The 288,358-nt window shown below is 48.1% G+C and overlaps 1 protein-coding gene across 4 annotated transcripts; it reads right to left on the reverse strand.

Annotated features, from left to right (window-relative positions):
• Nucleotides 1-4,342: 4,342 nt before the first annotated feature.
• Nucleotides 4,343-187,627, reverse strand: LOC142583405 (fasciclin-2-like). 4 transcript variants are annotated; one of them, XM_075693855.1, is made up of 17 exons: nt 187,076-187,627; nt 110,289-110,454; nt 92,739-92,887; nt 89,831-90,100; nt 85,430-85,548; nt 76,733-76,795; nt 75,844-75,940; nt 73,876-74,015; nt 55,406-55,559; nt 53,378-53,836; nt 45,453-45,712; nt 39,632-39,824; nt 33,813-33,854; nt 27,897-28,125; nt 26,229-26,297; nt 21,208-21,282; nt 4,343-8,435 (listed from the first exon to the last, which is right to left on the reverse strand). In XM_075693855.1, the coding sequence occupies exons 1-17, from the start codon at nt 187,155-187,157 to the stop codon at nt 8,336-8,338; spliced, it is 2,667 nt and encodes an 888-aa protein (XP_075549970.1). In that variant the 5' UTR covers nt 187,158-187,627; the 3' UTR covers nt 4,343-8,335. The 4 variants fall into 4 exon arrangements, with proteins under 4 accessions (XP_075549970.1, XP_075549971.1, XP_075549973.1 ...); XM_075693856.1 differs by lacking the exon at nt 33,813-33,854 and having other exon boundaries at nt 187,076-187,626; XM_075693858.1 differs by lacking the exon at nt 26,229-26,297 and having other exon boundaries at nt 187,076-187,626.
• Between the last annotated feature and the right edge of the window lie 100,731 nt (nt 187,628-288,358).

Below are 288,358 nucleotides of genomic sequence, written 5' to 3' on the forward strand. Positions count from 1 at the left end.
TACTGACGACACGGGACGGCTCTGGCCCCATGACGCAGGGCATGATAGTGCGGCTGGGCAACCACTCCGGCTCCTTCCGCCCTGCGACGACAGCGGTCATCGAAACCTTCGTCTTCCACCGGAAGTCGACAGGGACGCCACACATTGACGGGACTCCCAGCTTGGACCAGGTGGCGCTTCGGTGCTACTTAAAGCGGGACTGGACCGGCACGCACTTCACTGGGCACGGCAGCAACAGCACGATGCGGATTCTTAATCCTTTCGTCTGTCTTGTGCAGGTAAGGCGTTACGGCAAATGTATTCGCTCAAATGATCCGTTCCTTGTTATGCTGCCGTGCCCAAGGCTGCTGTGTCCTATACTGTGTGATTTGGCAATGCACGCGGCGGAATTACTGCTACTGGCTGGAGACGTCGAAACAAACCCCGGCCCAGACCTTGAACAGATCTCCAGACAGCTCCAGGCGATTGCCGGAGACATAAAAAGCATTAAAGAGGATCGACTAACATTAATTGAAACGAAACTGGAAAACATGGCTGCCCTTGACCAAAAAATGTTGGACTGCATAAACCAGGTCACCAACCTGCAGAAGGTTGTTTCCTCGCTTGAACTAAAACTGGATGATTTGGAAAATCGCTAGAGACGGTGTAATCTTTTAGTTTATGGAATTCCAGAAGTTGAAGAAGAAGACAACGAATCCCTTGAACAAACTTTTAATGAAAGCATTGCCAAGAACATTCTTCAAATTCAACCTGTCGCCACTGAACGCATTCATAGGATAGGAAAACCTTCACGCGAGAAAACCAGGCCTGTAATACTTAAACTTCTTGACTTCCGTGAAAAGACTCTTGTGCTAAAAAACTGTCGCAAACTTAAAAATACTGAATACGCGATCAGTGAAGATTTCTCTGTCCGAGTACGCGACATAAGGAAAAAACTGTGGGTTAGTGTAAAATCAATGAAAGATTCCGGTGCAAAGGTGGCGCTCGTTTACGATAAAGTCCGAATCAACGGAGAATTGTTCCAGTGGGATGAAGAAAAGAACTGCCGGGTACCTGTAAAGGCACAGACAAATGCGAGTAAAGGCCAAAAAAACCAGGAAGGAATTGGACCACACCTACGCCCCCGACCGCCCCAAAAACGAAACAAATAACCTTTGCAAACGTAAATGCGCGTAGTATCTTGAATAAGCTTAACGCACGAGAGTCTCTTCTTATCAACCTAGAGCCCGACTTTATGGCGATTACAGAAACGTGGCTTACAGATGACATACAGGACAAAGAAATAGCCCCACCCGACTATGTGATTGTGCGCAAAGACAGATTAACGCGAGGAGGAGGAGTTGCTTTACTAATAAATAAAAAAATTCCTTTCACTATCTTACCAGAAGTCGAAAATGCTGAAGCACTTTTTTGCAAACTTAGTTTTGGTGCAACGACTATCAGTGTCGGTTGTATATACCGTAGCCCTTCGACTGATGAACGCGTAGTGACATCATTATATCAGTATATGGAACTTCATGTACCAAAATCCCGGCTGATCCTTCTCGGGGATTTCAACCTTCCTGATATCGACTGGCCAACCATGAGTTATCGCTCTCCTTGTTCAGAAATTGTTTTTGATATTATGCTTAGTTTTGACTTGTCACAAGTTGTCAACGAGCCCACACGTGTTCAAGGCAATGCATCAAACACTCTTGACCTCATCTTTCTGAGCAACCACTTTTCGATCAATAAAACTAACTTAGCAGTGCTAGATGGAATATCAGATCACAAATTAACATTATGCACTACTCCCATTCAGGCCGCAACAAATCTTTCTATTTCCCAAACTAGTTATCCAGACTTTATAAAAGCTGACGACTCAAGCATAGTTAATTACTTAGTTTTGGAGTATCAGTCATTTGAAGAACTCGCTAATTCTTCAGACACTGATATAGACGCAATATGGGAAAGATTTAAAGCCATTGTATCCCACTGCATCAATAACTATATTCCGATAAGAACCAAACAAACTAATAAAAATAACCCATGGATAACAAGTGATGTCATTCATGCAAAGCGCAAAGTGAAGCGACTAAGACAATTGCTCAAAACAAAAAAAGGCCCTCAACATAAACGTAAACTCACGTGTGCTGTCAATGAAATGAAAGCAAAGATTAGTACAGCGAAAGCACATTTCTTTTCAGTTACGCTTCCTAACTTTTTAAAGCATTCCCCTGGAAAGTTTTGGAAGTATCTTAGCCCCCAAAAACAAAGCAACACTCTCAATTCTCAGGAACAAAATTTAAGTTTTGCAAATTCATTAAATACATACTTCCAGTCTGTGTTCACTGCTGACGATGGTCGCATTCCGGAGGTGAATCACTACAACCAGAGACCACTAGGCATGCCAACGATAACTGAGTCAGGAGTCCTGAACTTATTACTATCAATAGACACAAAAAAAGGAAACGGCCCGGACAATATTCCCAACACTTTTCTTCAAAGATATGCCGAAGTCAACGCGAAATATCTACATCTAATATTTAACAAATCCTTATCAACATGTAGCCTTGCAAAGGAATGGAAAATAGCGAAAGTAATCCCCGTTCATAAAGCAGGAAGCAAAAGTGATGTTGGTAATTACAGACCAATATCGCTAACGTCCACTGTAGGGAAATTATTAGAGCATATCATATTAAAGCATATCACGAACTATCTAGAGCAAGCAGAAATATTATCGCCTATCCAGCATGGCTTCCGGCGGGGACTTTCAACAATAACCCAATTACTTGAAGTAACGCATGACTTATCCCAAAGCATTGATAATCAAAAACAAGTTGACTTAATAGCATTAGATTTTTCAAAGGCGTTTGATAGAGTAACCCATCGAAAACTAATCAGCAAACTGAAAACAACTTTAGGCGATGGTTCTATTGTCAATTGAAAATTACCTAACCAACCGGTTTCAGTATGTTGTTGTTAACAATGAAATTTCTTCCATTGTACCAGTTACATCGGGGGTGCCTCAAGGGTGTGTCCTTGCTCCCACTTTATTCCTTATATTTATTAATGATTTACCCTCTAACATCCGCGTTAAAATGAAGCTTTTTGCTGACGACTGCATTCTTTATAATGAAAGTAACTATGAATGACCACGTTGATTTAAACAGCGCCCTTCACGAAGTAGTGAAGTGGTGTAAAAAGTGGCAGATGGAGCTGAACATTAAAAAAACTGCCTTTTTATCTATAACCCGCAAAAAACATAGGTCAGACTTCGAATACACAATCAATAATATACCGCTCACCCGAGTTCATGAGCTTAAATATCTTGGCTTGATCATTTCACATGACCTAAGATGGGAATCTCATATTAACAGTATCATACCATCTGCTTTAAAACGGCTGTTCTTCCTCAGAAGAAGACTTCGAGCTGCGCCACCGGAAATTAAACTGCTATCATACAACGCATTTATTCGCCCAGTTCTCGAATATGGTAACACAATTTGGTTTCCTTATACACAACAGCTTATTAACAAACTAGAAGGAGTGCAGCGAAAGGCAATTAGATTCATCTTTAACAAATACAAGAATAGCGATTCACCTACCCAACTGCTAAAACAAGCCGGTATTCCTACTCTGCGAAACCGCGCCAAGCTAGCAAGACTAAAATTATTGTTCCAATTGATACACAATGCATTACGAATAAATACTTCGTTGTATATATCCCTAGCTGACACCAGACCTTCCCGCCATAAGCATTCATTAACACTTAAAGAATATGCATTTCGCACTGACTGTTTTAGATATTCGTTCTTTCCTCTTGCAATAAGAGAATGGAATAGCCTGGACCCCTTCATAACGACTAACACATCATTGCCGAAATTTATAACCCTTGTAGAAGAGCTGTTGTGCAATAATTAGATTACGTTAGCCGGAAATAACACCACTCAAGTCATTGTATAAAATTAAATCTGTATGAGCATTGTATTTGCCTATGTAATTTCACCCCCTTTTGCCAAATGAAATGTACCCTTGTTTTATTTCCTACCATATGTGTAAATCTGCTTTGTGTCGATTGCAAATATTGTTGAAATCATGTAAACCTGTTTTTATTGCTATTTGTGAGTGTATAATATATGCCCAACCTGTAAAAATCCCGCTGGGATTGACAGTATCTGAAATAAATAAATAAATAAATATATTCAAACAGTAATGATTTACTTTTCCGCAAAGAACACTAGGAACAATACAACTGGACAAACTGAAATCTAATCTTGAACAACTTTCGCATGTTTTGTATAGATATTACACTTGTCCAGGTAGTCCTTGCAAAACAAATAATGAGAAATGCCAAGCATAATTTTTTTTATGAATCAACTTTATTAATGCACACACGTCACAGACCGAGTTCCAGCTGCAGACCTTAGAAACTTTACAACCCTTAATGAAACAAGATGAAACGCCATCCAAGCACTACAGTGCAAACGCATATATGTATATATATATATATGTATGTATAGACATTTATATATATATATACGCTCATAAAACGAGTGCCATTCATAACCAACCAGAATTTTGATCTTATGGGCTGTACACTCACATACACATACCTCCACGGTGCATCACACAACCATTCACAACTTGTTACTATGGCCATTCGGTGCACAGTGCCAAGAAGATACAGCAACGCGGCCTACAGAGCTTGTAGCTTGCACTGATAGAAGAAAAAGTAAACAGACACTATCGTGGAGCTAGCTGTACCACTTCACAGAAAGCAAAGACTGTTCTTCAAAGAAAAGTTTGATTATGAAAACGGCACTACTAAAAGCACTCAAGTTAAAATGCACTTCACTGTACATGTTAAAATTCTTCCACGCCTTTAAGCAAATTCAGATCGAATCATTAATAAACTTGTAAAGCTTGAACAGACTTTTCACACCGTCTCAAACAGAGAATCTGATCACTTGCTGCAAGCACACCTGGTATCCATCCACAATAGTGGTCTTGCAGTGACTTCAAAGGAAACGGTCACAATTAACAAACTTTTGACTCCCGCAGAGGCCACCTCAGTCAGGCAGCCACAAACAAGTGCGTGAACAAGGGAGCAAAGTCCCACCCACCCTTCTTTTTAAAACTCCCAAAAAAAGAGTGCCAGGACGGTAAGAGTTGAACCGCCATTCTCGTTGACTTCTGCACGCACTTAGAAGCGCGAGTGAACCTGCCTTGCTCCACGGCACGGAAGACGAGCACAGACAGGCGCACATGTTCACGGCAGTGGCCAATGATGCCTGCCATAAATACTCCTTGCGGTAGCCAACAATGACTAAAGAGGTACTTTGACAGCTCATCTCCACTGCAAAGCAGATAAACAAAGGTTGAAGAGAGCAAAAAGTGAAATCTTGTGCTACGTACGAACTGGGCATGTGCTCAGGAGAAACCCCAGGGACAGTTCTTACTTTTCATTATGGCCATATTTTAAACTAGTGTAGTTATTTGCAAATAAAACCTAGTTTCATTGCTTCGTTGCTTTCAACATGCACATTGTCCTGTGTACAACGGGCCCAGGTCAGCTGTGCCAGTACATTCAGTGACGTCTCTACCCTCTAGGCACATATGTAGGCAGCATTTGTAAAATATAGATGGACAGATAAATAGTATGAGTACGATAACATTTGGTCGATGCAGAGAACAGCTCATTTAAAAGTCCACTTCCGAGAGCACACATCTTGTTTTTCATATACAAACACCTGTGTTTGACCTCTGTGTTCATGCTGTTTGATGTAGAAAAATACAGTAGCTGAAGAGGGTACTAAGAATATTAAAAAGCTGAGCTTTACGATTTAGTTTTCTAAAACTGGACTAGCGAATACAGAAGTCAACGAGATGGCTGCAATCTAATGCAAATCTGTTACACTGCACAAGCCCCTTAAAGAACCAACAGTGATAACAATCCTTTTTAGCAAGTGTGTTAACGTAACCTGCACAAAATAAACTCCTGCCAGTGCGTATAGCTGTTAACAATGCTGCCATTGAAATACTCACTGAACAACAGCCAGCTAAAGAGAGTTTTGGTCGCTAGGTCAGGCTTGAGCGATTTCATGTGCGACGAACTCTCACCCAGCGCCCACCCCCTTTCAAAGCACCTTCGACACACCACAATATGTGGCATAGTATTCTCCCATTCACATTTTATCACGTCTGTGGTCGGCAGTAATGCTGCAGGATGAGGCGAGCTATGACTGAGCTGAGAAATGGTTTCGGACAAACAGGCTACGAAGCAATCGTGAAACAGAAGGGCCTTACAGGGCATTTCACACAGATATTTCTGAGGAGCAAATTGGTACACCTTTATGATGTAACTAGTAGCACTGCAAGGACAAAGGAAAGTGACAACAGAGCAGTTATTACCCATCGTCCTTGTCTTTGACAAAGCAGTGTCATTACACGCTGCAGTAACACAACACATTCCTATGTCACACACACAGCACTTAAGTAACAGCGTTAAGCACAGCTGCTACATAATGGGCAAGACTGCAACATAGCAGGGCCGTGCGGCACGCGAGACCCGCAGTACCTGCCTTCATCCCTGTCCTTACTGGACCGTTAATTACATCATAAACTGTACTGTCTTCCTTCAATGTGTTTTCTTTTATGTGTCCCCACCCAAATGGCTATACAACAGGCTGCGACACCGAGCACCATGGCTGGCCAGAATCTGTATGAAGACAGCAGCAATGGCACTGGCCGTAGACCTTTGGCTTCGGGCTTCAGCGAAGCCTTTAGGTTAAATGCCTTATCACTGTGCGATGCTTCGTCAAACTGCACTTTGAAAGCTCACACTCTTGGCTACCGGCCATTACAGACCAGCCCAGAACTGGTTGTGGGGAGCTTCAGAAGGTCACATAGAAATGCTGGTCTCTGTCTCTCCACTAGCTTAAGCTCCAATGGCATGCACCTTGAGATGACAGCATGACATCTAACGTGGACAGGGCAGAGTGGCAGGACCAGGCAGGTCAGAAAGAACAGAACCGACGAGAAATGCTTTTTACAAAGATTCGCACGAGCATGCTTACACAAGTAGACACACACGCACACATGTTGATTACAAAAGAGCTTGGGTAAAAGACAAATGTCGTCCCTGTTTCGAAAAAGAAAAAGAAAGGAGAAAAACGAAGGAACTGGGAACCCGGGAAAGCGTGAGAATGGCCTGGAGATTCACGAAACTAGAAAAGAGATCAGTTTCTTTCACTCCCCAGAGTGAAACCACATTCAAAAAATATTTACTATATATATATATATATATATATTCATTATATGCATGTGTAAATAAAACCAGCTCTTCTGAGCTAAAGGACAAAAAAAAAAGGGGGGGGGGGGCAATCTGAGAGAAGGCCATCTCCAACAGCATCCTCAGAAGGCCAAGTTGAACATGATAAAACATAGAACAATAAAACTAGAATGCTCCAAATAAGTAGTTTACATGGAATGGTTCGATGTGATTACTCTGTGATACACCACTAGGATAGCTGTCACAACAGACGATGGCAGCACAGCAATAAAGTCAATGTCTTCAATATGCGAAAGTACAGCAGTGTCCTGGAACAACAACAATGCGGAAGAAAAAGAAAGCAGTAGCACAGTCCAACATTAATGTGTGTAGTCTGCCTTCGAGAACATGCGCGGATTCGCAGTGAGAAGTGCTGCAAAAATGGGAAAAAAAAGAAAAACAGTGGAACCTGCACTCGGCCACGTTTATACAAGAGCGGTGTCTCTCCACACTTGTGCTCAGAGTGCTGGCAACGTGTCAAGTGTGCCCCCACATCCGTGAATAAACCAAACGCACTCCACGGCACATAGATGGCGCACACCTCCGATCCCTGAAGACAAAGGCAACTTAGTGATCCTGGTAATAAATGAACAAGCAATTACAACAACACTAGTCCAGTGAAGCTACTGAGTTGTTCAAACAATTCAATCATGGCAATGTGAGACAAGAACTGATGTCTGCACAGAAGTGAAACAAGACTGGCTCACTCAAAATGCTTCACTACACGAACATATTAGCTGTGCACAACAAAAGCAGCACATTGTGCAACTTTTAAAATAAAATAATAAAAGAAAAACCGATGACAGAAATGAAATGGAGTTTTACACTTCCTTCACAACTAAAATGGTGAGCGAGTGGTCAAACACCGAACAGCCAAAAAAGGCAACTTCGGAGAAGTCCTGTCTGTTCTTCACTTCAGCTCCTAGCTGCAGTAGTGATCACGCTGACCTGCGTGGGCACTCCAGACACCGCCAGGGGGCAGCGCACGTCCCACTCCATGACAGGGGAGTCAGCCTCCCGGCGTCAGACCATGCTGTCTTTGGCAATGCTGGACTTGGAACCCTTCAGTGCATGGTTCTTGTCAGCAGGCTCAAATTTCAGGTCATGTTTGCCATCCTTAAGCCTGGGATATAGGAAGAACAGAAAGCCACTGCTTTAAGCCCATGGGTCTCTCGCGCACAACAGGGGTTGTGTATGCCATACACCAACTTGGCCAAGAACAAAAACGGCATCTATTAGGAGAGACCAGTGCTAAACATGGACGAGCAATACTCATTCAGTGCTCAGTGACATTGTTTTGTTTTCCTTTTGTGCCGTGTCTTCAAATTGGCTGTTAAACTCACTGAGCCTCAAACCAACTAGCTCAGGTGAGCACTGTTCTAGTACTCATTTCTCGCAGACTTCTCATTTGCTGGAAAGGAACAGCACTTTTCTCAGCGCCTGCAATGCTGGGTGCAACTCTACCTAAAGAAAGACATGCATGACTGAAAGTGCTGGAAATGCCTGCGCCTGAGTTGTTCCCTAACCTTTGGTGTCTCTTAAAAATCTACTGCAGTTAAATACAAGAGGTCTACCAGTGGACTCTTGCTCATACAGGGTCAGAAATAGGTATAAAAATTTTCACCTGATTAGCCTCCTTGCAGGATAAGCTTGTGGTAACACTCCATATGATTGCGATATAGCAGAGATTCTTCTATTCAACCCTTTGAGGGTCAAAGATATAAAGATACGGCGCTGCAAACGAAGTCCAAAATGGTCGATGCCGTATATTTACGGCGCCATCTGTACGCCATCTGCATCTGTATTTACGGCGCCCACCCCATCTGTAACGTGTGCCAAATTCCTAACATTTTCTTTTCTTTCATGTGCTGCCACAATGTGGGAATACTGGAAATTTTTTTCGAGCGCCTCCCTCTCTCGGTTTTTGTTGCATGGTTTGTTTTAGCGCTACTTCCCTCCCGCACGTCTCTATAGTACCGCTCACGCATTGGCGCAGGCAGGTGGCGGTTTGGGTTCTGTTCCGCTGGTGGTTTCGGCTTCTTGTGCTTGCAAAACTCGTGGCTATCTCGTTACTAATTGCTCAAAGGGCGACCGCTTCTTTCTCGCTTCTTTGGTGCTCACGGGGGCGCGCGCATAGGAAGGATGCCGCAGTGCATGCGTTTCCGTTGCTTTTTTTTTTTTAGGACTCTTTAAAACTAATTGCCTCTGGTTGGCGATAAGTTGAAGATTAATGGAAGTTTGTCACACGTTTTGCTTTTTTGACGGGCACACAACCACAGTTTTCTTGAGTGCGTGCACCTACGCAGTTCGATTACGCTATGGATGTACATATTAGTGTAAGAGCAGGAATATTTGAGTCTTGCGAAATATTCTCTTGTGCGAATTTTCAAAGCCATGCATGCCATAGCCATGCATGAAATTTTCAATTCTTAGAAGTTTATTTCCTTTTTTATTGTTGTTATTCATGAATGAAGAGTACATATATACCAACACAAAATATTTTTTTCTCACTTTATGGTCAACCTGGACAAATTATGGTAATTTTTTTTCGAAATAACTTCCCAAGAACTGGAATCTGCAATAAAAAAACATCGACCCTCAAAGGGTTAAGCTTCACGAGTCTCTCTCTCTCTGTGCGAGTGTGTGCGTGTTATACAGTGCAAAAAAAAAAAAAAAAAAAAAAAAATTACCCTCTGGGGTCTTACGTACCAAAACAACAACCTGATCATGAAGCACGCTGCAGTGGGGGACTGTATTAATTTCAACTACCTGGGCTTCGTGTGGTACATGGCCATTTTTGTATTTCGTCCCTATTACACAAGCGTACAAGTGAATACAAGTTTCATCACTCTATCCAAGACTAGAAACATAGTTCGGAGGATGTATTTTTTTTTAACACTTCTCGTAGGGGACAGTGCCAAAAAGACAGCACAGAGGAAAAAAGAGAGGACGGAAAGCGCGTGTCGTAGCTTCCTTTGCGACTAGCTCACTGCTGCTCCACATTTTATTTAACCCATAACTCTCATAACCCATAACCCGTCTGTGGCACATTCAGAGTTCAGAGTTTACAGCATTCACGTCCCACACCAATCATCCAAGACTGTACACTCTCACATTGTGTTTGCTAGCATACAGAACGAGTGAATTCTCACAAGGGCGACAAGGATATGAAACATTAAAAAATGTAAGTTTTATACAGGCCAACTGCAACAAAATTTAACTTGTGCTAAATTGGCTATAAATGCATATTGCACACTCTCAACGTAATTTTGGCAAAGCCACAAGGCTGGTAGTTGTCCAATTTTCTTATTAACAGCCTTTAATTAGCGCCTAAGCAGACAATGTGAGCGCCTGGCAGTGAGCGGTAGTGATGCAGATGTAGGGAAAGTCCCAGAACTGTACACGAGTGACAATTCCTCTGTCGTACCTAGGCACCTGGGCTTTTTCTGGCTTGATCGGTGTCTCTCTGTGTGCTTTCTCATTGCATGCATTATTGCAGCCGTTGCAAGAATGCGAATGTGTTGCGTGGCCTTCGGGTGCTCAAACACGTATGCGAGTTAGAGCGACGGCTGTGCAGTACACAACGCCGTGCCAAGGAAGGCGGGACACATCCTCGCTGTCCCAGCTTTCAAGGTGCAAACGTGCACCGCAAAGCAGCAGGCAAATGCAACGTGATCCAGCCAATGCGCACGAAGCATGTAAAGAGCACTTGATGAAGCTACACATGCTACATTTCGCGAGTACAGTCACTTATCCGTGCAAGATCTGCTAGTCAAATGCTTTCTCGGGATGACTATAAGTACACTCAGTTCTGTGGAGTCTGTGTTCATTCTACGCATTCCATAAATGAGATCATCGAAAATGTCAACAAATGCATTCACACAGCCTTCACAGTACATGTTCATTAGAGCCTACTTGCACTGCTACTTTTTATTTATCACCAGTAAAGTGGTAAAAAAGAACAAAAATAAGAATTGGTAGACTCAACTGTAGCTGGCATCTACGTAACGTAAAGCAGTGAGCGAAGCACTGAAGCACACGATGCCAACATGCGCAAAGCTGGCGGGGGCCGAATGGCCCAAGACGTGCTTTGTTGTTTTGGCTGGATCAGCCGCCATCATGCACGAAAAGCAAATGTAAGTTGTATTTAGTGGCAATATTCTCAAACGATCATCTCTGGCGGTGCATCATCTCCGAGACATTTCGCATGTCTACATCGCATGTGTCACAGTAGACTCATGGCCGATCTGGAGTGCGCAACGCACGAGAAGCGTGTTTCGGACCATTCTTGGTGAATCGAAGCCCTTCTGACACAGCACAAAAAATGCTGTCAGCAGGAATGAACCACGTACTGCATTTGTCACAAGGATGAACACGACGCAGTGGCCACGGTGTAGATGTGGGGGCAAACGATGCCGCCAAAGCGAAACAGGTGAAAATTTACGCTCACTTTTTGCTCAGCTTCAGCTGCATCTTATCCTTTCTTACAGATAGCGGTAATTGCCTGGTTAGTCTACGAGTTGCTAAGATGCCTTCGCTTGGTCACCTCAATGCGCTCTTTGTCTTCGAGTGGAGGCAGAACACATCGAGGCTCTGCTCATTGACTGTAGACAGCCAGATACAGAGAGCCAGCTTGGCTTGGAAAAGAATGCTGCCCATTAAAAGAACATTGTGGGCGTGCAATGGTGACGGAATCGCGTACGAAGCAGCTAGCAGTATTACTAGCTTTGAATAACAGACATGCAGGACCTGTTCCTTGATACATAGGGATGGTACAATCAAAGAAAGCAGATGATGCGTGTGCTGTTTGTTTATATTCTATGTCGTGCAATGCTCCTGGTGAGTGGCAATGGAATTTTTTTTTTTCAGTTTCGGTGTTAAAAAAGATTGCTTCTTGCGAGTGTATAGTAAAGCATCCACTGGTATTTCAAGTGTGACACGTTGCACAGCGGCTACTGTGTCCAAATTATCTGACACTGGGCTTATTACGTGGTCAAAATTTCATTGCAGTTGACCTTAACTGTGGTTTAAGTTCTTTAAACCACAAAGAAAATGTGCTGTTCTTGTTCATATTACGAAACATAGTGCTGAAATACAGAGAGAAAGAAGTTCTGCGATACTAATAACGTGTGATGCATGTAAAGGAAGACCAAGTTTGCCTGTAACTTGCGGGCCTGCCAAATGCTGCTATTTTGGTTCCATCGACAAGCTGTAATTTATGTGCTACCATGTGCTACAACCAGCTGTGACGTCAGTGTCACCAGATAAGGCTGACAAGCTGACAGCTGTCGCAGAAGTGGCAAGGCTTATTTGTATATGGCCCAAAACAAGCATAAAACTTTATCCAAAGAATCTTAAAAATTCAGCTGGTTTGATTCAGAAATGCATCACGGGTCATATTTAAAGGGGAAAGCTGAGTTGGTTCGTAGAAAATATAGAGGAATGAAGCTAGCAGACATGCGCCTAGGCTTGCGCAAATATTCGTCTGAATTTCGTGCTATTTGATATTCGAGTTTTCAAGGTATTCAAAACGAACAAATATACATATTTTTCAGAATCTAAGTGCCACCTCCAATTAGAATATCCCAAAAAGAGGAGCGGGGGGGGGGGGGGGGGGGGGGGGGGGGGGGTGAGAGAAACTAAAATAAAAAACACAGCACATATAACCCGCAAGAATAACTATACAAATGCCAAAATCTTCACACGAACAATCTCCGTTCGCGGATGTACGAATCGCCCAGGTCACATTTTCGGCCAGCCATACTGTTCCTACAGCTGAAAACTGTGCCCCAAGATGAATAAACGGCAGTGCAACATGTGTTGCCATGAAGTCGCACCTTAAAGGGCAACCCCGACGATTTTTCGAGGTCAACAGATCTGAATGAAATTTACCAAGTGTGTTCTTCTGCAAGTTTCCGTTATTTTTTGAAAACATCAGGCTTAAGAGTTGCACAGACTTTTTTTACAAATTAATTTTGTTCATTCCGTTGTACCACTTCCTTTGCCTGCACCTCAGCTACTGGCCACATTGTGTTATGATGTAAAAGGTGGTATACACAGAGCATGCTGGGAATGCATGGCAGATGACAGGGCCAAGGAGTGAGCTAGTAATAGTGAGCTGGTGTTTGGTACGAGATATTGCTGTCATGGAAAGTTACGGTCTGTGTGGATGGGCAAGAGATTGGAAGCAAATGGTGTTGCGTTGTTGGCTGCACAAACTGCAGCACTTGCCATTTGTGCACACAGTTTGATCCGACGTCATTCATGTTCAGTTGAGGTTAAGCCTATCACAATCGCCAAGTTCATGCATCTACTACTGGCGGAACTAAGCGATTGACCTTGACCTGAAGATAATTAACCCATTAGGATGAAGAAAACTGTTTCTGCAGTTCAGTTTTGATCATACGGATTTGAAATAAGCCATTCTTCATTTTGTACAGTGCAGACGCAAAAAGCTAGAAGTGATGACACGGCGTGCCATCAACATCCGTATGTTGCTGTTCTCGAAGGCGGCCAGTCACACTTGCCGGCACTTCCCTAAATTAAATGCGTCTACGTAGATGGGTCTGTTTTTACGTATTGTTAATGCTAACTCATTTAGCTTCCAAGGTGCACTGTTCCCTCATATCCCAAATGTGCAGCAAGCGAAGGCCCCTTTGATACAGCAGCGTAAACAACTGCCTAGTTCAGCTGCCAATGGCGTGAATAATGGCACTGGCATTTCCCCGAGAAAACTACGCTTTCTCTGAATGATCGCACATGCCAAGTCCTAATCTATGTTTACTTAACACATTAATTGTGTGCGTGAAGAGAATACGAAGAATGATAAGTAGGCAGCATAACAACGCTCCCGTACTCGCTGTTTTCTAAGGTGTGTGGTAGCTAATATCTGTGTGGCTCAGATAGATGCAACAATGCTTACACACACGAAATCTGCCTGTTTTGACATGTTCTGACATTAGTTGAGGTCACCAATGAGCAGCTAGCATTATATCTCAAGCAAACGACAAACAGTCGCTGTACCTGCCAATGTGAACAAATGCACCGATCAGTGTTTTGGACTGTCAGTGGTGTTCTTGAGGGACACAATGCAGAAAGTGATGCTCCACATCTTAACAGTGAGTATGCAAACCTCTTCCCTGAGAAGGGGTAAAACACCTAAAATAGCAAGCAGCATATATAAAATCAGTGATTACTACTCTTGATCTTCATGTTGCAACACGATATGTCATGCATGGGCACTGGCTCTAGTGGTGGCGAGTCAAATGAGAACAACGATTTGTGGCTATTGAATTCATCAGAATCATAGCTGTCACTGTTTGACAGATCTGACGAGCTGGTGCAGCTGACATTGTTACTCGAAGGTCCGGCGCGTTCTTGAATCAGCGGAGTGTCTGCTCTTCGTTGGCTTTGTTCGCCCCTTGGGCCAGACCGACGTGCCTTGCATGCTTCTCCGCTGGTGTACCTCTCATAACGGCACACGAAGAGGTTCGCTTGGCTGCTTCGCGAGGTTTCAATTTCTTCTCAGTGATATTTTTGCTTATTTAAAATAATTTTCACATTTGTAGAACAATTTTACTATCAGACGTGCGACGGAGGGTTGTCGGGAACCTAAATATTTTATCACCTTGACATAGTAAGCTAAATCGCCGGAGTTCCCCTTTAAGTCTAAATTCATATACAACTCTCGGCCAATTTTACAGTTAAAATATTGAAATTTTTGGTGTGTGTTATACGCACAAAAATATGGCAAATATTTAAACATAATCTACAGCTTCAGTTTTGGTGAGCAAGTTACATCGCACAGTTGATAGCCAAGATCAGGCAAAGACAGATACGTTTACAGTCACTGGTTTCTGCACCTTCTTGATTAATCAAACATATTATCCGCAGCAATCCTACTGCTTCCTAGGAACCGTAAGGCTGCTGCGAGTATATTCACGTCGATGGGGCACTAGACTGTAACTTTGTTGACCGACACCCAGCAAAACAATGCTGGTTAGGCCCCACAGCCAAGGCAGGCATGGCGGTGGACGGCAAACCGTTGTGGGAAGTTTGCCGCTCATGGGTGATCTGGCCCCACACCATTCGTGCAGGCTGAATGAGGACTGCAAAAGTGGCAGGGGGCCTACCAAGTTCGCCTGTGCACTTGTAAAAGCTGAATTTACGCAATGTGGCATAAACTACCGGTGTCGCGCACCCAAAGTTGCACTTCACAGCATTGTGATGATGCACAATATGTGAAATGCACAAATGTGAAATACTCCCGCTGCCTAAACTAGCACAAACTTTAATATAGACAAGCATAAAAGTGAGCAAGAGCCTGTTAACAAATATTGTGTGTTGCTTTAGTTGTAAGAAATGTTGCATTTTTTTTTTTATTTGCTAGCTTCTGGCACTTATGTCAAAAGTTCTATACAAGTCTCACAACTATTCAAGCTATTCGGTTCAAAATTATTTGACTCCAATTACTATTCACTCTGACTTCATTTCGAACAAAAAAAAAAAAATTGATATTCACACAAGTCTAGTCGCATGCCACCTGCTTTCACCTTTGACGAAGTACTTATTCAGATCTCAGTTTCTTTTCCAAGGCTGCATGCATCTCTTGGCCATTGATTACGCACAACAATTGCTTGTAGGAAGCAAAAAAACAATGTCAAGCACAGGAATCCATGATGGGATGTGAAGAGATTTTGAAGGTAATTTAAGAAAAATAATAATATGAACAAAAAAGGAAATATGTTGCATCCCACTGCTTCAAAATGCTTAAACCATGACAGCACTTTCACTACGAAATGTTTCGTAGAATAACGCTGGCCAAAAAGGGTCCCGTGACCATCACAGTAAAGCATTTTCATGCGAGAGTGGTGTAGGTTGTTTTGAACACACCTGCACCTGCAATTTTAAGAAGCACAGCAGAACCTCATTTATATATTTGAGAAAAAAAAGCACTAGAAGATGCGTACCAACTGGGAAAATGTAACACCCGAAGCGACTAAAAAATTCGGCAGATGCAACTGCAGTTGATATTTATGTAATGCGAAGCGTTGCATTAATAGTGTCAGCATGAGATGCCAATGTGCTGCGCTGAGGTGGTCGTGCCCGAGCGGACCGAGATGCGTTGTCGTTTTTGCACCTTCGGCATGCTTACGCTCCTCAAATTCGGCCTGGGTCAGCAGGTTTTTCAGGCGGGGCATTTTCGTGGAAAATTATGATGTGCCCACTCAGTGAAAATCGTGCCACGAGACGTTTACTACCAAGTGGCCCGAGACCCACTTTGTTGTTTAATTACCTGTTGGGTGACGGGAACCCAAATGAAATCTAGATAATGGGGAGACGCGAGAATACGATGTCGCCAGAGCAAAACATGACGCTCACTTCACACTGATTAAAGGCATGCCATATCCTTCCAACGGCACTATGCCACATGCCCTGTGGAACAGATAGGTGAAGATGGAACAGAGAGAGTTGGCAACGGCCTGCGAGGCCGTTCGGTTAAAGGGAAGCTGAAAGGTTTTCCAGAAAAAAATTAGTGAAGAGCAGTACGCCGTGGTTTTCAACCCTCTGAATTCGAATATCGCATCGAAATTGAGTGAAAGAAAGCACAAGCATATTTTATATCGACGAAAAGTGCAGCTGCAGACACGCCCAGCTCGCGCGCCTCGTTTCCGCCTGTGATTGGTCGGGCGCCTCGTGACGTCAACAATGGTGTTCGTCCGGACCGACTGCTGCCGCTACACACGAAGCACGGTGCAAAGTAGTTTGGTGGTGTTTTGCTAAGACTGTCATGGAAATTTTCAAGAGCTTGCGTTTCTCTGAGGAGTTCGGCGTTAAGTCCAAACTCTACGAGAGCGATTTTGCGCGCGACGGTGACGGGCGACGGCTTCGAGCGACAAAACGGGCCGTCGCTTGAACAAATCCCTCGGTGTTGTCGCTCGATCGCTCGTTTCTAGAAATCTAGAACTCGTCGCCCGGAAATGCTATGAGCGACTAGCCAATTGTGCGAAGCCGAAACTGGATGTACATAACTCAAATACTGCTGTTTGTCGCACAGAACGAGCAAACTATTGAATTTTACACCTGCAAGAATAAGAACCTAGTGCAAGACCTTAAGAAATATTTTATGCTCCTTCTTCAGTAAAATAAATCCACTTAAATTGATAAAGCTTGCGTCACGCTAGTTTCAGCGCGTATATTGCTGCTCTCATACCGGGAAGTCATCGCTCGCGTGGAGTTCGGCTTGCAGACGACGAGTGAACGCGACAGCCATCGCCTTGCTTGTAGCGCTGTCGCTGTCGCGTGCAAGATCACTTGTAAGGGGTTTATACTTGTACATACTACACGTACGTACATACTTGTACATACTACATGTACGAGCCGATTGCGACGAGCCGGCCTCTCCAAGAAGCAAAAAATGCTGGTGCAAGCACTGCTTTCCACGTGAACCAAAGCGAAGTGTTAGCATCTCCTTGTGTTGGAAATGTTCTTTGGCGAGTATGTTTTTTGCTAAGCTGCATTCAGCGTTCCAGTGAGTACGTTTCCGGGCAAACAACTGTAGTGTTCTGTTCCTGCATGCCTCCTCGTAGAACGTAAGCGGTGATGCGATCTTCAGCATTTGTGCGCTGCCCCAAAGCTGTCGGCAATCTACACAAACGGTTTAAACGCGGGAAAAGTTTACCGGCTGTTGTAGCACGTGTAGTATAGAACTTCCATCAGCGCGCCATCTGCACGCTACTCGTAACCGGCGAATTCCGTCGGCTACGTGAGATGGTCGGTTTCTTATGTGTGCGAGAGAAGGGGGAGTGCAGTGTCTTGGCGTGAGCAGGCTTTCCAACACATGCAAACTTTACGCTTGCACTGCGTTATGGTAGCTGCATGCAGGCTGTTTCACAACACACGTGCGAATAGAAAATTCGCGGCGCTTGGCGATGAAACCTGCGTCAAGGGTGGGCGATAAACATGCACCTTCCGTTCAGCGTGCTAACTATTCTTTTTTTTAGGAGAACCCAAAGCACCCATTATTGATAAACTCCGGTAGTAATCGTCACGAAAGTGGTTAGAGCACAACACTTGTTCTTGAGCGCTTGAAGTTGTTGCGAAGCAGATTAGGACGGCACGCACGCAGAAATAAGCCCGGTCAGGCACGGTCGCGGAGACTGCGAAGGAGCGGAACACCAGTGTTGACGTCACTAAGTCGCGGTTTCCGGTCTCCGCTCGCATTGTCAGCGTCAGCAGCAGCGCGCGGCGCTCGACGGGGGGTGGAACTACAGCGCAATTTTAACCAACGATTGCGTCGCTCCAAGGTGAAAAATCCCCCCCAAAATTTTACCTTCATGGTTTATAAGGTTCTTGCATCCGTATATGAGCGTCTTATTGAATTCGACAGACTCTTCAGCTACCCTTTAAGTCAGGTTAGGAAGAGGAAACAGTGCTTGCCAGCACTTTTGCTTAGGCAAAATGCACAACAAACAGGTCACGATAGCCCGTGAAGACTTTCTGAAAGAGTTCCATGGCGTGATCAGCAGCCATAAATTGCACGTTGCGTTCAACGATGAACGCAGAAAAATGCATTCAGCTCGAGTAATATTGAGACCCATCAACTGGCAGCAGTACCCTCCAAGCTTCTCGTCTGAGTCCACCATTTTTGCCAGGACTGTTTTTTCGCATCCATGCAGATGCAATGGAATGTCCCGGTGACCAGGGTGCGAAGTGTTGACATCCAAGCAGCACAAGCTACGGAATGCCTACCTTTAGCCTTTGTGTGACTTCTTGATGAATGGACATTCGGCCAAATAGGAGAGGATAAATGTTTGAAAGTACTTCTACCCGGCATCGCTTAAACTGTTTGTACGGGATCGTGTGCCACAGGTTTGGCTGAAACGCACAGAATAAAGAAACAATAGGGCTAGCACAGGCGAGCACCTACGTTTCCGCGAACGATTGTTGGTTTCGTATTTGGGTACAGGGCAACGAATTCAGTGTTGCCAACATAGCATTAGAAATAGGCGAGATGCAGCCGTGAGTTTTGAATATAAAAATCATAAAGATCTACATGTCTATACAGTAATCATAAAGATGTGCAGATAATCGGGCACCTTACAACAAAATCGTCTGCGCGTGCCTCGTGCCTTTTCTTGTTCACATGGATTTTCGTGGCTGTGTTATCCGCTTAACATATTAACCAGCAAAGAAGCGTAACGGTATTGGTTCACTTATTGCAGCCTCAATTGCCACCAGGATATCTTACAAAACAGGATTGCGTCAATGGGGTTCTGCTGCATTAAGTGTCACTTATGAAAAGGTTTATTTGGCGAGGAGAACTGCAAAAGGCTGCCACAGATATAGAGAAAGTCCAGAGGATGGTATCAAAGATGTGCTGGTGCTTGCCATGAGCTTTGGGGCAAGCAGGACAGTTGGCTGTCCTCACTAACATGTGTCCTATAAGTGCACCGAGCACAAATGCCACAAACTCAGCTGGCGTAGGTTTAGTTCTAGGTATACGTGGAGACAAGTGTTCCGGTTCAGTTCTACTTGTCCACAATAGCGCTTGCCAGATATTTTTTCCCTACACCCAACCCACCTACCCAGGCACTTTTCTGCTCTAGAAGCTGCAGAGACTCTTGCTCATGCAGCTTGTCTAAAGGAGTGAGGCGGCAATGTGCTGAACACTCAAAAGAGTGCAGACACAATGGTAACTCCTTTCTTTTCTTTTTTCATCATTTAAAAGTGTAACACAGTTATTGAGCAACAGGCAGCCATTTGGGGGCAAATAGAAAAAAAAGAAAAGCTCGTCAAGTGCTCCACGAATCAAAGGACAGGTTCAAAGTGCACCAGCTGACCTCCTCACAGAGGAATGCATCGGAGAAACAAAAGAATTCAGCGTAAAAGTAAAGATGGTAGATGGATTGCAAAGGAATGAGGCAACAAACGAAGCCATGGCCAAGCTTCAGCACATGCAGCTTTCAAACCCGAGCACGCACAGTAAAAGCCATTCAATGTGCTGTGAAGGAAAGCCTCGGCTAGCTTCAGGTGCACAGATAAAAATTGGGCTGAATTACTTTTTCCCCCATTTCTTTGTAGGGGGGGGGAGGGAGAGGGGGCAAGCTCGTGTATTGCAGCTCTTGAGCATTGCTAATAATTTCAAGGATGCAAGACAACATTGTGACTGCCTTAAGGGCTTTGCATATCGCAGCTGAGAACTACCCGCAGTCATCTAGAGACCTTCTTTCGCAATTAAATCCAGTCATTTATCCACTGCTAACAATGCTAGAAACTTGGCTTATCAGTAGCTGGCAGCCTCATTGTGGTAACTTGTCATTCTTACTGCATGTTGTGCCGTGTCACCTTGTGGTTTTTGGTGCTAACCAAGCATCAGAAGTAATCCACAAGACATAAAAAAAAACATTTGCAAGCTACTTTCTTGGAACATTTATGCCAAGAGCATAACTCTGCTTGTTCAATGCTTGTACACAGTAAGATAATGTTACCCCTTATTACAGCAAAACCAGATTATCAGAAATCTCACTTCATTTAAAGATTTAGAGCTTCACATCCTGCGCAGTGTAGGTGACTTTAGGAGCCAGCTATGCTAAGTGGTAAGCACAGATAATATGTGGAAGTGCTTTATTAAACCATTATGGATCACTGCTGCCAAGCCTTGGCCAATATTGTCATGACAAAGAATGATGTGTTGCCACTACACTGATGTAAAGCCACTAGCATGAGTTATGGCTGTGATATGAGAAAAGCTAAAATCTGAAACAGTGTCCAGACTTTCTGTCCTTGATTAGAAGCACCTGAAGCAACCTAAAGGCAACAAAGTGCGAGGAGAAAGAAAAAGAAAGTATGAAAAAAAAACTGGAACTGGCCAGCCTGGTAGAGGTGGTGCCTACCCTTTGGTGTCAATCATGGGAGTGTCTTCGGCAGCATCTCGCGTCTTCTCATCGGGTGTGCTCAACAACTCCTTGCTGATTATTTTAAAAGAAAAGGAAAAAAAGGAAAAAAAAGAGGAGGAAAGAAAAAATAGAAAAGAAGAAAGTGTCATGAGCAGGGAGAAAAAAAATTCAAACGTCAGTTCCAAACAAATAAAATACAGGCAGAAATGAGAATGCAAGGACACAAAAGCCAACAGCAGTCGGCCAAGTCTCAGAGCTGCACATACATGCTAATTAAGCACAAGGACACACACATACAAAAAAAAAAAAAAGATGACTGCATGGGCAAGAAGCATCTACCAGCAAGACTACCGCTGCACAATGCATGCTCTACAATGTCATCTTTCATGTAATAGGCAGAAAAAAAAATTTTCACACAACAACATCGTTTCAGCATACAAACAGCCACTGATGTGGTAACTATCCCGAGTTTTCACTTGCTAACAGGAATTTTACTTACCATTGAATTCTTTCTGACCATTCCTTTGTACAGGCGATCAAGAAGACAAGACCGAAACAACATTTATGTTGGTAGCTGCCGATTGATTTTTTTTTTATGCTAGCACCAATAAACAACAGGAACAGCATGCACAGGTGAAGATTCTAAGCACTTGTCAATGAAAGCAGGCACGTACAGTGCTTATCATAGTTACATGTTTTTTGGTCAGCACAGCAGTGACCACAAACTAAGTTGAGCAAAAGCCGCAAACAACCTGCACAGTTGAGGCCCACATGTCATGCAAGTAATACAAACTGTAGCACCAGCGGCAGCCACGCCACTTTGTGGGCAGTTGCAATTTTCAACAGCCGGCAAGTAAACTTGCATGGCTGTAAGCAAGTAATACAGTTTCTAGATGACCACAGTGAAGTCACAGGTAGAGATAGCCACTTCAGTTCAGTCAATAAAATACGCTTATAAGTGGCACCAGACAATGATAAGGAAAGAAGACACAAAGACAACCGCAAGTCAGCTTATGGTTGTCTCAATCAAAAGCATGCAAACGAAAAAAGCCTCGGCCAGAAGCCAATGCACTGACAATGGGATTTGTCTTCTTCATGGCAGCCTAACGAAGAAACTAAATATTGGTACTTTACGCAGGAATCATCATCATAAGCTTATTTTCATCATCACTGCTGGACGAAGGCCTCTCCCTGCAATATCCAATTACCCTGCCCTGCGCCAACCGATTCCAACTAGCACCCACAAATTTCCTAATTTCGTCGCACCACCTAGTCTTCTGCCGTCCTATGCTGCACTTCCCTTCTCTTGGTACCCATTGTCACCCTAATGGCCCAACGGTTACCTAATCTGTGCATTACATGACCTGCACAGCACCATTTTTTTTCTCTTAATATCAATTAGAATATCTGCTATACCTCTTTGCTCTCCGATCCAAACTGCTCTCTTTCTGTCTCTAAAAGTTATGCCTATCAATCTTCGTTCCATTGCTCTTTGCGCGGTCCTTAACTTGTTCTCAAGCTTCTTTGTCGGTCTCCAAGTCTCTGCCCCATATGTCAGCACCGATAAAATGCACTGATTGCGTACCTTCCTTTTCAATGATAATGGTAAGCTTCCAGTCAGGAGCTCACGATGTCTGCCGTATGCAATCCAACCCATTTTTATTCTTTGAATTTCCTTCACATGATCAGGGTTCCCTGCGATTAATTGACATAGGTAAATGTGCTCCTTCACAGACTCTACAAGCTGACTTGCGATTCTGAACTCTTGTTCCCTTGCCCTGTTATTCATCATTATCTTTGTCTTCTGCATATTCATCTTCAACCCCCCTCTTACAATCTCTCTGTTGAGGTCCTCAATCATTTGTTGTAACTCGTCCCCAGTGTTGCTGAACAAGACAATGTCATCTGCAAATGGAAGGTTGCTGAGATATTCGTCGTTAATCCTTACTACTAAGCATTCCCAGTGTAATAGTTTGAATACTTCTTCCGAGCACACAGCGAATAGCACTGAGGAGATTGTGTCTGCTTGTCTGACGCCTGTATTTATATGTATCTTCCTACTTTTCTTGTGGAAAATTAAGGTAGCTGTGGAATTTCTGTAGATACTTTCCAAAATATCTACGTAAGCTTCCTGAACTCTTTGATTACGTAATGCCTCTATGACTGCTGGTATCTCTACTGAATCAAATGCATTTTCGTAATATATGAAAGCCATATACAGAGGCTTATTGTACTCTGCGGATTTCTCGATTATCTGATTAATGACATCGATGTGATCCATTGTAGAGTATCCCTTCCTCAAGCTAGCCTGTTCTCTTGGTTGACAAAAGTCCAGTGTTGCCCTTATTTTATTGCAGATTATTTTGGTAAATATTTTATATAATACTGGGCGTAAGCTAACGGGCCTATAATTTTCCAATTCTTTAACGTGTCCCTTTTTGTGGATTAGTATAATGTTTGCATTCTTCCAGTTTCCTGGGATTCTGGAAGTCGATAGACACTTCGTATAGAGAGCCGCCATTTTTTCTAGCATTATGTCTCCTCCATGTTTGATTAAATAGACTTATTCCGTCTTCTCCTGCCGCTTTTCCCCCGTTTCATGCCTTGCAAGGCCCTTCTGACCTCATCTCTAGTTATAGGAGGAGTTTCTGTATCCTGTTCATTATAGTTCCGAATGGGTACTCCTGAGTCCTCTGGGTACTGTACAAGTCAGTATAGGATTCTTCCGCTGCTTTTATTATACCTTCTAGATTGCTGATGATATTACCCTCCTTATCCTTCAGTGCATACATCTTGGTTTGTCCTATGCCAAGTTTCCTTCTCACTGATTTCAGGCTGTGTCCATTTTTTATGGCTTCTTCAGTCTATCTCACGTTATAGTTTTGAATATCACTTATTTTCATTTTGTTGATCAGTTTTAACAGTTCCGCGAATTCTATCTTATCTCTTGAGTTGGACACCATTTTTTGTCGTTTATTTATTAGGTCCTTTGTTACTTGGGAGAGCTTGCCTACTGGTTGCCTTGGTGCCTTGCCTCCCACTCCAGTTGCTGCCTCTGAAGTCAGCCTCGTTATAGTTTCATTCATTAGCTCTATGTCATCATCATCATCTCTCTGTTTTAAGGCTGCATATTTGTTTGCAAGTACCAGCCTAAATTTGTTCGCTTTTACCCTTACTGCCTCTAAGTTGACCTGTTTCTTCTTGACCAATTTTACTCTTTCTCTGTCCAAATTGAGGTGAATCCTAGCCCTCACTAACCAATAATCACTGCACTTTACCCTACCTATCACTTCTACATCCTGCACTATGCTGGGATCAGCAGAAAGTATGAAATCCATTTCATTTCTTGTTTCACCATTAGGGCTTTCCCAGGTCCACTTTCTGTTGCTATGTTTCCTGAAAGAGGTGTTCATTATTCTCAGCCTTATTCCTTTCTGCAAATTCTACCAACATCTCTCCTCTAGCGTTTCTAGAATCGACACCGTAGTTGCCAATTGCCTGTTCACCTGCCTGCTTTTTTTCCCGCTTTTGCATTGAAGTCACCCATCACTATTACCCATCACAACCTGGGGTTCTTTTACGAGTACCTAAATCGAAGTGTATGAGCATTTTTGCATTTTGCTCTCACCAAAATGCAGCTGCTGCAGCTGGGATCGAAACCACTACCTCCCGCTTAGCTGCGCAATGCCACAGCAACTGGGCCACGAAGGCCCAACAAAGACAAGTTTCATTGTGCAAATATTGGCTTCCATCCGGGACGTTTGCACTGCCAGTCAGTTCAAGTCTCTGCATTCCTAGAATCTTTGAGCATTTTTGGTGGTCGCCTGCCTCTCATGTCGTTTGTATTTTCTGGCGCCATATGCAAGCTATAGCAAACCAACTACCCCAGTTGCATGTTCTTACTGCTAAAATACAGAAGCTATGTTTTTTCAACACCACAGAGATGTGTAAACAGTGCCATTCGGCTTGGCAAGAAATTTTCTATGGGGCAAATGGTCATGCAACCTGGGTTCACTGCAAAAAACATCTACTGCAGGTTTTGTTGCTCAGTTTGGTGCAAATGTGATGTCATTTTGCCACTTGCACTAAGAATGCAAACAGTACACCTGCCACTGCTGAGGCAAGGCAAATGCAATTTCAACATAGGCGGTTCGTGGATTGATCTACAAAGGCAGTCACCACTGATCATCCTGTTAAAGAAAAAAATAATAATAAACAAGCAAATAGACTCAGATTTGAGTTTAGTTGCAATGAATGAAACACAATGACAAGAACTGGTGTTGCCTTGTGACACAAAGCAAAGTCGGGGCAAGAATACCTAGAAACCATCAAAGAGATGGGCTTGAATTAAAGGGGCTCCCACCACCAATAACCGATGTGAGAGGAAATATTTAAGCACACCAGAACACCAACATGTATGCAGATGCAAGATGCGTCTATCAGAATGTAGGAGGACCAAACAGAAAAATAAAGAGGGGTACCCAACACCGTTCTCAGAAATAGATTTGGCACTGCCCAATGGAGAGAGAGATAAGGAAAGAGATGCCATGCAAAAATGTATCAGACCAACTCGGCTTTCCTTTCACTGAGTGATGAAAATGCCCAAGTGAACACTGCTTTCAGAGTGGCCTTTCAAGTGAACATTTGAGCTTAGGCCTCTGCACCACTAAGAACTGGCTGGCCTAGCCACTATAAATATTTACTATGCCCAAGGAAAATAAGGATTAACTTGCACATTAGTTCCAAGGATACGTTTCTAGAATGTGTCTGCAATATTATCCCCAGAAAGCAGCAAAAAGGTTAACCAACAAAAGACCGGTGTGATGCATCTTGTCATCTTCAGTTAGTAGAGCCAAACAAGAGCCGAGCTCGAAACCTGCACCAAACCAGGAGAACAGTGGATGGTCGCTTGTCATCTTGAGTTAGTAGCGCTGAAGAGAGCCTGGTAACGTAAAACCACACCAAAAGACGCCCGAGCTTTGGCAAAATGGTGGGAAGACAGGATTGAGCGGTCTTACTCAGTGGAAATTGACTTCTCAGCCTTCGGCTTTGTCTTCCCTCCATCAGGTTCGGTCACTGTGGGAGGGCTGCAGCGATGGAGGTACAATGCTTAACCACAGTTCGGATGAACAAGGTAAGGGGGGGGGGTGAAAATCACTTTTTTGTGGACTCCCAGCTGCATGTCAAATGAGAATAAAAATGACATCCAAGAATGAAAAAAAAAAGGCATGTCAGCCCCATGGAAGCTTTGATGCCTTTGCTAACATGGTGACTGGGATTAGCCCCGCAGAGCTCCCTAACTAGAAAAGGAACTACAAATGAAAGGGCTAATCATTGTGATGTAAACAATAATTCACTGCTTGCTAGCAGTCCGGAGCATCCTACACCTGGCATTGCGCCTCCAGTTTTACAATTGAATCTTTCACTTGCAAGTAGTCATGAACATAGAATAGGTTCCTCTTCTCAAGAGGGAAAAAGACACAAACAAGAAAAGCACTGTACCACTACAGTGTCAACGGTGGTAGTACTCCACTTCATGCTGTTATGCCCCTTACCTACCCCAAACTATCAATCTTAATTGCATGGTATGCTTAAAAGAAGACAAACAGGACATCACAGGTTTTCTAGGAACAGTCAAAGTTGCTTCATGACTAGCCTTGATTCTTTAACGTTAAATTCAGCAGTGTGCATTGCAAGGTTGTGCGTTGGACATTAGTCATACATACATTTCACCTAGTTGAAGTTGCCCCGGGACTAATGAAACAACTAAAACTGCAAGCTTAAAAGGCCACTGCATGTCTGTGAAATTAAAAAAGAAAGGAAAAGCCTTTTGGTGTCAGATCAATAACACCGTGCAACAATTTAAGCAAACTTGACTCCCATAAACAATAATCCTAAATGAGCAATAGGAACATGCATGAATTCTAGCATTGTGGGATCTTGTATTGTCACATGCAGCATCTGATTAGTGAGAATGCCCAAGTTATGTAGGACTCATGTGATCATTTGTGATTACTGGTTATGAGGGTCATGGGGCATACATTTTTTTTTCAGGGAATTGAGGAACTGTCCAACTCGGCACCCAAGATATAAGTGTGCAAGTGCACACACACACGCGTGTGGAACATTTTCGAGCCATGTTTGCTTTTGTTACAACAGAGGGCTTAGCATTGCTGAATATTTTGATCTTTCTTCAGAACAGAACTTTCATGCTTTATGCTACAATAAACAGCCCAGATGTCTACAGAACTAGTAGAAAAATTTAGCTTGGATCTTTGCTGGTGGTTATGCTGTGGTAGTGTGATAGCACCAATCCCACTGCGGGGACTACATTCCTGAAATAGTCACGGTCTTTTCTGTGGTCAGAGATATTTTCAGAGGCCCTAGACATTGGCAACTCATCATGCTGAAGGTAGGGACAAAAGGCAAAAGCCCTTCGTTCATTCCGGCGACTGTGCTAGACCCTGTGTTAATCACGCATCAAAAGCGGCAACACGATAGCCGTTACGCTGCCTGCACCACAAAAATAGCAAGTTGAATTTGGCAAGAACTAACAGACCTAGGCAGGTCATCACGTGAGGGCCACGTGGCCGCTGTCCCAGCCCCTCTCAGACTCTGGCAAGCAGTGCACCTGAAGCGAGCGCTCCTGCTGGCCATCAGCGAGCTGCACCGTGGCGCGAACGCACCTGCTCTTGGCGTCATCCGCGACGGGCTTGGCAGGCGCCTGCCCTCCACCGCACGAGTGCCGCAGGCAGTAGAGGAAGCCCCAGTGGAAGCGGAGGTAGCAGACCACATCGAGCAGCAGCAGCACGAGCAACACCGCAGCCACGACGATGATGATGATCGTGGTGAGCGGGAGGCCCAGGCCGCTGAGACGGCTCTGCTGCCCGCCGTGCTCCTCCGTGGGCACCTCGCCTGTCGGGGCCGAGGCACGACGGAAGGAGGCAAGACGAGGAAAGGCAGCAGAGGGAAGGAGAGAGATAAACAAGGAGGATGGGGAGAGTTTGCGCAGAAGGAAGAAAACAGGGTGCACAGAAATGAAGGAAAGCAATAATGCAAGCAGCAGAAGGTGGCAAAGACATGCATAGCAGTTGAAATTTAGAGGCACCGTGCCAGAGGTAAGAGGAATGAAGGAAACAGGGTGACAACAGGACAGCAGGTACAAGCAGTGAATACCAGAAAAATCCAGAGTCACGAAAAGAGTTTCAATGGCGCAAAGAATGAAAAAGTGTTACAGGCCACAAAGGTGGGGTCGTGGGAGCAGGAAAAAAAGACAAGAGTGAAACACTTGTTAAGTTCTTGTTCACAATTGTAAGCACAAACTATGAGCATGCATCAGGTGACAAAAGCAGACAGGAAAATCAGCTATAGCTATGCTGATAATGCATTCACACTACACTCTTCAATTTGAATCTAATGTAAACGGAGGAAGATTGCCCCATCTTCAAGTATATGTTCTTAACGAACATTAAAAAGTAATACATAAAAATAAAGATATGCAAGTACACCACTTGGGCACACTCCAAAGTGTACAATAAGTTTAAAAAGTAAGGTACAAGTCTTGCAAATAAATTGGAGTAAATTAGTACACCTCAGTCATGTTAAAATTGACGGCAGCATTAATCCACTAACCTTCAAATGATAATCACCAAAGACAGCACAAACACTCAAGCTTTGACAGATTGCACAAAAATGAGGAAATGAAGAGAATGCAAGACTGCCAATGTTGGTGCATGAAGCTGGCGAAAGCATCACACAAACATTTTGCAGACTTGATCCCTGCCTCGACAGCAATGTGTGCACGCTTCGGGCTGGAGCTCAGCGCTGTCCACACTAGTGCACATTGGGAACCCCTACGAGTGGGCCTAATGTACGAGACAAAACACTCGTGCGCAGGCAGCATGATAAAAGCAAAAGTGACAGACACGCACAGCATGCTGACATGCATGGCTTTCATCTGTACAGGGAAGAGCCGAGTCCAATGCATAGCCACTAGGTATTGCCTAGCAGATTGCTTGCTTTGCCGCCTTATCAGCTCATCACTAAAGAAACGCAGCCAGGCTTCTAATTGCTGTGTATCTTAAAGAGAAGCTCACAGTATCAAAATGTAAAGTGCTTATTGGATAGGCAAAAAATGGGCAGAGGGGTGTGTCCAACCCAACAAATTACTTTACAATGCTCTCTTGTCAAGATGCTACATTTTCTGCGCAGCTGCAATCCTACTTAAAAATGGGAATGCCTTACTTTTAAAACCAGCTCACAGGTAATATAAACAAATAAATGGAAGAAAATTTTGGCTACATGGAAGTAAATTCCAGATGCCTGCCACCACTTCAGTACAAGAAGTGTGTGCAATAAATGCCTGAGGAAATCTGCCCTGTGTGTTAAAGTGCCAGTGTCCAATGAAAAATATAAGCTGCAGGAGAGCATGGGCTAGCCATCATATATTTGTCAAAGGTGGAAAGATCATGCAAAGAAAGGAGTGGGAAGACAGTGTGCGAGAAATAGAAGCAGCTCCAAGCAGGTGTTGGCTTACTGTGCATCAACGGCCTTATTTTGCATTCATCCCAAGATGACGGCCTATCTCGGTAACCCTTTCTTGCATCAGCAGAGCGCATCCTAAACTTCCAAACCACATCACGCCGCCTCCACTGTCCTCGATAGCCTTGTCTCCCTTTGGCACCCCTGTTCTGGCTGATACACCACTGGCCGTCTGGTCTATGCGTTAACAAAACTGCGAACTGGCTTGCTTGGTGTGAATTTATGGTTAGGAAAGTGTGAAGGTACAAAGACTGCTGAAGAAAGCAGGTCAAGAGCCTACTATCAACTGAAAGGGATTTGTTGGAAATAAGGTTTTTTTTTTTGACCGTATGGAATCTTTAAAAATCATCTGTGCCAGATAGCATAATTGTAGTACTTGGGCTCGATTACTCAAAGTGACGGACATTATTCGCAACGAGAAATTAAAGTGCACAATTGACTAAGTAATAAAAATTACCTAATTAATGAATTAACTTTTCAATCACTTACTTTATGGCACATTTCAATTTGCAAATTGGAGCCAGTTAATTTGTGACACATATCCAGTTAGAGCTAATACTGAGGATGGCGCCAGTGTAGAGACACGTACCGCCAGACTTGTGGTACAAATGCACTGTTGTGCCGCCTACCTTCTAAACGAAATCTCATTTTACGCACTGAAGCACAAATTTAACTGGAGCACCAATGTATTTCGTTTCCAACTTCAGAAATTTATATCTCTCGACAGGCGTCATCCGGCAAATTTGTTCCAAGTGGATGCGCCTTGCAAACTCGCCAGCTGCAATTTGTAAATTGCAATATGTGCTGTAAAGCACTGAATGAAAAAGTTGGTCAATTTTTATCAATTAGTCGATTATGCATTTCAATTTTTGGTGCAAGTAATGTCCATTTCCAAGCAATTCAGCTCAATGACTAAAATTACGCTATCTGCAACAGGCTGTTTTTAAAAATTCTATATAGCCTAAAATAGAAAACACCCAGTGTACAGTGAACCCCAATGTATGTGCAGTCCAAAAGAATACCTTGTCAGTGGCCCAGACGAATGAAACCACATGGCTAAATTACTCGTCCCCACTCAGAACAGGCTTTGAGAAATCTATCTCACTACGATGCAAAGTCTCAGATGCTTGGCTTACAAACATATTTGTTGTTTGCAATGAAACAAGCCTCGGTGATTTCACATTCCAGTTGATCTGTATGCTTAAAAAAATGCCTCTTCCAACCTTGGGGAGCAGCTGCAATTTTAAGAATGACAAGACAAATTCAAAGTTGGCATTTATTCCTGTGTTCTCCAGTCTTTGTCCTTTTGCGCTTTCCTAATCATACCATAGCAGTATGTATTACACAACATGGGTGACCTTAATTTCCTCTAAAATGTAAATTACTGACATATGCTTTCTAATCCACACTGCTATTTTTCTGTTTTAACATCATGCCTGTTATCTCCTTTTCACTGTATAATCCTAACTTCCTTTTCTTTTGTAATCGAAGTTTAGCCCCATAGGTAGTTGTTGACAAACAGCACAGAATAAACACTTTTCTTCTCAATGTTTCTCTTCTGGACCTGGGAGTGCCTGTAAATAGTGCTTCAACCTATTTCACTTTACTGAGTTGACAGAAGGAATAAGGTACAGGACACAATAAAGGCAAATCTGCTGATGCAGTGACCAAAGTGCATGTCCTAACTTTACACGATACGCTGACTTGGACGGTTGCCATAAATGAATGATAGAGGAGCCACTCATGCCTCGTTAACTGTGTATCTGCAGTAAAAATTAGTCAAACTGCCAGCAACTGCTCCATTTCCATGTGCTCTGTCGACAGTTTCCCCGCAGTACTCGTGCACCTTCGCAGAGAAAACCAGACTCAGGTGGTGCCTTCAGCAAGACTAGCGCTTGACAAAAGCGAACCTACAGCCACAGAGTTCCATACTGTGGATGCGGGGGGGAAGCCTGGCACGAATGTCTACATGCACCACCAGTACAGGACTTCAGCGGGCACGGGAATCATATGTTGCAGTACACGCATTTGTCTACACTTTGCTCCTTCGGCGTTGAGTGATGTTCCAGTCCTTTAGTCTGTCATCACACATTTTTTCTGCACAAATGATAAACCTCTTTTGGCCTCCAAAATTCTACCATTGTACTGTTCGCAGAGTATTACACACAGCAAGAAATGTCCAGAAAAACAGGAACTGCCCATGGTGAGTCTTGTATAATCCAAACATCATCTAGACCTAGCCACAAGTGCACTCAAAAGTGATAACTTGATGGAATGAATTAGTCATTAATGTGAAATACTCGATTGCGCTTGGAGAACTTCATGTGTCTAGCAAACACTACAGCTGAACCAGAAGAAACAACAGAAGTAGCTGCAGTGTTTGTAACAAAGCTGCACAATATCAGAAAAATTCATGTACTACTACTATCCATCATTCCCACGGCAGATCAACGGCTGCTACACCAGATTTTCTCCTACTGACGCATTAATGTGATACTACGCCCCCAGCATGTGTGTCCCAAGTGAAGAGCAGATGCTCGTAGACCACACAGAGAACACAGTAGTGCCCGTGCCTTGAATGACTGCAGTTTTTCTGGCAGTGCTCCTCTGATGCGGCACAAATAACCAATTTCACAGAGGGTAGCACAGCATTCGCTCAACAGTGTGCTGTTTCACAGGGAATTTATTAGCTGGCGGGATCCAACATGCCCATTCCCACACGCCAAGGGCTGCTGCTCTGCTATGAATGCTAACAATATTGACTAATAGAGCGATGAGGCTTTACTTCTCAAACAAGTGCAGGGCCATGACACACACCACATGGGGGGATTAGATTTAACCACCTGGGGTTTTATAATGTGCACGCAGCAACACTCAGGGCATTGTCAAACTGTTGCTGCCGTGGCCAGGAAGGGACCTTGGTTCTGCACAGGAAGGCCACAGCCACTGATCAGGTCAAGTACAAGGAAATTTCAGACTCTGTATAAAGCCTAGTTTAATATAGTGTTGATATAAAGGAGCCTCCGTGCAAAATTTGATGTTTTAAATACGAGTAGAGTCACGAAAAGCTTAAAAATAATAGCCGGTTTTGGTACCGAAACTAGAAGAACACCATTACTGCTCACCAGGAGTGACGCATGACCTAGAGTGTGCAGCTTTTCGGCCTGACTTAAGAGATAAGGTGGTGTCCCGTGGCTGTCCGCAGTGCACTGAAAAATCCCTGAGGTGGCGTGCCGGGACTTCCGTCGCAGCGATAGCCGCCAGGTGCACGCATTGTCTGCTTAGGTGCTGTCTGAAGGCTGCTCACAAGAAAACTATGCATTTACCAGCACTGTGGCTTCTACAAGACTGCTTTAACGGCATGTATAACAAATTTAGCCAAAGCGAGATTCCAATGTGGCTGACATGTCCTGAAAGTGCAGAGTAAGTTATTGAGGGCCACCAGAGCTCTGGATTCATTTCGACCCCCAGGGGAGTAGCATGGTGCGCGAGCACTCTTGCATTGCTGCCCTCCCCCTTCAGGAGGCGGTTGCTGCGACCCTGCGACTTCATGCTGGGCAGCACATTGCCATAGTGGCCGACCCAAAGTCACCGAGACTCAATGACATGTTCTGCGAGATGGTTATCCTACACTTATGCACGTAATTCTGTTGTAAAAACTGATATGCTCTTGGTGGATTTCCCGCAGGACACATGGAGCCTTTTATGTTTCTATAAGTGGGCAATTTCTTCCAGGAATTACATGCAAGGGCTGTTTCCGTGCATTTATAGTCCACCAACATGGATTACCACCATGCACTGCCACCTCACCCATCACATGCACAGTTTGAACTTGCAGAGCTTTTGAGTTGGCAGTGCTGCAGCTGCAAGGCAAATGGTGACAAGCACGGTAGAAAAGACCCTGGCGGGTGTGAAAACAATGTTCGGACCAACAGGCAGGCAGAGAGGTGACATGCTCAGGCAGCAATGCTCAAACTGTTTCCATGGTCTTGCAGCAAGCAGACAAGGAGCAAGCAGCCACAGAACAAGAGATAATATCAAGTAGGAAATGTGATATGTACCAGCAAAGTTGGGTGGGATCACTGGTGTTTGGATGGAGGGGTCTAGCCGGGAGAGAGAGAGAGTGCGTGGGGGAAAGAGAGAGAAAGAGAGATGGCCATGGTGAAGCACACAAGATGTTTTAGCCAGATAAAACAGAAAACCCCCCAAAAGGCTTGTGGAGAGACCTCAACAGTGCAAAAGTGAGGAGAGAGAGAGAGTGTGTGTGCTGTGTAGGCACCAGGAGAAGACACAGAAGAGGTTGCTGCAGAGAGTGGCTGTACACAAGGCCAGTCACTGGGACAGGGTGATCAATTCTCTCTGGGCACAACAGGTCGCATCTCAGCGCACCGGGTGACGCAAGGCAGGCATATGCAGTGCATTGGTTGCTCTTCTGCTCCGCTCCCTTAACCTGCAACACCTTTTTCAACAAGCAAGTAGTGTGCCTGGTGGTAGAGGCACCTCATCGCGAATCTTTTCCAATCAAACATTTTTGAATGTGCCATGTATTAGGCTCCATTACTCAGCAATCAAGTGCTCTCCCTGTCACATCTGTGCAGCCATCGACCTCGTTTCGGTCTCCCTGCCGCAACCAAAGCTGTACACCATTCCCACACTGAATAACTGCCAGCATACTCTACACATTACTGTGGTGGCCTTTTGTATTGGAAGGACTGCGAGACTATGGTTCAAACCTTCACTGCACTGCTTACATTGGAGGACATAGTGCAGTGTTAAGACTTCACCACAAAATGGAACCACTGTGATTTCTCTGGTTTTGGCTCGGATAATGCTACATCTGCCCAGTAACCAGTGTGTATACTCTAGTGCAAAAGTAATGAAAAAGCGGCAAGGTTCTGAAAAGGCTGCAGAAAAGGGCACGCAGCTTTTCAGTGGAATTGTGGGCTCCCAGCTGCATGTAATAATATTTGGCTCTGATGTTCATGAGAGTATTGCCCAACGACTATGCAGTGCTTGCCAAGTTTCTAGAGTTGTCTGAATTAACCGGTGTGTTGCCAAATATGTCCGAATTAGCAGGAGTTCTGACTCTATTCAATAATAAAAACACCTACCGGGACCAGAGGACAAGTCCAAATTATAAAATTTTCCAAAAGAATGAGGGTCAAATTAAAGAGGTTTTATTGTATAAGGAAATGCTTGACTGATAGTGAGATCGAATGACTGCCTTCCATCATGGCAGCCCAATACTCAAACCCTTAGGCCACGATAGCAGGCCTGCATCTCTCCAAACTCTTTTTGAGACGTCTGGCACGAGTGTCACCTGCTAGTTCCTTGAATTATTCCACTGTAACAGCTAGCACTTTGAAATGCCGTACTGTGTTATATTGCACTGCCTAGGCGGTCGGCCCACATTTCGAGTGCGAGGTACAGCTATAATGCTATCGCATGAAACAATTGACCAAACAAACCACCGAGCATTAAAACATGGTGCACTCTATGCCTTATCGTTACAAGTGACAGGCTGTGCCAATGATCCGTATCTGCAAACTGCGCTGTTTGGCATCACTGCATGTATACAGTCGACAGTAAAATCTTTGATAGTGAGGCAGCCATAACAAGTTTATGGCCAAACATTGGCATTATTTGTTAGATGAGCTCTCTACTGCCTTGTTAGCCTTCAAGACTATTCTGTTAACAGGGCACTGGTTTGGGTGAGCTTGAAAAGCAAATTTGTAAAGCTGGTTTCACATGACAGACGAGATTGCGGACCAATCAGTCATGTGAAATGCAACGTGAATCAGATCTCTTCACTGCTAGGATTCACACGACAGAGGATGACAGCTCATATGAAGCAAACGTGACCTAGCCGAAAATCCCAACAGTGATTTGGCTCTCGGCCGTATCACTAAGTGGCTCACGTGGACCGAGGAAGCACTGCGGGAACACTTGACACATGATCCTGTAATATGCAATCTGCAAGCTTAAATTCCAATTTCCTCTGTCATTTGGACACACCTTAACGGGCAATCAGTGCAGAAACAACACAAAACCACAGCAAAAAAGAAACAAACAGACACAAAGCTGTCCTCCAGCCAATGTTTACTTGGAAATGTGTACAGATACATATGTTTTTATTTACAGATTAGCTGGAAGACACCTTTGAGACAACAATTCTTTCTTCATTCGTGTAATTTGTGTTATTTTCTGTGCCGATTGCCTGCCATGCTTTCTTACTTTTTTCGAAGCTCCTGTGCCTTGGTATGGCTCAGTCTTGAACAGCGAATAAGTAGAGAAAGCACCAGGTGCAGAGGATGAACAGGTGAAGCTCTGCTGTGCTGTTCATGCCGTTGGCATGAATGGCGACATTCGAATGAATGTTAGCTGCTTCCGCACAGCTATATTGTAGCCAAGGGTGGCACTGGTGCGTGCCGAGGACAATTAGCCGAGGTGTGCCGCAACGTCAAAAATAATGAAATGCTTGACCCACACGAAATGTACTGTCACTGGCGAGAACTATTGAACTAAGTGGTTTAAGACATTCGAACGAATCAAAAGTCAATACTATAACTGGAGATGAATATATGAGAAAAGTGAGCTACATTAACGAGAGAGCTGTTAACCATACATTGAAGCACTCCATCCTCATGACTGCTGCTCGCTGGTATACACACTAACACACAAAACTGTTCCTGCACACAAGGTTACAATTCCAACGCAATGCCACAGAGCAATAAGCTTTAATAACGAAGGCCCATTGTTGTGTTTGTTCGGTCATCACTGCTTTTACTAGTGCTGCATGTTAGAGCACAGCAAAACTTCACAGCAAAGCAGAGCATGTTTGCATACAAGTTTTGTCTTAGGGCAAATGCAGCGATGCTACTGGTCCATTTCGGAGCAGCTTTTGGAGCAGGTTTGTGAAAGTGATTGCAAACTATATTATATGGGGCTTTTACACTGGGCAACGCATGTGAAGTCAATAAGTGGCCACTGGTTCATAAATTCAATGTAAACACTAAAAATTACCACCGTCACCCCTCATCTCGGCTTCTGGCCACCAGTCGAGCCCGTGATCTCACGCCCAATCGCCGAAGTGGTTTACTGGTTCGAACATATTGTAGGCAATCTTGCCATTTTGGTGCGACAACCTACTTGCCACCGCATCAGCTGGAAGTGAATTTTTGTCACGGCCATACGACAGAGCAAGGTTCAAGGGAGGAGTTGGGGAACAGAATTAACTTTTTTGTTTCTTGACAGAAAGGTCTGAAATTTGGCACACCCACTGCACATTGCAATAAAGAGACAAATCTAAAATTTCATTAGGATATCTTCATTAGTTTTTGTTTTATAAGAATCTATAAGTTCCTTGCTTGTGGAAAGCCTGGCACAGTAACGAAACACTATAGGGAGCTGGGAATACTTTTCATGTTTGCCCAAATGTCTAATCTACATCAAGACAGTGTTCAATTTTTTTTTAGCGCGCTAATAATTATTTGCTCAACATAACATGCACATGACTGTGCTTCACTGCATGGAGCCATGTAGTAATTGTGAAATAATTAAATAATGGAAAGATAAAGAAACATTTCAAGACTGTCTTTAAGTACAGCACAGCTTGTGGATCACAGCAAAACAAACTGGACCAAAATTGGTCCAGCCATTGTTGTGCTACGCTTTCCACGAGCGAGGTGATTGACAAAAAAAAAAAATGCAATTGAGAAAACTGGCTGCAAAGCTTTAAAAGCACTGCAAGTTTATTAAAAAGCACCAGGGCTGTAATATATTAATCATTGCTGTCAGGCATCTTCTTACACCTTTGCCTCTTTGTTTGGTGGGCTTTGGATGCCTTCTTCAGGCGTTCTTTATCCTTTCTTGAGCCGTCTGGAGTAGTGCATGACCACCATTTTCACTGCCAGACCGAGCATGGTATCGCAGAGTACACCCACAGAACGCTGTTGGCATCTTGGGCACAGAGTTTTGGAGATCAAAGAGTTCGTCACGGAAACAGGCACAATAATGAACTCACAGTCGCAAGGGGCCGAAATTTGTTCTTGGCCTTGCTGGTCCATTAAACTGAACTTCCGCTCAGTTGCGGACACTGCGCGAAGGGAGTCGCGAACGCTGTATGCCTGCGCTTCTGCAGTAACCGCTGACACAGAACGCGGCTTGAGGCACGTCTGAATCGTGTGACGATTCGTCTGGCGAGCCTTGAGTCACCATACAGTATGTAGCTCGTCGACAGTTGGGGCTCACTTGCAGGCTGCGTGTCCCTGTCGCACGATGCATCGGAAACGTACACCGTCTCTGCCGGCGATGGTGACCTTCGACCCGCGTCGCCTTCAACGTGATCTCTGTTGCTGACTTGTGCGGCCGTACGCACAGGTGCGAGAACCTCCGTTCGCACGTCTTCCGGTGGCTTGGTTATCAGTGTCGATGTCACAGGGCGATTGTCGGCTTCGCTGCTGGAATCACACGGTGCAAGATAACGCGGCATGTTATTCGCGTGTTCAGTCGGGTTCTCGGCTTCTCCCGCTGGCTGCCGTCTTTTTCTCGCCGTAGGAGGCTTGCGCTTTCGTTTTCCGAAGGCATGCTTCATTGAAAAGTTCTTTTCGAACGAGCGACGATCCATCACTGACCTGGGAGCTTTCATAAATCTGAATTCTGCGAGTGTCAAACGAAGAAAGACGCCGGCGTGGTTTTCAAACCAGACAACTGCGGTCCGCTGCGGTTGCCAGCTTGCCCGCTGCTGCAGCAGCAACCAATGGCAAGACGCCTTTCAGAACGGCGACCAATCAGAGGCCCGCTTTCATCGCAGGGCCCGTATGACCGCCTATAGCGGACCCGCGCTTCTTTTGTGTTTGTGTGTTTGTTACAAGATGGCGACGACCGAAGAATTCAGAAACGGAATGGCGAAACTTTGAGCATTCGAACGATACCAAGATGGCGGCGTTCGGTGGCGGGAAAGACGAGTTAGGGCTACGCGAACTGCGGTGATTTTACGCGATTTGAAGCTGTTTTCTCGCCCTATGCACTAATAAATAATTTTTTTTCGGGCACTTTGAGTGCGTTTTCAGTCAAACCATTTTGATACAATGTAGATTAGGCATTGCATATACCGAAATGCGTCGTTGCCAAAAATTGTTCTTTTTTGCGATTTTCGCGATCTGATCCCCACGTCGTCCCCCCTTAACCGGTGGCACTTCGTCAGTATCAAGCGGCTAAAGTTGCTGTTTGGTGCCGATTCCACCAAAATCCTGGTAGCAGCCATACACCATTCTTACTCTGTGCAATCTCCATGCGAAGAAAAGTGGGGGATTGGCAAAAGGTTGAATAGCGGAAAAATTGTTCCCGGACACCATGTCTGCACCGATATGTGCGTTACGTTCGAAAAGTCGAGCGAGAGACCATCAGCGTCCAATACCTTGGTCACTGTTTTACATTGGTCATATAAAAGCATGGAGTCTTGCTCGGAGCTAGCACGACTGCTTGCTGCCACCTGGAAAGAGGTTGTGCCGTTGCCTAAGCAACCCGCACACGTCAAGGTGGAAGGTATTGAATATAGACAGCAACCCACGGAAGAAAGAGCAGTACGATCCCTTGGCTCGGTTCACTATGGAGCTAATGCAGCCGCTGGTCCACGCCATGCCAGCTTAAGATGGCGCAGTAAAACGGCGCTTGAGGGCATATTACTATTTTTAAAAGCCCCGGCAGCCTTTCTGTGCAGAGTGGCCATAGATTTGTCATATTTCGCTGAAATGCAGCAGAGTTCGCTTCTTAGTGGGGTTCGGCACAACTGGCACTGCAGTAGCATCACTGCAAATGCACGGCTGTGGAAATATTGTGCAGTCACTTCTCAAGTCAACAGAGGTCAATGGACCCTTACCTCTGGCAGTGTGAAAGACCATGCTCTCAGGCTCACTGTAGCCAATGTCATTGTAGGCCTCGATTTCGGCCCGGTAGTAGCTCTCGGGACTGAGGTTGCGCAGTTCCACCCGAGGAACATTGTGCCACTCGGTGACCTGGATCACCTTGGGCTCCTCGGCACGCACAAAGTTGTTGCCCGGCCGCTTGTCCACCTGTGGATGGGAAGGGACATTCAACAAATGAAGGGACAAGTGAGGTCATGGCCCATGCCAGTTTACTGTCACAGCTGAACCAACTGGTCACTTTAGAACACTCCGGCAGCACTACCAAAGCACCTAAACAAGACAGAAGTTCACAGGAAGATAAAAGACTTGATGAGGATAACAGTGGTTGAACAAGGAATGTCGCTAGAACGTTTCAACAAAGGGACGCGTCTTCGTGATGGCAGCAACTGATAAAGACAAGTCCCTTAGTCAAAACATTGGCCAACAGGGTATGCAATGATGATGTGTGGCATTTAATGGCACAGTATTACCAAAGAGCGCCATTGATTCAAGATGGTGTGTTAATGAATTCTGCATTAAAATGAAAATATTGAGTGCTAATGGTCAGAGTAACATTGTCATAAAATCTCTCAAAATCTGTCACTGTATATGACGTAAAATGTGCATTTTTGTGTGCACAAATCCATGTATTCATGGTGGACCTGTTATGGATCCATTTGCCATTGCAAGTTCATTCAATTATTACTTCTGTTCAGTGTTCACGAAAGATGACGGCAATCAGCCACGCTTTACACTACCTCACGCATGCCCTACTATAGGTCGTGTATCAATAACTGAGGAAGGTGTTTTCTCGCTTCTTTTGAAAGTGGACAGCAAAAAACCTCGTGGAATAGACGGCATACCGAACGCCTTCCTCGTTAGGTATGCCTAATGGTGCTCGAAATATTTAACCATAATATTTAAAGAATCCTTACGGCGAGCAGAACTTCCACATGATTGGAAGTATGGAAGAATTGTCCCCGTTCCTAAATTGCAAAATCCATCACATATTGCGATATACCAGCCTATTTCCATTTTATGCACATGTGTGAAGACACTTGAACATGTCATTTTCAAACATATATTGGAGTTTCTTGAAAATAACAACTTGATCGATTCCAGACAGCATGGTTTTCGCAAGAACCTGTCAACGGTAACACAATTGCTCGAAACCGTTCATGATTTTGCCGCATCATTAGATAAGCAAAGCCAGGTACAGTCGCCGACCGTTTATTCGGACCTCACGGGGACTGCGGAAATGTCCGAATAAACAGGTGTCCGAAAAAGCAGATTAAAAAAAAAAAAAGAAATCCTTTATTTCCACGCACTTATTCGGGCTCGGCAGTAGGCTTGAAGAAATCGTGAGTGCGCCGTTGCACGCTGTTCCGTTTACGCGCAATCAGATAAGCCTGAATCTCGGAGAAGGTCGTACGGTCACTATAGGCGGCTGAAAGCACAGTCACTGCTTGTGCACACTCCGCGTGCGACGGCAGCGTAGCACATGGTGCGTCATCTTCCGACTCTGAGTCATCTTCCGGCGGTGCAGCAGAAACCTGACGAATGATCTCGCCGTCGTCGAGTTCTGTGCATGTCAGTACAGCAGTGTCAGCACCTGTGAAACTGTCAAATGAGACGGTGTCCCGAATCGCAATGCAACCACTGCGCAGGTCTCGGCAGAACATTTTCCGCGTCAGTAGGGAGCACATCGGAAGGCGACAAATCCTAGGCCTCCCGGCACCCGCTTGCTGGCATTTCCCAGCGCAGTCTGCGCGGGCACTGTCGGCGCCATTAGACACTTGACGCGATGCTTCCGTACGCCGCGTTGGTTCACCGAAACCTCGACACAGCACACAAAGCAAACACCACCGTGCCGACACCAGTCGCACAAACGAAAAACGTGGCCTGCTCGCAGCGTCGTGCGCGAAAAAAACAAATCAGCTGCTGGATTGTCTTGACATGGCTTACTAAGCTGAAACCGGAACTGCTGTACGGCCACTCTATCGAACCAGGCAGAAACGATGATGATGAGCGGGGATTTCCAGTAGCGCCACTTCATGGGGCAGCAAGGAGGCTCCGTTCAAAACAAAAATGGCGTTCAGCAAGTCGAACTATGCGCCGGTCAGGGTTGGTGCATGATGCCCTCGATCGAGTTGGCTCAAGGAGTGTCCGAAAAATCAGACAAGAGGTTGCAAGGTGTCCGAACTTTCGGCAGTTGTTATACATTATAGTCTATGGGGAGAATGGCGGTGCCGCGAAGCTGACCGAATAATCGGGCATGTCCGAATTTTCGGAGTCCGGAAAATCGGTCGGCGACTGTAGACATTATATTCTTAGATTTCGAGAAAGCCTTTGATCGCGTGTCCCATTCTAAACTTCTCGTCAAAATGAAATCAATATTCAAGAACACTTCATTAATAGCCTCGATAAAAGCATATCTTTCATTGCGACAGCAGAGTGTTTCCATCAACAGCATTAGTTCGAGTCCGGCCCCAGTTTTGTCAGGCATACCGCAGGGATCCATCCTGGGACCACTGTTCTTTTTAATCTTTATTAGTGACATTACTCAAGACATACCAGTGAAAACTAAGTTGTTTGCTGACTATTGTATATTGTATAATGTAATTCAGTGTCCGAATGACCAGGCTCTTCTAAATTCATCTCTATCGAAAATAGACCGTTGGTGTTCTGAGTGGTAAATGAAGGTAAATGAGAAGAAAACCGTATCAATGACAATAACAAGAAAACGGATTTCCCTACAGTTCCTATATTCAATAAATGGCTGCAGTATTTCTTCATAGAAAGTTATAAATACTTGGGTGTCATGATCCCGTCTGATCTCAGGTGGAACACACATATTAACCACATACAAAAAAAGGCCATGAAGAAGCTTGGATATCTGAAACGTTCCCTACGTCAGTCGACGGAAGAAATAAAGTTACTGGCACATAAAACATTAGACCGATTCTTGAATATGCTTCTGTTTTAAAGGATTTACTGAAGTAAATATAAGAAAACTGGAAAGTGCCCAAAGAAAATCAATAAGATTAGTCTAATTCATACAGCTGGCACTCAGCTGCTAGAAACAGCTAATTTAGAAACACTTCAACTAAGACGTCATCGTGATAGGTTGAAATATATGTATTTAATATATCATGATAATCTGCATATCAATAAGGAATTGTACATTCAACAGGTGCCTCGTCGGTCCCCACGAGGAAATCACACGGTCCACACGAGGAGTTAAAGAATTCGCCTGCAGAACCGATTGCTTCAGTAATTCATTTTTTCCGCGAACTATCCGAGAATGGAACCGGCTGAGTGCACACATTGTCAAGAAACCCACCATACAGCCATTCTTAAGTGCTTTATAATTCTTCCATCAGCCTCCAATCTTTGGCAACACTTATCTCGTGACATATGCTATGGTTCTCCCGTAAATGCTCCAATAAGTGATGAATTCCAGCAATTTGTCACATCGTGCGACGCGCATGGGCAGCTTGAATGGTCTGTGTTCTTACCTAATTTTTCCTTGTCAAGCACTCCATCAATATATCAGTGCACAATTTTATATCTGTAGCACGGATTTGTATACAAGCGACATGCGAACTATTGGTCTTTCGCTGCTTTTCAGTGCGTCGTGCGAGCCTTGTGTAATGTGTTCTTGTCTTCTTATTTTTGATCATTTCTTCATATGTACTGTCCACTCCTGCCCACGGCCTTCTCTGAAGGCTGGCAGTATTTATCAAATAAATAAATATCAAATAAATAAAAACGACGGTAGAAACGTGGGAATGGCAACACCGCAATAAACAGCATGCACAGCAATACACCGACTGTCCATAGTTGCTGGGTCAATTTAAATTGCTGCTAAGAATGCAAAAACAAGAAAATAAACGATTAACGCATTACAAGCCTTTAACAATGGAAAAAAATGTCTTTAGGTTCTGCAATCGCCAAGTGTAATCTACATACACAGCTGTTTTAAAAATGCTTTTTCTCTTGCTGATCTGACAAGCAGCACTATTTCATTCATTCATTCATTCATTCATTTGCAGAGTCCGTCTGAGGAACCACCTAAAGAAGTTAGTGCAGTGTCGTGTATCATTGGCGCAACCCCTTTCTGCAAAGGGTCCTTCAGAGTAACAAGAGAGGTTTACTGCAAAGGACTTTACTTTTGCCCGTGTGCCAGGGGTATTAGAAGCATCGGTATAAAATTCAGCACAGGAATACTTGTCTTGAAGTTCACGAAAATGTCAATGTATATGTGCCTAAAGAGTTCATATTGATATTCCGGCAAAAGATGGATTGTCAGCCACTCCCACGGCAGTGGAGGCCACATAGGATGTCCTCTAGAAGAGGGGCGCGCCCGTTTCTTCCAACTGCTTCCAACCGAAGGGACAGGGGAGGCCTAGTGGCTGGGCGGTTATGGAACAGCCTGGCAGTCGACATGTCGCAAATAACTGAATGGCATGGATAATGTACATGCGAGTTCCCCTTACCAGGGTATGACAGCATCTAAGCTTTCTGCGAGCATAAACAGGTTCCAATGGCACAAAATGAAGCCTGATTAGAGCTAGTGCACCCAGTATTCTAGCAAAACAGCTTTAAGCATGTCATTAACTTTTATGGCACTGCCAGAGCATTTTAATATAACCGGTCAACTGTACCACAAGAACCTTCTTAACGCATTGCCTAATGATACAAATAGATAGCACCAGAGCAACATAAAGACAATAGTGTTTACTTAACAACACAGTCTAGCACAACTGTTAGCAAAAGTGCTCGCGTTCAACAAGCAAACAATTTGTTTGCCGCCTAGGCATGCTACCTATGATCAATAACTGCAGCCTGTACTTGTGCCACCTTGTGTAAACAATAGACTGCATCTACAAACCCCAAGTTATGTGCCCAGCCTACAAGGAAATGTGGTCTTTTCATGTAAACCATGGTGCTACTACACAGCCTTGCCCACCAGCTATAGCAACTGAGAAACCACTGTTAACTTACCCTGCACACAGTATGTATTGTACGCTCTGGTTTCAACACTGGAAGCATGCAATGAAACTAACAGCAATAAATGAAGCTGGGCAAGTCACGTCGCACGTAGAGCAGACTATAGCAAAACCTCACTATAACGAAGTTGAAGGGGGAGCCAGAACTACTTGGTTAAATCCATTACTCGGTTATATCAATTGTTGCATGTACTGCAATATGAATTTCTTAGATGATTTCAAGGGGAATTTCACTTATCTCGTTATATCAAGTTTAATTATAATGAGGCTCGAGTGTATTTGTGGTTTACTACAATAACAGAATGGGTGTCAAGGGCAGGCACTTGCAATTGAGGATGGCATAGAGCTAGATTTGATGTCAACAGGAAATTTGCAGGCATACGAGATTCAGTCAGCTTACAAAAAGAAAGCGATAACTGAATATAGGCGAGGGAATTGAACTGAATCAAATTCTGGGGTTTTGCGTGTCGAAACCACAATTTGATTATGAGGCATTATGAGGGATTCCTGTTAATTTTGACCCTGGAGATATCTTAATGTGCTCCCAATGCACGGGACACCGGCGTTCTTGCATTTTGCCCCCATGAAAATGCTGTCAGTGTGGCCGGGATTTGATTTGTTCGCTTAACACCATATCCGCAAAGCCACATTGGTGGGTGTATAGGTGAGGGAAGCTCTCATTTCACAGGGGGAACATAAAATCGGCTGGAAGTGTGAAATGGGAAAATAAAAAAAAAATGAAAGGGAAATAAAACACGGCAAAGATGTCTGTCAGCAGACGCACCTTGAAGTAGGTGACACGGAAATGGCGGACGGGGCGCCCATTGTCACGTGGCATGGCCCACCGGATCTCATACTTGTTGGGGTACATGCTGTTCTCGTTGCTCAGTACAATGGGTGGGTCAGGTGCCATCTCCGGGGGAGTCTCTCGGGACAGGGTCTCAGAGTAAGGGCCAGTGCCGACCGCACTGTGGGCCGCAAAGCGGAACCAGTACTTGTGCTTGGGCTCCAGGCCATCTACAGTCACTGTGTCTGCTCGGTCCACTGAAACGACATGCGAGAGTTCACGTGGAGCAGAAGACTCGGGGGAAGGCTGCCTGCAATTCAGTTAATCGCAGGAACATCTGGTTATAATCAAGGTTAATTGCAGGTCAATCAAGTAAATTGCGTGAACATCTGCTGTATTCCCCATTTTCATTAATAAGCTTAATACTAATCTGCTAGAAAGAATATCAGTGCTTAAGCTCAATTACCACGTGATAGGAAATGTAAATGCTTAAGTTTGGATATACTGACTACCCACTTTCCCAATTCCTCATCCTCTCATGCAGTCAAAAATTTCAGCCATTTCGGCCAGCAGCATCGCTGGGTCACTGTCAATGGCTGGCCACTGAATAACATTTATGAGACACATAGGCAAGTCGCTTGCATTGCTTCTGCCGTGTGGCTTGCTCGGGGAAAAAAAAAAATGCTCATATTGGTTGTGCCAGTATGCATGGTCTTATGCACTATAAGTTGCACTGCAGTACAAGACGCTCCGAGGAATGTTTCGAAAGAAAGAGAGAAAAACAAAAAAACACATGACTTAAGAGTCCGAAAAGCACAGTAATAACATAAGAGCACCCCTTGAGCAATGCTATCCACCACAGTATCACACTAATTGTTTGGTGTGAACAAGCGTAAAAAGATAATGAATACCGTGGACAAGTTCTGTGCACAAGGGCTTGGTAGTTTTGTGACACGCCACTGCCTTGATGTGTAGTGAAAAAAAAAAAGTGTTCTTTCACACGACATCATAGAGGTGCGACAACACTGTATTCGGTAATAAAAATATTATTGTGGCAGCAGGTGAATGGAATTTGTGAGGAAAAGCCTCGAACATTGGAACATTGTGGTGGTTTGCAGTGCGTAGGATATGTTTCTAGTAATGGACTTAGCACGAAAAGGGTTTTTGAAAGGCATTACCTAACACATTTTTTACTGAAAAAACTATGTCGCACTGTGCTATGCTGTCAGCCACACCTGTACAACTTTGATTTCAGGCTTAACATAGAATTTAGCTGTAGCACTTCATGCTTTCATTTGTTGTTAGCATTATCATTTCCTTTTTTTTTTTTCATGTATGCTGAAACTTCTACAAGGGGCCAAAGCAGTTCCATAAGTGCTGAGCACATTCATAAGCCCCACAGAAGGTTGTGGACCTGGAGTACTTTGCTTCTCAACAAAGACAAACTACTGTAAATAAAGTTACCTGTAAGCTTAATATAGCATTTGAAAACTGCTCAAGAAGGACCACTTAGATTCATCAATTTAGTGCCATCATTACTCAATTCATATTCAAACAGGTTTCAAAAATCACTCATCCCACAGCCTTGATAAACGTCAAAAAAGCAGCGCTTTGAAATAGTTCTCCTGGATGCAGTGAAATTCATTTATAACGAACTCAGCAGCTACGTGAAAAGTGGTCATTATATCAGCAGTTCATTATATAAGGACTGGCCCACAAAAACGACCGAAAATTATTGGCACACTGACACTAGCACAAATGGTTTTAAGCAGAGTGCACTGACATGTCATTCAGGCAAGCACTACACTGGCACCAGCATCAGCAGTTATGATTCAGGAGCACTTTGGCCCAAAAACCAAATTTTCAGTGTCATTTCTTGCTCCCGGTGCGTTCCCACGCCTAGCTGCAACCTTCCGCTAGAAATGTCCATCCAAAAAACAAAATGTGCAGTCGTATAGCTCTTTGAAAATGACACCCCGTTCCGATCACCAATACTTTCGAAACTGCGAGCGCAGCCGGCATTTTATTTCCCCCCAAGAGCTTGGGATGTATTTTTATTAGCACCGGGACATGACTGTATTCTGCACACGAGAGCAAAGCGTTTTAATTGGCCGGAAGCATCAACTTCGGTAACTACTGCTGCATGCTGACATTCTGGGAAGGCCTTGGACATCAAGGTCTTGGCGTTACGACTGTGAGTCAAGCATGCAACAGCCCTAAAGTAATGCATGTGGTGCCGCAAGGACAATTCGGCAATAACAAGAGTCGTGGCACCCAATATCGCACCGGCACATGCGCCAATGCAACCACAGTATGCCCTGCACTATGCTGTTTATGCTGTATGCCTCCTCTTCTTGAAAGCAGTCACGTTCTTCGTGGCTTCTGAAATATATGCATGGCAGTCGCTCGCTCATCTTGAAGGTCGTATTATTGTTGTGATTGAACTGGAGCAGTTCGTGCGCTGCCTTGTGCCCAGTTTGGTCACGCTTCCGTGCTTTGGCACAACGCGTGAGCCCTCTTTTTTACCGTGACCTGGTTCGAAGCGTTCGTAGTAACAGTACGGCAAGCTAAAAAAGGTTTGCTATTAACTCTTTTTCAAATCAAATCAAGTTTATTCATCAGTTTATTCCCGACGATCTCGTGGACACCGCTATGTTTGATCATGTGGTGACGCATCGATTGCGTGCCTGGGCTGCCTCCGTTTCTTTCGTGCTTACAATGGATGCACATGACACCAGTGTGGCTGTGTTACGGCTAATATCATAGATGATGATTCGGCTACACCTTCAAAGGACACATAAGCGCTTTCGGGGGTCATTATGCTTTGTCCAAACGGCACGAGCAGCATATACGGTGCTTGTAATAAAAAGCAGGGCTGAAAATATGTTCAAAGCTATCCTAAGTTCTTGCTCATGAATTGAAACAGTATCAGTGTGTTTAGCTCTTCGTTCTTTATATAGCAAATACTTTTACGCAGCAGCTTGTCATGTTTCTGACTAAGTAAAGTTCTCCGAGCAATCACTATCTGATGATATTTTGCCTGACCACTCGCGGATGTGCTCAGCTGCGGCAGATTTGTTGTTGCTGAGAACAAGGCTAGCAACGTAGATTCGCCTCTGGTTAACCTCCCGGCCTTTCCTCTCTCTTTCTCTGTACGTTGTAATAGCTTGTTGCAAATGCATATTATCACTAGTCACTCGCTTACTGCATGGACCGCTATGAAACCTTCAGCTTCGAACATTAACCAATGCTTTGGCGCATTGATTCAAGTATGCACCCGTTCATTTATTGTTGATACGTTGGTCATAGAGCAGGCGCAAGTTTGCTTGCAAGTTGAGGTGGATGTGCGTAGATAACGTGCAAGAATGCCAATATGCCAGGAAATGGGGCTACTCCCTCTGTCACGAAATAACGAGCAGTACTCACTCGTGCCGACATACTGAGGTTCAAGTCTTTTTCTTGGAGGTTAGTGCTACAATGCTGGTGGACGAGTGAATTTTTTAAAAATCTTCGAGGGAAGACATCCACCGCAAAGAGCTGGCAACAGAGACAGTTCCTACGTAGCAATGGTCCGCGATCTTGGACACAGATTCATTCCATTCCTTAATATGCCAGCCACAATTTTTTGCAGCCAACTACAGCACACGTCTTCACTCCACCACTCCATATTTTGCAGCATGAATGGAGCACAGTGCGTTAGCAAAAACCCACTTGCATTTCCAACAGCTGATCACACAGACGCAGAGCAGAAGAGGTAAGGCTTTCGTATCCGCACACTCTCGCTGACGCAACGTGCGGCGCGCAGCAGAAAGCGCCATCTTGTTTCTCTAGAGCAAACTGCTTCACGAAAAGGGTCAACATCTGCAAGCGGTTTTAATAGGCAGAGCCGAAAAACCGTAAATGCAGTGAAATGTGATTGTTATTCATGGGTTTGACTGTAGTATGTACACGAACACATTTCAAGTAGAAATGTTAAGCTGTTTTGCCCACAGCAGCAATTCAAAATCGAATTCACCACTGGAAGGGCCGGTTTTAAAAGCTCTGATGCCACTTGAAAAATTTCCTACGGTGTCATTAATACAGTCGACTCTAGTTACAATGGAACCTGATAATCTGACAAAAACTGTCCGTTTTATCCGAAGCACTTAATATCCGAAACGCCTCACTTACGAAACTTTGGTCGCGATGTGCAACAACATTAATGCAAAAAGTGAGTGACGAATGTCCAAAGTAAACAAACAAGCAAAAAAAAAAAAATAACAGGTGCAGATTTGCCCGAAAGGCGAAGCATCGAATGCAATAGCAAATTAGGTAATAGACAGCTATGCTAAGTAAGGATAGTAGTTTTATCGGCCATATGAATTTGTAAGCATGAGCTCACTAACTAAATTAACAAGCACCGCGTCACGCACACACAGGTAAACAAGAACACATGTCGCTCGATGACCGTGGAAAGTCACTGTCTGAAAACGGAGTGAGGAAGTGCGGCAGCAGCAGCAATCGAATTGACCTTCGTGCATCTCTCACTTAAACGCAAACTAAATGTCGAAAGCACAGCGCATACGAAGCTACCGGCACTATGCGCATTCTGCAAACATTGCAGCTCTCTGAAGATGAGGCGAGTGCGAACACGCACTTTGTCCACATCACAGATCGCTTTCAAAATACGGCGCCAGCGCAGCCGCGCCGTTAACAGCAGCCACCGGAATAAAACCCTCCTCTCCCTCGCCTCCCCCTGCGCCTTGCGTGCGAGAGATGGTGCGCTTCTGCATCGCTTTCGTCCCTCCCTTGCGTGCACAATATTCAGCAAGTCAGTTGCCAGTCTGTGTCGATACAGCAAAAGTCCATCTTATACGCCCGACTGACAAAAATTGCCGCTGATTTCGTTCACTGTAGCCGATAGTCCATTGTAGCACGGTCCCTTAAACGCGAACATTGTTGCACTAATAAAATAGGTAGAGCGAACTAAGGTGCGTTATATCCAAAAGTCTGTTGCACGCAGGTCCGTTGTAACAAGTGCAGACTGTATATCTACAATTGTAAAATTTCTGTAGCCCAACATTCCTAGGATATATGAGATTTCATATGGATATGTCCAGCAGTTGACCAACAGCTAATGCTATAGCCCCATTGCAAGCATTGTGAACTTACATGTCACTAATTTGATAATTTGCTACGGCGCGTGCAAAAACAAGCCCCACTAAAATTTTGGCCGCATACAGCCAAAACCACTCTAAGGATCCCAGATACAACAATTTATCGGTTATTGCAACCACATCAAAAGCTGCGATTTCCCGGAACTGCCTATTGAAACTGGGTTAAGATATAATGAACGTTTTCACAAGTGTTGTACTGCTGCAACAAACACTTCAAACACTTCTGAACTTCGCCGCACATGACGTTCCGAAGCACGGAAGCGTGGCCAAACTGGGCACATGGCAGGCAGGGCATTTCCAGACCAAAATGGTGCAGAACCGCAACTGTCAACACCAGCTACAGAGTCATTAATTTTTGTGCGTTTTGAAGAGCGAGTCCACATATAACTACTGATATAAAGACCACTTTTTGTAGAAATGTCGAGTTCCTTGAAAATGGATTCAACTGTATTCCTCCTAAGACACATTTTATCCCTCACAAGTCGCAAGTCGCAGGCACAAGAGAACTTGTGAGAACTTTCCACAATGCCCCTTAACTGCCCACTTACAGCTGTGTACTTAACTTTGCCCACACATCATTTTAATATGCCCAAACAATACTCAATATTTCATTGGGCTCGCTTAAATGATTTCCTATACACAAATACCTTGTTAACTCGAACTTGCATATCTCGAAAACTCAGCTAAGTCGAAACTTTCCGTGGCACCGAACCCTTTCTCATACGTGCCATGTCTTTATTACCTTTTATCTCTGTATTTTTGGGCGCAAACTGCGGATATCTCAAGATCTTGTCCGAGAGTGGAACAATAACTCCGCCACCGGAACATTTAACAAGCTTCACGTAAGGCTGCCACGCCTACCACAAAGCAGATGTTATCCCCAAATATCAAGTCAGAACCTAGCAACATAACTTTGTCAAGCAACCAGGTGGCATGTCATGCAGCGGGAGGGATGTGTGCAGAGGTAGGCCCTGCAAACTAGCACGCTTGGCACAGTTTCTTTAGCTTGCTTTATGCATGGAAGAAGGCAAATCTATAGCTTTATGCAACACAAGTGATTTCCCATCAGAGGTGTGATTTCCGCTTAAATTTAATTCTACACAATGCACGCAGAATGGATCTTTTATTATACGCAACGTAGAATAAAAACGCACGTGCCGCGTACATTCTGACACATCCTGCCTGCATAGCGTGTACTCGTGCTCATGTACATTGCATATGCAACGCACTTGGAACGGACTTACCACGAACGGTGCCACAGAAAGCGATTCGAGCATTCATGAGTGCACGCTATGCGGGCAGGATGTACCAGGCGAATTTATTGTTGCCAAAATCGCTGAGATGGCTACAAACGGATGAAACGGTGAAGGTGGCAACGGCGAAAGACCTCAAGAGGTGCCGACATCAGCCAAAGCAAGAAACATGCTTCGCTTGCTGCAAAATAAAGTAATGCGGCAGGAACAATTGGCCCATGTGATGTGTGAAGCAACTTGAGGATGCCTTTCTAGGTACAAGTGCCACAGTGAAGCAGACCAGCCTTATGCAGTTTTTATGCACTGAATAATATGGCAGTGCCGAAAAGCAGAGTTGGTTGGTATCTCTGGTATCTTTCTATTTTTATTTTTTTGAAACCTTTATGAAGAGCCAGTTTAGAAGCTCTTGTTGAAAAGCTGGTCAGTAGTGGTGAAGTTTATTCCACACCTTCAAGACGTAGTCTATGTCGACGCAGCAGAATACATAGAACGCAACTGTATGTCCCTTGCAGCGGTGGACTCCTCAAGTCAAATACGCGCTGGTGGTTCAATCCGCACCAGAAGCTCTGAAACAGCGGAAGAGGCGGCTATCGTTCTGGCAATAGCCTCCACACATTGTCATTAGATCATTAGCAATTCCAGAGCAGCAGTACGCAATTTTGCGAAACGCCGGGTCTCGGTTCCCGTAAAACACATCTAGACACCAATTAACACCCACGACCAATCCAGATCATTTGGGCACCAGCACACTCCTCCCTACCCAGCAACGATGCCGCCCACACCGCCGCTCGAGGACTCGCTAACCGAGCACCCGGATGGCTCACGCTAGAATCAGAGAGGGATCGCATGGTCAGTTACCAGGAAATAACTCAGCATTACAGGTTAGCCAGGGCAGTGTACCCGCCAGCACACAAATCGCTTAACAAGTGACAAGAAGTAGCTTGGAGACTACTTCAGACGAACACCTACCCCAACCCCGTAGCCTATCACTACTACTACCTGGACATGTAACCATAGTAAGAAAAGAGGGGATCTGTTCTATATTATGTGGTCGTGCGCAGCGGAAAATCACACAAATCCCGAAATAAGTAATACTGAGCAGTGGGAGGCCGTGTTACTCAGCTCCTACCCTGACTTGCAGGCCAAGGTCATCAAAAGAGCTGAAGAAGCTGCCCAGGCCCAGGGGCTCATGGCTGCCTAACAATGAGGTCATCTGTCAATACCTTGTTTTCAAATAAAGTCTTTATTCACTCACTCACTTAGAAAAAAACTCAACTTTTCACTGCCATTTCCATAACTTTGCCTATCTCGAAATTTTTTTTTTTGTTTTTACTACTTCGAGTTAGCGAGGTATTACTGTAACTATTTTTGTCGACTTCTGAAGTGACCATATGAGAGTCTAGGCAAGATAGCGTTTTCTCTTTCCGCCTCAGGCTGCCTGTTTACTAAAACTCACTGACAACACACGACCACTGTAAGCGAGGAAAACCAGAAGACAAAAGGTAGCACATACTGTCGCTCCACTCCTGGATCTTTGCCAGCTCTTCGCGGTCCCCGTCCTTCCAGTACTTGATGATGATCTTTGTGGTGGGCATGCCCCCGTCGTCGGCAGTGTGGATGAAGGCGAACGTGATGGTGGTTGGCGTGAGTGACTCGACCCGTGGTGTGGGCAGGGCTCCGGGCAGCCGTGCCTCTTCCAGACGTATGTCCACTGAGCCCTTACCCAGAAAGTTCTGCGCCTCACACACATAGGTGCCGAAGCGGTCGGGGAAAGTGGGTGCCACAGTGAGCTTGCTGCTTCCTCGGCTTCCCTCCACCTTGAAGTATTGTCCCGTTCGTTCCTGCAGCTGCTGCTTCCGGTAGAACCAGGACAGGGTGGCATTGGGGATGGCCTCCGCTACACACTCGAGAACAGCCGGACGCTGGCCCCATGTCTTCACAGGGTTCTCGCGGGCAAACACCTGTGGAGCAACTGTGAAAAGCGATGGTGGAGAGGGAAGAGAGAAAGGCGTTCAAGCATCCCAACAGGAGAAAAATTAACGCAACTTGCTCAGCACTGTGCGAGTAAAAACACATGCCCAATTTACAGCACGACAAAACATGTAAACAAGGAAAAGTAGCAACAACATGAGCAGTGCACTTTGACGGAAGCACTAACTCACCTATCCTGATCACACGTAACAACACTTGGCCCCACGCCCGTACATACTTCTACAATAATCATTTTGCCTACTTCTGTGTAGGCTTCCGTTTTGTACGGTACATAGCCAGCCCACGTTTCCAAATAATATTTTAGCTCAAAGGCAGTACTCGTGCTGTCCCTACATTTCCTTGTCTTTTTCTGTGCTGTGCATAATGCGTGTTCAAGTGCATAAATGTAAATGACTGTTCTATGATCAGACCATTGCACACCACAAGAGCTTTGCAGAAGTAGGACAAAAGCTCTCAGTTGTCCTGAAATTAAGAAGATTAGCAACCGGATGTGAGCAATCCTGCCCAACTACAGCTTGATTTTATGATCATGGGACAAGTACCATACTTATTCGATTGTAGTGCGAATTCTTTTTCACGATTTTTGTTGCTTGAACTTGACCCTCGCATTACATTAGAATAACAGCAAAATTGACCATTTGAAAACAATCTAAATCTCGCAGTTTTCAGCGTTACTTTGGCAATCTATAACTTTATGTCTCAATTTAATCTCATAAACAATTCAACTGAGGTCAAAACATGTTTTTTGTTCTAATCGCATTCGTTTTGGCTGTGCTTCTATGTCACGGTTAGAAAGCTGCAGTACCTTTTGGCCTTTCATGCGACTCCAATCATTCATTACGTCATAGCGATGCAGTGCATATGGTATGGTGTTGGCTTTGAGAGATGAGCAATTTTGATGGCCAAGGAGCTGGGAAACTGCCGTAGCTCTGCCTCAACAAGTCGAGTCTGTGATTTACGGATGGTGGGGCCAACGGGATGCTTTCTTTAAATGCAGAGGTCAGTCAAAAGGGTTCTGTTGACTTCGTAGTGGCCTGGTACGGCGCACGAAAGATGGCTCGATTCCCGGGCGATTACTTTCGTAGATAGCTTCACATTCGCGAGGCTCGGTTCGGCTCGGTACCGAACCCCTTGAGGTATACAGCTGAGAGTGCTATTGATGCTGCGTGAAGATAACGAGCTTGGCCCAGTGCCAGATACACTTGTCGGGGACATGTTCGGTGTCGAGTCGTGAAAAATTTCACAATAGTTAAGCCACCTACGAAGGTGAACACTCGAGAATACCACCCAAAGAAATCACTGTCTCCTCCTCAGACGACACTGATGAGTTAAGAAAACTCATTTCCAAATTGTGATTCCTTTAATAAAGGTACTATCTGTTTTTCCATTCATCTCACATTACATTCGTAGTTTCATTTTACATTTATTTTGCAGTCGACCCTCGGGTGAGAATCACGGTCGTGCTACATTCGAGTAAATACGATATGCGACAACATTCTTGATGACAACCAGAAATAAAGCACGAGCAAAAAACAAAGTTGCGACATACACTGCACGGTGAGATGCCCGACCCGCTCCACCTTGTCCGCCTTGTTCTCTGCTGAGCAATAGTAGAGGCCGTCCATCTCTCGTGTCGCGCTCATCGCGGTCATTGTCAACACCGTTTCCTGCTGGTCGTTTTGGGTCTCCTGAAACTTGAAATGCTGCAAGAAGAGAGGCACAGAGGGTCAATTATCCAAGACCAGTTTAACTCGCAATAATTTTTTGTATAATGCAGGGTCCCCACACACATGGGCACAGGAAAAAATGTTTCACAATTGACTGAGTGGAAGAGGTCAACAAGGCCCGCGCAAGGAATGCCTCACCTCTGAGGTAACGTTTTGGCAAAAGGGCTAGTCTGACAAAGACAAGCCTCATTGTTGAAATGTTTCCCCTGGACTGAGGCTGCTCTCGTGCAGCCACGGCTTATCATTCCTCTTCCTGTGCCACTGCTACAGCAGCGCCGGCCATTGTGATGAAGAAACAGACAACGCCGTCTTTTTTCTTTGTACAGCCACTTTCACACTCTGCCCAAAGACTTACAGCAGTGTGTCTCAATAAAAAAAAAGCATCCTTATTTATACTATATAATCTTGCTCAAGTGGAAGACAAATCCACTGCATGATTCTGGTATTTTCCAATTTCGGACACGTCCTCAGTATGTGCAGAAATGTATACAGGGTGTCCCACCTAACTTTAGCCAGAGCTAAAAGATATGCGTTCCGAAATCTCGCAAGAACGCCAACATAATCTTAATCCATAAGAAAGGGGACGCCAAAGACTTGAAAAATTATAGACCTTTCAGCTTACTGTCGGTTGCCTACAAAGTATTTACTAAGGTAATCGCAGATAGAATCGCGAACACCTTAGGCTTCTGTCAACCAAAGGACCAGGCAGGATTCCGTAAAGGCTACTCAACAGTAGAACGTATTCCCACTATCAATCAGGTGATAGAGAAATGTGCGGAATATAACCAACCCTTACATATAGCTTTCATTGATTACGAGAAAGCGTTTGATTCAGTCGAAACCTCAGCAGTCATGGCAGCGTTACGGAATTGGGGTGTAGACGAGCCGTATGTAAAAATACTGAAAGATATCTATAGCGGCTCCACAGCCACCTTAGTCCTCCATAAAGAAAGCAACAAAATCCTAATAAAGAAAGGCGTCAGGCAGGGAGATACGATCTCTCCAATGCTATTCACAGCGCGTTTGTTTACAGGAGGTATTCAGAGACCTGGATTGGGAAGAATTGGGGATAAGGGTTAATGGAGAATACCTTAGTAACTTTCAATTCGCTGATGATATTGCCTTGCTTAGTAACTCAGGGAACCAACTGCAATGCATGCTCACTGACCTGGAGAGGCAAAGTAGAAGGGTGGGTCTAAAAATTAATCTGCAGAAAACTAAAGTAATGTTTAACAGTCTCGGAAGAGAACAGCAGTTTACGATAGGTAGCGAGACACTGGGAGTGGTGAGGGAATACATCTACTTAGGACAGGTAGTGACTGCGGATCCGGGTCATGAGACTGAAATAATCAGAAGAATAAGAATGGGCTGGGGTGTGATTGGCAGGCATTCTCAGATCATGAACAGCAGGTTGCCATTATCCCTCAAGAGAAAAGTATACAACCAACTGTGTCTTACCAGTACTCACGTACGGGGCAGAAACCTGGAGGCTTACGAAAAGGGTTCTACTTAAATTGAGGACGACGCAACGAGCTTTGCAAAGAATGATAGGTGTAACATTAAGGGATAAGAAAAGAGCAGATTGGGTGAGGGAACAAACCCGAGTTAATGACATCTTAGTTGAAATCAAGAAGAAGAAATGGGAGGGGGGGGGGGGCATGGGCAGGACATGTAATGAAGAGGGAAGATAACCGATGGTCATTAAGGGTTACGGACTGGATTCCAAGGGAAGGGAAGCGTAGCAGGGGGCGGCAGAAAGTTAGGTGGGCAGATGAGATTAAGAAATTTGCAGGGACAACATGGACACAATTAGCACAGGATCGGGGTAGTTGAAGTATGGGAGGGGCCTTTGCCCTGCAGTGGGCGTAGCCAGGCTGATGATGATGATGATGAAAAGATATGCGAATGCCATGTAGCTGGACAGAACCAAGGTAACGCTGTTTGCCGTTGTTTGTCATTGCTTGGAGATACAGATTTTTTTTTCATTCTACCCGACTACATAATCAGTCCGAATTAATCTACTTCTCAAAAATTACAATTAGTGTCAATTATGTTATAGAAGTGTCAATGAGAAAATTGTACAGAAACGTGAAAAAATCCTGATGCAGCTTTTTGTTGCTCAATACGTGCTACATAGCAAGTGCTTTTCCGAGCGTGAAAGAAGCCCGCGAATACACGCAAAGTGCCTAAAGCGGCCAGTTGCGCGGCTATTTTGCAACGGTCACAGCAAATAGTGGTTTCATTTTCGCTCGGTGTAAAGCTGCTAAGGGTGAAAAACATCGGCTACATTGTGATGGATGGACTATCTGTTGCTCACTGGCACCAGCAGATCTCAGATGAAGACGCGTACCGTGGCCGCCCTTCGAAGGATGTTGCGAGGCCTTCATCGTTGCGGTTCGTAATCAGTAACAAGATGACTAGAATTTCAACATCCGCTCAGCTTTTGTGGAAAAGGGAAACATTAATTGCCAATTCATTTAGTAAGTAAAGGAATGCTGATGTAGCAAGCATTTTTTATTGATACCCTCGATAATTCGACACTCAGTTAATTCGGAAATTTTTCTCAGTTCCGTAAAATCCCAATTAACAATGTTTTACTGTACTGTACAGTCAACGACTGAATTTTCGAACCTGCCTGATATTTCGGACGTCTTCGCGGCACCGCCACGAGCCCCACAGAATAAATGTACAAGGACATCTGAAGTTTCGGACGCTCGAACCCCCCGCCGTCCAATTTTCCGGACTTTTTGACGCGACGGAAGGTCCTTCGGCTCCTCGCGCAGTGCACTTGCGAAGGAAATAGACTTGCAGCCGAAGCATATCACTGCTTTGAACCAGAACTAGCCGAATCTAGCCATCACACACCGATTTGGTCTGGCCACGCTGGCTATGTTCACTGCCGCACTTCCGCCTTCAGCGGAGTTTCCGGAGCGGCGCCATTTCGTTTGTTTGCGCAGGCCACGTTTTGGCTAGCGTGATGTGTGGTTCTGCTGTTGTGTCAAGTGTGCTCTGTGACGCTAGGCCTAGGTGCTTCGACGCTCGTCAGCGAACTCCACTGTTCGCAACTTTGAGGATTTCGCTTGCCTTCGATGGGCCCCACTCCGTCTTCGTCGTCCTCGCCGATGGCATTGAAGCGCGGAAAGCAGTACCGTCGGTTAACGATGGAGAAGAAAGCCGCCATTATTAAGCAAGTCGTGAGCGGCCGATCGCCGGCTGACGTGAGCAAGGAGTTCGGAATTTCTAAGCAAACAGTTTCGTATTTCCTCAAGAACAAGGGCAAGATCTTGGAAGCGGCCGAAAAACCATCTGGTGTCCAAAAATAAATGCAAGCCAAGGTGTTCATCCAAAGCTTGAGGAAGCTCTCGTCGTGTGGCTTGATTCGATGATATCAAAGCGTTTGCCGGTCTCGGGCTGCATCTTGAAAGAAAAGGCGGGAACTCTCGCAGTTTAAATGGACATTGAGGATTTTAAATTTAGTGATGGATGGTTGAGGAACTTTAAACATCGGAATGACCTCAAGTTCAAGAAGATGTGCGGTGAGAGCGGCGCTGTCGACAGTGCAGTTATTGAGCAGTACCGCAACGGAAAACTTCAGTCTTTATTGCAGCAGTTCTCTGCTAACAATGTTTTCAACTGCAACGAAACTTTTTTTTTTTTTAAGATGTTGCCGGAAAGAACGCTCGCTTTTGCTGGTGACCCATGCCATGGTGGCAAGCACAGTAAAGAACGACTGACCGTTCTTGTCGGCAGCAACATGCCTGGCAGCAACATGTCTGTCTGGCTGACCGTTCTCGTCAGCAGCAACATGTCTGGCAGCGAGAAGCTTCCCTTGTTAGTAATCGGGAAGTCAAAGAACCCGAGGTGCTTTAAAGGGGCAACGCTGCCAGTGTTGTACGAAGCCAACAGAAAGGCATGGGTGACTCAGCAGTTGTCCGAAAATTACGTCCGCAGGTTGGACAGGAAGTTTGAGCTTCAGAACAGACGTGTCGTGCTCTTCATTGACAACTGTGCCGCTCATGGTCACATCAAGAATTTGAAGGCTGTCCAGCCGGAATTCATGCCACCCAACACAACTGCAGTCTTCCAACCAATGGACTAAGGCGTCGTCCGCAATCTGAAACTTTTGTACCATTCATGGGTACTAAACCGCATGGTGCTGTGTGCGGAAAACGGCGAAGGCTACAACGTTGATCTTCGGTCTGCTGTTGGAATGCTTGCGGACGCATGGAAGGCAGTGAGGCAAGACACGATTCGCAACTGTTTTCGCCACGTGGGCTTCGTACTCACTACAGAGGAACCAGACTTGCCTGAAAGCAACAACATGATTGACATGTGCCCACCCATGGACAACGTGATCAACAACCACCGCTCTACTGGGGTTTCCATACCCACGGAAATAACTTTTGAACAGTTTGTTGACACTGACAACGAGCTCGACTTCTGCGCAGAACTGACTGACGAGGAAATAGTCCGTCTGGTTGTGGGGGATTCGGAAGACTCCGATGATGAAAATGAGGAGCCAATGCCTGTGCCGCCTACAAGCGCCAAGTTGACGAGAGCACTGTTGACTCTTTCATCGGTGTACAGTGCTGACATTACCTTTGCTCAGATCAAGGCAAATATGAACATATGCAACCGGAACGCTGTCCAAACAACAATCAACAAGTTCTTCAAGCCAGTGCAGCAATAACACTGGCTGCCCGATGATGTACATGTACATAATAAACCGGCAGTCGGCTGCATACAGTTTTTTGAACCCTTCTTTTTATAGCCACTTCACTGATGCTTTGGCAAGGTTTCGGAAGCCTGGTACTTCGCCCTTTACCTCTAGATCCGAGAAAAAAAAAAAGGTGAGTTTTTTTGCATGCAGTCATTTTTTCGGACTGCCTGAATTTTCGGATGTTTTTACGTTCCCTAGAGGGTCCGAAAAATCTGTCGTTGACTGTATATGAATACGACCTTTGACTCTGCAACGCTGTCCGATCAGGCTGTGTTGCGCGAATTTAGTTTGGCGAAAGCGTTCGCAGTGGTTGCTGGCATACGCTTGGCCTCCAGCCACCAGTCTAGTCCCCAATTTCACACCCAAACACTCATGCACACTGGTCTCAACATATTGGAGGCCACCTTGCTGCAACAACAAGCTGCTGCGGCCATACGATGAAGCTAGGCCTGACCAGCACTGCTTGGTCAGAATTCAGCATCGAAAGTTCTACGTAGTTTGGTGCAGAGTCAACCAAATTCTTAGTAGCCGCCGTACGTAATTTTAAAAGTAATGAAACTGCCTTGCCAACAAAAGGGAAAGATATACGATAACACGAACAGCGGGAAAATTGTTTATTGCCACTATGTCTGCAACATTGCGTACATTATGTTTTGCTCGAAAAATCGAACGAGACACCATACAACGCCTGAAACTGATCACCATACCACACTGGTCATACAGGAGAGGAGCATGTAGTCCGACTCAGTGCCAGCATGATCGATAGTGGCTGCTGCCTGGCAAGCAATGCTGTCCCGTTGCCTAAGCAACCCACATACAGTGGAATGGAAGGTACTGGAAACAGACAACAACCTGAGGATGAAACAGCGATATGGTCCAGGCTTAATTGGGAAGGCTTGGCGCAATCCACCGAGAAGTTAACGCAGCTGCTTGTCCACACCTAGCTGCTTTCGATGGTGCGGGGGAACGGCACTTGAGTTTTCAAAAGCCTGAGCAACCCTTTCGGAGCAGGGTGGGCGCAGATTTTCTCATGTTCTGCTGAAATATAGCAGGATGTAGCAGGGTTCGCCTCTCGGTGCAGTTCTGCACAATTTGCGCAGCAGTAGCATCACTGTACTTCATCACACAAGTATAACAGCCGAGTGCCAATATACATATACACAGAACAGACAGTATGCAAGTTTTCTGTGTGAACAAAATCAAGCAGACAGAAGGGCTTGACATACAGTAACAAGCACATGAAACCAAATGTCAATAAAGCCAAGGAGAGCATATGTGAAACGAATTACTCTTTAATTGTTGAACATGAGAGTTAAGATTTGTGATAACCTTCATACTCTTAAAACAAAAGGAAACAAAAGTGCTAGAAACAGAACTTTGTGGCCAGTGGGAGCCAAACCCCCAACCTCTGCACGGTGTGTACACTGCACTGGCAATTGAGATACAATAATGGCTGTCCCTTCATTCAGTGGGCCTCTTCAATTTTCGATGTTGTGGCAGCCCGCTGGCAGCCAGACGGCAGCAAGCTAGTTCTGGTGCCGGTGGGACGTCACGTGGGATGAGATCTCAAGAGAACCTGAAGCTGCCTAAAGTTTGCAGAATCAAGCATTGGGACAGCTGGCAGCTGGATACACGTAAACAGGCTACCAGCATGGGAGCGGACGGAGAGGTCGGCACTAGCTCGGAACAGTTGGCCCACTTACGTATTGCCAGCTTGACAAGCAGTTACATTTGTCGAATAGCTGAAACGGTATTCTCAAGCGTTTGGGTATACGATCACTTTAGCAAGATTTCGTGCAGCTCGGCACATGACGCACACTGTCAACCTCACTTTGCACAGAGTAATTAAACGGTTTCAGATGCGTTTCATGCCAGGATGCGAAATGACGTGAGTGATCGTATCCCCAAAAGAGATCGCTGGAAGATGCCTGCTCACAGCGATCATGTTGCCCACAGGTGTACATTGATGAGTTGGCGTTCTGTCATCATTTGACAAGACACGAAAAAGCAGGATATTGGGTACGTCTCACATGCATAAAACTTGGTGCCGGCCTGTTTGGGCTTGGAGTTCAGAAAGTCTGTTTCGGCGGATAGTGCTTCTCTTCTGCCCCCGTGCTGAAGGAGCTGGGGCTGCATCTGGCGCATGAAAGTGCACGCCGCCTGTGACCAATGAAAAGTTTCGCACGAAAAACAGTATTGATCAACCATGAGGGCAATATGCTAATATAATTGTGGCCATTACTCAACTAGTGCTTTTCATTATTTCAACAGTCTAGTTCGAACAAAGATTTCGAGCTCGCCGCCCTAATAAGCATCGGAGAGGCGAAGCAAATGTTGGCTAGCCGTAACGCCTTCACCAACTGCTGTACAATGAGGTATTACTGCATATACACAAGTGATGTGAAAAGTGATACCACCAGAGAAAGATGAAGCCAAAGGGCACCACAGGGGATGGAAACAAGCGGCTACAACTTGCGCAGAACACGATGCAGATATCACGCACGCATGGGAGTGCGGCGCACTGTTCACAGACAGGACGAATGGAAAGGACGTTCTCTTCCCAGGACCCAAAAAACATCAATAATATTAAAATGTTCGCCACCGCTCTTATCGCACCGCCTCACAAAGCGTAATGGTGCGTCAGAACTATTAGAAGACGATGCTATAGAAGTAATGAAACCCGAAGGTGACCGCAGCCAGTTGGCTGAGCAAGGTCAGAAGACGTCCTCAAGCACCCGTATTGCAATCCGTCAAGTCCCCACAAAGATGGCGGTGAGCGCTCATCACCTCTTCTCATCACCTCAGAGAATTTCCGGAGAGCAGCCAGACCAAAATTGCCCCTGGCTGGTTCTGGCAGCCCGTAGGTAACCAGAAGCGGAAAATTGCTGGCCGAAGATTCGACATGAAAGCATGGTGCATTCGCAAACTGAGGCTTCTTGCAGAAATGTTCCTGTTGTTGTATGCAGTTATTTCTCCGGTGTATGTGTGCAGATTTTTTCGTTTCCAGCCTTCGCATGCTAACCTCGAAACAGTGTCTGAACTAGAGTTGAGACCCTCTGTATGATTCCAAAGATTATCTCAATTTTAACCCTCTCATAAGAGCATTTGAAAGTTTAAGTAAAAGAGAAATTTTGCTTTTGCTTATGTCTCCTCTGGTTTCACTGCATGTTGTCTTCACATGCATTACCAAATCCTGAGCCCTTGGTTTTCATATTACTCTTGCTAATTGCACAATGCTTTATATCTGGCTGGTTTCAATGCTGCAATTGCACCATGTGGCTACACTGTACATAACTAAGGTTACTTAGTCAGCTCTGGTGATTAAAAAAAAAAACAATCTGACTGTTGCAAGGTTTCTGACATTTAGAACTGCCATAAACCTTTGCAAGCAACAATGATCCTTAGTCTCAAATGTGCTTTTAATAATCCAAAGGGATCGATGAGACAACCTGCATATATCTGTTTATAAATGCCTAGTAGAATTTGCAAATGAAAGGTAGGAATCTGCTTTAAGGAACTACATGACTGATGCCACAATGTAACGCTAACAAACAGTAGGGTTCGCTAATCCTTCATAAGCAGTGTTCCCATAGCAGACTTAAGCCTTTCCAGTCCACAAAGAAGTCATCATCCCTTCCATCTAGTGGGAATTGTGAAGGTTTATGTTTTCCTGCGCTCCTACGCGCGCCTTGGACGTGAGGAGAGCAGACACCTTCTTCTTACACGGGGAACAAGATTGCTTTCTGCGTAATGGCGCAACCCTCTTGCATACCGATCGCAAACGTAGATTGTCACGTGGCAACGGAGCCCCGTACAAGTTGGCCCGAGCCAAGAACAAAGCGGGGCTGTCGAAATCGGTGTGGGCGGCAAATGCCGGAGAGGAGAAGACTGAGCCAGGACGAAGGAAGGACCTCAGGCAAACATTTCGTTCCTATCCTTTGTCATGCTCTGCCTTTGTTCACCACACGATCGACCCCAACAAAAGTCCTGGTCCTAACTAGCCTGCTTCCAAGCAAATCCACTGGAGCAATAAACGTTGTGTTTCTTATTTAACAGTGTTGAAATTAAATTCAAGGGCTCTATGTGCCAAAACCACGATACGCTTATGAGGCACGCAGTAGTGGGGGAACACTGGAATAATTTTGACCACCTCGGGTTTTTTAAGGTGCCCCCGATAGGTGTTCTTGCATTTCACCACCATCAAAATGTGGCCCCCATGGTCGGGGTTCGATCCCGCGACCTCGTGCTTAGCAGCGCAACACCAGAGCCATTAAGCCACCGCAGTGGGTTATTCAACAGTGTGTCATCATGTTTCTGCTGTCTTGGTACCGCCTAAGCCTTACGCACAAAGGCAGCTTGAGAGAACCCTAGTTTTAGTCGAATGTGACTACAGTGAAACCCCGTTCATACGTTTTTCACCGGACCGAGGAAAAAAACGTAACAGCCGGGAAAACGCAACAGTGAGGAAAGCTCCGAAAATGAATGAAAAAAGTGCAGCTTCAACTATAGACAATTTATTTCCACAGAGTGCGCTTAGGACTTAAAAAAGTCTAGAATGGTGGCTTGCCATTTCTTTCGCTCGCTAGAAATCACCACACATTTCTCGATAGCCTGGAAGGCCGCATTACTGTCAGTGTCGCTGTGAGGTGCGACGTACCTGCGGAGGAGGTCCAGAGCCGCGACCGCTTCTCCAAAGCTAGGATTTGGCAACTCCCCGGCATCATGCGGCTTGTGCTCCTCCTCGTCACCGCGCCACGGCAATGGCAATGGACGAAGGAATATCCGCGGGAAATTTTGCCCTCTTTGGCGTAATCATGCTAACGTGGTAACGATTGTTTAGTATTGCTGCGGAGCGCGCGCATCCGAGCAGCCCGGTTGCGCGCAGCGCGGCGTGGTTTCGCGAGAAATGTAAACAAGAGAGGAGAGCTGGCCTGATAGGCGGAGCAACGCCAACTTCCGGCTTCCCTTTATCTATAGCTACACAAAGAGTGACGTCAGGGCCTCTCCCGAGTTTCCTTCCTCTGTGAGTTGACCCGTCCAACAAACTATGCGGTGACCGTAATCACAGTGATGATAGTGAGAGCATTTTTCACGAATGGCCACCTAGTAGCGGCCTCTCGAACTGGCGTGCGGCTTCTTGCAGCCAGTTGCATAGCCAAGCCCGGCCAAGCCCGGTCAAAACTCGTCAAAAGCCAAAACGGCGGTTGGAGCGCATTGCCTACTTTAGCCCAGGCGGGTTCGGGTGGCGACGCATCATGCGGGAACGTTTTCACAGCTACTACGTAACAGCGGGGTTCCTTATACATTGGATCCTATGGAAGCTATGCCGGGACCGGATGAAAACGACGTAGCAGCCGGGAAAATGCAGCAGTGAGGAACGTAACAGCGGGGTCCTACTATATATCGAACTTGTTTATATCAAATTATTGTGTAAATCAAACAATGCCGGAAAACGGTATAGTTACAATGAGTATATATAGCAAAAATTACACTTACACTAAACAAAAATAGCAGCGACTCCCGATATATAGAACGCCAAGTGGCACAAAAGTGCCTCCAGAAGTTGGCTTCCCTCGTGGGGGCGGGGAAACCTGCCAACACATCCCAAAAGTGGCTAAGCACGGTGGTGCAGCTCCATCCACCCGCTATCCTTACCGTGACCATGCTGCATTGGGCAAGCTGTCGACATGCCCCTGCTAAAAATGATCCTGGCCTGTCCGTAGCGCTTGCTGAGGCAGCCAATCAGAGGCTCTTGTGCCTTGCTGTGCAAATGCGAGCTGTCTCGCTGCTCTCATACATCGTTGTGCTTACGCCTTATGGGCCTTCTCCCGCAGTGTTGTTGTAATGGCTAGTGCAAAGTGGCAGAATTTGTCTTTCGCCATGAAGCTCGAAACCACGAATAGAGTCTAATGCAGTGAGAACAGCATTCAAGATTCCGAAAAACACTGTCAGCACAATCTTGAAGAATAAGGGGAAGATTAGGGCTAAAGCGAACAAACTCGCGACCTGGTGCCCGTGGCGCCTGACGCATACGCATGGCTGTATATAAGACGTTGAGGTGGCCGTGTACAAGTGGTTCATCCGAAACTGCTTCAGACAGCACAAGTTCCACGTGCCCGGTGTGACTAATAATTCTGATGAGTGTGACTAAAGCCATTGCCGGTGTTGCCAAAGTATGGAGCGAGCTGTCAGAATTTCCGGAAGCTGTTTATGGATCAACGGTCAATGAGTTTGTGAGTGCGGATGATGGTGCCACGACCATGGGAGAGCCCGGAAACGAAGACTACGTCGTACCGAGCACAAGTGATAGCGGGCACAATGAGGAAAGCAACGTCGACCCTTCGCCCATATCCTCCGATGTGATCGGTGCACTCGCACTAGTCCGGCACTTCTGTGCGAATGTGGAAAGTTGTGGCCTCAGCTGCTCCACCTCTTCAGACAATGTGGAGAAGTGCCTGCTGTCGCAGGCAGCAAAGTTGCCCAAGTAGAAGATACAGGACTATTTCATATGAAACTAAGCTAGTTTCATCAATAAAGTGCTTTTATAAATGGTATGTGGTTTTATGATGTCCAATTCTTTAGCAGGCTTATACCGAATTATGCCCGATGTTGAACTGATGGGTGTTTTTTGTGAGTTCGATATAACCGGGCTTGATTGTACTATCTGTAGAGCAATTGAGTTTCTACTGTCCTTGAACTTTTCCCACCACTCGTGATTTGGTTTCTATCACACTGTCACAGCAATGCCAGGCAAGTCTCTCAGCTACGGCACGTCGACAAGAGCACAAAGTATTTCAAAAAGTGCGCATGCATCATAGGCGGAGAGTTCATTTTTCTGTGGGGGGGGGCATCTTCCCAACCCCATATATATATACACACATTCCACTTGAAGAAATTCGTGTGACCTCGAAGAATTGAGCGCTGAAGTGACGGCATTATATGTGTATATACAAGACCTTTGCGGTGAAACTGCAGTCTCTCTCTCTCCCTCTCTTTTTTTTTTGTGAGTCTGCTGTTGATTCTGATTATGAGTGAACCTGGCTTGGCCTCATTTCAGTTGCCGAGTGAATTATACAGTGTTCCCCAATTATGCACCAATAATTAAAAAAGGAGCAAGCAGTTGCATCACTCGAGGAAAACCTAGTGCATAATGTTTCCAGGACACTGGAGTACCCGCCAGTAATTCTTTCATTATTGAGATTTAATGCAGTAATTCAAGAAGTACTGTCCTAATTTTCGAAATGTCAGTGAGACATTTGTAGGCACCCCAAAAGGACATCTAAATGAGGTGTTTTGAGCGACGTACTAACTGCGTACAATTTTTTCCGATTGGCAAAGAAATCTCGTGGAGTATAAAAAAACCACGTGAGTACTCCCACTCATATGATAAAACAGCGCCCTCTAATAAGCCGATTGAAAGGGTGGTTCGATTCGTTCTGCGAAATTATGACGAAAACCTCAGTATTACTGAAGGCAAGCGCAGACTTCATTGGCAAGATCTAAAGGACAGAAGAAAGGGCCTCAGACTCAAATTTTTTTCACAGTGTTTACTATTCTAAAACAGGCATTGACAGGAACAAATATATTACATTACCATCGTATAGCGTATTTACTTGCATAATGATCGCACTCGCATAATGATCGCACCCCTGAATTTTGTCGTTAAAATTCGATTTTTTTTTTTATTTCCCATGTAGTGATCGCATCCCGAACTTGCCGCAGCGATATGTGGTGTGCCAAGTCTAGCTAATATTGATCACACTTACCATCTGTCGAATGCTACGCGAACAACTCTTCCAAGATAAACCAAGCGGCCTACATGCACCAAACATCCTTAAGTAGATGCCTCATTTCATTACTTTCATCACTTTCTGCACTTTCATGACTGAAAAAAAAGCTACAACCATATTGCCTTTATTATGTGTAGGCTTTATAATGGTTGTGGTCAGTAACAACAAAAAAGGCGCCTTTCGGTTCTTCTCATCTGCACTCGTGGGCACGCAGCAAATCGCAAGCGGCAATGATAGTAGCCACGTTTACACAGATATGTTGAAAGTGTACCCTATTCATATGCCGACGCTTGTAACACAGCTAAGATATTCAACCACCCTTAGCGGAAACATGCCGTATTAGGACAGTAGTGAAGACGCATGCCGCAGTTTCTGCAGCATGCCAGCCATGTGTTTCTACATCACTGGCAGCTAAGCGCTCCCATCTGTTTCTGTCCCCTCAAAGTGGACATGGCTACGTTATTGCCGCAAACTTGCTGATATTAACGATATTATTCATTACTGACATGGAAAAAAACTGTTTCAATGCACGTAATGTACTCACGAGAAGGAAAGAAAATCGCGTTCGGCACGTTTGGCTTGCTTCGCCTGGCCGCCATATTAATTTTGGTGTCCCACAGCAAACATGGGACGAAAAAACATTCTTTCTTTTCGCGGGAAATTCAACCCATGTAATGATCGCACCCCTGATTTTGCGTCAGTTTTTCTCACAAGAAAGTGCGATCATTATGCGAGTAAATACAGTATCTCATGTAGAAGAGACCATGCCTTGAAACTCCTTGAATTTCCTTTTAAAGGTGACACCTTGCGTTATGAATTTTTTATAGGACCACGAGGGAGTGGAATGCTCTCCCATCAAATATTGTTGGTATACAATGTAATGAAAAGTTTTACCGCGCTTTGTGTGTTCAAATGAGTGTCAATTGATGTAGATATGCATGTACCCCCCTGCTGTAATGCCTTCCAAGGCGATGCAGGTACTCAATAAAATAAATAAATAAATAAATAAATAAATAAATAAATAAATAAATAAATAAAGTGCCTGTTGCAAACCTGAAGAGACAGCGCATCACCTTGATAATCGTACAGAAGGAGCACCAACAGCAGGTTTTGCGGCTTCACAGCCATTCCTTCCTCTCATTTCTAGTAGCACTGATTATTCGTCTCACAAGGCCGACTGATCGCATTGATAACAAAAGTCAATTGATAACGTGGCCGAAGCACCGCTTCGACACACAAGAAATGCGAAAAGCAATGTAACAGGCATAGAATGTTTCAAAATACCGGCAGTGCTTGCACTGCATCGGAAGAGTGCGCGCATAGCTATATTTAGCATCAGAAACTTGCTTCGAACCAAAGCCAATTTAATGTTACCGTTTTATTTTTTATGAAAGTGTACACATGCTGCAAAACCAGGTTTGTGTCAAAAAACAAAAGCGAAATAAACAGACCGGGAAGCGACGAACGTGAAGAGAAAAAGCAGAACCAATGCATTCAAGAAAGTAAATATACCACTTTTAAATGAGCCGAATTGGCAATCAGGATGTCTGAAAAAAAAAAAAAAAGAGGAAAGGAAAGAAAGAAAGAAAACCGTCAGATTTCATTGTGCCCTTATTATCTATGAATTCATAAGCTCCGTTGAACACCAGCCTAGAGGACGTGTTCAAATAGGTCTCCTTTTGCAGCTACAGTATTTACACGATTGTAAGTCGACCCCTTTTTTAAAATTTGAAAGTCTGAAGTTGGGGGGTCGACTTACAATCGAAACCAAAACATGGCCCCGCCAAAAAAAGCGATACCCAACGAGAGCTACAACGTAGTTACAATTTTATGTTTGCTCTATGGCCCTACCCGTATCTTTTCGCTATCCCGCGTGTTTGTTCGCTTTTCGGAAGGGTTTTTCAAAATTTTTTAGAGTCTTACAGTGCATGCAACACTCACGGGGGGGAGGGGGTCGATATTTGATGGAAGCGCCGCTGTTCCCATTTGCGGCGGCACCCTCAGAACGGTGGCGCTTGCGGGGAGTATCGGTAGTTCATGGAAGAGCAGACACCGCTCGCGGGTTTCTCTTTCTCTGTTTAAAGGCATTGGTATTGGTTTGACCAACTTTCTGACGCGTTCCACTTGAACGCCGGCTACGTGCAACTTCTATGCTTCCCCAGTCGTCATGGGTGCTGCAGGCCCACTAATCGTTCGGCACTCGTTCACAGCAGTGTTCAAGAGGGCTGCCATCCTTTACGCCGAAGAAACAAATCACTGCGCAGCGGGCCGCAATTTCGATGTTTCTAAACGGGTGGTGCGAGAGTGGCGACTGCAGCGAAGCAAAATTTTCACCCTGTGACGGCAAGTGAGAAATTTCCCACGTGCCGAAGTCTGGACGCTTTCCGGAGCTGTAGGTTAAGCTTACGGCGTACGTCGCTGAAATGCGTGATCGGTCCCTGCCATTGAAGTGCGACGTGGTCATGAAACAAGCCCGGACCTTCGCCTTAATTTTAAGGTTCCGCTCCGCCGTGAGTACAACGAGTGGCTGGCGGCAGAAGACTGCGAAATTACGCCAACCGGACCTGTCAAAAGAGCCTCCCTGACGGCTGCGTGTAATTGGGTGCATTTGGCGTGGGCTGCTGTTCTGCAAGATGTCCTGGTGCGGTCATTTGCCAAATTTGAAATTTCGCTGGACCACGACGCGCTGTGGGACCGCAGCAACGATGACGATGGCAGCACTAGTGAAGACGAGTAGTCCAGTGACCATGTCCGCTACTAATAAATTTTCGTTATCGAATGCGCCCTCAGGTATGCTCTCTTATCTTTTTTTTTCCGGTCAAGCGCGATATGGGGGGGTCGACATACATTCGAGTCGACTTACAGTCGTGTAAATACGGTGCACAGTACTGTGTCCGTTTTATCACATCTTCAGCGGTTTTTTTGATGACTGAAGCCAGAATTTTACGGCAGACATCCATTATCCTTGCCTTGAACTAATCTGATGTCCGTCTCGATCATGTAAGCATGATCTTTCACATAACGCTAAAGAAAGAAATCGAGTAGAGAGAAGTCAGGTGACCTTACCGGCCAATTTACAGGCTCGTCCCTTCCAATCTATTGCACACGAAAAATTGCATCAAGCCAGTTTCGTGCTCAGCTGTTGCTGTGTGTTGGCGTCCCATCTTACTGATACCACAGAAGTGGAACACAAGACAGCGGGACTTCGCTGAGAAACACATCCACCACTCCTTAAAGGATTTCATCCACGTAATGCTGTCCAGTCAGTGCGTCATCAAACAAGATGGGCCTGATTATAGCACTGGCGAAAATTCCGCACCAGGCATTGAACGACCACTGGTGCTGGTGCCGATTGCACTTTACCCTGTGTGCATCGGACTCACTCCAATAGTGTGCATTATGTAAATTTACCTGGGCGTTTCTGCAAAAATGGGCTTCATCTATGTACCTGATGTTGCTCAAAAAGTCCGGTGACTCATTGGCTCTTGTGAGGACCCAATTTGAGAAATCTAGACAATTCTATAGGTCTCTATTGTCCAAGCATTGGTGCTGGTTAAGGTGGTAGGGCTGAAACGACGTCACTTAGAATCCTCCAAACTGACAACTTGGAAATTTGTACCTGGACGGCCACATGCCACATGCTAGCATGAGGGTTTGATTCTATAAATGCTAGAACATCCGTGCGTAGGCTAAAACACAAAAATGGAGTCCTCCGCTGCTGTTTCTTGAAGCTGCTGGTTTGTCTGAGGTTTTCATAATTTCTGATGATAGTTGATGCGTTTGGTCTACAACTGCACTTCCATGATTGATATATATATTTGCTGCCTTCCTCTTGTTGCCATTTGCAGATCCCAAGGCAAGAGTCACGTTTACCTTCTGCTCATTAGAGAAACGCATGGCGACTGGGACGAAACAAAACACATCTTTAAACCTTTTCACTGACATTGTCAATTTGCTTTTGTGATGATAGATTTTGTGGCAAAAAAAAAAAAAGGAAAGCATCCGTGCACTTCATCTACGCTAAGACAACAGCTATCACGTCTTGTCTCCAACTAACACCAAACGCCACATGTTACTTCAGTTGGGACATGGCAAATAAGGCACTAGCTCGCTCACCATGTTTTTCTTTATTTCTTTTGTTTCGTTCTGGATAACTCAGAGGGAGCCCTTTCGAGGGCACTGCTTTATAATCCGGGTGGAAGCGCAGTCACGTAGTGTCCCCCATATTTCGCGGGGTTTATTTATCAGTCGGAAAAAAAATTACTGCGCAATTAGAACGTCGCTGAAAATACCACAGTTAGATATCCCTTGGCTGTGCCTTCAAATACCTAATTGACACTTTGATAATTAGGATAGTACATCTCGAGTTAGATAATTAATTACAATTACCTAAATAAACCTCAGTAACAAAAAATTGACTGGCAGCTACTCCACAGTACTGTGAACAATATGCACTAGGTTTTGTTCGAGTAACGCATTGCTCTTTTTTTAAATCTTGGTGCATGATAGTTAACTGGGACGCCCTGTATATATTTATGGCTTTTGCATGCAACTGACTGTGTTTCCATCCCTTATAAATGTTGTAAATTATTAGAAGAGCTTTTTTTTCATGAGTCATTATCAATGTTTATCGGAAAGGGAAGCAATACTGAGACACAACATTCACGTGCATTTCACATGCCATTAATAAAACTTTCTGCCGAAGGGGTCACTGAAGTCTATAGGTCTTTTTTTACATAGGTCAACATATAGGTCAACAAGCACGCAAAACAATTTTAAGCGTGGTGAACATACAGCAACATATTCATTCTCTAGGCATAGGCTATCCATACCTGTAAAAATAATTTTTAATTGGCTACCTCCATCTCGTTAAAAAACAGAATAAACTTTGTCCTATGTATACATTTAAATATATTGTGCGCGTGCACGCTGTTTACAGTGGATATTTAAAACAATGTCGAAGTGAAAAAATATGGATGAGGCAGCCACCGCTAATGCTTCTAATGTGCGAGTCCTACTATTGTCAGCATTTGCAGAAATAAAGCAAAAGTATGAATTAAAAGCTGTGCACGTCCGTGCCAACAATGATGCAGTAAGCTATTAGCCCCAGTAAAATTTTAAGTGAAAAGGTCGAGGAAAGTCAAAAGAAACCTCAAACGATGTGGGTGGCAAAGCTCTGGTAACGGCACTTCAGTTGTGGGGGGAGGGGTGTGCGAGGGGTCTTCTGCATTGCCCCGGGGGAAGGGGGGGCTCAGCCCCCACCGGAAAACTCCGGAGGGGGATCGGGCCACTGAGCCCTCCCCGTAGTCGGCGCCTACGGCATGCATATCTTGCAACAGCATGTTACAGCTGATATGCTAGCGTCTTTGATGCAGCTAGTACATGTAATAGTATGGTATAAAGGTCAATGCCAGCCTTTCTACAGTCCACAGACAGGTAACGATTTCCACATGACAACAATAACTGCAGAGTTATCGAGCAAAAGAATGTGCATTCCCTTGAAAGGATCTTTTTAAACCCTCTACCCTGCTCAGCCAAATAGAATGAGTGCCAGTAAATCCATATTCCAAGCTGCACAAAGAAACTAGTCCTAAGTACGTTGCTAGCAATGGCAACAGAAGATCACCATGTGAATCAGTGAAAATGTTATTCTAGTTCCGACAGACACTGACAGCTACACTATAAAGACTTTATATTGAGCCAAGGAGTGCTAACTTGTGCAGTTAGTTGCAATATTAATCAGCAGATTCACTTAAATGGGGATTACAATGTTAATGCTTACCTGGTCCAGAAGGAAGTGAGTGTTTCCGTCCCGACGGATCTTCATGTCCGGTATGGGCTTTCCATGCGCACGGCATTCAAGTTTCACCTCTTCTCCGACCGACACTGTCGCATTCTGGAATTCCGTAATTCTAGGCTTCACTGAAATCGGATAGAAAACTTGTTACACCATGCATGCCAATGAAGGATTAATGCAGTAAGGTGCCCACAGTCAAACAAGGTACACAGACGTAGATGGGAGTCAGACTGAATAGGCTAAAATAAGATCTCACTGGAAGAATCGGAAAGGAAAAGCAAGCGCTGAATCAGTTGCTATCGATTGACTGATTAATTGACTCTTGTGGTTTAAAATCGCGACGCGATAGACTTATGAAAGGCAGCTTAGTGGAGGGCCAAAACATTAAGAGAAAGCCTTACCAAATACATGAGAATAGAGAGAATTTTTTCCAACAACCATATCCCCAAATTTGATGAGGTTTGTCGCATTTAAAAGAAAAAGTCAAATTCTAGGGACTGCAGGAAACTGATTTTTTTTATTTAGGCTATCAATCTTTCAATAAATACTGAAATTTCCGAAATTTAGAAAATAAAACTCACAATTATAACTCTAACTTGGCAATGAAAAATGATACTGCAATATTCTAAACTGCACATAACACATCTAAGGCGGACAAGATCGGTGTGTTGCGTCCCGCTCTGCCAAATATCATTAATACGCGAGTAGTACTTTTGCAAAACCCTTGTAAATGTAACAAATTCACCTAAGCTGTAAATATTTATGTAAAATTTGTTTGCTTGAAACACTTTAACCAATGCAGTTTGCAGAAATGTGATGTGTTTTTGGTGCAGAGTTAAACTTTGTAAAGTTACAGTGCATACAGTGCATACATTCATTGCAATCATGCATACAATGTACAGAAACACGGCGTACAGTCACGTGGTATGGAAAAAAAAAAAAAAAGCCATGTGACCTTCTCAATGGCTCACACCCCTGTAAGGCTGAGGCTACAAGTGCTCAGCAAAGTGAAGCAAACAGTGCATGCATTCACTGAAATCACCCCCACAATACATAGAAAAGCATAAGTTTCAATTCCCTGCTGAGAGGATGCAACGTAAAGTCAAAGAGAAACGTCGCTGGCATGAGTATGACCTTGCTAAACGAGTGCGCGAAGCCGCAGCTAAGCGCTGAAAACGAGCTGAAGAAAGCGAACTGTGAAAGCAGCAACACGAGAATGCAAGATGGAGCATTACCAAGTGTGCCAGCAGGCTTTCACTTTCGTATGCTACAGGAGTGTACCAAGCTGCCAAACGTTCTTTTGGAATCTTGTTTAGTTGGCATCTTGCCAGATAACTCAATCTTGAATTAATGAGTTAACGGAAGCCAACTGTAGCTGTCCTGAAAATCTGTTAAAAAGTGCATTTACATTACAGTTAAGATCATCCTGAACTGCTTGGTGCATGCATTTGGGAAACAAAACTATTAACAAGAACACTAAAGTATTTCAATTTAGCCATTGTATTGTGTGCCCTAAAGCAAATAATTAAAAATTTAACGAGTCATTTTGATTAGCTACGCTGACATTGCGATTTCTCATACGGGCCATTTCTGCCTCTTCAGAAATGCACCTAGGAGGGTGGAACAATGCTATTTCTCACAGATAATTCTTCAAGAAAGTCTGAAATAAATGAAAAAGATTTAAAAAACAAAAGAAACGAGCATTATGTTGTCATCAAAGTGCAGAAGTGCAGGACAGTTGGTGCAGCACTGTCATAGACGACATAGCAGCACCAAATGACAGGACCAAGAAGTAGGACAACAAAATCAATTATTCTGACCGCCAAAACCTAAATGTACCAGTAAATTGAGCCTGCGACTTCACATTTCTGCAGCACGACACCACAGCCACCGAACCGTAGAAGCAATCACCTCCCTAAGGCACTTCTCCTGCAGTATGTGAGGCCTACTTACCGATGATGGCAACAGCTATCTCGCGGGAGTCTGTGCCAGCCGGGTTCAAAGCTTGGCAGCGGTACGTTCCTTCGTCCTCTCTCCTCACACTTGTCACCTGCAATGCAAGTCCCCCGGTCACTCCACAGCTGCATACCTTGCGGCACACTGTGCGCAAGAGCTGTACACATGGGAAATGCGACAGCGCAGAAGAAAAAGTACTGATGCTGCATATAGTGAAATTCCAATACAACAAATATGGGTATATGACATGTACCCACAATTATAGGCGCCCCCCCAATTGTAGCAGGGTGCTCAGGATTAATTTTGACCACTTCGGGTTCTTTAATGTTCACCGTACAGGAGCGTTTTTTGCGTGCTGCCCCCAACGAAATGAAACCGCCGCAGATGTGATCCAACCCGTGGCCTCATTCTCGGCAGCACAATGTCAGCCACTTAGCCACCGTCGAAGGTTAATGGCCATAAGTCCTTCATTACATTAATATATGTGAATTTTCACTGATAGTGAAAATTCACAAAAATGGCATTACAGCTAAATTGAAATTAAAGGACCTAGCGTTGCACGCAGGATATGTACAGACAACAAACACAAGAATAAAGAAATTTTTGAAATATCCGAGAGCTGTGTTCAAGGAAAAGAAACCAACATTTTTAGGAACTACAGATAAAACTGTCTTTACCCCGTTTCAATACAGCTTGCAACGAACTGAATAAAAATATTAGGGATTCTAGGACTCAGTACTGCTCTCCTATTTAAGTCAGTGGCTTAATCAGATGTGCTGTGTACCTGGTGCAACATTCTATATGTCAGAGCTTATTGCTAGTTGCAGAGGTTCAAATTATGCACACACACGAAAAAAGAGAGAGGACGGGAGATTGAAATTGATACCTGAAGAAGGCCAGCCTTTGGATCCACTTGAAATCCATTCACTGTACTCAGGTTGCGGTTGGCCTGAAACAATAATTGCAGGAGAAGGTCTGTTTGTACAGTACACATGACCAAGACGTCACACATCTATATAGAAACTGAAGCGAACAGTGCTATCTGTTTAAATGCTACAATATGTAGAATGCATTAACGATCAAAACCACTGCCACATCGGGCAACCCATCAGGAAATGCACAAAACACTGAGCAAGATGGGAAACTGCAGCAGTATACTAACATAAGTGATAAACAGATGCCAGAAGATCAGACATTTCATAACCAAAGAAAGCCAATATACAAACAATCTTTATGCAGATCTTTCAACCTCAATTACCTTCTTTTCACTGTGAAAAATAATGACAAAAAGTGGGCAAGCTATAAGCCAACTCGACTGGGAGCTTTTAAAAAGTCTTCTACTAATTGTCTCGATTTTTCTTTAACATTGCACCCAACTGCATTCAACTAAATTATAGCATCACTGGCACGTGCAAGTTTTCTACCATGCAGAAACTCTAAACCACTGGACGTACTCTTGAACGATCAGTTTCAGCAATGTCACTTTCAGTTCGCACTTATTGGCTGGTTGAGCGAAACCAGATGAGCTGACTGGCTGGGTGAGCAGTAAGTAATGCAAAAGGGATAGCATCGCTGAAAGTGATTGTCTGCGAATACATCCACCTTTTTGCATCACTGTGAAGACAAAAGGCAACATTATCTGCAAGATGTGAGCATATGCAACTTGCCTTGCAATCATGCTTTTTAATTTAGCCATGCTGTCAATGTGATCACGTTTACTTTCAGAGCCATGAAATGTTCTTGCTGCCAGGAACATTCGGGATTTACAATGAGAACACTGTGACAAACAGGAAGATAATGAAGAGAACTGGAAATAACTTTGTGTCTCTTACTTGATGACATAGTAAGCGAATGCAAACATGCACACCAAAAAACAAAAATGAACCGGAAACAAATGCTACTCTCAACTGTTTTATTCCATAATGTCGTCATGAAAACAGTTGAAAGTAGCACTTATCCTGTTTGTCTTGCTCTTCGTGCGCTGTGTGTTTGAACTTACCATGTCAAGTATGTGCCAATTAGGCCCTAAGAAAGTCTATTTTAATTTTACTTTATGTTTACTTCATCTGTTCCCTTTCCTTTCTTTGTGCCACTTTTCTTGTTAGAAATCATACGCTTAGTCCAATATGAAGTCTTATTAGATATCCTTTAACGGCATTCAGGTTAATGACTGAGTGCTAAATGTGCAAAACATTAACACCCAACACTGCAATAAACCAGTTGGTAGTCTGCACTCCATCTTTCTGTATGCCTCTTCTTGTGTGGTGTCCTATTTCCCTAATATTGCGCATTTAGCAATCGGTCATTAGAACGAACCAACCAGCATCTCAAGACATTCTAATCGACTCAGGTTAATTTGATTCGATCCCAGCCAGTGCCCATACATTCTTATAAACCCAAACTTTCATTACAGTAAAAGCTCATTAATTCCCAACTCGTTAATTTGAAATTTTGGATAATTTGAAGTAGCCACCGCAGTCCATCAAACGATGTATTGAAAACAATATGTAACTCATCCCACGAATTCACACCGAAATCTGCACTGCCACCGATAATTCCACCTTCGTGCCATCATGGATGGGGAGAATGCTAGCGTGTGGGAGCACGTTGGCGACAACTGTCGCTGCGCAGCTTTGCTCTTTCCATCCGCAGCCGTCTGTAGCAGGTCGATTCTCTCGCTCTCTCAAGACCTTCAAGATAAAAATGCAGGCGCGGCACAGCATGTTTTTTTATTTGTTTAGTTATTGCGAGCGCAATTATACGGACACTCCAAGCACATTTCTGCCATCGACACGGGCTTCGGCGTCACCGTGAGGTTCCGTATAAAGTCCAAGGGCGATAATAATGCCGCTGTGCGCCCTACGCCGTATGTGCGAATGAAAGCGTGCGAGGGGAGCCGACGAACTTCAGCTCTATTTCGCCCACGCGAAAGGGATGAATGCGAAGAGGAAGCGCACCATCTTCACTCGCGTGCAAAGCGCCCAACGTTGCCTGGTACCGAGGGGGCCGGGAGGGGGGGCTGGTTCCCTCTGGCTGCAACTGCGCATGTGGCAGCTGCGCATGGTCTTATCTTGAGAGCGCTCTGCGTTGGGGTCAGTCCAATTGCGCCAGTGCTTCGTAGCTTTGTGCATGCTGCGTGTTCTCGGCGCTCACTTTGCATTGACGTGATTAACAGCATGAGTGTCAATTCGGTCGCTGCTATTGGCACGTTTTCTTATGCCAGCGTTTTGACAGCGAGTGTCCGTAGTCATCGGCTGTGATGTGTTTGTGTTTGCTGTGAGCGCTGACACCATACTTACTATTTTATTTATCATGCGATTTTTTACAAGTGGATGCTGCCGACAACAGTTACTATCCTTAATTAATACGGCTGCCTTCTAATTTGCAATCGCAATTGATGCTTTGCCTTTCAGGCAAAACTTCGTTTTTTTCTTTACTTTTTTTTCGTGTTACATCTTGGAGGCTATGCTCTTGATCTACGAGGTCTTCTGCTGAGAAGTGGCACCAGGTAATGCCAATAACACAGTGGCCATGACATTTATCGGCGCTCACAGTACCAAAAAGCACAACCTTTGAGAGTCGTGGCTATTACTCAAAGCAAAGCATCGCTGGCTGGATGGATGGATTTTATGAGCGTCCCCATTGGAACGGGGCGATGGGTTGCGCCACTAAGCTCTTGCCTAATGTCCTACCTAGGATAAAAATGAAAAAAAAGGAAAGAAAAAAGAAACATGATGAATTTTCCGACCTTCTAGTGAACTTTGTTTTGTACGTCTCCGTTTTTTGTCGTTTCCCTACTTTTCTTCCACCAATCTTCCAATCGCATATTGCGGACATGTTTACTTTCCCCCTGCTCTGGCTGAACCCAAGGGCTCCAAGGAGGCCAGTGGTGCCTAAATCGACCGCTGGGTAGATGTCTTCGCATTTTAATAAACCATGCTCCATCGTTTCCCTAGCTTTACCGCAGCAAATACATGCTACTTCTTCCTTATATCTCGCTTTATAGGTGCGTGTTCTAAGGCATCCAGATCTCGCTTCGAAAAGTAATGAGCTTCCCTTTGCGTTATCACAGATTGTTTCTTTACTGATTTCGTTTTTTTCCTCTTAAGTAGTTACTCATGGCAGGTTTATTTTCCTTTGCCGCCATCCATGAGATCATTTCGGCCTCTCTGACTTTGCGCTTGACATTCTTGGTTGCTGTGTTGCCCACCTTACAGGCCGCATACCTGCTGGTAAGCTTCCTAGTTCTTTTCCTCCACTGTGAATCAATCACCCTCTCCATCCTCACCATGTACATCATAAACAGCAGCGGGGATAAAGGGCACCCTTGCCTCAGTCCCTTATTGATATGAACTTTCTCCTTGCTCCTCATCCCTTCCCATTCAATGCAAACGGTATTTTCTAGGTAAATCTCTCTCAAAAGCTGTAGACAATCGTCGCCTAAGCCCTCCCCTTCCAGAATATTCCACAAAATGTTGCGGTCTACATTGTCATATTGACACGTGTACTTATCTTTATCGAGTGACCACGTTTCGCCGCTTAACAACTGTAATCGCACAGCGAGGGACGCGCCTGCATGTATCCGACGTTTCTGGAAAGTTATCGATGCTTCTACCCGGCCGTCTGTTGTCGCCGAACCTTGTGTTATCTGATTTCATCGCGTAATGCGAATGGTGTAGAACTTTGTGGAAGGCACGCGGGTCCGAACGATTAGTCGGGAACATTCGACGACTGCTCTATAAAAGCCGACGCGCTTAACCCGCTGGTCAGATTTACGACGATCGCCGACTGTGTTCGCCGCTCTCGTTGTGCTTTAAGTGTAGCCTGTTTTGTGGGCACAGGTTCGCCCAATAAAAGCTAGTTTTTGCCTTTCACAGTATTGCTACTGTGTTCTTTGACGTCACGACCACGTGACAATATGCTCCTGTAATGTCTAAAAAGACAACGTGTAATGGTCTGCTTTCTAGTCGTGATATTTCAATACACTGAGTAAGAACAAATAACTTATCATCCAAATCCTACCTATTCTGAGGACATTCCGAAGTTCTCCCAAAATGCCATTATTGTCTGCCCATGCTTGCAGCTTTAATTTGATTGCCTGCATTGCTAACCTGTATAATATTGATGTAATGGTCAATGGTCTATACGAGTGAAGTCTAGCTCTCTGCCCCTTACCTTTATAAGTTAAACTGATTCTCTTTTTTCGCCAACTGTCTGCTATTCGTCTATCTTTTAAAGTTTTTCCCACTGTTTTCACCAGAGCTTCCCTACTTCTTGGTCTAGTTCATTAATCATCCTAACGGGAACCTCGTCTAGCCCTGTCACTGTGCGCTTAGGAATTTTCCAGTTGAAATTTGCCAGCATCAGGTGCTTTTCCATCTGGTTCTCTTTCATGCTCTTTTTCTCCAAATACAAGCTTGTCATTGCCTAGGAAGGATTCGGCTGTTATTTTTCAGATGTAATTTAATGCCGCTTCCCCTTTCAGTTCGTTTTCCTCTTCGTCTAGGATACGTGTTTGGACGCCACCCATATGTGTATAGTGGAATTCACCGGCATGGAGCCGGTGCATCTAGGAAAGTACAACGAAGACCAACGTCACGGCGGGTGGTGATGCGTTTCGAGAGTGCATTTTAGAGCTCAACAGCTCTCGTTCCTGCAGCGAGCATTGGTGCGCGTCGTGTACAGGCCAGCCATGCTATGGTGCTTGCGCTGCACCAGCAAAAATGCCGTACCCGCTAGATGGCGACTCATGTGCCGTCGGCTATTCTCGTTGGAGCACATGCAGAAAGATCCCCAACCCGCGCGCTGCTTTGAACAGCTGCCTGTGACCGTCATCAAAGCAGCATGGGCACCTTTTTTTTTCCCGCGCGATGCATTGTGGGTCGGCACAGTTGGCGTGACTAACGCGCAGATGGAGCAAGAGCCATCTCGACGTCTGGGTGTGCAGTTACGTTGGTTGCGACAGTGCTTCGAACTATAGACGTTGTTCTCGCGAAGGTGATGTAGCGTGTGCGCATGCTCGCTCACGCTCATCATCATCATCATCATCATCAGCCTGGTTACGCCCACTGCAGGGCAAAGGCCTCTCCCATACTTCTCCAACAACCCTGTTCATGTACTAATTGTGGCCATGTCGTCCCTGCAAACTTCTCGATTCCAAGGGAAGGGAAGCGTAGCAGGGGGCGGCAGAAAGATGGGCCTTAATGACCATTGGTTATCTTCTCTCCTCATTACATGTCCTGCCCATGCCCCCCATTTCTTTTTCTTGATTTCAATTAAGATGTCATTAACTCGCGTTTGTTCCCTCACCCAATCTGCTCTTTTCTTATCCCTTAACGTTACACCTATCATTCTTCTTTCTATAGCTCGGTGCGTCGTCCTTAATTTAAGTAGAACCCTTTTTCGTAAGCCTCCAGGTTTCTGCCCCATAGGTGAGTACTGGTAAGACACAGCTATCATACACTTTTCTATTGAGGCATAATGGCAACCTGCTGTTCATGATTTGAGAATGCCTGCCAAACGCACCCCAGCCCATTCTAATTCTTCTGATTATTTCCGTCTCATGAACCTGATCCGCCGTCAGTACCTGCCCTAGTAGATGCATTCCCTTACCACTTTCAGTGCCTCGCTACCTATTGTAAATTGCTGTTCTCTTCGGAGACTGTTAAACATTACTTTAGTTTTCTGCAGATTAATATTTAGAGCCACTCTTCTGCTTTGCCTCTCCAGGTCAGTGAGCATGCGTTGCAATTGGTCCCCTGAGTTACTAAGCAAGGCAATATCATCGCGAATCGCAAGTTACTAAGGTATTCTCCATTAACTTTTATCCCCAATTCTTCCCAATCCAGGTCTCTGAATACCTCCTGTAAACACGCTGTGAATAGCATTAGAGAGATCGTATCTCCTTGCCTGACACCTTTCTTTATTGGGATTTTGTTGCTTTCTTTATGGAGGACTACGGTGGCTGTGGAGCAGCTATAGATATCTTTAAGTATTTTTACATACGGCTCGTCTACACCCTGATTCCGTAATGCCTCCACGACTGCTGAGGTTTCAGCAGAATCAAACGCTTTCTCGTAATCAATGAAAGCTATATATAAGGGTTGGTTATATTCCACACATTTCTCTATCACCTGTTTGATAGTGTGAATATGGTCTATTGTTGAGTAGCCTTTACGGAATCCTGCCTGGTCCTTTGCTTGACAGAAGTCTAAGGTGTTCCTGATTCTATTTGCGATTATCTTAGTAAATAGTTTGTGGGCAACTGACAGTAAGCTGATCGGTCTATAATTTTCCAAGTCTTTGGCGTCTCCTTTCTTATGGATTAGGATTACGTTAGCGTTCTTCCAAGATTCCGGTACACTCGAGGTCATGAGGCATTGCGCATACAGGGTGGCCAGTTTCCCTAGAACAATCTGCCCACCATCCTTCAACAAATCTGCTGTTACCTGATCCTCCCCAGCTGCCTTCCCCCTTTGCATAGCTCCCAAGGCTTTCTTTACTTCTTCCGGCATTACCTCACGCTACGGCGAACTATATAAGCGCCTTAACGGCAAAATTTTTTTCTGACTTTCACTAGTTTGAATTTTGCATAATTCGAACTCTCGTAGCATCCACACGGAAATCCAATTAGGGAGGTTTTACTGTATTTCTATCCTAAATTTGGCCTTCGTCGAACAATTGAAACTTGACGAGTCAGCACGCACGTGCCCGACCCCTAGAGGAACCCAACAGCGACCCCTTTAATGGCAGAATCTGTCTCGGCGGAGCTTAAGGAACAGTGAATGTGCTGAACACACGTCATCTTCCGTCAACAACACCTATTTTCTGCCTGCCCCTAGGAAGATTTTGAAGTGACAACCATAGCTCACAATGTCTTATTACAATATTTACCCAATTCTAACACATTCCTTTTCTTTTTCGTGAAAGCTGCCTGCGCGGTGACAATCGGACACAACATCAAAAGCGCCTTCGCAGCATCCGAGTGCTTCACCGCATTGCGGCGAAACAGACTTTAAATACCGTGCGACGGAGCCGACTTTAGAAAAGTGACCGCTGCTGTGAAACACATCAAACCCTTGCTCACTTTTCTTGCTAAAAAATCAGGTGCGTGTTAGATTTCTGCTTTGTTTAAGTGCAATATCATTTCTACGTTAGTTTTCTGTTTTGGTTTGATTCAGGGGAGCGTTAGCATCTGTAAAATACTGCGAAATGAAATGAATCAGCAGCGTGTTTTGACATTTTTTTCTCAGCATCTTGTTTAATTGGACCCACCAGATAATTAGGTCAACTTTTTCGGTCCCATCACGGTCGAATTAACGGAAGTTGACTGTATTGCAGTTCTTATAGGCTTCACAACTAAGTACAGACACTTTGTGGCAACCTTTTTGCACGCCACCGCGTCCATAAAACAGCATTCAAACAAAATGCAGCGACCACCTGCAGTGATCAATTCCTTGAAATTTTGATGACTTCAATGTCAAGCTCCACGGAGACGTACGCAACACTGGCTTGTCTCACTTGCATAGCTACATAAATAATGAACACAAATACCGTATTTACTCGCATAATGATGGCATTCGCGTAATGATCGCACCCTGAACTTGTCGCAGGGATATGTCGTGTGCCAAGTCTAGCTAATGATGATTGCGCTGACCATCTGTCGAATGCTACGCAAACGACTCTTATATAGACATACCAAGTGGTCTGCACGCACCCAGCATCTTTAAGCAGATGCCCCATTTCATTCCTTTTATCACTTTCCGCACTTCCATGAAAAAAAAAAAGCAGCTACAACCAAACTTGCCTCAGCTTTATTATTTGTAGGCTTCATAATGGTTTTGGTCAACAACAAGAACATAAAGGGCGCCTTTCGATTCTTCTCGTCTGCACTCGTGGGCAATGCAACAAATCGCGAGAGGCAACGATAGTGGCCACATTTACACTGATATGTTAGAAGTGTGCCCTATTCATACGCCTTGTAACGCAGCTAAGATATTCGCCCACCCTTAGCGGAAAAGTGCCGTATTAGGATAGCAGTGAAGACAAATGTCGCAATTTCTGCAGCATACCCGCCATGTGTTTCTATGTCACTGGCAGCTAAGCGCGCCCATCTCTGTTTCTCTCCCCTCAAAGTGGACATGGCTACATTAGTGTCGCAAACTTGCCGATATTAACAATATTATTCATTACTGATACGGAAGAAACTGTTTCAATGTGCGTAATGTACTCACGAGAAGAAAAATAATCGCGTTCGGAGCGTTCAGCTTGAAAAAAGTGCGATCATTAGGCGAGTAAATACGGTATACGCAAATAGTATAAACACACTAAGCAAACCTCGTACAACTGCAATTAGGGACATTGCTGACGTTCGTGCAGCACAGGTGTGATAGATGTAGCATAACAAAATACGCCTGTTTGATTTTCAGGAATACAGTCAGAAGCCTCCACGTGTTTTCGGAAGTGTCCATCTCCTTTATCCATGTATTACATGCAGCCCTGTCTATATGTCCAAGACTCGTGCACGGTAAAAGAACACCACTTGGCCACATGGGCAGGTAAGAGGAAGGAAGTAAGAGCTTACCTGGTCAAACCAGTAGAAAAGAGGCGGTGGGTAGCCCTCGGCAGAACACTTCAGGCTGCCTGGAGACCCCTCAACAAGCTCACTAGAGTCTGGCACCGTCGGTGAAATTTTTGGTTGTGCTGAAAGTGAATCACCATCCCCATCAGCCCATCTCGTGTGCACTGTACACTGCAGGGAGGAGGCATCTCTCACAATTACTATTTACCACTGCCTTGCATCAACAAGTGTCCCACTCCTGCAAATTTTGAACTCTCATCGCACCCCGCAATCCCCTGCTGCCCTCAACTGCGTTTTGCTTCTCTCGACACCCATTTTACTACACTAGGCCACACCTGTTATCTGCTCCCCTTCCTCTTAATCTCAGCAAGATTGTCAACTCGCACACATTTCCTCTCTTATCCATTCTACAGTCTTCCTCTTAATGTTACAGAAAGCCCTATCCATCTACATCCCTTGTTGGGCAGCCCTTAGCATCTGAAATTTGTTACTCTCAAAATTCTTGCCCTATAGGTAGGGACATGTAAAATGAACCGATTATATACTTTTGTCTTTAACAATGTTATGCACGAGAAAAAAACGCAAGAAAAGATGTACTAATAGAAGAAGTACGATCCCAAGTGACTAAAAAAGTTGACGGACTCAACTGTAGTTGGCATCTACGTAATGCGAATCCTTGTGCACGAGACGTGCATCGAACGGGGGAGGAGGGGAATGACGGCTTGAGGTACATTTTGTTTTCCTGTTGCATATTGTTTTAGCACGGGGACCGAAACGAAGCGAAATATGACACTAGCATCAGGCTGCCTGCACAGCGGCGCGTTCGCATTATCGCCCACTAAAAGCGTGCAGCATGCTACCAGCGGCACTACGCCCCACACGCTGTAAAACAGATACGTGAAGGTGCTTATCATACTACATTTGGTGGCGACAGCTGTGAATGCAATGGCCCTACCCGGGAGGAGAGTTGCTGCTACCAGAATAAGAAACTGAGTGTGCGCCGGCCTTTTCACGTAAGATGGGCGGGTGAGTGTTGCGCAAAAGCCGATGCAGCGGGCAGCTACTGTTCTCAATAGTGTGCGCCTTGCGAATTTGCTTGTTAACATGGCATCTTGTGGCCAGAAAACGTATAATGCAATCGCAGTTTGCCGACTGATTGAAAATTGGTGCCGAAAGGTCGTGTTTTCCAGGAACGTATGAACTGGCAAAAAGTAAGCGTAACTCAATAGGGTAATGTTTTTTTGTTCTCAATTGGTGGAAGATAACTGGGTATGCTTAAAGAATAAAATGTCTGCTCTAATTAACAAATATATCCCATTGATCTTGATAACAAATGACAAATCTAATCCTAGGTTTAATAATGCCCCTACGTAAGCTCAGGAATAAAAAGAAACGTCTGTACAATACCGCTAAATGCATCCATAATGCTCCTTCTTTGGATAGGTACAGGCTTTGCTTAAAAATGTACTGTTCTGCCTTAACTGCAGCTAAAAATAAATATTTCTCCGCAGATTTACCTTCTCTCTTGCACTCGCATCCGAAAACGTTTTGGCGAGTTATATCACCTGACCGCGACTAAACGTATAGCTTTACATAGTGAGACAAATACTCCCCTCTCTGACAATGAATGGTCCTCTGCTTTTAAAACGTTTTTTTTTTTCATCAATTTTCAGCCACGAGGATCATATACCTGATGTTGCTGATTATGAATGGCAATTCATGGAAAGTACTGAAATCTCGGTGGAGGGAATTGCATGTCTCATTAACAATCTCAAGTTATCTACTTCATCTAGTGTTGATAATATTAGTTCCAAGATATTAAAAAATACCATTTCTACATCCAGTAACATTCTGTACCATATATTCAAGCAGGCTTTGTCATCGGGAGAGCTGCCAAATGACTGGAAGATGGCCAAAATCATACCAATATTTAATACTGGGAATAAAAACTCCCCGCAAAATTCCATCCAATTTCAATGACCTGCATTTGCTGCAAGATGCTCGAACATATAATTGCTTCTCATATTTATAATCACCTAGAGTCCAATAGTGTTTTTTCACCATCAACATGGTTTCAGGAAAGGATTATCATGTGACACACAGTTACTCGAATTAACGACTGACCTGCACCTTTACATGAACAATAACGAGCAGACCGATTGCATTTTCCTTGACTTTTCCAAAGCATTTGATCGTATAGCCCATTATGGCCTTATTGCAAAATTAACTGCACTTCGAATTGATTCCTTCACTTTATAACATGGCTGCGTAATTTTCTTTCGGATCGTCAACAGTTCACAGTAGTTAACAATATTGTTTCCTCTCCCTCTTACGTTACTTACAGTGTGACTCAGGGCAGCATTCTGGGCCCTTTCTCTTCCTAATTTACATAACTGATTTGCCACTTAATGTTTCTTCTCGCTTACGTATTTTCGCTGACGACGGCATTATTTACAGATTAATTAACAGTACTGACGACCTGCAAACTAATTCATAATTGGTGTAACACCTGGTTAATGGCTTTAAACGTATCAAAATTTCAGGTAATTTCTTTTAGTTGTAAGCGTGACGACTCACATTTTTCATACAACGTCAATAATAAAGAATTGTTACATGCAGTATCATAAATATTTGGGTGTTCACCTAACCGAAACCCTCTCCTGGACAGATCACATTGCAGCCATCTGTGCAAAAGCTTCGAAGACATTAGGTTACCTACATCGTAATCTGGGTAATTCACCTTCCACATCCGCAAATTCGCCTATCAAACATTTGTTCGTCCACAGCTCGAGTATGCATCATCCATTTGGTCCCCACATCCTACTTACTTAATCGACATGCTTGAAACAGTCCAGAACCGAGCTGACCGTTTCATCTCACGTAATTATAGCCACCACTCCAGCGTAATGCAAATCAAACTCGATCATGCCCTCCAGCCTTTGGTTCTTCGCCGTAATATCGCTCTGTTATTCTTGTTTCACAAACATGTTTATAATGCCACACGATCTACACTGCATATCCAGATCGCCTCAAACATGTCTCGCCGAATAAATAACAACTTAAGTTTTGCACGTATGTACGGTACCCCCCCGACACATGCTTTTAACTTTTCCGCACTCCCTACAGCCATTCGCTTGTGGAACAATCTACCTGATCACATTGCTTCCGAGTCCGATCAAGAAAAATTGTCATCTCCTACACGAGCATTTTTTCATAATAGCAATTACACATCCCTTTTATCTTGTTTCTTGCACTTGGCAATGTGCTTCGAACTTCTTGCGATTTGTATTGATGCATTGCTATCTCGCTCTTATGAATTGTTATATTATGCCGAGCCATGTGTTCACTTGTATGCCCTGTATATATTTTTGCTTTTCTGCGTATTTTTCCTGAAATATCCCTTGAAGCATTGTACTCCTTGATCTGCTCATTTTTCCTGTATTTTACTTTCTAGTATTAATGCCTTACATTAAATTTTACTCGTGTTCTTTCCTTGAAGTGTACCTTTGTGGCATTTTATTCAGTTTTTCCTGTTTCATGGTTTGATCTTTGTAGTAATGTTAATGAGCCCTGCATTGAGGCATATCTCTTGTACTGGACTTCAGAAGGCTGCTAACTTTTTTTTTTTAATTTTATGCCTTGATTTTGTAACCACCCTTACCATAGGGCCTGTAAGGTATTTTAAATTAATAAATGTTGGCACCGGGAAATCGTGCATAGCGGATGCATCAATGAGGTTCTACAGTGGTAAAGTAGTAACTGTTCCGTCACTTCATCAGCACATCATCAGCACATTTAGCAGTCATCAAAAAGTCTCACTGGCATAACATGTGGCTTGAGCAACACAGGGTTGAATTTCCAAGTGAACCACCTTACTCAAATGTTCAGCCCTCTCCAACCATGGCTGCAGTGGGTTCAATGCCTTGCTATGTTGCTCTAGTACTGCAGAAAGCCTAGAGTAGCAACAGACAACATGTTTAATTCCTGCACAGAATCTTTAAAATATCTGTTGATGTGCTATGTACTTCAGATTGCATCCTTGCCTAAGTTTCTAAAACATACTCAAGCTTTCTCTAACACACAATTTCCAAGTATATAATGTAACACGTAGGTGTTCCATGCTACTGTGTGTCCAGTGAACCAGTGATTACACGTGCAGAGGGGCTTGCTTGACTAAGTTTGAAAGAATGCGACATTATTTGTTTCAGCAGTACACATAATGAAAAGCACACACTACGAGCTACACCAGGCAATAATGACTACTGAATCCTAGCCTTGGAAGTGGCACTTCTGAAACAAGGTGAAACCATACTATAGTATCGCGCAGTCCAATGAGCTCAGGATATTGCAGTGCTGAAAAACTAGCATTATCACAGCACAATTGAGAGTGATGTGGTCACTTACTGTAGACATCCACAGTGATGTTGCGCTTCTGGAACTTTCCCGTGACAGAGACCATGGCCGATACCACATAGGTTCCACGATCAATGTCCTGTGCAGTCTGCACAGAGATGCCGTCCTCCTTGCCCTCATAGCGTTGGGGGTCCAGCTCTTCGCGGTCCTTTAGCCAGCTAACCAAGGGCACAGGGTTGCCTCGTACGCGACACCGAACCTTGCCTGGCTGGCCCAGAATCAGATGCTGGCTCTGGGGGCAGTCCTCCCAGGTGATGTCATCTGTACCAAGAGAAGGGACCAACGCTGGAGGAAATTCTGCATAATGGTGGTGAGGGTATAGTGCAAGGTACAACATCGCAGGAAGTGCTTGCGTGACAAGGCAGGGTTTCACGGTAACACGGAGAGACTTGAAGTGATTGACAGCAGTTCGATGACAAAGACAGGTAGGTCCTCTTGTCGAAATGTTGGGTTCAGCAACATCACTTGTTCAACCATTGTGTGACAAGTGTGTTACAAGCAAATGCAAGAAGTGGTGGTTCAATACACAAAGCTTTCTACAATACTACTGTGCAAGGAATCTGGCACTATAGTCAAACACAACTCAAGTCTGCAATGAAGCCCCGCCCATGTCCTCATAACCACCAGCCACTGTTCCTCCCGAGACTGCAAATAGTTTGTACTTCAAACTTTCCCTGTTACCTAAATAGGGCGGTAACCAAAAAAATAAAATTATAAGCGTGTAACTTTGTACGTTTTCCCTCACCTGTTATAGTGGAATGGTGAAAGCCTAATTCTCTATTGAACTGATATAAAACGCTTCCTTTGCTGCAACTATTTATTGTCAAGTTTTACTTCAGTTGACAGTGAAGTTTCATGAGTAAGATGGGGTAAGCACTGAAATAAACAGTACCACGGACTTTTGAAGAGTGAAATGCTCACACTCCATACACTTTGTCCATGTCTGTTGCACACCTCATCGCTTCCACCGATGAAAAATACTCTTCAAGAACAGCAGACGCTCCACAGGTATCAAGTAAGACACCATTTTGAAACGGTTGCGATTCTGTGATTGGTTGGCAGAGCAACAACCCCACGCGGTCCATGTGCCTTGGTTGCCAACTGCTGTCTTTTTTTTTTCCAGTTGTATCCTAGTATACAATCTATGAAGGTTTCCTGAAAGGCGCCGAGTCATCATGAAGATGCCAGGATACAAGTGTTTTTGCCTTATCTTGATTGTGGCTTGGTTGAAAACGTGGTCACAGCTTTCTGAATAACGCTTTAGTGGAATAAAATCTTTAGAACAAGTTTTAGCACTCCTGAGATACATCTTGTGGTAGCGATCACTCGCACATAGTACAAGAAAATGAAGAAACAAAAATATTATCAAAATGGACTTGCAGCAGATGTATACCGTATTTATTCAAATTTAGGCCTAAAGTTTTTTTTTCATAGAAGCATATACCACACTGTTGGGTCAGCTTAGGTTCGAGGATTTAAAAAAATAAAAATAAAAACATGCCAGTTTGTAATTGAAAATGATAAATATGGCACATAGCTAGCGCTATCTAGAAAAGTCAGTATTACAGCCGCTACTAGCTGTGCCAGTAGCCAACTGAAGTACACGAGCGACGTGGCTATTTTAACCTGAGTCATATAGGCACGTGGCATGGCCCTATAGCGTTACGTTATCGTAATGGCACCAAACAGGCGATGTCACTAGAGTGCCGCTTTCAAACGAAAAGTTGTGCCAGCCGTAGAGACATCGCCAAACGTTCAAGCCGCACAAGAATTCAGCATCGATGAGACGCTTTTTTCGTGTGCCACAATGAGGAGATCACAGCGATAAGGAAGGTAAGCGCGCTATAACAGAGAGGAGCTGCTCACCGAGATCGCGCCTCAATTAGATGCATGCGAGCTGTGCTGCAGTGTATGCGCATGCATCGGCGCGCATCCGCAAGCGTGCGTGCGGTCTGGGCTATAGCAACGATAACACAGAGTGAGCTCGGTATGTTCATATTAAATAAATGTTTTTATTTTGTGAGCGCTGTCCTCACTTTCTTGTTCGGCCTACATTCGAGGCAAGTTTTTGTTATTTTTTCTTGCTTCAGACATTCGGGGATCGACTTAGAATTGGGGCCGGCCTAGATAGAGTAAATACGGTACTTTATTAACTTTCCTTCAGCCTCAGTGACCTTCTCGTTAAGGTAAGCTAACTAAAACGGTACCCACAGCTTGAGCGCTTATGTTTTAAAGAGTGTTGGTGCATAATGATAGAGAGAAAAAAAACAGCATTTCATAAGCTGCAATAGTCTTAAAGAATGTACCCTTTTCAACAAAACTTACCAGGTGCAAGTTCAATGTGTCCTGGCTCTCCATCAAAAACACCAATAAGAAGTCATTTACCACTTGCTGGCATTTCCATGCATCCAACAGCATTGTAGAGCCACTCTTTCTGCTAGGTAATTAAAAGGAACTCCATGGGTTCACTACAGAAAGCACTTCTTCCCTTCTTTTTTGCTTTCTACGCACTTGCTACTCTCAATCTGGCAGCGACACTCAATGCAAAACATAATACTGGCCAGAATTCATCGTTTAGCAATTGACCTGCGGGAGGCTTTGAAATGCAAAACAGTATTGCAATTTATTTACACCTACAATCACAAAAAAAGGGTGTAGGGTGAAAAATAAGGATAAGCAAGATGAGAAGTATAATACACACCCATAGGGTTCAGCAAGTAACCACGGTGAAAATTCGGACAACTTGCAGGGCTCAGTCTATTGAAAATTCAGTGTCGAAAAAGTGCCAATGACATGAAATTGACAGGCTCTTGTAATATATTCCATTTCCAGGCTGTACACATAAAGCATGGCTAACCCCTGCGTGCTCAGCCGCTAGGCATGCAAAAGAGGCACTCACGGTAAAAGGTGATGTGAACTGTGATGGAAAGAGGGATGGTTTTCCCATAGAGGGCGCTGCACGTATAAGAGCCACTGTCCTGCGGGGAGGGGCTGTCGAAGGACAGGATGTAGCTCTCGCCTGTAGGCACCACTCGTATGCTCTCTTGGCTGGAACAAGGAGAGAGAAGAGGCACATTTTAGCAATGCAATCATACAACAACCAATGGTATGGTAAACGTGTACTGCACGCAGCAGAAGCAACAGCAGCCTCTTTGAAAGGGCACCTTCCGCAGGTCTGGCCACTTCGAGCTCACAAGCGCAGTGCATACAATGTGCACTACTATTGGCGGCAAGGATTTACGGAGTTGCCATCTGTCGGAAGCGTCTTGCTTGTGTAGTATGAGGGATAATGCGACGCGCTCCTCATAGGTTTGGCTGTCGGCACTCAATAAGAACACCATGCGGGAGCCCTCCTGGACATTTCTGCAAGTACTCTCAAAACGACAGAAGTGCTTTACTGTCAAAATAATAATCTTGGGCAAACAGAAAGCACATAATGGTGTACAGATGCTATCTTTACGGAATACGTACAGTGAACGCCCACTGCACGCGGTCGCCGCGATGGAGTCCCCCGAACCCTTGCGTGAAAAGTAGGCAATCACCGAGTGCAAACTATGTGAAATATGCTTTTATATGTAGTGGGCTGTCTGTATAAACAAATTGAGAATAACAGAATGAAGCCTCAATGCAGTGATAGCAGCGACCGATTGCGCCTCTGCGTGCATGTCTTCGCACAATGTTCCGCTTTTGCTGCGAGCGCGTTTTCAACCGTGCCGTGAGCTTTAGGTCGCAGCATATGAGCATTTGACAGTACATAAGCAACCACTGTTGCGTGGACGCTATCAGAGCTGTTCAAAAATAATTTCGTTGTAACTTCAACGTCTACGGCAACTTGTGATGCGCCATCGTGACGATTCAACCTTTTTTTCTTCATTTCTTCTAGATTATTGGCCGTGTCATTGTTATTTCTCATATTACATCGCACTGTATGTTTATCGGTCTTCTCAGTGAGCAATTTCCCGCTAATTTTTCTTAATCCAGTACAGTCATTGTTTGGTGCTAACAAACGTGAGCATATGCCATGCTTTTTTGTTTTAATTGTGCTTCTTACTGTTCGCTTTCCATTCTACTGAACTTGCCAGCACCAAGCATCATCAAGTTCATAGATCAAAGATGCATGACATTAGCTGGGCAGCGCGCACGGGCAAGGGCCTCAGTGCACACTTCCTGCTACAGATTGAACATCTCAGCCCCAACGCCGTAGCAGAAATCTTCCTTGCGGAAGTGCTTGCTGCACACCTGAGTTGTAGCCTATGACTGCTTGCCGCTTCTAAGCTTTGCCTACCATGTTGCATGCCTTCAAAGGTGGCCAATATCTATTATAGTGCTTTCAAGTGTTGTCAAGTGTACACCTGAAGCGGGAAAACCTCCCCACTTAATCAGAACCTTTGCACAGGTGGGACTTCAAACTTTCATTTTCAGCTTGCCTTGGCGCTTCTGAAGCGGCCTCTGTGTCCATGTCATCCCCAATTTCCCGTCACGCCGAAGGCAGCGCCAGCCTTTCCAGTGGTGGAGCTCGCCCCCAATATCGAACACGCCTGCCAAGTACGTGCCATGCAAAGAGCTTACATGTCAAAATTAAACGCCCTACGTCCTCGCGGGCACCATGCTCCCAGTCGGATAGTCGACGTCAATCACGCAAGTGCCCCTACATACAGTTGACCAAAAAAGTTTACAGACCACAGGATCTCAGCAAATGCTAAATATACGAGCAGCCTTTCAAAGCTGCCAGTAAAACCGCACATCACAATGTTGTTCGCATATATCAGTAAACACTGGAAATGGGAATACCATGCTGCGTTTGGAGGTGGCGGAGATATTCAGCTTTTTTTTGTCAGACCTCTTGCTCCCTAAAATTTTTTGGCCGACTGTACATAGCCGGGCTGTGACATCACTGATAGTGACACAACTCCGAGAATTATTCACGGCAACATCAGTTATTTTTTTAATCTGTTTCTTGAATAGACAAATTTATAAAATAATAAAACATACAAACCAAATGTCTGCGTGCTTTCTCTTTACTTCGGACCATAGCAAAATATGTACTTCTGCTGCATCTTCCACATCGGGCAGTCACTTGCACAGAGAGCGAATTTTCTGCCTACATCCAGCGCCGCGATCATGCTCTTCGATTCTTTCGCACCTGCTTCAGTGCTTATGATTGTGGCACTGAGTTGTACCGCTAATCAGGTGTACTCGTGCCGAGCGCACAAAATCGGCCGCTGCGCGAAAGGAGACAAACGCAACAGCTAACGCGCGAGACCATCACCAGAAGTGCACCACTCAGCAAGAGAGAGAGAGAGAAGGCGGGGCCCATGACGTATTCGTCACGCGATCCTCCGGCTCTGGTATGGGAGAACGGAGGGAAGGAATTTCTGTTGTGGATGCTAGACGGGACAAGTGGAGAGAGTGTACAAGGCGGTGATGCTCGCCTACTGAAATATAAAGTTTTAGAATAGTTTTAGAAAGAAATAGCATTGAAGCCACTGCGCATGCACGAGACGCAAACTGCGTTTGGGTTTTGTGTTGGGCACGCTATTTCACTGATTTAGCGAAAGCCCCAAATGCTGCCCCAAAAGGCTTCCGTAAACTAACATGGCGGCACCCATCAAAGTGACGGCTCTAACGTAGCACCAAACTGGGTTTGATACGTGGTACCGCTGAAGTTCGCAAGTTAGGAGAAGTGACTGCAGCTATCGCTTTCTCTCAACTAGTGTGTGTTATGAAGATTGATTCATTAGACGCTGCTGATTCCAAATTCAATTGTGGATGTTATGGCTCGTAGGCCTAACACGGCTAAGCTTGGCTGGTGAAGGCACGTAAAGTTGGTTACTCAAAACTAAGCGTCACTAATTTTTTGCAGCTTACAGAATAACCTAATTGTAATTAAACGTGAATACACGAAAGTCAATATTACTATTCTTATCATAAAATAGCATATTTTATTTAATTATTTCTAATAGCTTTTCTTTGATGCCATAGTGGCGCTGGCAGTGCAAGATGCTATGCGCAAACACAAAGCCCTATTCTAAAGCTCTTCACTCCTGCGTGCCCCAACGCTAACACCCGCAAAGCTCTTTGGGGCCCCAAACTATTAGGGCCCCTATTCCAAAACTCTACTGTCTAGCGTCGACAATTGTTCTGGAATTTCATTACTGACCAATAAAAGTCATTTGTCTTCTTACTAAAGCTATTCCACATTTTAGCAGCATGCTCATAGTACACCAAAAAGGCAGGAGGAATATAAACTAGCATTTAATTGCAAGGTACAGACATGACTCTGTTAATGATGAAGCTCTCGTCTGTCAAGAGAGTGCATGTTTGTTACTAGGCGCTTATAATGTCTGTCCATCCCTTGTTGTAGCCAGTAGTGTGCGAGTGTGGTACAATCTTAGGACACCTTGGAGTTCAGTGCAGCAAAAATATAGTACATAAAAACTTCAGGATGTTTTCAAACTGCCTATCTGGCTGCATGGAAGGGGTAAAATGACTGCACGAGGTGCAGTAAGCAGAATAAACTCTGAACAAGGACATATTTGTTACAAATGAGACACTTATTTGCAGCAGAAATTTATTTCAGCAAATACCAACTAAACCAAGAAGCAGTATTGTGAACAAGGAATTCACCAATAATTAAACTTAAGTGCATTATTGTACTGCCAGTTTGAATAACTTGTCGATGTTGCTCCATCCTGAGCACATTCAGCGCGTGATAAGTGTACTCTAGCAGCTGTAGTGGTTCCAATGTGTCAGGATGCAGAGAGTGATGGCACATATGATATCGCCCCCCCCCGCACCTCCCCCTCCTTTTTTTTTTTTTTTTTTTTTTTGTGGCAGCGAAGGTGCGGCTGTGTGGGCAGCTGCTACACCGCTCAAAGTTTGCTTTCACGCAACACTAAAAACGGGCTGCAAACTTCACAACGACTGCAGATGAGCACGGAGAAAAAGAACCCATCAGGCACTTGACCTCACGCCACGCAAGATGGCCGTTGATGAATACCGGGGCACAGGGTTTGCGAAGTGCGCGCGCACTCTCACCCGGCAGAGCTAAAGCCCCTCAATTCAGGGGCTTTAGGCAGAGCAAGCCGTGCCGAGAGAGAATGAGAGAGAGAGAGAGAGAGAGAGAGAGAGAGAGAGAGAGAGAGGCCAATCCGTGCCAGCGGCGAGTGACGCCTGCGCGAGATGAGCTCGGGGGAAAAACCCATCGTCCGAAACGGAGCCCGCGCGCGAGCGCATCAGACCCTTCTACAGCAGGTCACACACACACGCACAGTCGAACAGAGTTTGGGGAATGCGCAAGCAGTGAGGCTTCCGCGATGTCGACAAGCGGTGCGCACCAACGCGAATGGGTCGAAAGAAAAGCACGCAAATAGACCGAGGCCAGATGACGCGACTCTCACGGGAGCAGGCGTGCAGAGAATGGAAGTAAGACAAGCCGGCGATAAGGGCGCCTCCCAGCCATACCCGGCAAATGCAGTAGGGAAGTCGAATAAAGCAATACATAAACGGGAACGAAGCGAGGGGAGTTCAGCGGGGCGCCTATTCCGGTCCCGCGTCCGGAATAGGTGCTCGTCGAGCGACTTTCACGACCCCGCGCGTCGTCCCCCGGTGCGACCCTGAACCGAATGACGCGCGCACTTCTCGCACGCCAACCGACCTCGACGACCCACATTTCCCGAAATAAACAAAACAGACGCTGCGGCCAGGGAGATGACTAATCGCGAGCCGGGAGCACACAAGCGTCGCTTGTACGGCACCAGGCCAGCGCTTCACGACAACGTCGGTCACCGACGAATAACGCAGGTGGTTTGGAGGGCAAAATAATACGCGACGAAAGGCAAACCAGCGTGCACTTTCTAAAACGCTTGGAACGCCAAGGACGCCACGTCGCCGTTTAACTGCTCAATCTCAAGTTCGATTCGAGCTTTCCAAGAAGCAAGCGACACAATCCGAACGGTAAGGAATGTTGCACTACTAGATGCGGAACACCGGCCCCATGTGCACCAACAGAGAACCCTGCCAGCGGCGAGTTCCGTGCGCTTCCCGCGAGAAGAGGGTCGCTGCGTTCACCGCGGCGCTTATCGGCCAGCCTTCCTTCCGTACCACCGGCAGCGCACAACACGCCACTCGACCTGCGCGCGCGACTAGTAGTTCCGCATTCGGTCGACCCGTGCAAACGTCGCCTGTTTCGGCCGACCCGTCCGCAAATCGTCCCCGAGACCCGCGGCCGGAAGCGACAAGCGGTGTGGAACGGTCGCAAGCCTCGCGCGTTTCGAATAAGCAAGGCAGCCTTGCGCGGATATCGACACCTTGTCGCCATCCAATACTGGAGGGTGCTCTTGTGGCTCAAGGGAACCCCACTCACTCCAGTCTAAAGAAGCTGGCTCGAGGAAACTTGCTGAAAGCCAGACCATGCGCGTGTTCTGGTTCTCCGTACACGTTCGTTCGCCCATTCTTCTATACGAACGAGCGCACTAACATTCGCAGTACACTGCAGAAACGTGAGAATGCTAGGGCTTCAAACTACATTCATAACTGGGGTCTAACACAACGCTGAGACGCAGCCGCCGGGAACCACCACTCGTGTTTAGCAGAGCTACACTATGGCTACACTCGGAGGGCAAACGGAACAACACGAAGTTTCCATGCAGGGCCGATGGTAAGTGTCACCAACAAACGTGCTGGTGTGCAATGTGCCGTGCAGATCTCGTTTTGCACAGTTGTTGCCTTACAAACGTGTCGCGTAGCTTAGATGCAAAACAGAAGCAAGTTAACTTCGTATTTCCTTTTCTTCTGCTTGCTTCATTTTTCCCCCTTTCTGCCCACTTTAGAGCCGTGAGGGCGTCGCCGCCGGTCATGAAGTGGCGTCGTCAGCGGTTTTTTTTTTCTCCCAGACGAGGTTTTGTAACCGCAACAGCAGCTTGACTGGCTGAAACCAGACGACGTAGAAAAACAATGGACAAGAAAGGAGAGAACCTTTATATGTAACTTATAAGGGTTCTCTGTCGGTGCAGAGAACCTTCTATACATACAGAAAGGTGAATATATATATATGGACGTAGGATGCATGCCACAAGGTTTTGCACAGGAATCGCGAACGTCGCGCATAGCAACAATGAAAGCCTTATCTTCCGATTAAGTTAGGTGAGTACAGTTCACTGCAATTCTAGTGTACCATAGATCGGGGGACGACGACGGGTAGGTCAAGCACGCAAGCAAGCCACGATCGCGATGACCGCGGAATACAGCACTGTCAACGCCCTGCACACACGAGCGCGGACGCCCGGTTTCTATCCTCACGTCAGCTTGCTTTTATCACGCGCGGAAACTCGCACGTGAAACGTCCTCGCCAGCGCTGCTAAAAACGAGAAACACACGGGCGATTAAAATGACGCGAAGCTGACAGGCACAGCTGCACATGCTGTCGTTGATCGCGCAATCGCAGTAACACGATAGAGCACGACGCCTAACCTTGCGCGAGCATAACAATGCACGCCGGCTTCCTTGCGTCACTATTGCGACATGCGTTAAAAAAAAACTGTTTTCCCCACCTAACCTCTTCCCGAACAACGCTTCACACAGTGCTTACAACCAACCAGCTGAATTCGTTTTGAAAAATGCCTTTGTGCCTCGCAACTGCATCGCACTCCCGCCCATCCATTGTTCGCACCTGCGAGGTTTCCATTAGTGGCAATCCAAAGTAAGGAAGTAGGTACAAAAAAGAATCACGAGCAACAAAACGGCTTGGAGTTTCCCGTCATACTACCCGCGGCGCGCATTCTTCGCACCTCTGCGAACGCCGAGAGAAGCAAGTGTGACACGAGCCCGCGTGTAAAAAACGAAGGCTCGCAGGCAGCGGCAGAATCGCTCCGCTGTTTGCAACCGCAAGACGGCCACGCCAAGCGAGGCATTAATACGACGGCGCCCGGTTTCGAAACCCCTTTCTTTACAATTCCCTGCGCTGTCAGCGTGTTACACAAGGGTCCCGATGACGGCTCGCGTCAGGCATGCCGCATTGGTCCGTCATCAGCGGACGCGCACACACGCCCAGGCAAAAAGATGAAAGCCTACTTTAAGAACACGAGTTTACGTGAGGGTTAAAAAATAAGCCCGAGCGATTAGCGCGCTGGCGATCAGTGCTCGTTCGCTTGACAGATACACACCTGGCGAGAAGGGAACGCCAAAAGCGCAACATTTTAGATCGAGGAAGCGCATCATTACGTCTTCCCCGCTGCTGCGGCGGCAGTTGTGATGCGAACACATGAGTGCCTTCTTCGATTCTAGCTCTTTCTTCATGTCACTTCAGTGCGATTTCCGTAATCACTATACTGAAAGCTGATTTTTAAAGTTATGACTGGCGATGGTCTAAATATACTTTACACTTTGTCTTACTTTACGCTTACACTTCGTCCCTATCGCAGATCGCTTTCAAAATAGGGCCCGCGCGGCCGCGTCCCGCCTTCCTCCATTACGCGCGCGAGATCGAGCCACCATCGTTGGCTTACCTCGCACATACAGCACACGACGGAAATGGGCCTGGAATGTCCATATACTTGCTATCGCAATAAAACGCCAACTGCACAGGCGGCTTTCTCCATCGCAATTGCTATATTGTCCCAGCCCCACTAAAGATGTCATACAGTCTCTGGTGCGTTCAAGGGCGGAGTATTCGTATTCTGTTAGGGACCCTTATAGTAGCTCACATTCAACTATGGGGTGACAAAGAAACACTCTGCACGCTTTAGCTTGTCTAGGTACTCTCGCCCTATATAGTACTGAGACTGTGTACACTTAAACAAGAATTCACAGACGATTACGATACTCCCTAATGCAAAATTTGAGCGCAGCGGTATACGTGTTCTCGTTTCGCGTTATATTGGCTGACGTGAACAATGTCTCGTGCAGCACGTTACAAACGCAGTGTAGCGCGAGTGCCTCGCAATCGGGAGATAGCGAGAGACTGCGCGTGGGCACTATTCCCAGCAACCGCCGCAGACAAGACCTCTGCTCATGCAGCGCTTTGTTTCCATACAGACAACGAGCACTACTCTGGCGCCATCTCGTAGCCATCGTCGCCGCAAAGCGCGGCACTACATTTTTCTTCTCACGCTCTCGCCATATCTTCCTCCGCTTGCCTCCTCGCGGTCTCTTCGCTATCGCCGCCTTTCCTCTCTCGCTGCGCGCTCGGCGTTCGCTTTCATCCTTCGCTGTGTTTGTTCGCTCGGTTACGAAGGCCGACGCTCACCGCAGGAACGGGCGTCAAAGAGCTGCGATCTAAATACGTACCATAATAATGATACACGCCATATCTTTTCAGTCCTAGTTACATCTCGCCTCGCATATCGATCACACATTGAGAGTCGCTTAGCCAATGAGCGCAACTAAGAGCGGTTCTTTCGTGCCAAGAACAGGCTAGGGATGGAAACCCATCTAACAGCCTCCGACTATTACTGACCTTTTCATGCTTAAAAGAGTAGTGAACCACCCCTCCCCCTCTCGGGTTTGGTGAAGAAACGCAGTCCGCGGATAGCATGCGCTGCTGCGAACATCTTAGCAAAGTTTTGCATTCGTGCGCGGTGCGTGGAGCTCGCACGCGGAGCGCGCAGCCACCTTTCACCAAAAGCTCTCTTTTCAACAGAGGCCTGCTCCTCACTGTTTTCTGGACGCTTTATTTCGTAATGTACGGGATTCCCATACGCGGCTGCTATTGGCCAGTAACTGACATCCATCAAGAAAGATGTTTGGATCAGTGCGCTTTTTCCTACACTTGCTGAGCATATTCATTGGCGCAGTTTAATAACAGGCGGAAGTAAGCGAAAATCTGCTTTCGAATTTCGACGTACGCACTTTCAGAAGGCGCTATCGCCTGCTCACGCTCGGCCGCCCAAGTAGGAATTAAACTTTGCCCACCCTGCTTTTCGGTGTCTTAGCCGCCGGGTCTCGCCAATTTCGACTAGTTTTGGACACTCAACTATAGCCTCGAACTACGTGAGACACGTAAGGCCAGACCACACGCACGCTTGCCAGTGCGCGCTCACTCCACGCCGCTCCTGGTTAGACGCCTAGGCAGATATCCTTAGACTATCCGTCGGTCCCCCCCAAGCTGGCCCGCGCCACGAAGCACAGCCGGCCAGCAGCATACGAGCGCGCACTCTGGCCCTGTCGTGGAAAAAGTAAACGCGACAGTAGCACGTAACTGCGGTCTGCTACGAATAGCGTATACGTACCGCGGCGTGCCGCGACGAGTCCACTGGCTGAGCGCACTGCTGCTCGCCGAGCACAACCGCATTTGGCTAACGTCACTTTACTGGAGATAGCGCCATCGGTACTCCAGCTGAAGGTATCCATACTTTCGGCGGAAACAACCAGCTTTTATTCTCTGATTAGCCTAGCATTTACATTAGGAGCCAAAACACTTGATCTGCGGACGCCACTCAACAAGGCTCTATTTCAGAGGTGAAGTAGGGGCAAGCGCGGGCTTCAAAAAAAAGAAAAGAGAGAGAGAGAGAGAATGCAAATTTAAGCCTCGTTGATCAGGACAAGGGACGCGCAGCGAAGTTCGGCGAAGAAGGCACCCCGCTACTCCGCAGCGCGAGAGCATGCAGCCCCGGGCTGGTTAAATCCGAATGGTCCGACCACAAAAACGGGTGAAAGAGCCGAAGAAAGCCTCTGCACACCACCGCCACTTGGGGAACAAACTGCAGCAATCTGCAGCTGTGGGGGCTAAGCTATCGCGCAACTTTTCCCGCTCGTGACTGCCGCAGACTCCGGGAGCGGCGGCGTCCGTGTGCGCATTACGGACGCAACAACAGGCAGCACAGTTGATGCTGTAATGCAGTGATTTGGGCTTGCTGGTAACACATCGTGAGGCTTATAGCGCGTGAAAAGACAAGGACAAAATGAAGACGTGACACAAATAAAGATTATTGCAAGCTAACGCCTGTGTGTGTCACGTCTTCCTTTCGTCCTTGTCTCTTCACGCGCTATAAGCCTCACAGATGATGCGCCATCAACTTCCTGCTGCAGCTAGGGGAAGCCAACGGGGGCGGAGCTCCTGCACACGTGTTACTGAAGCCACCTGAATAAAACCAATAGTAGCGACATACGTGTATCCGGCCAGCGGGAGAGGGCGGGCTAGGAGGTCCAGGGGGCGCATACGCGCATCCTTGTTGGTGGCGCGGAGTCACGTGGTTGCGATCGCACCTTTCCCGCGCAAACAAGCGCGCCAGCATCAGCGCGCTTGCGGCCGCACCTTCTGTTTTCGTCATTTTTACAACGAAACTGCATACCCCTACCCCCCAATGCATTTGTCATGTCTGTGGGCAAAAACTCAACCAGTCACGGCGGGAGGCACGTGTCGCGTGCGCCGTCGGCTTCCATGCAGCAGCACCGCCAGATAGCGCTCGTCTCCGCGCGTCCGCGGCGTTGGCCGTGTAGAGAAAAGAAGAGAACTAACCAGACAGCTCGCCTGCGCGCACAGCGTTTGCCGCAAGCGTTTTTCGGTAAAGATTATGGTTGGATAAGCTGTAGTTGCCGTGAAGCGGCAACTGTGTGGCCGGTCTATATACAGGGTTTAGCAGCTAACTTTAGCCAGAGTTTAAAAACATGCTGATGCACTCTAAGACGACACAACCAAATGCATGTTGCCGACTAATGTAAGTAGTAAGTCACCTGCCGTGGTTGCTCAGTGGCTATGGTGTCGGGCTGCTGAGCACAAGGTCGCGGGATCGAATCCCGGCCGCGGCGGCCGCATTTCGATGGGGGCGATATGCGAAAACACCTGTGTGCTTAGGTGCACGTTAAAGAACCCCAGGTGGTCTAAATTTCCGGAGTCGTCTACTACGGCGTGCCTCATAATCAGAATGTGGTTTTGGCACGTTAAACCCCATAATTTCTTTTATGTAGTAAGTCACACTATTTTTTATTCTCCTTAATTGCATAGATCAACATCATCATCAGCCTGGCTACGCCCACTGCAGAGCCAAGGCCTCTCCCATACTTCAACTACCCCGATCATGTGCTAATTCTGGCCATGTTGTCCCTGCAAACTTCTTAGCCTCATCCACCCACCTAAATGTCTGCGGCCCTCTGCTACGCTTTCCTTCTCTTGGAATCCAGTCCGTAACCCTCAATGACCATTGGCTATCTTCCCTCCTCATTACGTGTCCTGCCCATGCCCATTTCTTTTTATTGATTTCGACTGAGATGTCATTGACTCGCGTTTGTTCCCTCACCCAATCTGCTATCTTATCCCCTTAACGCTACACCCATTATTCTTCTTTCCATAGCTCCTTGCGTCGTCCTCAATTTAAGTAGAACCCTTTTTGTAAGCCTCCAGGTTTCTGCCTCATAGACGAGTACTTGTAAGGCACAGCTGTTATACACTTCTCTTGAGGGATAATGGCAAGCTGCTGTTCATGATCTCAGAATGCCTAACAAACGCAGCCCAGCCCATTCTTATTCTTCTGATTACTTCAGTCTCATTGCATAGGTAGTCAAGATTAATTAACCAACTTCTGAAGCAACGAATTTAGGCAAAATATTCCAAACGGAAAGTTGTGGAGCGGTTTGCAAAACGTCCGATTAAAGTTTCTAGCTTTCTATTAAATATACGTTTTTTTTTTCGTTCACTGCAGATGCCCGCGAAATAAAAAAAAAAAATACCCCGTGACATGCCCGCTTACGCGCCGTGATTGCAGTGCTCCCAAACGTTCAGAACAAAATCTGAATATAAAAAAATTGTTCATATAGCGAAATACTTTAACAGTGCTGGTTATCATTTAACGGTACAAAACGGAGGTAATGTTTCGGAATAATGAAACTCTTCGATAAAGGGCACCCGAGCTACGAGTTAATGGAAGGCACCGCACGCAAAGTTTCGTGAAGCCTGGTATAGAAAGAACAAAAAACGTCCAAGTGAACGTACTCGAAAGCTTAAAGTGCGTCTTCAAGTTTCCTGCGCGCTTTCACGAGGAGAAACAAAGCTTCTTGGCCTCCCCCCGCCACCTCTCTGCCCGCGAGCAGCGCATCGACCGTGACAGCACGGCGACGATGACGAAAACGCGCTTCGAGCGTGCGCACTTGAAGAGGATGAACATCAGAGAGCTGTTGTGTGTCCGATATTGTGGTGAACGCAGGCGGATTGGGCAGATTAGATACGCACCATTAACAAGCATCGGTCAAGTTCTCCGAATGCAACCACTTTGCGTCGCATTACAATTGTGGTGCGCAGGTGCGCGTCGCCCATGCTGCCGGACCGGTCAGAGACAAGCTGGCTAACCCGACCTCGTGTGCCGCGCGTGGAGATTTCGTCTACCCACTGTGTGACGCGTTTCCCGAAAGTGCAACTGGAGGCCGGCTCAGTTCGAGGTAGTTGACCCTAGTACCAAGAAAAACTGTTTTGCAGCACTGGAAGGTCGTTCAAGGTCGACAGGTCTCACCTGCTGAGCGCCTACTAGTGTTATGTCTCAACACGGCCAAGGGCATTAATTAGACGTTTAACACGAGGCAACCCCACCAATTCATCGGCACCTATCCCGAAGCCAACGCAGCGTTGACGCCGACCGTTGACGAGTCAATAAAAGACCCCTCTACCTGAAGCTGATAACCTGGACTAATTGGTGAAAAGGGCCAATGTCGTATACTACAGTAGGAACGGCTTCGATCTCGGACTACCAGGTTGCTAAATATGCGGGTGCGAAGGTACAACATCGGAGGCGGAGTTCAGCGGAATTGTGGGATGTAATGAGCGGGATATTACGACCGATTCGACGATCGTTATTAGCCGCGGTACAGCCAGACTCCCTCGCCTAGTCACCTAGGGAAGACAAAGGCATTCAAGCGGATACTTTTGGTGCAGTGAGAAGTGCTGACGTGTCCTGATGTGAACTCAGACGTTTCATATGCTTCTACAGAGCGTAGGCTTCCGTATCTGGTGCCAGCGTAAATACTGTAAAATAAACCATTTTCCTTTCTTCCTACTACCGGACGTACTCGTCAAGGGGCTTGGTGGATCCCTAGCCATAACGCTACCTCGAGCAGCAACACCAGGCGAGGAGGCAACGCCGGACGGAGGCAGCCATCGGTGAATAGAGTCCATGGAGTATTGGCCGAACATGACAACACTTGCACGGGCCCTACGATTGGATGAAAATGACACCTGTACGGGCTCAACGATTGGCTGAAAATGGCATAACCCCGATAGACTCGAGGAGCTATATAAGCCCGAGAGCCACCGGGAAGAGACTCTTCTTGTCGCGGGCCACAGCGTCCGATTTGCGGCCGGCCGTAATGATGGCGCCGTTACTGCTATTTTGCCTTTTATATTCCTGTACATAAATAAACCTTCTGGTCGCAAAGTCCACCTCAACGTCGGCCAACTCCCGCACTCAACGGCAACATGAAATAGATCACATCGCGTGAGCGGCAGGACAGGTGGCGCAGGGCTCAACCGGACAAGCACAGTTTATATTGCAGTGACCAAAGCGTGGTGGCTTTGACAAATACCGTTTCGGATCTGTGGTCACGGGATAAAGTCCGCAAAACGGACGGCGAAGGGTTCTTGCGTGCGGAATTTCAGACGTTCTTGTACATTGATTCTATGGGGTACGTGGCGGCGCCGCGAAGCCGTCCGAATTATCGGGTCTCCGGAAACTCGGCCGTTGACTGTACAATGGCAACTTCTCCCGCGGATCCGCTACGATTCCTCTCTGTTACTTGAGCTTTCGTTGCCATTCAATAAAATTACAGCTCATTTTCCCGGGTAGAAAACAAATTCCCCGAGAATTCCCGGCTTTGCCGCAACGGAAAACGGCGGCGCTTCTTCCTCGCTTACGTGCACGAGCCGCGATTGCCCGCTCACCCTCGTACGCTTCCGTTCGCACGTACAACAGAGGGCGCGCAAGCAAGGGCGACCCTAGAGTTACTGCTACCTTTGGTAGCATATACAGTACGACCCTATCGCCCTTCGACCTGACACGGAACCACACGGCGACGGCGGAAACGCGCGTAGAGCGTCCGTATAATTGCCATCGCTATAAAACATTTACTTAGATGACAACATCGTGGCAATAACCCCGTATTCATTTGTCACTGACTCATTACCTTTACTACGAAGATGTTCTGAATTTCATTGCTGGTAATAATTTGCGCGCAACGCAGCTTCGTTGCGCAAAGCTGTCAGAAGAACAGCAATGACCGTATTACCATACGGTCCTTCCATCGTCCATGCATTCCATACGAATGGACGCGTTATTTCCCACCTGCACAACAAAACATCGGGTGCCATGCAACCTAGTTCCCGTTGGACGGTACACAAACTATGTCGCCAACAATAGCTATTTTCGGGAGCGGCCCACGTATGGGGAGTGCCTAACGCTTGCTTCCCCTTTGCCGCGGGTCGGCCAGATATTGCACTATCTTCAGGCTGGCCCGCGGTGGAGGTGACACACTTGGCTTTTCATTTGAGAGCTTTGACTGTCGTCAGCATTCGCTGCCATTCCATTTTCACAGAGTGAAATGGTTGTCAATCGTTTCACTCCTTTTGGTTGGCGGTAGTTATGGGCATCTCCCGGGCCGTGAAGGCGTTTTCTCGTCGATTCGGTGCCCGCGCGATTAACTCGAGATGAGTTCAGTTGTCACCATCTATTCAACGATCACGCGCCTCGCTGTTGCTTTGTTAGTTCAACCTTCTTTGTTTAGACTGATCCAGGGACCAGGGAAGGGATTCAGTTCGTAGTCAGCTGGTCTGCATGCTTGTGGAACGAGTTGCGGCCGGAGAAAACACGAGTTGCGTTTAACTTTTCCTTTTGCTTCATTATTTCCTCGACTGACGGCTCGGCGCGACGCTGGCAGATCTTCGGAAGCATATGCCCGCGATACGGGTTAGATAAGGTGGAAAATAAAATAATGCGAAACAGCATCCATCATCAGACCCTGCAATAACCGTTAAACCCATAAGCAATATGACTGTCACCCGTTACCTCGCCTGGCTTTTTCCTAGTTGTAGAGCACTTTTCGAGCAAAATTGGCAACTGGAAAACTGGCAAGGAGTTGAGAAATTAAGCGATCTACTAAGATAGAGAGCCAATGCAACAGCCAAACAGGGAGGAAAAGCGAAAATTTTGAAAACATTTATAGATCAACATATTTAAAAAGGAAGTAGAGAAAACGCCGCCGGAAGTGGACACTAATTCCGTGTGTTTTGAATTACGCTTATACAGTTATGAATCGAGCCGCCTGACGTAGCCACTTCTTTGCTGTGCTTATGTGGGTGTTTTTCTAACCTTCCGAAGTGGGCGCAGTACGTCTGGAACCGCAGCGCCCTGCGCTCTACGCGGTTGTACGGGACTGGCGGCCACGCACCGTTACGCAACTTCCCAAATAACAACCCGAGTCTGTTTTGGCACTTTAATTGGTAGAGCAGTAAAAGAGGGATCCAAAAGAACCTGTGATTGTTCCGGAAATATATATTTCTCTGTAATTCTTCCAGAGCTAATTAAAAAAAACGCTACTATAAAGAAATTATAAAAGTCTATTTCGCAGTTTCGCTTGTTAACTTATTCTTGGCAAGGTTCTTCCTGCGCATCTTTCGAGCGCGAGTCTATTTGACGTGGTTAGTTGTTTGCCAAGTAAAGGAGAGGTGCATCTCACAGGCGTACCTGTGAGATACACGTTATTCCAATTTTCTTTTGCGGGTTTTCGCATCTTTATGGCGAATGGTGGGCCTTGTTCACAATCGTACTAGTAAATGTACCTCCACCCCCTCATTTACATAGAAAAGTTACCCAAGGTAACTTTTCTATGCAGTACCGCTAGTAAAAAAAGGTACCCCCCCCCCCCGCCGAAAAAAAACGGAACATCTATATTTGTTCCAATACGTGCGGAGCGGCAGAAAATTCGATTAAAAAAAATATAATGAGACAGAGACATGACAAGCCGCTGTTTGAAAGTATTAGCAAAGCAAAGAACGAAAAGCAAAACACACTAATACTGACTTAATTCACAAGCAGAACAACTTGGAACACAGCCCCTGTTCTACAGCACAAGCCCGTACACGCGGCTCGCGGAGTTTGGACAAGGCGGAATGAGCTCAGAAAGCGCTTACGCGTCTTCGGAAGCTATGGCGAAAGCTTCGTCCGCCCATTCCCGGCCTACGATACCCGCCGAAACAGAGGTTCGCTGAACTGCACCGGCGTCCATACTGAGGCAACGGTGGCACCCGAGGCGAGCAATGGGCGCGTGACCACGTGTTCAAACATGGCAGCGCCCACTTCTTCGTGAGGAGAAGGCTCCAGCGCCTTCTCCTCACGTGGGGGCGCCACAGCAGCGCCGAGCGTAAGCCGAGCGGCACCACGCCCGCGGCACGGTGTGAGCCGCGCGTGGTGCAATCGGATGCCGGAGGAGAGGGAGGGAGACCGCGCCACGCGCACTGCTGTTGATACACCGAGGCCGGCGCACCCAACAATTTGCACTTCATTCGGGTCAGACTTCCGGCAATGCGATCGCCGCTTCGCCACGTCTCTGCGGGCGGGAAGGAAAGCCGAAACAATGGGGAAGAAAGTCCCGACACTGCGCGGCGAAGTCGCGCGGCAGACAGCAAGGGGTCCCCGCGGTGCTCTCGGCGCACGGGGAGCGTCGTCCGTACGAAGGGCCGCGACCGAGGGGGAGGCTCGCTGGTCACACGAGGCCACTGCGGCGCATTTCGCAAGCCAGCTGCAGATCGCGCGACGCCGTCAGTCGGCCCTCGTAAGGACGCACAAAAGGCACCCGAAATCGCCCTACGTGTAACGCCCAGCAGAAGACCGGTTCCAGCAGACGACCGCAGAGCCGAGGTGAAATAGCGCGCAAGGAGCGATGCCTGCAAAGTGCAAGTGCGTTCACTCTCGTGCTGAAATATTGTGGAGCTTCGTTCAGTGAATTACCGACCTTCAGGAAAAGCTCGTGTCCATCGCTCTCATTGTGGCGCACCGTATACAAAGTGTCAGCATGGGCCGCTGTTCCACGTTTCTGGGAAAAATACAGTTTTAATACACGCGGCCGCGGATTTGACGCCAATGTGCGTGTTTGCCGGAGGAGAGGCGCGCGTAGGAGACCGTCTCCAGACTGAGCTGCAAGAAATTACGGGAGATCTATTCCAGCTGGCTGACGCTCGCAAGGGCACTGAGGAGTGAAATGGAGGATCGAGCACCGAGATTCGTGGCGTGCTCAGTATTCTCCATTTTATATTTATTTATTATTATCTTTTTTTGTAAATGAGACGTACTCACTATGCAGTTGGCTCTTTCCCAGGGGACGAACTCCCTAACATGAGCACATTATGTGAAACATGCTGCGCGGGACGGTCTCCAGCCCCTGCACTATGCCAACACAGCGGAAACGTTGCGTCACACGCCGACACGTCATGCGAGAGCCGCATTCCGGCGGGTCGAGCGAGCGAGCGCACTCTCACCCGGTGATCTCCTGTCCGTTGGGGCCGGTCCACTTGAACTCCGAGAACTCCGCCTCGCCGGCGCCCTTGGTGCAGAAGAGCACGAAGCCCGTGCCAGCGGGCTCAGTCTTGTTCTCGCCGATCGGGTTGATTACCAGGCTCGGCTGGGTCTGGCCATACGACGACGCTGCAAAAAAACGACGTACAGAAGGTCAGGTGACGACAGCACGCTGACATTCCAAAAGGACAACTAAAGAGGCGCTAACTGGACAGAGGCATTAAAAAACACGCACACACGCAGTCTGTCAGAAGACATCGCACAGACTGAGATGCTCTTGCACGAGTTTAAAATAAAATAGTGGAGTTTTAATTACCTGCTCGAACCACAATCCGATCACGAGGCGCACCCCAGTGAGGGAGTCGGGATTCATTCTGACCACCTGGGGTTCTTTGACGCGCACGATGCAAGGCATGCGTGATTTTCGCATTTCGCGCCCACCGAAATGCGGCCGCCACGGGCAGGATTTGATCTCGCAACCTCGTACACGGCAGCGCAACGCCAAAGAGACTAAGCAACAACAGCGGGTGTCGCGAGATTCGATTAAGCCACACGCACAATAGCCGTTGAGAGAAGCTCGCACTGCGCGAAAATTTGTTTACCCGATATTCTCGACGGTCTTGAAACCTTATTTACATTTTATGCGTGCAGTAATGTTAGCCTGAACTGAAGTTAGGTACTGGGACAGGCCTAAAAAGGAGGACGCCGTGCAACATGCGGGCACGTGACGGGCACCACAGAAAGAGCACCAAAGGATTTCAGGACGCAGGACACGAGAACTACGCGATTAAGCAGGCAGGCACCGCGGAAGTCCGTCTTGACCAGTCTAGTTACATTACAACCTGCGAGCACAATTTATCGCCAGCAGACGAGAAACGAGCTGTGCGGCATTCCAGTGATGCGACCTAATTTTCGATAAGTTCGAAGGTCGTTGGTGTGGACTGCATGCTGAGGCGTGTTAAAAGCCGCAGTGCTCAGGTAAGGAGGCGACACAACGCTGTGTCTTGACGGCTGCTTTCCGTCAGAGCCTTTACATGTTTTGACATGAGCACGTTCCATCCGACGTACTGCCGAATACATTGGACTTCACCGGCACCATATTTAACGTCTTCATTTCGAGCACACCGCTGCGTACTCGCCGAGCGGCGTTTAGGAACACTGTAACCATCCGGACAGCTGCCCCTTTCTCAGTCTTACTACCAAAAGCGCAGCTCCCGCCTGGCACGAAAAGATTTGCAGGCCAACGACAAGGACGTGTATTCCATTTATGGCACAGATCGGGCAACGACTGCCGAAGGCGACGCCAGACGATAATGGCAGCGCTGCGATTCCCTGGCGTTCACAACCGACCAGACACGGGCGCCGACATCTTCACGTATGCGCTCGCGGAGACTCTAGGAGAGGGCGCAGCGCGATAGCTGCACACACGTGGCAGTAATACAAGCTATGCCAAGGATGTGATCACGAGTTTCCGTCCACAGCTCCGAAAAATGTGCGAGTGCTCCAAAGGAAAGCGTTGACGAAAGAGCGGATGTGTGTACTCACGAGCATGTGATGATGGCAGCCAGCGAAATGTGATTATCTATCTGTTCACGCAAGGCTGAGAAATCACAGGGGTGCGCGTATAGTACACGAATGTAACAACGAACAGAATAAATGCCGTATTCGAGTCAGTCTTCAAGTCGAATAGTCAGTATGTATTAGTACTAATTAGAAACGTATAAATCCTGAAGTGTGCGCAAGCAAACAAAATCGGGGCAAAGGTGCAATAAATTTCGTTCGGGTGGTCACTTAGTAGATGTAAAACTAGAGAAGCTGCATAGTTCAGCATGCTGAAGGCTGTGCTCTAATATGCACCGTAGACTGCTAAGTAGAAAGCTAAGTGGACAGCGGCGATCTGAACTCACGTTCAGATTCTGAGGAAACCGACAAGAGACAGCTTCGCGAAGACAGGATTCAAATAAAAAAAAAATGATGCAGGTTACTTGGCTGTGTAAACAAGATAGCAGCTGAGCAGAAGCCTTGAAAATTCGACGGGTAGGTCGCCTCAATGGAAAACGTAATCACACCTTGTTGTGCGCTTAAGCTACGTCGCGTTTTTCATAGGTCCACACACCCAACATGCTAAAATACAGCGATAAAATGTGTTTTTCTTAGTCTTTTCTTATCGACACGAGGTGGCGTCAAGTAGCGGAAGAGAACTAGAAAGCCTACCTGCAAGTATGCGGCCTGTATGGTAAGCAACGCAGCAACAAAGAACGTCAAGCGGAAAGTGAGAGAGGATGAGATAATCTCATGGATGGCGGCAATGAAAAAGAAACCTCCCATGAGTAACCACTTAAGAGTAAAAAGACGAAATCAGGAAAGAAACTATGATAACGCAAAGGGAAGCTCATTACTTTTCGAAGCGAGATCGGGATGCCTTAGAACACGCATCTATAAAGCGAGATATGTAAGACATAGTAAAGAACTATGTCTGTTTTTGTTTCCTGATTCCTATGTTTGTTCCCGAATGCGTACTGTTGCAAATCATGATGTTAAGAACTGAAATAGCAATAATAATAATATTTGGGGTTTTACGTGCCAAAACCACTTTCTGATTATGAGGCACGCCGTAGTGGAGGACTCCGGAAATTTTGACCACCTGGGGTTCTTTAACGTGCACCTAAATCTAAGCACACGGGTGTTTTCGCATTTCGCCCCCATCAAGAACTGAAATAGCAGTACTACAAATATGGTTAATTACGTTTTTTTTTATTATTCGCCCAAACTATGTTGCTCATGCTGTTTTTATGGTTGCACATCGTGTGCTCGTTTTTCCTAGCTTGCAGTGTATCATTTTTTTTTCTCGAACTTGCCTGATAAATTCCTTGTTCAAATCCCCCTCCCCCACTTTTTTCCTTTTCTCCCTATTCTTACGCTGTTCTGATTGCTTCGCTGGAGCGCAGATTGTACAGGAGTCAGGGCCTTAGTCAGGCGCATGCTAGCACCTTTAGCCCTGATGTTTCTGGTTTTCTGTAAGCAAACTGGAGAACTTCTGAATAAAAAAAAAAGATAACAAGGAAGAATAAGCATGTGCTTGCAGCGGTAAAGCTAGGGAAACGATGGAGCATGTTTTATTAGAATGTGAAGATATTTTTCCAGCGGCCGATTTAGGAATCACTGGCCTCCTGAAGCCCTTGGGTTCAGCGAGAGCAGGAGGAAAGTAAACGTGTCCGCAATAGAGATTAGTAAGATGCGATAGGAGGATTGGTGGAAGTAGGGAAACGACAAAAACAGAGCCGTACAAAAACGAAGTTCACTACAGGGGTCAGAAACTTTGCTTATGGGAATTCATCGTGGGGTTCTTTTCTTTTCTATTTTACCACAGGTAGGACATTAGACAATAAAATAAGAGCTTGGCAGAACCCACCACCCCGCTCCGAAGGGTACGCTCATAACATCCATCCATCCATCGATGCATCTATCCAGACGGGTCCAGATGTCTTTCATTACATGGGCTGAAAGCCGTGCGCGGAGACTGTCCCCAATGGCGGCCTTAATTGAAACGCACCCATACATCGCTCACGAAGCCAAAACCAAAATCCTTCGCATTTTGCAAATAGTACTGGGTATGCGAACAATATTTGTTCCTATGTTCCAGTTAGACTTTTAATAAACGACGCTGCATAACGTGCAATTTTAGGACACAAGCTTGCCAACAAGGTGAATGATATAACGATACGAACGTCGTTACACATAATCACGATCAAACCAGCTGCTATTTGTTCGAAAAGTATTCGAGAATAGATTGGGTTCTCGTGGTATGGGATTCGGTCACAAAAGAATTGTTCTACGCGCAACCATTACAGAACTAGAACTAGAAGGGGGTACCAGAGAAACAGAAAGGACGAGCACAAAAGGAAAAGGCGTTAGATATGGACGAACGCGGGACTTTCAACTGGACACTATTGCGATTCACGTTTCCGCAAATAACCTCCGACGCGTCTTCAACTCCCCTTTTGGTTCGTCATGCACCGACTGACCCAAGAGCTTGCGCTAGTGCACTTTGCAGAAGCACGGAAACAAGCGGGAATAAGTTTCCGTGGGTGTCACCGTACAATTACGCGCACGCATTCTCACAAGCACACTGCACTGCATTCGCAAAGAAGAGAGCGCGCGAACATTAAGGGTTAAGGTGCAAACTGCCAGTTCCTTCAAATCGTCAAAATTGCGCCACCTTGACCATATTCTGAAGCACCTGTGCAAACATGGCTCGGCGATGGCACGGCGAAGGGAACCCTCCTTGAAATCCTACATACGACCAGCCCGATGAACGGACAAAAGACGAGAGGGGTGCGGACAAGCGGCTAGCTCGCTGCAGCATGCGTGTACTGAAAAACGCACTGCAAACCGTGAAACTGTCCAGGGGTCCACATGTCCAGGAACTTTGACGATTTTTGGCATCCCCTTTGAAACGCGGCGGTGACGAACGGTCACCCAGGCTGGTTGATTTAATCAGGCACGCTATACGCGCATGTGATATCGACCACTAGCGCTACCTGTCGGCCACGGGTGCAGCGCGGTCGCATCACTCAATGGAAAACGAATTCCAGAAATTGACAACAGGGCAACGCTCGTTTACACGCCAAGGTCCTTTCACTAAAGTATTCTGTAGGTCATCATCTCTTTACGTGCCAAGTTTGGCTTTAGTTAGGTCGCTTTCCTGGGTTGGACGGACACTTTTTTGTGCCACTGGAAACTCCCCAGCTATGCGTTTAGAAATGAATACCAGAGAAATGCGCCGTTATCAGCACAAAATAACTGAAATGATGTAATCATTACGCTTCACTCTTCGTACGTGTGAAGCCTGGCTTCGCTGCGCAAAGTTTGTGTGTTCAGAAAAAACACTTGTAAAACTTCACAGCAGTAAATCCACCTTATGGGGGAGCGTGCATGTGCCCTTTATGAGATGAGACGCCCCAATACACATGAAATCTGCAGCGTTCTTATGTAAAGTAACACCTGCGGAAGGTGAAACCTTATCTGGAAAACACCACGAGCTAGACAGCTTCTTTCCAGTAAGAATCGCTTTCTTCAAAATTTCGCCTCCGCCCAACTGCAACGCATTTGCACAATGCGATGAAAGCAACACACAGGATAAGGCTGTGAACGAACAAGGTGAACCGAGTTTCTCAGTAAATGAAATTAATAAAAGAATAGTCTCCACACAGGAGACAAAGAGCTGCAGTGACTACTACAGAGGTGAAAAAAAAAGTATGAGTTACTCATGTTGCAGAACATGCGCAATAATCCAGCCATCCTAAATTCCTGGGCATGACCGCAATAAAAGCGGTTGTGTACTCTTGTTTTGAGTACATGGTTGGGCTTCGGACGAACGATACCAAGATAAGCTGATTGACATCGCGCCATCAGAGTTCCACAGCGATACGGTGTCAGTTGTTTATTTACTGACGCACGTGGGACACACGAATGGGCAATCCCATTCTTGCACAAGATAAGCAACTGCAAAAGCACGCCAACACGGTCAGCGGCGACGGCTCACTGGTTATTCGGCAAAGCCCAAAGCGAGTGGGCGACATTTAATGCACAAAAAGGGCAGCAAAGCGTACTCTCCAAACCAAGGGCGTGGTTCCGCTCAACTCAATGCCCTTTGTCTTTTCGACCGCGCCATTTGCATGTGCGAAGATACGTGTAAGACGAATCGTGCGAACAAGCCCATACTGTTTACGGCGCCACCATTGCGGTGTACGTGACGTGGACTTCTTTTTTTCTTTCTGAAAACACGCAACGTCGCTGGATCTCGAAGTATTACGGCGATAAGAAGCTCTCGAGTGCGTGTATGCAAACGCTGTTCAAGGTCGTCGGCGCAAAGAGCAGAATGCGATCTTTCCTTTTTTTTTTTTTCACCTCTATATGTACGGAACAGGCGACGTCACAGGCGTCCGCAGTTATCGGATTCGGTGCTCCCGCGAGTTCAGCCCGTGCGCGTCCTTTGAGGCAGCGCTGCGCTTTGCCGCACAGCGGGCCAGCGACGCGTGGACAGCGCTTGCCGCGCAGTGCGCGTTCGCTTCCTGCGACCACGTCTATTCGCGCTGCTTCGGCTTACCTTGAAGGTGAACCGACCACAGCCTTGACTCACCAGTGTGATTCTAGCTGTTACAGGTGAACAACCACGCATCTACTTAGTGCGTGCTCGTAAACGAGACCCGCGCAACAAAGCGCTCCCTCCGACGTGCAGCTGGCGGGATGTTGCCACGCGTTCAGATCCTAACGGCCCGTCCAATGGCATTGGATCGATCCATGGCACTGGAGCGCGATCAAAGGCGGACACGCGCAGCGGCCCCCGTATAAGCCGACGGTCACTCACCCGGATTTTTTCGGGCTGTGTACTGGCTCACACTATACCGTTCATAGTCGCGCCCACACGCAGTAACCGACAGTCACGCGCTACCGTATAAACGCATAAGAGGCGAGTTCGGCGCGAGTGTGTACCCGCGAGTGAGTATACACCGACCTATGAGGCCCCGCATCGCAACTGCGCGTCCTTGGTCCTCGTAATCGCAGCCCCGAGGAGGCACAACGCAGTTATGTCCGGGCGCACGCGCAGGCCGACAACGCGACAGCAGGGCGTCGCCGACCCCTCCCCGCGACCAGAGCGACGAGGGATACGCGAGACGAGCTCCGGACACCGGTTTATTGTTTCGGGGCTCCGTAGGCGACTGCATGCGCAGGCGGCTCGCTGCGCGCGAAGGGAGACAGAGCGCGCCTCGGGGCGACAGCGGGGATTTCACGTCGCGACATCTCAGTCGGAGAGGAGGGACACTGTGCGGGCGCGACCCCGAAGGTCAAGGACGCGAGCGAGAGAAGACACGCGACCAGCGGCAGTCGCGCGTAGGACGAGGGGAGCACCTCGAAAAGAGGCCGCGAGAAATGCCCGATCCGCGCGCTGTCGCTGCATCCCCTCGGCGACAGAACGAGGCTGCACCAGCGAAGGACATCGCTCGGGCCGTTTGCGGACCATCACTAATTACTACACGCAATTAGGTGGACGCTAGGCGCACGAAGGTGCGGCACTTGAGGCGGCCGACAAATGCACGCGCACCAACAACACTCCGAAAGGAAGGCATTCAAGACGCGCGCAGTTCCGGCGTTGTATCCCTTGGATGCCACCTTCAAAACAGTCAGCACAGCAAGCATGGCGAGTTCGAACGACGGGTTCCGTCAAACCGTATTCGCGTGTACAGACTGGTCACAAGAATAAAGGAAATAAGTGTGGACGACAATACATATACATCTGGCCGAAAGAAGCAGCGCCGCGCGCCACGTGACAGATGTGGCGGTCCGGGGAAGGAAAGTGCACAACGTGGGCTCGGAACTTCTCGAAGAGCGCAGCTAAGTAGCGCCCGTGTGCCGTGGCTGCAATACACGACGGTCGAGCCAGACGGACGGAGGGGGCCCTGATTAATGGGCAGCCGACGCGCACCCCCGCTCGGCGCGTTGGCAGCGGGCGCGAGACGTTCTCTCGGGACAGGCGCGCGGCTCGTTCGTCTTCCCGACGACGCCTGGAGCGGCTTTCCGCAACACACGCCGGGCGCTAGGCGCAAGTCGGTCGCACTGCTGCGGCCGTGTCTCCTGGATGACCACCACCACTGCAGGTGACCAGCGTGTACACTCATTCACGCACATTGCGCGTCAAAAACCTCACAATCAATACAACAGATGCGCTAGGGGTCGCCTATTACGCGTTCCATCTAGACAACGGACATGATTTAGGACGCATTCCCAGCAGTGGTCTCCTGACCGTTGTATCTGCAGCCGTTGTACTTGTAATGTCGATAAGACAGGCTTAGTTGAGCGAATGTAACCGAGTTCGCAATATATTTCGTTACTTAATGCCGCCAGCATTCTGCAATTTTTCTCTACTAATGCTGCGATTGCTTTTATGCACTAAACTGAAATATCTTTTAATGTTTTGTTTGCGATAACAGCGCTAAGCGGTTTCCCTTACTGCGCCAATTCGGCCCTGAGGCATATTTGACTCCGAACTTCAATCATAGTGCGAGACCCGGTGGAAGTAAACACCTCAATTTAAGAAAATATCGTTACGCCTATTTGCCACGACGATGCGCCACAACGCTCATCAGTCGCTACGTTAGAAAAGAGGAGTGCGGGAACAGCGCGGCATCGAGTGCCGAACAATTGGGCGCTCGGCCACGTGCGATTACTGTTGCGAAAATAAGATTCTACGGAGAGCGGCGAGCTCAACAGGAGGCGTGCGCGTGCCTCCAGAAACGACGAGCTCGACACCTGCGGGCTCGACAGCCATTTTCCCACCGGTGCGAAACTTGCCAAATTCCGCGTCTCCATCTCGGTAGCCCGGCTGAAACTCGACAACCGTTACGGGCGTAAACCTCGTTTAACGAGCGTGACCCGCCTCGCAAGCAACGGGGGCAGCTGGCCAAACAGTGGCCGCGCATTATTAGCCCGCCCTGGCCAGAGCCGGCGACATAACGGGCGTCCGCTCATCTGCAGCCGAGCGCCCCAAGCGCCCGAACGGCCGCACTGCCACCGGCAGCTGGCGGGGCCCGGCGAGTGCGCGCAGAACCGACCACGCCAGTGCACGCGCCGACGGCGAGGTGCACCCGGCGCAAGGCCGCCACGCCAGGCACGCGCACTCGGCGCTGCCGTGCGTCCACTTGGCGTGTGGGTGCGCCTTTGCAACGCAGTTGTGTCCGTGGTCTTTCGTGGGCCGATCCCGGAGAAATACCGAGCCAACCCGCGGCGGAGGGGGAAGCATGCAGGCTTCAAGCACCCTAATAATAATAGTAATAACAATAACGAAATACATAAATCAAGACGCACTGTTTCAAGTCGATGGGTATATTGTAATCGTTTGTGAACACCACATGGACTCACGAGCAGGACGCGTTGCCATATACGCAAAGGACAAAATGCACGTGCACAACCACACACACACTTGACTCGCAAGAGGACAATGCCACCGACTGTGGGGATGTCTGTGCCGTACACACGAAAGACGGCATTGTGATATCCACTATGTATATATCTGCAGTCACACCAAAGAGTGATATCGACAAGTTCGAGACCATGCAATTTGCGTGGGTTAGCCGTGATATCACTACCCATGTGATCATTGTTGGAGGCTTCAGTGTGGACATTTCAAAACCAGACAAGAAATCGGTCACTGAATCTGTGCTAGGAGAGTGGTCTGAAGTTCCCCACCAATCCAAGTCACTCTACAACGGTCGTGTATAGATTTAACTTTGACCAAGAATATGTCTAAGGTTGTCACCAAATCAATCTGTTTACAGGGTGTCTACCCAGTTGACATTTCCAAATTCCCTGAGTTTTCCAGGTTTTCCCTGAGTCCCTTTGCAATATTTCCCGAGTGACACAGAACTTTCTTTTATGTCAAGACGGGCTCCGTACATCATGTCGCCCAATGATGTCACTCTCTAGTAAGCATGTTAAAAAAAAAAAAAACTTAATCCAGTTTGAATAGTAAGGGTGTTCATTTTATTCAAAAAGAAAACAGAAGGGAGGGGTTAGTAAAATGCACAGCGAATAAAATATCTTCGAAGGAAAATAGTAAAACCCATTGCAAACTGAGTTGAACATTCTCAAATGCGAATAAAAAAAAAGATGCATACAGAATATTTTCGACTATGAGCTATTTCTATCGATTGATAGCAAGCTAACTGGTATGCAGCCCGAACTTCATCACAAGTCAGATTCTCTCGCAACAGCTGGTAAGTCAACCTCAACTGTCCTGACATACTCAGCCCAAGCACAAGGCCTCAGTGTTGCGTTTCGCTGCTTTAAAGCGTTTTTTTTTTTTTTTTACTTGAGTGACGGACACCTGCATCTCCGTGTCCGCCAACACTATGCATGCTTTTAGAGTGCAAGCTCCCTCAAAAGAGCGGCAGCGTGCTTCCTTCCCCGTTAATTTCTCAATGCCTAGGTCCTTTGTCTTCTTGTTTTCTTTAGGCTGCGTATTCGCCACACGTACTATTTGAAGCATCCTCTTGAACAATTGTGCAGTCAGCGTCCGATTTTTCGGACTCCCTAGGGGCCGAGAAAACGTCCAAAAAAAAAAAAAAATGAATGCATGTCTTTCACAGCCCTTAAGGGTTCAAATGCCACAGGCACGCCCGAAAAAGTTCTGAAAGCCTGCCAGTACACTAATTAGGCATATAGGTGCTCGTACTGTGACAGAAGATGGCGGGTGTACGCGTGTATAATTAAGGAATATATGTCATACTGTGTCCCGTGCCAGCTGCCCCTTCACACACTTGTTATGCTTCACAGCATAACACTCTGTAATGCGGTGAAGCTGACTTTCGGGAACCGGCATTATGCAACGCGCCGTGCTTTCCGAACTTCGAAGCCAGTCGCGATGACCACAAAGGCGGTGTCGATGCCATTGCTGATAGCGGCGAATTCTTTCAATGAAAAACACGGTACAGAACGTCAAGAAGCTTAAGCTAGGCCTAGCATAGCTGCGGTGGTTGCTACGGCTGCCAGCGGATCTGCGTGCAAGTGTGCCGGTTCGAGGCGGCGAGGTTATCAAAATGGCGGAGGTTGTGGCTTTTATTAATGCCGTTTCGGACCTGCGGTCAAGGCAGAAAGCCCGGGAAATTTGACGGCGAAGGGTTCTTGCGCCCGAAATTTCAGCGTTCTTATACACCCTATGGGGTACGTACAGGTGCCGCGAAACCGTCCGAATTATCTAGCGTCCGGAAAATCGCTCGTTGACTGTACTCTGACAACTCCTCCAGCCGATGAGGCGGCGTCAAAGACCATTCGTTATGATTCCTCTCTGTTACTCGGGCCAGCATTACCGTGACTTTGGGTTCCCTTTCAATAAGTTTACAGCCAATTTTCCCTGATAGAAGCACAAATTCAATGAGTTTTCCCTGAGTTTTTCCCAGACTACTCAAAATCCCTGAGAATTCCCGGTATTCTCGGTTGGTAGACACCCTGGTTTATATCACAGCTATCGCAAAGGTATCGTCACTAGCGTTACCCAAACGATGAAAATAAACGCACGCGCCCTTACCCAACCGTGTGTGATGCGTTAAAGTGTTTCCCTAGTCATCCACCTTCACAGAGCGAAGTGGCTCTCCAGAATCTTTTCGTTTGCGCTACACCCGACTGCTTTACAAGAACAACCCCGTAGTGCCTCGCTAAGGTTGTCAACCTCTCCGGCGGAGCGCCATGGCAACTTATCACTTCTGAAACGCATGCTCCCATGAAAGGCCGTGAGACTGAATAGACCCCGACTGCCAAAAACAGGCCTTCGCGTTCACAGTTTTGGCTGCATGTTCAGCGAAACCAACCACGAGCAGCAGCAGCAGCAGCAGCCGTAACAAAGTCCTCTAGGCAAGGGAGGTGCGACGACATCAGAGACTCGTGGCAGTCGTTGCACGGCGACCGAGCTGGCGTCGTCGCAAGCTGGCTGGCCAACGCGGCCACATTCCGCACAGGCAACTCGAGTTTCCATAACCGGGGACGACACCCGCTGGGCTCGGCTCCGTGCACAGCTCGGCAAGGAGAGCGGCAGGCGTACTTCGGGCGAGAGTGACTGCGAGCGGTCTGTGCGCCCGACATTTCCCAAACGTGACTTGCAATGCATCGAACATGCCTGTCTTCCACAGTACAGTCACCAAACGTGTCCGCACAACGCGAAGGAACGCAGCAGGAGACCGTGTTAATTTCATACTGAAAGGTCACTGGCGCTTAGCATCCTGTCAACTATGTACGACCGAAACAATCGAGCGCCACTGTAACGCTAATGCGAGCTGCGCTAAAAAAAATCACGAGCGTCGAAGCAACGCTGGTAGCTAAAACAGGGTTTCGAGTCGAGTTTCGCGGAAATTTCCAATTCAAAAATCCAAAATAGTCGGAAGCCTTCCCCGACAATCGGCTGGCGAGCTCAAATGCCACGCGCAGTATCATGCTGCGCTGCCGTTCCAAGCCCTTGCGACAACTGCACCAGAACGCGAGGTTTGCATCCACCCCTTATCGACCGACGCAAGCAAGTGGCGAGAATGCGCGGGTTGCGGTTCGTCCTTCCACGGCAGCAACCAACGCGCGCTGCAGCGCGTGCACGTTAGCGAGAACACAAACGAAATGGCCAGGGACAAACAAGGAAGCTGGCGCGCGAACGCTGTTCACATGTATTAGCCAGCCAACACGACGGCATTACGCACGCAAGAAGCGAGCACAACTGAGTAAAGCCAAACGGCTGCCAGACATCCCTCCGGAAGTCGTGGCTTTTTTGCGAATAATTGCATTCGCGTCGACGAAGCCGCGCCGCAACGCGCGGTGTTGGCAGAGTCCGCGGTGGCGCATTAGCGATCGTTATTATCGCGCGCGCTCCTCCGAAAGGCGCACAGCCGGCTCGGTGGAACCATGCGCCGAGTCAGACAAAAACGCGCTTTGCTATTCCTTTTTTTTTTTTTTTTTTGCTTGGTCCGGTTCAGCAGGCGCGAGTATCTATAATGCGAACAGACTAGCCTAGACGAGACTTTTACACGTAAATGAGGCACACGCGTTATCAGCGAAACGCACGAGAAACACTGAAATATCTTGATCCTTGTCGAGCACGGTATCGCAGAGAGCAGCGTAAAGAGAAAATAGTGGTTTTACAGCAGCTCAACAGCTTGGGACCACAGGCTGGCACGTTGAGCTACTCGTCCGCCCAGCAGCGAAAACGCAAGACAGCTCGGTAGAGGACAGTTCGCGAGGCCAGTTGGAGCCAGCGGAAGCGTGATGAGCGAATCGATTATTGCCGACAGTAGACGTGCCGATGGATGCCACGTACGTTCGGTCACGCCACCGTGCGGGCACCTCTGCAGAGATTAACAGAAGCTGCGCAGGAAAGATCCACAGCCCGACGTTGGCAGTACGCTGATGCGAAAATACGAATTGCTTAAGCATCGAGATGACCGAGACTAGAAAGTACTGCGCTGGGGTTTCCCACATGAGGCGCTTTGCAGTAAGCGGGTAGTGCGACTGAAACAAGACCCGTCGGCTTCGTGTCTGCACCCACGGGCGATTGGCTAGCGCGACAACCATACGCTGTTTGTGTACCGTTGGCTAGCGGTGGAGTTCAGAAATGTGCCGATTTCGGAATAAAATGAAACACGTGCTGTTAAGAACGGCCCGCTGAGGTGCAAGTTTTACCAGCCAGGTGCGAGAGCGGCATAACTTTTCCTGGAAAGTCACCGCAACCCTCTATCCACGGCGACACTAAGTCTACTGTGTGCGGAGAACAATACGCGCTTCCTCGACTCTCCGTCGCAGGAGCCGAGATGAGTTCGACGAACCAGGCTTTGTGACGGAACACGCCACCGCCGATCCGGTCTGCTGTGATCAAGGGAGTCCCCGAGGGAACGCAGCTGGAGGCCCTTCCCACGCACCGTTCCTGACGTCAGCCCTGAGTTCTGCGAAGACCGTCTGACCTCGGTTCCGGACCGTGAAACCGGTGCGAAAGCCCTCCCGCGCAAAAGGTGGCTCGTCTACTGATCGAACGTTTCCCTCCACTAGGGAGGACCGAGTGTTTATAAACCGCTGTTTTGCGGCTGCTCAGTGTACTTCCTCTTGCAGTCATGCTAGACTGATGAACTACAACGTCCTTATGTAGATACTGTAAATAAACCCATATTCCTCGTTCTCGACGAGAAGCAGTCCTTCCCTTCAACAAAGTCCTCAGCGTGGATAAGTTGGACGACGGCATGTGCCAGCTACCATCTAATTCATGCCCGACTTCAATCGTGACAACTGGTAACGAGCGGTGAGATTGACCTCTGTTAGATACGGGGCCGTTTCCTGAGCCTACTTCGAGTTCCCCAGACCTCATCGAATCGCACCACAGCTAATTAAGGAGCGCAGAAGCACGGATGCCACATTCCTGAGGCGCAAACAAGTTGGCGGCCCCCACTTCGTGTGCCGCCGGTGGAGCTATTCACGGCTTGACTCTTCCCGAAAGTGAAGCGAGAGCCTGGAGCTCTTGCGGGTAAAGTGGGTCCCGAAGCAAGACGGCTGTAATGCGCCGTGAAAACCTGGCGGCATCACCCCATCCATCTATTGTGACGGCGCATTGCAAGTCAGCAAGGCAAGACCGCAGGGGGACCAAGCAGCGACTCTCTTCGCCGGGTGTGACTCCATCGCACGGGCGCCTACCATTGGCCGAAAATGACGACACCCGAGCGGGCTCGCCGATTGGCCGAAAATGACGACACCTGAGCGGGCTCTCCCACTGGCCGAACCTGACGTGTCTTCAAGACACCGAAGGGCTTAAAAGACGCAGACCGGGAGCAGCAGAAGAGCAGCAGTCAGCCCTTTTGTTGTTCCTCGGCAGCCAAAGTAGCTTTCGGACCGCGACCACCTCGAGTACGGCTCAAATAGTATGAGTCAGTTGTAAACGTTTGGAACGGGAGGCCAAGAGAGCATCCGTGGAAGTAAAGCATGTTGTTTTGTTTTATTTTTTGAGTATTGGATAATTTTCGCGATTTGAGACTAGGATTTCTTTCAATGTGTAAGGTTTGAGCTTTGGTTACGTTTTGTTTTAGAAGCTCGAGATTTGAAAGACGGGTTTTTTTGTAAACATGTATCGCGAGGCGTTCATTAATAAGTAGATAGGCTTTCTTTTTTTGTGTGTGAGTAACCTGAATGTCAAGGTTATCGGTGAGAGGTCTATCGTAGCGCGCGTGTGTTATAGCTAACCTTTTTTATAAGCGTTTTTTTATTTTCTAAGGTTAACCGCGTAGGTTTTCAGTAAGTGCATCATTTGCACTGAGAAGCGTTCTTAGTTCCATTAGCGCGTGTACTGTGCGGACGGAAGGAAGCAGATTTATGACTGGGTTGCTCGTGTGTGTTGAGGGTAGCCGTATTCTGACTTCTTTAGTGAGCGTGCGTAGAACTAGTAATTAGGAGACGCATTTTTTAAAAGGGTTTTGCGGAGTGCGTAAGTTAAGCAAATTAAGTTCTCGTTTAAGGTACGTGTCCTGTATGGACTAGAGAAAGACACGTGAGTAGGCCTAATGAAAAGTGTGCCTACGACGCAAGTACGCGTTCTGGTTAGTGACCACAAAGCTAGCGCGCTTGTGATTACGTACTTGTGAAGATGGCCAGACTGTTCAGTGGCAACAATACGTGAGATAAGTACGCCACTGCGTTAGGGTTGGAAACATGCTGTTCGAGTAGTTAGGCCACTTAGGTTATGTTCGGCTGTTTTCATTGTTTGTTTGCAACGGCAACGACCCATTCTTTTGCTACAACAATGACACTCTGGTCTTGTCGGCATTCGGGGAGATATGGATAGCGGTTTGGAAGGGTGGTTGGAACTGCTTTGTCAAAATTGGGTAAATAAAAGAACAGGGTTCATTTTGACTCAGTAATAGCCTGGCGAGTCAGGGGTGTAGAGCCTGCACTTACACGTGGTGCAGCGCTGTGCTGTTTTGTTTGTTTGACTTATGTTCTCCAGGGCCCAGGATCCCGAAGTTCGTCAAACGAGACTCGGCACCAGTACCCTGCAGGTTCTTTCAGCGTTCCTCATGGCCAGCGAATTGAGTTCACCGGCCATTCCGAACTTCCGCGGCGAGGACGAGCTGTTAGATACGGGCCCGTTTCCTGAGCCTACTTCGAGTTCCCCAGACCACATCGAATCGCACCACAGCTAATTAAGGAGCGCAGAAGCACGGATGCCACATTCCTGAGGCGCAAACAAGTTGGCGGCCCCCACTTCATGTGCCGCCGGTGGAGCTATTCACGGCTTGAGTCTTCCCGAAAGTGAAGCGAGAGCCTGGAACTGTTGCGGGTAAAGTGGGTCTCGAAGCAAGACGGCTGTAATGCGCCGTGAAAACCTGGCGGCGTCACCCCATCCATCTATTGTGACGGCGCATTGCAAGTCAGCAAGGCAAGACCGCAGGGGGACCAAGCAGCGACTCTCTTCGCCGGGTGTGACTCCATCGCACGCGCCTACCATTGGCCGAAAATAACACCCGAGCGGGCTCGCCGATTGGCCGAAAATGGCGTCACCTGAGCGGGCTCTCCCATTGGCCGAACCTGACGTGTCTTCGAGACACCGAAGGGCTTAAAATACGCAGACCGGGAGCACAAGAAGAGCATTCCTAGAGAGAGAGAGATAGAGTAAAACCTCTTTATTAATAATATTTGAATGGCGAGAGCAGTGTGGGAGGAACCCTCAGTCCAGGGTGCCTAAGATGATTCCGGCGATGTTTCGAGCCCGTTGTGACACAGCTCAGAGGACCTCGGGAGGTCCGTCGCGGAGGGCATCGTCCCACAGCTCTTTGTTGCGTAGGGGGTAAAGGAGAGTTGGCAAGGGAGGAAAGAGGTTTGCAGTGCACTCAACCGGACGTGGAAGATTGTGGGCGAGCTGCCACAGCCAGGGCAACGATCTGCATAACAGTGTGGGTAGAATTTACTGAGAGAGACAAGATTTGGAAAAGTTGCGGTTTGTAACTGGCGTAATGCCACTGCTTCCTCCCGCGAGAAGGACGGCGGTGGTGCGGCGTGGGTGCGACGACTGCGTGTATAATGACGGAGTATGTCTTTGTGCGGAGCAAGGGATCCCCCCACTCTGAACTAGTCGCCTCACCACGCCGAGTCGCCCGGAGGGAAATTTCTCGGGCAACCGCATGTGCGCGTTCGTTACCCGGCAGCGAGGTATGACCAGGGGTCCAGAGTAAGTGGATTCGGGGAGGTGTGGTTGGTGTATCTTGCGGGATCTGTTTGAGAATTTGGTGCGCCACTCTCGGGATGCCATGTCCTGATAGGAACGCCTGGCATGCGTGTTGCGAGTCCGTCAATATATACACTTCCTCAGGAACACGGATGGCGTATCGAATTGCAAGAGCAACACCGAGAATTTCTCCGTAAGCGGCATTTGTTCCGCGCATTGCAGCAGAGTCTCTCAGGGATTCGGTGCCATCCAAAACTACCGAGGTATAGCCTTCTTGAGTGCGTGATGTGTCCGTGTATAAAGTATGTGTTTCCGGGATGTTTGCAAGCATGCGGCCAATGTATCGTACACGGGCTTTGTGCCGCCCTTTGTCATGCTCGGGGTGCATATTACGTGGCAATGGATGAATACTTAGTGTTTGGCGTATCGCTGACGACAAGATCGTTGGACGGGTTTCAGACTCAAGGGGTGGGACAGAGTATCCTAGCCGTGTGAGAAGATGGCGGCCAGTAGGAGTGAGTAGGAGGCGGTGGCGATGGCTGACCCAATGTGCCTCTAGCAGCTCGCCTAGTGTGTTGTGTGTCCCTAAGTTAAGGAGACGGTGTGTGGAAGTATAGTTCGGGAGGCCATGGGCCAGCTTCGTCGCTTTGCGAATCATTGCGTCTATGCGAAGTTGTTGCGCTTGGGTCAACCGCTGAAATGGGAGATGGTAAGTAAGGCGGCTGATCACGCATGCCTCTACCAAGCGCAGCAGGTCCTCTTCTCGAAGGCCCGAGCGCCTGTTGGAGACCCTCCGGATGATGGCCAGAATTTGCTCAATCTGTCTGGATAGAAGGGAAACAGTGTAGTTTGACCTGCAATCCGCTTGGACGCGTAGGCCGAGGATACGAGCACGATTAACCTGTGGTATCGGTGAGCCATCCACGTGCACAGTGATAGGGGGAGTAGAGGAACGGCTCCGGGGGCGAATGATTATGAGCTCCGACTTTTCTGGAGCACATCTTAAAGGGGTTGGGACACCAAATTTTGAGGCTATAAAAAGCATGTTGTAGGCTGCTTCCGTATGCAAGGACACCCAGAACGAGGTATTGGACGCTGCAAACATTTCAAAATAATTTTAATTCAGCTCCAAAAAGTCATTAAAAACTCCTTCTCGTAGTCGAGACCCATCGCTAGCGCGGCAGTTACTACGTCACAGAGGAGGAACGAAAATATTGACGTCATAGCACACTAGCACAAAAACGTGACGTATGATGAGTAGCGATGAAATGCCGATTACGGAGCCTGCTGAGCCGAGCGACCGAGCATAGCCTCCACTATGACCGAGCTACAGGCATATAGAAATCCTTTCTTAATGCAAAGAAGGGGTAAGGCGTGCAGACACGGACACAAGAGGAGAGAAGTGGACAACACGAACGCCGCACGGCGGCCCGCGAACGACAAACTGCGAGTTGCCGTGCGGACGCGTTTGAGCCGGCCGACTCCGAAAGGGACCAGGATATGCGGCGTTCGTGTTGTCTGCTTCTCTCCTCGCATAGTCGCATAGTTCGGCAGCACGGAGCGGTCTCTCGTTCGCTTGGCCTTTCTCAATGTGAGGGCCCGCCCACGTTACCGGCACGGAAACTCGCCGCACGCCGTTTGCCGTTCGCGGGCCTCCTGCGACGGCGGTTTCGCTCGCGAACGGCGAGATTTTCTTGCCGTAGAGAGGACGGGCCCAGGACCCATTTGTGCGGCAGCCGTACGGCGAAGCGGCCAATCAGCGACCGAGGAGTCGTCACTCTGGCACCGACGGTAGCTTCACCGCCTCTAATCGTTCGGTGCCGCCGATATCGTCGCTAGGCCTTTTCCGGTTCACTTCAAAGCTAAAGCTTACGGCGCTTCGGAATGAATCACCGACTCTCACAAGCCGCAATATTTTCTTACCGTTGTTGTCGCTCTTCGCAATAATTATAATAATCGCGACATGCACTTCGAATCGCCAGTTGTTGAACTCTGCTGGCAGAGCACGCATATGCGCGAGCAGACGACGCAGCATAGTTTTACGTCACTATATTTTGTGGCCCACGTGACCAAGCCATGTTGCATTTCCTCCTCTGTGACGTCATAGCATCCCTGGAGCCCAGAAACCGAAGCCGAAATCGCTCGGTATAATAATGCTATTATTAAATTATTTATCGGATATATATGAATCCCGCTGTGTGTATCGTGCTCCCTGAAGCATGACGCAACGTTTGAATTAACAAACGCATGAACGAAAATTTTTATGTCTCCACCCCTTTAAGCCGCATTTTCTCGCGTACTCGGAAACTGTATCGACTGCTTGCTGCAGTCGGTCCTGGATGGCGCCGTCGGAACCCCGTGTCGACCAGATAGTAATGTCGTCCGCATAAATAGCGTGGGCGACATCAGGGATCTGGTCGAGTAGCCGGGGGAGCCCTGCGAGCGCGATATTGAATAGAGTAGGGGAAAGAACTGAGCCCTGGGGTGTCCCACGTCCTACAAGGCGAATCGTACCGGATCGATGCGGTCCCATTCCTACGGTGGCTGTGCGATCTCGAAGAAATGCGCGGATATAGTTGTACATAGGAATTCCACAGTGTGAATGTGCAACATTCCGAAGGATGAGGTCATGTTCATCGTTATCGAATGCCCCTTTTAGGTCTAAGGCGATGAGTGCTCTCGTTTGGGCGGACGACGGAGGTCCTATGACTTCCTCCCGCAATTGTAAAAGCACATCTTTGGCAGACAGATGGGCCCGATATCCGAATTGAGAGTTGGAAAAGAATGATTTTTCTTCGAGGAAGGGCTGCAGACGCCGCAAGAGTACACGCTCCATGAGCTTACCAATGCAGGATGTTAGGGAGATGGGTCGTAAGTTTTCAACCTTAACAGGCTTGCCCGGTTTGGGGATCAGTGTGATGTCGACGTGTCGCCATGCTTGGGGAAGCATGCCCTTGCGCCAGCAATCATTGAAGATATGGGTGAGGTGGTTAATATCCGCGCACTGAGGTTACGAAGGGTGACGAATCGGATGTGGTCGGCTCCCGGTGCCGTGTTGCGGCGTAGGTCTTGTAGGACCACCCGCACCTCGTCACATGTGATGTCTGCATCGAGCAATTCATTCGCCTCGCCTACATAAGGATAGTCAGGGTACTGCGGCGGCGGGCCTGTGGGTATGAAATGCTTCTCTAGCTCTCTGAGGAGTGTCGAGACATCGTCCCTGTACTCGTGCATTAGGATGTGCAGCTGTTGAAATGTTTTTCCCTTTGTTGTGGCGGGATCTGTGAGTGAGCGAAGAATCGACCACGTTATTGCTGTGCTCCATGTGCCTGAGAGGCGATCGCAAAATCCTCGCCAGTTATTCCTCGTAAGGATCTCTGCATACTCCTGAGATTCCCGTGTAATTTGATCTATACGTTTCCTAAGTTTGCGGTTGAGGCGTTGTCGTTTCCATCGTCATGTCAAACCCTCTGCGGGCGTTCCAGATATGAAGTAAATGCGGGTCTATGTTTGGTGTCTCGGTTGTGGTGCGCAGTGTGCTCGTGGTTGCCTCTAGATCTTGTGCGAGAGAGTCAAGCCAGCATTCGTACCCTTGGCGCTCAGGTGGGTCCCGGCGACGTTCCCTGAATTTCGCCCAATCCGTTATACGCACATTTCGCTCGGGCCTGCGCGCACCCCGTAATGACAAGGTGGTCGCTACAATGTATTGGTCACTACCAAGGTGCTTCTCTAAAGGCCCGTGCGCAAACACTGGGCCAATATTGCGCACGAAGGTAAGGTCAGGGCAGGTGTCACGAGATACGCTGTTGCACATGCGAGTGGGGTGCTCTCTGTCGGTAAGCAGTGTGTATCTCATGTTACAGATGGCATTCCATAAGCGGGTCCCTTTAGCCTGCGATTTAACGTAACCCCATGCAGTATGCGGAGCGTTAAGGTCGCCGGCCACCACACAAACCCGTCTAAACCTACCAAATTCTGTTAGTAGGTGCTGAAAACAGTGCGTTCGCGAACGGGAGGAACTGTATGCATTGAGTATAAACAGACTCTCGCTGCGTTTACCTTGCGTAATTATTTCCAATGTTTGGTGAGGAATGTCAATGTTAGTGGTATGCATGAGACATGTAACATGTTTCGAAACTAAGGCTCCCACAGGAGGAGACACACCCGAGAGCGTGCTGTAGCCGGATAAAGAAGGGGTGCATTGACTTCCTGTAAGAGGATGACATCGGGAGGGTTCGTGGATGTGGCGATATACTGCTGTAGGGAACCTCGTTCTCGGCGGAATCCCCTACAATTCCACTGCCACACCACTAGTTGCTCCGCGTTACGCGGCGCCATCATCGTCGCGAGAAGAAGCAGACGGTCGTGCATAGGGATGCGGGCGCCGGGTGCCCACATTTGAAGGTTGCGGCCGAGAGCCTTGGTCGGAAAGCGCGCTTTCGTTGTTACCGCTAAGCTCAGGAACTTGCATGCGCGCGAAAGTGCACTGTATACATGATTTCACTTGCTCCGTAATCCCTATTCGAAGGGCCTCCATTTGGCGTTCTATCCTGTCCAGAGCCGCCTGCATACTAGTGCTGATGTCTGCCACCAGCGCGTCCATTTGTTTTTGCAGGCGCTCACAGCGCGCCTCCAAGTCACGACGTAGGCGGGCTATTTCTATTAGAGGATCGGGATTTGGTAACGAATTGGTAATAGGGGAAGGGGTAGGGAGAGATTTACGGGGCGGAGCGAGCTGTGGGAGACCATTCGCCCGACCTACCTCCCGAGGCGCCTCCATTGCTGTTTTCTTCTCCGGGGTCCGCTGCATCCCTGAAGGGACCAGGGTCACCTTGGTTGGGGCGTTGGTCTGAAGGGCCTTCTTGCAGGGTTGTTGGGAAGATGGGGAAGGAGGGCGCTTCTCTGGGAGGCGCACCGATGCCTCGCGGGATCGGGACCGAGACTTGAACTTGCGACGGGATCTCGAACGGGTCTCCGACCGGAATTTCCTGGTCTCCTTCGTTTGGGCGCGCAACGTTCGGGTCTCCGCCGTATCTGTGGTAGTGGTCGGGTAGCTGGAGGGTTGGAGTTCACGCTGCTCTTTCTCGAGAGCTTTCCGCACCCAAGCTTTGTTCAGTGTCTGCCTAGCACGCCGCGGGCAGTTTGGATCCGCTGTAGGGTGGGTTCCGTCACAGGATCTGCAGTGTGGGGTGCACGGATGTGACGGGGTGGGGTTGTCAGTCCCGCACGTCGCGCAAATGACCACGTGCGGCGTAGGACAGTAATCAGCCCAATGGCCGAGCTTGTGACATATCTTGCAAACCAGTTGGCCGGGTCGATGGGGAATTCTGCACCATAGGAACGCATGTAGCGAGGCACTTTAAGTCCTTCAAATGTTACCAACGCAACGTTGGTTTGACCCATCATTCGTGCTTGAAGTATTTGAGTTCCAGGAGCCACAAGCTCATCCACTGGCTTAGAAGACGGGGTACCGGGCAAAAGGCCAGGAACAATTCCATTGCATGAGTTGTCTGGGGCCGCAAATATGTCGTGATGGGATAGACCCGCTGGCCAAGGTTCAGCTCCCTCACCTTGTACAATGCGTCGCCTACGTGTGACTGGGGTGTGCTGATGATTGCCAAGTTCTGCTGAGGTCGCAGTCTGAATATGATGTCCAGACGATCCTCGGTGATCAAGCCGGCTGCACTCCATAGAGCACTGGCGAGTTCTGGGCGCGTCCACTTATCGACACAAAGTCCTCCGTGAGGCCGCAGAATTATATTTTCAGGCAGGTTCCGATTCCGAATGCGCTTGCGTACGGTAGGCTGGGAGGCGTCCGTAATGTCCAAGATGTTCTCGGAGGGTTGCGTCTTAGCGCGCGTTTGACGGATGCGTCGCTTATGTATGACTGTCTTCCAACAGCCACCTGTGTCGTCGTCAGTTTTGTCGTCGTAAATGTTCGGGGCAGCATCTTCCTCCATCCTTTCCCCGGTCGGAGTGTCCACCTCTCGCTGTTGGGAGGGAAAATTGGCGACGATGGGATCGGCGGCCACTCCCGCGGTATCCACCTCGGGCGTCTTCGTTGTTGTTAAGGAACGCGCGGCGGCGTTCTCCGTCGCCAATTGCGTCTTCTGCTCGTTGGAAAATGACGTTGCGGTAGATAAATGCTCCATTGAAACAGAGCGGTGAATTGGCCGAAGGCCCTTTGCACGCCCGTTTAGAACATGGGCCTCAGAAGAGCTGGTCGCTTGGCGCTCTTGGTTCATGGTGTAGAAAACAGGCCAAGGCAGCTATAGCCCCGGCAGAGGCAGCCGCGTTGGAACTGCTTCAGAGCTGTAGAGGCTCGGGGAGTGGCAACGAAGTCCCGGGAAGAAAAGGCGATCGGTGGGAAACGGCGAGAAAGCCGCTTCCCATATGACTCCCGGCGAAAGCGGCCCGGGCAAGGGCGGTCAAGGGCGGTCGGTGAAGGTCGCGTAGTCTCGGTGGTTGCGGAGCGCGCCGACGACACGTCCGTTCACTTCGGCCGACAGTATATTTTTTTCAGCACTCCTAGAGCATTCTTTGATTCATCTCTCTCGAACTTCTTGCCACGGGCTGCAGCGTCCGAGTTGCTGCCGGCCCGTAATGACTCTAAGACTGTTAATTGACTCTCACTGTAAATAATGTAAATAAACCTCCCGGAGTTTTCATCACGACGTCCTCCTCAACTCTTACACCTCCCAATCCTCACAGTGCACAGTCATTGTCCGTTCAAAGGCGTTAAATCCCAGAAAGTGAATCGCGATGTCATTTGACATATTTTAGCGAAGAAGTGAGTGGCTCACCCCATGATACCGCTAGCAACTTGTGCATCCATTTGCATACAAGTGAGTCGTGCTCGGAATAAAGTTGGTGCAGTATTCCTAAAAGAAAATATACGTGTATATGCGCATAACCCCTCCATAACGTAAGTGCGTAGAGGATAGGAAGTTCGTTAAGCACACACCACAACAGTGGCGAGATCGCATCACAGGAGAACGCATCGAGTAAATTTATATGGTCGCCAGTGGCGTAGACAGAATTCTTTATTTTGTCTGCCCGGTGTGTCAACCCCTCGCTATGCCGCTGATCGCCACTTTCGGTATCGAGTCCAAATACAGGGTGAGGTGGTGTGCAGAAAAAAATGTCGGTGCTTACTGCTCCAGTGATGATTGTGGAATGAAAAGCATTGCATATTTCACACATAAACAGCACCTTACGCCAGCTATAGCCATGCAGTCGCGCTCAAGTCGGCAACGGGTTACATGCCTCCTTCTTCGGTTGTCGAAAGCGCAGACCAATTCGTACAAATGCGGGGAATCACACCCAGCAGCTCGGCGTGCGCTGTGGCCCCCTAAACTCTACAGCCGTAGTACCGCGCAGCATCATTTTTGATACAGATCCACGGGAAACCTATAAACTACGAAATGCGAGCGCGCCAGTAACAGCAAAAGAGCACGTGTTCGCCCAATAGGCGTCCGCACGACGATGCTATAGACGCCGGCGCTCGTTTCTCCCCTGGCGGAACATTTTCCGTCAAGGTCGCGCGAAGCGTCTCCTGTTTGCGATGACACCTCTTCGGAAAACAGGAAATTACTGCTGCGTTGTTGGCTGCCATAACATCAATGTAAACACGAAAGGGTTCATGCCACCAGTGAAATTCTACCGATTCCCAACAAAATGCCACGAAAAAGGCAGACGATAGACATGGGTTACCGCATTGGCAAGCGAAGAGATCTCGTTCAATGATCACTCGTGAGTGTAATGACGTTTTACGTGTAATCTACAACAAGAATATCATGATCACTGGGCATATAATCTTTTTCTTCAAATGAAAGGCTTCAGTTGTTAGACCTGCGCTTGCCCTGCCTTCTTGTGTTTAGTTTCTAAATGCGCTGCCAAATAACGGAAACCACTTTTGTTGCACGCGTTAGCAGCGGTCGATTTCGCGCGTGTGGAGACATTGAATATGTGCACGAAGCACTGAACATGACAGGAGTTGATTCCTGCATCATCACTGCCATCGATCGACTTACTGGGAGATACCCGCCCGTGTCTTGGTCGCGCCGGCATTATAATTAAATTACAGGGTTTTACGAGCCAAAAACCACTATCTTATTATGAGGCACCCCGCAATGAGGGAGTGCGGAATAAATTGGACCAGCTGGGATTCTTTAACGTGCACCTAAATCTAAGTACACGGGTGTTTCCGCATTTCACACCCATAGAAATGCGACCGCCGCGGCCGGGATTCGATCACGCGACCTCGTGCTTGGCAGCAGGGCACCATAGCCACTAAACAACGGTCGCGCCGGCAATGGTGAAACAGGAATGATTACTTATGCTTCCGAGTTTAGTCTTTGGACCACTGTTGTAAAAATCAGCAACCTCATTACGCTGCTGCCGCAACTTGGCAGCGGGGCAGCGCAAGGAGCAGAGTGTGATTGTCGTCAACTTGCATTTTGCAGGCGAAACGCTCGACTACTGACCAAGTGCCTGCAGTACAGCTGCATCAAGATACAGCGGCGTCGTCCTGATGCGCCGGTGAATTGACTGGTTTTGTGGACACGTGACACGCTCGCTTTGCCTGGCTTAAAAGGACGCCACGATCATCGCCGGAACCACTTGGCAGCGGGGCAGCGCACGGAGCAGAGTGCGATTTTCGTCAACAGGTCAGAACTCTCATTACTTCTGCTAATTTTTGTACGTACTGCCTCTGCTGCCTTACAGTCAATTTTTGCTGCCCGACTGTCAAATTTTTGTACGCCTGTGTTTGAATCGTAACCTGTCCCAATGGGAACCGAGATAGCAGACCTAAAACGCGAATTCCGGAAGGAGTTAAGGGAACTAAAACAATCCTTGGAATTCATAAACAAACAGTATGAAGACATGAAAGAGAAATGTGCTAGCGTCAAGGAGGAGAATGCAGCTTTAAAGGTGTCCAATGATATTTTGGCTGAGGAGGTGGACAAATTGAAGGCTCAGGTCCGTGATAATTCTCTCAGGATAACAGCTCCAGGATCAGTACTCAAGAAACAAAAACGTCCAAGTGAAGGGAATTCCAGTTGCAAATAACGAGAACCTCGTGAACGTGCTAGGAAAGGTAGGTGAAGCGCTGGGCGAGCCTATAAATGAGCAGGACATTGAGGTTTGCCATCGTATTCCTGTGCGGAACAGTGGGACGGATGGAACAGATGGGTCGAACCAGAACATTGTTGTGGTCTTTAACCGGCGGTCGAAACGGGACGCAGTTGTTGAAAAAGCACGAAAGACGAGGTTCACTACAACTGAGCTAGGATTTGCACTGAGTAACCCGTGTTTGTAAATGAGCACCTGGCCCCTCAACTAAAGCTACTTGGAATGACTGTGGCGAAGAAAAAGGAAATGAAATGGCGCTACGCATGGGTGAGGGGAGGCAAAATTTTTGCTCGTAAGACGGAAAGTTCCCGTATGCTACGTGTAACATGTGAAGCCGACTTGGAAAAGATGATGTAGTTCTTTCCTATCTATTGGCGCGTTCATTCTCGTACTTTTTGTTCTGATGGCTATACCACGTGACGTTGTCTGCCAAGGTGGCGGTGCCTATATCTCATTCTTGCATTGCAATACGCAATCAGCTAGGCACAAACATGACGAACTAATGATGTTTCTTGCTGAGTTCGGTTTCAAATTTGACGTCATCATGTTCACAGAAACGTGGTACGAATCTGAAGGGGAAGTACTTTGCCTGCCTGGTTTTCGAACTTTTTTTCTAAATCGATCACATCACCGTGGTGGGGGTGTTTTGCAACTTGTATCCGAGCACATGCCATGCAGCTTACTCACCGAATTCTCGATGGGAACGCCAGATTATGAATGAAGCCTTATCCTTACAGTATCAGAAATCTGTATTTGTTGTGCTGTACCGCTCACCGAATGGTAAACTGGATGCATTTCTTTTCTACAGAGCGTGCTCAGTTTTGTGTCATTAAATAGGCTGCACATTACAATTGGGGGTCACTAACATTAACCTATTGCACAATACAAATCAGTCACGAGAATTGCAGGTAATGCTGGATTCATTTGGTTGCAAAAACGTTATAAATGAGCCAACACGCATCAGCCACTTTTCTGAAAGTCTTCTGGATTTATTCGTAACTAACAGCATTGAAGACGCGATGCAATCGGGTGTTGTCTCAGCAGCCGTGAGTGACCACTTACCTATTTACATGTTTTGTAAACACGGTGAAATTATGAAAAAAAGTGTGAATCATTCTGAGTCATTCATTGTTCAAGAGATAAATCCGAGAACATTAAACAACTTTAGGGAAGAAATCCAAAAATAATTTGGAACCCTGTCTTTGAATGTGTAGACGCTAACAAAGCCTACAACATTCTCATTTCTAGCCTTACTGAAGCCTACAAAACCTGCTTTAGATTCAAAATGGTGAAGAAATCCAGGAAGATACGTAAGCCCTGGCTCACAGATGAATGTCTCAATATGATAAGAAAAAAATATGCGTTGTATTCCGTATTTCTGCAAACAAAAAATCGTGCAGACTTTCTTGCTTATAAAGAACACAGAAACTTTGTGACAAAGTTTTTACGGAATGCTAAAAACATCCATTTTGGAAAACCTCTTGGGGAAACCGGGCGCTCGTGGTAATGAAATCTGGCGCGAAATGAACAAACTATTACAAAGGGGAATCCGCCAAAATGAAGGACTTGAAATAATAATTAATGATGAAGCATTTAAAGGGCAAAATTTGGCGAACAAGTTTAATGAATATTTCATAAATCTGGTTGACAGCGTCCACGATGACACTGCCACGAGCTTCTTGGACATGCAGATTACGAACAGTGCTTTTTCTGAGCCGGCATCTCCGGAGGAAATATTCTTAGTATTTTCATCACTAAAAAACAGTGAAGCGCGTGATATAGATGGACTTCAAATAGGGCGTATTAAGTTTGTGCTCGATCTCCTGGTACCAGTTTTCACCCATCTGTTTAATACTTGTTTGTCTACAGGTGTTTTTCCAGACAAAATGAAGCTCGCAAAGGTTTCGGTGTTGCATAAGTCTGCAGACAGAAATGATTTATCCAATTACCGACCAGTGGCAATATTACCTGTTATTTCGAAAGGTCTGGAAAAAGTTATTTGTAGTAGAGTGACAATGTTTTGTAATAGGTTTTCGATTATAACGTCTCAGCAATATGGTTTTCGAAAGCAGGTGTCAACTGAACTGGCTCTACTGTCGCAAGAAGAGTACATACTTAATGAATTTGAAGAAAGGAAGTTAACCCTTGACATATTTGTAGATTTTTCGAAGGCGTTCGACAGGATTAATCATACCACTTTATTATGCAAATTAGCACATTATGGGTTTCGTGGAATACCTTTAGAATTACTAAAATCAAATCTCGAACAAAGAAAACAGTGCATCGCTATTTCAGGCGAATATTCATCTTTGCTTCCTGTGAAGGCTGGGGTTCCGCAGGGCAGTATACTGGGACCAATTTTATTAAATCTTTATATTACTGATTTAATAAGCATTAGTGATCGACCATATTTTGTTATCTATGCAGATGATACCAGCATTTTCTTTCAGTCCAAGGATATTAAGGAACTCGCAAGCTTAGCAAATACTACCCTTTATAGATTGTTTCAATGGAGCACAGTAAATTCTTTAAAAATACACGCAGCGAAAACCAAATGTATTTTATTTGCGCCGGTGCAAAAGCAAATAAATCGTTGCTTGGATATCTATTTTGACAATTCTAAAATCGAGCTTGCGAAACAGGTTAAAACACTATGAGTCGTTTTTAACGAAAATTTAACTTGGGACGATCATGTTGACCTTGTAGCTAAAAAGTTGGCGAGGGCATGTGGAATGATTTGCAGATTGCGACAGGTGATTCCACCGAAACTCAAGCTTCTTCTATATAATGCCTTATTCCTCCCGCATATAAACTACTGTAACCTTGTTTGGGGGACAACATCTCGAACAAACATTCACAAATTACTTGTAATACAGAAAAAAGTTATTCGCCGCATCGCAAATGCCCCATACGATTCCCATACGCGGTATTTGTTTCAGTCACTTAATGTCCTTTCTGTCAGGCATGCATACATATTTAACCTGTTCTGAAAATACAAGAGCAGCTTAAAACACACAAATGAGCATTTTCTTCGAATGAGCTGTCTCAAAAAATCCTTGCAGCTGCCGTACAGCGTAAGGCAAAGAGAAATATGGGATTTGCCATTTTCCCGAACCAATAATGGTTTTGACAGGTTACAATATCGTGTACCATTCCTGCCAAATAGCCTTGAAAAGAGGCATATAGACTCGAGGACCATCACTAGAAAACAATGGAAAGAATTTTTAATGGCAAACGACGGTCTTCAACTTTAAAAAAAAAAAGAAGAAAGGGGAAAAGGGGAAGGACAAAAAATGTAATGTAAACGTTTTCTCTTATTTTTCAGGTCACTTGTTTTCGTATTACCTTTGTATGATTCTTTTACTGTCTGTATGACCTGAGTGAAAATGGTCTAAATTGGACCAGAAATGAGTTTTTTTTCTTTTTCCTGTATATGTTTTCAGACCTGTTGGCCTGTACGTGGGATGCTATTGTACGCGAATACATTTGTCTTGCTTTTTCTCTCTGAGATGCAACACACATATGCAAACAATATGTGCTCACAATGAGCGTAAAACCTTCGCGCTGCCAGTCAAACAAGGGCCTCGTCAAGCTGCTTGCAGCAGCTTTTTTGCTCTTGTCCCAGCATTCTTTTTGTCATACGCGGAAGAATGCTGAATAAAGATTTTGATTTGATTTGAATATTGTAGGGGACGTACTAGATAAAGTTGCGTGCACATTTCGTATTTGTGCTGCTGCCAGTCAAACAAGGGCCTCGTCAAGCTGCTTGCAGCAGCTTTTTTGCTCTTGTCCCAGCATTCTTTTTGTCATACGCGGAAGAATGCTGAATAAAGATTTTGATTTGATTTGAATATTGTAGGGGACGTACTAGATAAAGTTGCGTGCACATTTCGTATTTGTGCTGTGCGGCGATATATTCTGTACATTTCCGCACAGTGCCGATGGAAGCATGTGCTCGCCAACAGAGACAGCAAGGATTTGTAGCAGTCATTTCGTGAGAAACTGCGAAAAGATTACTTTAGCGGTCACGCATCGTATGTGCCGAGGATTTTTCCGGCGGTACATACGATGTCGTCTCCGATTAACTGCTCCGTCCCACGCACAGCAGACGGCGCTGCGGAAGCTACGCAAGAAGTTCGGTCAAGGAACGTTGTCGCTCGGCGGCGTCCGTGCTTCGCTGCGCGCCAACAGCGTTCGCTCGCGCGAGCGTGCACGTGAACATCGCGACGGGCTGCACGTGAAAAATACCCGAAGCCCGAAAACGAACGTGATCTGAAACAACGCACTGGTAGCCGTTTACCAGAGTATGTTTGTTTCTGAGGATTAAATTCAATACTGAGTCCACATAAAGAAACAGTTGCGCGCAGTGGCGGTCACTAACATCGAACTATATCCAAATTGCGAACGAAGCCACTGCAAGAAGTCTCTATCGCTAGCCTCCACAGCATCGACTGCTATGTACGGAACGGCTAAGCAGACACTGCCCTTTCGCACCACCGCAGCCACGAAAATCGTCGTCAACCGCACTGGTATTCTCGAAGCGCGTGCACGTCCTTGGAATGAAAGGTCCGCACACTGACGCACGCGCTCGGTACGAAACCTGCGCAAACACGCGCATCAGGCAACCGATGCGGTGTGTGAAGGAGAATTGGGAACGCGGTTGTTTGCTTGACACTTTAACATCTCCAAATGTAAAGTTACACAGGTAACCCGCAAACACTCTAACAAGGATCACCCGTACTTTTTAAGCTCGACAGCCCTATCCACCGCTGAATCGTATCGTCATCTCGGTGTCACTATTAATAGCAAGTTGGCCTGGTCCGACCATACAATAAAATTGGCTACCGACACCACTAAATCACTTGGTTACGTCAGACGTCCCCTTGTGCTGTGCCTCTCATCCACAAGAAAACTAGCTTATGAAACTTTCATTCGAAGTAAACTTGAATACGCCCCAGCTATTTGGAGCCCGCACCGAGCTTACTTAATACATTAGAATCAATACAAAATCGTGCCGCTAGATTCAGCACTTCCAGGTACAGCTGTGAAGAAAGTGTCGGTGCGATTAAATCATCTCTAGGACTCGAACCATTGGTGTTGCGTCGGAATATTGCAAAACTGTGCCTTTTACAGCAACTTTATTGTAACTTCCCTGAACTGCATGAGAAACGTCTAATCAACCCGAACCTTCAACCCGTCGCCTCTTTAACTCTTGTAGAATCCAGTGCTTGCATCGTTCAACATTTTCCTTTAACAAATAGTTTTCGCCTAGTACCATTGCAGAGTGGATCAATTTACCAGATGGGGTTACAATCATGGGGGACTCTATTATCTTCAAACAGCTGCTTACTGGTCACCTCAAACCCTGACCGTACTGTGTCTTCATTCTTTTGCGATTGCCGTCTCACATTGTGACTGTTCTACTGATTTGCTTTTGCATTCTATTCAGTGTGCCTCTCGGCCTTTCTTTTTTTTTTTTCTCGCTCTTTTTCCCCTTTTTAGTTCTGTTACGAATCCACAGGCTGAGTTTTGTAGGAAGAATTGTAACCATATCTTAGTTTCTATTCGTATATTCTGTAACCCCCCCCCCCCCCGTCTTATGTAATACCCCAACAGGGGTCCATAAGGGAAACTAAATTATTATTATTATTATTATAATTATGATGATGAAATCAGGGGTACAATCAGGGCCCGATGGCAACGAAAGGTCAGTGGGAAGCCTCGCATTGGTGCTCACGGGAAGACTACAAATGAAGCTGTGCAGGGTGTCACATAGGCTGGACAAGTTTTGAAGTGAGGGAAGCTTACAGTAAAATTGAGTATTAAGAACGACTGAGGAATATGGAAGGAAATAAATGGGCTGGAAGAGCGTTAAGGCATTTGTACAGGAAAAACATTCATTCACAGTGGAGGAAAAGAAATAGGAAGCTTAACAGCAAGTACGCGGCCTGTATGGTAAGCAACGCAGCAACAAAGAACGTCAAGCGGGAAGTGAGAGAGGCGGAGATAATCTCATGGGTGGCGGAAATGGAAAAGAAACCTGCCATGAGCAACTACTCAAGCGGAAAAAACGAAATCAGAAAAGAAACAATTTATGATAACGCAAAGGGAATCTCATTACTTTTCGAAGCTAGATCAGGATGCCTTAGAACACGCACCTATAAAGCGAGATACAAGGAAGAAGTAGCATGTGCTTGCTGCGGTAAAGCTAGGGAAACGATGGAGCATGTTTTATTAGAATGTGAAGACGTCTGCCCAGCGGTCGATTTAGGAATCACTGGCCTCCTTGAATCCCGTGAGAGCAAGGGAAAAGTAAACATGTCTGCAATAGAGATTAGTAAGAGGCGATAGGAATATTGGTGGATGCAGGGAAGCGCCAAGCAACGGAGGCGTACAAAAACAAAGTTCACATTAGGGGTTCAGGAAGTTTGGCGAAAGTTTTTTTTTTTTTAACATAGGTAAGACATTAGGCAATAAATTAACAAGAGCTTGGTGGAGCAACCAACCGTTCCAAAAGGGTCGCTCATAACATTCATCCATCCATCCAACTCTGCCTTAAATCCCATGGGCGACCCATCGTCGGCAGGAACGAATTGGGGCGGGTGCTGACGCCACGCGCGTCGCATTCCGCTTTCGTCGCGACAGCACTCTTGGTGCGGCGCACCACCAGATTTGTCAGTTCGACCCACGGGAAGGGGTCGGCCGTTTCGTGGAAGGTTCGCACACATAGTTGGGCGAGTTGGCCTCATGTGACGATGTCAAGGTTGTCAGTGGATGTCTGAAGCTCAGCACATACTTGCCGTGGTTGCTCAGTGGCTACGGTGTTGGGCTGCTGAGCACGAGGTCGCGGGATCGAATCCCGGCCGCGGCGACCGTCTTTCGATGGGGGCGAAATGCGAAAACACCCGTGTGCTTAGATTTAGGTGCACGTTAAAGAACCCCAGGTGGTCGAAATTTCCGGAGTCCTCCACTACGGCGTGCCTCATAATCAGAAAGTGGTTTTGACACGTAAAACCCCACAATTTAATTTTTAAGCTAAGCACAAGGGCAACCACTCCAGAAGAACGAGGGGGAGCACCCGTTGCCTCGATGGTGTGCACGCAGTGTGCCACAACAACGTGCGTAGGGTAGTGTGCAGAAGCAGCTAACTAGCTTGCACTCAAATCGCTCGGTGAAACGTTCGGAGGCGCAAAGACTATCAGCCACATGACGCACCTCAAACTAACAAGCTGCACACAACTGTATGCTTCGTAAAAAATCCCTTCGTACATCGCCGACCACGGTGTCACGGTCCATCGACCGGCACACTACCGTCAAGCAGCTACGCTTTCCCAAACACGGACGCGCACAAGCCGCGGTACTTTGGGTGCACCTTGGCCGCGGTGGCTACACGGTTTTCACCCTCTTTCATTAAAAGCATGGCGATTATCGAAAAAGATTAGTGCCTACGCTGATTCCACAGTTCATGAAAGTGTAATTTCCGCTACGCTCTGTTCCTTCCTTCTCTGCCTGTCGGGTTTCTGTGGCTGTTAAAAAGCGTAGCTCCTCGGTTCCCCTGATTACAGAGTCTATTTGCTATACCGCCATCTTACCCACTCACTCCACTCGCGAGCCTGCCAGACTCAGCACACTGTCAGATACGGACCATTAACAAGCATCGCTCCTCCAAACGCAACTACTCGGCGTCGCGTTCCAATTGTGGTGCGCAGGTGTGCGTCGACCATGCCACCGGACCCGTCAGAGACAAGTTGGCTATCCCGGCTTCGTGTGCCGCGCGTGGAGCGTTCGTCTCCCCCCTGTGCGACGCTCCCGGAAAGTGAAACTGGAGGCTGGCAGTGTTCGCGGCAGTTGACCGTAGTGTCTTAGAAAAGCTGCTTGGCCGCACCTGAAGGTCGTGCAACGACTGCTGAGCGCCTACCAGGCGGGGAGGCAACACCGGACAGCCATCGGTCCATGGAGTGTCCCTCATTGGCCGAAGATGACTGCGCGGGCTCGACGACTTGCCGAAGGATTTATAAGCCCGAGAACCATCGCAAAGAGAGAGACGTTCTTTTTGACGCGGGCCGCAGCGTCCGATTTGCTGCGGCCGTAACGATGACTTTTAATTGTTATTTTACCTGTTTCTAGTGCTGTACATAATGCAAATAAACCTTCCGTTCTCAAAGTCTCCGCAACTTCGGCCAACTCCTGCACGGATCTTGCAACTATGTGGGCGGTAGCCGTACATGTGAAGCACTCTGAATTTTATAGCTGTAATTTCCTTCGGTATTTACACTGTCCGCCTTAGGGCCTAGGTATGACGTTATATGCGAGAAAGGACATCACGAGCAGATGAGACAGTAGCTGACGAGCCCCAGCAATCGTCGGGGAGGACACAGAGGAGAGGAAGCCGCGCGTGGAACGCCCTTTCGTACGGAAAGCGTTTGGGCACAGAATTCGCCCAGGCGTTTGCCAAGTGACGCCGGAAGAAGGTCTGGGCGGACAGAGCTCGGCACGGGGGTGACACACAATCGACTGCCCGCGTTTCTTCATATCCGGCGGGGCTGAGCGTCGGCGACACACAAAAGTCACTCTCGTGCAGCGCGAAATGAGAGGGACCAGCGGCACGCGTCCCGGCAGGGCAAGCGCACACCTGACGCCTGGCCCCTCGCCTTTTTCTTCTCCCCTGCCAGACTGCGGAGAAAGACCGAGGGACATCGAATGGCGAGACAGTTGCGTTGGTGCTCGAGCCATCTCCTTTCTCGCGTTGTGTTCCCGTCCTTTTCGTTCGAAACAAATAACACCTACCCGTGCCGACGAAACGGCGTCGCCCCGTGCGGCCAGAGGCTCCGTCGCACGCGTCTCGCGGAGCTCGCTGGATACCGCACACGCAGCAGCGGGCCAACCCCCCCGGAGCGGGACTAACGATGGCAGGGCCGCCCCTGAATGGCGGGGGTAATTAGACGTGCGCCGCAGACGAATCGCGGCGCCGTCCCCCCGGCCTCACTCCCCCGCTTCGCGCGGTGCCACTTCATCTTGAGCGCCCACAGAGCGGGTGCTTTTGTCTCGCCGCTGCTGCGACGGACGGTCCGAGAGAAAAGCGGCTTCCGTCCGGCGCACACTGCTGCTGCGAAGAGACTCGCTTCGTCGGACTCCGACCTCGATCTCCTCCCGCGGCACCCCTGCCTCCGCCCGGACAAAGCGCCGCACCGCGAGGAAGAAGACGCTCCTCGCGGGAGCGGCAATTAGGAGGGACTCGGGTCCAGCCCCTGCCGCCATTGTGCCGCCGCCGGCCTCGAGGGAAGACGACGCGCGCTGCACAATCGGCGCCCTCGGCACACACACGAGGCAGCGTGCGAACGACGCAGGGCTGCGAGCGAACCAGTCGCCAACGCAGCGGGCATTGCTGCCGCTGCTCGAGTACCGGAAGTGATCGCAATCCGTGCCGATACGCCACTGAGACGGCTGCCTCCAATACGACAGCAAGAATGCCATTCGCTGCGCAAACGCGATCACACCCGGACGTTTATCTCGGCCGCGTGAACCAACCGGTCGACATAGAGACGGGCACTCGACCCGTGCCTGGGGGCGGCGGAGGCCGCGATGAGCCGTCCGCATCTTTTATTACGAGAGCTAGACGCTCGGGGAAACAAAACAGCGAAACACAATAAGCAACGCCAGAGAGCCCCAGCTTTAGCGATCCTCTAAATAACATGGGAACGGAGAAATCCTTTTGCACGGCTTCCAACACACAGAATTTGATGAGGTTTGTTGCATATAAAAGAAAGTTAAAACCTGTGGACTGTACATAGATTTTACAAATGCTGAAAACCACACATACATACACACACACATGGAGAGGGAGAGAGAAATTATCAAAGCGTCCCATACAGACTATACAATTTAGAGAACTGCGATTTCTCTTTCGCGCAGAGTTAAGGATTCCTAAGCTCCTTGCTTGGATATTTTGTGAATCGTACCCATTTTCGACAGTATTTGCAAGTAACTACGAGAAACTAAAAATATCCGCTTCCGATACGGTTGGCAAAATTGAGCTTCCTCTCTTAAGTGCAACAAACTTCATTCAAACCGATTCGGCGGTTGCATATAATGAGAGCACTTCTGTGTTTCACGTGTATTCGAATAGGGGAATCGGAGCTGGCTCGGAGCTAAGCCTCGTCTGAATTGAGGGCTTTGGTCGTTTCCCTATCAGTAATACCATAATCCTCACAGCTGCTCCTCAATGCATCACCGCTTAAACGGCCGGAGACGACAGCCCTGTATGTTTTGTTACAATTACGGTCGTTAGAGCAGGAAAAAGAAAACCCTTACAGGTTCTTTTTGTGATGACAGTAATGCTTAACTAGCCTGCCGCGCAGAGAGTTCTGTAAGGATCTTTTTCTTTCTTTCTTTTTTTAATGGGATGCTTTATTATCCGACCTCCGAGTGATCGATCACTGCGTTACCTGGGTCGCGGCTCGGTGCGAGAAAATCACGATGTGCAAAAAAGAACGAAACGAACCGGTACCGAATATACAGTCGTGGGACATTGATCAGCACGCGCTCATCTTCGCGACGAGTGCATGTAGTTTGTGGCGAGTGGCCCGCTTATAGGCTTCAGTCGGACCCGCTAATGGTCAAGGGATATAGCCAGGGATATAGCCGAGTTATAAACCGTACAGCTCGTCGTGAAAATATTCGTCGTCCGCAGAACCATTGCGAGCAAGAAACCGACGCTCATCAGGTGTCGTGTGCAAGAAGCAGCGGGAGTTTTCATTACCCTTACAAATATTTGAAACGTTCGCTACATAAGTTGTCCGACAGCTGACAGGTAAGTAGATACGTCGTTATCGGTGTCCCACTTTTGCTCGCAATACTTATAGCTTGTACACCTTTAACGCATAGGGCAGACATTCACGAATAAGTTTATTGTACCGCAAATTGCACTTGCGCTGCCGTGTAAAATCCACGTCTTGGTCGCAGCGACGATCGGGGCAGGCTGAAGCACACACGAAAGGACCGGAACTTCTGCCAGTGGCTCTAAGCTCTCGCTATATAGAGTTTGGATTTGCAATGCTAGCACGTTTCCTAACAGCAACGAGAAATAAAAGGATGGGCGATACGAAACTAAACAGACCGGTGCGAAATCTAACAGTAAATCATTCCCGTTTATTCTAACGGCATCGTGCACGCCGATCTCACTGCAGAAACACCGTCAGCGCCACGAAACGTTTTAACCGTGAACAAGTGGGTACAGAGGCAGACATAACGCGATGCGTGTCGGGACAGGCGCAACGAGACGAGGCCCATTACTAACGCATAAGTTAACATTCCCGTGCCAGCCGAGCTCGACATTTACGACACGAGCGAGAAGAATCAGAAAGAAAAAAAAAAGATGTAGCGACGTACAAATCTCGGCGCGGCATGAGCCTGGCGGCGCGTAACGGCGACTCGTGCTCCGGCATCGGCAGAACCGGCGCCCGAAGGCGCGCTGCCGAGTTCAAAGCCGATCTGAGAGGCCACCCCGCGCGCGCGCAGCAGTTAATCCCGGATCATGCGGGCAGCGGCGGAGCCGGGGAACGCGGCTGCCAGCACGTGAGGCGTGCAGAGTGGGCGCTCTCGGACAGCAGGTTCGGCTCCTCTGCACGGCAAATGGCGACACACAGCGCAGTCCGACATACGCCGTTGGGCTGCACTGTCCATATTTTTTTCGTAAGACGGATATGTTCGCAGTGCTGAGGTTCGCCTATAATGGTATTGCATTAAAAGAACATGCTTGAAGAGGGCGCGCGCGTTTTCAGTGTAGTTTTCAGCTCCAGTGTATCGAACACAATCCCCTGTAGTCGCTGTCCGAGCCAACTAGCAGTGCATTCATGCAAGACGCGCGGGCATGCACTTCCGGATCGCTGACCACTAGCGAACGACGAGACGTGCCACGATCGCAAGCAACGTTTGAGGTGTTACGGTTCACTGCGTCAGGTCACGAGTGGAACGGATGCCAAGCGCCTGAGACACCACGTGCCTACGTCACCCTCGTCAACATGAAAAGACCGTCAGGTGTTTGCGACGGGATTATGCACCAGTGGAAATCCTACTCTCTTCTGGCCTACGTTCCCCGCCTCTACGCCAGGGAGTGGTTCTTCTCCGTATTCCTCTGTGTGGATTGCCAGGGAGTAGTTATTCTCCGTATTCCCGTGTGGATTGCCAGGGAGTGGTCTTTCCCTATATTTCTCTATGTGGGCTGAACAGTATGCTCACAAGACCAGGAAGGAAGAGAGAGTGAGGTACCCGAATGGTGTAGGGCATAGAGTTTCTCACTACATTACCTAGAGGGAAATCTGGCGCTGCTGCGCTGTGGTATGCATGGGAATGCCGGTATGTTGTGACTTCGGATTGGCATTATTCTCGGAGAGACAGGACACCTTGAAGGAAAGCTTGGCAAGCACCGTTCCGTCTGTCACAATGATTCATTTTCTACTAAAACAGCACGTGAAAAGCTGTTTTGGCTTTATCATTACGCAAAAACATGTTTTCTTTAACTATGAGAACTTGTTATTGCGTGTATGATTATATGTTACGTAATAAGTATCAGCTGGCCGCTAAAGTTGGAGGACAGACGACGAGGTTTGCGCTCGCTTTGAAACAGTTTGTCGTCTGTTCTTGCTTTTGTTCGCTTGGTCATGCATTATGTGTGAGTAAATATGTGATATGCGTGAATGGAAACATTTTATGAAGATTTTACTTTGAGAACGCGGTATTTGTGTAGCCATATCCACGTTTTAGACGAAGCCTCTTAAAACACCAGCCAACACAAGCCTCGCAGACACATATACAGTCATTCCCATGACGGCACGGTGCCCCCTTAGAAACTCCCATAGACGGTGGCGCCAGATTTCCCTCTAGGTGTTATAGTGAGAAACTATGGTGTAGGGTTTAGAACAGCGAGACGCCACGTGGACATCTCTACACTTGCGTGCAGGAGCACGCACGCCGAACGTTTCTGTACTTTTTGCCTTCTGTACTTCTGTCACCCGCAACGATGTATTAAACTTGTATTTGTTTTTACATCATCGACTCTTCTCTGCCGGACCCTCTCCGATGGTCAGTCTGGTCCGCGCTCCAAGCAGACGCCGGCGATACGCCGACGCCGGCCAAGATCGGCGATACCCTGTCCCCGAAATAACTATTGTGGCAGCCACAACCACTGGCACCAGCTCACCGGCAACCACTCCCGCGCTACGTCGACCGTCTCGGCACGACGCGCAGTCGCCGTGCACCAAATGTACCCTTTTCACGGCATCTCTGCGGTGCACGTTCGCTCTTTGAAGCACGCGACCGCGAGCCCAGCGCATGGAAGCGCACGTTGCACGTGCCATAGTTTGGCCCCTTTATTTGCGGTCGAATAGCCCGCCCTTTAGTTTGGTGCGAAATCCGGATGCAAAGAGCGCTCAAGACGGCAGACGTTTGCGCAACTCTGCTGCTTTCGGGAAAATATACAGTGGCGTCGAAGAGGCAGGAACAATCCCTTCGACCCAGGACTACTTGCGAGCCCGCGTGCTAGGTCCAACGTTAGAAAATGTGTCGCTAGCATTCAATCCAGGGCTGCTATGTAGCGAGCGCTGTCAAACGATCCAGAGACTGTTTTCGTCTAGTGAAAGCTTTGCTAAAAATCTGTTACCACAAGTTACAACACAGAGGACACGAATAAACGCAACCTTGACTGTCTGCACAGGAAGGAGATGACGCCTGACCTGTTGAAAAGTTCCCTACAAACTACACAGTTTTCGAAGCGCGTATACAAAAAAGCACAAGAAATAAACCTGTTTCAAGGCGTCCTCGAGCCAAACTAGCACACTGGAAAAGTTTCGGTATGGAACTGGTGGATCCGTGCCTTCCAGGCTCCACCCAATGTCACTCGCAGTTTCGCACGAAGGTGCACCCAGCGTCGAGCAACCCTCTCGAGATTATGTACAGACTTCCTTTTCCTTGTCCCCGATGCAGCGACCCAGACGGGTTTTAGCGGCTCCTAAAATACACAATCTGGGCTATCACACCGCGCATTCGCAGACAGCTACGCTGGCACGCCGACGAGAACGCTCTCCACAGTTCGACCTGCCGTGAAACTATAGCCCCACCTCATCGTGACGTGAACAGGCTTTTCAACGAGGAAACCCTGGTGTGCATCACTGCATCGCTACCGCGGCCCCGAAAGTGGTACAGTACACAAAAGCCAGATTGAACACGTCGAGGTTCTGTCGGTGAGCTTGATTGAACTCGTTCATTCTAGTATAGTCAGAATTCGAGCAGAAGCAGAAGACTGACTTACCGTCTGACAAAGGCTTCTTCATACCCACAGCTTGCAACACAATAGACGATACTAAGAACGGAGGATCACATAAACGTATCCCTTTGACATACACAAAATGGACAGGAATTGTGAACGCAGCTCCTCGCTCTGCTACGTACAAGCCCACTGACCGAGCCTATCACACACCTCGACTTGACAGACAACTGGAATAGAGCGAGCAAACCTGGATCGGTCTTCCTGAAATAAAGTTTAGTTTCTGCACAGCTACGGACACTTGCCGAGAACACCTAGAACGACACACACACACACACACACAAACACACACAAACACACAAACACACACAAACACACACACACACACACAATAAGTAATGTAGAGAACCCACTAATTGATCATTTCTTTTACAGCGAAGCTGTATACGGCTAGCCGATTCGCCCGTCTGTCTGTCGCCTGTACGCCAAGTCTCCTCCGGCGCAACGCCATGCGCATGCGTGAAAAAAAAAGGGGGGGGGGGCGCGATTGGCTGCTCCAGTAGTGACGTCGTTGCTCTCCGTCGCAGCAAAGCGGAGCGCGCAGCAGTTTCTCTCAGGTTCCGCAATGGGTAAGCCAGGCGTCATGCGTACTCCTGAACAGTAGGCAGCTTTCGATCATCAGCCGCGAGCATAACCGGGAACGAGCTCGTCTACGCTGTGCCGATGCTGCAGCCTGGGCACAAGAACAGGCTCGTGCAGCCGAGCATAAGTAGCAACCGTCGGGATTAACCCAGTGATAAAAACGGAGCCGCACGTTTCAGCTTTTGCTGGTTAACCATCTGTACGAAGTGCTTGAGCGGTATCTTTTTTCATTACGGCTTACATTTAAGTTGAGGCATTTCTAGAGGTTTATCAAAGTGTCATTATACAACCACAGTTGAATTTTTCCGACATTGCCATAGAAAGATTACCAAGCTATGCGCACTTAAAATTAGCTAATAAACGTCTCCGAGGAGTCACCAGGAAGAAATTAGACCTGAGACCAATGTCCCCCGCATTAATACATTTTAGTACAACCCCGAACAGCTGAAATTTGCAATATTATCTGGTACTGTGAGTTTTCTTCTTCCTGTTAACGGTTTTTATTGGGGCAATTGATGCCACTGTCACGTTCCAATGTCTTGCGGTTTCTTTCAGCATTCTTGACGTTTGCTGCTGTTATATATGCAACATTCTTTGCAAATTGTCTATCGTACCCACTCCTGATATAACCCTTGTTGGGCTACAGTATGTAAAAGAAATTAACACGCTCTCATTGTTTCGGCCGTAGCGAAGCATGGGCGCTCTCACGAAGCGTTATTCGTCGTCATCATGAGCCTATCATGAGAGGACGAAGGCCTCTCCCTGTGATCTCCGATTACCCCAGTCCTGCACGAACTGATTTTAACTTGCGCATGCGAATTTCCTAATTTCATTACCCCACCTAATTTTCTGCCGTCCTCGACTGCGCTTCCCTCGGCACCCATTATGTGACGAATGATCCACCGGTTATCCATCCTGCGCATTACTTGGCCTGTCCAGCTCCATTTTCTCGTGATTTTTGAAGTTTGAAGTTTATTGCTCTCTTCATTACAGAAAGAGGAAACAAGAGCTAAAGCCCATATGGCCTGACAGGGGCTCTTGCTCCTAAGCGCGTTCGGCTTACATGATAATTCAATGTACGAAAAAAAGCAAATATAACAGGAACGAGCAAGTACGATGTAGAAAATACACATAAACAAGATAGTTTGTACATTATACAATGACTGAAAAAACATTTATGCTTCAATTTTTGTTTGTACATTCATCTTACAGCGTTGATTAAAGCATACATATATAGTGCATAAAAAATTTCGTGCGACAGCATTTTATATATAAGTAATTTCATTACATGTCATGTAACGTCAATTAGAATATCGGCTATGCACGTTTCCTCTGATTCACACCGCTCTCTTCCTGTTTGTTAACGTTACACCTAATATCTTACAGCGAAAGCTGTATATGACTAACTTTCCGTAGTTTTTTCGGCGTCCGTCAACAGAAAAAAAATCATGTGGGCCGATCCTGGTGACAGTGCGAAGAGGGTCCAAGCTCAGCGGCACATACACCTGTGGGCTCGGGAACCTGCAATGTGCCCTTCGGGATCTTCGGCATGGGCCCACGTACGGGGAGTGCTTAACGCCTGCTTCACCTCCGCCGCGGGTCAGCCCGATATTGCACTATCTTCGGGGAGAACCGCGGCGGAGGTGAAGCACTTTGCTTTTCGTTTGAGAGCCTTGACTGTCGTCAGCTTTCGCTGTTCCACTTTCGCATTCCACCAGAGTGGGATGGTTGTCAATTTCTGATTTCGTTCCGTCGCCCTTTGCGCGGTCCTAAACTTGTTCTCGAGCTTCTTTGTCAACCTACAAGTCTCTGCTCCTTGTGTTAGCACCGGTAGAATGCAGTAATCGTATGCCTTTCTTTTCAATGAAAGTGGCAAGCATGCCAGTCAGGATCTGGCAATGCCGGACGTATTCTCGTACCCATTTTTATTCTTTAAGTTTCCTTCTCGTGATCAGGGTCCCCTGCGAGTAATTGAGCTAAATAACCGTACTCATTCGCCAACTTTAGAGGCTGAATGGCGATCCTGAACTCTTATTCCCTTGCCAGTCTGCTGTCTTCTGCATACTGTCTTCTGCGTATTAATCTTCAACCCCACTCTTACACTTCTGTTAAGGTCCTCAATCATTTGCTGTACTTTGTCCCCAGTGTTGCTAAACAGGACAACGTCGTCTGCAAACCAAAGACAGCAGAGATATTCGCCGTTGATCCTATAACTCCTAAGCCTTCCCAGTTGAATAGCTTGAATAATTCTTCCAAGCATGCAGTGAATAGCATTGGAGAGATTGTGTCTCCTTGCCTGACCCCTTTCTTTATAGGTATCTCTACTTTTCTTGTGGAGAACCAAGGTAGCTGTGGAATATTTGTAGATATTTAAAATATTCACGTATGCCTCCCGTACTCCTTGATTACGTAATGCCTCTATGACTGCTGGTATCTAGTGAATCAAATGCCTTTTTCATAATCTATGAAAGCCATTTAGAGAGTTTGATTGCACTCTGCAGATATCTCGACCACGTGATTGATAACATGGATGTGAACCATTGTAGAGTATCCCTTCCTGAAGCCAGCGTGTGAGTTAAGTCAAGTGGTGCCCGTATTATATCGGAAGTTACCTTGGTAAATATTTCATACAATACTGAAAGTAAGCTAGTCGGCCTATAATTTTCCAATTCTTTATCGTATTCCTTTTGTGTATTAGCATAATGTTGGCATTCTTCCAGTTCTCTAGAATACTTGACGTTGTGAGACATCGCGTATAAAGGGCCGCAAGCTTTTCGAGCATGGTATCTCCTCCATCTGATTCAATCGACTGTTATTCAATCTTCTCCTGCCGCTTTTCCCCGGTTCCTGTCTTGCGAGACCATTCTAACTTCATAGTTATAGAAGGAGCCTTTGCATCCTGTACTTTACAACTTTGAATGAAGGTAGCGCAGCTGCTCTGGGTACTGTACAGGTCAGCATAGAATTATTCCGCTGCTTTTACTGTATCTTCTAAATTACTGATGATATTGCACTGCTTTCAATGCAGACATCTTGGCTTGTACTATGCCAAGTTTTCTTACTGATTTCACGCTGCATCCATTTTTTGCTGCTTAAGCGTTTTTAGGTGTGCTTTAAAACCGAAGCTCTTGCTTTCCTTTTTTTTTTTTTCATTCGGAGGTGGATTCAGTCGGCATTATCAAGCTTACTGAATAGCGGGACGGAACCAACGGCAGGATTGGCCTTTCATAAAGGAAACCATTTTTCACAGCACCGCTACAAGAGAGAACTTATTTGAAGGAAGGCCTCAGTTTTGAAGGCCTCAGCTAGTGCTCCAGCCTCCTACTCTGCACAGGGGGAGGGGGAACAGGGACGTAAAGGCTGGATAAGGGGTGATGACGTAGAATGATGCACAACGATTAGTTACTTAAAAGCCACTGGCTCGCTCGGCAGCCACTGAGGTGCGCGGTCACCGTTCGCGCGTGCGCATACGGGTTACTTCTGGCCCTTTCCTCCTCTCCCCGAATGCACGGTAGCCGGCCTTGGCGCGACCTTTGCTAGCCTCCTCGCATCTCTCCATCCTCTGCTTTTCTTCGAAGAGGCGCAGGATTCCATGGCGTCAATTCACCTTTATCTCGCTCGTTCGCGATTCTCGGGCGCTCCTACCTTAGCTGCGCGATCCGCCACTCCTGTGGATGGCGGCAGTCGTGAAACAAAAGACGAAAAAGAAACCGTCACGGACACAGTCCCAGGGGCCGCCAGGGCGGACGGCCAACCAGCCGGCTGACCCAATGGCGCCGTACACTGGCTGCGTGCCCCTTCGTAATTCCTCGGTCGCCCTTGATTTCTCGCCGGGCGCTCGCACGCGCCTGTCGTGTCCTATCAGCGACCCCGATTCTCGGGCCCTTCTTTCTTTTCGCCTCCCTAGCTTTTAGCCCTAACGCCCTCTTCCGCCTACGAGGTCGATTCCGCGAGCGACGGCGGGCGAGATTCGGGACGCAAACAGAGCCGCCCGTGGTACCTAGTCCGGCGTGAAACGCGCGGGAGCCTCGTCGGAATCACCGGATTACGGAGCTCGTTACCGAGTGGCTAAGACGGCCTCCGAAGTCGCACGCGATCTAAGATCCCACAGTTGCAGCAGCGACTAAGCTGCGCGCGTCATTTGCATGTTTACCCCTTTGCCCCGGTAAACTTCCTCATTCGGTGCCCGTGACACGGCACGGAATGCGCAAATCTGCGGGCTCCGCGTACTAAGTTGACTCGGACGCAGGATGCCGCCGTAGGAGTGCGCAGAGATAATCTGGACGGTATAGCTTTACCTGCATTAGGAGGAACAAATCGAAGCATCACGTGGTTAACCTCAGCACCACGGAGTGCGTCGACTCCGCCGGCGGCAGCTGAGAGCTTGCAGGATCTAAAGCGCGACTCAGTCGCGACGCCAAGCGGGATACCGCAGCTACTTGCGAGAGACCGACGTCGTTCGTTCGAGAAGCGTTCCGTCACCGCTTTGTCACCGGGTTGCGTATGCAAAAAAACCGGGAGGAGAGAGACGAAGCCGACGGCAGGCGTCGCAGTCGAACCGCAGACTCCGCCCTTTCTTCAGCGGCCCAACAATGAGCAGAGACACGGACTGGTCTCGAATAATGGCCCGTTCGTTTCACCCGCTCGCAAGCAGGGGCGATTCGGCCAGGAGGGTCAGCAAAACGCCGACGAACAGCCTCCGCGTCCACCGATACGGAGCGACGAGGCGCTCAGCGGCACTGGCGGTTGCGCAGGAGCGACAGAAGACATTCCCGGTGCAGAGGCTTGATGGAAGACGAGGCAGCCGCCGCCGTCCGTCACGCACTACGACGCTCCCCGTGGGGAGCAGGAAAAGCCAGGCTCGCAGAGGAGACAAAGCCGTGGGCCCTCGCGCCGGACGCAATTCACGGCACCTTCGAAACGGGTTGCGCGGATTTTCAATCATTTCGAGGGGGGAGGGGGGGTGGACATCGCCTGTGCCGGGCGCCGCTCGGTCGTCTTCCTAGCAGGCCGCGTGAGTCGGCCCCGTGACAGGCCTCGAACGAAAGCTGCACCAGGGCTGTCGTCCAACCGGTGCCGCGTCTGAAGCAGACGGGAAGACCTTCGCTGTGGGGCGTCGTTCGCTCGAACGCTGCATCCTCGCAGTGTCGCCGGCATGCGTGCCGCGCAAAGCGCGTTGTGCGCGCGGCTGTACACACGCGCAGTTGCGAGACGACGACGACGACGCGCGACAATTCGTAACAAAACTGAACATCAAATATAGAGGTTAAAGGGAGCGTGACAAAATTAAAACGAAACCCTCTAAACACGCAACTCAGCCAGCCTGAAATGCTGCCTGAAATGCTGCAGCTCACCCGGACAGCCTATGACCGACTAAAAGCCGCCATTTCTATTCGATCGAAACAGCTAACGAATGCGCTTATACCCGACCAGAGTGCGAGCACCAGCGCATTTCATGTTCACTGCAGCACGAAGGCCTCTCTCCCAGCTATCTTGCCATCCCACGGTTCATCAGACCACGTAATCGCCGGCCGTTCTCCAGTACGCTTTCCTTCCACCCACGATGTTACTCTTTAACGCGCCGCCGTTCAGTTATACTGATTACAAGCACTTGCCTTTTAGTCTTACTGAAATATCACCTGTACCAGTTAGCTACGATCGAAACTGCCGTCTTTCCTTGCAGTTATGTATATATCATATTTCGTTTCATCGCAGTCCAGAGCGTCTTCCTGCAGAGCGTGTGCCGGTTCTTGGCGCGCTGTTTAAGGTGACGCGGACACCGAAGACCAGTTGATCGAGCACTCCGAACGACGGCTTTCTGCCAAACTTCCGCCCAATGCGCGGCGAGTCCAAATGTAGCCGGGAGACGAGAGCGGCGCCCTTTGCCAACGCACTACACAGTCGCGTTCGCTACGCTCTCCGTGCACAGCCCGGCGCCGCTGTGCCTGGCGGCGAGCACGTTGCGCGCACCACTGCTCGGACGTGCGCGGTGGAGAGGGCACGAGCACCGGCTGGCAGGACGTTGCTCGGCAAGTAGCACAAGTTCGGCAGTGATTAAGTCTAATTTATGTTTTGGTCTACACAGAATACATGGAAATTGCTAAATATACCCCGAAAAGAAAAAGAAAGGCGGTCGCCGAAATATTGACAAGTCAGGACTTCAGAATCGGAACGCTGGATGTACGACCAATATTCGCGTGTCTACTAGATGCCCGCCGCGTGAGCCGAGAAGCTGGTTCCTGCCCCTCTCCTCTTTACTCTCTCCCCACCCGGGTCGGCTGCGAGCGGTAGCTGCGGTGGCCGCTGCAGACCTAAATCACGCAGCCCTGCCTCCGAGATTTTAACGGCGTCTCTTGCGATCCCGGATGCTGGATCCGTGGTCTCTCGTCAAGCCATTGGTCGAGCGCGCGCCAGCCTAATAATCGTCACTTCCTCCGCAGCAGGAAGTGGGTCGTCTTTTTTGGCTACGTGTACCCCGTTGTACTCAACCAGGCCAACCGCCTCCATCCAGGGTGCCTCCACTTACCGCGAAGGACGGACACAGGCCGTGCGGTACAGATGGGCGCTCGTCGCGCACCTGGTGCCATCAGGGAGGCGCGTTATTTAAAGAGGTACTGAAATTATTTTTCAACTTGTCATTTCTCGCGTTAAGTGAAGGTCCTAGACGTGTAAACTCTGGAAGAAACAGTGACACGCCTCAGAGCGCCGCAAATTTAATGCAACAGCTTTTCTGCAGCTGGTTTCGTTTCCAGGAGGATAGCGTGTCGTGACGTCACGAAACAGTAAGCGGTCACGTAGGAGTAGGACATTGCGACTCTTTGACACACTCTCCGGCTCGCTCGCTTGCCTCGCACAGACTGCTAATTTTGGGTGCCACTGTAGCTGACGGCCGAGCAAGCTGGAGCGAGTGTGAAAACGCCGCAATGGTCCACGTGGCCAGATACCTTGTGATATTTACGGCGCCCTAAGGCTTGTCACTATTTTTGTCGTCCCTTTTAAATTAAAAACAAATATATATAAAAGCCGAAAACAAAAGACCCTAAATATGCTCCAGCCGACTGCGTGCAACCAGCCGATACAGATGAGCGAAATGCGGTTTCAACGGAGGGGCGTTCAAGAGAACCGCAGCATAATGCATTTATCGTAAAGGCAGAGTGCAACACGAAAGATGGCGAGTTGGTAAGACGGCGGAGAAAACGGCAGCAAGAATACAGGGCAAGGCGTTTTGAAGCCCCGTAGAATCCAACACGCTCCCCAACTTCTTCGTAAGTGATGTGCAGAACCTTTATTTATTAAGAAAATAATAAATGCACTCTAAGTGTGTGTGTGTGTGTGTGTGTGTATATATATATATATATGTATTCTCCCGTGTCTTGCTTTGTTCACGCCGTGCGCACCGGCAGATTATTTGAGGTATTTTCGGTTATGACTGCATGCTTCGATTCAAAGAATCACCTCGCCACGTAAATCGTCACTGGAAGACGTGGGCGACGCTGTAGCCCGTATCGAACGGAGCCACAACTTCGATCATGGGAAACAAAGAACACACACAATCGGTCTGTCAAAGGTCGTGAAGCGCAGAAACCAGCACGTGCGCTTTTGCATTGCCAAGCGCGTCACAATATCGACAGCCAAGCTTAGAAACGAAATAAAACGGACCGGGAAGGCGACGTGCTGTCAGGGTGGTCTTCACGATTGACCAGACGCGAACTGACGTCTGCCGAGCGGATGATCTCCCACGAAGCCGACGAAGGCGAGAGGGCGAATTACGTTCTACGCACGATTCGCCGGTAGTGTCGTAAGGTCTCTTCCGCCTTTCGGAGAAGACGCGATCACAAACCGGGCCCAACAAAGTTTGAACTACTGCACTCCGCCATTCCGAGTGCGGCGAGTTGGAAATCCTTGGCCGCGAGATATCTGCAACGACCGGCGAAACGCGGAACCGCGCGACGCCGTTGGGGAAAATAGCGGCACGAGGGAGGAGGCACCGGGCGTAGGCGCGAGACAACGCGGGAGGGGGGGGGGGGGGGCGGTTCAGATGTGGAGGGCCTTTCCGGGCGACAGGAGGCTCCTGCTGCCGCAGGCACCGGCCGGACTGTCACGCGCAACCGGACAGCCCCGCACAGGCCGCGGCGGCGCAGCGCTGCACGCGACTCGGACTTTGAACTCAAGATGATGGCTGCGAATGGCGTCTGTCACACGCTCGCCGCCACTGCTGACGCAGCACGATGACAGGCTGCTGCGGACCCTCCTCCCTCTGCGGTCCCGTACCCGGGCCCACCGAAGCCTTTTTCGGCGGGCCCGGGCCGGGCTCGGGCACGAGGCCACGGCCTCAGTATGCCACGCGAACATTATGCATAGCGTGGTCCAAGGCACTCGGTGCCAAGCTGAAGTGGCACGTACAAAGAGCTGGCTCTTCATATACCTTAGCAAAGAAAATAGAACAAATCCAAATTTGTTCGTGGTGTTTTTTTTTTTTTTTTTTTTTACAGCGACGCTGCTAGCCTGTCGGTAGTCAGCACATTTGGCGTCCCTTAGCGGCAATGAGGGCCGATCCCGGCGGCAGTGCAGGCCAGGAAGTAGCCCTACGAGGCAGAGGCTTCACGCCCTCCGCAAATTGAAACGGACAGCGCATACATTCTTTGGAATACATGCACGAAACAAGCATCCGAACCACATAATTCATAAGGCGCTTAAGAAAACCATGCGCAGCAGGTGACGCTCTCGGCGTACGTTTCCCGGTAAACATTATTGGACAGCTTTAGTGCTGCGTCATGACGATACGTACGCAGCATCAAGGGGTGTTCGTGCTAACGCCAGGTGTGTCTCTCTACTATTGCGTTTATTTTATGTTGTATGCGAGTGAATTCGCCTGCATGTATATATACACGTACACACTCGCTCGCTAAACGACCTACACTAAGAAAAATCCCGGCGAAAACGCGGGAATAACTGGTCTGTCCCAAAAAGGGCGCTTTCGTCGGCGATGGAGGCGCGCCGCACGTCGCCTCGGCGACAGTGTACGAATACAAACTATTAGAGCTTCCATCTTGCTTCTGAGCGATCAGCTGTCGGAAGTGCGACTGAGTTTTCGCCAACGCACTGTGCTCCAGTCATGCTGGATTGAATAATGTGGATCGAAGACGTGTGCAGTAGTTGGTTGCAGAAATATAGTGTCTGGCATATTAAGGAATGGAAGCGCTGCTGCAACCGTCCGTACGTGTTACGGGCACCTCGAGATGCACGGCTTTATTCGAGGATACAGCAATTTGCTCATCCGCCAGCGTTGTATCGCTAGCCTTCAAAGAAAGTGCTTCAGCCCCGGAACGTCGGCCAGAGCGAGTGCCGCTCGTTCAGCAAAAATGACAAACGCAGTAGCGCCGCTTCCTGTCATCGCGCACATTTATTTACACACGTCTACCCCAACTGGCACGGAGTCTTACGCCCGCTCTATCGCCAACGTGTCAATCGAGTAAACGGGCGCACACTGGAATATATGCGCACCATGTACCCACTGTAAATGAGGGACTGCACCGATAGCGCACGAACGGTCGAAGCTGAATATTTCGTGACGGTCCACAAGACTAGCAATAATACATCTTTGTTACAAGGTATTACAATCTACAAAACGGCTACGTTTTAAGCCCGGCGCGCATCAAGAATAAGTCTATCGGAACTGAGCACACCCGCGAGCGATTAGGCAGAAATAATCAGACAGTGACCGCACTAGCGAAACTTACCCGAGTCAGAAATGTGATAAACCGTCGCTTCAAAATATTCGCCAAATAAATAATGAAGGGCAACCCACTAATCCTAACTCAATTAGTGATCGGAAAGTTTGTATAGCTCGAAGTACATATTTAGCATCGCTTTTAAAACAAACACAATATACGCTGCTCACGCCGTTTGAACATAGCTTAACTTCCAAAGCGCTTTTGCAGGTTCTATGAAGCTGTGGCCACCCAGTCACCGTCTACGATATCTCCCGAAACAGAGGTTTGCTAAGCAGCACCGGCGCAGTACACACCCATTTTAAACGCAGAGGCAAAGGAGGCAGTTGAGGAAAGCAATGGACGCGTCACCACGTGATCAAACATGGCAGCGCCCACGGTATCGCCGCAAAAGGGGTCAACAGCGCTCTCGTCTCTCATAGGAGCAGAAATCGCGCCAGTGTATAAGTAGCAGATTATGTAGCGCTTATGGTCACATCGTGCCGGAGCGTGGTAGCAATAAACGTGAGCACTGAAGTCCATATCGGCTGTGGCATTTAGCGCAAACCTACTGAGTGGAATACTCCAAGAGGCATGCATTACCTACACTGGAAACTAGTATGCATAATTGACCAACGAAATTTCGCTAATTACGTTTCCACTAATTTAGTGCACTTAGTACAATACACGAATTTAAGCCAGTGATTTCACAGGGCACATACAGTTGGAACGAATTTTGAAACTAGGACCAGTTTTGAGATAAGCGCAGTCAAACTGGCCGTAAATATAGACTAATTATTCCACTTCCATCTTAACAAAAAGGATTTTTATGCACTCTTACTGGAGCGCCAATACATATTGTCGCAAACTATTGGAATACATATATCGAAGCCGGCGATTCATTCGAAGTGGATATGACACCGGTGATATTGATTAAATTGCAACATGTGACGTGACGTTACTTATTTAGAAGTCATTTGGCAAACATGTTTATCAGCACAATATTCACTTTCATTTTTCGTCTGCCTGTGACAGTGATCTAGCTCGAGAAGCGAAATTTTGCATATCACGGGTGCATGATGCATAACTCTTAAGGATAAAGTAAAACGTCCCGTATATATTTATTCCTCCACAGTTTAGCAGTGGTACCTCATATATGTAACGTTTCATCTGCAGTTTGTGAACGTTGTTTTCCGATTGGTGAAGGAGGATGAGCATGGTTTTTCATGGCGATTGTGAGCTGGGAAAAGGTAAACCGACACTGTGCCACCATCTGTGTACATACGCAGCGTCTTGCACATGGTCGTTTGTATTAGAGCACTGCATGGGCCTGATTCTTCGGCCCAGGCCCGCTTTATGAATTCCGAGCCCAGCCCGTGCTCGCGCGTACATAATCGTGCCGGGCCCGCGTCACCAAGTCCACGCCCGCGTCACCAAGTCCACGCCCGCGTCACCAAGTCCACGCCCGCGTCACCAAGTCCACGCCCGCGTCACCAAGTCCACGCCCGCGTCACCAAGTCCACGCCCGCGTCACCAAGTCCACGCCCGCGTCACCAAGTCCACGCCCGCGTCACCAAGTACACGCCCGCGTCACCAAGTCCGAGCCCGGTCCAAGTCCGGGCGTTCATTACTAAGCTTAGCCATAGCCTGCGTGTGCCTGGGCCCGGCCTGGTAGTAAAAAAAAAAAAAAGGAAGGTTTCTTGCAGATTGTATTGTATGTGTCAGCCTCGCCTTCTCGGGGTCTAATCAGCAGCAGTCTATTCCCCGCTTGGATGGATGGATACAACGTTCTAGTACGTCCGGCAAGGTTTAACGCAACCCGGGCTCAGGTCTCCCACGGGGGAACGTCAAGGCCCTGCCTCAACGCCGCCTCACGGGCTTGCTGGACTGCTGTTAAGAACGGCCAGCTGCAGTGGCAAGTTTTACCAACCAGTTGCGACTGTGGAGGCAACATCTCGGGAGCATCGCCGCCAACCTCTAGCCACGGCGTGACTATGTCGACTTTGTGTCACTAACAATACGCGCATCCTCCACTCTCCGTCGCTTCAGCTAGGATGCGTTCGACGAAGCAGGCTTTGTGCTGAAACCGTCACCGTTGCGCTCTAGCCTCTTCGCCGTTGTGACTGAAGGAGTTCGACGAAGCAGGCTTTGCGCGCAACAGCACAACGCCGACCTGATCTGCTACGGGTGGGGGAGTTGACGCGGGAACACCGACGCAGGCTTCTTCCCACGCACCGACCAAGACGCAAGACCACGCGCTACCCGGAACGGCTCCGAGTTCTACGAAGCCCCTCTGACGTCGGCTCCGGACCATCGCACCTGTGTGTATGCGTGTGTGTGTGTAACCCGTCCCAGAGAGAGGCGGCCTGTTTAAAATGACTAAACGAACGTTCGCGTCACCTTGTATCGGGAGAGGACCGAGTGTTTAAAAACCGCTGTTGTGCGGCTGCTCAGTACACTCTCTCTCAAGCAGTCATGTTAGACTGGTGTACTTTCTCAAACAGTCATGTCAGACAGGTATAAATACTGTAAATAAACCCATATTCCTCGTTCTCGATGCAAAGCAGTCCTTCCCTTCATCAACGTCCTCAGCGTGGATAAGTTGGACGACGGCATGGGCCAGCTACCTTCTAATTCATGCCGGACTCCAATCTTGACAACGGATCGATGGGATTGAATCCCCAATCATAACACTTTGATGTCACCGACACTGGCGAGATCAGCGAGCTTTTCTACTTGGTTTTTGGTTTTGAGTTCGAGGAGGTCCCCACTTGACATCTTTAAAGCGTTGTATTGTTTTCCGATTTTTTCTTCTAGGCATTTTGCTACTAGGAATGGGGATAATTTTCTCGTTCGCAGAGATCCTTCACTATGCATCACATGGTAGCGTGGGAATGTTTCTACGTTGCTCTTTAGAGTGAAATCAGAAATTGCTTCGGTGCGCCCTCTTTTGTTAGGACGAACTGAAAGGGGGGGATGCATTTGCCACGTCATTCTCAGAATATTCAGCAGCGATGGTAGCCGCCCACCATCGAGCCCAACAAGGGGACGTTACGATGTTAGGATGTTAGGAACATACCTGTAGACCAGGGGAGGTATTCTGTAAGAGTCCACCTAGTGGACTGTCCATTTCGGCCATTCCTGATTGGCTAGGGCCACTCGTCTCCTCCTCGCTCGTACAGCCGCATCCAATCAGCCGCGGCCGAAATGGGCAGTCCACTAGGTGGACTTACAGAATACCCCTCCAGGGGCGTAGCCAGGGGGGGGGGGGGGGCTTATGGGGCCTCTCCGAAATTTTTTCGTGCTGTCCATGCGCCGCCGGCCGAAACAACCCCCCGCCGGAAATCATGCTCGATTTTGTCTAGAATGTCCTTTTCATGCTCGAAAAAAAAAACATTTTAGCGCGAACACTGGGAAATCGAGCTGGATTTCGCGGTAACGCCCATGCCCCGGGAGTCACATATCGTAACGCAAGGAGCTCCATCCGAGCACAAAGTTCCAAAGGCGTGGCGGGCGGGCTCGTCGCGGCATCTCGCTGAGGCCGCGAAATCGGGAGCACTTGGATTTCAATTCTGACACTTTATGGGTATAAAGTTCTAATAAACTTTTGAGGCGAAAGGTGCATTGATATTTCCAAAGTCGTGCTTTAGATTTTCTATTCCGGCACTTTGTAGGCTTAATGTTGTTATAAACATGTGACACCAAAGGTGCACTGACTTTTCTAAAGTCTTAGATCGGAACATACAACGAGCCAAGCCAAATCAATACACTATCAGACAAGTTGACAAAACACGCAGCGAGATACGATGAGACGAAGCGTTGTGGTGGTTCATTTGTGCCATCATGTCGCATAAAAAAATTTTTTTTTCACCTACGCTAAAGCATCCATGTCAAGACACTAAAGCCAGCCAGGGTAACAACGTTATTTATTTTTTCTACTTTGACTTTTATTCGTGAGAACACATTGAGCCTCTTAAATTTTTTTATTCTCGCTACCCTACTCGCGGGCTGCCAAAGCCAGCCAGAGCGCATGCGTTTTTCTTGTGTTGCCCCGAAACCACCGCGCGGCGTACTTCGGTACGCGTGTGGTTTTCTCTGGCCGAGTGAATTTTCGCCTGGCAGAGTTTTGGACGCCTTCTGGCTAGCAGACGAGAAAAAGAAACAATGGTCGCTCACAGCCATCATTGCAAAGACTAGACGGATTACACCGTGTTCGCTTGAACGCAACCTCTCCGGAAAGTCGTCTCGCCGGTGCAAAATACCGAGCACTATGCGTATGGTTCTCGGTGGACCAAGCATCTCACGTTTTTTTCGATATTCATTCGGTAGCCACATTAGGTGCCCAAAGTAGGCATTGGATTGTGGCCAACATACTCTCCTTTGCGTTTTTTCATTTTGGTGCCCCCGCCCCACAAAAGAAAAAAAGATACATTGTTGCGGCGCAGCGAATTGTCGCATGGTGATAGTTTGTTACTTCTTTTGCGCCGCATGCTGTTTGTGCGAGTGAAAGAGGGGGGATGGATGGGTGAGCCGACGATGGTGAGTCACTCTTGCGTGCGCAAAGGAGAAAAGCGGGGAGCAAGCGCGCCGCCTTCCGCCGCACGCGATACATCGGATGGAATGGATGGAATGGGAGCGGGATCTAGGATTCTGTGAATCTGTGATTGCGCTACATGTTTATTTGCCTTGCCTTGTTTGACGCATTATATACAGTGACTTCTTGGATACGTATATTTATTGAAGACATACGTATATTTAAATATCTTGCGAGGTTTTGTTATACGTGCAGTGAACTTCCTTTCCAGTGACAATTTTTTGCCCTTTATCAAGCATTTGTATATTCCATTGCATCTTCGCATTTCTAATGAACGAGGGCGAGTTAAATGAAAGTGAGCCTAGCCACGCCGCGCAATAATGTTTCGGTTCATTATCTGCGAGGCATGCGCGTAGCACGCAGGCATCTTCCATTTACAAAAGTGACGCGCAGATGTGAGTGTAAATGTTCTATAATGCTCTCATACACTGGATTGAACGTGGTTGCGTGACGTAATGGACACTTCAGAAGTTGAGCAGCGGGGTGCCGTGAATGTTTTGACAGCTGAAGGCGTTTCCCAAAAGGAAATTATTCGCCGTATGGCTGCCGTGTACGTTGAACATTGCATTTCATTGGCCACTGTGAAGCATTGGAGCAAACGGTTTAAAAAGGACGTGAAAGTTGCAAAGACAATCCAAGACCGGGCCAAAGCCATCGTGCAATCACCCCCAACACAAGTGCAAAAGTTGAGCTGATGAGGCAAAAACGGAGGATAAACATCGTTGAACTGGTAGAGCTTGTGAACATCAGTCGCGGTTCGGTTCACACAATAATTCATGAACATCTCGGTTATCGGCTCTTGTGTGCGCAATGGATGCCTAAGATTTTGAACCACCGCCAGAACGTTCTGCACTGCCTTGACTCATCTGATCCGGTAGCACAATGAGGGTGACGGCTTCTTGCCTGCAATTGTGATCGGGGACGAACCATGGTGCCTCTACTACGAGCCTGAAACACGACGGCAAAGCTTACAGTGGAAACATTCGAATTCACCGCCCCCAAAGAAAGCAAAGGCCGTCATTTCCGGCGGAAAGGTGTTGTTTACTATCTTTTTTCGATCGTCAGGGGCCAACACTGATAGAATTTTCTAAAGCCGGAGAGACTATCAATCGTGTCCGATATTATGAAACGCCGGATCGGCTGCGTGTCGCAATCAAGAACAAACGACGTGGAAAATTGACGAATGGGGTCATCTTGTTCCACGACCTGGCTATGGTGTTGGGCTGCTGAGCACGAGGTCGCGAAATCATATCCCAGCCACGGCGGCCATATTTCGATGGGGGCAAAATGCGAAAACACCCGTGGCACTTAGATTTAGGTGCACGTTAAAGAACCCCAGGTGGTCGAAATTTCCGGAATCCTCCGCTACGGCGTGCGTCATAATCAGAAAGTGGTTTTGACACACAAAACCCCATAATTTAAGTTTTAATTTTTCCACAATACCCGTCCCCACGTCGCTGATGTGGTAAATACAAAATATAAATTCAAGTGGGAAACGCTGCAACATCCGCCATACAGCTAAGATCTGTCGCCTTTCGACTTCCACATTTTGGGGCAAATGAAAAAAAAAAAAAAAAGACAGCTTAAAGGAAACAGATTCGTGTCGGACGATGACGTGAATGAGTCAGTTGCAGATTTGTTGAAGCAGCAAGCTAAGGAGTTTTATGCGACTGGAATCACCCGACTCGTTAGTCAATGGGATAAATGTCTAAATGCTCATGGATACTACATTTAAATTAAGTACCCCGTTTGTCATATATTTGCATTGGCTCACTTTCGTTTGACTCGCCCTCGTATATTTTGCAGAACGGCTTTATATAGGTGCTCTCTGTTGGGACAATTATTTCGGTGAAATTACTCACGATACGACCGGTGACAGCTGCTCCTGCGTAATACATTGGAATAAATGACAGCGTCATTGAGATTTTTCACTGGCCGTTGCATATGTACAAAAATGTAAACAAGGTTGTTGAATGACAAAGTTTCATTACCATGTTTGTCCTCAACTTGTTCACTTCATGGCCTTCACATTTTTCACATCAGTGGCATGCACTGTTTTGCTGGTTTCGAATTGGTATAGTTCTAAGGATCGTGTGACATTTTCTTTACTTATTAAATAGACAATAACATGGAAGCATTGATATCTGTTATTTTGAGCACAATTTCTGGCACATACGAGTATACCTTTTTATTTAAAAATACATGTATTACTTGTTTTGACAGTGCGTAGCGTACAAGAATTCGTTTGCAGCATCTTTGGCAATGGCAATGCAGTTATTATTCATGTATTTGATCTCGACAAATTGTTTAAGCGGAAGCTTTAGCTCGGGCCCAACTCCAACGCGGCATATTAAAATAAATGTAAAACGCAGAAACGCTTTTCTGAGACAACCCCTGCATCACTTTTAATGGAATTCGTTGAACTTGAGAAAGTTAACGTCTAGTATTTGTTGGAAGCGGAAGTTCGATTTAGGGCCTGAATATTGTTTAAGATATCGTGAAATTTTTAAAAGTGCGAAAAAAAAAATAAAAGCACGACGTTTACAAACTAAAAGCTCTTCATCAAAAACAGATATCGCGGTTCCTCAAACGGCGTCTATTATAAGAGTCAAGGCGGACAAATTCGGTATGTCAATTTGTATCTTACGTGAATTATTTACGTGGTGCACAAGGGTTCTGCAAAAGCCTTATTTCGATAATGCTAAATTGTTTGAGATTCATTTGTAACATATCAATTTTGTCCGATGTAGATGTACTATTAGATGCGATTCACAGAATTGTGATATTTTTCGTTTTTGAGTTACAAAGCTTTAAACGTGATAGTTTCGTTTTCTGAAAATTTGAGATTTTTGCCAATTTTTAATAAAGAATTGACAATCTAAATGAAAAATTCGAAACCAGAAGACAGTAGAATTTAAGTTTTCTCTTTTAAATGCAACAAACCTCATCAAATTTTGTGCAGTGGTTGCCGAGAAAAACTAATTCACCTTCTAGATATATTTTCTAGATAGGAGCATCCGAGATAAAGCGTCCTATTAAGGAGGAGGCCAACAGAAAGAGGAAACAAGAGCTAAAGGCCATATGGCCTGACCGGGGCTGTTGCTCCCAAGCGCGCTCGGCTTACATGATGATTCAATGTACGAAAAAAGCAAATATAACAAGAACGAGCAAGTACGATTTAGAAAATACAAATAAACAAGATAATTTGTAGATTATACAATGACAATGTGAAAAAACATTTATGCTTCAATTTTTGTTAGTCTGTACATTCACATTACAGCGCAGATTAAAGCATACATATATAGCGCATAAAATTTTTTAGTGCAATAGCATTGTATGTATAAGTAATTTAATTATGTGTGAGAAGGTTTTTTTTATACATTGCTTAAAATGAGGTGCATAAAAATCAATTTCTTGCTCAACGACGTTTAGTAGCCTTGGTATTTGATAGTTTATATCCTGACGTCCGTAGTTGGTACGTGTAAATGGTATTTTTCTGATTTGATTACGTAATGGGCATCGAGGAGAAGTGGGTATGCTGAAAACATGGAGCCTGCGTTTTTTTATATGTAAGAGTAATCTATAATAAAAAACTTGATTTTCTAGGATCAGTAAATGTTTGCCAAAGAGATTAAGTCAAAACTACGGAATCATTGGAGTTCTAAACAAATGGTGAAAAAAGTTATCGGTCCCTACAGGATGTGCAGAAGATTTACGGCTAAACCAATAAGTGAACCGTTTGCATCTCTACCGAAAGACAGAATGGGAACGATTTCCCACTGTGGGTTCCCACGTACCACCACGCAACTACTTCCTGCCCAGTGCCAGCATATACCGTTATCTTTACTTGTACCGTCGTACGTGCAATTCACCTCGAACTTGTGTGCAGCCCCAGTATCGCAGGCTGTTTAGATGCGTTCGGACGGTTCACAGCAAGGCGAGGTGTCTGCTGGACAGTATTCTGACAACGGTCGCACGTTCGAGAGAGTGAGAGAACTGAAAGGAATCTGGGAGTCCGAAACGAGCGTGCGCTGTGGTACTTCAGAGAACATATAAAATTAAGTGGGAAATAACAGCGGAACGTTCGCCATGGTGGGGCGGTTTCTGGGAACGACTCATACGCACATTCAAGACAGCGCCACGAGAAGCTTTGAAGAAAACTTTTCTGCACTGCGTTCAATCATAGACTGTGCGGACAGAAGTCGAATCACTGGTCAACGCACGCCCATTGACAACAATATCGACTGAGCTGGAAGAGCCACCAGCTGATTTTCTTATTGGCCGAAGGCTAATCGCCTTTTCTGAGGGCAATACTGCGGCGAAGGAACCATGTTCTACTAAGGATGAAGTAAGGAGACATTGGAGACGACAAGGGGCTTGTCTCGATGTCTTTTGAAAGAGATGGCACAAAGAATATACTGTGCAGCTACAATCAGCTCGCTATACGTCAGTGGCACTTCTTGCAGTGAAGCAAAAGTAGGCAATGTACTTATTATGGACGAAAAAAAAAAAACTCGAACACTTTTGTGCGACCTGGCTGTAATCAAAGATACATTTCGTGGTCGCGATAATCACGTTTGTCTATGTCTCTTGGAAAAGTCTGACGCAAAAAAACTACGACGTACTAAGCAGCACATATACCGCTTGGAGGCTTCAAACTAACCAGTTTGCCAGCGGGAAGATGTCGGAAATTCATACAAAAGAAGACAACCAATAGTTACCGCTCCTGGCGCATGCTTTTCTTTTTCCTCACTGAACACCGAACGTGTAGTAAACGGGGCTATGACTTGTCATTCCCGAAAGCCTCACTTTCTCACGACTTCCATGTGGGACATAGCATAGAAACAGGAGAAACCTCTACATGACTCATTAAGGAGCCCCTCCCTCTCATTCACGAACGTGACGGCCAAAGACACCGACTAGAACTACGTAGAGATCGGTAATAACTCATTACGAAGGCGGTGATGCCCCCTTCTTCCTCCAAGAGAACTAACCAACGGTGACGACGTCGGTTCGGTGAACTGCGTCACCGCAGCGCAGAGGCGATCGGCGCTGCGGGTGGGTCTTGGCGAAGCGTCCAAACCCTTCCGGGAGCGAGTAGCGAGCGGGCGGAGGACTTCGCTCTCTACAAGGCGCTCTCGCGAAGCACCGCGCAGCACGAAACAAAGCGGGAAGGGCGCACGCGTGCGTTCGATGCGGGCGCCTGCACCGCCCTAAAGCCACATTCGCGAGGCGCACGGAAGCGCGCAAGTCGGCACACACCCCGCCGTCCAATCGGGACGGCTCGCGGTCTCCCATGCTCCGGAAGGCGCGACAGCTCGAGAAATAACGCGCGAACGGGATCGCACGCAGCGAGTGCGCGCTGCCCGATTTCGTACTTACGAACGCGGACACTGAAAATGCTTCTGCACATGCAAAAGACATCTTCGGTATGTTAAATTTTCGCAGAAGTCCCGCAGTCTCTGTGTGATCGATCACCGTAAAGTAAAATTTACAAAATGACAGAGTAAAGCCCAATAACGTATGGGCAAATATATAACTTTCTGTGCAAAGATACTAAGTACATGGCCTATGCTCAATTTGATCACATCTTTTAAAATCAATTGAGCTGAGATGAAGCTTACTGATACTGTGAACTCCATTTCCTTTCTTTCTATCCCTCTCCCCAATGCAGGTCAACATGCCCGCATTTATTTTGTCATTGTTCCTCGACGCTGATACCACCTCGTGAAAAGAGAAGCATTCATCGCAAGTTGCAATCCTGGAGGATGTATCCTATGTACACAGTGCACTTAATAAAGATTGAATTAATATACGGCGCGAGCAGTTCCGAACTGGAATTACCGGTTACGTATGTGTGCATTGAGTGTTGGAAAACAACCAGGCGGTCGTGCAAACACCGGTATGACGCTGCAGCTCGACAAGCTTTGCTACCTTCGGAATGCGCCAGAAAAAAAATTTAAAAAAAGAAACAGCCGACGAGGGCAGCCGTTCACTTCGGCCGCGGCACATCGCCCAACGGGCCCCACACGAGCACGCATAGTGGCATGGTCGCAAGCATAATTACGGAAAAGCAATCCCTGCACGCCAGTTTGGCGTGACCGCTGGTATGTATGCAGGAAGTTGCCCGGTGTACGCTTTCCGGACGCTAGTGGGCAAGACGTTCGCAGATTGACTGCAACACACACGGCTAGATGATATCTGTTCCGTAAGAAACCGGTCGCGAACTGGCTTCGAAGGCACGGACAGCGTGGGCGCTGCCGTGTCTGACAGCGTGCCGAAGTGCGGTCAGCGCGTGTGCGCAGCGAGCGCCGAAACTCTGCGCAGCAACGCCCGACCGTGCTGCGTCTTCGCCACGCTAACTTTTGGCGCTCACCTCGAGGCACAGGCGAGTACCCGCCGCCACTGGTGCCACCGTTTTAGAGCCGCTTCGATGTTGCTTCTAGGCAAACGACATAGGACGCGAAAGCGCCACTGTCGTCCTCGCGTGACAGTGTGGGCACGTCCGTAGCTCAAAATAGCACGAATGTGTGACCAATAAGCAAAATGCAGGAAGTGAAGGAAAGTTATGGACCGCTCCCACGACAGCAACATGTAGCCTGCCAAAAGTGCCTAGCTAGATGTTAGGTTGTGGAAATACACCCCTTACCCACTTTCCAAGCGTTGAGGTCCCGTAATGACCAAGCACCTAGAAGGAGCTATTTTCCCCGGTAGGTGGAACAGGCACATACGCCCATTCCCACCAGCGCCGTCGCACATTGGCCCACTCCAAAGCTGGCATTGTCGAGCGTTGCTGGCGAGCTGGTGCCGTATCGGTACCGTGTACCATCGGTTAGGAGCACGGTACCAGTCAACGCCGCATCAGTATTGAACACGGTGCCAGCGACCACTTCGGTGGCTTGCGTCTGGTTTATTCATTTGTTGGGCTACGCCACACCGAAGCAGCGGCGACCTCCATGAAAAGGCAATAGCCACACAAGCGCCATCGCAGGCTCCATAGGCGTTCCTTGCACTGGCGCCCATTGCCTCGATCTCCCTGTTCTCTCTGGCTCGGTTATTCCTGACGTGACGTAGTGTGTGCTGACGGGAACACTGCGAAACGGTCGCAGAACTAGTGGACACTATTTGGTAGGACGTACACCACCCGGCTCACAGCCGTCGCACTGAGTGCGGACTAAAGTACTTCAGGCTACACAGGAGGCAACAAAACGAAGAAAACGGCCCGGTATTTTTTTTTTCCGCAACGTAAGTAGCCGGAGACGGTCAGGAGAACGCAGAAAGTTCCCGCCATTATTTCGTCCAGCGGCGCGTAAGAAGGAAGGCAATTACGGCCCACAGCAAGTGAAAGCGGCAGCAATGGCGCGGTTTCCACGACCTCCAGCAATACCGACGTTGGCCGACACGGTGTGCACTCAGAACGACGTCGCCGGTATGGACGAAAGGTGAAACGGCACAGGTCACGTTCCCGCATCCCACCGGAACTCTATATAATGCCTCGGCAGTGGAAAGCACTGCGGCTGCTCAGTCTACCCAGAACTCAGTTTCGCAAGCTGCAATTTTTTTTACGGGTTTCCCGGAGCACTCGGGGAAATTGAAAGAGAAAAAGAAAACAACGAAAAAATGAACTAATGAAGACACAAGTTCCACAAGAGGCATTTGTTGCTGGCATGGGGATTCGTACTAGCAAAGTAAGAGGCTACGCAACCCAGACTATTGTTGCTGCTAACTCGAGCTTTCCCTGCTGAGGGCTCTCGTGTTGGAAACATAACCCAGGCGTGGCCGTACGCGATTTGGTTAGTTTTGCAAGAACTTGAATGTGCGCGAAATCGACGTAAAAGAAAGCATGCGGGTCTACCACGATAATATCCTGCTCGCGCACTTTTCCCATGGGTTCTGTGGAGAATCGAAAATTAGCGAAATGAATCTAGATGTTTTTGACGGAATAGAGCGTCGACGGGAGGCCGACCTACAGATTTTGAAAAAATATATATATTGAAGTTCGTTTATATATATATATATATATATATATATATATATATATATATATATATATATATATATATATATATATATATATATATATATATAGAGCGCAGTTTGTTTTGCAGGTCGCCAGACACCACCTCGCATGACCACTGGATCGACGAAGGTGCCAAAACCACCAACAGTGGAGGATAAGGTCTCGCGTGCTGTCAAAGAACCCAGTCAATGGAAAAAAAAAATCCGGCACATTGTCATCGCGACAAGTGGTAAAGGGGGAAAAAAGAAGATAAAAAAAAACGGAACACGAATGAGCGAGCGAACGAAACGAAACCCACGGACGCTGACGAGGCGGAGACGCAACACCAACACAACAGAAGACGGCAAGAAGGCAGCCATTCTACGGCGAGCGGGCACCGCGCGTCGGACGCAGCTGCAGGCAATGGCGAAATAGGGACAAATTAGACGCGCACGGAGCGCACACGCAACTCCCAAGCTCTGCTGCGGCAGAGAGAAGGAAGGGCGGTCCACCGCAAGAGGAGAAGCCAGACGGCGGTCATGCAACGAGCAGAATCCGATCCGGCGCCAGAGCGGAACACGGGCAAACGAGTCGGCCAGCGAATCACAAAGGCGGATGAATGACCCGACGCCATGCCTCTCGCTGGTCGCCGACGGAGAACTCCTCCCGTCACGCTCGCCTCCGGTGCCCGGCGACGTCGCGACGCCCGAGGAGACGCGGGGCCAAGGAGGCGCAGCCGCCCAAGCCGGGCAGTCGTGGGAGCACGGCGTTACTCAGCCAATCGAAGATGGAAGCCCGCCTCGAGTGGCGAACTGCAAGCGGCTCTTGCCTCGGACCACGAGGGCGTGCTGCCCGCCACCGAGCGTGTCGAGTGACAGTCGCCGCGCTCGTTTGTCGACTACGGACGAATAGAAGCGCCGGCGCGAGCCCGCGGAATACTCGAGCGACCTTGCTCGTTTCGTGCAAATGCCAGCATCGGAGCACGTGCGAAACTGAGTCGTACCCCCAGCCGTTCGCTGGGTTTGTATTCGGCACCACAGCGCGCGGATTCCGGTCGGCGGTGGGAGGCCAGCTGCGAGGCTCGCATCCGCCGAATAGGAAGCAACCCCGCAGAGACCGTACCCGGGGAACGCGCGGCGCCCGATCACGTGCACAACTTTGAGTTAAACCTTAGTCTCTTTCTAAACGAACCATTTCTATCTTTCTGTAACACTAGGGCTATAAAAAAAGAAGTACACATTTCTGCGCGAATAGCGATATCGTCTCCCAGAATATGTATAGCCCAGAACCCGTGAAACGAAAGTGCAGATCGAGGAAGACCCGCACAGCGACATCGGTGAAGTTAAAACACCGCCTAAGGCGCTTCCGATAACATTTCAGCTTCAGAATCGTGTTGCCGCAATGCTCTCTCCTAATTTCCTCCTGCCTGCGCGATGCCAGAAAGGCACCGCGAGGCTGGCTTCAAATTCGCAACGACGAACTTAAACCCGTCCAATTGGACGAAAATTCCCGCGATGCAGGGACCTTAGTGTCATTACGTGCACGGAAGTTTGACGAGTGTGGTTGAAGGAATGCTCTAACGGAGAAGCTGGTAATAATCGCACACCTTCGGTTAATTTATTACTTGAAAGGAATGGAGGTCCTTCCCTTTTTAACACTTATTCGCGTGTACGGATCTATGTATGTCTCGCTTGCAGTAATTGCACATGGCCCGCGATTCCAGAAATGTGTTTCTGCACGTTCATTGTGATGTGGCAGTAGTGCGATGCGTTTGTCGACTAAGGGCACATTCACACCGGCGACTTGAGGAGGTCGCGCGACCATTTGCGACTCGCAATCAAAAAGCGACCGAAGGCGACTGATGTTCACACCGGCAAGCCCGGCTGAGCGCGACCCGCAAGGCGCAATCCCGGAGATTATCGTTCTCAACGAGAACTCTCGGAATCTACGCGGAATTTGAACGCGACGCCGGAGGAGGCCGGATGTAGACACACGAAAGATCACTTCCGGTGCGCCGCTGATTGGTTTATCAGTTTTGCGACCACGGTCGCGCGACTGAAAAATCGCGCAGAGAACGAGTGGCCCAAAATGGTCGCTTTTCAAGAAAGGCGACCGTTTGCGACCATTTGCGACCAACTTGGTCGCGCGACCACTGACAGTCGCCGGTGTGAATGAGCCCTAAAGGTACGTCCACACTAGCGACAAAAAAGCGCGCGGCAGACGCGTGCGGGCAAGTCCACAGTCGCGTTTTGCGGCACGCGGCAACGGTGCGTGGAGTCCCGCGTTGTCTCGTTCCTTTCAATACTTCTCGTTACAACGCGCTCTTCTTTCTGCCGATTTCGTGTTCCATCCAGGGCTATTTTGAGCCAGCGGTCGCGGAAGTTAAGTTCCCCCGCTGCCTGCTCGCCTGCATGGTATGTACAAACATAATGACATGCTCGCACATGTTCCCGCAACATTCAGAAAATTTCACCAATGACTCTCCTGTCATGCCAAACTGCTGTCCAAAATAATGTCCCAACGATTGGCGCGCAGCTCCTTGTCCTTAAAATCGACGTTCGATTTGTTATAGAGGCACGCATATCCGCGAACTGTTTCCAAAAACGTTTCCATTGCAAGGCGGATTCTTCAACGTCTCGGTGGCGGTGTGCGAAGGCTTAACAAAAACAGCCCCCTTGACTGGAATGGCCTCTGAGATTTTACGGCGTGCGTGTGTCGCTGTTCAATCTCGGAGCCCATAGATTATGATTCTTTGTTTATACGACAGGTGACGCCACAAAATCGCGGCTCGCTTCTTATTGGTGCTCGTTTTGCGGCTGCCGCGAAAAGATGGGTCTCGCACCCATTCGCGCGTTGCTGCCGCTTTTCGTGAATCTTGCCGAGCGCGTTTTTGTCGCTAGTGCGGACGTACCCTAACGCTGTCTGCCTTCGCTTTTCATAACGCGCGAATTCTGGCGCAGCCGCTGCGTCGCGACTCGTTGTCCGGCGGATGGCGACACCAGTCCGCTCGGCCAGCGCGTTCCGAGGGCGGTCGATCGCGCACGGTGCGGCGATTGCTCATTCCTTCCACACAAAGCAGGCAAGTACCGATAATTTGGCAATGCAGACAAGCAACGACGTGACTATTTACAGCGCGAGATCTCACCGGTAGCGGAACAACGGAAAACACTTCTGGCAACTCGTTAGGTTAAATATCCACACGCCAGCACCTGCCGTCATTCGTTGAAAAGAGTTACTTCCACACACGATGGTAGGGATAGGGCTGGTCTCGTGGCCTTTATGACCCGAGGTTGAAATTTTTTTTTTCTTCTTGTTGAGCTGACGGGAAGTCCAAGGTGGAAGGATCTTCAAGCGGTGCTCTTGCAGACGTGCTCATAAGCGCCGACGTGAAAGCCGCGGTCGCTAAAATAAATGAGCTACAATATATCAGCAGGTTTACGCTTGCAAAGGCTTAAGCGCCAAGAAGATGACTCGCTCGATCCAGTTCGGAACATCGCTGGAGACGTCGAAAGCACAACCCGACAAACCTGTGGCAACAGAGCGTGCATCAATACGTGTGCAACAAGTTCGCGTTATATATAATGGGCTGTGCGCACCATGGAGCAAGGCGAGGACGGCGTCCCAGGCACCGCCGATGGGTCGGAGAGTGCGCTGCACGCTCCCTGGCCCCAGCACCGAAGGTGTCACGGGCGACGGCGAGACACAGCACGAATTTCGCCCGAACGCACTTCGCCACGAGGCCACTTCGCTTCCGAAAGCGCGGCAACGGCGCACGCGTTCCGGTCGCGCACCAGAACGCAGCGGCTAATGCGGAAAAAAAAAAAATTAAATGTGTGGTTTTACGTGCCAGAACGACGATCCGATCGATTACGAGGCACGCCGTAGTGAAGCACTCGTGGGTTCTCGAATGCGAACATAAATCTACGTGCACGAGCGTTTTTGCATTTGGCCCCCATCGAAATGCGGCTGCCGCGACCTCGAGCTCAGCGGCGGAGCGCAACAGCCAGGGAGCTAGCGCCGTGGGTAGCGGCTAACGAAGCGGCTGCCTACTACGCGCTCGACCCTGGGCACGCCGTGGGAGGTCGGCGAAAACAGCTCGCACAATCGTCGTCGGCCAACTTTCGCCGCGAAGATCGCCAGAAGCCGAGAAGCGCGAGTGTGCCCCCTCGCGAGACCCGACCGAGTTGCGCGCTAACCGCCTTGACCAACCGCCGGTGCCCGTAAAAGCGGAGCTTAGCGCGCCTAGGAGGGGGGGGGGGGGGGACAGAGCCCGCCGGGTTCATCGTTCGATTCGGTTCCCTGCATCGCGGCCGAGCCGTTCCTCCGCGTGCCCCGAGCCGCGTTTGTCGCCAGCTGCCTTTCTTTTCTGTCGTCCGATATACAAGCCGGCGAGCTGCTGCTCCAAAGTCCGCGGGCTCGTCCGACGCACGGCCGGCCGCGCGCGCCGGCAGAGGCTTCCTTATCGCGGCGCTTCCGAGAGGCCGCCACGGGAGCACCGGCGACACGGTCGCGCGCGCAGCGGCGACTCGTAAGCGGCGGCGAGCACGCGCAGTAGGGCCGGTGCGGCCCCGGGGGCACTCGCGACGACGACCGAGTCCTACGCGCGGCGCTGGACGGACGGTGCTCGCTGCGCACTGGCGACTCGAGCCATTAACGCCCGCTCCTAGCATCTGCGGGACGCCGGGCCGAACAGAACCGAACAAACGAGATATGCGCTCGTATAGGTTATGCGAAAAATTCCTCATAGCGGGCACGCGTGAAGGCTTGTACAGTGGTAGCGCCTCAAAAAAAAAAAAAAGAAAAATGGAGGGTGGAGCAGCCGGCGGCGGCGACTGTACGCTGAAACTAGTCAAAAGTTCGCACGAATTCTCAAAATTTCGGTTAGAAATCGGCCCTTCGGAGTAACGAAATTCACGCTTAATTTCGCCAATGTTCATCTGGCATTACGAAACGACCACCGAAACGACTTCGGTGTTCAAAGTCTCGGAAGCCGTGGAGAAAATCTCGGCGGCGACGCTGCCTGGCCTTTTTTAGCATAGGCGCAGGTGGACTCTCGGTCACCTGTTGCACTATGTGCACCTGTTGCGCAAGTACTTGCTGCTCCTATCTAACTCGGGGGGCGGACGCCAGGGGGCGCCGTTGACTATTCCTTGGTACCTATACTATTCCTTTAAATACCTATACAGAAAGAGCGTTGACTCACAATGGCGGAAAAGAACTAGGAAGCTAACCAGCAAGGATGCCAGACACGAGGACGAAGAAAAGACAGAGCATTAAACGACAGGTTAAAAATGCGGAAGGTAAAAATTGGATAAATTCAATGGAAAAGAAGCATAGTGTGGAACTATATCGATACTGGAAACAGCAGATTAGGAAGGAAGCGTTTTATGATAACTCAAGAGGCAGTGCCCTACTCTTTGAAGCTAGATCAGTATGTCTTAGAACGCGGAAAAGAAATTTAACGAAGAAGAAGGCACATGTACTGTGTGTGGTAAATATGTAGAAACAATGGAACACCTCATACTAAAATGTGATGGTATCAAGCCCGATGTCGATGCGGCCACAGTCATCCTTCCCGAGGCCCTAGGGTTCAGAGATAAGAGTCGTGTAAATAAATATGCGGTGGAAATTAGCAAAAGGCGATTGGAGGATTGGTGGCTAAAAAGCAGAGAGGTGACATAAGGTTAAAAGGCTAGGAAGACGTACTTAAAGAAAATCGAGAAATTCAATAACACACAACACAGATAAAAATAAAAGGCAAAATAAAAATCTGAGCATGGTGGCAACTGCCATCGCCCCGTTTCAAAGGGGACGCTCCTACCTTCCATCCATCCATCCATCGTGGGTAGCGTATGGAAACCATTGAGCATGTTGGCATATTGCAGTACCTGCCCAGAGGGTATAAGGACGTGTAATTAAGAGATACCTCGAACCCCTACGAGTATCTCACGCTCGCCTCGGAAAATATAAGCGCGACAAACGACTCCTGAATTTTGCAAGCAAGTCAGCGAAAGCGAGAAGGTCAAATACGCCCGCAACAATCATAAGCGTTAACCGTGCTTGGATAAGCGCCAGTGAACAGATGAAGGCTGAGTAATGCGAACGTCCGAGGGCAGCAAAACGCCCTGCGGACAGGAAAGGGCGGAGTGGCAGACGAAGCAGTCCCCAAGACCACCATGCGAGGGGGCGAGTAAAAGCTCAAACGGCACGGTACGCAGGATTCGTCGCAATTACCGCCGGGAAAGAGGTGCTTTCGAAATAATTTCGCAGAATATTTGACAGCAAACTATATACGCTTGACAGCGCAAGGAACGAGACAACCATCCGCAAACCATCAGAAGTGCTCGCCAACAGAGAAGGGTGCGCACGAATTCCAAGCTGCCCCCAAAATGTGGAGAACCGGCCGGGTTGGCTTGGCCCTGCGTTTCCATCGCAGGAGCGTTGTGGCAACACGATCAAAAAACAATATCTGCCAAGATTAGTCGAAAAGCAGATTCGATTATCTTAAAGCGCATAAGAAATCTTTGAGGCCACGCAGTGGAGGACTCCGTCCCAATTTGGCAGCACGAAGTTATTTAACGCGCATCCAAAGCGTAATCATCTGCTTTTCGAGTTTTCGGAACGCGGTCGACGCAGCCGCTTGATGGAACCGGCATCCTCGTTCTCAGAAGCTGAACGCCGCGGCCAGTGGGCCACCACGGAAGCCGGTCAGCTGCAAGTGGCCAAGCAGGGAATTAGACTGCTGGCGCCTCGAACCGTCCGCAGCGGTTTCTACAGACGTCACGGATTTGAGCTCATTTGTTCGAAGCCGCTTAAATGTTTGTCGCTACGTAAGGATTACCCTGCATTGGTAAGGAAGCACGGGATCAACATCGAAGTTATTTAAATTTACTTAGCTGCACAAGGACAGACCAAGCAAGATAAAAAATTGGAGGACGCTTAAGCTTCGCCTTCAAGAGTGGAACGCGACAGCGTTCCCGTCGACCCGCCAAGGGGTGTAAGACAATGGGCTACGGCGCAGCGACTACGAGCCCCGCATGGGACGCGGTGAGCGTCGAGCAACGCAGCGTTCGGCGTGACAACGAAATGTGCGCCTGAGCAAGCGACGCACGCCTGAGCCTTAGAAACAGCTCGTTTCTAAGGCAACACCGCGTTCACTAGAGGCGCTTTTGTACCGCTTTGAAGCATCGAACTCGTGGCTCAGCGGTAACGTCTCCGTCTCACACTCCGGAGACCCTGGTTCGATTCCCACCCAGCCCATCTTGGAAGTTGCTTTTTATTTATGAAGTGCCTGCCGTGATTTATCGCTCACGGCCAACGCCGCGGACGCCGACGACACCGGCTTTTCTGCGACACGAGCTCCTTAACGCTATCGCGTTAATACCATAATATCCGATACGTGACACTCATCGGCGCTGCTCTACTAGTGAAAATCAACGTGGGAACTTGGACTTTTCCTTCAAATCTTTTGAAACTATTTTTTCCGCATCAATACGCCATAAATAGTTTCGGAAAAGGCGCTTCACCTGGCCGAAATGATTCCGTGCTTCTTTTTTAATCATCATCCGCCCATTCTATGTGCACTGCAGGACGAAGGGCTCTCCCTGCGATCTCCAATTACCACTGTACCGCGCCCACCGATTCCAACTAGCACCCGCGAATTTCCTCATTTCATCGCCCCGCCTGGTCTTCCTCGAGTGCCCTGCCCGTCTCTTGGCGCCCATTCTGTAGCCCGAATGGTCCGACGGCTGCGTAATCTGCGCTTTTTTTTTCATGAGCATTTAAACACTACGCGCGCCTGCCGCGGAAAGACCGGCTCGCAACGAAAAAAAGAGAGAGAGAGAGAATTAGCGATGAGTAGCAAGCACGTGTTTAGTGGTTATTTTAATGTGGGATCTGTCGTCACCTTGTCCTTCCATTTTTCCGATCTTGCCGTTCTGAAGAGCAGGCGGGCTTTGCGACCTTTCCGTCGGCAGTTACTTTGTCCCTTGTGTCTCTCTTATTTCCTGTGCGTAGATGCGCTCAAACCAGACAATACTAATTAGCGGCAAATGCGAGCGTGGCGCCGCAACAGCCTGCACCACTGGCGCCGAACTAGCAGTGCTAGCTGGGTTCTCCGTTCGCGGAAACCGAGCGGGCGCAGGGCCCCTTCGACCGCGGCGCAGCACCCGCGCCGAACGCAAGTGTCGCGCTAGACGACGAAACGCCCAGTCGGGCCCGATTCGACGCGTCACGCGGAAATCGTGACCCTCATGTCGATCGCGGGAGCGCGCGTTTTCATCCAGTATAGATACACGAACCATGGACGAAAGCTGTAACTTATAACGCCCGCCTTCGGGTATGGATGATTATCTGCTGACAAGCTGACCATCGTTCCGTAACGATAACCGAAATATGTTCGCCTGCTAAGCAATCTTGACTGGGAAGTGACAAGGAGCGCGAAAAAAAAAGTTATCGCTATTTTATTCCGCGTTGCTTGTGATTTCCCCCAACCACGAATCTCTAGCAACTCGCCCAACTGAGTTGCTTTCTTTAAAACTTTTTTTTTATATATATATAAAGAATAAGCCACATGGTTGGTCATTCTCGACGCAGAAATTTAGGGCCCGACAAAAGAGTGACGTACGGACATGAGCCCCCGCAGTGGTAGGCGAAACCTTGCCAAAATAACCGAGAAAAAGGTAGCACGAGCGGCTCCTATGCGCCGACGTATTGTATCGCAGCACCAGAGAGTCCCCGACACGTCGGCACCTGAGCCCACCGCTTCCCGGTCTGTATCGCTCGACGCGCTTCGAAACACACCGGGTGTCTCGCGCAACTTGAACGAAGCTTTAGGAAACGAGTACACGAACGACATGTTGTTCGTAGTCGTCCCGAGAGTATTTGCGGATGCACGATTAGTTGGCTATTTAGCTAAAGTACGAAATATTAAAATATCCGTATTTTGAACATTGCAGCGTGTGCCTAATACAACCCAATCACATCATTTCCGCGAAGTTTTCCTCTAGGTACTTCTTTTTTTCGAAGCTCTGAATAAGAAAACGCGAAATATGACAAAATGCAAACGAAAAAAATTCGTCAGCCCCTTCACTCTGTGAAGAAGGCCGTTTTACCTCAATCTACGCATCTATGTGTATATAGGTATTATTATTATTATTATTATTATTATTATTAAAGGACAAAGACACAGAATACATGTTTTGACTGTGTAGCGATTTATTCTTATTCCTTTATGAATTAGTGACGTGTGCAAGTACCACCGCATGGCAGACGGGATATTCTACCATGTTTACAACTTTACTGTGAACTACGTCATTATGAAAACTACATGAAACTACGTAATGTTAGAGTCTTCTTAGCGGCTAATTGCCATATAACTTGTTTTGGGATAATTTCCACAAAACAAGAGTTACAGCCGTTTTCTGTAACAATACTGCCTCCTTAGACGGCCATGTATTGACAGCAGACGGGAATTCTGTAACGTTTACAACTTCAATGTGAACTAAGTAATTATGACAAGTAAATAAAACTCTGCGTCGTGACAGACTCTTCTTAGCGACCAATTTCAGTATGATTTTTTCCAAGACACCTACATTACTAGATTGAGGGCCACAGAAGAGCATTTCGCGAGAAAGTGGAGACGGAAATTTTGTTCATGTCGACGCGAGGTGTACACGGACGGACATCGCCGGAGGATAGCTGATACACAGCTTCGCAGTAAAGGGTCGCTGCGGTCTCAAATCACGTTTCTAAAGAACGAAGGTGGCATGTTCCTTCGTAAGAACAAATGACAGGCACCGTCAGTGAGGCATCACGCCAGCTCTGTTCGAAATGAAAAGCGATAGGCCGGCTCTGAAGGCGCATCGAAAAACACTCGTCGGCTTCTTTTAGATAGATACGCGAACCTTGTTCTTTGGAAATACGCCTGAGAACAACGTTGCATACCAGACGCGCAAATGCGCAGTGACTGTTTCTCTTTTTTTTTCATATCACGCCGGCTTTCTTCGAGACCTGGAAGAACTACGTGAAAAATAACGCCATGGAAACAACTCAATTCGGTGTTATTGAAACCGCTCTACAACTTCTACAATAAGACTTTAGGCACTAAAATAAAATAGCGCCCAATTAGCTAATTGGCAAACTACCACCCTTAAAATAAGCTCGGGACGTCTATGAATAATGTGCTGATGGTTCCAATGATCTGCAAGCGTAGCACTCTTCTGAAAAGGTGGGTTCTAGACTAGCTTTGGTAACGCGAAACGCCCGGTATACGCTGCGCACGAGGTCGCCATGCTCCCGGCACAATGCACGTTCCCCCTGCGGACACGAGAACAGTTGGCACGCGTGGACGGCGCTTCCGCTATGAGTTAAGCAGGTGAGAAGAGGCAGGCCGGTGACGCAACGCCAGCGAAGGCATGATTGCGGCGACTCTCGTTCTGACCATCGTGTGGGAGGAGGCAGCGTGTCTGTCTTTTGGCGGGACCCGGCTTTCGAACGCCGCTGAGATCTCGTTCGCAGCCCTATTAAGCGCGTCGGCGGCGTGAATATGCACGACGCCCGAGAGAAGCGGCTGACACGACGGGAAAGAGGAAGCCCATTACGCCAGAGAGAGAGAGGGACTCGGGTGAGGAATTGCAGCCCACGCACAGGTTCCCTCCCGACCCCTCCCCGGCTTGATCTCCAAGGGAAGGTCGAATCGAGAATCCGGGGTGAAGAACCACCACCCGCGCCACGAGAAAAACATCAAAGTACCGAGGCCGAAACTGTGAAAAGAGAGGGAAGTGTTTTCGCTTTCTCTGGAGCTGACGGGAGCCTGGTAGCAACAACCTCGCGTTATGTGAAAGCGATTCCTTGTGTGCGCCGAAACGCGACCGTCGCATGCAGAGCCAAACTCAATAATAGCGAGGCGTCACCGCGCACACGTCGTCGGTATGCGGGGAATGCGCGCCGCCCAGGGACGCCCGCATCCTGGACTGGAAACCCTGGCGGGTGCCTCTTCCACCGTTACGACGCACACCTCACCGCGTAGTGGGGCTCACCGGTGTCGTTGCTGGGCGGCGACCCCCTGCGCACCGGCCCGCCTTCGCGCGGCGCACCAGTGATACCGCTGGACACCGCACTAATTAAGCGTCGCTCGTGCCGGCGACCTTAATCGGACGCGCTGTCTGGCAAAACCGGATGCGCACAAGACTGGCATAGTTCTCGTGCGTCCGCGCACTCTTTCGGGCAGCCGCTACTTAACCACACTGCGCTGAACGGCGGCTCGCTGGCGATTTATCGGCGACTAACAATCACAATATCTCGTATTATAGTAAGAAAAGCGATCTCGTTGTTCAGAGGTCACCATAAGGCCTAATGGAGTAAATAGTGCTTATAGTGTTCGCAGCAAAGAAAATTCTGTTGTGCCCACTGAGGAGCCAAAGCTACAATATTGTCGCCAGAGTCTACGAGAAGCAGCAAAAGCGAGCTACCTTCCCCAACAACGGGAAATATGCAAATGGTCAGCCCGCCATCCAACTAGCTATGGAATCGCAACGCATCCTGCAAGACTCCTGTTGTGTCCACGGAAAACAGTTTCGATATGCCCTCCGTCCACCATCTCGCACAGTGAGGATAAAAACGGCAAGATCAAAAACAAGTGGCTGGCTGTGGCACATTACGCGTTCTGTGCATACAAATAGTTTATGTGCCTTGTCTAAACTGAGATTTTTTTTTTTTTTTAAGCGTGCAATGTGAACCCGATATAGCAGCCCTTCACGCACAGCGACAAGAGCGTAACTGGTAAATGCACGATCACGCGATGACGACGCAAGGAAGTCAAGCGTCCGCACGGATCTCTGTCCTTTCCCGCGCAAGGTCTCCCGGGAACTACGTTCGTTTACGATTTTACGATACACCGGTACAAGGAAACCAAGAGAGGCCGGCGTCGTAGCGCAACTGACCCAAATGAAACAATGGGCGCTCGCATAAAAAGCGCGCACAGCCCCGCCGATTTGATCAACGCTCGAGCGTTGGCCGTGGCTGCAATCAGCAGGCCGCAGTAGGCCATGTTTGCCGTCTCGTCAGCGATGGACCCGCTTGACGATTCGGTCGGTGCCCGCATGCGTAATGGCGGCACACGCTTGTGCAAGCGTCCGCCGGCAGACGTTCAAGCGGCGTCCAGCGAACACTGGCGGCGCCTGCTCGGCAAACAGAGAAGGGGCGTTGTAGGCACCCGCAAGACTTGGCCAACCGAATATAAGCATAAGTACAGCGAGATACGCAGCATGCGTACCATCACAAATGCGCGGACGCAATATCACGAAGTGACTCACAGTAACGCTACGTTACACACGTATATCAACGTATTCTATATTTAAGGGTACTCGGCATTGGAAATATGCGGAACGTGCAGCCATGTGACAAGTACGCGTCTTGGGAACTGCTAAGATTACACGCGGCACGAAATAGGAGCGCGTGACCGTGCGTTCGTTCAACGTTATTTACGGCGTAGGCAGCCGGAATTAACTTTGACATCGACAAGCGCGGTGCACAAACGGCACTGCCTTTCTCCAACTCAAGGGAATCGGGCAGCTCGTAAAACATCGAAGTAAGACTATAGCTAAATAAATTATGGGGTTTTACGGGCCAAAACCACTATTTGCATGTGAGGCACGCCGTAGTGGGGGACTCCGGAAATTTGGACCATCTGGGATTCTTTAACGTGCACCTAAATTTAAGTACACGGGTATTTTCGCATTTCGCCCCCATCGAAATGCGGCTGCCGTGGGGCTATAGCTACAAGCGAAACACCGACCTGTTCATTTATTTCAAGAGCAGTGGTGGGCATTAGGATGGCTCTTCGGTCAATAGTGCAGATCTTCGGCTCGAAATTACAGGCCTTGGTTAGCAGAACGATAAGGACATCAGCTGCGCTGAAATGGGTGCTTATGCGAACGGCGGCAAACGAAAGCAAACGAAAAAAAAAAAACTAAGCAAATAACCACAACGTGTACTTACGACCGTGCAAACAATCAGCAACAAAAGGGGCAGGAGAGTAGGATTAATCAGGGAACATGTAGTCTAAACCATCCAAACAACGTGCTTGAAAAGTGCAGTAACAATGTACTACAAGGAAATGTCGGCAGCTGGCGCGCTGTGCACAAAATGCCTTACGGAAAAGAAATCGAAAAGCGCGTAATTTGCATGGTGCAGAGCGCCACCGTGTTTCCTGCTTTTTCGAACTGCGCGCATATGGCAGGTTGCACGAACAGCTAGCTGGCAGGAGGGTGTTTAAAGTGCAAGGCGCGGAGCACGCGCACAAGTTGCTAAACAGACATGCTTTCTACGCGAAGTTCACAAATCAAAGCAAGCGGTATAAAGACGCAAACAAAGCTAACTCCGCAGGTGCGGAACGCGAAAAGCGGCACCAGGTCCGCTGCTGAAACAAAGGATTGTCCCTGGGAGCGGGGGCAAGGAGCGCGCGATGCCCGGGGCAACCATCCCAGAGAGCGATGCGCGAAGCAGCCGACGCAACGGCCCAAACATGCTAGGCCTAACCGCCGTGTTTTGCTCCAGCCGCTCTCTTGTGCGCACGCTCCTCCCGAACAGCGAGCCGGGGAGGCGTCCGTCTCAACACGGCGAACGAAAAAAAAAAAATGCGGGCGAAAGAAAAAAAGAAACATGAACCACAACTCACCCGGCAGAGACGAAATCACGAGGCTGAATATTAGCCACTGTGATGGCATCCTCCAGAAGCTGCACAATAATTTAAGGGTCATGTTCGCTGAAAACTCGCTCTTTGGCAAACGATGCGCCCGTCCGTCCCTAGTCGTTTCGCGGTGCAGTAAACACCGCCGCCGCACTCGCCGTTGGCACGCCGCGCCGAAGGGTCCGGCGCCGTAAACGAACGCCGTGATGCACAAGCGCACGCACTCCCACACACACACGACCGTCGCGGAGGCCGGACTTGGGCTGCTGCGTGCCGCTCGATGGTCGGTCGGCCTCTTCAGTCCGCAGAGATATATCCACCACTTCTCCCCGGGCGCGCGTTCCGCGCTGACTCACTGATACAAGCCAGGCGTCGCAGCGCTATCAGTCGATGAATCCACCGCGATCTCCGTTTTGACGGGACTGATTCATTTAGAGCGGATTTGAATCGTTTCAAACGGGGGCTACAAGCGATGCTTGCTACCTGCTCATTGGTGGCCCGCTTGCTTTGACATCCCGGAGCGCAACAACGTTTCTGCCAAGGTTGCCAGATAGCACTGCTGTTTCTGTGGCGGCCTCTCGTGGTAGCGCCGGGCAACGCGGCGGCGGCGGAGGCGGTGGCGCGGGCGCCGGCGGCCGAGCGAACCAACGGCAAGCAGCAGCAAAGCCGAAACTGGTTTAGCTAGCGGCGGGCCGGTTGCGCGTGCGTTTTGTTTGTTCCTGAAATGGAACGGCGGCCCAGGCCAGCACGAAGACCGCTTATCCCAGCACGTCTCCTCATGACGGGTGTCTGCGGGCTGCCTCCTTCTTTTCATTTATTTTCCTCGCCACAATGCCTGCTGAGAACAGCACGACGCGCCAGATAACAAGAGAAACGCACGTTGTAATTACAAGGTTGAATGAGTTCGTCTCAAAACTGAACCCTCGGCGATGGGGCCGAGATAGCGCGGCCAAACGATGAACGCACGGGAGTGCGTGCTTGAGGTAGCGTGTCATTTGGCCTAATTTTATATGTTCTGGTTTCTTTTTCGGGATCCTTCGTACACCTATTGGCTATACGGACCTCGGGGCACCACAGAAACAGAGCGCTCCAGTTTTAGCGTGCGCTCAGTTCGTGCGAATAATCAGGGATCGAACAAAGGGATACAGAAAGCGGGTGGCTTACTCCGTCTGCAAACAGTGCCCACAAGTATGACTATATGTATCACATGCGCTCCGAGCTTTCGTGCAACTTCATTTAGCGGCTTGAGATAAATCTATTTCCCTGTTCCTTTGTAAATTAGCAGACGCCATGGCAGCAATAGGGAAAGAACGTTCAACTTTGAAAAAGAGTGAAAAAGACTGCCCCAAGGTAAATGGAAGAAGTGGGTATGCTGCCCAGATCTGCATCAAGCGAAGGGAAAGCGCAGCAGAAGGGCACGCCTTAAGGCTCACTCACACTATAGGCTGGCCCGACACCGAGCTCTGTTTGCCGACTGTCGGCGACAGCGTTTTTTACTTCGTGTCGGCGCCTCTGTCACGCTGTACCGACGCCGACGATCTGCTGACGGTCGCCGGAGAGCTTGGCATCGATGCAGCGAGAAAGAGGCGCCAACACGGAGGTAAAAAACGTTGTCGCCGATAGTCGGCAGCAGACCTAAATCGGTGTCGGGTCAGCCTATAGTGTGAGTGAGCCTTTAGGGATCGGCTCTGTCGAGTTTACGGATACGCAACATTATCTAGTTTAACAGGCTTGCTTCCGAGATCACCTCGTGTCTGTTGATGTACTTCATAACACTGCTTCACTTTATACGTACAATAGGCTTGTTTTCCTTCGGTTTGTTGAATATCACAACCCTGCCTCTGTTAGAGCCTTTACAGAGATTTGTACGCGACGTCTTCGTGCGGGTAGGTGATTCCAGCTGCATTCTTAAGAGTTCCGTAGAGCCCTGCGTGATTGGACCCTACGGCAGACCACCGAATTGAAGTAAAGCTTGAGGCTCGGTCCTGTGAGAAGCTTTATTTTCATTCATTTTCAGATGTCACTTACGCCCACGTGATCGTAACAAGATTGGTCGACTGCGACGGATGGATGAGTGGATAGACACGAAGGGCATCTTCTTTGAAAATGTATACTGCGAGATACCACCAAACTCGTCTATCTCTACTGCGTCTTGTCATTGAGGGACCCCAAGAAGCAAACCTAAATCAGCTAGAACTTGAACGAAAAAACCAGACAAAAACACAAAGGATAAGAGGAGAGGTTCACACCACAACGACTGGACTATCAACTGAGGTTTATTAGAATCGGTGTAGTCCCAGCAAGGCCAGCAGAGCATGCGCAACTGCATCATCGCTAATCACATAGCATGAAAAGACAAGAAACGCTTCTATCGTGACCGACTTAGCAATTCAAATTCTTTTTCAAGTAAGCGCATCGAGGTTGTACTAACGCAGTCATCACCTAATAAACTGATGTAGTACGCTTCCAAGATTTCTCGCATGTGCACATTCACATTCAAAGATTGTAAAAAGAGGGATTGCAATCAATTGTTTCCGCAATGCACTTGAAAGAAGCTGACACCACGCCATTAAAAGTAGCTTTGACGCACAATCCCAACGTTTAGAGGCCGCAGGGTTCCCTCCGCCTCTTTTGAAAGCAGTGGCTGAATCGCTGCTTCAGAGGCTAAAGAAGGAACGTACGAAGCTGGTAGATGGTGGGGCAACTGAACGTAGGAAACTTGAAGTTATGCCGTATGTGCATAAAGTGAGCCACAATATCAAGAAGGTTGCCGCCAAGCAGGGAGTAAGTGTTGTGTTTTCTGCCCCTTGTAAGCTTTCGGGTCTGTGCTCGCGCATTTCTCGAGGCAGGGCAAGGAACCACGTTTGCACAACGCAGCATGAAAACCGTTTTACGGCATGTGCTGCAGGGGTTTTCTATAAGTTCCCTCTCACGTGCGAAAGATGTTACATAGGCCAAACCGGTCGATGTATTAATGACCGCCTGCGTGAGCACCACTCCTCCCTGGGGTCAGATAACGGTGCAAACTTGCCTCGCCATTGCAATGAGTGTGGTTGTTATCCTTTGTTTAGCAATGTGACGATTCTTGGTAGGGGCAAGGGCAAAGAAGAGCGAGAAATCTTGGAAGCGTACTACAACCTCGGTGCGCTTACTTAAAAAATAATTTGAATTTCTAAGTTGGTCACGATAGAAGCGTTTCTTGCCTTTTCATGCTATGTGATTAGCGATGATGCAGTTGCGCATGCTCTTTTATTTATTTATTTATTTATTTATATATATATACTGCGATCTTTTACAAGATCTTAGCAGGGTGGGAACATACAAGTATATCCACAAAAACATACAGTTTAAGCAATCATGCCGACGCTTGAATTCGAAAATGGCAAAAGGACAAAATGCATGGAAAAAGGAGCAAATAAAGTATGTGCGGTTGATTCATGAGTGCAGGTGCGCCTGAAAACGGGATAAAGAATTTTCTGTAACGACTTTATCAGGAAGTTTATTCGAATCAACTATTGTTCTTGTAAAATAAGAGTATTTGAAGCAGTTGTTGTGCGGTGTTAACGGGGTTACTGCTAGGGAGTGTTTATGATGAGTAGCATAACCAGTTAAAGGTGTTAAGATGTGTGAGGTATCAATATGGTAGTGGCCATTCATTAGTTGAAAAAAGAATTTTAATCGGGAGACACGATTTTGTTCTGTAATCGAAGAGAAGCCACTACGTTTAAGGAGATCTGTTATAGATGTTCGACCGTAAGAATTGTAGATGAATCGGACAGCTTTCTTTTGAATTCTTTCTAATTGCTCAATATTTGTTTTTGTGTAGGGGTCCCAAATGATTATTGCATATTCTAAAGTAGGACGAACTATTGTATTATATGCCAGGAGGGGGACAGTTGGTGTGGAGAATTTAAGCGACCGTCTGAGGGTGAACAATTTGCGAAGGCAATTAACCATTACAGTGTCAGTATGTTTTGACCAGGAAAGATTGTCGGATATGTGTACACCGAGATGTTTATAGTGAGATACTTCGGAGATATAAGTGTTCTGGGCAAAATAGTGGAAGAGAAGAGGCTTTTTTCTTAGTGTAATTCTCATAAAGACGGTTTTTTCATAGTTAATAGTCATTTTCCATTGATGGCACCATGCAACTATTTTGCCAAAGTCACTATTTAACCTGATTTGATCTTGGGGTGAGTCAATTTCATCATATAGTACACAGTCATCCGCGTAAAGTTTAATTTTTACAGATATATTATTGCCAATGTCATTTATATAAAGCAAAAATAAAAGAGGACCCAGCACGGATCCCTGCGGAACGCCAGAGGCAACAGGTAATGTGTTGGAGGAAGTCTGGTTTATTTTAACGTATTGGAAACGGTTGGTTAGGTACGCCTGTATCCATTTGAATAACTTATCATTTCTAATTATAAAACTTAATTTGTGAAGTAATTTGCTGTGGGCTACTTTGTCGAATGCTTTACTGAAATCCATGAATATAGCTTCGGTTTGTTTTCTATTATTTATTGTGTTGGCAAAATCGTGAATTATGTCTGCTAACTGAGTGGTTGTGGAAAAGCCCTGCCGAAATCCATGCTGAGCGTTTGTCAATACGCAATGCTCATCAAAGAAACCGATTACATGCTTATAGACTATGTGTTCAAAAATTTTGCATGTTGTTGAAGTCAGGGAAATTGGTCGATAGTTTTTTATGCAATTCTTGTTTCCCGATTTGTGTAAGGGCTTGATTATTGCAGTCTTCCAGTCATCCGGAAGGATGCCATCCTGCAGCGATTTACTAAATAAAATTTCCTAGTATTTCGCACACCACTCGGCATAACGTTTTAAGAAAGTGTTTGGTATGCCATCTGGACCGGGGGATTTTTTTTCATCAATTTTTAACAGTAAGTGACGTATACCATTCTCAGAAATAACAATATCGGGAATGGGAGGCAAATCCATGTAAAAAGAGGGCAGACAACCGTCATCCGTTGTGAATACACTACTGAAATGATTGTTAAAAGCAGAACATAGAACCTGCTCATCGTGTACACTCTCACCGTCTATTATAAACATATCGGACAAGGCAGAAGAATGACTCATCGTCCTCCAGAACCTCCCTGGAGACGTTTTCATGAAACTAGGAAGCTGTACATTAAAGTAATTATGTTTGTCATTTATAATCATTTGTTTTAATTTATTTGATGCTTCCTCAATGACCCTTTCGGAATTCGAACTAGTTTTCAATTTTGCGGAATTTTTAAGCCGTTTAAGCCTGCGTTGCTGGTGCAACGTCTCCCGGGAAATCCAAGGATTCCGACGGGTAGCCTTCCTCGCAATTTTTGGGACAAACTGTTGCATACAGTTGAATATAATGCCTTTAAATAGAAGCCACAGATAATTCATGCTAGCTGTGTTATTTTTAAAGTCGTCCAGATGAAATGCTAGTGTATCAATTACAGATTCGTCATCTGCACGAGAAAAATTAGGGTAATATTGAATCTTGTCGTTTTTACTACGAGGGGCACATTGCAACGACAATACCACTGCTTGATGATCTGAAATGCCGTCTGTGACCATACATGAGACATTATGTTGTATATTTCCACTCACAAAAAATAGATCGAGAACTGCATTTGAATCTTTGTGGGTTCTAGTGAAATCCTCAACTACCTGTAATAAGTAAAAATTAAAAGCAATATCGATCATCTCACTATCAATATTTGTGGTGGAGCGGGACGTGAATGTGCTCCAGTCGACATTTGGCAAGTTAAAATCGCCGGTTAGGATTAGTTTATCTGCTTGTCCTATATGGGTGTACATATATTCTCCTAAGCATTTCAAGTTTGCGACAGGCGAATTAGGGGGCCTGTATACGGCACCAAGAATGTATTTCACGTTGTTAATACAAAATGTGCAGAAAACACTTTCTACTCCAGAGGTGTCCGGCATTCTTAAGATTTTAAAGGAATCTTTAAAAAGAATAGCTACGCCCCCTCCTCTTCTATCGCGGTCTTTTCGCATTATTCTGTAGTTTATCGGGACAAATTCGCTATCACATATATCTTCATTTAACCATGTTTCCGTCAATACGGCAATATCGGGGTTAAGCGAGCAAAGGATGCCTTCAAGCTGTTCTACTTTGTTGACAACGCTGCGGCAGTTAAGGTTTAAGATGGTGAATGGTGATTGGCAAGTGTTAGTGCGTCATTTGCTCCTTCTTTTTAGCTTACAGCGCTTGTCCTTTTCCACATCCCACACAAACATTTCACCATCAATGCTGCATTTATCAAAAACTAGTTTAACTTTGGAGCCCTGATCACGTTCTTCTTTCGAGCTTTGCCATAATTTTTTCCTTATCTCCCGAACTTTCAAAGAAAAGTCCTCTGTTATAGAAAGCGTGGTCCCTTTAAGCTTTTTGCACTCTTTCAGCACTGAACTTTTATCGCGATAGTCCAAGAATCTTAGAATCACGGGGCGTGCTTTTTCCTTTTTCTTTCCTAGCCTGTGACATATTTCTACATTATCAATAGTAAGTCCAAACCTTTCCTTGAAAACATCTTTTTTGATCACATTCAAGAGACTATCGTTCGTCTGCCCGTCTTGTTCATTTAGGCCATACACGATCAAATTGTTTCTTCTACCTCTGTTTTCTAATTCATCGACTTTACATAGCAAGCTGGAGACATTCTTTTCCAAACCAGTTACTGTTTTTTTTACATTAATAACATCTGTTTGTAATAAACGTAAAGTACTCAGTTGAGCTTCCAAGCTGAGCATGCGTTCTTTTAAATCAGCGATATCTGTTTCAATTTTACTCTGTTTAGCCAGTACATCATTGATAGAAGCAGTCATGCTACTTTGGCCAGATAAAAGTTGCGACAACATTTCCCTATCCGTTGGGCCAGGGTTTGACTCAACGTCGCCACATTCCAAAAGACTCATTTTGAACGGTAACAAAGCTCTAAAAGCGCTTCTTACAGTCATCAGTCTACTACGCAAACGACTGTGTGGGCAACACAGCAGCAGCAGGAATCAATTATCGGATCGGATACAGTACGAGTTGTCCAAGTAACGTACCTGTGCAAACAAGAAGAAGCGTTTAGGCAACATGCTCAAGCTGCTGCTGCATTGCCCACTATCGGGGCGCCGGAACGACGGAGCTTTTGTACTGATGAAGCTTGACGTCACTGGTCCGATGGCGTCCCCTGTCGGAGTGGCCACGGTAGGAGCATCCACAGGAGTGCGCAGAATTGCCAGATGAAGAAAGTGCGCAGGAAATTTACGCCAGTCATACGCCTGGACGATAGGGCAGGACCATGATGAATTGCCGGCATCAACCACGTGTTCAACCGGTGCAAGGCACGCCATGCCCCGGTGACGAACGGCATGACCAGCGAAGAAATCCAGGAGCTGTGCAAACAAGAAGAAGCGTTTAGGCAACATGCTCAAGCTGCTGCTGCATTGCCCACTCAAGCTGCTGGCCTTGCTGGGACTACACCGATTCTAATAAACCTCAGTTGATAGTCCAGTCGTTGTGGTGTGAACCTCTCCTCTTGTCCTTTGTGTTTTTGACTGGTTTTTTCGTTCAAGTATGTACCAACTGGCCCATATTTCAACCCTTCTGCAGCTAGAACTGCTAAAATGTTCTTTCAGATCCATTATTTCACTGATATGGCGGAGAAATGTTGATCGCTAGCGAATGAAATGAACCCTATTAAGCTTCTCTGCCTCGAATTTTACGCCGAAACGTCAGTGACTGTATGTGCGCGTGACATCAGGGGTTGCAAAATAATTTGTCGAATTTTGGCCGTCTTGGCACAGAAAAGCTTGTCAAAACTTGCTAGCCTGAGTCATTGGTTCTTTTGTAATACGATGTTGTGTAGTCATCATTTGCAGATGAATAACTACTAAGCCCGAGCAGACGCTGACACAATATATGACGTCACAAGCTGCTGCAGGAACTCAAGGCCTGGCTTACCGAGTGAAGATGTTTGGAGAAATTTAAATTACTAATACAGCTCAACTTAATACTGCAATTTTGTGCGTATTTTCTTTACTTCACAAGTAACTTCGCCTTCACATAAATTTTTTCTCCGTCGGTCTACACTTCTGTACCATGACTGTGCCAGCTGTATCCCCGCTGCGGATTCGTTCGTGCGTGCTCTACCGTCTCCGAGCACAAATGTCCTAGGAAGGCTAAAAACGCTTTGTTAAGCGTCATTCGAGACCAGCGGCGCGTGACAGCTGGCCCGATATTATTTTCCATAAATTAACAGTCACAGCAGATGCACTTGGACTGGTTGGTTCATGACTTGAGTGGAAACAGCGCAAAATAGCGGCGTGAGCAAGGGACCACGTGCAACTGTGAGTGTTCTTTTTCTTTCTTAATCGCTTCTGGTGCTTATCGGATTACACTCTGTGCGGGAATATCGAGATAGACGTGCGTAGTGACAAACACTTCGTTGACGCGGTACTTCAGTGATTTGTAACTGACGGCAAACTAGCGATATTTGGACGGTGATAGCACATGAGGCAGAATGCGATAGCAAAGCAAACGAAAATGTCACATCAGTGTGGTCAGGGTCAGTGCTTTTCAAAGATTTCTTTTCCATTTTTATCATCCTCTACGTCGAGTAGCCGATCACGGCCATGACAGCTGCGACGCGGCGTTTGAGGCAACGACAAAATGCGATGTAAATGAAATGAAGCTTTGCAGATTACGGGTCCGGCTTAGCTGGTTTCTATAAGAACCCCGATCGCGTCCGTTTTGATCACGGCTCTTCGGCGGCGCCGCCATCCACATGAGCGCATAGCGCCGTACGCAGTGACGCCAGAGGGAGAAGAGACGGCTTTAATTATCGGCCACTTCACTCGTTCGTTTTAAACACAATCTCGAGCCTTAACCTGGGGAAGCACTTTCATTTCTACACGAGATCTTTCCTGTCAGACAGAGAAGCCACCCTTAAGATCGGGGACCTGACTTCAGACATGATCAAGCTCGGGTCTAAGGGGACGCCACAAGGGGCAGTCATATCCCCAACCCTCTTTAACCTCGTCATGATTGGTCTATCCAGGACACTGTCTGCTATAGACGGTATCAGTCATGCCATATACGCAGACGACGTTACCACCTGCTGTAAGGGAGGTAGTGATGGACAGGTAGAGACGGCCCTGCAAGAGGCGATTGATGCTACCGAGAGATACCTTGAGTACACGGGCCTTCGGTGCTCACCGCACAAGTAGGAGCTGCTACTTTATCGAACCAAGCGCAGAGGCCCGAAACCGAAGGGATGGAAGCCACTCGCCGAATGCGACATAAAGCTGCGCACAAGCGACGGAGGCTGCATTCGGAGGGTGTGCTATCCGGATTCTCGGCATGATGGTAGAGTCGAGCAGTTCAAACAACCAGACAGTGCTGCGACTCACTAAGAAGACGGACAATGCCATCAGACTAATCAGAAGAGTGGCCAACCGGCAGCAAGGCTTCGGAGAAGATAACCTCGTCAGATTGGTACCTGCGTTCGTAATGTGTCATTTCACTTACGTCGCGGCCATGCACAACTGGCAAAGATCGGAGCGGGATAAGCTCAACGCATTAATCAGGAAGGCAATCAAGAGAGCTCTCGGCCTCCCCATATAGACTCACACGGAACGCTTAATTCAACTTGGCATGCATAACACGCTAGAGGAAATAGCGGAAGCACAGGAGAGGACCCAGTTCGTCAGGCTATCTACCACACAAGCTGGAAGACACATCTTACAGGAGCTGAGCGTTCCCCCCACAGTAATAAAAACAAAGTTCTGCAGCATCCCTCGAGAGCAGCGGGACCGCATCGCTGTCGTCCCGATCCCACGAAACGTCCATCCAGAACACAACGTGGGAAGACATCGGGCGCCCACGAAGGTTCTCCTGGAAAAGGCTCGTGAACGGGCTTCGGAGAACAGTTCCGTAGACGCAGCGCGCTACGCCGACGGACAGGACTTCGCTGTAGTTAGCGTAGATCATGAAAGGCAAATAACGAACGCAATCTCGATTCGGACGAAGTCCTCTGAGATCGCAGAGCAGGCTGCAATAGCGATGGCCTTATTGGACGACAAGAGGACATCAATCTACAGTGACTCGATATCAGCTGTTAGGGCATTTGCCAAAGGAGCCATATCAGAGCTGGCCCTAGGGTTACTAGGAAGCAAGGAGATCAAGCCACACACATTGATCTGGTTTCCAGCCCACATGGGACAGATCGAGGGTGCCCCGCCCAACCTCAATGAGTCGGCACACGGAGCTGCGGGAGGGATCATCAACCGCGTAGCTTCCGGGCAGCGTGACGCCGGGGGTACTGACAATCGGGACTCTCCTTCCTCGTACACCGAAATTACTAAGCACTTTTACTTGGCTCGGAGGATCTACCCCCTACCACACTGCAAACTCAATAGACCTCAGGCTTTGACACTAAGGTTTCTACAGACGGGGGCATACCCAAACCCCTACTTCTTCACAAGATGTATCCCGAAATTCAGACAACAAATGCATGTGCACTATGCAATGACTTAGCGAATTTACCTCACATGCTCTGGCGATGTCCCGCGTCACGCGGCGATGAAAGCAACACTTCCTCACGCTGGGATGCGGTCCTACACAGTCCCGATCTCGAAGAACAGTTATGGGCTGTCCAACGGGCCCGCGACGCGGCGGAGAGGCTCGGCATCTCTGTCCCGACGTGGGAGCGGCCCGCTGCGCGCTAGTGCGCGTCCTAAAGGACCCTAATAAAGTTTTTCATCCATCCATCCATCCACGAAGGACTCGCGGCCTACTTGAGAGGCACCGTAGTTGTGGGTGCCACTTGGGGCTCGTCAACGTGTACGCATCGGGTATCGAACCCGTTACCTATAGTGCTCGCAACGCCGTGGCCACCGCTGCGGGTATACACGAAAAGGATGCGAAATCGGTGGACAGAGGGAACCGAGGAATGAGCCACGAAGCCTGTGGTTCATAATCGCAGCAGTGTACGACCGTATACAGCGTGATAGTGACGCTTCACTTTCCGATAACCAGCGCCTCCTGTACACAGGAGAACGCGCCCTAAACACAGGTGACGCCGGCAGTGCCCCGCCTTGCGTTCAGAGCGAGGTCTGCTTTCGCCGCTCGTTCTCCTCGTGCTGTGGTTCCCGCCGGTGTGGCCACGTGTCGCGCTCCAGAGCGCCTCCTAATTTCCACGGCATCCGCTGGCACCGCATGCCGCGCAGCCGGACGCCACTGGCGACACGGTAGGGCGGTCGCACATAACACGAGCGCCGCTTGACCTCCGAGGGTCGTTGAGGCACGCTGTATGTGACCTTTCCTATACGAGAGCTGCCTCGCCGCAATGCCATCTCGATGGGTTGCGAGGTGACCACGTCGGCTCACGTCCACAGCGCATGCTCTTTCGGTCCGCGCGGAATGGTCTGGAGAAGAGGTGTTAAATGAAATAACGCTTGCAAATATCATCAGGAACCTGCATGGCAGAGTTGTCAGATTCACTACTGTGATGGTTAGATGCATTTGCTGTTCCCAAAGCGCAGCCGAACGAAACAAGAATGGTGTGGCCAAATTCGTGGCATCGGATGGTTACATAAAGCTTTCCACATATCTTTTTCGGCGTTAAAGTTAGGCCGGACTTCAGAGTAACCCGAACTCTGAGGAAAAGTGCATCTTTGCGGAAACCATTTAGACTGGAGACGCTTTAAAGAGGTTTCCGACGGGACATTCGGTCTAAGTAGCAGCAGACGCTCTGCGTATCGTTTTCTCGTGCGATGAAAGCAATTGGATAAGAACCGCTGCTTTACTACAACGGGAGCTGCGTGGCAACGCTGCTCGTAGACGCACCGTTTTAGAGCTCCATGAAAGTCACGTTGGGTGTGTTGTGGCGCTGTATCCTCCGGTCTGGCGCCCACGCTAAGGAACGCGTCGGCGAAGCATCCCGCCTCGCAACGCTTCGGCTACTCCGCGATCGGATAACGCGGGGCCAGTTGGGTCCGTGGCCAGTTCGAAAGGCGAGCGGTGTCCACCAGGGCCATCTTTAATCCCTCCTCCTTCTCGCGTGTGTGTTATTTTTACTGAGCAACCCTCTGTTCTGGGACGCACTCGAGCGAGAGCGGCGTTTATGGCAGGAGCAGCAGCGAGACCCGATGAGCGGCCACCTTTATTATGCCCCTGCCTGCAGCGAAGAGCGCGACGCGACTCTGAGCTCTCGCGAGTGCCGTCCCCTTCCCCTTTTTTTTTTTTTTTTTTTTTTTTTTTCAGTGCGCCGTTTTCGGCCGCGCCGTTCTCAGCAACAATGCGGCGGCCTGACGCGCCTAAAGTCCCTAGACATCTTTTGAGCAGAAAATCTAGGGACTGCGTCCGCTTTGCTACAATGGACCGTTTCCCCTGAACAGCCGCACAGCTGCGATCGCTTTGCACTGCGCATGGAGGAAGGAAAGGTAACGAGAGAGCATTACGTCACGCAGCCAACATTGGCAAGCGAACGCTCCGTGAGGCCACAGCGGTGGCCCAACACGTGACTTCTTGCGTCGAGATCACGGAGCAAGAATCGAGATTTGCTGAGACGTTTGGTTCCCAGTAGCTATACGCGGCGTGCACGCCGATGGCCGCGCCACTGGTGGCGGCCTTGCGCGGAACGCATGGGAGAGGAGCGAGCCGCGCGCCGTAGCACGCCGTATTTTGTTGCGTCGCTGAAAGTGCTTCTCCGTCTTTTTTGTGTTTTCAGAGCAAAATAGGCAACACCCTTCGCATGTGTGGGATGGCCAAAGCTTCCGAAGAATGTCGAAGAAGAATTGTTGCAGGGTGGGGGGCTCAAATACCGGCGAAAACGTGCCGGCGATACGGTTCTAATTATTCCCCGCAAAGCCTCATCAGCAGGAGCAACGGTGGCAATGGATCGTCGCTTCGGCGCGAAATTTCTTGTTCTCATCCTTTCCTTTGTCGTTTCGGTGTTTTTCCTTTTTTGTTATTATTTATTTACTCGATTGTAGTTAGTCGCGTAAGCGACGAAGTTCGTCTGCAGTGCAACATGCGGTTTAAAGGCATTTCGCTAAAGTTCGGAATGCCGTTTGCCGCTTACTTGTTTTCCGCTTCTTTACCGCGTTCGGCTAGCTAGGCAGCACGACTGCATGAGCGCATTGTGTTTTATGGTAAAGCTACAGAAGTTTGCAAGAACTGAAATTGTTAGTTTTATGTGGCCCGGTATACCGGGCCACATAAAACTAACAATTTCAGTTCTTGCAAACGTATACCGGGCCACATAAAACTAACAATTTCAGTTCTTGCAAACTTCTGTAGCTTTACCATAAAACACAATGCGAATCCTCGCACCAGCTGTCGCGCACTTCATGTTTTTACATCTATTTTATGCTTGCCTTCGCACATGTTTAACTGTTGCTAGTTGCTTCATGCATAACTCTTGATTCTTTTGAGCTGCGATGTTTTCACCCTGCCTCGTTTGTAAAGGGTATAAATCACGCTGTGTCTTATCGGAATGACACCAAGCAAGTGCTTCTTTAACAGCTTTATTCATTTCTCCCGAGGGCATCTTAGATATTGTGGTTTTTTGGGAAATGTGTTTAGAAAATAGGTAGCTCAGGGCGAGAATTGCTAATAGTTGCTGCATATGGTATTTTTATTCCATTTTTCGCTGATCCATTTTTCGCTGAATAGTTCGCGTCACGTTTGGTAAGTCATCACACCTTGATGCTGTCTGAGCAGACTTAACACGCCGAGTGATTTGTTTGTTTCACAACGTAGTCGCTTCTTGCAAGTGAATTTTGTACTCACTGAATTATTTATTATTATGCTTACGCCGCATAGGACTAAACCCGGCCTTGCCGCCAGCGCTGGATCTAATTTGACTGGCGCTGCTCTGCCTTTAAATATATCATGTGGCACCTCTCTCTAGTAACATTTAAAAAAAGTACTGCAAAGTTAGTCAGACTATAGCTTTGTACGTTTCCAAGCAGCTCCCTTAGGGAATTTAAAATTGCAAAAACTGAAGCGCGAACGGCAGTTCATCGGCGGTACAGCGCTAACACGCGCGTTTATTAACCCGTGCGTTTGGTGGCTTCGTTGACTATAGTGTACGCGTTTCTATCAATAAATTCGCAATTATTCTTCTTCAGGCGACTTTCACTACACTTATTCGGCGGCGTCACATGTATTCATCGGCAGAAAAATCACAACGGCATATGCAGACATCGCACCGTGCGGATTTGTTATCTAAGTATGCACTAACGACGGGTGCTTATTATTGAGGTGCAGAAGCAGCATTACGACAAGGGTAGAACTTAAAAAAAAAAACGGTCGAGACATCGCATTAGTCAACAAAATTTGTCGGCTAGTTTACATGAGCTCCACTTCATGTAAATGGTCTTCATGGCGTTTGTCTGCGGGACGCACCTGGCGCGTATGTGGCCCATGTTGCCCCAAACACCGGTAACATCTTGTTCATACCCGCTCCCACAGAGGTCTGCGTCTTCCCTACAGCTGTCACCGCAGAAGAAGCAGTCTGGCGCCCGAAGAAAGGACAAATCGCAGCCGCGAACTTCAGTCACCCTTGCTGCAAAGCGTTGTCGTCTGCTACTGCTCACGCGCGTATTGTTGGAATCGCCCGCTAGGTGGCCATCAGTGGCGCCTCTATAGGCGGTGCACGCGGCCTTAACGGGCGAGGAGGATAGGGCGCGCGGTGAGCGTTTCCTCCTCTCTCGCTTGGGCGATCCGGCGCGGCGCTGCTTGAAAGTATTGCTGTCGCGTGCTGTGGAACGATTTTGAGATGTTTTAGTTGGTACTTTGTAAAATTTGCGCCGTGTACGTTCATATAAGGTAGTCAGGGAAGCCTTTCGGTGCATCGGTAGCTACAGTAGGCGGAAATATCTTTTGGAGGCGCAAAAATGTGACGCGTTTTATCAGCCGCGGTGTACGCACATTATCAGTCGCGGTGTGTGTATGTTCTGTGAACTATTTTGCTTATATCGGTTTTAATTCAAAAAAGAAAACCGGTGTCTCTGTATTAGCAGCACGAGATGATAAATCTGCTCAATATCTGATGGCTTGGCGTAGGGAGCAAAACATAAAGCATAAGAGCGCATGCTCGTGCACGGCCAACCTAAGGCAACCACGAAATATCTAAGCGGCAGGCGCAATCAAATATTTGTGGTGCACCGGCATCGTTCTCGCGCATTTCAAGTCTAGTAGGCTTCAAATTACCATATATCTACGCTAGCCTTCCTGCTTGAGGCCGATGGCGCTGCTCAGCAGAGCGATCACTGCGGTTGGTGAACCAGCACGGTACATATGCATGTAAGCTGTGTGCTTCGGCATTGCCTTTTTGGCCTGCATACAGCCATAATATATGAGGGATCGCATAAAAAGAATGCGATGCCTATTTTTGAGGACAAAATTTCCGTAATGCGTTTGAGGGCGTCGTAGAGAACGAACGAACACAACCGAAAAAGAAATTCGGCTATCATCCTCTTTCTCGAAAAAGCAAGAGACAACGGCCTAACGCCGCAATAGGGCCTCTCATAGTCACGCCGCACAACGTTTATAAATATATCCGCTGATGCGGTATGCTTGGACTATGCGGTATACAGAACAAATATATATATGTAATCCAGCACCTACCCCTGCTTTGGATACTCGCGCAGTTCGTAAACAGTACCTTTGCTGGACAAGCGTAATTCAGACTGTAAGGTATGCTGCTATCACTTGCCAAAACTATTTGATTCAGGGGCGGAAACCTCATCCAACGAACCAAGTAGTCACGCAATGTAACCTTTATCGAACAGTTTGAACGCTTGTCAGAGTATAATCACAGCTCCTATCGTAGCAGAGCGGTACCCACGCTCACGCTGTTACGATCGTCGCGTATGTTTCATGGCTCCTAAACCGCAGCTTAGAAATAGAGGATAATACTGCAATAAGGTCACATTCGTGACTGGAACATTCAATACACAATTCATCTCCGAGGATGATTGTAGACTCGAATATGCGCGCACACATCACGCTGCGTGTTCCGTCCACCTCAACGCTTGCAGAAATTCCGGTCATGACGCCTTAAACCACTTCAGCACGTCTCACAGAACCGTTTACTACGTAGAAGACGCACGTCATACTAAACAGACCGCACGACCGCGAAAACAAACGCCAGAACCTGCCGCCGAGCGTATACCTGCCATGCAAAAGACCGCTTTCACCCAAGCCAGTATGGCGCTGCTCATGGGCGGCGCCACTGCGTTCACAATATGGCGGCGCCTACGAAAAAACGGTCTATACCAGCAGTTTTTTTTTTTTTCGGTGGGCGCGTGTTTAGCTGCCGTGCCGTGGATCTGCCTGCAGAACGGGGACACTAAAACCAACCGAACACTTTGATGTGCGATCACGCGTTGGGCCACTTCAATCGCATTGCGGTATGGTCCCCCTGCTATCTTTTTCCTTCCTCCATGGCACTACGCGTCAACTGCGGCGAGCCGGCATATCTGCACGTAGCCGCAAACGAAAGACGTTCGTATGCCACCCGGGGATTGGACACCGTCGAGTTCCTTTGACCGCGGTGCTGTCTAAGGCACGGCAAGTAGATGAGCCTCCTGCGGTTTCGATCACCTTTGTAGTTATAGTGGCACCCGCCGCTATATCTGGCTGTGGCGTTGCTCTGCTGAGCTCGAGGGTTCGACCCTAGGTGTGACCTGGATGGCGCCCGCGAAATCACGAAGTTCACCTGTTTTAGACAATGCCCCGCGTATGACTAAGTTACTAAAACGTGGAGAAAGCAGCGACCAAATAGTAATAAAATCAGCCTGGAGAAGTCGAGAATAGGCAAACAGTGCTTGTTAATATTTTTATTAACATATGTATTTCGACTTGACGTCAGTACATGGAAAGTACATTATCAACGAGCACGAAAAACGATATTAACGCTTTGTATGCACAGTCACATACTAGATAAGAAGCTGATATCCCTGCGCTGTAATAATACTCAGCGGCACGTTGGCAGATGTGTCCTAATTCAAGTAGAGATATGGACGTTTTCGTCATGCGTGCCTCTCTATCTGCATCGCAATAAGGTTAGACACTTAAATGTCTCGTATACGCGCACCAAGACGGTGATATCTTTTCCTCCCGGCTTTGATTGCGCGATTTCGATGATTGACGCGAAAACCCGATAAAATTGGCTCGTCAGCGCATGCGTTTGTCCGATATGGTCTAGCGCTCTATTTCTCGCGCTTTATTTCTACTACCATTGCCTCGGTACTTTTACGCCCACGTTCACGAATGTCAGACGTACAAGCTCGTTTTATTCCTCGTGGCGGCGCGACCAGTGTTTCAGTAAACCATGACTCTCTGGCGAGGCATCCACACGGCCCCTGCTGGCCGTGGGAGTGCACGTGCTGGAACGTGTTGTCGCTGGCCCTCGAGGGTGGAGGGCAGGCTATAATAGCGGAGCCTGAGGTCGCAGTGGAACGAAAAGGGACACGCTACCTGCGGGATCCTAGCCCTGCTCATCGTGCGCCACGTGGTGCTATGCGCACTGCCCGTGTCCCCTCGTGGAGAGGGCACGGACGGTCGTGGTGGTGGTCGCCCGCACGTGGAGAGCGATGGTGCACAATCAGATTCCTTTGTGCTCACGGCGTCCAGTGAGGCGCGGTCGTCTTTGCCCCGTGTGACAGACGAGTAGCAAAACCCGCGAGGCAGCATTTCTGAATCCACTCGTGTGAAGTGATTTTTAAAGAGAAATGGAAGAGATAAGTGCAGTGCCGTAACTGTCTCTCACAGGAGGACACCTCAACAGCACTGCACGGGGAAAGGGGTGTGGGGAGAAAAAGATGGAGATGGTGACCGGAAGTAAAAAGGAGAGAGAGACCGGAATAGCAAAAAAGAAAACACGACAATGCAGCTAAGCGTTTGCGGGGCCTACAGCCGCACTCTGAGATGTGTTGCTTCACAGAATTCCATCAATGCCGAAAATGCACGCTTGGTGACGGAACTGGGAGCATTGGGCCTCAAACCACTGCTGGCCGCCGCTCAGGTGTTGGCAAGCGTAGGCACTGCGCTTAGCAGTGATCTCCTTCCTTTCAATTTTCCTCATTGCATTTGTTTATTTATACTCCAGCCAAAGAAGGCTATTGCAGGAGTGTGTACAAGTTAGGGAAGACTAAACATGTTTCTAGCAACGCAATAGCAAATAATGAAAAAAATATGATACAGGAAATGTTATTAGACTGTATTGCCAACTCTGGTGCGGCGAAAAATTATTTTGATGGAAGGGAACGGATGTAACGAATTCGGTAGATCAATAGTACGTGGAAAAAAAACTTTATTTCTATGTGTTAGTGTGAGCGAAAAACAGTTTCAGCTTAGGTTCGTGATAACTGCTGGTAACTGCATGATAATAAGGCGAAAATGAGGGATATCCGAAATTCGCGGGCGCTAGTTGGAATCGGTTGGCGCAGGACAGGGGTAATTGGAGATCGCAGGGAGAGGCATTCGTCCTGCAGTGGACATAAAATAGGCTGATGATGGCGATGATGAAGTGCTGGTGGAAGACGGCTTAGGCCAACAGATTAGTATTCGTTATTCGCAAGCCTACAACCCCGCCTCCTCACCCCCGAGGAGCTAATGATATTACACACACATTTCAGTGAATCAATTTCACGACCGCGCTGTTACCGCTTCTAATGGCGTCACAGCCAGTCCTCGTGAAATGCCTGTGGCTACGGGCAGGAAGCAGCGTCATTTAAGCGGCAATAATAACTTCTAAATGGCTTGAAAGCGTCTTCAAAAGGAAGGAAGGAAGGACAAAGTGGAGAAGGAAAAGCAGGGAAGTTAACCATTTTAGCTTAACCGGTTTGCTACCCTACACATGGGAGAGGGAGGGGGGCGATGAAAATTTGGGAAGAGAGAGAGAGAGCACAAAGCACAGCACACACACGTCGTCCGTTAGAGTCCATCAATCTGGCATGGTACGTGATATCACTGTCACAGCCGCTTGTCCAACCCCGTCTCTTTCAAGAACCGAAGTAGTCCGTTCGTCGCCTTCACCTGCGATGTCTTCTGTCGGCGGCATGTGAAAATCGTGTCGAGGGACAATGGTCTAGTGTCAAGGTGCGCTAGAACGGATGCCAGAGACTGTCGCTGAACCTTATATATTCAGGACAGTCGCACAGAATGTGTTCCAGCGTCTCCGCGCAAAGACAGGCATTGCAGAGAGCGTTGTCGGCCATTCCGATGCGGAATGAGTAAGATTTCGTGAAAGCCACCCATAGCCATCAGCGATAAAGCAGAGTGGCCTCTCTTCGGCGGAGACCAGCTGGCCTACAGAGATGCATCAAAGAGTGCTGGTGGTATTGACGGTTGCTCCGGTTGGTCTGGCTGTTTGGTGTGCACCATAGAGAGAGCGTGATCTCCTGCGCAAGCACTCGAAGTCTGCTAGCTGCGTCAGATCGTGAAAGCGGTATGGCCTCCTCTTGTGCGTCTTCAAGAGCTGCCCGAGCGGCATTATCGGCGTCTTCGTTTTCAGTGACGCCGCGATGACTTGGCAGCCACTGAAACGTCACGTGGTGTCCTTTCTCCTGTGATGTATGAAGTAGGTATCTAATATCGAATACGAGCTGTTCGAATGGCCCGCGACGTAGAGCTGATAGTACAGATTGTAGGGCTGCATTTGAGTCGCTGAAGATTGGCCATTGTCGAGGTGGCTCCCGATTGACGAAAGGAAGTGCAGCGCGAAGGGCAGCTAGTTCAGCAGATGTCGATGTTTGGTCAGTCCTAAAGCTGATGGTAATAGCTTTTGCTGGGACAACCACAGCACCGGACGAACACTGGATGTTTGTGGAACCATCGGTATAAATGTGTTCACTGTCCGCGTACCTCTCGTGCAGAAGAAGCAGAGACACTTGTTTCAGCACAGGCGACGACAGTTCAGACTTTTTCCCGATTCCTGGTACACTGAGTTGGACTGTGGGGCTGATAAGATACCAAGGGGGTATCGATGGTTTAGATGCAGCGGTGAAGCCCGAGGGAAGTTTGTCGTTGTACTTGATGATAGTTTTAGAGAATGATGATTGGTGCCTGTCTGAAGGCAGTGCTGCAAGGTGGTGATATGGGGCATGCGCAAAATGTCTGATGTGCGTTCTCAGAGCTTCCACCGTAATGTGAGTTCGCATTGGATGGTCCCGAGCAATCGCAAGAGTTGCCTTTGTTGACGTGCATCTGGGCGAACCAAGGCAGACTCTGAGTGCTTGCGCTTGTGCTGCCTGCAGAACACGAATATTTGTCTTGCAGGTGTTGTTCAGTACGGGTAGACTATATCCTAAAGAAACCGAGAAAGAGAGCTCTGTAGAGTTTAAGCATTGCGTTTACTGACATCCCTCATGTCTTTCCTGTCAAGTATTTAAACAACTGATAAGTTGCTGTCGGGCGCCGTTTTATGTAGACCACGTGAGGGCTCCAACAGAAGTCTCGGTCAATAATTACGCCAAGGAATCTGTGGGTTCGGACATAGGAAATGGTCCACCCATTGATAGAGATGACATAAGGCGTCATCGGTTTGCGAGTAAATGCTACTAGCGCGCATTTTTCTGGTGATATGCTGAGACCCTGTTTACACAAGTAGTTCGCTGTCAAGGTGGCCGCTCTTTGAAGTCGCGCACGTATCTGAGGACGTGTGACTGCCGAAGTCCAGACGCAGATGTCATCAGCGTATATAGAAATTTTGATGGTAGTTGGCAAGTATTCACCAAGTCCAACAAGAGCGAGGCTGAATAGCGTCGGGCTGAGAGCACCGCCTTGAGGAACGCCCCTGCTGGTATAGAGTCGCGTAGTTGGGCCATCGTCTGCTAACACATAGAATGATCTTGCAGATAGGCAACTTGCAATCCACAAAAGAACTCGACCACCTAGGCCAACCGTCGCAAGAGCGTTGAGAATGGCCTCATGTAATACGTTATTGTATGCCCCTTCCACATCTAAGAATAAAGCACGCTTACAGGACCTTTCGTGCTGGCCATATGAAACGAGATCAACTACATTGTCGATGGAAGAGCGGTCACGTCGGAAACCAGCTATGGAAATCGGATAAACCTTGTAGTATTCAAGGTACCATTTCAGGTGGCCAAGGATCATCCGTTCCATTATCTTTCCTACACAGCTGGCCAGCGCTATTGGGCGGTAGGAGGTGAGTTCTAATGTGGATTTGCCCTGCTTTAAGAGTGGCACCAGGCGGCTTACTTTCCATTCGTCAGGAACATTTCCCTCCTGCCATGAGGAATTGTAAAGGCTCAACAATTCTATCCGTACGGATTCTCCGATATAGCACAAGGCCCGGTATGATAGACCATCTGGACCCGGAGATGATGAGCGCCTGCAGAGAGCTAGTGCCGCTTCGAGCTCCTCCATTGTAAAAGGAAGGTCCATGCGGCAATCGCAGGAATGGGGGACGTCAGCTCGGGCTGGAGGATCTGGACGAGTAGCTTGGTCTGCGATCCGCGCACAAAAGTCTTCTGCGGCATCGATGTCTTGCCGCCCTTGGAAAAGCGCTAGCGCCTTGAATGGAAAACGCCGTTCCGGAAGGCAACGGAGACCTTGCACCGTTTTCCAAATGTGAGACAGTGGCTTGCGGGGGTCGAGTGTCTGGCAAAACGTTGCCCAACGTTCCGACGCTAATCTATCCATACGACGCTGAATCTTCTTCTGCATCCTCCCGGGTGCCCTAAGGTCATGGGTTGATTTTGTACGCCGATATCGACGTTCCGCCCGGCGACGAAGCGCTCGAAGTCGCTCTAATTCTATGTCGAAGTCATTTCTCGTGGAAGAGATTGTCATCATGCGAGTGGCGTTTTGCATCGTAATTTTAATCGTTTGCTCTAACCCAGAGGGTAGGCCCTCGCGGCAGGCATCTTCCATCTCAGATTTGAAGTTGGCCCATTGAATCGTCCGAATGGTATTCCGTGGGCCTGATCTAGACGACAAGCCTTTGATGTTCAGATAGGTGGGAATGTGGTCACTCCCATGTGTCTCAATGACTGGAAACCACTTCACACATCTGGCGAGAGAGTTGGAGACGGAAGCAAGGTCGAGGCAGCTGCCGTATGTCACGCCTCGAAGAAAGGTGGGGCTACCATCGTTCAGGAGAGTAAGGCCATAGTTGTGAGCGATGCTTGCTAATCGTGGTGCTCTTGCATTTGTCCTTGTACTTCCCCGTGCTGGATGGGGTGCATTGAAATCTCCTATGACGACCCATGGGGCGGGACAAACACTCAAGATATCCGCAAATCTCTTGGTATCGAAACTGCTCGAAGGCGACATATACACGCCTATGAGAGTAAACAAGAGTTTGTTCTTTTTAACTGTGATGCAAATATATTGATTGTCGTCGTGGGGCGCAATTGGTTGCAAAACATAGGTGAGTTCACGACGGACAAAAACGACGATATTGCTGCATGCACCATTTGTTGATGACATGATAAATTCGTATCCTGACAGTCTTATTGGTTTCGACAAGTTGGGCTCACAAATGACGATGAGTGGAAACGCATTGGTGTACACAAACTGACGGAAATGTGAAATTCGGGATTTTAGCCCTCTGGCGTCTTCAAAAGTATTGAGCCCCGGTATGCAGGCTGCAAGAATACGACACATTGCGCCTATAGCATTTGCAACTAGCACGGGCTCCACCTTTTCGCGGTTGTGTTCCACTCGCTCAGGTGTAAGGGAGGTCAGTCGTATACGCAAAGCCAGCTGGCGCAGTGGCAGCAGCGCCGGACACGCAGCTGCGCACACGTGTGTTTCGGTTTTTCGTGTAAAGACCCTGATTTAGGCTAAAACATTACTCGAAGCTGTACTGGTGCTCGAGGCAATCTTCTTAGCAGAAAACTAGCACGAGGTGCGTCGCCATCTTTTGCTAGACGATTACAAATAGAGGATGTCTGTTCGACCCTGTTCCCGCTGCAGAGGACAGCAAAGAAGGAGGGAAGTTCGCTATCGTCGCCCTTGGCAGAACCTTTTTTTTTTCACTCCTGCTGCCTCATATTAGTGGTTAGACGTGTATGTCATGGTAAAAAAGAGAAAGAAAAAAAAGCCACGGTTCTCGACACACGCTGAGAACCATGACTGCCGACACCTTTCGAGTGGTCTACAGCTTACTGAAACTCGTCATGACAAGCACTGCATTGGGCCCGTGCGAACCTTTTCCGTACAGTTTTCAGACAAGACAATCCCATAGATGTGCGTCCAACCGGCCTCCCATTCTGCTGGCGTTCTGAGAAACGTGCTCAGCAGGTGTGTCGCATTTCGGAGATCGATGCGGATTCGGGCGTCCTGTTCGGCGCCCGCCCGCCTTCCGAGCGCAATTACCAGCTTATTCCAGGTCGCGACAAAGCGCGGCACGCGAAAGGATTTAGCCCCGCCAGAGCGAGCTTTTAGCTGCGCAACGGGAGTCTTACGTCCGCACAGCGCGGGGGAGGCCCGGTTTTTTCGCGAAGTGCTCTGCGCCTAGTGCAGCCATCTGCTTCGTCGGTGGAAATGATTGCCTCTCGGGTTAGCGGAAAGCCATTAGGAAAGTTCACCCGAAGAACCTCTGGTCGCGCATGTTCACTGAAATGAGGAACTATGCGAGGAGAGTGTCTTACCCCTCTTCTAAAAACCCTCCACCCCCCCCCCCCAAAAAAAAAAGAAAGAAGAAATGGGGTGGGGGGCGGGAGATTACATCGCGCTGTTCTTTGACGTCGGTGCTCCTTCTGGCAACATCTTTACGTGCGTGAAAACAATCCCTCCAATCTCATTTAAATGTCATTTCGCGAGTCATCATGGGAAGTTAAGAATAGTTCTGGCACATTTCTAGTGTCACAATAGTCATCTACTCTGCCGCCCATTTCGATTAAATATCCGACAAAAAAAAAAAAAAAATTAGGAAGAAGCATCCAGGCTGGTAACAAGCCCTTTGGAGTCCGACTTCCTGAATAATTGCCGTCCAAATGCCTTGAGCAAATTTGTTTTATTTCTTTTCTTTCGAAGGGGGGGGGGGGACGCTGGAGCCGGTCAGTCATATATTGGAAATATATATTTCACTAATTTGGAGATAAATATATTACGTCACGTCTGGCAAACATAATCGACGAGAATTGAAGCATTCTTCATGATGGAAACGACACGCTTTTACAGAAAGCTGTGTCGCCATGTTTGATACTGCGTTTTGCCAGGTTTTACTAAAATGGGCCGTTGAAAGCTTGTACGCGTGGCTCCTGCATTTCACTATGGCGTGCCATAGAAAGCCGCTATATAGGACGTCAAACTTTGCGATTACTTTACCGAAATGGGAAAGAAGGACCATAAAGAAAGCAAGGAAGCCATGGGCCAACTCATACTGAACGACAAGGGCGGCAGGTTTGCGACAGAGATTACTTTGAAAAAAATTAAAAAGTAAAGCCTGCCTCTAGCTAGTCGCTATAGACGTTGCGCTCACTCTGCAACCGACCTCTGAGCCCTTAGCGGCCGAGTTAAAAATGCAGTCTTTCTTCAAGCTTGCAGCCTTTCTTTCACCTTTCTCTCTGGGCTCCTTCGCTTCGGGCACTCGTGGTATGCGAATAAATCAATCAATTGGACACGCAGTAAACCTGGCGGTCACTTTTCTCGGAACTCAGAACGGCCCTCTCGCCTTAACTTACGACAAAACAAGCTTGGCTACAAAAAATGCAAATTTGCTTCTATGTCCACCCCCATGCAAATGCTAAAACTACGGAAAGGAGAATCTCGTCCAGTCATTGCGCTCGTTGAGTGTTTGCTTTGTACGCTTTTAGATGTGAGAAACAGACGATGATAGTGAGAAATGCTAAATATTATTTTTACGTATCATCGTTATCTTATCTTTGTCATCTATGAGCACTTAACGACGGGTGTTTCTTTCTTGCGTCAGCCGACACGACTGTATAAATTTCGTAATTGGATCACGCACGTGGTTATCGGCCCTATTACTGCGTCCCTTACATGGCATTGATTCAGTGATCTGTTATCTGGTGCACGGACTAAGCCCTACACGGTGTGTTCGTCTTGATCCGCACACTATCTGCTACATCATATTGTTCACCAATGGAGCATCTGCAATAATTTTGTTGCGCATGCTCTAGGCGGCTTTGTTTCAACCTAAATACTCTCGAACGCAGACTCCAAGAATTAAGTGTTATTTCCTTTTATCGCATTTATCCCTAGCCGAACCCCTCATCATCCTCATCCGCCGAATCATCCCCTGCAATCGTCCTCGGACACTTCCCTGCATGGCGAAATTCGGCTATGGTAAATGCTATGGAATGGTAACAAGGGATTCCTTCTCGGTGGCCACTGTCGTTTGTGCGTGAACTATGACGACATCAAACTTTAGGAACGATTCTCGGAAAGCCTTCGCGCTCGTGCTTCCTCCCTAAGAAACGGAGGTGGGCGTCCGTGGTAAGTTGCAAACTAGTATTGTCGAGCAGCCAACTCGAAGATTTTCGCGAATTCGTAACAGTGCGCGGTCCTTAGCTTCTCAAACTTCTTCGCTAGCCTCAACCTTTCTGCCACATATGTGTCAGTTTTCACGCAACCACGCGGGCCTGTAGCTGCTGTCGTAGCTGAACACGATCCACCAGAACAGTGAAGACGAAATAGATTGCGAATCATTTCTGACCTCACTTGCTCATTCCGCAGCTCTTAGTTTAGTTTTTTTTTACAAACGTGGATCTCAAGGGGTACGACCGCGCTGCCAAACCGTCAATTTCTTGCACCAACACTCGCCGACAACGCTCGTTGTTGCCGGCAGCTGACGCGCCATACTGCGGCACGCAATAATGGCGGGCATGTTGGAAGCGGCCGCGACGTTCCGTTTTCACCGCTTGCCTCGCCTGGTCGCAGATATATCGCCGACCTTCCGCACGCCTCACCGAAGAAGCAACGCGAGAAATGTGCAGTCCCTGCTGCGCCTCGTGCTTACTTCAAACTGAGCGACCGGCGGCGACGTGGCGCCAGCTTGCGCCGACGTTTACGTGACGCGCGGTTTTTCTCGCACTTCCGAAACGGAAGGGCGGCGCCGCAGCGTCGAGAGGAGCCGTGTCAACCGTGCAGCACCTGTCGACGCCGATGCAGTGCCGCGACTTACGCAGTCACAGAAGCGAGCTCGGCTCGTCAAGCGTGAAACCTTCGCCGCGAGGATGGGGCTGAAAAAACAACCGGGCTCGTCGTCGTCTCATATGCACGTCGGCACGCAGGGGGGCGACCGGGTAAGGTTGTCACAGACCACTGGCTCTGACGAATGTGGCACGTGCGTCGTCGTGTCCCGGCGCTGCGGAAAACAATGCGAGCACGCAGGCCTTGAGGCGTCGTCACCTATGCGCGGTTTCCGCCAGACGGGTCGCGCATTCCTGTCCGCCCGGAAGGTGCGATCAAACGAAAAGAAAGCCGCCGGGCGGCAGAAGAAGGGGCGCTGTTTGACAGGAAGACACACAAAGGGCCGCGTTTGAACGCGCGCGCAAGAAGCGGGAAGCGTGAGTCGGCGAACGTGACGCGCGCAGTTTCCGCCGGAGAAAACTTGGTCATTTCCCGTCGGCCGGAGGAAAGTTGCGCGCCAGGGAAGCGGAGGAGGAGCAGCGTACGAGTGCGCCGACCATTGATGGCTCTGTTTACGAGCCCCGGTTGTGTGACTGGGGGCCGCGCTGTCGACGGCCGCTCTGGTTCCCACAAATGGCGGCCATGATTGAGCGCTGCTGCGGGTTCCGCGATGTGGGCCTCACGTTCGAGCGAAAAACAGCGGCGCTTGGGCGCTCTTCTCCGCTGCCACATCGTTATCCGAGTCAGAAAAGAATATCAACGTCATCTTAGATTGCCCAGTGAACTATGCTTCGAAATCTCTGTTTTATTCGTCGGCCGGTGAAAGAACTCTCATAAGAAAAAAAAAAAAAAGGAGTGAAGACTTGTGAAGAGTGAAAAAAGAGTGACGAGTGAAGTCACCCCTCCGCCCTTTATGATTACTATATTTGGCTCCGAAACTTGAGCTGCGCTACCCCAGGTAGCACACAAAGTCTTCTAAACGTCGTATTAATGGATTGAACGTCTCAAAGATATGTTTGACCAAAGTAGACACGTTAGAAAACATCGCAACCAGGATAGCTTAAGAACGGGGGGGGGGGGGGGGGGATACGTTTCGAAAACGTTTTCGCACGACTGGTCGTAGCTATTCAATTAGCACACTCGGCTTTCGAGGGCGCCGTTTTTGGTGGCAAAATGCTCCATTTATCGAGCGGCACTCGTCGTGCCAATTGCTGCTGTATTCGGCCTGCATTAGCAAGGGCTCGGCCAGGAAAAAGAAGCCTTTTGTGGCGTTGACCTCACCTCAGGAGAGCCGAAGGACTGCAAATTAAGTTGACACCGCAACAGGCCACGAAGAAATGGTTACCGAGTGCAATAACATTGAAGGCCCTATTTGGCGACGCGGACACCGGCTCCACATCGACTTCGGAGGAGCGTTGCCAGTCAGTAGACCGTGCCGGTGTAAGTACCGATTGCGACAGCGCAACGTCTACTTCAATATCTCTCGCTTTTTCATGAACTTTATCATCATTCAATGTTTTCTGACGATTTCTTTCAGTCCCCTGCAGTAATTATTTCTTTTTGTCTTGACGACCAGTGCAAATGTGACACGACCGATGTGTCATTCTCATCGTTTTGCAGATTCATTGTTACCACGCCCTATCATCGAATCTAACCACTGGGCATCGCACGTAGCTACTGAAGGATACGCAGCAAAATTCAAGGAGGTGCTACTCACTGAGCGAAGTGCTTGACCTAATTGATTTGTGTTTACTTTTTACGCGTTTTGTTTTCACAGTTTCTTACGCACTGAGATGTATTTTACAGATGGCGTGTTAACTTTTCTCCCGTTCCATTTTGCAAGCATTCTTATGCACTGTACTTATTAAGCTTTTTCTGTATTACGCATAAATAAAGGTATCGAGTTAAAAAGTGGACATAACTTTGGATGGCGCCGAAGGAATACATTGGTACAGCCGTTACTAGGAACACTGCTCTGCAGAAAGTGTTGCGGTGAATTGTGCTGTGAGCACGATGTGTACAAAAACAATGTGCAGAAACCGTCGGTGAATGTCAGTACCAGCAAATAGCCCGAACGAATGAGTGAACCAAAGAACGAGAGAGAGAGCGAAATATACTTGGCGAGAGAGCAAAAGAGCGAACGAACGTCTTCCTTGCAGATCAACAAGTGGAAAGGGGGTTAACCCAGGAGCCCGATTTCTATTAATCATGGACAACACAGAGGAAATTACTTGTACTTACTAATTGAAATAAAGAAATTATAAATTAATGGAATTGAAAGTGGATGAAAAAACAACTTGCCGCAAGTGGTAAATGATCCCACGCCTTGGCATTAGCGTGCGAAGCTCTACCAGTTGTTACTAGTAGCTCAATTGGTAGAGCATCGCACGCGTAATGCGAAGACGTGAAATCATGCCCCACCTGCGGCAAGTAGTTTCTTTTTAACCATTTTCAATTCCATTAATTTATAATTTTTTTTATTTCATTTAGTAAGTACGAGTCTCTGCGTTGTCCTTGGTGTATGTTTGTTGCCTTATGATATGATTGCAGATCAACAGTACGACGACCGACCACCGACCTCTGATCAACCATAAAAACAGCCGGAGAGAGAAATCTATTCCCTTTAATATTCCTGGAGCTCAACGGTATGGGCTCGCCACGCTTGGGCGCATAGCTTGGTGCGATCGCGCCTGCTCAGACACGCCGATCGTCTCTTAACATGCTGTAACAACAATGATGCTGCACTGACGGCGTTCCGAATGAAATGGGGCAATGAAAGGCCTGCGAAATGCACAGTGGTAACTCCCAGCTCACCGCTGTTGCTTAAGACGGAGTGGCATACCGAGCAAGCGAGTCAGCGCGCGAAAGAAAAAAAAAAAAAACAGCGGAAGAGAGGCGGCGTCTGGCTCTGCGCGACATGATTCACCGTCGATGAACAGCAGAAACGCGCAACGCCCCCGACACGCACGACGTGAACACCAAGCCCTCGCACCGCAGCGATTCTACAACCAATGAACTAAAGCTTTGCCATCAACAAGATCCGACCTTACGCAAGGTGGCGGTACGATACCGTCGTCACATCGGTCACATGACCAAGCGTGTGGCCAAGGCTGCCGTGTGAAACCGGGCTGTGCATAATTCCGTAATTGCGCTCGTTTGGGCAGTCGTGCTTTTTCTGACTGTTTTTGGTTGGGCTGTCCTTTGTCATGCAAGTATTGCAGTGTTTTGTTGTCGTTCTTGGCACCGCGTGTACATCCATTTGTTTGCACGATTTTAAATCGGAGAACGTCTTTTTCATTCAAGAGCACCGAGTGAAGGGCACTAATTTGCTCTTCAAGCTCACAGTCATGTCGCTATGGCAATGTCCGGCGCCTTTTCAGTGACGTTGTAATTAAAGCGGTAAGAGTAGTATTAAGATGAAAGTTAGAGACGAAATGTTGCTTTTGGGTGCCTGGCATCGGTATCGGCCGTCATACGTGAAACTAGCAAGCTTTGCAGGATGCGAAGGAAGGTGGGAATGCTGTGTCTGCGCACATTGCCAATATCCTCTAGACCGCAGTCACTGTGGCATTTCAGTCTTCCGTTTAGCAAGAATGTCGCAGACAAGAGAACTGACAAACCGGCTCTTTGTTGATGTTCTTCACGAGTACGTTAGCGCAAGACGTGAGGTGAAGTGCCCTTCGTATTTCCGTGCCCTGGCCTACAGCGCACTTGTGGAATATTGCGTGAACCACACCGTGCTGTTATCGCTTGCGATTCAGCTTCGATTGTGTTTTGACCCCTTTTATCCCACGTGATTGGTACTTTATGGTCTTTAGAGGAACTTTGTGTCTAATATGGAACGGCCGAATTCGATTTTCTTTGGCATCTCCGAAAGGTAGCAATATATTGCGCAGCTTTGTTCTTGTTCTAGTTTTTCTAGTTCGTGAATGGATGCAGTATGTACTCTGCGTAACTCACTAGTGGGATACTGCATTCGTGAGTTGTCAATCCCCTTGGCGTAAAATATCCTGTTACTCCAGGTGGTATTAGATTCGTCGGACGATCTCTCCGCTGCCACCATATTTTAGAGTTGTCGGACGATCTACGAGCTGTAGGCCGATCTCACCGCTGCCATTCAGATGTAAGATTTGGCAGTCGTAGCTGTAGGAAGGAGCTTGACTCTTCGTCGGGAGTTAGGAGAGCAGGATTTATTTACATTATTTACATCTTAGACACGACATACATCGACAGTCTAGCGTGACTCCCATATGGAGCCCGCAAGACAGCAAACAGCTTACGAGCACGCAGCTCACGAGTACATTTCTAGCATGACAACGAGCACTCAGCTCACTACGACGAGCACACTCTCGCAGCCGACAACCGCTGCTTATGAGCACTTGGTCCCCCCTTGATTCCAAGCGAACGGAAACGTTCGTCCAGTCACCGTTCGACGTCACCGTTCGACGTCACCGAAGATGACCCGCCCTTTTGGAGGTGGAGGAGGGCTCACATACACGTGCCGCACACACACACTGGTGCAAAGGTCCGGAGCCGACTTCAGAGGGGCCTTGAAGAACTGTGCACCATCCCGGGTGGCGCGGCCGGGTACCACATTGTCTGGTGTCTCGAAAAGCTCATGGGGAGGTTCTGCCAATTACCTCCCCTCGAGAACTCCCCTGAGCTGACCCCGCGCCACGTGGCTGCCGGTTATCCGCAGTTCTCTGAAGTGCGCCCCGTCCGGTTGGATTGGAACACGTGCAGCGGGCTGAAATAGCTGGCACGTTGTCACCCCGTACGGCCATTCCTAACAGTAGTCACCATTCTTTGCAGTTTGTGGCTGGTGCCGGTCTCCACGCTGCACGGCCTTCGCGGCACTTACCGCCTACCGAGGTCGAGCGCGTGTCATGTGTACGCGCGTAGTTTGACGAGGAGTGCTCTCTCGGGGTTTTTTTTTTTTTTTTCGATTTGTGCGCGGTTCGTGCACTTCGCGCAACAGGGCATCCGCGGCTCTTGGGCCTTGTGCAACAAATGTCCCAAACGCACGTAAGACAGAGGAGCCTCCCATATAAGGATGTCATCATAATAATAATAATAATAATAATAATAATAATAATAATAATAATAATAATAATAATAATAATAATAATCAGGAGCAGCAAAAACAGCCTACTTTAGGTATTTTATCAGTCTATTTTACTGCAGGACGAAGGCCTCCCCCTGCGATCTACAATTGCCCCTGTCCTGCGCCAACCGATTCCAACTAGCGCCCACGAATTTCCTAATTTCATCGCCTCATCTAGTCTCCTGCCGCCCTCGACTGCGTTTCCCATTATGTGACCCTAATGGTCCACCGCAGGCACGTACCCAAAGGGGGGGGGGCGCGGGGGGGCCCGGGGGGGGCCCGAGCCCCCCGAAATTAAGCGGCATATAAAAATAAAATATTAAATAAAATATTTCCAAACAGCGTCCATCATCAGACCCTCCAATACTCGTTAAACCCATAAGCAATATGACTGTCGCCCGTTACCTCGTCTGGTTTTCCCTAATTGTACAGCACTTTTCGTGAAAAATTGGCAACTGGGAACAAGAGTCGCAAGGGGATGAGGAATTAAGCGATAAACTAAGGGAGAAAGCCGCGGCAACAGCCAAACAGGGAGGAAAAGCGAAAATTGTTTGCGAAAATATTTGTGGATCAATATCTTTTTATTTAGAATGGAAGTAGAGAAAACGCCACCGGAAGTGGATAATTCCGCGTGTTTTGAATGACGCTTCTCCAGTAATCAATCGAGCCGCTTGACGTAGCCACTTCCCTGCTCTGCGAATGCGGGTGTTTTTCTAACCTTCCGCGGTGAGCGCAGTACGCCTGGAAGTGCAGCGTCCGGCGCTGTACGTGGTTGCACGGCACTGGGAACCACGCATCTTTACGCAACCTCCCAAATATCAACACGTGTCGGTTTTTGCACTTGGTAGAGCAGTAAACGAGGGATCCAAAAGAACTGTGATTGTTCCGCAAATATACATTTCTCTACAATTGTTCCAGAGCTAATTAAAAAAACGCTACTATATATCCTTATTTTGCGTTTTCGCCTGTTACCTTGTTCTTGGTAAGGTTTTTCCTGCGCATCTCTCATGCGCGAGTCCATTTGATGTGGTTTTTTGTTTGCTGAGTAAAAAAGACGTGTATCTCAAAGGCGTACCTGTGAGATACACGTTATTTCAATTTTCTTTTGCAGGTTTACGCGTCTTTATGGCGACTGGTGGGCATTATTCACATTTGTACTGGTAAAAGTACCCCCCCCCCCCCTCATTTGCACAAAAATTTTACCTTGGGTTGCCCCCCCCCCCCCCGAAAAAAAATCCTGCGTACGTGCCTGGTCCACCGGTTATCTAACCTATGCATTACATCACCTACCCAGCTCTATTTTTTTTTCTCTTGATGTCAATTAGAATATCGTCTATACCCGTTTTTTCTCTGATCCAAACCGCTCTCTTTCTGTCTCTTAACGTTATGCCTAGCAATCTTCCGTCCATCGCTCTTTGCGCGGTCCTTAACTTGTTCTCAAGCTTTTTTGTCAGTCTCCAAGTCTCTGCCCCATATGTCAGCACTCGTAAAATGCGCTGATTATACTATCCTTTTCAATGATAATGGCAAGCTTCAAGTCAGGAGCTGACAATGTCAGCCGTATGTGCCCCAACCCATTTTTATTCTTCTGTTCAATTCCTTCTCATGATCAGGGTCCCTTGTGAGTAATTGACCTAGGTAGACGTACTCCTTCACAGACTCTAGAGGTTGACTGGCGATCCTAAACTCTTGTTCGCTTGCCCAGATATTCATGATTATTTTTGTCTTGTGCGTATTAATCTTCAACACCACTCTTACACTCTTTCTGTTAAGGTCCTCAAGCATTTGTTGTAACTCGTCTCCGGTGTTGTTGAACAGGACAATGACATCTGAAACCGAAGGTTGCTGAGATATTCGCCGTCGATCCTTACTCCTGAGCCTTCACAGTTTAATAGCTTGAAAACATTTTCCAACCATGCAGCGAATAGCTTTGGAGAGATTGTGTCCCCTTGTCTGACCCCTTTCTTTATAGCTATCTTCCTACTTGTGTAGAATCAAGGTAGCTGTGCACTAAGTAAGTTGATGGGTAAAAGTACATAGCATTTGCTGCTTAGAGTCCATGTAATATGGTTTATTTCCACAGCAATTTTAGTTATGTCATTGCGTAATCGATTTGTGCATGATTAATTGCATCTATTGGTCCCTGCTTGAAGGTCATGAACATGTTATTTGACGGTGTGCCTACAAGTGCAGCAATGTCGGACTAATGCTTGGTAACTTGGTGTGGTTTCTTGAACCGTAGTAAGCAGTTGACAGGTGACATAAAACGTGATACTACTTTGAGCGCATAGTGACTTTAATTGTTGCTCTATTGCCATGTGCCAACTGATCGTTCTCATTCAGTCAACTGGCATCCACAGAGTGGCCCCTACTGAAAGGGCGGGAGAATATGTGGACATAAATTGGGGCGTCTTGCCTCACCTGCTTTGAAGGACGTCCTCCAAGTTTTTTAAGAAATGCAAGTAATCAGATTGCTAGCACAAGAAGGGCGAGTGAACGCTATTTACATTGTCGTTACATAAGCTGTTGCTAATTTCAACTGAAATGCTTAGTATACTTAATGTGGCCATTTCATTGAACAGCCTGATCAAAATAATTTCCGCAATACATTTTTACAGTTAGCTTTGCTTATGTTTATTTTTATGATCTGGATGCATTGTTGTAGTTGCACATTTTGTGTACGTGCCGCTTTCATAAGTCATAAAATGTAGTATATATATATTTCACCTCGTAACTTAAGTGTGCTGTTATATGTTTGATTACAAGCTGGAAAAATTTGAAAGAATGTGTAGGCCTGCCCACTTATCTGGCAAGCACACCGCAAGGAAACACTTAAATTTCAGTGAACAGTGAGCGCACAAATGTGGCAGCGGTGGTACGTGGGCAAGTCGTTCTGGTGAAGCCACTGCATCTGCATTCAAAAGATTTCAAGTAGCGTGTCATACATCTCAAATACCTGTCCACTACGACGAAATGGAGCACCAGTGAAAATATCGGGCATACCTGTGCACGGCAGAAAGCGTGCCTACACTGAAAACATTTTAAGTACCAGCACGTACGGCAGTGCCATTACCAGCGGAGCTGTGGAATACAGAGGTGTGCGGCCAATTTGTCCATCAAAGCAACTCTGCCTGGACAGTGTGCCAGGTATTTTTGGATGTGAAAGTGGGGTGAACTGGTAAAGCATTTGCTCGGTACTAATTATGTGAAAGCTTTTTGTCATTCAGAGTGCCGCTTACAGCGAAGCTGTGAGCCCTATATAGTTGGTCGGCATTTCTGGCGTCCGTGTCCGTTAGCAAAAATGTGGGCCGATCGCGGCGGCAGTGCAGGGACAGAAACTCGTACCCCCTTTAGGCAGAGGCTTCAAGCACTTAACAAAGTGAAGCGCACAGTGCATACATTCTTTGGAATCACGGATACAACATTCAGAACAGCGTCCCTTTTAATGAAGAACAAGCTCAAAACAAGCATCCGAGCCACATAACAGATTATAAGGTGCGCCTGGTAACAATTAAATTAGATTATGGGGTTTTACGGGCCAAAAGCACGATTTGATTATGAGGCACGCTGTAGTGGGGGACTCCGGAAATGTGGACCACCTGGGATGCTTTAACATGGACCTAAATCTAAGCACACTAGTCTTTTCGGCCCCATCGAAATGCGGCAGCCATGGCCAGGATTCAATCCCGCTACCTCGTACTTAGCAGCCCGACACTATAGCCGCTAAGCAACCATGGTGGGCGATTGGTAACGATGCGAAGCACGTAGCGCTCCCCGCATACTTTCCCGGTAGCGACTACTGCTACGCAAGCTGCCGCGGCGGTGTCAGCTTGCGACGTGGGAAGTAACGTCCCTTCGTATATGGAATAACCAGCCTAGCACCTGATTTCAATGATGTTGCAGCACCGCTATTGGCGGCGGCGTGCTGTCAAAATGATCATTGCTACCATTACTCTAAAGCAGTAAAGCATTGCGTGCTCCCTCAGCAGTTGCAGTGGTGGTTTTAAACAGCTTCGCTGGACGTCCGCTGTCGCAGGGCCGGGATGGCGAGCCAGTCTCCCCTGTTGCTTTAGGAGACCGGATATGCGTGTAAAGTGTACTATTGTACTCACTGATTGGCAAATGATGCATTGCGACCTTAGGTTGCTTTTGCAAGAGTGGCACATATGTGCCTCTTGTGCAACGCTTTATAGGTAAACTGATTCATATTTATTATGACCTTTGCTTCCTTGATTACTCAAATGAAGCTTCCTGTGCATTCCCGTTCATTTTCAGGTTTATCATCATCATCATCATCATCCTGGCTACGCCAACTGCAGGGCAAAGGCCTTACCCATACTTCTCCAACTATCCCGATCATGCGCTAATTGTGGCCATGTTGTCCCTGCAAACTTCTTAATCTCATCCGCTCACCTAACTTTGTGCCGCCCCCTGCTACGCTTCCCTTCTCTTGGAATCCAGCCCGTAACCCTTAAAGACCATCGGTTATCTTCCCTCCTCATTATATGTCCTGCCCATGCCCCCATTTATCTTTCTTGATTTCAACTAAGATGCCATTAACTCGCGTTTGTTCCCTCACACAATCTGCTCTTTTCTTATCCCTTAAAGTTACACCCATCATTCTTATTTCTATAGCTCGTTGCGTCGTCCTCAATTTAAGTAAAACCCTTTTCGTAAGCCTCCAGGTTTCTGCCCCGTACGTGAGTACTGGTAAGACACAGTTGTTATACACTTTTCTTTTGAGGGATAATAGCAACCTGCTGTTCATGATCTGAGAATGCCTGCCAAACGCACCCCAGCCCATTCTTATTCTTCTGATTATTTGACTCTCATGATCCGGATCCGCGGTCACTACCTATCCTAAGTAGATGTATTCCCTTACCACTTCCAGTGCCTCGTTACCTATCGTAAACTGCTGTTCTCTTCGGAGACTGTTAAACATTACTTCAGTTTTCAGCAGATTAATTTTTAGACCCACCCTTCTACTTTGCCTCTCCAGGTCAGTGAGCATGCATTGCAATTGGTCCCCTGAGTTACTAAGCAAGGCAATATCATCAGCGAATCGCAAGTTACTAAGGTATTCTCCATTAACTCTTATCCCCAATTCTTCCCAAGCCAGGTCTCTGAATGCCTCCTGTAAACACGCGGTGAATAGCATTGGAGAGATCGTATCTCCCTGCCTGACGCCCTTCTTTATCGGGATTTTGTTGCTTTCTTTATGGAGGACTACGGTGGCTGTGGAACCGCTATAGATATATTTCAGTATTTTTACATACGGTTCGTCTACACCCTGATTCCGTAATGCCTTCATGACTGCTGAAGTTTCGACTGAATCAAACGCTTTCTCGTAAACAATGAAAGCTATATATAAGGGTTGGTTATATTCTGCACATTTCTCTATCACCTGATTGATAGTGTGGATATGGCCTATTGTTGAGTAGTCTTTACGAAATCCTGCCTGGTCCTTTGGCAGGTTTGTACATGTTCAGGTTTATACATGTTTCTAATTATGAGGCTTGCTCATTCATTGCTCGTGTACTAGAGTCGTGTAAGATTATTTTAGTTATGTAGTATTGCTCAGTGTCATCGTACTCTGAATTACAGTGGTGCTGCTTGTTACACAGATTTCCTTGTTTGGATATTCTATACTATTTTCGCTTGATAGTTCTTTTTCAATTTTATAGTTTTTTTATTTTCACGTCATTCCTATATTTGATGTACCGTACAGGCAATATTGTCAATTTTGACATGCTCCTATTTTTTGGTTTTTATCACAGGATTGATTTTTGATGGTATGTGTCGTTATTCCCTTTTGTGTTCTTTTAAAGCTTCTACATTATTCGAAACATAGCTTGTATGCAGATACCACGCGATTGAATCTCGCATTTTCATTCTGCTTCTTGCAGTTGCTGCGATATCAATTTCTAAATAACTCTGATCTGTTCATATGATAGCATGTCCTTTTTACTATGCAAAATAAGAAATTTTAGCACTTGCTGTTCGTCATTTTATGTGTACTTAGGTATTTCGTCTATGCATATTCCATTCATTATTGATCAATGTCTAGTTCATTAACATTTGTTTCTGGGAATTTTAGTCATTCTTGATGTGCTTCTAATTCGATTTACTTTGCATTGCTCATTTTCAGGGCGTTTTTTTTTTTTTTGCTGCACCAAATTCTTTAAATATTGCCTATGGCAGATAGCACAATTCTAACGCTTCATCTAACTTATTCAATGAGGTTGGCATTGCTTCGGCCATAGGCAAGCTTTAAGAAAATTGGTGCGGCTAAAAAACGGGCAAGCTCGCACTCGGTCGCGCGAGGTTTGAAACAGCGAAGCCGGTCGGTTATTCCGGCTACTGCTACAGGTTGTAACTTTGCTGCTGCTAATCGTCGATGCTTCGCAGCGATCCTGGCTCTCACTCGACCAGCGTGTTCTGGTCTTCGCGTAGTCTCTTGCCTTCGGCCTCTCTGGCCAAGTAGGTCGGATCAGCCCGTTGTTTCTCTCGCATCGCAGCAAGTCTAACTTCGCGATGCGCATCCTCTTCGGCAGCTAGAACTTCCCTAGGCCGCCCCATGGCGTTAACTGACTGAGCGCCGCCGAGCACACGCTTTCATATCTTTTTCAAGGTCAAGCCAAGGTAAATATACCTGGTAGCGAAGCTTCCATAGGAACCCATACGTCCAAAACATGGCGGTCCTTGGGCAGTTCATGGGGCTTAGCGCCATCTGTATGTGGTGGGAACACTTCCGGCGGAAGAAATAATAATGTGACGCCATGTCCGTTAAAAGCAGAAGTTACGTCATTTTGTTTTCGAAGGCGCGAAATTTGTTTTGTTGTCCTTCCTTTGGAGCTATATATTCAAGTGCCCCGCCATTCGACTTGACGGGTGTTTCGAGCCTTCAGCGTGGAAAGCGATGCAGGAAGAGGCCAGCCGTACGGTTGTCGAAATCGCATCCTTGCACAGAACATACTTTCTTTGGAGGCCGAAGAAAGCTTTAGGTGTAGAGTGCTGACCCTATTGTCGGATGCCAAGCCCGTCGGCCAGCGCAGTCTCACGAAAACAACTACAGAATTATCTGGCGGTCGTAACCCACTCCTTTTAACTGAACAGATTAAGAAGCGATGAAGCTACCCGCGTCACCAAATGCAGACAAACTTCGACAAGCAAGAAAGCACAAACTGCGAGGGGGGCGTATTTCAGCAGGTGAACTTTACGAGTGCGCCTTTCTGCCCATTTCAATACGTGCCTTGCATTGCGAGTGATAGTGGCGTCAACGCCGCCTGTAGCGATGGGCGCTTAAAAAAAATGCATTTATTAATAATAATAAAATTGAACTTGTATTTTTCTTAACTCGTCACGAATATATAAGAATGACTAGGAATTTTATTTTCGTTGAATGAATCTAACTGTGTCTCGTTTGAATTAAAAAACGCGTTTTTCTTTCCCAATGTTTGTTCCCTCCAAACATAGTCGCGCTTCAATCGCTGCTCCCATAACCCCCCATGCTGATGTTAGTGACAATCTGTACTGAACCGCTTTTCGCCCGAAGCTTCGCGACCTATTTGAATCGACCTTGGTCAAGCGCTTGCGCATTCGTAACCGTTATCACAGCGCATGCGCAGATCTCGGCGCGGCGGCGCAACTGGCTGTGCGCAGTGTCTCCGTCGGTGGGCGTCGGTGGAGTTTTGTGATTCGCGCTCCATTTTACGCCGAGCAAGAACTGTTAAAAAAAACACCGTGTATTTTGCTCAAGCCTTGCATATATATATATATATATATATATATATATATATATATATATATTCAATTAAGGATTGCTTTGTGGTATTCTCATTTCATACGCTCTTGGTACAAAAGCCCAAACCTGGCTGGCTGTCATGACACGCCCATTACTTAGCGGGGTGTCATTCCCATTTTGGTTATAAACATCGTGGCTGCGTACCAAAGGCGGCATTGCGGATTCATTTTCGTGGACATATTCCTTTTCATGTGACTTGGCCGGGGATGCGTCGGCGTCTGTAGGCAACAGTGCTAGGCACTGCGTCAGGAGCTCGGTAGCACTGGGCACCGACGCTTGGACTCATCTGGAACCCGCGAGAACGAGGTTCAGATTATCGTAAACTTTTCGAGACTACTTCTAGACCAGATTTTTGGTAACGTCTTAAAAGCGTTTCGAAATCATATATGAGGAGCCCTGGCCAAGGGATTATCTGTGTCTTTCTCACTTCTATTTAAGACCAGCTTTCTGAATAGGTTTTGAAGAGTTGTTTTTTCAGACGATCTAGAACAGCTCTGGTCTAGATCGTCTAAAGAAAGTAAATAAGCCTGACATTAGCAGACATATACGGCATTTCAGTAACGAAGTTGTGTTACTCGTGTCTTTAAACCGTTTTTATCGTCTCGGATAAACGCTGTAAAACCGTAATGCATCTCTTTCGTGCTACATGGTACGTGAAGTATGTAGTATGACGGTAGTACGTATGACGCGGAGCCTAAAGAATTTTCTCGTGTTTGGGCCATTTTGGCAAAGGAAAAGTTCCGGAAACTTTCTAGCTTGATTCTTTGGTTTCTTTAGTCTGTAATGTAGTCATTTGTTTGAAAAGCACTTAACCGGGTAGACATGGTCGAAATTTGTGATGTCACGGTCAGCTGTTGCGGGAACTTCACGGAAGCGTAGAGCCTTTCGTTTTTTCCTGCGTTGCGAAACTTAGAAAGTCTGTCTATCTATCACGGTAAAAGTGACCGTGCTCCTTTTAAAGAAGCGAAACGGCCTAATAGACCTTTCTTTCTTTCTTTCTTTCTTTCTTTCTTTCTTTCTTTCTTTCTTTCTTAACATGTAGGTACATTCGAGCACCACTTATATAGGGTGTCCCACATAACTTGAGCTAAGAATTAAAAAATGAAAATCGCGTCAGAAGCAAACTGAACCGAACGCATACTATTCGCAATAGCCTATAGCAACTCAGACAATTTTTAATTTTCCCCATAGATCACTAATTAATTAAGTTTGATTAACCAACTTTTTAATTATTGGCTGAGGACCTCAAGTTTGATACGCAGATTTAGAGCGCCTTCATAAACCACCGATCGAGTGGCTTCCTTTACGATACGTCTCACGTAGTCCGTTATTCCGGGTTGCAAAAAAAGCCCGCGAAATGTCAAAAAAGCCACGTGACGAAGATCTGCGTAGGGGTACCGTGCTGCTCTCAAGCGTGCGTTCGGTGAACAAGGTCAGCTCCCCTCGGATGACGGCGAAAATGCATGCTGCTGGCCGAGGGCTGCCGATGAGATGAAGAACGCCCTGCCTCTTCCCTGTCGCCAGTCACGATGCAGCCGACCAGCTGCAGCTGCTTAGCGATGCAGCTGCTTAGCTCGAGGTCTCGCGTTCGAACCCGGCGGCGGCGGCGGCTGGAATGCAAAAACGCTCGTGCATCGGGTGCACGTTAGAGAAACCCAGGTGGTCAACGTGAATCTGGAGTCTTCAGTGCGGCGTGCCTCATAATCAGAATGGTGGTTTTGGCGCATAGAACCCCTGACATTTTCAATCTTTTTACTGTATTGTTAACGCCGCTCATGACAGATTAGTAAGACCAAATCACTTCTGACGTGATGGCCCTCGTTCTGCTCTCCGCTTCAGACAGGTGGGCGTGGTGACCCTTAAAGGATATAATTAATTACTTGCCTACATCTTTTTCTCTCTCGATATATAAATGTTTCCGCAAATGATAATAATGTGATTACCGTTTAACCTCATTCGTTGTTGCTCTTTGGCGTCTTTCTAAGCAACGGAACTGTAGTTGCGGGCCGCATGCCTGGGGCCACGTTCCGGCCGATTGCCGAAAGGAGTGTCGACGACGCGCGTATTCGAAGCGCACGTTCCCCCAGCGCAGCCCCGTTCTCTCTTTTTTTTTTTATTTGTTTTTTCCTCGGCGCTGCTGCCGGGGCCGTATCGCGGACGCAGTTATTCGGGAAGCCGTAAAAAGCGAGGAACGCGCGTAGTACGACCACCGCCGAGGTCGCGCGGCACGCGTTCTTCGCTTTGTCCGCGAGAGCAGCCAGCTCGAGTCAACAAGAGATACCACGCTCCAGGAACGGCCGAGAAAGATGGATTCTCGCGAAGCGTTAAGGCGCTCTGCTTGTTCCGGCCTCGTTTCCTCTGGAGCGACTCGTCACGTGAGGTCGCCGGGGGCCAATCTTTGTGTGGTCTTCGCACGCTCATTTCGCGTGTGCGGCACCAAAAACGCCGACTGCAGCTTCGAAGGTAATCTTGCACAGCTAAGGAAAACGCTCCAGCGATGATGTGTTATTGTCTTCAGCTTACAAAGGGCGCGCGGTTCGACGAACAGCGAGTCTTCGCTCTTGTATACAGTTGACCCATTGCTGCGGTTCTTGCGGAACCGAAAAACTTGCCCAACGTTTGGCGCACTCCTCTATGGTCTGGGCTTAGACGTGGCCTACACGCCTCACTTCGTGTGTCGCATAAAAAGGAGCCCCTTCACTGTAGTTTATGTGATAACCAGTGGAGCATATTACTACAGAATTGTCCTCAGTGTGACCAACAGTGAGTTCTTCGATCGGTGCCACCATTTAAGTATCCTTGACTGACGTACGCCGACGGTGGGCAAAGTGCTTGGACTGTGGTCCTGCAGAGCTCGTAAGCAGAGGCGTGCCGCGAGCGCCCTTCTGGATATTATGCACGGCCTATAATTGTCATTACGGGTTGTTTCTTCTTTTTTTTTTTTTTGCTCTACACTATTCTTCCTATTTAACGTATTGATGTCGCGGCCGTGATGCTCTTGTTTATGTATGTATGAAAGGGCCTGTGCGTACTTTTTTTCACTCCTGTCTAAGGGTGACTTCTCGATGCTGGTTTCCGTAGAGACGCTCTCTGTTTGCTTGTGGCGCGTTGACGCACGTATAGTGCTCGTTCATATTTTCTTCTTGCTTTTACTTTCTTATTGTAGCTTGAGTGCCAAATTTAGTATTTCGGGATAGCCGGCTCTATAATGTAACCTGCGTCCCTCTTTTTCCGAGTGGGTGTACGGTAGCGCGATTAAATAAACGGGACAAAAGAAGCCACGCAGGGACACACGCAGCGCTGTGCGTGTCTGTCTTCCTTTGTCCCGTTTATTTAATCGCGCTACCGTACACACCTTTGAAGATGCATTACCAACAAGCCCACATTGCAACCCTCGTGAACCTCTTTTTGCACATCGAAAATAAGATAAGGTATACAAAATGAAAACGGAGCGACACTTCATGGTTAAGAAGCGGGTGTTGTGGTACGGGCATCGCCTATTCTACTCCCGATGGAATCAGCTCTGTCGCGTGAATCGAGGGTCCCGTTTTCAGTACCACTACTCTGGGACGCCCGGCTATATACGTGCATTTTGCAATTTCTGCTTTTATAAGAGTAAACTCAAACTCAATCAATACCGGTGCTTAACCTCAGTGAAACGATCTGTTTTTGAGCACTCGCGCATTTAAGGGCTTTTCATCTGGAAACAAACCACTCGGTTATCCCAAATGACCAATGTGTGCTGGAATGAGTTGAGAATCGCGCTTACATAAACCCGTCCGTTGCACACGCACGCGTATGACGTCCGCTGTTCATCATTGCGAGCAACATCCGTCTTGATAGCTCGTTCCGCATTCCCTGCCTTATTACCGGTCCCTCCTAATTACACACCTAACTTTGCAGTCGTGTATGGCACGGGAAAAACAAGGGAAACTTAAATGTGCCTGCTCGTGGAATAAGGTATTAGCGCATCATCAAGGTGAGGTCGGGTTCGTCGATCTGTTTGTTAACGGCGACAGAAATGGTGAGGTTGCACTTGTTGATGTTTCATTAATCACTCCTTTTAGTTTCGTGCTAGCAATATGAAAGGCGGCGCGCATAAATCTCTCTGACAAGTCATCGTGCGCACCCCAGGCTTTAGAGCGGCCCGTTTGAAGCTTTCAGCTCGACGTCCTTGCTTTCGCATGCCAATGTATGCTGCTGGAAAAATGAGAAAGACGAAGAACTTTGCCCCATTTTGCGGCTGCTGCCTGCCTCGCACAAGGCGCCGGTAGTGCAGACATCGTGCACACCGAGGCGGCCCCGGGGCGGCACGCGATGCGCTCGAGCGCGGACGCCAACGCGCCACCCTTTCGTCGGCTCCGTTCCTCTGAGATCATTTCTTCGTTGTCATGCCGCCGCACCGTTCCGCCGTCTTCTCTCTGTCGTCGTGACTATGGACGACCGCCGTCACGCCTCTCACGCCACTCCGTCGTAGTTCGCGCTTCATTTTAATTCCTTCGTCATCATGCGTGGCACCCGCATGCTCGAGCGCCACAAGTTTATGTTTAACGAGGCGCTGGAAATTTGCCCAACTTGGTTATACGCTGCATGCATTCAAATGACCACTAAACTAGAACAGGTTTCTTCTTAAACACCAATGAAAGCATCGTCACAACCGATTGCCACAGCGCGTGGGATCCGCAAACTTATTTTTCTATTACTCTCGCCTTCCCTTTATTTAACTCGTTTGTAGTTGAATCCTGAAGCATTACGAGCCAAAAACACAATCTAATCACAAGGCACGCCGTAGTGGGGGGCTCTGGGTTACCTTGGACCACGTGGTGTTGTTTACCGTGCATCGTACACTGACGTTTCCGCATTTTGCCCGCATCGTTCATTTAACTCAGCTTCCTCTTTTATATGGGTGACAACGCAGCAACCGTTATGCTATCTGTATTTACCATTCACTTTTCGGCATTGATACTTTGTGCGAGGACCTGCAATTGGGATCTGACCCGGTTTTGTCGTCTACCAAACGACGCCGAAGAATACACGAAAGCCCCTCGGCAAAACTCGGAGCGAGAACCTGGTTGTCATCGCACCGGATTGGCAAGCTGGGAATGTGTTCCAAATACCAAAGCTTGCGCCCCATACAGAAAGACGAGCCTAACGTAAAAACTACGCGGTTGCCTGAGTGAGCAAAGAACGAAATTCAGCGATTATTCGTTAGCGATGTTGCACGAGATTTTGAGAAACGTTTCTTGTCGAGCAAAGTCAGTGATAGTAACACAGGCTTTCGAAAAGCGTGCGGCAAGCAAACGTAATCTTCGTACACGCCAAAAAGCATTCTCTTTCCATGCGCATGAATTGTTTCTCGTCCTCGTACGCTAAACTAAATATTATCGAGTCGCGTGCGCCCTGAGATCCAGCCGAGTAGCTGTTTGTAGCGTACATACATAAAGGCCCGTATTCTGTTCTAAAACTGCACATTGAGAGGTGGAAATTTAACGGCTTGCGTAAACATACTCGCACGATGACGCCAATTTTCTCATTTGGGGCTGCATTGCGAGCGAATTAACGAAGAACTGGGCGGGGTTCGGATCGTAGCGCTTGCAGTGACTTGCAAGTTGTTCCGAGAATGGCGCACGGTCGAGCACGTCCCAGCGACCTCGTTGCCCAACATGCTACCGACCGGCGCTCGATGGGTCCGCGCTGGCGATGGACTTCACACGAAGTGCAGGGATGCCACGCTTGCGCGACCTTTTCGATCGGTCGCTCCCCCTGTGAGTCCTCTCGGTAGCTTCACGTCAACGCACGGCGGGGTCTTTCTTTTGTGCCCGGCGCCGCAACACTTATTAGCCCGGAACGCCCGAAGAAGTGGCACGGTGTTCTCGGCGGTGCAAGATACTTCTTGGGAGCAAGGGTCCATTCCGTTTAGCACTTGACGCACATATGCGCAGTCCACCAGTCACGTGAGTGAAGCCGCAACACGATCCTCTGCATAGGAGAAGAGCCAGTCATATCAAAAGAAGGTGCACAGCTGAGACTGTGTCGATCACAAGCAAAAAATCTGATGTCTTATCGAGCGTAACGATGTTCGTTGCTGATGATTAACTGCGACAAAATGGGAACTTTGGCTACTAGAAAGCCCGCTATCATAGCTGTCAACAAAACATCATACAAGGAAAAAATACAAACCTAAATATAAATTTCAGTATACAAAATTAATCAAAGCTCAAGTCATTTGATAAATCTATCACATGATTCATGGCATTCATCACATCTTACGGTCACTGTCACATCTTACGGTCACTGTATTACGCATTCGTACATAGTCAACTGATATATTGCCTCACTTTATGGGGAGACACGTATGAAACACACATGTCATCTATAGACTTTTGTCAGGTATAGACTTTTGAAGAGTGAAATGCTCAGACTCGATATGCTTTGTCCATGTCTGTTGCATACATCATAGCTTCTGTCGATGAAAAGACTCTTCAAGAACAGCAGACGCTCCGGAGGCATCAAGTACGGCGCCATTTTGAAAAGGCCACATGACGACGATTTTGTTTGCTTTTGTGATTGGCTGGCCGAGTAACACAACCCCGCGCGGTCGGTGTGCCTTGGTTGCCAAGTGCTGTTTTTTTTTTTTTAAAGTTGTATGCTACTATAGAAATCTGCTGTAGGGATAGGCCTTCGTCCTGCAGTGGACATAAAATAGCCTGATGATGATGATAGGAATCTCTATTCTGAACTTTCGTTTGTTTACTTGTTCTTGGCAGTGTTCTTCCTGCGCTTCTTTCTTGCGCTAGTCCATTCGATGTGGTTCCTTGTTTGCCAAGTAAAGAAGAGGTGTAGTTCACAGGCGTACTAGCTGTGAGATACACCTTATTTAATTTCTCTTTTGCGGGTTTACGCGTCTTTATGGCGATCGAAGGGCCGGCGTTATTCCCATTTGTGCTAGTAAATGTAGGTAGGCAGAAGGCAGGTAGTGGTGGTAAAACTTTATTTCACTAGTAAAGGCACCCCCCCTTTGTCATTTGCATTGAAAAGTTACCTTGTGTTGCCTCCCCCCCCCCCCCCCCCCCCCGAAAAAAAAAATCTTGGGTATGTGCCTGACTTTGAGCATGGAAGACAAACATTTTGAGATACTAAAACACATTTTAATAAATGAAACAAGGTTGGTCGGAGTTAAGAAATTTATATGCAGAAATTTCGTGTTATGCGCGTTTGGTGCTACATAAAACATATCTGTAATGACAAATTTCCGAATGTATCGAAATATTTTAAGATAAAGATGGAAAGTCTCGTATCGAATACATTAATTGTGGTAGTATCTTGTATCTGTATCTGAAATACTTGTTGTCCGACTATCTTGTATGGTATCATGATACAATAGCAAAGTATTTTTGCCCAGCCCTGCATGACCACACAAAGCCAACGGACAATGAAGCCAAGGAAAACATCGGGGAAATTAATATATATGCGTGTAGTATACACACGCACACTCTCGTAATCTGCAGTAAAGTGCTAGGCTTACGGTCAGGCAAACATCTCTAGCATACATTAAAGTGTGTATCGCTCACTATTCTCCTGTGCCCTTTTGTAAGGCAGCAGCAGCCATTAAAAATTCTAGAAGTTGCAGAAGCTGAACGCTATTTAAATAAATCCAGAGAAAGCATATCTTATTTGCATGTAAAATGCATGCAAGCCAAGAAAGGGCTTTCTAAAAAAAGAAAAAGAAGGAAAAAATAAAAACGCGACTTTAATGTGTTTAGAATATGTGGGTGTAAATATCGCATCACTCGGCGGCCACAACTTGTGCGCGTGTAAGGTGCCTTGGAAATGTGGACCTGTATCCTGAAAAAACGTTCTTACGCCAGAACTCAAGTCCGGCAATTGAGAATGCATAGGACGTATTAGCGAAGACAGTTGCAAAAGAGCGCCCACGAACGCGTTGGGAATTCGGCGCCTGTTTACTACCTGTGGTGAATGGCCACCTGCGCGCACTTAGTGCGGACACAACGGCCTCTAATGCGTATCAGTCAGCCGGAGACCCTTACACGCATCCTGCTTATATACCACTTCATAAGCACTACGGCCAGTGCTTCATCGTTCTGCTGTGTCCGTCCTCAAAGCCGCGCACCGCAAGAAGCAGATTCACAGATACGCGGCAGACAGGCCTGCTTCGCCAGCAGCTATATTTGTGCTCGCCCTCGGCGTGCCTCGAAAAAGACACGTCAAAAGCAGCGAAGCCTTCGGCCAGGGCGCCACGATGCCAATGGCGTGTCTCGCTGCGCGTATGGGCACGCGCTCCTCGCTGGCACGACTGTCGAGAACCGCTCGGGGCGAGCGAGCTGGCAAATCGTCACACGGTGTACGCCCACGAGCACGGGGCCACGAGCCGCTGGCCGATGAACTAGTGACAGCGAACGGAGGCAGTTTTCTTTTTAAAGCGGAATGGTCTTTAAGTTGAAAGCAGCGCGATGGAGATGCCAGCGAACTCTCAACGACGCCGCTTCGAAACAGCAGGTTCACTTTCCTTGCTTCACGAAAGTGGTCGCTTCACTTCGATTAGAGACAGAGACAGACAGGAATTCTTTAATGGGTGCTACATATGTTTGCCCTAGCACGCTACTCGAGATGACAAAGGTGATGAACGAAATGATCTAGTACTGATAACAGTGGAGAGGCATGCGTACAAAACTTGGACTTGAGTCTTCCGCAGTAACCCCACGCGAAAGCGACTTACAAGAGCCGTCCGCATACGTCAAGTTCGGACCGCAACTGTTGGAAGATACACCGAATTTCGAAAAAAAAAAAAGAAAGACTAATTGTGAAACATATCTTACTGGCACTGGAGCGAACTCCCGCGTTGTACAGGCTGCCTATATGCTTGCACTGCGCGCAACTAATGGGCGGCTCGACGAAAAACAAAGCTCTCGACGAGAGACAAACACTCCAAAGGGGACGCATTCTCAGAAGCTCGGCTTGATGAGTGACTGCGACACGCGTCCGACCCTGAAATCTCGGCTTTGTTCCTCGGGCCGGCGCGAAGTGCAATAAAGGGGTCGCGTCGGGTGCATGCTCGAGATTTGTGGCGTTTACCGCGGCGGGGTGTCGTCCTGCGCTGGGCCGTGCAGCGTGCGTCCGCGGCAGGGCGCGAAATGGCACCGCATTTCTGGGTCAGCGGCGCTCGCCGAGCTGATTGGCGCTGTTCGGCGGCGTCCAAGAGGGGCGCGCGGACGGCGCCGCCGAATCGCGCACCGCTCGCGGGCGCGCGCTGTTATTAGACGCGACCCGCTGCTCTAATGCTAAAAGTGCCCGAACGCGGGTGCGACGCCTGCGAGCACGTACTGTCGCGGCCGGACGGGTTGCGGCCGAGTGTCCCACTTCAGAGGGGGAAAAGAAAAACAACAATAACCAGATGGACCGACAATCACGACTGCCGCGTTCTGGCGCTTTTTTTTCCACGGCGCTTTTGTTCTGTGCGCGCCGAGACAGGCAACGAGTGTCGTCGATAAACACTGCGCTCAAATGGCTTCCCGCTGTGCACGCGCCTCGGTTGCGGGTCGCTCACTTTGCAGCGAGAAGAGCGCGCGCCTTGCAGTTCACCGCGATAGCCCGCGCCAGTGTGTACGACGGAAGCCATAGGGAGTGTTGCGTTTCGCCTGCGACACGTGGTTTTGCCGGCGCGACGGCGGCGGGGCGGCGGACATTTTGGCCCGATCGTCGTCACCGCAACACTCATCGCCAGGTGTTTCCAGGCGCGTCTGCGGCGATGCGACCGCCTAGGGATTTCGTTCCAGTCATTGTGCCCGAAACAGGCGAGGCCAAAGCAGGGATCTCCTTCCAGTTATTGGGCCCGAAACAGGCGATGCCAAAGCAGGGATCTCGTTCCAGTCATTGTGCCCGAAACAGGCGATGCCAAAGCAGGGACCATCTTCTCGTTACAGTCATTGTGTCCGACCGGCAGCGCCACGACAGTGTGCTGCGCAGCGCCACGACAGTATGCTGCGCAGCGCCACGACAGTGTGCTGCGCAGCGCCACGACCAGGTACTACGAGATCGTGCGCAGCGCCACGACATGGTGCTACGGCATCGCTACGACAGTGTGCGTCACCATTAGCCCATTGTACATTCACGTGCTCGTCTTTTGAGGGGTTCCTTCTTGCCCTCAACTGCGAGAGTATAAAAACAGCTGCCCCCGGACGCCAGAGGAGGGCTCCGATTTCTTCCGTTGAGTGAAGTGCTCTCCCGTCTCTCTACTTCGGTCAAACCTGACCGCCAACTCTTTGCGATGTTAAAATAAACAAGTTGTTTCGTTGTTACCTGTCGACTCATGCTTTGCCGGGACCTTCGGATGCTTGCAGTTGTACCCCAGGCCGCCAGGCCAACGCTACCCTTGGGGCTTGCGACCCAGGTACAACCACGGGCGTCAGCGCCGAGTTCCCAACGGATCGTACCAGCAGTCGGATCCAAATATCTGGTTGCCAGCGGTGGGATCGCCTACGACTTCAAACAACTGTCTGCCAGCGGCGAGATCGCGACAACGGAGGCCAGCAGCAAAGAGATGCAGTTGACAGTATGCTGAGCAGCTCAACGACGATCCGGGAGCAGTGCAACGAGCCCTGTGTGACGACTGGTTGCCTGCAGCGGAACGACTGCGCGGAATTCCTGCCTGCGAGGTTTGGTGAGTGCGGGACTTTCTTCTTCTGAGCTTTGCCAGGCTTTTGTTAGTGTTAGAAACAGAGCTGGTAATTGTGGTTGTCGTTGCTGCCGGGTTAGTTTGCGGCAAGACAATAGTAAGCAGTAGAGAAAGCAGCATTCAGAGCAGCCATGGATTTGAAGTCGTTGCGCAAACCGAAATTGTTGGAGCTTGCAAGAGAGTTGGGTCTGGATGTCTCAGACAAACTAAGAAAACCGGAACTGATAACGGCTATTCTTGAGTTAGAGGCTGAGGATGACGAGCTGTCGGAATGCCTTGAGACTATTGAGGAGAGGTCAAAAAGACAGGAGCGCGAACTTAAAGAGCAGAAAGAAAAAGAAGAGCGTCAACACGCTTTGGAAATGAAGCGTCTCGAGGTAGAGATGGAACGCGCTCGTAATGGAAGTCAGGCACACGGTGCAGGAGAACGCGTATTGTTCAAAATGACTGACCTGATGCGGCCGTTTAAGCTTGGAGAGGACATTGGTTTGTTCCTGGTTAACTTTGAGCGAACGTGCGAGAAGCAGGGGTTCTCTCGGGAAACGTGGCCACAGCGCTTGCTCACTTTGTTACCCGGCGAGGCGGCCGACGTAGTCGCTCGCTTGGATAGAGAGGAAGCAGAGGATTTCGACAAAGTAAAATCGAGTCTGCTAAAAAAGTACCGGCTGTCTGCGGAAGCGTTCCGTCGGAAGTTTCGGGAAAATGAGAAAGGCAAAAGTGAGTCTTATACAGAGTTTGCGTATAGGCTTATGTCGAACATGCAGGAGTGGCTCAAAGAAGAGAAAGCGTTTGGTGACCACGATAAAGTTCTGCAGTGTTTCGGGCTAGAACAGTTTTATAGTCGGTTACCGGAGAACGTGCGATACTGGGTCTTGGATAGGCCAGACGTGAGTACGGTGGCTAGAGCCGCTGAGCTAGCCGAGGAGTTTGTGACGCGTCGAGCTCGCGGAGCTAAGGACGGTCAAAAGGGTGAATTTGGCTCCAAGTCTGAGAGGCCGAAGTTCACGCCCATGAGATTAAAGGGGGACACGCGTAGGGAGGATGCGAGTGAAAGCAGTCCGACCAAACGTAAAGAGACGGCGGCAGCCAAACGCAGAAAGCGGTTCGAGATGAGGCGAGCGGGCGTTTGTTATACGTGCCAGAAGCCGGGTCACTTTTCGGCGCAGTGTCCGGAAACAACACCAAAAGTTGTGTTTTTTTCAATAGGCAGCACTGACGAGAACATGAAGCTTCTTGAGCCTTACATGCGAGACCTCCTCGTAAACGGGAAAGAGTGCCGAGTGCTTCGCGATTCCGCAGCTACGATGGATGTAGTTCACCCGTCTTACGTAGAACCCCATATGTTCACGGGCGAGTGCGCGTGGATCAAGCAAGCCGTGGAAGCTCATAGCGTGTGTCTGCCGGTAGCAAAAGTGCTTATTGAAGGACCTTTCGGAGCGCTTGAGACGGAGGCGGCAGTGTCATCTATGCTGCCACCCCAGTACCCGTACCTATTTTCAAACAGGTCCGATCACCTCCTGCGCGAGAAGGGGCTTTTGTTTGGTGAAGCTAGTGTTCAGGCCTTAACCAGATCGAAGGTTCGGGAGCTCGCTGCAAAGGCGGTAGTTGCGGGGCCGACGTTATCAAACAACGAAAAAGGGTCAGAGGCGCAGCAAGCTGATATTCAGAGCACGCCCGAACAGAATAAAATTGAGTCTGTAGCGTTGAAGGCGCCAGATACTGGAGAGGAAAATCCCGACGCGGGAAAGTTAGAAGAGCTATCTACTGATTTGCTCATCGCGCCTACGTCAGACGGACTTGATAGGTTGCTAAAAGTCAGCCGGACGGCTTTGATAGCCGAGCAAAAAAAGGATGGCAGCCTGGAAAACGTGCGCTGCAATGTCAAAGAAGGTATCGCCAGGAAAACTGCGCGTTTTGTGGAAAGAGGTGGAGTCCTGTACCGGAAGTATCTAGACCGCCGAGGAGTGGAGTTCGATCAGCTGGTCGTGCCTCAATGCTATCGTCAGGATCTGTTGCGCTTGTCACATGGGGGTTCGTGGTCCGGACACCTAGGAGTTAAGAAAACTAAGGACCGTCTCTTGCAAGAGTACTATTGGCCAGGGTGTTTTCGGGACGCAGACCATTTCGTGAGGACATGTGACACTTGTCAGCGGGTGGGCAAACCAGGGGACAAATCGAGGGCGCCGTTGAAATTGGTACCTATCATTACGGAGCCTTTTAGACGGCTCGTTATTGATACAGTGGGACCTCTGCCGGTAACAGCCACGGGGTACAGACACATTTTGACTGTGATCTGCCCAGCGACAAAGTTCCCTGAAGCAGTGCCGCTTAAAGAACTCAGCTCAGTTGAGATAGTTAATGCACTACTGTCCATATTTGCGCGAGTTGGTTTTCCTGCAGAAATTCAATCAGATCAGGGCACAGTGTTTACTAGCGCTTTGACGACAACTTTTCTCGAAAGGTGTGGGGTAAAGCTGCTACACAGCTCAGTGTACCACCCACAGTCGAATTCCGTTGAGAAGCTCCACTCCGTCATGAAGCGCGTGTTGAGAGCCTTGTGTTTTGAACATCAAACTGACTGGGAGCTGTGTCTGCCTGGGGTGATGTTTGCTTTAAGGACCGCGCCGCATGCGGCTACGGGGTTTTCGCCAGCTGAACTGGTGTACGGTCGCTCGCTTCGATCTCCGCTTCGCATGCTTCGAGAATCATGGGAAGGTAGGGGCGACGACCCAGTCGTGGTGGAGTACGTGCTTAAGCTCCTCGAACGCTTAAGAAGGGCACAGGAGTTGTCAGGTGAAGCAATGACAAAGGCCCAGCAGAGGGCCAAGGTTTATTATGATCGGACAGCCAGGGCCCGTCGTTTTGAGGTTGGCGATGAGGTCATGATATTGCGCACATCGCTAAACAACAAACTAGACGTGCAGTGGGAGGGCCCAGCGCGAATTGTTCAGAAACTGTCGGACGTTAACTACGTGGTAAGTCTGCCAGGAAAGCGGAAAGCACAGCAAGTTTACCACTGTAATCTGCTCAAACCTTATAGACAAAGGGAAGCAGTGGTGTGCATGATGGTAAACGTTCCTGAAGAGCTTCCGGTCGAGCTTCCGGGACTAGGCTCAGTGACGAACAGGGAAGACACCGGTCAAGTCATTAGTGACCTTATCAGTAAAGCACCGCTGTCGCCTGAGCAGAAAACCGAACTACACCAGCTATTACAAGAGTTTCAAGGTCTGTTCTCTGAGAGGCCTGGTAGGACTTCTGTACTTACTCATGATATAGAACTTACCTCCACAGAGCCAGTACGATCCAAGGCGTATCGGGTGTCACCCCGCCAGAGCGATATTATGGAGGCTGAGGTAAAGAAAATGCTACGGCTCGGTGTTATTGAGGCAGGTGAGAGTGATTATACCTCCCCTTTGATTTTAGTTGAGGTACCGGGCAAGGAACCTCGTCCTTGCGTCGACTACCGCAGGCTTAATTCCATCACTAAGGATCAAATTTATCCGATCCCTAACATCGAGGAGCGCCTTGAGAAAGTTAGTAGCGCTCAGTTTATTTCCACCCTAGATCTTGTCAGGGGTTATTGGCAGGTTCCACTTACAGAAGAGGCTAGTAGGTATGCGGCGTTCATTTCACCAATGGGAACATTCCGTCCTAAAGTGTTGAGTTTTGGTTTGAAGAACGCGCCATACTGTTTTTCAAGTCTCATGGATAAAGTGTTGCGGGGACAGCAAGAATTCGCTTTACCGTATCTAGACGACGTAGCGATATTCTCCGCATCCTGGTCTGAGCATATGACACACTTGCGGGCAGTGCTAACCCGCCTGCGCGAAGCAGGCTTGACAGTAAAGGCTCCTAAGTGCCAGTTAGCACAGGCCGAGGTTGTCTACCTCGGTCACGTGATTGGTCAGGGTCGTCGCCGCCTCTCTGAAATAAAAGTGGCCGCTGTGCGAGACTTTCCGCAACCGCGCACAAAGACCGATATTCGGTCGTTCTTAGGTGTCGCCGGCTACTATCAGAGGTACATCCCTAGGTACTCTGATATCGCGGCTCCCCTGACGGATGCTCTAAGAAAGACAGAGCCTCAAACAGTCGTCTGGGACGAGACAAAGGAAAGAGCTTTTAGCGCCCTAAAGAGTGCCCTAACAAGCCAGCCTGTGCTACGATCGCCAGACTATACAAAAGGGTTCATTGTTCAGTGCGATGCTAGTGAGCGAGGCATGGGCGTTGTACTGTGCCAACGGGAAAATGGAGAAGTAGAACACCCCGTCCTGTATGCTAGTCGTAAGCTGACCAGTCGTGAGCAGGCGTATAGCGCCACCGAGAAAGAGTGTGCATGTCTCGTGTGGGCCGTTCAGAAATTGTCATGCTATCTAGCCGGCTCGAGGTTTATCATTGAGACAGATCACTGCCCTCTCCAATGGCTGCAGACCATCTCTCCCAAAAATGGCCGCCTCCTGCGCTGGAGCCTCGCTTTACAACAATATTCCTTTGAGGTGCGTTACAAAAAGGGGAGTCTCAACGGTAACGCCGATGGCTTAAGTCGAAGCCCCTAACGTAGGAATCAGCCTCAAAATTGTTTGTTACTGATGTTTTTCTTCCTGAGGCAGGATTTTTTTTAACATATTGCTTTTGTTTAGTGTTTCAAAATGATGATATGCTTTCTAGTGCAATTTTTCAATTTGTGGACGCGTTCTGAGTGATGCTAGACTACTGTAAGGAACTAGGCAGTGGTATAAAAAGGGGAAAGAGCCTGGCAGGGCTTAGTGAGGGTTGTGCCGTGCTTGCTGACTGAGCGGTTGAGTTTTCAGCGTAGTTCTAACGCTTGCCGGGAACGAGAACAAAAATGTGAACTCTCCCGAAGTCACTTTGCAGTGTCCCGTGCGAACCTGAACGAGAGAACGAGGCCTTCTCTGTGCGCTGCGCTCAAGAAACGTCAAGGGACGCCCGACTTCGGTTATGAGCATCATCGAGCGACATCCCTCCGGACAGCGGATGCAGTCCCCTGTCCATCGGGATCTCCTTTCCCCGGCGGGGCGGTCTGTTGCGTTTCGCCTGCGACACGTGGTTTTGCCGGCGCGACGGCGGCGGGGCGGCGGACATTTTGGCCCGATCGTCGTCACCGCAACACTCATCGCCAGGTGTTTCCAGGCGCGTCTGCGGCGATGCGACCGCCTAGGGATTTCGTTCCAGTCATTGTGCCCGAAACAGGCGAGGCCAAAGCAGGGATCTCCTTCCAGTTATTGGGCCCGAAACAGGCGATGCCAAAGCAGGGATCTCGTTCCAGTCATTGTGCCCGAAACAGGCGATGCCAAAGCAGGGACCATCTTCTCGTTACAGTCATTGTGTCCGACCGGCAGCGCCACGACAGTGTGCTGCGCAGCGCCACGACAGTATGCTGCGCAGCGCCACGACAGTGTGCTGCGCAGCGCCACGACCAGGTACTACGAGATCGTGCGCAGCGCCACGACATGGTGCTACGGCATCGCTACGACAGTGTGCGTCACCATTAGCCCATTGTACATTCACGTGCTCGTCTTTTGAGGGGTTCCTTCTTGCCCTCAACTGCGAGAGTATAAAAACAGCTGCCCCCGGACGCCAGAGGAGGGCTCCGATTTCTTCCGTTGAGTGAAGTGCTCTCCCGTCTCTCTACTTCGGTCAAACCTGACCGCCAACTCTTTGCGATGTTAAAATAAACAAGTTGTTTCGTTGTTACCTGTCGACTCATGCTTTGCCGGGACCTTCGGATGCTTGCAGTTGTACCCCAGGCCGCCAGGCCAACGCTACCCTTGGGGCTTGCGACCCAGGTACAACCACGGGCGTCAGCGCCGAGTTCCCAACGGATCGTACCAGCAGTCGGATCCAAATAGGAGGCACGTTTCTCTGTTATCTGACTTGCGGTTTACTACAAAGAGACATATTATAGAGGTCACATTTGCATATATTTCCCACAGCTTTGGGAAGATAAAGATATTGTAGTCGTATAGTAATTGTAGAATTTGCGCAGCTGTCCTTTGTGCCTTCTTTTTTTTTCGTACCATGTCATTGTTTGCTGTTCGCAGCCCCATTTGATCAGTACGCGTATTTTCTTCCTGCGTTGTACAGAATCTTGCACTGAACTACGGACTCGTTTTTGTATGCTATGACAGCTATCAAGGCGCGTTATGGCAAATGCACGTTGAATGGCTCGCAGGAACTAGGGTTATCGCTGCTCTACTCAGACAAGAACAGCGTGTAAAGTAAACAGCGCTATGGACATACTCTTTGTTGCGTTTCGCCTGCGACACGTGGTTTTGCCGGCGCGACTGCGGCGGGGCGGCAGACATTTTGGCCCGATCGTCGTCGCCGCAACACTCATCGGCAGGTGTTTCCAGGCGCGACTGCGGCGATGCGACCGCAAAGGATCATCCTCTCATTCCAGTCATTGTGCCCGAAACAGGCGATGCCAAAGCAGGGATCATCCTCTCATTCCAGTCATTGTGCCCGAAACAGGCGATGCCAAAGCAGGGATCATCCTCTCATTCCAGTCATTGTGCCCGAAACAGGCGATGCCAAAGCAGGGATCATCCTCTCATTCCAGTCATTGTGCCCGAAACAGGCGATGCCAAAGCAGGGATCATCCTCTCATTCCAGTCATTGTGCCCGAAACAGGCGATGCCAAAGCAGGGATCATCCTCTCATTACAGTCATTGTGCCCGACCGGCAGCGCTACAACAGGGTGCTACGAGATCGTGCTCGACAGGGTGCTACGAGATCGTGCTCGACATGGTGCTACGGCAGCGCTTCGACAGTGTGCGTCACCATTAGCCCATTGTACATTCACGTGCTCGTCTTTTGAGGGGTTCCTTCTTGCCCTCAACTGCGAGAGTATAAAAACAGCTGCCCCCGGACGCCAAAAGGAGGGCTCCGATTTCTTCTGCTGAGTAAAGTGCTCTCCCGTCTCTCTACTTCGGTCAAACCTGACCGCCAACTCTTTGCGATGTTAAAATAAACAAGTTGTTTCGTTGTTACCAGTCGACTCATGCTTTGCCGGGACCTTCGGATGCTTCCAGTTGTACCCCAGGCCGCCAGGCCAACGCTACCCTTGGGGCTTGCGACCCAGGTACAACCACGGGCGTCAGCGCCGAGTTCCCAACAGATCGTACCAGCGGTGCGATCCAAACAACTGTCTGCCAGCGGTGAGATCGCGACAACGGAGGCCAGCAGCGAAGAGATGCAGTTGACTGTATGCTGAGCAGCTCATCGACGATCCGGGAGCAGTGCAACGAGCCCTGTGTGATGACTGGTTGCCTGCAGCGGAACGACTGCGCTGGACTCTTGGCTGCGAGGTTTGGTGAGTGCGGGACTTTCTTCTTCTGAGCTTTGCCAGGCTTTTTGTTAGTGTCAGAAACAGAGCTGGTAATTGTGGTTGTCGTTGCTGCCGGGTTAGTTTGCGGCAAGACAATAGTAAGCAGTAGAGAAAGCAGCATTCAGAGCAGCCATGGATTTGAAGTCGTTGCGCAAACCGAAATTGTTGGAGCTTGCAAGAGAGTTGGGTCTGGATGTCTCAGACAAACTAAGAAAACCGGAACTGATAAAGGCTATTCTTGAGTTAGAGGCTGAGGATGACGAGCTGTCGGAATGCCTTGAGACCATTGAAGAGAGAGAGACTGCAAAAAGACAGGAGCGCGAACTTAAAGAGCAAAAAGAAAAAGAAGAGCGTGAACGTAAAGAACAGAAAGAGCGAGAGCAACAAGAGCGTGACCGTCAACACGCTTTGGAAATGAAGCGTCTTGAGGTAGAGATGGAACGCGCTCGTAATGGAAGTCAGGCACACGGTGCAGGAGAACGCGTATTGTTCAAAATGACTGACCTGATGCGGCCGTTTAAGCTTGGAGAGGACATTGGTTTGTTCCTGGTTAACTTTGAGCGAACGTGCGAGAAGCAGGGGTTCTCTCGGGAAACGTGGCCACAGCGCTTGCTCACTTTGTTACCCGGCGAGGCGGCCGACGTAGTCGCTCGCTTGGATAGAGAGGAGGCAGAGGATTTCGACACAGTGAAATCGAGTCTTCTAAAAAAGTACCGGCTGTCTGCGGAGGCGTTCCGTCGGAAGTTTCGGGAAAATGAGAAAGGCAGAAGTGAGTCATATACAGAGTTTGCGTATAGGCTTATGTCGAACATGCAGGAGTGGCTCAAAGAAGAGAAAGCGTTTGGTGACCACGATAAAGTTCTGCAGTGTTTCGGGCTAGAACAGTTTTATAGTCGGTTACCTGAGAACGTGCGATACTGGGTCTTGGATAGGCCAGACGTGAGTACGGTGGCTAGAGCCGCTGAGCTAGCCGAGGAGTTTGTGACGCGTCGAGCTCGCGGAGCTAAGGACGGTCAAAAAGGTGAATTTGGCTCGAAGTTTGAGAGGCCGAAGTTCACGCCCATGAGATTAAAGGGGGACACGCGTAGTGCGGATGCGAGTGAAAGCAGTCCGACCAGACGTAAAGAGACGGCGGCAGCCAAACGCAGAAAGCGGTTCGAGATGAGGCGAGCGGGCGTTTGTTATACGTGCCAGAAGCCGGGTCACTTTTCGGCGCAGTGTCCGGAAACAACACCAAAAGTTGTGTTTTTTTCAATAGGCAGCACTGACGAGAACATGAAGCTTCTCGAGCCTTACATGCGAGACCTCCTCGTGAACGGGAAAGAGTGCCGAGTGCTTCGCGATTCCGCAGCTACGATGGATGTAGTTCACCCGTCTTATGTAGAACCCCATATGTTCACGGGCGAGTGCGCGTGGATCAAGCAAGCCGTGGAAGCTCATAGCGTGTGTCTGCCAGTAGCAAGGGTGCTTATTGAAGGACCTTTCGGAGCGCTTGAGACAGAGGCGGCAGTGTCATCTATGCTGCCACCCCAGTACCCGTACCTATTTTCAAACAGGTCCGATCACCTCCTGCGCGAGAAGGGGCTTTTGTTTGGTGAAGCTAGTGTTCTGGCCTTAACCAGATCGAAGGTTCGGGAGCTCGCTGCAAAGGCGGTAGTTGCGGGGCCGACGTTATCAAACAACGAAAGAGGGTCAGAGGCGCAGCAAGCTGATATTCAGAGCACGCCCGAACTGAATAAACTTGAGTATGTAACGTTAAAGGCGCCAGATACTGGAGAGGAAACGCCCGACGCGGGAAAGTTAGAAGAGCTATCTACTGATTTGCTCATCGCGCCTACGTCAGACGGACTTGATAGGTTGCTAAAAGTCAGCCGGACGGCTTTGATAGCCGAGCAAAAAAAGGATGGCAGCCTGGAAAACGTGCGCTGCAATGTCAAAGAAGGTATCGCCAGGAAAACTGCGCGTTTTGTGGAAAGAGGTGGAGTCCTGTACCGGAAGTATCTAGACCGCAGAGGAGTGGAGTTCGATCAGCTGATCGTGCCTCAATGCTATCGTCAGGATCTGTTGCGCTTGTCACACGGGGGTTCGTGGTCCGGACACCTAGGAGTTAAGAAAACTAAGGACCGTCTCTTGCAAGAGTACTATTGGCCAGGGTGTTTTCGGGACGCAGACCATTTCGTGAGGACATGTGACACTTGTCAGCGGGTGGGCAAACCAGGGGACAAATCGAGGGCGCCGTTGAAATTGGTACCTATCATTACGGAGCCTTTTAGATGGCTCGTTATTGATACTGTGGGACCTCTGCCGGTAACAGCCACGGGGTACAGACACATTTTGACTGTGATCTGCCCAGCGACAAAGTTCCCTGAAGCAGTGCCGCTTAAAGAACTCAGCTCAGTTGAGATAGTTAATGCACTACTGTCCATATTTGCGCGAGTTGGTTTCCCTGCGGAAATCCAATCAGATCAGGGCACAGTGTTTACTAGCGCTTTGACGACAACTTTTCTCGAAAGGTGTGGGGTAAAGCTGCTACACAGCTCAGTGTACCACCCACAGTCGAATTCCGTTGAGAAGCTCCACTCCGTCATGAAGCGCGTGTTGAGAGCCTTGTGTTTTGAACATCAAACTGACTGGGAGCTGTGTCTGCCTGGGGTGATGTTTGCATTAAGGACCGCGCCGCATGCGGCTACGGGGTTTTCGCCAGCTGAACTGGTGTACGGTCGCTCGCTTCGATCTCCGCTTCGCATGCTTCGAGAATCATGGGAAGGTAGGGGCGACGACCCAGTCGTGGTGGAGTACGTGCTTAAGCTCCTTGAACGCTTAAGAAGGGCACAGGAGTTGTCAGGTGAAGCAATGACAAAGGCCCAGCAGAGGGCCAAGGTTTATTATGATCGGACAGCCAGGGCCCGTCGTTTTGAGGTTGGCGATGAGGTCATGATATTGCGCACATCGCTAAACAACAAACTAGACGTGCAGTGGGAGGGCCCAGCACGAATTGTTCAGAAACTGTCGGACGTTAACTACGTGGTAAGTCTGCCAGGAAAGCGGAAAGCACAGCAAGTTTACCACTGTAATCTGCTCAAACCTTATAGACAAAGGGAAGCAGTGGTGTGCATGATGGTAAACGTTCCTGAAGAGCTTCCGGTCGAGCTTCCGGGACTAGGCTCAGTGACGAACAGGGAAGACACCGGTCAAGTCATTAGTGACCTTATCAGTAAAGCACCGCTGTCGCCTGAGCAGAAAACCGAACTACACCAGCTATTACAAGAGTTTCAAGGTCTGTTCTCTGAGAGGCCTGGTAGGACTTCTGTACTTACTCATGATATAGAACTTACCTCCACAGAGCCAGTACGATCCAAGGCGTATCGGGTGTCACCCCGCCAGAGCGATATTATGGAGGCTGAGGTAAAGAAAATGCTACAGCTCGGTGTTATTGAGGCAGGTGAGAGTGATTATACCTCCCCTTTGATTTTAGTTGAGGTACCGGGCAAGGAACCTCGTCCTTGCGTCGACTACCGCAGGCTTAATTCCATCACTAAGGATCAAATTTATCCGATCCCTAACATCGAGGAGCGCCTTGAGAAAGTTAGTAGCGCTCAGTTTATTTCCACCCTAGATCTTGTCAGGGGTTATTGGCAGGTTCCACTTACAGAAGAGGCTAGTAGGTATGCGGCGTTCATTTCACCAATGGGAACATTCCGTCCTAAAGTGTTGAGTTTTGGTTTGAAGAACGCGCCATACTGTTTTTCAAGCCTCATGGATAAAGTGTTGCGGGGACAGCAAGAATTCGCTTTACCGTATCTAGACGACGTAGCGATATTCTCCGCATCCTGGTCTGAGCATATGACACACTTGCGGGCAGTGCTAACCCGCCTGCGCGAAGCGGGCTTGACAGTAAAGGCTCCTAAGTGCCAGTTAGCACAGGCCGAGGTTGTCTACCTCGGTCACGTGATTGGTCAGGGTCGTCGCCGCCCTTCTGAAATAAAAGTGGCCGCTGTGCGAGACTTTCCGCAACCGCGCACCAAGACCGATATTCGGTCGTTCTTGGGTGTCGCCGGCTACTATCAGAGGTACATCCCTAGGTACTCTGATATCGCGGCTCCCCTGACGGATGCTCTAAGAAAAACAGAGCCTCAAACAGTCGTCTGGGACGAGACAAAGGAAAGAGCTTTTAGCGCCCTAAAGAGTGCCCTAACAAGCCAGCCTGTGCTACGATCGCCAGACTATACAAAAGGGTTCATTGTTCAGTGCGATGCTAGTGAGCGAGGCATGGGCGTTGTACTGTGCCAACGGGAAAATGGAGAAGTAGAACACCCCGTCCTGTATGCTAGTCGTAAGCTGTCCAGTCGTGAGCAGGCGTATAGCGCCACCGAGAAAGAGTGTGCGTGTCTCGTGTGGGCCGTTCAGAAATTGTCATGCTATCTAGCCGGCTCGAGGTTTATCATTGAGACGGATCACTGCCCTCTCCAATGGCTGCAGACCATCTCTCCCAAAAATGGCCGCCTCCTGCGCTGGAGCCTCGCTTTACAACAATATTCCTTTGAGGTGCGTTACAAAAAGGGGAGTCTCAACGGTAACGCCGATGGCTTAAGTCGAAGCCCCTAACGTAGGAATCAGCCTCAAAATTGTTTGTTACTGATGTTTTTCTTCCTGAGGCAGGATTTTTTTTTTACATATTGCTTTTGTTTAGTGTTTCAAAGTGATGATATGCTTTCTAGTGCAATTTTTCAATTTGTGGACGCGTTCTGAGTGATGCTAGACTACTGTAAGGAACTAGGCAGTGGTATAAAAAGGGGAAAGAGCCTGGCAGGGCTTAGTGAGGGTTGTGCCGTGCTTGCTGACTGAGCGGTTGAGTTTCAGCGTAGTTCTAACGCTTGCCGGGAACGAGAACAAAAATGTGAACTCTCCCGAAGTCACTTTGCAGTGTCCCGTGCGAACCTGAACGAGAGAACGAGGCCTTCTCTGTGCGCTGCGCTCAAGAAACGTCGAGGGACGCCCGACTTCGGTTATGAGCATCATCGAGCGACATCCCTCCGGCCAGCGGATGCAGTCCCCTGTCCATCGGGATCTCCTTCCCCCGGCGGGGCGGTCTGTTGCGTTTCGCCTGCGACACGTGGTTTTGCCGGCGCGACTGCGGCGGGGCGGCAGACATTTTGGCCCGATCGTCGTCGCCGCAACACTCATCGGCAGGTGTTTCCAGGCGCGACTGCGGCGATGCGACCGCAAAGGATCATCCTCTCATTCCAGTCATTGTGCCCGAAACAGGCGATGCCAAAGCAGGGATCATCCTCTCATTCCAGTCATTGTGCCCGAAACAGGCGATGCCAAAGCAGGGATCATCCTCTCATTCCAGTCATTGTGCCCGAAACAGGCGATGCCAAAGCAGGGATCATCCTCTCATTCCAGTCATTGTGCCCGAAACAGGCGATGCCAAAGCAGGGATCATCCTCTCATTACAGTCATTGTGCCCGACCGGCAGCGCTACAACGGGGTGCTACGAGATCGTGCTCGACAGGGTGCTACGAGATCGTGCTCGACATGGTGCTACGGCAGCGCTTCGATAGTGTGCGTCACCATTAGCCCATTGTACATTCACGTGCTCGTCTTTTGAGGGGTTCCTTCTTGCCCTCAACTGCGAGAGTATAAAAACAGCTGCCCCCGGACGCCAAAAGGAGGGCTCCGATTTCTTCTGCTGAGTAAAGTGCTCTCCCGTCTCTCTACTTCGGTCAACCTGACCGCCAACTCTTTGCGATGTTAAAATAAACCAGTTGTTTTGTTGTTACCAGTCGACTCATGCTTTGCCGGGACCTTCGGATGCTTCCAGTTGTACCCCAGGCCGCCAGGCCAACGCTACCCTTGGGGCTTGCGACCCAGGTACAACCACGGGCGTCAGCGCCGAGTTCCCAACAGATCGTACTAGCGGTACGATCAAAACATCTTGAAGATAGTTATGTAGATTAGACTCCCATAATGACGCACCCGGTTAAGCCGAATCTTTGGCAAACAATGTGCAAATGCACGGTTGGATTAGCTTAAAAAGAGAACATGAAAGGAAGAAAAAGAATAATGTAGTTTAAGATAAATGATCCATTCTGTTAAGCCGCAACTTCCGCGGCCGTCACCAACGCTTGCTGCTAGGTTCAGCAGCAGGTCCGGAACGACCTATCACTCCGGCATGAATGACATCGTGTTTTTGTGGAGATAAACTATTTCAATGTCTACGATGATGCGAAAACATTCACCGCTGTCACCATGCAAAACATATGAGGGCTTATTAACACGTTATGCTCTTTACTTTGTGTGTAGCAGTTCATTGTTATGCTTCCCGTGGCGCCACTGCCCTCTGCAATGCCCGTAAGTTTTGAGAGTAACGATGGCGAGGAGCCGAGAGCGAGTGAGTAACGCCGAGAGCGAGCGGGGCTATACTAATACTAATAGGTACAACTAAATCAGGAAGGCCCACTAAGCTTCAACAAAAGACACTCCCTCACCAGAACAAAAATGGGCCTCCCTGGTGCAGTATTGGGGCACTCCCTCCCAAATGACTCATTCGATTACCCAATGGCCCTCAGTCCCAAGCAACTGCGGAGCACCTGATCAAGGCGGCGGTCAGACCTGTAACACAGGAGAGGGTGCTAAGAATCTCTACGTTCGCCTCTCGTTTACGTTGTGGCTTTGGACGAAAGGTACAGCTTCGAAAATTCTTATGTAACATATGTAGGCCACTCATTAACCTGCGTATACTCAAGCTCGCTCATTTCCAATATGTGACTGCTAGTACCAGTGAGTTTCAGCGTGTGAGGCTGGACGTTAGTGGAAAACGAAAAAACAACATTTTCAAGCGCTAGCGAGTGTCTATAATATTGCGGTGCTATCTGGCCGTGACGCTTTCCCGGGAAGTATGCCTTTAAACAAAAATTAACCCAAAGTTGTTCCATTCACAGCAACAGCTTTGTTGGAGTTAGATGATGGTTGGACATTTTATTCCAGATTTGTGGTGCGATAAACTTGGACGAAGAAAATGTAAGAGGGCAGTAGCTGCAGCCAAGCAGAGATAGCAAAACGTCGTTATAACGTAGAAGGGCAGCAGTTTCGGCTAGTTGATACTCCAAAGTCTAATAAAAGCGCAAGAGCAAAAGAAGACAGGACGTCCATGTTTGCCCGTGCTGCTTGCCATCCTGTTTTCTTTTGTGCTTTTGCTCTTATTAGTCATAACAACGAGTTCGATCCTTCTTTAATGCTAAGCAGTTTTATCCATGTATGTGCGTACATCACATGTAGCAGATTTTTATAAATGTAGGATTTTATCGTCCTTAAATACCTACCTAAAGAAGCCACACACACACACACACACACACACACACACACAAACACACACACACACACACACACACACACACACACACACACACACACACACACACACACACACACACACACACACACACACACACACACACACACACACACACACACACACACACACACACACACACACACACACACACACACACACACACACACACACACACACACACACACACACACACACACACACACACACACACACACACACACACACACACACACACACACACACACACAATTTGTATTCGCATACCTGAGGTGTTTCCTGACCCTGTATTGATACCGTCCCTTCGCAGTTTTCAATGAATATCATAAAACCTGATATTTTAACGCTATATTTCAATCCTAAACTAACTTTTTATTAATTCTTTAGTTATTTACCCTTAAGACCAAATACATTGCAAAGGGGAGCATGAGAAAATACAGACATAAGGACAACAGCTGGATAAACCTTAAGGTTAGGATTATGGCAAGGGGCACGTGGGTTTGTGGCGATGCTCTGCTTTGGAGTGTATTTACCCGTTACTTGGTGCACTTTTGCTTTAACAGATCCTAGTTAGCTTGAATAGACAGGTTATCAAAACCTTCTAAGAAGTAGTCGAGAAACGTGGCTAGATCGGTAGTAATGGCCGGGTGGCTTAACTAGAACGCTTAGCTATGCGAAAAAGACGTTTATTCTTCCGGGATAGCTTCTTTAGGGCACTACTGAAACAGGGTTTCCCAACATCGCCATGAATCTAAATGACTGAAACACATGCTTCAATTAGTGCCAAGAGTTTGTGGTTGAATAACAACCAGTTTTGGTTAGCAGTCCTGGAAGGAGCGAGCTGTTTAAAGGTGTGAAAAAAAGTCACGAGTTCAGTGTTTACAGTAGTGAAGTCTGCTTTGTTATAATCACAGATGACTTTAGGGAAAAGGTTACGGGGAGGCTTCGACACTGATATGTTAAATCAACGTATGTTATGATCGCTGAGACTGCTAGCACAAGACACGTCTCCGGACCATGCCATCGAGCTCTGGCGAGCACTGCTGCTGTTCCTCCAGGACCCTGCAGCGCCACCCGTCGGCGATCGGCTCCGCGACAGCAACAAGCGTCACGCCGCCCCCACTTAGCTGCCTCCAGGACGTTCATTAATAAGACGGAGGCAGCCTTACCCTTCCCCTTTTGAAATAACACCCCTCCTCTTTCCACCGCAGCGTCGTCGGCGCATTTTAACGTGGAATAAACGTGGTTTCATTGATTCATAGCACAAGACACTGAGTGAACCATTTCTGGATGCGAAAGAAAAACTAGGTCAAGGGTGTTGTCGATCCTAGTTGGCACATTGACTATCTGTGTAAGATTATACATAAGTACAAGATCGAGGAATTCTTTGGATTGACCAGAAGTAGCGCTTAAAGTATCCCAGATTATCTATCAGGATAATTGAAATCGCCGCAGAGTATAAGGTAAAAGTATGCAAGTATAAGTATACTAATACTTATACTTATATATAAGTATACAAGTCAGGTGCGCGATAGCAAGCGATGAGTATTTCAGAGCTTCCAGGGTGAGATATGCTCGCGCAGAGAATTTCGTGACGGCATTCAGTATCGAGTGTTGAGGAAGGTGTACGCTGGGATTCACGAGAACTGTAACACCACCGCCTTTCCGTCCAACCCTGTCACGTCTGTGCACAGAAAATGGCGTATTAGTAAATAGCTCATAGGATGAGATATTAGAGGTTAGCCATGTTTCTGTAAAAAGACAATGTCAGTAACGTTATCTTCTAGAATGGCTTCGACACGTTCCCTTTTAGGAAAGTAGCTACGGATATTGGTAAGTAGAGCTAATGTTCTGTGGTATGCTTAAGTGAAGGTTAACTAGAACGTGATCACAGATTTCTCGTAAGTGAACAGTGTCAGATATGAAGTCTGGATAAATGGTGAATAATAAATCAAGAGTGTTCACACCATTAGGGGATACTCTCTTTGCATCTATTATTAGCTGAGTTAACGCGAATAAGGAACAGTTGTTAAAAAAAAAAAATCCTGAACGCGGACAGAAGAGGGTGGTGATGGATGCGGCGGCTGAGAGTCCCATGTAATATTCGGAAAATTAGAATCTTCCATAAAAAATAGGCGATCATGGGAAAACATGCGAATGAGATTAATTGCGTCGTGTGGTTTATTAATAAACGAGAATGGGCAAGTGGGAAAGCGATGACACACTCCTATGATTATGCTAAGATGACCGAATTCTCACCTTCCTGCGGATACGCATGGTGGAAGCGCCATCTAGCTTGTGAGCAATCTAGCTGGTAAAAAGGGCCTATGTAAAAGCTCTCTTATTGTTGTAATTTCGATTACAATTAATTAGGATCTTCTTTCAAGCAAACACTGGAACCCCTCCGTTAGAGCTGTAGCCAATAATTATTGATAGACGTCTGATGCCGCATTTCCAAGCGACATAGTTGCTACTGCTGCTCAACGCAAAACTATTCACTTTTCTCTAATCGCTATTAACTTGTGGCGGCGCGGCTATCGCCTTCAAAGCAGGCGAAAAAGAAGATGGGCTCACGTGCAGGTAGCGCGAGAATAGAAGACGCTTGCACGCTCGACCTGAGCGGCCGTGGTGTCGGCCGCTTCCGTGCTCCTGCTGAACCCATGGCTAGCCGGCCTAAATAAACCGTGGCTGCGGCGGCTACTTCAGCGCGCCGACTCTACGAAGGCGAGTGCCGTGGCCTCCGCAGACCGGCAGACGTCCCGTGATTGTTGGGTGTCCGGGAATTCTACATCGACACGTCGGACATCTGGTTCATCCAGCTGGACAGCCATTTCCCTCTCAACCAGGTTCCAGGCTTCGGCTGCGTTCCAGGTTCCGGCTGCCACTTCCCCCCCGGCCCCGACTTCTAGGAGGAGTTGCGGGCAGCCATCTCGAGCGCTCAGTCACAACAGCTCTCGCCATTTGAACATTTGAACCGTCGCGTCATTCCGCGTCTTGTCGTCCCAAATCGCCTGCGTTCACCCGCGCCGGTCGTCAGCACGTGCCCGCCCCAGCATCAGAACTCTGCTCGGTCCGTGAGCCTCCTCTCGAGCTCAAAGGCAGCCTTTCCCAGGTGTTCCCTGGGCCGAACGTAAGCGCCTTCGGGTACTCTACGGCCCGCCGCTCTCCTTCCTTGGACGTCCCAGCAGTCTGTCCGCTTTCCTTTCGGGGACCTCACCGCGATCCCTCCCACCGGCTGCACCACGCGTAAGTTCCACTCTTGCAGGCATGGTGACGCCACAGGCATAACCTTCGCGATGCATTCATTACCACTGAAACCCTGATTCTATCGGCATTCGAGATTTCATCGCAAGCCGCAGCAGGCTAGCTTTCCCATGTTCTGTGCTCACACCTTCCACGGACGCATGATTTACCGAAGTTTTGCAGGAGCCAGCTCTGCCATCTGGTTTCTTCAGCTCGAGCATCACTCCAACGTCTACATCATGAGTGACCAACACTTGCGTTATCTCCACGCAAGTCCCGAGCTGCCAGATGGTCTACTTTTGGAGCTCCGACTTCCACCAGGCCCGGGCACCTACGAGAACTTGCGGCAGGTCACGATTTTGCACTACGGTATCACTGTGGCTGCGCCTCGCTCACAACCTACGCTGCCGGTGCTGCCTGGTAGATCTCTGTAGCATGGCGTGAATCCGACACTACCAACGACGACACCATCTGCACACTTTACCTGGACTCCACCTGGACTTTACCATTTGACATTATTTAAATCGCGCTTCGCACCAGGAGGGGGGGGGGAGGTGCTGCAGCGGTGCGACTATTGCCTCAAAAGCAGGCGAAGAAGACGATGGGCTCACGTACAGATAGCGTAATTAGAGAACACACCAGCGCGCTCGACCTAAGAGGCCGCAGTGTCTGCCGCTTCCGAGGTCCCACTCCACCATGGCTAGCCGGCCTAAATGAACCGTGGCTCCGGCGGCTACCTCTTCTCGCCACCTCCCACAAACTATTCACTATTGAAAACTATTCTCAGAGACAAGTGAATAAAGGGGATCAGCCAAGGCCATTTTATTTTCGTTTCTTTAGGCATCTAAATAGGCCGCTTTTAATTGCTTTGTATAGACATGCCAGGAACGTGCTGCTGAGTTAGCATGTGATCCTTACTAAAAAGCTGAAAATCAGTTTAAGGAACAGAAATCATACGTTGTCCTACATCCAATGTGATCAGTCTTGTATGGTAATGAACTGTCAGCGATTACACATAAAAGTGAGCAAAAAAAATTGACGAAAACCTGAGAGGCAAGCCATTGAGTTCATGCAAGGTAGAAATAAAAATTTTGAGGGGCAAGCCACTTTCTTATACGGGAACTTTTTTTATGAAATTGATTTATATAATGCCTCGTAGGCGATATTAAGTAACGCTAATAATTGGCATTCCTCAAAATGCACCCCCCCACGCACGCACGCAAGCACAAAATTTTACAACAGCTGGGTTAAAGAAAAAATTTCTTCGGTTATACAATCAAAGTTATCGGCGTGTTTTTAAGCCCTGAATATGAAACAAGAAAATTCCGGAAACGAAGAGCTACACATAAACTTACACGGTGACGGCTGCGAATGTGTCAGGTATCCGTGAAATAGCTGGAGATTAGCGTACACGTGTTGTCAAGAGCTTGACAGTACCTGAAAGTTCATTTTTTTTCTTTCTTTCTGTTTTTTTACTTGTGACGGTGGTCTTCTCCGGACCACCGTTAGTTACATTTGGCTCCTCGAAGAAGCAGGACGTCTGAGCTCCTGAACCACACTTCGTGACATGGTGAACGGGGCCTAAATCAAAGACCTGGAAGAGGTGCGACGTAATGCCAACGCATGTCTCTCGAATTTACCGCCAAATGCTACCGAAATTTCTCGCTGCTTGATTACGCAGTTCTAGTCTAGCACGAGGCATATTCGTGTGCACCATGGTGTTTTATTGCTCAGTGCTATGAACTCCCATTATTTTACGCGTGTGCCTATGGGAGGGCTCTCTAGTTATTTCTTGGTCTTCATTTTACTCTGTTTTGTAGGTTTGCTATGTTTTCCTTGTGTATGTGTGCGTTGTAAGAATTTATTACGGAAAAGGCAGCGTTCAGTTCTTTAATGCGTTCCTTTGTATAGCCATTTCTGAGGTAACATATCTTACCATTTGTGGATAATAGATAGATGGGTAGATAGATAAACTTTATTAAAGGAATAATCAGAAGAATCGGTAATGGTCGGGGTCCCTAGTCCAGGGCTCCGCTGGCTCTTGCCATCGTCTCGGCTCTCTGTATCAGCTTGAGCTGGTCGTCGAGGGCCGAGCTGGACAGCAGTGCCTCCCATTGCTCCCTCGTGGTGTTCGTGTCGAGGTGCTCTATGTTGTGCAGTGTGCACTCCCACGTAATGTCGTATAGGGTTGATGTGGCCTCGCACCACGGGCATTCGTCCCTGTTGACTAAGGGGTGTATGCGATGTAATATGTGTAGGTTCGTGTCAGTGCCTGCTTGGAGCCTAGGCCAGGCAGCGGCATCCTCTGTCTTTAGAATTTGATGGGCTGGTGGATAGCGCAAGCGACTCCCTATGTAGTAGTCCACGATGACTGAATACTCGAGGTCGACAGGGTCCGGGTCTTCTGAAGCCGGCGTGATGAGTACTCGATTATGCACGAATTCTAGAGCTGCTCTGTCGGCCTGCAGGTTGCCCGTGATGCCAGTGTGGCACGATATCCAGATGATGGTATGGGCGGTGATGCCCTCAGAGTCCTCCTTGAATATTCGGGCTGGGACTTGTGCAGCAGGTCTTCCAATTCTTCCCTGTAGGAAGTTGCGGCAGGCCTGCTGGGAATCCGCGAGGATCGTCAGTGGTTTGTTCGCGTGTTGGCCTTCGCGGATGGCTAACGCGATGGCCAGCTCTTCGGCTTCTGTGATCGTGCAGGGGCAGGTCGATGCTGCAGAGCTAACGTGGCCTCGGTGATCGCATACCACTACCACTGCGCCCTTGTTCGTCCCATACATGGCGGCATCCGTAAAACGGGCCGTGATATTGAACCTGAATGCTTTCTCCATGTACTGGGCCCTTGCTCTCCTCCTGTCGGAGTGTAGGTCAGGGTCCATGTTGCGTAGTATCGGGGCAACATGATACTTGTCTTGGACGTGACGAGGTATCGAGCAGGTTTCTTGGGTTCATGTTGTTGTAGTTTGGAACCCCAAGGTTTGTAGGACCAGTGCGAGTTTGCGCAAGTCTGATTTTGCGAGACTTAAAGGGCTTCTGTCAGTTCGCCGAGGGTGTTGTGTAGCCCTAGCGCCAATAATTTTTGAGTCGATGTACTCATCGCCAGGCGGAGAGCTGTCTTGAAAGCCATCCTCAAGAGCGTGTCGGCCTGCTTCGTATCGGACTGTGTGACATGGTAGTAGGGCAGGCTGTATGCGATTCTGCTCACCACCAGGCTCCTGACCAGTAGAAGGGTGTCCCCTTCCTTCATGTCTCTGTTCTTGGATGTTACGCGGGAGATCATGCGTGATATCGCCTTGACACTGGTTTTGAGGAGCGTAAGGGTGTGTCTGGCCCGCTGGTTGGACTGCGGCCACATGCCCAGCACCCTGAGCAAGGACTTCTCTGGTATGAGGCCCCCGTTGAGGTGTACCTTGAGTTTTCTTGTTGGGTCTGTGGGGACTGTGTGGTTACCCCGGGCTCTCCAGACTCGTAGGAGCTCAGATTTCTCGGAAAAGCATTGTTGGCTGACGTATTCTTGGATGAGATTCGCTGCAGTTTGCAGCCGTTCTTCTTTTTCAACGAGGGACCCTGTTGTGGTCCAGAGTGTTATGTCGTATGCCTAGATATCGTGCCGAAGACCTGCTACGGTCCTGCAGTTTGCTTGCGAGGCCGATCATGACGACGTTGAACAGCGTGGGTGGGATGACAGACCTTGTTGTGTGCCCTTGTTGGGAGGGTGGTACACTGGAGGCTGGGTCTCTCCCATCTTCAGCTCCGCCGTGCGGTGGCTCAGGAAGCTCTGAACATACTTGTACGTTTGCTCGCCGCAGTTGGTGTTGGCCAGCCCTTCTAGGATACCTTGGTGGCTGATGTTGATTGCTAGGAGGACGTGTTCGTCGCTGCAGGAAACGTTGCTGAGGTCTTCTTCCTTGATTTGGAGTAGCACATCTTGTGTGGACAGGCCTGTGCGTAAACCGAACATTTATGGGCAGTATAAGGCGATAGCCTTAAGTGGCTCGTTGCAATGGCTCACACCCGAAAAAAGCAGCGTCTAGTCTAGTGATTAAAAATAATTGATGCAAAAAGTATCATCATCAGGAAGGGATCATTCCCCCGTAAGCACGCAATGTTGATGTCGTGCATAAAACTTAAGTATTTCTGTTTTAATTTTAATTTCAACACTTTTAGTTTTATTTTTCAAACGTATAGTTTTGGCATTGTAAGCTTGTCGCATACGAACATTTTCTTTTGCCCCTGCGAAAATTCAACTATCGGGTACAGACCCCGTCAAGCTTCTGGCTTTTAAGTCTGTGGCCCCAGCATTTTTGTACATGCTGTAATGTACCATAATGCCGAAATAAAATGAATGATAATGAATGAATAAGATGCAATGGCTGAACATAAATGAAGAAACGAAAAATAAAGAACGAAGGAAAGAAAGGAGCAATGAAAGAAAAAGAGCGAACGAAATAACAAATAAAAAGAGAACATTGGAAGTAAGAACGAAAGAAAGCATGACGGAAAGAAAGAGTGAACGAAGGAACCTTCAGGTAGTGCATTAGGTGCCCGCATGTGTCGTTGAGGAGGTCGAGCTACAGCGCAATGCGTTTACTTCACACTGCAGCTCGTTATGCTTTGCAACAAGTCTGACCCCTCCGATCGTGTAACTTGATGCATTACCACGTGTGCAGCAGACTTTTGCTTTCACGTGACACAGGAGTGTAACATGCTGCCGAATATTTCTTTGACACCACCACCAACAACAATTGCAACATCAATGTCTCTGAATTGGCTATAGAGGTGGCGCACTTTATATCAGCAAGGTCCAGTAAAACAGAGCAAAACGGAAGCTCAGCACTTGTTTTATCTGCTACGACTCCTTGCAGAGGTGGTACACCTCTTCGGAGATAAGCAAGACCTTCTTGTACAGCCGACGTTTACAGTGTGGCAACCGCGCCACCTCTTGCGACGGTGTGCGAGCGGGAATGCATTGAGTCGCTCACTGTAGAACGCGCAAACGGACCCAAAATGAATTCAGACACAAGAGAGCCATAGGAAATACTGAGTACGCCATGGAGGGCGCAAGTGGTCGTCTTTTCTACTGAACGACACACTGCGGCTTTTCAAACGACGCGGCGCCGTTGTTTCGACATCGTGAGCAGCCTAAGTCCTCTTCAGGTCGAGTGCTTCTATATTGGCGAACTTCAGACATGCCCCGGCCGGCTCTTTCCTACGAATACTGATTTAGTTGCCTCACCTATAAGTACACTTAGTTTTTCCATTCATCGTTCTTAATTAAACGCCTGTGCTGTGGCCTGTTCCTGTCTGGACTCTCGCGTTATTACAGTCCCGCTAACTGTCTTCGTCATTTCCTTCCTCGAATATTTGTTGTTATTCGTCAACGCTATTGCTATTCTTTTCTTGCTTGGCGTCTCCGCGTCATACGTGCCACGGGCTGAGTATTTTGAATACTTTGTTTGTATTTCCTTTTAAAATATTTTACCCGCCGTATCCTTTACCACTAGCCTAAACTGTTTGTAAATATAGGCAGTGTATAGCCTATATGGTGTCCCAGCGAATCTTAGCCAAACTGTTCAAAGAAAAAAAAAAAGAGACGTTGTGCAAGATACAATCTTAAGACCCACAGTGTTCGGTTGTCGGCAGGGTGTCAGACCGAACTGTTTCTTGGTTTAGGTTAAGGTTCAGCCCCGCAGCTAAAATGTACAATACCGGCTCGACTTGGTTCGAAGCTTCCTGAACAGATGCACCCGGGTTCAAATGGGTTTTGGAAAAAAATTAGCGTGCCTCCGGTTGAAAAAACGCGCTATGCTTTGAGAGAGACTTCACGTTCCCTCGACTATGCTAGCTGCGTAAAGCTGCTGCTTACCGTTTTCTTCTGCACGGGAATTAACTTGAAAAAAGAATAATTATCACTAAATGATGAGCCATGTACACTTGTATACATAGAAGTCAGAATTTGTACAATAAGTGGGCTTCGTGGCGACTTTCGCGCCTATGCAGTGTTTCACTGCGTCCCAAAATCTCCCAAAATGCCTGCCTTATAGGATTGTTAAAGTTGCCCACGCTCGTTGTCCATATTGTACAAAGTAATGATACCTAATCTATGGTTCTCTACGTATATATACGTGTTCATTTCATTTAAATGAAAGACACCTTGTACTAACAGATCATGTTTACAATTTTACATCAATTTTACATGCTGCTATTGTTGTTTCATTAATGCTAGTCATCATGCACAGGAGGTCCCATTTCAGTTTCTAACTACGGGACCTCCTTCTGCATATACTTTTCATGTAATTATCCCCATTTTTGTCTTGAGTAAAACTGATTCTGATGTAATATCATAGTAAAACGGACTGCTGGGCTAGTTTGCACATATTCGTAGCGATGATAGTAGGCACGAAAAAAAAAAAGACAGGACGAGAGAGGCGGCTCGACAGCTACTCGGCTCGCAACTAATTGCATTCCGCGCGTGCTGTGTGGAATGCGCCTGCGATGGTCAGTATAGGAGTGGGCGTCATGCGGAGGCCAGCATTGGTCTGAGGTCGGAAATGCTGGCCACCGAACGGGCAATGCTTATGGCATCAAAGGCGGCGGGGAACTGGGGACACAGAATAACAAGTTTCGAAAGAAACGTGAGTAAACGGGAACAAAGAATTTCCGTTTTCATACGGAGGTAGTGTAAATGTTCAGTAGAGGTCATGTTGGAATAAAAAACAACGCCGATGGTTATTAGTCTTTCCTGGTGTTTCAAGGCAACGTATTTAAAACGAACGGTGAGGTTGCGAATTCAGTTATCGCCATGGTTTTGGTGTAAATATAAGAAGCACAATGTTTCTGTGGTGACTTTTGCACGGCGTACCCGGCCGGAGATGCCTCGCGTGCCCTCGCTCCTAGATCGGAGCGGTTAGGCGAAGATAGCCGCCGGTGTATGGCTGTGTTGACACATCGGGCGGAAATGGGAGGCTTAAAATTCTCTAAATAATAATATTCTACAGTACGGGACTTAATGGTGAGCATTTGGGTATTCCATTTGAAGGTGTGGCTTACGTCTCGCCGACGCTGGAGTGGTAAATGACGTTTCCGTGTTCAAAGAAAACTGATAAAGGAGGATTATGACATCTCAGAAAGTGTAATATTGTAATGTAGTAGTGACGGGGAATAAAACACAAGCAAAACTGCAAATAATTAACTTTTAGAGTCCAGCTTTTACACGCCCGTTCTTGCGTTGAGTGTCAGCGTTGGCGGCGTAACCGAGCGAACGCGCACAGCGACAGCTGAAAGAGTGAACGCGGAGCGGGATATCAAAGATGCGAGCCGCGAACGGCGGAGACCAGTGACGTGACGTGCTTCAGTGACGTGCGCGCGGGAAGCTGGTGTCGTGCGGACCAACCCAACCGTCTCAGCCGGACCGCTCCTTCCGTATATCGTCTGCTCGCGTCAGCTCTAGCTCGCGCTTGTTTGCTTTGGTTGGTTTGGTTTCGTTCGCGTTTATTTCGATTGTCATGGTTTGCGATTGCTTTTTAATCGGATTGTGTGCGAGAGGCAAATTGTGTAGTACTTTCTGGAAGCCACGCGGCACCAGAGATTGCACTGGAACCTCCGGCGAGTCATGGATAAAAGCTGACGCGCTTGACCCGCAAAACAGATTTTCGACAACCGCCCACTCTGCTGCATGTGACTCTCAAATTCTTTGCCTCAATATATCGCGAAACGAAAACACGTATATATAGAGTTTAGTTTAGCATTAGGCAGCATCGTAATCGTCGGTGAATTTTTGTATTGCGCGAACGTGTACCCACAAATGCAAGTTACATCAAAACACAACGATAGCGGCGAACATAATCGGCGATCGTCGGAATCTGATCTGCGGGCAAATAGCATCGGCTTTTATACATGAGCCATCGAAGGTTCCAGAGTAATCGCTGGTGCCCGCGTTTCTTTCAGACAGTACTACAGAATTCGCGTCGCGCATACGTGCGATCAGGTTACACAAGGTTCGCAGTGACAACAGACCGCGGATTGCACCATCGATAACATTCGAGAAACTTTCGATACATGCAGGCGCGTCCTGCGGCGAGCGATTACGTTTAACATTTGTGAGCCGGTGAAAAGCGGTCACCGGAGAACGATAAACAAGTGCACGTGTCAAGGGCCCAAGAGCTGTCTGTCCAAAGCACCTTTGCAGCGGAGACACGAGTAAAGCGCGTATCTTTTGAACTTCAGTGTGGCCGAGTATTTTACAGAGCGCGTATATAAGGCAAGGAGGACACTCTTTCCACGTGCAAAGCCAACTTGTCTGGGATGCAGCAAGTAAGTTCTTTGAGCACAGGGAATAATGTTGACGGGATTTTAAAAGGTCGGTCCAAAATTTTTTCAAAAATTGAATTCATTGCAATAGGTCGGTACGATGAGGCTGAATTCGGGGGTAGGTCTTGGAATAAAAACAATGCTATATACTTTTTCGATTACAAATATGGAAGCGCGTGAGTTTAAAAAAAAAAAAAATGAATGTCACTTTAGCATACGCCAAAGAGGGTGGAGGCGAAAGCCTGCGCGGTCAAGATACAAGTTACTTGACATTCTCACTCAAAAGCGTTCTTATTTCTTATTACTTGTTTTCTCACCCCAAATGTGGTGCGTAAGAGTGCCTTAATTGGCGCTACCTTAATTAACTGTGTATTGATTACCTTCGTCCTAATTAACACCAAAAGTCATGGGTTCGACTGCCGCCAAAGGTTGTGGGTTTGAGTGCCTTAATTAAGTGTATATAATTAGCACTACCCTAATTAACTTCGCCTTAACACCAAACGTCGTGGGTTGGACTTCCACATAAGCTCGAGGGTTCGATTCCCGCCAAAGGTCGTGGGTTCGAGTGCCTGAATCAACTCTATCTCAATTACCTTTGGCTTTCTTTTTGGCACGATGAGCGGCATCCGACCCAGCTGTGGAAGAAGACGACGACGAACGCGCCAGCAGTGGCACGAGCGCGTGTCTGCACGAGGCGAGCTCACATAACTTTATGTAACGCACGCCGCGGTTTCCAGACGATCGGGGCTATGAGCCACTTAAGGCTTTAGCCTTAATAAATATTAAAAAAAGAACAGTCGGGTATCTTGAGAAATAATTTTGAACATGTCAAAACATGTGCACATATGAACATGCCCGTAGCCTCTAAACAGAGCCCGGGTTACCTAACGTAATTGCGGGTTCTGTTTCACCAATGGTGAAAAGTACGTCGTTAGCCGTGTGGTCGTAAGGTGTAGGCATTAATTGCCAAAGCCTAGTGTGATAAAATCATCGTCAGTGGATACATAATCTATTCATTGAAATCGCCTACGCATAGCCCTGATGCGTTTATTTTTAATCGTCAAATGGTGGTGTCCACAAGTAATTGTTGCTGCCTGGCAATGGAATAACTGGCCGTAAATGATCTTTACGCATGCGTTTGAAGATAATATGGAAATAATAAATTAACGAAATAATGCAATTTATGACAATTTCTATAGCTTGCTTGGAATAGTGGTTGTTGACGTTGTATCCGTGCAACGATTATCAAGTGTTACTTTATTACTGTGCGCCGCCTATCTGATGTCTGCTGTAACTGTTCACATGTGCTAGTTTATCGCTAGCCAATGGCATGCCTCGATTACAGCCAGGATCCCTGTATAAGGCGAAGCCAATGAACCGTTTTTGCCTGTCATGTTCATGTTGCTGTCCGAATAAATGCTTGACCTTACGGCGTCGGTGATCTACAGTTGAACCAACTGGAAGCAGTCATAATTGGGCAGTGATTCCTGAATTGGCTGTGTTGCAAAGCTTGTGGGGCGTTTTAGTTTAGGCTTGTTCTGACAGAAAAGGTAGAATTGAATGTTTGGATGGTCAGGGTTTGGGAATGGCTAATGAACGATCTGTATTACCTTAGGAGGCGAGAGTAAGATACGCGAACGTGTTACCAATCCAGCTGTAAGTACAGTGCGATTGAAATGTAGATTGGGATCGAGAGCTATTGAGTACTACGAGATCATTGGCACATACGAATTGCGATAACTGCCCGCCGTACGTGAATCTCCGCAGGCAATGATTACTAATGAGCGCATGATGCAAACTTGAATTTCGTCGAGTTCGGTGGAGCTGAGGCGGTGCCCAAAGTGGGATGATGGCAAATATATAACCGGCAGTAGCGCAGTTCGCTTACACAACCAATTTGACGGTGTGAAATATATGCGCATGATTGGGTGCTAATAAGTGTAGAGAGTGCGTACAGTTGAGTCAGCCAACGAGATCACTGTGACATGACTGTGCTCGAGGTAATACGTGTGTCTCACGTAAGATTACGATGGAGGTCGATCCGGATTGAGCTTGATCCGGATCGAGTGCGTTGCTGCGCGGTCATATGTGATCGCGGTCTTGCAGGATCCGGACAATCGTCGATCCGTGAATCGCGATCAGGCCTTTTGATCGCGATCGCAGGTCTGCGCCGTGTAGCGCAGTATTCTGAAAACTCTAAAAACAAAAGGTGAAGCCAGCTCAATAATAAAAAATAAGAACATTCAGAAACCTTTTTATCAGCAATACTAAGCTGTAAAATTGAAGTATTGTCCGAATTGAACCACATTTGGCAAATATAAATTTGTAGCCATGGTATTATGCAGTTCTGAGAGTTGCCGACAATCAACAGACGATAACAACTCGATCCGGATATATGGATCGTGTAGCAGCGGCCATTGTTTATCGCGATCACGAAATCCGATCCGCATCGGGCCGATCGCGATCAGAAATGTACGTGTGACACCGGTATAACGTCGCGCGCGGCGACGAATTGAAGCAAGAGGCGTCGTCGACTCTTGTCAGCGCAGCGGCCTGCGTGGTCGTCGAACTTGAGCAATACAAACCTGGTTTGAGCCGGTGGTCGAATCGGTTCGGAACGGTTTCCCCTTTTATTCTTTCTAATATTTCTTGGTCGCTGAGCTGTATATTTAACGCCTAGGATAATCAGCCTTTTGGTCGCCTTTTCTCTCCAGGATCTAATAGCAATAAAAAAAAAACTTGCTTTGACTCGAGGATCAGTTTAAGAGAAGACGCTCGTTGTTGCTTGGTTCTTCTGCAACACGAGCTGTTTGGTGATTGACGTTAGCGCGACGGTTATCGCAATAAATTAGAAGAGGCTGCACTTGGCTAGGCTGAGGACGCTGTGTCTAAGGCTGTGTATTCCTGGTACACCACTTGTAGATGGCGAGCATCTTCCTTATACCCAAGCAACAATGGTGCTCCAGCGGAATCTGCTTTGCTGCAGCGCCGGCAAAACGACCGGACGCGCATTAGCGGGCACGTTAGACAACACAGACAGCACTCTGTGTTGTCTAATGTGCCTCTCTGTGTGTCCGGTCGTTCTGCCTGCGCTGCAGCAATGTAGAAGGTGCCCCACAAACAAGCCCATGTAGCCACCCTCATCGGCTCCAGCGCAACGACAGCCGGTCGCGCCGGTGGCCGAACTGGTCCTCTGTGAACTGGCCGTTGCAGTCTCGCTCACCAGTGGAAAGGGCCAAGAGCTCAGGCCTCGCCGCTGCTGCACGCGCCCGCCACCTATGGGACACTCGTTTCCTGGCTGTGTACTGAATGCACAATAAACGCCATTAATCTTGCCGTTCCAGAAATCTGGCCAGGTATCCTCCGCCTGTTCGATGAGTTAACGGAGCAAAACAGGCCCCTTGCACCCAGTCACAGAAGACAGTGAACTGAGTTTTGTTCTTAAAAACCTTAAAAGGACATTTTGATCTTAGTGCTACTTTGCATTAAATCAAATTAAGAAATAATATTGTTTTTTTTTTCGGTGTGCATTCAATAAAAAGCACGCAGATCTCACGCAATGGTAGAATTTAAATGACGCGAGGCTTGTTTGAGTTGGCGAGGTAGGAGCACTCAGGTATGACACGAGCCTCGTCGCCAGTAGCTGTCGGTTCTCTGCTTCACGCGGACGAAGACGGTGTGTCACGCTTGTGGAGGGAATAACGTTGATGAGTGGTGTATATACGCACTCACAAGTACGACAGATATACAGTTAAGGCTCCGAAAGAGAGAGAGAGAGAATCAACTTTTGTGCTGAGCCCTTAGTGACGGTTGGTGCGCGCTGGCACCAGATGGGGTGGAACCTTCTTCTCAGGTCCCATATGCGTCGAGCAGTTCCTGGCCCCTAGCCGCCAGCGCGAGCTGGGTCGGTAGGCAGGGGCTGGACAACAAGGTCTCCCATCGCTCGGGGGGGTTGGGGCTGGGGAGGGTGGGGGGTAGGAATGGTGGGGGGTTCTTGAGCTTAGTGCACTCTGCAAGGATGTGTGCTAGAGTGCCTTTTGACCGCCTGCAAAAAGGGCATGAAGTGTCATGCTCTGTTGGGAACATCTTGTGCAAGAGCACGGGATGCGCTAGCGACCCCGCTTGCGTGCGTCGCACGATCGTCTGCTGCATTCGGTTGAGTTGCGGATGCGGACGGGGAAGCCTACATCTGCCGCTTCAAGGCTCCGAAACCCTCGTGCGACAGTGGCACATTCATTCTGGGAGTTTAAGCAGCGGCAAATACCGAACTTGTCTGCCAGGCCAGCCAGGAGAAAGTTGTCTGTTCGGGTACATACCGGCAGGCCCCGGTTGTCTACGCGTCGCCACAAATATATCCGGCGAGGAAACGACGACGAACACTGGAGAAGTGGCGAGCATCGCTCTCTGCTCGCTTCTTCTGCGCTATCCAACGAGTTTTAGTACAATAAGTCAGCACTGGATTGTTCCACTTATCACCTCGTTAACTGGCGCAGATTCAGGAGTTAAGGTAGAGGCAGAAGTGTGCAATACATAACATGAGGGGTGAGATAAAATGCTGCTTTTAGGCAGCTCGACGAAGTTTTCAGCCCCTGTGTCTTGGACATGGGTCAGCATTGGATCGCAGACCTATCGAATGGCTTATCACGTGGATTACTGTGGCGCCGGAGCCACCGCTACTGCTTTTCGTGCTTCCTCTGAGACGGGCGACTTCTTCGAGGCGCGCACATTGACCGCTAAGTCGGAGCATTGACTCGGGGCTACGCCAACACGTAAACTGCTGAGGCAGTCGGAGAAATGCACGAGCGAAAACTGATAGAGAGGACGGGCTTCCAGCGGCGTCCTCGCCAAACGCACGGTGGACCGCAGCGCAGCCTCCGCTGGCGCAGCGCCGCCCTTCGAAGACGCGCTTGCCCCGCTGGCTTGCACGACGCGCCGAGCCCGAGGCAATCTGCGGTTCACGTTTGGCACATTTTCCCCGTAGACGACGGAGCGAACGCGATCTCCACTGCAGAGCTGCTTTTCCGAACGGTGATGCGGGGAGAGCTCTGCGGGCGAAGCGAGAAGAGGTCGGGAAAGAAACAAAAACGGAGGAACACAGGGAGTCAAGGGCCCAGTGGCGCCACGGCGGTGAACGCGCACTCTTCTTTCAGCGAGGCGGCAGAGCGGCCGCGCTCTTTTATGGCCGATTTCGCGCAGGAAAGGCGGGGGTGAGAGGCGCCGCTGCTCGATCGCCGACGTCGTGCAAAAAAAAAAAAGAAAAAAAAAAAAGGAAGGGCGGGGGGAATACGAGCACGCAAGCCTGACGTTGCACCCCGCTACCGCGCGAAACGCGCACGGGCTCGCGCGCACGCCTCTCGTCCGACACGCACGCAGGCGTCGGGGCGGCCACTCGGCTCGGCAGAAAGCGACGGGGAGTGGAGAAAATTAGGCTACTCGCTGCCTGTGACGCATACATTAGGACCGGGCTTCGCAACCCTTGCAGCTACACACGTTCGGAACGCGTTCTCGCCGGTGGCGCGCGCATACGACAGCAAACGAGGACCGGCAGCTTGCTCGTGGCAGCAGCGCGCGCGAATGCGTGTCCACGACACGAGTCGGCGTGACCGCCGTCTAATTACGGCGAATCCAAGCACAAGTTCAGCCTTAATTACGGCCCTGCAGCAACGTGGTCGCCCTCTTCCACACCACCCTTTTTCGAAATTCGTTCCCATTTTTTGCTCTTTCACCGGCCACACAGTCCACACCGCTCATAAGTGACAACGCACGCCTGACGACGCCAGAATAATAATAAGAAAAGTTTCGGTTGGCGTGCCCGGGCGGCCGCGGAGGCAGCAGGCTTCATTTGCTGGCAGAGAGGCTGTGCCACGCGCCAGGCAGGAATGGAACGTGTCTAACGCGCGGCACGCCATGTCGTGCGTCGGCAGGAGCCTGTGATGTGTGCCGCGCGCATCGTAGGATCGCCATTACGACGCCATCCATTCATGGCTCGTCCGCTGCGCTAATTAAAAGGCTTCCACCTGATGAAGCGGTAATGAGTCATTCCTGAGGGTCGCTCTAACTGCGCCTCGTATAACGACAACGCCAATGAGTGCGGAGGAATGACGCGCAGCGAGAGAGCGGAAAGGGAAGTCGAGAACTTGCGCTTTCGATTACAAATTGACGTGCCCTTCCTTTGCTGCCACCGCAGCTCCTACATACGCAAAGGCGAACAAATTCTCTGAGTTTTGCGCAATTCCATGTCAACAAACGCTGCCGAATATTTGAAGAGAATAAGGTATTTTTCGAGCCGCGTGTAAAAATGCTGTGTGACCTATTGATTAATCGACCTTGACGTCCCCTACCGGCACACGTGCTCTTACAAACGCCGCATTGAAGGGCGCCGGATCATCCTTGACTGCTGCTGGGCTACTTTGACGGCCGATACACGAGCGCATTCCGCCCCCATCGGAATGCCGCCCACGATATCGACGCTCAAAAGTAACCAATTCCCTACGTGGGCCATTGCGAACGTCTTTTTTCGCGGTATGATCTTTGCCGAACAAAGTCTCGCGATGGCGTCATTAGGTATAAAGTTCTTAACTGGGTCCTTAGTCAAGCGCCCAACAGGCTCTCTGGTTACACTAACAAAATCTTGCTACAGAGACGCTTTTGAACCAAACAGGTTGAAGAAACAAGAAACATTTCGGCCCTTTCAAACGGTTAATTGCTAGCAACTTTGTGTGTTTGGTGCGCGCAGTGGAGGCGATGATAAGGCCAGCGTGTACACTTCGTACAGCGCAACGGTTTTCGGCGCCACCACGCGCTGTGCCACAGATGCACCGAGCATACAACACGATGGCTCAAGGTGCCCTCGTATGATTAACGCAAGTCTTTAATGCCACCCTAACCCGATTCCACATTCCCGCATAGGTTTCGAGACAACTTTTAAACGTGTGTCTCCTGATTTCATCCGAAACGCAACTTTCACACTTAGCCACGCTGCGTAACGGGGAAGAACAATAGAAAATGAGAATATTTTGCCACGTAATAAGTATCGGCATATGCCCAACAGGTGTGTCTCCTTGAAGTAGGAATTCTTGTGTGGGAACCGGGGAGAAGTCCTACACATCGGCAAATTTGAATGAGGAATGTAGAGGAACGGTGGATATAAAAAGGATATGTACAGGAAGGCAGAGAGGTTACCAAGTGGTAGTTGCTTGCATATGATTAAAATAAACGCAATTGCACGCGGCACATTGAGTATTGGAATATTCAATTAACGTCTTTACGTTCCTCTTCAATTAGCCTCTTCAATACACATGGGTTCCACCAGGTGCACTGTATAGGCGCTTTTGTTTTGTTTTTTCTTCTAATGTGTCTTGGCGGCAAATTCTACGAATTAAAGAAAAAAAAAGTAAATCGGCACGATAGCCCTGGCCGGGTTACATATAGACGCGTCTATTGGATGATTTATCATGTCAGACGTCCAAGACTCATATGAGATCTCATATTGCTGGCAGCGCATTGGAAGACTGACCTTCTCCATCTCTATGAATGTCAGTTAGAATTACTGGTTAATTACGCAACGGCAGCCACTAGACAAATAACTTTCGGAGACAAAAAAGAAAAAAACAGGAAGGAGATGTGATATTAAAAGGTGAGTGCTCAGAAACACACCAGAAAAAATTGTGTGTCCACAAGATTAAAAAAAAGAGTGCTTTATCGCGAAGGAGCTTGAATACTTTAGTCGTTGTTTCGCGAGTTTACCGCTATCTGTATCTGCGTCTCTCCAGGCTTGTCGCGCGACACCGACAGCGAATTGTGACAGTTATTTCTGCACGTCCGATTGTTAAAATACAAGAAAAAAAGAAGTCCGGTGAGGTGGGTTGCAGCACAGCGGTACACCCCTAAATGGGAGCAACGACACGATCAGCAAGTGGGCGTGCCACAGAAAGGGACGTCGGGCTGACCCGAAGAGCATCTCACTGCCTGACAAAACTAGCGGCCTTTCAACGTGGCCGGCGCGTATTTGAGTACGCATTTCCGACACCGAGTGAGCCGGGGCGCAGCCGACACGGCGGGTTGACTGCACGCCGGCTGTGCAAAAGGAGGTGAGACGATTGTTTCACCGACAACAATGGGTGCGTCCGTGACGTGCCAATGAGCCCGAATCGGACGCGTCGCGGCGCATCCGACGTGAAGTCGCCGTAGACGCGGCCGCCTGCACTTCCGGCCGGAAAGGTGCGCCCGAAAACCGTCCTTCTTTGCCACTCTGGGGAAAATGCCGTAAGCGCGAGGTAATACGAGCGGTTCAGCACTGCAACGCGCAGGTTACGACGAAACAACTATCTGATCGACAGACAGCTGTCGGCAAGAGCACGATTGCCGGCACGTACGAAGGACTTAATTCCGAAAAAATTGCCCCAGTAACCGGTTTCGAACACAGCGTGCTAGTGTTTTACTCTGTAAAAAAGTTGCGCCCTTTTCAGATTATCTTGTCCACAAACAATAATCGCCATGCTTACCTTGGGTGTGTTTCGTATCTTTAGCGCTTTGCGACCGATAATTCGGTGTCGGGAACGACGTTCGAGTTGTCAGCGTGACATACAATTCTTGACCGGAGCGGAGCGAGCGCCAACTTCTCAAGAAAGGAAGCCAGACAGACGACGAATATTGTTTGCGGACAAGATAGGCCCAAAGGGATGCAAACGTCTTTTCGAGTGTATTTTCTGACATCTGACGCAGATTGACTGTAGTGTAGAAAAATTAATAAAAGAACGAACACAACCAACGGGGTAACCAAAGCAGAGTATATGCAACGCGTAATACGAAGAAGTGCAGCGACATGCTATGCAGCCCCTATAGTGCGTAGGTGTTTGTGTTCAGTCTTTTGCATTCGTTTCATTTTCAGCGCGAGTCCAAGATGTCACATATGCACTAACTAGCGTGATTCATCGTTCTTCAGACAGCTAACAACAACTAGAAGGAGAGTTATACTGGCATCTCGAAGACTCGACCTAAGAGCAGGTGGCAGAACACCCTTAGGGCCAGTAAGTCTCGATAGAGTGGGTTAATGGGGCAAAACCAACTAAGCTCGGCGAAAAAAGATGTAATGAGTACAATACATAACTGGCAGAGAAAGAGAAAACAAACTTTAATAGATTCCATAGCAATTCCTGCTTGAGTGGAGCAGCCCTTAGCAGCACTTCGTGATTTGCAACTTCTTCTCGTGCAAGCACTGAAACATTGCCAAAGAGCATAACGTTTTTCTTTTTCTTTTTGATGTGAAAGCGTGATCCCAGGCACGGCTGGATAGTGTCCTAGAAAGGGAGCCCACCGGGCATATTGAGGGGCACTTGGTTTCCTCAACTTTCGTTGCAATTTCTGTGTTTTGGTTGCACATATAGCTATCTTTTTCCCTGAAGCCTCATTTTACTTTTGACGTTCTAAGGTACGTGCTCTCTCTGCAGCCCCTATAACATGAATGCTCACTTTATTCCGATACTCACTTGCGAGCGATAAGCAGGTGTTTCAGGTGTTTTTACAGGGTTACCCGTGAATGAGTCATTTTTGGACGGACAGTCGGCGAAAGTCTGCATTTGGACAAGAGATAAGCAGAGTAGCTCAAGTTACTTCGAGCACCACGTCAGACACGAACCCAGGGGAGGGGTGCCGGGGGGGCGCGGCCTCTCCCCCGTAATTAGGTGGCACCTCCTAACCCCCCCCCCCCCCCCCCGCCCCACGCCACCATTACTCATACACATTCCTAAAGCGCCGATGAATAAATCTATTCTGCGGTCAACATTTTGCTGCCTTTTACGTACAGCGAAAGCTGTATATGACTAACCTTCCGCAGTTTTTTCCGCGTCCGTCAACAGAAAAAATAATTACGTGGGCCGATCCTGGTCATAGTGCAAAAAGGGTCCAAGCTCAATGGCACATACCCCTGTGGACACCTTCGGGATCGGCCCACGTATGCGGAGCGCTCAACGCCTGCTTCACCTCCGCCGCGGTTCGGCGCGGCATCGCACTTCCGGCCGACCACCGGCGGAAGGCTTGCTTCGCTTTTCGTTTGAGAGCTTTGACTGTCGTCAGCTCTCGCTGCCATTCCATATTCACAGAGTGGAATGGCTGTCATTTATTTTTTCACTTCTTTTGGATAGTGATAGTTATCGGCATCTCCTGGGGTGTGAAGGCCAGTTTTCTCATCGATTCGGTGAGAGCAAAAATTAACAAATTTAACCGTTGTTTGTGAAAATATGTGTGGATCAACATTCTTTTATTTAAAAAGTACGTAGTGAAAACGCCGGAAGCGGAGAATAATTCCGTGTATTTTGTATGACGCTTGTACCGCTATCAGTCGAGCCGCCTGATGTAGCCGCTTCTCTGCTGTGCTAATGTGGGTGTTTTGCGAACCTTCCGCGGTGGGCGCAGTTTGTGTAAAACTGCAGCTTCTTGCGCTCTATATACGTGGTTGTACGCGATTGGTGACCACGCATCGTTACGCAACTTCCCAAATAACAACACGAGTCTGCTTCGGCACTTAGATTGGTAAAGCAGTAAACGGGGGATCCAAATGAACTGTGATCTTTCTGCAAATATATACATTTGTCTATAATTCTTGCAGAGCTAATTAAAAAAACGCTAATACAAATCTTTATTTTTCGCTTGCTTACTTGTTCTTGGCAGTGTTCTTGCGGCGCTTCTGTCATGCGCAAGTCCAATTGATGTGGTTCCTTGTTTGCCTAGTAAAAGAGAGGTGCATCTCACAGGCGTACTATGAGATACACCTTATTTCAATTCTCTTTTGCAGGTTTACGCGTCTTTATGGTGAATCGTGGGCGTTATTCACATTTCTATAGTAAAGGTTCCTCCCCCCCCCCAACTTCATTTACATAAAAAAGTGACCTTGGGTTGCCCCCCCCCCCCCCAAAAAAAAAAAATCCCGAGTACGTGCCTGCAACACGTGAGCAATGTGCAATTCGCTTCGAAGGAGCACGCAACAATGGTCAGCAAAAGAAAATCTGCCCAAGAAGCTTAACGGTGCACATTCCATGTAAAAGTGAGCGGGAACTCGGCGGGAAGTGAGCGGTGAACAAGAGCAGTGGAGAGACCCACCGTGGGGGGGGGTGGGGGGTATAAGTGGCCATGGCGCTGTGCTGCTCAGTCGCGGACTCCATCAAGGCCACCGTGGCAGCATCTCGGTGGGGGCGAAATGAAAAAAAAAAAAGAACAAACTCGTATATTTAGGTGTAGTTGCACGTTATAGGACCCAAAGAGGTCAAATTTAATCCGGAACCTCCCACTAAGCGGCGTCTCATAATCAGATCGTGATTTTGGCTCGTCAAATCCCCGAAATATTTTTTTAGTTGTAGAAAAAATTAGCCTCATCCCCTTTATTTCTTGTATAACTGAGAAATAAGGCGGTTCTAGGCAAAAAAGAGTCTCGCCTTACGACGTGCCGACAACGAAGCCTTTCGCAAAGGCACCTAAGCAGTCAATATACAACTGCACTCCCTTCCCGCCTACCTTATAATGGGAAGACAAAAAATATTTGAAAGCAACGTGTCACACATGCCACAAACTTCACTAACTACGCAGTATACATGAAACAGGGAAATTAAAGAAATAAAGACACGAAACGTTGTCAAACACAACTGCAAGATAACACAAATTAATAAAGTGTTGCACTAAAACTCTCTGAACAGTGTGTTCACGTTAACATGTAGTGCTCTCTATAAATAGCACTCGCAACAAAAGCTATTAACACGAGTCGAAGTAAAACGATTGCCTCGGGCGCCGTGAGCTGTCTTTATACCAGGAAGCTTTAAAAGGAAGCTTTAGATCGGGCCTATAACTCCGACGCCGCGTATTCAAATACACGTAAAACGCAAAAACATTTTTCTGAGATAACCCCTGGACCGATTTTAATGAAGTTTGTCGCATTTCAGAGAGAAAGTTAAATTCTAGTGAGTGTTGGGAGCGCAATTGCAATTTAGGGGCTGAATTTTCTTGACTGAATTTTAAAAAAATTTGAAAGTTCAAAAAAATATATATAGAAGCGAGAAGTTTACGAATTAGTAGCGGAGAAAGAGAAAAGCAGAAGGCAGGGAGGTTAACCAGAATAACGTCCGGTTGGCTACCCTACACCGGGGGAATGGGAAAATGGAAAACAAGAATGACAGGCAGAGACAGGAAGGAAGCAAAGAAGGAAATTAGAGGTGAGTTCACTGACGCGTGTGGCCTTATATATAGAGAGATAAATAGGAAAGGCAGGGAGGTTAACCAGATATCAGTCTCCGGTTTGCTACCCTACACTGGGGATGGGAAATAGGGGTTAGAAAGAGGACAGAGAGGAAAACGATAAAAAAAAAACGCACACATGGAGGCACACACGCACAAGAGGCGTTCCACTTAAAGACGTTCACAAAGGCCGGTAGATCGTAAAAAGCGCAATAGTGCTTGCGCGACCTTCTTCTGTGACGGTAGGTCCTTTCGATGGTGTGAAATTCTTTTTCCGATAGCGGTTGGTCGTCCAGCTGGTCAAGTTCGTGGCGAAGGCATTCCCTCTGTGGACTGTACTGCGGGCAGGTGCACAAAATATGGTCAATCGATTCTTCATGGCCGCAGTGGTCACAGGTAGCGGTGTCAGTCATCCCTATGCGAAATGCATATGCTTTGGTAAAGGCAACGCCCAACCGCAGTCGATATAAAGGTGTGGCGTCCCTACAGCGAAGCTGTGATGGCACTCGAAGACTTAATGTGGGATCAAGTGAATAGAGTCGCGCATTCCTTAAATGTGGCTCATTCCATTGCGACGCGGTGCAATGCCGAGCAAGTAGGCAGAGCTTCCGTGCTACGTCAGTTCTAGAAAGTGGAATTGGGACGTGGTGCTCCTCAGTATGGGCTGAGCGGGCAGCTTGATCCGCCCGTTCATTGCCGATCCTCCCGCAGTGACATGGAAGCCACTGGAATGTTATCTTATGGCCTGCATCACTTATATGGTTTAACGTCTCTGTAATATGAAATATTAGTTGTTCGTGCGGTCCGCGTCGTAAAGGTGACAGTAGAGACCACAGTGCTGCCTTCGAATCGCAGTATACCGTCCACTTGTGTGGCGGTTCATCACCAATCTGATGAAGGGCAGTAAATAGCGCTGCGAGCTCTGCTGCCGTCGATGTTGTCGCGTGGGTCGTCCTAAATATGATTGTTGTAGCTTTCGCTGGTATGATGATTGCCGCTGCAGAGCTGTTTGGAAGGACAGATCCATCAGTGTAAATATGCGTAGAGTCACGGTAGTTCTCGTACAAATATAGTAGCGTGAGCGGTTTAAGGGCTGGTGATGATAGATCAGCTTTTTTCGAGATGCCAGGTATTGTGAGGTTGATTTTTGGCTGAGCGAGGCACCATGGAGGAATCGAAGGTCTCGCAGCCGGAGAGAAACAGACTGGCAATTATTCATCATATGCGGTTATCGTTTGGCTGAAAGATGTGTGTGGTCTGTCCGCTGGTAGAGAGGCTAAGTGGTGACGAGGAGTCCTGACTAGATAGAAATTACATTAATAGTCACAGGTGTCCGCACAAGCCCGTCGTCCTCAAGAAGTACACAAGCGCCTTCATCGCTTTATGGGCCGACGAGCGATGGGGGCGGTATTCCAGCAGCACCTGCACAGAAAACGGCCGATTGTACAGTTTTTGGAGAGCGTTGGCAAGTTCTTGTCTTTCTGGGGCATATCGTGGACAGTGGCACAGCAGGTGGTCGATATTTTTTGCGGTGTCGCGGACCTCGCATGCTGCACTGTCGGTCACTTCAATTAATGTAGAGTATGCCTTTATGAAGGCAACTCCTAACCAAAGGCGACAGAGAAGCATCGCTTCACGTCGAGGAAGTCCGAGTGGAGGTCGGAGTTGCAGTGAGGGGTTTAATCGATGCACTCGTGTAAGTCGGTAAGTTTGGCGAGTTCCACTCGGTCAGTGAGAGACTGCGTGCCAGGTGACGATCGCTGCCTTGCGGCGTCTGCGCTCGAAAGCGGAATTGGAACGCTCTGCTCATCTTGATGTGATGTGCGAGCAACGTTATCGGCGGAATCATTGCCACTGATGCCACAATGGCCAGGTACCCATTGAAAAACAACCTCGTGACCTTTTTGTTGGAGGTGATGGTGAAGTTTCACGATTTCGTATGTCAACTAGTCATGACATCCGCGTCGGAGAACTGACTGCGTGCACTGTAATGTCGGTTTTGAATCACAGAACACCGTCCCTTTTCTGGGTCTTTCAAAATCATTAATCATTTCAGAATACAAAATAATCAGTACAGATACGTCAAGTACAGATATCGTGATTCCGTGAACGGGATCCATTAGATCATTCAAAGCGGACAAATTCTATATGTCAATTTATATATTACGTGAATTTGTTACGTATTGTACAAGGGTTCTGCAAAAGCAGTATTTACACATGACTAAATTCTTGAGGTTCATGTGTAACATACAAATTTTCTTTAGATGTACTATGAGCTGCAATTCACAGAATTGCGATATCGTCTTTTATTGCTGAGTTACGAAGCTGTAAACTTGATAGTATCGTTTTCTGAAAATGTTTAGATTTTCGCAATTTTCAGTAAAATATTGATGACCTAATTGAAAAACTCGAAAGTAGCAGTCACTAGATGTTAAGCTTTCTTTTAACTGCAACAAACCATGTCAAGCTTGGTGTAGTGTTTGCCGAGAAAAACGAATTCTTCTTTTGCCTGTATGTATGTAGCAGCATCCGATCGAAAGCTTCCTCTTACAGGGACACTAAAGGTTACTATTAAGTCAACGTGGACTGTTGAAACACCATCCCAGAAACCTCGAAACGCTAGTTTCGCGCCAAGGAGAGACTTATTCTAAGAGAAAATGCGTTCTGAAGTGTCCGCGTACCTCTAGCGCAGTTCAAATCGCCCGCCCTCCGATCGAGGAGTACTGACATCATGGTCTCGTAGTCACGTTGCGCCGTCGGTGAGTAAAACGGCGTCCGCAGACGGCGCTACGGCTTTTCTGCGCAAAACGCAAACGCGCGGCTAGAAACAGAGCCAAGACAGAGCCGACAGCAGAGCGAAAGCGGGAGTATGGTGGCTAGCGGAAGGAGAAACGCGCGACCATAAGGTGGTACTTCATTCTATGACGCAAACTTCGACGCTCGTTGCAATGGACCCTGACAACGACAGATTGGCTCGCGATGCTAGGCTCAACTTCAGCGATTTGAGCACTGACGAGCGCGACCTGCTGCTGAGGGCTCGCGCTGCCGGCGTCGTTGCGTACTACGACCATACGACGGCGGCCTCGACACCGGCTCTCCGGAGCGGGAAAGCAACGAGGGCTTCCCACGACATCACATGGACGTGGCATTCTTGCTGCTTGTTCCAAATGAAAGTTTCGCGAGCCAGCAGAACCTGCACAGCACGACGCGATAACGAAACTACTGAAACTCCAAAGCGTGCGCGGCGCAGAGTCGAGCGCGCAGAGTCGAGCGAAAACGAAACCTTTCGACCACCCATATTACTGAAGGGTAACGTCAAAATGTTTTTTCTTAGAATCGAATAGACCTAGACAAGCAGCATTTTCTTCCATCTTATAATCGAATGAAATGATATTTTTAATACGAGTAGTTGAGTATTAGTAACACAAATTATGAGCAGTGGTTTCGTCATCGGGCTAGTACCGGAATGTCGCTGGGGGGTCTCAAATAGTGTCATGCATTTACCTCAATTTCTCGGTTACTAAAGCTCTGTTCGCGATTATATTGACGCCTTAGACGTTCTAGAACATTGCTCTACCACTTTAACTTGACTTTCTGGTAACCTTTAGTGTCCCTTTAAGGCGTAGCTTTCCTTGCCTGTACTCGAGGGTTTTGATGTGGCTGCTGCTGGGTCGGCCGGTATCGTGACGTGTATATATATATATATATATATATATATATATATATATATATATATATATATATATATATATATATATATATGCGTGTGTGCGTGTGTGTGTGCGCGCGCGTGTCAGCGAACGGGCTTATACTATAATCCGCTGTACGCAGCCCGCCCAAAAAGGTGCCAGTAATCGTACTTCTGTTCTGCGTAATAAAATATAAAAATTCGTCATAAAGCCTTAACATATTGGGCCGGCTGAAAGGTGCAGTTAATGTGCTATAGGCAGAAAGGTGCTATAGAGCAGTTAATGCAATTGCGCTTGACAGTCAACAGATTCGTTCATTTACTTGATTTTCTTTCATGTAGCCGTTCGGTGTGTTGCACATGCTGTGCGCCCTCTCATGGCCTATCCTCTAGAATGGGTACGTGTCCCTGCATAAAAAGAGGCACAGAAGGCCTAAATTTAGCTATGTATGTGTTGTCGTACTTTGGGCATACAGTGATGGCCTTTGTATAGCTGCCATTGCCATTTCTTGATAGACAAGCGTCACACATCGCCTTTCTCGTTGTGGCATCGTATGACACGGTGCGTCCGTTTCATTCCGTGTTGGCATTTCGGCATAGCTTGTGACTGGGTTAGTGTATAAGCACATTGCATGAGATGAACATCAACATTTCATGAGACTGCACGCTACGCATAGGATGTTCGTGTCACTGGTGATTGAGTAGGATTCGTTACACGCAGTTTGACTAAAGCGTTATTTCACACTATGATTCCAACATATACGTTGGATCTGCATAAGTAAAAACAAACAAGAAAATCTAGGTTAGTGCAGTGCATTTTATGCGTTCGCACTACCAACCTTATCTAAGAACAGAAGCACACACAAAAAAAATGCGCGATCAGGCCAATAGTGATCCGATTGGAAATGAGATTATATTCTAGGCAGGTTAATCGTAATAACTTTGTTTTCAGCTCTGAAGAGCGGTGACATTGCGACGGTGGCTAAGGTCTGTGCAACCTACCTCAAATGAAGTAAGCGAAAAGTAAGACATCCACCTAATCGTAGCAATTGCTACAAATGAAACCCATACGCGTTCTTCGAAACAAAGACCTCGCAGTTAAGAATAACTTGTCCTGGTCCGGGACTCGAACCCGGGACCGCCATCTTTCCGGAGCAGCTGCTCTACCATCTGAGCTACCTACCTGTAACATCTACACATATGTAAAACCTACCTGCAACATCTACACCTTGTTTTGCCACGCAAGTTTCCATTTCTCCTACGCGCTCCATTGTCCATGATATGTGGAGATCGTTGTCCGTCAAGTTAGCCGAGACACTCATACACGTAGGGAGACGCGTCCACTCTCCTTGCCATCGAGCCTTGCCACGGCGGTAGAGACCTTCGCTTCACATGCCGGAACATCGCTCGTGACAAACCTTTTTTCGGCAATGCGGGCTTTTGTTTCACTTTGCGGCCTCGCCATTTGCGGCTGTGCGCCGTGACCGCCTGGAGCTTCATCCGCCGACGGCGCGGGACCAGCGCGTCCCATTGTTTTCGGGCTGCGCGCACGATCGGCGTGCGGCCATCCCGGCGCCAGATTCCTATCTTCCTCCATCTTTCCTGGCTCGGCGCGCACGCGCGCATCGTTCGGGGTGGACAGCGCGCGCGCGCGATTGAAGGTCGCCTCGGCGTTCTCGCAGCGGCCGTCGCTCATCATCGACTGCTGCGGCCGGGCCTCGACCTCGCCGCTGTTGCACGCAACTGGCCGCGAGCAGGAGTCACAAAAGGGAACGACGTTGCGCGCACCGCCCGCCATGTGCGGGAAATGACTCGCGATCGCACTCTTTGCTTGCACGCGTATCGTAGTGCACGGCTTAGCCGCTTGTACGCGCGCAGCGCGCACGTGTACCATCGCGGACAAATGAAACGCGAAGCAAGAAATTAAGAACTAGAACACACTCCCACAATAAAATAAATTGCTGGCTCTCCCGTAATAGAGAGTAGATGTGAGCATGAAATGGCTACTGGCAAAGTAGATTGGTTGGAGATAATACTAGCCATAATCTTAAAATTGGTGTATATAGTGCATGTCTGCGACGGCACACCCCACCACACCACGCCACACTGTGCACTGGTCCGTGTGGACGCAATAGTTTCCCGTCACAGACAGAACCTCATTGCAAGTCTCGGTTAAACGGCCATTCGCGGCGCGCCAGACGCGCGGACCGCCGGCGTTGAGCCTTCAGCGCCAAAGGAGGGCCATCGAGTGTGTATTGCCCGTTATCTGCCTTTTCAACGTCGCTATTGGAAATGACAAATAAAACTACAGCGTACTAGAAGTTACAGCTTGAGTGATATTGTGAACAAACATTAGGAAGAACTCGGAAGCAATATTTTTTGTAACTTGTTTGGGAAGTAACTAGCGTGTGCAACACGGACTTGATTGGTTGCCCGGATGATCTCGTTTTGTTCGCGCAGCTTGCCCGGATGTTCTCGTTTGAGTGCCCGGATGACGGATCTGGCTTGTTGCTCAAGGTCACTAGAAGGTCGCCGACAACGGCAGCTAAAAACATTGCACGCCCAACATCAAGGCGCTTTGCGTTATATTGTGGCGTGGTTAAACTTCTCCAACATCTTGATGCCTCGCATTAAGTATGCGTTGTTGCCAGTTATAGTTTGCCTTAGAAGCGAACGCGTACGTGTAGTTCATAAATTATTAGTTCACCCAATTGTAAGCAGACATGTAACCAAATGTGTGCGGCATCGTGGCTTAACTCAGATATGCGAGCTACTCATAGATCAGTGTGATGCGTTCGGCGTCGCTATCATTTGTCGTAAGGGCGTCAAGTAACGCCTGTGCGCACAGCGAGAAGCACGTGGACGTTACGCCATGTCACCCTTCCCCCTTTCAATAAAGTTTATCATCACCACCACGTGGACGTTACCGTCAAGCATGCAGAATATCGTCCAATATACTGCGGTGTATCGCCACATAAGCTGACGTGTGGCAGGCGGCTTGTAAAGTAAACATTACTACCGGGAATGAACGGTCGGATTGCATTAGTCGCTTCACTGAATGGCTCAATCCCGCGTAGTTTTAACCTTTAGTCGCCGTCACCCGCACTTTGATCGCTTTTCGCGCTATATAAGATCGTCCACGGCGCTGTTCCGTGACGCGTCTCGCACCCTGAACGAATGAACGCATTCATCGGCAACGCGGTGGAAGCGTCTTCCGCTAGCTCTGAATACGGGGATTTCTAGGAGGAAACGTAGTGCCTCCGTGCAACCTGCCGGCAAGCAGAGCGACGATACAGTCGGGCGAAATCAGTTTATAACCTCAAAGAGGCCGAACGCACTGGAAAGTAAACTCGCCTCGCTGGGCTGCGATATCAACGTTAGAATTATTTTTGTGCGGGAACCACTGTCGGCTGTCTAGCGAACAGTGCGTGGACTTCGAACAGTTTCTCAACTGTGCCGTCCGTTTAAATCTCTAGCCCACCATCAAGGACGCCTAGAAGCCAACGTAGCAGGAAATTACTGCGCAAAGATCACGGGTCCGGCGTTTCAGCCTTGCACACCTATTCCTCACCTCTAACCACTGTGGCGAAGGTGGGCCTGTGTGACCACATGGTTCCATGGATCGCGCCGTGCCAGTTGCCGGGAGAAAGAAAACTTCCGAGCGACGTTTAAGAGAACAAAAAAAAAGGATTATATTCAGAGGTACATGACCAAGTTTTACAAAGACGGATCCACCTCTGGGAGCACACTACATGCTAGAGTCTTTGCGTGTCCGAGCCTCCTTGTCACAGCCAGCCGGATCCGCTTTTTTGCGCATTTGATTTCCTTCTTTCCCTCGTCGGGGGAATTCACAGGCCAATCACAAACGCCGAATCGTTCACCACCTCCCGTCCCCCAACGTCACATGTGTCTCCAACGTTGCACAATACGATGCAACCACGTGGCAAACTGTGAACCTGCCGTCGACGCTTTCTCCGGGAGTTTTCGACAATGACCCTGTCCTCGATCAGGCACGTCTTCGTGGCGGTCATGGGGGGGGGGGGCGACGTTGTCTTGAAGCGAGCTGTCATTTCTGGATGCTCGAAAAGCCGAAGATCTGGAACATGACGGCCCGTCCGTAAGACTCAGGGGCCGCTGGTGAAGCTGCCTTGAGGTGAGGCGTGATCAGCACCCGCGATAGCCGCACGTCTGCCGGTGAAGCATCATTTGTTCTGAGGGATCGTCACGCTCAACAGCACCCCCGCCGCCAGATGGTGCATCGGTAGGTCGAGTTGTTTGATGCAGCTCGGCTGGCTTGATGCCTGCATCCTTGCGATTTCTCTTGACTGTAACTTGAATATAAAGATCACATTTCTCACATAAAAAAGAAAATAGCATACGGTATACGCGTTCTAATTAGAACTCGTCCCTACATTACACATGGTACATTAATCTCGCTCTACCACTCATTTACTGACTCTCATATTACCTACGGCATAATATGCTGGGGCAACACTTATAACACTCACTTGCAATCCTTCCAGGTAATCCGGAACCAATCCATAAGAATTATTACAAGCAGTTCACTCTTTGCAAATGGAAAGTCACTTCTACATGAAAACAACATCCTAGCCTTTTCAAAACTTACAATATATAATCTAGGGATTTCATTCTACAAATATATGACTAAGGAACTACCATCGATCTGCTTGTCACCTTGTGACCTGATAGCTCACAGTCACACTAGATTTGCACTCAATAATAATTTCCGTCTACCCAAAGTGCGTACTAACTATGCGTGGGAATGCGTAATTTTCCTCGATATTGCTTTGAAATACTCTGCCACCTATAATCAAAAAAGCAAAAAATTGATACCAATTTAAAAAAAGAACTAAAAGCATTCGTAATCAATACTGTTGATATTGTCCGTTTTGTGTAGTTTTACTCAGTTTTTTTATACTGTCATGCTGTTTACAAGTGTTGTTATTACTCATACGCTATAAACATGTTTTGGTATTACTCTTAGCTCTCATCTATGCTACTGTTGCTTTAAACATTGTACACCATCATAAGTGTCTTTAACAGGAGGTCCCGATAGAGTCTTCGACCATGGGACCTACTTATGTATACTACACACATCTAATTTTCTGTTTTTTTACCGCTAAATAAATTACGAAATTGTGAAAATTTGCTGAAAGCCGTGGGGCCGTACCTTCCGAGAATGAAGATATTCTGGCCAAAGGCATCTTGACAGGTGGGCTCTGACTAGACTGCATAAATGCAAGATGACAAGCTCCAAGGAGCCACCATTGTCAGCCATAAACAATGCCGCAAGCACCACATGCAAGCTACTCTGATCGCCAGACAGTACAAGTTAAAAAAGAAAATCTGACAACCCCATATCTAAAGGAAAACCCTGAAACTCAAGGTTCACGCTGATCCGGACAAGTACCAAGAAATTTTCAATTATGTGTACTCGCAAATAAGTAATCATGAATGTGGGATTCCTTAGGTCAGGAAGAAGGGTGAACTGGCCATGATTCATCGATATCCGTTACACTTAGCACAAGATAGCTACATCATCTTTACATAATGCCAATTCGCGAACTAAACAAAAGGGAATACCGTCTACAACCCTTACCACATTCTTAAATTGGCTCAGAAGGCCTGACTTGTTCCACCTTTCTTGAATCGCACTTCTGAATTGTGCTACTGTAAAGCTACGCTCCATTCGAGCAGGTGGCCGCATTTATGTGACATACCTTTACATAATACGACGGCGGGTGATTAGAATAAGTCAAGAAACCTGACAAATAAAAAGAAAATCTCAATGCCCTTCCACTCTGTGAAGAAGGATGACCAGAGATTCAGGAGAGCACGTCCTTGTCCTTACTCGTCCGTGTCTTCTTTAGCGCAATTCCCTTCTTTAAGGATGACCAGAGAAGCTGTGTATGTGGGCCCCTTAATGCCGAACTGAACATCCACCGCGGGTCGGCCCGGCATTGCAGTAACTTCGGAGTCGGTCCACGTATGGGGAGCGCTTACCGCCTGCTTCACCTCCGCCGCGGGTCGGGCCGGCGTTGCATTATCTTCGGGATTGGCCCATGTATGGGGAGTGCGCCTGCTTCACCTCCGCCACGGGTCGGCCCGGCATTGCACTATTTTCGGGATAGGCCAACGTATGGGGAGGGCTTACCGCCTGCTTCACCTCCGCCGCGGGTCGGCCCGGCATGACACTACCTTCGGGATTGGCCCACGTATCGGGAGTGCTTAACGCCTGCTTCACCTCCGCCGCGGGTCGACCCGGCATTGCACTAAATTCGCAGTCGGCCCACGTATGGGGAGTGCTTACCGCCTGCTTCACCTCCGCCGCGGGTCGGCCCGGCATGACACTACCTTCGGCATTGGCCCACGTATCGGGAGTGCTTAACGCCTGCTTCACCTCCGCCGCGGGTCGACCCGGCATTGCACTAAATTCGCAGTCGGCCCACGTATGGGGAGTGCTTAACGCCTGCTTCACCTCCGCCGCGGGTCGGCCCGGCATCGTAATATCTTCGGGATGTGCCCACGTATGGGGAGTTTTTTGCTTACGACGACACGAAAATTTCCTTGCACGGTAGAGGTATACAGCTTCGCTCTAAAAAATTAAAAAAAAAATCGTGCAAGCTTTCCGAAACAAGTAGCAATCACTAACACTGATGTTTTTTATCTTCAGCCTATATCTCCGTGTAACTAAAGAAAACGAAACCATTGACGCTTTTGCTTTTCGAGCACTCAACTGTCACGTTTTCGTGGAAGTAATCGAACTAAAAAGGGTCTGCCCTACCACGAGCAGAAGATACCAACAATGCCCTCTGTCTAACAAAAGTTCCTAAAACTCAACCGTTCACAAATATCGCCGAAAAAAATTAAACGCTCATGAACTCAATCTACAAAACGTGCCTCCAAGAAAACACTCCTACAAAATAAAGCACCACTCGTTATGAACTCCCGCAAAAGCATAACATATCCACTTGCGCAACTTGTGCGTGACCTTCCAAATTCTATGCAACACTAACACCTGTTTGTCTCAAAATGCTACACGTGTCGTCACGTAAATTTGACACTTCAAATTGTTGATCTAACCTTAGCCGCATAGGCTAACAACCTAACAAAAATTATGGCATTCCTTACGCTTGAAAAATGTTCAGCGCACAACTAACCTCCTACAAAAACGAATACAAAAGAACAAAATCATTCTGCAACGCGTCTTCCTGATTTCCTTTTCGGGCCTTAAACGAACCCTTTCAGATGTGCTCGACCCGGTCGTGCATTCCCTGGTTCTTGCATGGTGCGGTCTCGAACAAGGCAAAAGCCTCTAATCTGCCTGACGCACCTCGTAGGTGCAACTTTAGCACAACCGCCTCCAAGTACTAAGAGAAAGGTACATTCACAGACCCGCGCGCGCACTCAGTCCTTACGTGCTACCGAGCTGCCTTTCTTTGTCCCCGCGAGTGACCGGTGTTGCGTACTCCAGGGTAGCGTACCGTACTGCTGCCGAGAAGCAGCGGCGCCTGCCTATCGAAGCTCGACCGACATTACTTATTGGGTAGCGTGGCGTTGTCGGCGGGCTGCAGGCATCCGGTAGATCATGGCGACCAAGCAGGGGCGAGACGATTTGCTAGTGCGAAACTTGCACTGTTTATTCAAAGGTAGTTGAAAGAAAATAAGAAAAGCATGAAGTATGAAGTCTTTCAAAAGTACATTTCGGAGCCCCTTAAATAGGCTCTCTACAAGTGTGGGCGGGATCTTGCTCCCGTCGATGACACGTGACAGGCACCGAGAGAGGGCCCCTCCTCCTGCAATACCGAGCACGGGGAGGAGAAGTCGATCCTCTTTTCGACGAATCCGAGGAGAAGGTCGGGTGAATGACCTCTCCGGCGCCGTGGGGTCCGGCCAAGAGAGGGTAAGGGGATGACATAGTACCCACGGTGCCACGACCATGAGAGGGGAAGGGGTTGACGTAGCACCCACGGTGCCACGACCATGAGAGGGTAAGGGGATGACGTAGCAACCACGGTGCCACGACCATGTCGAGGGTAAGGGGATGACGTATCGCCCTTGGCGTCCGGCCATCCCTAACACCGGTTCTTGCAGCAGCCTACAGGACCTTTTATCCTTTGCTTCCCTTTGTCCCTCAGCTTACGCTGACATGCAGGCAGTGTGATTAAGCGACTGTTCTTCGCGAAACTCTCCTTTCTGCGGCGACCGTCACGCCGATCTCTGCAAACGCCTAAGCTTGGGATTTGCCGTCCTTCGCTTTTTCCCAGTCTCCGGCTGGATCCTGACTTTTGCGCATTTGCCTCTACCGCCTTGCCGCTTCGCACGTTTGATTCTAGACAACGCGTCCGCGTCCGCCTCTCCATTCTTGTGCCTATGCGTTTTCTTCGCCATCTGTTCTGACCTATTCGAACAGCCATAGGTGACTTTCCCTGGCAGGCTCGCCGAACTTGCCACCTCCGCACACACTTGGCCTATGTGGCCATGCGTTTCGTGTGCGTTTTGTGGTAAGCTGGCCGAATTTGCCACCTCCGCACACACTTGGCCTGTTCTGCGTTTCTTGTGCATTTTCTGGCAGGCTGGCTGAATTTGCGACCACCGCTCACACTTGGCCTAAGTGGCCCTACGTTTCTTTTGCGTGTTGTGGTAGGCTGGCCGAATTTGCCACCTCTGCACAGACTTGCCCTAACAGGCCCTGCGTTTCTTGTTCGTTTTCTGGCAGGCTGGCCGAATTTGCCACCTCCGCACACACTTGGGCTAACAGGCCCTGCGTTTCTTGTTCGTTTTCTGGCAGGCTGGCCGAATTTGCCACCTCCGCACACCCTTGGCCTAACAGGCCCTGCGTTTCTCGTGCGTCTTCTGGCAGGCTGGCTGAATTTGCCACCTCCGCACACACTTGGCCTAAGTGGCCCTGCGCTTCTTGTGCGTTTTGTGGTCGCCTGGCCGAATTTGCCACCTCCGCACACAGTTGGCCTAAGTGGCCCGGCGTTTCTTGGGCGTTTTGTGGTAGACTGGCCGAATTTGGCACCTGCGCACAAACTTGGCCTAACAGGCCTTGCGTTTCTTGTGCGCTTTCTGGCAGGCTGGCCGAATTTGGCGCCTCCGAACACACTTGGTTTAACGGGCCCTGCGCTTCTTGTCATTTTCTAGCAGGCTGGCCGAATTTGCCACCTCCGCACACACTGGCCCCACGGTCCCTCCATTTGCTGTGCGGTAGAACCACCGCTCTCTACTGTCTTCCTCTCACTTGTGGCTACTAGCACGTTTGACTCGTCACAGCGCACAGCTGCCTCGGGAATTGTTCCATCGTCCTCTGACCACTGCTCCATAGGGGGTACGCTTATCAGTCTCGGAGTCTCCTCCGGTGTTTTTGCCCTGAAAGC

This window comes from Dermacentor variabilis, chromosome 5 (assembly GCF_050947875.1).
Source record: "Dermacentor variabilis isolate Ectoservices chromosome 5, ASM5094787v1, whole genome shotgun sequence".
Lineage (NCBI taxonomy): Eukaryota > Metazoa > Arthropoda > Arachnida > Ixodida > Ixodidae > Dermacentor > Dermacentor variabilis.

Bases quoted from the DNA above. Each gene is read 5' to 3' on its own strand.
- LOC142583405 (XM_075693855.1), bottom strand. From the start codon at position 187,157: ATGACCCTTAAATTATTGTGCAGCTTCTGGAGGATGCCATCACAGTGG. The intron at 53,837-55,405 runs GTATGTCGCAAC...CGCTTTTCACAG, and splicing joins CGGGCATCTCACCGTGCAGT to TTGCTCCACAGGTGTTTGCC. The intron at 45,713-53,377 runs GTATGTGCTACC...ATGTCGTTTCAG, and splicing joins GATCCAGGAGTGGAGCGACA to TGGACCGAGCAGACACAGTG.